At 39.1% G+C, this 288358-nt stretch overlaps 2 protein-coding genes and 1 long non-coding RNA gene across 10 annotated transcripts; 2 read left to right on the top strand and 1 right to left on the bottom strand.

Annotated features, from left to right (window-relative positions):
• Window positions 1-154573: 154573 nt before the first annotated feature.
• Window positions 154574-157376, top strand: prmt6 (protein arginine methyltransferase 6). The gene has a single exon (XM_067578210.1). The coding sequence runs from the start codon at window positions 154620-154622 to the stop codon at window positions 155676-155678; it is 1059 nt and encodes a 352-aa protein (XP_067434311.1). The 5' UTR covers window positions 154574-154619; the 3' UTR covers window positions 155679-157376.
• Window positions 157377-168795: 11419 nt separating this feature from the next.
• Window positions 168796-274105, top strand: ntng1a (netrin g1a). Of its 7 annotated transcripts, none has more exons than XM_067578077.1 (10): window positions 168796-169604; window positions 177299-177975; window positions 216791-217434; window positions 240879-241051; window positions 254316-254342; window positions 258294-258338; window positions 259418-259474; window positions 261016-261183; window positions 265023-265157; window positions 272389-274105. In XM_067578077.1, exons 2-10 carry the CDS (start codon window positions 177727-177729, stop codon window positions 272643-272645), a joined length of 1755 nt encoding a protein of 584 aa, XP_067434178.1. In that variant the 5' UTR covers window positions 168796-169604; window positions 177299-177726; the 3' UTR covers window positions 272646-274105. The 7 variants fall into 7 exon arrangements, with proteins under 7 accessions (XP_067434178.1, XP_067434177.1, XP_067434180.1 ...); XM_067578076.1 differs by having other exon boundaries at window positions 259415-259474; XM_067578079.1 differs by lacking the exon at window positions 261016-261183 and having other exon boundaries at window positions 168798-169604.
• On the bottom strand, window positions 252403-260278 carry LOC137173310 (uncharacterized). Of its 2 annotated transcripts, none has more exons than XR_010925146.1 (2): window positions 259929-260278; window positions 252403-252707 (listed from the first exon to the last, which is right to left on the bottom strand). It is a non-coding gene; the product is annotated as an uncharacterized lncRNA (long non-coding RNA). The 2 variants fall into 2 exon arrangements; XR_010925147.1 differs by lacking the exon at window positions 259929-260278 and adding an exon at window positions 258455-259326.
• Window positions 274106-288358: the final 14253 nt, after the last annotated feature.

Genomic DNA, 288358 nt, shown 5'->3' with positions numbered 1-288358 from the left:
CAGTACACCATGCCAGCTCTCTTCTTCATCTTTCATTCCATTCAAATGTGCTATTTTCATATAATATCCTTTCAGCGATAAATTGGATCTTCATCATTTTCATCTAGGTAACAGTGTCCCAGTGGAGTAAATTGTTTGTAATCAGAGAATTAAAAGAGCATTTAGTCTTAAAAGGCTTGTCGTGTGGAATCGCTTTGATGTGCACTAATTCAATATGAACGTAACCCGAGGGCACTTAAGATGGAGATTGGGGTTGCGATAAGATGTGCCTTTGGAATACCAGCGCAGGGTTGGCGCACCCACTGAAGACTAATCGTGTAAAGGAAATCTTTTCTTTGAACCCTTCCTGAACATATGGATAAAATGAATTAACAGGCAGCTGCTTGTATGCCACCGCAGGACTTGTGCCAAAGCTTGCTGGTGTATTGTAGCATAAGTTTGAATAATAAAAAGTCAATATTAAATAACTCAGATGTCAGTGTTTGGAAACGTATTTGTATCATTCTTGTTTTGCAGTCATTATAACAACTTATTAGTCCAAAGATATCGGACAGTCTTAGAAAATCTAAGAGTCTGGGGGATTGAGTATATAACACCTCCTCCCCTCCATTACATACTATTGAAGTGCTCTTAAACTGGGCAACTAATACCCATTTGTTCTGTTGATCTTGATATGGCTGACAGTACAAGACTGCAGTTGTACTAAAATGCATGCTCAGCACACCTCACCCAGGTGAATAAATATTTAAAGAAAGGAATACAATGATAATTCAAAGGGGCTGTAAACAAAGTTTTCAGAACAAAATGACCATAATATCTTGGTAGGACGGTAGATCAACAATAATGACTCTGCAGTTACCTGGCCAGAGAGTTCAAAAGTAGTTTCTGGCCAGACTTCAAGCTTGTTTTGTAGAAGAAACCTCTGTGCCAATTGGAATTTGTACATGTCCAAATTACCCTTCTCCACACAGTATTTTGAATTGCTTCATTATTGCATTTGATAGTTCAGTTGTAGCTTTGCATGTACTGGCTAAATCATGCTTTGGTGAAGATGTTGGTGAATTTCTTGTGCAATTTACCAGCCACTGAAACTCAAGGAAGAGGCCAAAACATGGGCAGGAGAGGATAAGGTCTTGAGATGTTGTCATACTATTGTCCACACATAGAGTTTGATAAAAGTCATGGGTTATTCTCGGGCAACTGAGTCTGCTGTAGTTCTAATATGCTATTTCCACCACTGGAGTATGGATTTAAAATTAGTTTCAAAGTTACTAGTAAGCTAAGAACTTTTTATCTACTATTTATTTATCAAACACATCATGCCGATATTTTTGAAATCTCTCATAGGACATAGGTCCAGTGTGTGCCACAGATATAGACACAGTTTACCAAATCACAAAGGCATTAAAACACTAGATGGACACCAGAGGCACAGGAGGAAAGGTGACATGTGATGTAACTGGGAGCAGATTGACTTATACAAGACTGGCCATTTGGTGCAATTCTAATTAATCCACTAACTCTCCATGGGACTGCTGTTAGCACCACAGCCGCTCACACAAACTTACTTGGCCAAGGACACCAGCTAAGAGGAATTTAATCAATGTGATGGATAACATTTGTCTTAACAGCTCTCACAGCAATTCCAATGTTAACCATTTGAGGTGACAGTACTTTTCCTTCCAAATGTTCTTGGCTTTTTTCTGCTGGAAACATATTTGTATGAGGTAAACCAGAACCTAAATGCAGTGAAAAAGTAAAGTCATTGCCCCCTACATAATGGCAATGAATAGGATACAACAGAAATACACCTAGACATTCCAAAAGCTCGCTTTTGAGTAGAACTGTGAAGCAATGCCACCATGCATTCACTTTGTGACATTAAAGGCTGATAAACACTCAGTTTTAGAGCTGACAAGTCATTTTGACTTTTCAAATCTGGATCTGTAGACAGAACTATTTTCATTCAAAGCCAGGAAGCAGACACCCAAGACTTTGATGTGTGATGTAACAAGATGTATAAGCAGCCTATCGACAATTAATGAGAGGCTGAATTTCCGCAGCTCATTTGTGAATCATTATTTTCTAACATTCTAAACATTTCTGAACCAGGAAATGTACCTCTTGTATATTTGTGTGTGTACACTGTTACCTTTTTACATCATTTCAGCTGCTGGTCTTTCGAAATAACTTTTCAAGGAAGGATTTCTCATAGTTCTTACTATGGGGAGCAGTATTAATTTATAGCTTCTTTCTCAATACAAACCGAAGTGTTACAGAACACAGGAAAATCATTTCTGAATCGTAAGACCCAGCAGTCTTTGTCAACTCCTCCCACAGCTGACATCAAGGTCTTTTTTTCCAAGACTTATTTATTCAACTCATGCCTATAATGATACAGTAGTGAGGTATATACAGGGCATCTATTGAAATTGCGTGTATTAGTTGTGCTTTGGTGTTTTTGAGCAAACAGTTAGAAAACATTGTAACTTCATTTTCAAAGTTTTGTTGCTCAGGTAACTCTAAAGCAAAATAGAATCACATCTGGCTTTCATTCTGCTTTGAGCACAATAAATCCTGTTATGAATAATGATAAATGCCTCTTGAGTGATAGTTAATCACTGACTGGAAAGAAATGCAGCCTTTTGGGGGCCTTAGTGTTATTTATGAAATTGCAGATTATATTCTATCATCACCTTATTTCACACATAGGAAGTGTAGCACAAGATGACGTGACTGTAATTTCCCCAGAATAACTCTGACTGGGGGAATGGGCATTAACAAGTTACCTCGTGCTGTATCATAAAAGCCAGAATGTGGCCCATATGTTACTCACAGAGGGGCGATGGTGTTTGGTGGAAGTAGGAAGCTGTTTTAATCAACAGCCCCTCCAGCTGCTGACCACCAGGTGAATTGCAAAGTGTCTTCTGTTGACGCAACATGAAAGAGAGATCTTTGTGTGTCCACTGTTCTTCAATGTAAGTCTGCAGTTGTGCTTGGCTTTCACAAGGCTGCAGAGAAAGCAGAACACAGGACAGAGGGCTGCATTATTGCGGAACTGTGTAATCATGGGAGCTGACAGAGGGGTTTTTCTTTGCTGTCACAGGTTGCCTCATGCCATGCTGTGTGCACCAGCAAGCAATCTTACTAGACTGATCTTGTGAATTCACATCAGGCGTGTGTTCCTTCCATCTAACATCCAAACAGGCAACAATATCTTGACTTATATTTAGAAAAAACATTACACAACAGAGGTCCAACATGTTTTGACAAAGATTATATGTTACCATCTGCAATTGTTGGCACCAGTGTTGCAGTAACAATGAGAAAAATAGCATGAATTACAGTAGCGTGAATAACAACAAGAAACTTTCATAGAAGTAGCTTTAAGATGACAAAGAGTCAAACTGTAAGTTATCCTGACATTCACATGAAACCCAGCAGTCAGCGCAGTGGAGAACAAAGACAACATGAGAACAACACTGAAGAAAATATTCACGGGCCTGTCATGAATATTTATATTTACAATTGTTTTGAGTCTGGTGGGCTCATACAATGGAGAAAAAGCGTGATTGACAGTCGAATGGCAATGGCGTACCAATCAATCAACCGCTTGAATGAGTGGTAGTCCCAATACCATATGCTGCCGACGTGTAGGACACTGCACTGTCTCTTGGACGCGATACCGTTCTGCATTTTTTATAATTTCATTTGAATGACTAACAAGACCAACCAAGTGGGTGCTTGTAGAAAAGCTGAATATTCAGTGAAAATGTTAATGCATCATTTTATGGAAATTAGGCACTGATCCAAGAGGCAGCAGATTTATAAACACCTGTTTGCTTTTGATGTTTTGCCACAAACTCATAGCCATTTCAGTTGGCAAAGTGAAGACTCTACTTGTACATGAAAGACATACAGGGATTCTCAAAATATAATAAAATAAAGAACACTCAGACATCGTCTATAATAAGTTAATGGATGTATAGATGGCACAATAGAAGGATGATAAAGTCATTAATTGTTCTATTTTGGAACTTTTCTTGAAGAAGGAAGGGAATTCTTCTTTCTCTCCACCAGAGAAGTAAAAGTCTGTCCCATGAAATATTCAAAAAGCTGTTTTCCCTGGGATAGTAATTCATCATCTATATATAGCCTCCTTTTTATCACTCTTCCTGGATCATGGATGATTCCTGATTCCGGCGATGCATTTTTTTCCCCCAGACTTAGATGATGAGAAGAATGCTAGATGAATAAAATATTCAGCTGCCTACTTAGTCATGGTGGGGGTGTGAGTGTGGGGAGCTATCATGCAAGTAACCATAAATAACCAGTGAACTGTGGCTTAACATAGTTCAGGCAGAGGCAAAGACAGACAAATTGTGATTTCAGAGTCACTTTAAGATGTGGATGGATATAGAAAGGGAGTAGTGCCCGGAGTGATTAATTGTGCAAGAAACTGAAGCAGTGAAGATGGAAATATTAGACAATCTCTTTAATACCTGAGGGCCAGACAAAAATGAATTACATACTAACAAGAGCTATGTGCAAAGGTAATCAACACCTCCACATGTGGGGGAAAACTGTCTGTGAGCTGAAATTCTCAACTTTTTCTGTGAAGTAATCCCAGAAGAAAGCTGCTCATATTACTCACTTTCCATCCAACTAATTAGTGCTTTATTCTCATTCTGTCACACATGAGTTTAAAGACAAAAGTCTGTGAAAATGCAAAGGTTCTAATTATTCTAACTTTGTACAACACTTAATAAATCTTCAGATTAATATCAATCTAAATATCTTGAGTTCTACACAGTATGCTGTGTTTCCTAGAGGAGAGATATTATTGAAACTATTTCTTTTCATCTTGTCTTCACTGCTGTATCTTGCAAGGGATTGAGATGGACAGAACAAGGTAGCTTCAAAGAGCTTGGGAGGCTTTGATGAGTCCACTTCCTCTTCCTTATGGATCAACAGGGCTGTGGCCTTTACTGGCTCCAAGCAAGACAAAGTCCTTCCTTGAACTTGTAATCAGCTCCTGGAGGAAAGAGCGAGCCAAGTAAAGGACTTGGACTTGAGAAATGAAATCACTACATAATCTTATTTAGTGATATTTTTGGTGCTTCCATGCATTTCAAGGTATCTGGCTCTAAGACAGCGGTATTATCTTTCGATAAAATAAATGCCTCCACAATTTATTTTTATCCTCATGAGCCATCTGGATATCGCAGGTCTTAAGACTTAATCTTGTATTATGATGAGGTTAATCATTTTGGACCAGCTAATTCTCATGATCAGTAGTGTTTGATTATTCTGGGAAAACATACTTTTCAATCAATCAGTTTCTCCATTTATAATCACCATTAGAACATTTTGAATTCAGTTTTCTAAAAAAATAAACAATTATTTTCATTATCAATTAACCTATTTATTATTCTTTTAATTAATTGATTAATTGTCTAAGTGAAAAAAAAGAAAAATGCCCATCACAAGTTATGAAAGCCCAAGTTGATGTCCTCAAATGTCTTGTTTTGTCCTAGATATACTTTATTGATCCCCAAAGGGGAAACTACAATAGTCACCACATGCCAACACATGTGACAAGTAAAAAACATGAAAACAAAGATAATCAAAGCCAGGATAAAACAGTTAAACAGCACCGGACACATGGATAAGTAATGTGTTTGACGAAAACACAATAAAAACTTCTGAAAGGGAGCAAATAAAGAATACAAAAGATCTAACAGCCAGCTGTTGTTTTTGCTTGATTAAAGTGCCAAAATGATAAAAGTATCCTGAAAAAATAATTGTTAATTTGGACACATTAGAGGATTGTTTACTATTTTCCACAAATTCTTCCGAATCTCTGAATTTTGATTTAAAATACTCACACTTTTCAGAACTGCGTTTCTGACTCTAATCCTGTGGTTTAATGTGAGTCATCCCAGAGAAATGTCAAATTTAGATTGACTCTCTCATAGATACAGTGGCATGAAATAACTGCCTCATAAAAAAAACAAAAAGGCTTGCAGTTACTAGGGTATAAGATAAAGTGATGTCAGTTACCTGCCGGTCTTTGCTCGAATGTAGCATACTGGTGTCACAGTTCAAATATTCTCAAATACAAACAGGGAGGACTTATGGATGGACAGACTTTTGAGTTGAGATGAGAGAAACTGCAGGGTGCTTGCTGCACAGCCAGGGAGCAGTGATAACCAAAGCAAACCCCTGCGTTGCTGGATTGGCAACGGCGACCCAGGAGACGTGTTTCATGTCCGGTACATAAGTGGCTATGAGATTTGTGTGCTAAATGTGTGCTGTGTTGTGTTCATTAAATTTGAACCTGACTGTCACTGAATGGCTAATCATGACAACTTAGTCTATCGGTTTTTCCTTATGATAAAACGTTTCTAGTGTGTACTTGGCTGCAGCTCTTCTCTCAATCTAGGGACACATCAGCTGTATCACTGCCATCTACGTCCTCTTCCTGCTCCAGTTTGAGCCTCTCCTGGACTATACTTTGTTTTTGCATCTTATTATGCCGTTCCATCTGCTTTTCATTTTCTTTAATGAATCCTACAGCATTCTACAAACCTTTACACAAATGGTGACTATAACGCAATCCTAAATAATCTTTCTAAGGTGGAGTTGAATTATGGTCATAGTAAATGTTATTTCATTACTTCAGCACCGCTATCATGTATTTCCTGAGCTTGCATATCTTCCACAGATCCCTCCTACTCACTATGTAATTACCAGATGTCTTAGTAAATCAGGTGCTAATTACATGCGGATTGAGAGTGCAAATTGAATGAAAGGTGTAATGCAAATTTTCCTTGCACTTTCATGGATATAAATCTGTCCCTCAGTGTCTTGAAATATCTACCTGTACCCAACAAGTGATGGTTTTTCAGTTTGTTTGGAGTAAACGGAAGAAGATCTGGATACTGAGCCAGGGCTACAGGAAATCAGTCTTCATCAAAAGGAAAAGGACATCATGTTACTGGACACGGAGATTGACAGGTGTTATCTGGGAAGTTGAGTACAGAGGCATCAAAGCGATAAGTTCTTAGCACCAAAGTTGCAAAATCAAAACAAAATTTCAGAAATGAAATAAGTGAACTTTCGGACTGCTATAGTAGTTACTGTTTGTGCAATATTACATCATAGGATCAGCCTCTTTACACAGAAGCAATCCCTCAGAAAATGTAACCTGAACAACTGCCTGTCACCGCAGTGTCAAACACTGAGATATGAGTGCTGACAGACTGAGTGCAAAACAAAATGTGTAGTGTAACTGGAGATTTCCTCACACACCTTCAGGTAACACTTCTCTTTCTCACTTAATTGCACCTCACGGTTAAGTAGTTTTCTCAGATCCAGGAAGGGGCTCCAGTCTTGATTTGCTTTTAACAACCCCACATTCTCCAGAAAATAATAATAGTGATAATAATAATAATAATAGTAATAATAATAATAATAATACCTTTATTTATATAGCGCTTTTCAAAACAAGTTACAAAGTGCTTTACATACAATTTAATAAGACGATAAGCAAACAATTAATAAAATATTATGATAAAATACAACAAAAGATAATGAAACAAACAGTAAAATCAATAAAACAGCAATTCTTAAGAGTGAGTTTTTAAAAGTGACTTAAAAGAAGACAATGTATTAGCTTCCCTGATCTCCTCCAGCAGGTCATTCCACAACCGAGGGACCTGAGCAGAAAAGGCCGGTCACCTTTAGTTTTAAGGTTTGACTGAGGAATGGCCAGGAATAACCTACCAGGGGACCTCAGGTTGCATTCATGCTCGTAGGAGGTCAGGAGGTCAGTTATATATTCTGGAGCTAACCCTCTACGAGCCTTAAAAGTGATCATTAAAATTATAAAATCCACTCTAGACTGGGTGCCAATAAAATGAACCAGTGTGATGTGATCTCTCCTGCTGGACCTGATTATGAGTCTGGCCACAGCATTTTGAATCAACTGAAGTTTATTGAGGTTTTGTTGTGTGAGAAGTCCAACTAAGAAACATTTTTCTTAGTTGGTAAAAACATGATTGGACAACAGAATTAATATGCTGGTCAAAGTTGAGGTGGTTATCAAAGGTAAAACTGAGGTTTCTGTAAATGTTAGATGAGAGGGGACCAAGATGGGAGGGAGTGTAATTCTGTGATGAGTCTGGACCTCTGATAATAATCTTGGATTTTTCTGAGTTTAACCATCCAGTTACTGATATCTGCAATGCATGTGTGGAGGTTGTTTACAAGGCTATATTAGATTTTAATTAATTCTGTGGCTGGCAATACTCAAAGCTAATGACGATGCAGGTATGCAACTCACAGCACAGGTCTGCAGTGCTGTAATGAATAACATGGCCAGAGTTCAGAGTGGATGTCTGGCGTGGCACTGCACTGCAGGAGCTTGATTTGAGGAAAAGCTGGAGGGACTGTAAACTCAGTGCCAGGTTTGGCCGTAGCAGTAGAGGTTACCTGCATTTAAATAGATGCTGCTGGAAAAGAGTTTTTTTTCTGTTTCCTGTGACTTTTTGGATCATGAGCTACTGTATTACTGCTTTCTTTAGAAAAAAAAGGATTTTGTTATGTCTCTGAACTGTGAATGCCTTGATCTGATTTGGTACAGCTGCTCAGTCCTTTTTGCGTGCGTTAGCATGTTCCCAGACTCCGGGTTTTTCAAAGGGCTCCTTTTTCAAAGCCAAATGTATGACCCAAACTAGAGATAGACATGTGGTTCATGTAGACAGCAAGCTTAAGCAGAGTGTCCATCACATATTAGAGGTTTGTAGTGCTTTCTTCTCTTCTCTGTTTGAATGTTTAGGAAAAATCTACATACTATCTGTACTGCATGAGGGCTTTGAGATAGTAAGTGATTTAATCTCTTGATGGAGATGATTTATAATACATTACCAACGAGAGAAACGTCCCATCCCCTCTAATTGAAACTCTAAAAATTCACTCTCTTTGCCCAAATAACATTCTGCTGTTGGGTATGAACACTTCTCCTCCGACAAGAAATGATGAATCACACACGGCTTCAGAGGGAAATCCAAAGTGTCTCTTAAATAGCAGAGAGTCAAAGCTGGGCTCAATGCTGCTACGTTTTGCCTTTTTGGTCACAAATCAACAAGGCTCGTAAACATGAGTGTGTTTCGAGCAGTTTACTGAATTCAGCTTGTAGGATTTCTGGCTTTTAAATCAAATGAATAAAAATCAGTCTTGCCACCATTTGTAGCCGCCAGTATGCAATGTTGCTTTATGCAAATTTGAATTCAGTGGTTATTTTTAAACTGTTTAGTTGGCTCGGTGCAGTTGCGATGATATTGATCATTGTGGATTTTTCTGTCAAAGGCATGTGAGTGCATGAAGGAAACATTTCCTTCGTTTGCACAAATATTTGCTTCATCTTCGTTACTGTGTTCCCCCACCTCGCACTGAATTGTTTATAGCTACTGGATGGATGCACAATTATCTGACAGTTTAATCAAATTATAAATCCTGAATACTGATAGATTGTTACTGTTTGCTGTGCACATAATATAATTTAGTGAGAAATAATCATGAAAGTAATCATGAATATTACATTTGATTATGTGTTCCTCAAAATTGAATATATTACTGCTTCAGGTTTTCATAAAATGCTAAAATTTTTACTGTATATATTTCTTGATGGTCCCAGCATTAGTAGTATTAGCAGTTGTAGCTTTATTAGCAAAAGTAATAGTAGCAGAAGTAAAAATAGTAGTAATTTGAATGCTTAGAAATTCAAAGAACCTGGGCTGTTTTTTTTTTTTTTTTTACCTCAGAGTTCACATACAGGTTAACTTGTGTATCAGAGGTCTCTATGCTGAATTAACATCCTGCAGCACAGCTCCCTCCAACACCCAGAGAGATCTGTTTGTTTATCTTCCAGACTCCTCCACTCAGGTACAAACTCTCAAGAAGCTCTCTGAGTTCAACGAATTATATTGCCTGGCATTCTGGTTGGAATATGCTGAATATAATATTGTTAAATTCCTGGTGATAGGTAATGCAGTTTCAATCAAATCCTCTTGTATAAGGGCTTCAGCCAGCAGGATGCCACATCTGAACAGACTGAAGGTCATGGGGAATGTTTAAGATCAGAATTGCTGGCAAGCTTAGGCAGGACACAACAGTGTGTAATCATAAGGGATTAAATTGAAACACATTTTGATTCACCTTCATCGTGGTAATATCTGCTCCTTTTGAAAACATGCTGACGACTCCAGCTGGGGACACACAGCATCAGCTACTGTTTGTACCCTGCACACACCTTGTCCTCCTTTCTTGAGAAATTAAACTGCTCCATAGGAAAATACCAATCCTGCACCCAAACATCATATATACAATTATTTGCATGCCTGCATTTGCATACAAAGACGGACACACATATATACACATTGTAACCCCACTGAGGTTCATTTCTCCTGTTACAAAGATAGTGTTATTGATGTGATGGGTCACATTGCAATTTAGAGGCAATTAAAAGGTAATGAATGTGCTCAAATGAAACCTGTGTCTGGAGGGCATTTGCAGTGTATGGTAGAGATGATATATGTGTGTGTGAGTGTGTGTGTGTGTACGCGTGTGTGTGTGTGCTGGACACATCCATTGGTGTAGGTTTAAAGCAGAATAAAAGATGACTCAAAGAAAGGTGCCTTTGACCATGACAGCCATTATAATATTTTAATAGATATGGCTATATGTAGATTTATTTAGTCAGTGCATTTACAACAGCACTGAGTAGCACATGCTCATGTGTACCTAATTTATCAGCAAAATATTTAATGGTTAGATTCATTTCCATTCATTTCATCCCATTAGACACACCTTCCCATTCACTTGAATGAAAAAGTGTGTCCAAACTTTTGACTGGTACTGTTGGTAGAATTGGCGTGAAATTGAACGCTGTTTTGGTCCAACAGTTACTGACCCTCCTTTTTCCTTATCTTAAACACAGGGGACAAATTCATTTCTGACAAGTTATCTTTTCAAGTGGAACAGCGTTTAGCCTCAACTATCAATTTGCTTCTCACCCTGCAGAATCAGCAAAATACTGGGGCAAGTTCATTGTGTTTTAGGACCTTTTTGCATGCACCTGTTATTATTTGGGTGATTAGGAATAGTTCAGAAGGTGTCTTTTGACCACTTCAAGATGTAACTAGTAAATGTACTTCATTTATATGCTTGACTAATTTGTTTAGCTCATTTGGGTTGAGTAGAAGTTATGAGGTATGCTGTCATACCATGTCATATCAGCCTGGGTGTGTGTTTTATGAATAGCACCAGATCTATTCACCTGTTATTCTGATCATGCATTAAAGCTATAATATGTAACTATTCTGCATTAAAATATCTAAAAACAACTAGACCTACATTATATATTTAGTTGAGTTGTATACTTACATTATCACATATGTTTCCAACAATTTTCAAACCAAAAGAAATCTAAGGTAACAATCTGTTTCATTTGGCCGCCTGTCAATGGCGTAATACCCCTCTACCAAAGAGTATACATGCACAAGATGCATGCGTCCGTGTTGTGTCTGTCAGCCACAATGGTGCCTACCAAAGAGTATACACATACAAGATAATACGTCGGTGTTGTGGTTGTTCATAAATCGACTTTTATTCTGTTTTAAGCCACATTTTTATGATAAACTTTTTAGATCTTGGTTGGTTTTAACTATATCTTTTAACCAGATGAAGGATTTTAGTCATTGGATGTCTGGATCTTAAGTTATCTGGATCTTAAGTAGTTTACAGCCCCTACTGGATGTCTGGTGCCAGCAAAACAACGTCAGAGAAACAGTGTTTCAAACCGGGTTTGTTTGTTCTGGAGAGGAAGAGACCTCTGTGGATAATTCGGCTCTTGGTAAACACATCCTGAACAATGAATACTGGAATAATCCTAACCCGAAGAAGCTGGTTTTTTAACAATAGAGGCAACAACTCCCATGAGTCCATGCTACTTTACGTCATCACACTCTGTCTTTTGTTATTGTTTTGATTGAGAGACCCCTAGCGACAGAAAATACATATTGTGCATTAAAACCCCTCAAAAATATGATATTGTTGATCAAAAAAGCAAGTACGTTTTGAGTCCTCTGTGTGTCATTCATGCATACCTGCCAACACTCCCGAGTTTAGTGGGAGTCTCCCTGTTTTTAACCCTTTCTCCTGTTGTGCTCCCAATTGGTAATTTCTCCTGTTATTGTGGTTGTGTAAAATATATTGGCGGTAGATGGGACACTGCGGGCAAAGCAGTTGAAAATATTGCTTGTTTACATGTTAATGCTTGTTGAACAGGTGGTTTGATAAAGTACTTATTATCTTTTTACTCGTGAAGGTATTGTTGCACTTACAGTAACAAGCATAGTTGTCGTCAACTTGAGTAAAACATTATCTTTCACGTCATCCACCTAGATTTTGGTTGGCATTTGCTGATTGCATCCTTTTTATGAGCAGGACAGGAGAGAGGAGAAGAGAACAGAAGGAGAGAGCAGAGGAGATGAGGAGTGCGACAGACAGATGAGACACCAAAAGAGCTGCTGGAGAGGTGAAGAAGAGGGGAGTATCAGATAGACAGACAACACACAGAGTTAACACAGTTTGTCACAGTTCAAAAGGAGGCCTTGTCACACAATAGCAACAGAAGCCATGAGACCAGGGTTGGTCAGTTTTCAAAACTGAACAAGCAATCGGCAACATACAAACTAGTATATGACTATTTCATTCACGTCAAGGCTTTTATTTTTTCGCAGGTTGCTGAAAATAAAAATAATAAGGAAGCTGAATGAGAACTCAGATTGCACTCGCTTTGTTTATTTTGATTTCATCTTGTGAAAGCCAGCTTGACCAGAACCTTTTGGTAGAGCACAGTGTCTCACATTTTATATTAATTTCACTCTGAAATAACTGTAAAATGGTGCAGTTATTGGGTGAAAATCTTTTTTCACCCAATAACTTAGCCCAGATTTCTGGGCTGGGCTAAGCCCCCAATGTTTCAAAATCCTAACATTACCTCTGGTAATGCATATGTAATCTGGATTAAGTAAACACATTGGCCTTTTTTTAAAGAGGTAAAAGAATCCCAAACCTGTATGTATGTTTTTGGTTTAAGAGCCAAGCTTTTAAACCATTGTTTCCCATAACAAATAAATTATGTGCCATTCCTCTTGTCATATATCGGGCAAAACACCTAAAACATTGGTGTAGTCCTCCCATAGTCTGTAAAAAAAATATGGATGTAGTAACTGTGACATCACCCATTGGTTTGTGAGCTGCCATTTTGAAACCTAGAGTGTAATGATTTGACCATCACCATCTTGGATTTGACCGTTGCCATGTTTGATTTTTGGAACCAGAAGTGACCATATTTGGATGAGAGAGTGGAGCTGATCATAACGCTAGCTGCTAGCTTGGTTAGCACAGTGCATTTACAATCTATTATTAACAGTGATAATACTAATGCTAATTCTAATTTTTGCTAGCGAAAAACAGGCCTAAAACCGTTAAAACAAAATGTACTCACCGGAAAACTGAACATCCAACTCATTGATGGGTCTTTTATTAAAACCAAATGCTGAACAAGATTTTTTTAGATGACCAAAATGTTACAATTAACTGTCATGAACTGAAAACACACTGTGAAATAGCAGCAGCTACGCCTATATGCCATGGTTACGTTACGTAATCAACGTTGTCTCTGTGGTAGCGACTTGTCAATCACAACATAGCCACACCTTAAAGCATACGCTGCTTTATCGTCTATTTCACCCTAAAAGGGGCCATAATTTACTAAATGAACATCGTGATGCATTGAAGAAGACTTGAAACTAGCGATTGAAACCATAAACTCATTAGCAAAGTGTTTAATGAGGTAATAATTCAAGTGAGAAGTCGGGTCATTATCTCATAGACTTCCATACAATCTGACTCCTTTTTACAGCCAGTGGAGTCGCCCCCTGATGGCCATTAGAAAGAATGCAGGTTTAAGGCACTTTCGCCTTGGCTTCACTTTTAAGACCAAGAGCTACCCGCGTGAGTCCTCCTAAATGTTTAACCAAATTAAAACTGAATGTATACCACTATTTGGAATTCAATTTATTGTTATTCTGAAACCATCAGGCAACACATATTTTTTCATCTCTTATTTCAGGTGTCTAACAACCTAACAGGAGGAGGAAAAATGTTTTTGTCATGCACAGATGTGTTTCCCTAAATAGACAATGCCTGCGAAGATAAAGGAAGAACTTATAGTGGTATTACTCATTTTCATGTTCATTAGATCTCCCTAACCTTACAAACCTAACCAGGTATTACTTCCTAACCACTCTCCTAGGTGTTTTTAATTAGTGAGGAATCCTCGTTATGTGAGGCAGATGGCACAATCCTGTCTTTTGTTAAAGTCACACTAATTAGGATTCTTCGAGTAGATGCGTCCAACCAGAATCCTTAATAAGGGAGCCTGCTTAGCCAAGTAATAAGAAACCTGATGTCTCAACGACAGTGCTCACCTTGAAACTCGAAAATAGAAACCAGTCAATTTTTCAACACAGACCTTTTGTCAATGCTTTCAGTTTGTGTGTGTTGAAGGTAAATGTGATAATGTGGTTGAAAGAGATCTTTTGCCTTGGTTAACTTTAAAAGGTCAGTTTTTTAGCCGTTGTTGATATGCCATTACCAAACAATGCATACAAATGGAGCCGGTGAAAATGCGGGTGAAAAACTGATTAATGATCAGTGATTATCCAGATATCAACTGTTAAATTAAACAACAGTTGAGTCAGAGAAGAAAAGCGATGCACGAGAGAGAATGTTTGCTGGCTTTTGTGGGGATGAAAATGCCTGCATATGAAACCCCCCTCATGTCAGCCCTCTCTGCGCTTTCCAGCACTTTGAAAGCAGGACTTTGAGAAAGATTTGTAGATCCTCTCATCTGAGTCCAGATACCTCCTTCTAAACAAGCACAGATGGCAAATTAAGGCAAATATGGCCCAAAATGAATCTAAGTTAATTTTGGCTTCTTCCACTGAATAGGGTCTGACAGAAAATAATGCTGGCTCGGGATTTTGACATTCTAAATAATTATCATAAACACTACATCTCCAGGAAACACTGTCACCTGGTTTTCGCCATCGCCATCATTCATACTGTATATGATCAAAATAAGAATATTCATGACGGACACATGCTGATTGCGCCATACTGTTTGCAGATAGTAATTTTACCTGGTTCAAAAATACCTATAGTATATGTGTGTATGTGTTTTTTTCGTTTTACTTTTTATCATGCAATACTTACAGGACCCTTTCTCTAAACTGTATTTGTTTGCAATTTTGGTTGTTTAAAGCAACAGTTCGCTATAATAATTGTGAATATCGATCTTAAACATGGGATCTATTTAAAATGTTTATTAAAAAACAAAGAAAACTGCCATATTGGCTGCAATTCTTCTGCTTACAGTCAAAATTCTGACTTGCTTCAGCTGTTCCTACAATAGCCAATATTTACCTCACCATGAGAACCCCAGCAACTTCCCTACCCCTTATAATCAGATATTTTTCAGTTGCACATTATGTAAAAAAAACGTATGCTGGACTGACTGTACTGTATGATAAATAAGTGTTCCTTCAAAGGTACCATGTTGAATTTTCTTGCATGTGGTATTTCTCAAATGCCCAAATTCCCAAACGCACTGTGTATCATTGAGGCCAAACACACATTTTAAATGCATTTCCTTCCTCATAAAACATTTTCAAAGTCAACTTTTTGAATATTTGGAAATTTATTTTTTTGCATTTATGTTTACATCAACAACCAGTCTTCTTTCTCGCATTCTGCTGGTGCATTTCTATGTTTTTTTGGTGAGATGCTGCCAAAAACTGTCAATTAGTGGAATAGTGTTAAACTGAGGGATGTTATACAGCTTGGATGTACCACACATTTGCGTTCTCTGGGTACTGCGCCACTTAGATGCTTGTATGTGTGCTTGTATTCATGCTAGGAGAGCATGAGATAATCCTATCCTTTCTGCCTGCTGTTGCAATGTGAGCTCTAAAAGTAAGGAAATGATAAACTGTCATAATTACAACACAAAAGTGTAGAATTCAGCCATTCTGATACTTATTGGTTGCTTACCTTGGAAAAGGACAATATATATAAATCACTAGACTTTCCTAGTGTGCAGTCAATAATGGTTCAATAACTCCTCATCTCCCCTGTGTACTAATAGCCAGAGCTGCCTTTACAGAAACAAACAAGACTGTGCTGAGGAAGACAACTTTATAGTCTGGGCTTCCTTCTTCAATTATGTGGTATTACTTTAACAACAAAGAGTTATCAGTACAAAGCTGATTCATTTTCCATTTGGTCAGGTTAGAGTGCTTTGTGCTTTGCATCTCTTTTATTCAGCATCAGTCACTTTTTTAAAAGAACTAATATGAACACCATAATTAGAGAGAATAATGCACCACTTAATTCAATTTGCTTTTTAAGATGGAATTAATAATAGGAAGGGTGAATGGAATTTTCTACCTGAATCATTTTCATAAATCTTTATAATGAGGTTCACTCCCCTGTTGGCTCTAAATGTCATACCTTGAACTCAGAAACATGGTGCCTTTCTCTCAAACCAATTAATCTTTAGGATGAACTCTTTCCCTTTTCCAATAACAAGCTCTATTATAGTCAGCAGAGTTTCCCTGCCTTGTCTATGATATCATCTTAGTCTTACAAGATGACATATTGTACATCTGCCTGTATTTTATGCAGGCAATCTCCCCCTTAGAATAAAAATAAAGAATGTTGGAGAGCATACAGCAATTTTCCATTTATGGCTTTACTGCTCATAAAATAAAATCATAATACTGCTGTATTGTGCGAACAAATAAAACACACTTTTATTAAATGTGAAAAATATAATTACTGGCCACCAATAGAAGGTGATACATTTAATAGATTATTTAATACCTCTTTACAAAATCATTTCAAACTATCAATTGTATGGCATTATTAATTTCTATCAGTGGCTTGGCAGTAAGTCATTTAAATGGAAACCTAAATCAGCATCAAAACACTTAGAATGAAGTACAAGACCAATTTGACATTTGGTTAGTGAGAGCTGCATATATTATAATGCAGATAACTAAATAGGCCCAAATAAATGTGGATATAGACATGATGACATGAGGAAACAGCAGCAGTTGAGCTGAATGACGTGGCTTTGAGGCCTGTGTGCCTGTAGACCACCTGGTGCAGAGGGAATAAAGAACAGCCTGTTTGGAAAGCATGCCGGATGACAAGGACGCCACTGACTGAGCAGATCAGAGTGTTTGTTTCACACACCATATGCATCAACAATTTATTTACAGTGATCTTGTGCACAGGGATGGAACCAGCCTGCATTCATCTTAAACAGGAAAAGAGGAAGTACAATCAGAAGATGTCGTGGGAAGGCATGTGTCGTATTTCGTAATGTGGATTTCAGGGAAGTAAACCCCACTCACCAGCTCTATTTCAAGACCAGGCTCGCATATGGTGGAAATACAGGCGGAAAATGTTGCAGGAGGGAAGATTTCAGGGAAGTGGATCCTACTCACCAGCTCTATTTTAAGATCATGTTCCATCCATAGGTGAATATTTAAGGAGCCACCCTACAGACTCAGTTGTATGTTCGTTGAGTCTGGACCACAGACTGGCATATCCAAGAAAAATGGATAACAATGTATAGGTTAGCTGTGTGAGCATGGCTGACGGAGGTGCAACCACTCGTAGGATGAAGGATGTTCAACTTCAAAAGGGGGCAAGAGAGCAGAGCAGCATGGAATCACAGGGACAGAACACTAAGTATGTTGTGAAAATAGGCAAATTCTGATCTTGAGAGGGGAAGTAGTGTATATTGGTTTAGGCCTCTTCCCTGTCACTTAGTCATGTTTCTGGCTCCAACACTTGTTACTTACCTGGCTGAGCTTGAAACTACATTCATATGCAAACTAAATTGCAACACAAATAAGTTGTTTTTTGTCCACCAACATATCTGATCTTGCAGTATGATATCCACTAGTAAAGGAATATTTAACTTTTTATGGTTGTGTTTATGCACTGGCAGCACTTTGTTAAGGTTAGGGAAAGATCATGGTCTTGGTTTTATACAGAAAAAAGACCACAATTATTAAATGCATAACATGCTGATCAACATTTAAGTGGCATCATCAACTTAACTTTTTTTGTTTCTTCCTGCCTCCTGTGTGTGGGCAGGAAAAAAACCAAAACAAAACAAAAAAAAGATTCTTATCATCTATAATTCTGAATGCTTACAAATTAATGCATTTAACATTTTTAAATAAATAGCTGCATATTCTCACACAAATGTTTCTGTTTTTTCTGTCTGTGGCCTTCATCAAGCCCTGTTAGCTTAACTGTCAGTCATGTTTCATATTACAGGTCAGTGGACAAAGGACACGAGTCACTGGTTTGGCACACAGAATCAGAATCGAATGATGAGATTCCCAAAGATTCCTCCTGTACTTTGGGCATTATTGTTCTTTTAACCTCCCTGCATTTGGAGGTGACAGATGTCAGCCACACCCTCAGCAAATGTCTTATACTCTAAAACATCACAAAATCACTAATAAGCCAATTTTGTGTAACACAACTAACATAAGGATGAAGTATATGATAAGCTTTATTTGTTATTTTAATGGGTGGAAGTTCACAGTGTAAACTCTGTTATGCATTAGTAACCAGCTGAAAGTACTTGCACAATAGACATGGAAAGTTGGTGATCTTGTGTGGGATTGAGGATGTAGACATTGACCTCTGACAGCCAGAAATCCTTGAATGTTTTATTGTTCTACTGTAAGCACCACTTACTTCAAAGACTGCTCTACATCAAATGATCAACAGCCTCTTGTATGGAAGAGGATTAGGGCCACATGTGAAAAATGTATTTGAGTTCCGAGACTAAAGTCAGAATTCTGAGTTTAAATTCTGGTCATCTTCTTTACTCTTGACTGTTGTGATTACATTTCTTTGAGTGACTTTGTCGTAATATGTCATTCACAAAAAAAGTTTCACCTGTAAATGAGAGGGTTACTCAATTATTTGACACTTAGAATTTTTGAAGCACCACAAACCAGATGTGAGCGGTTAGTTCAATACCTTTTTCGTCTGTCTTGCAACATTGTGGTGAGCCTTGGATTCAAATCCCTGCAGATAATGAGAGCATTAAGGAGACAAGTGTGAGGAGGTCTCACCTTCAAGTACCACTTTCCTCATGAGACAATTTAATTTGAGGTAATTAAGTCACAGGTTGGAATAAGTTGGTGGCATTTACAGTCATATGGCAAGGGGATGAAACGGCAGGATGCACCAAAAGCCCTCTCTGAACCATTTTGTGTGTGTGTGTGTGTGTGTGTGTGTACGTGTGTGTGTGTGTGTGTGTGTGTGTGTTTTTCTGTCCTGGTTACAAGTTATATGCAATAACAAGAGGCTAGTGCAAAGAGAGCGTGCCTTGCCCTTAGTTCAGCCACAATAAATAGCCTGGGCCTCCACCACATTCGTCATATTGATTTTTCTTTAATGATATGCACAAGAAAGTAATTTCCTTGTCTCTGCGTTGTCAGCGGTGACTAATCAGATTTTCCTGAGACAACCAATTCCATACCTCAAGGAAATGCTTGGCTACAGATACTGGTCATCCAAGTGACACAGACATCACCTAACAGCTTGTACAGGTGCAATCTCTCTCTGCATGCAGGGCCGGAATACTAAGTATGTACTACCTACACTGTGCCCTTGGGTTTGTTTTAAGCAACATGTGCACCTTAGGCAAGGCATTAAAAACAAAGATATAATATGACAAAAGTACTCACTAATGTGCATAATCCTGTTTTCTTTAGAATTAGTAGATATTTCTGCTCTTTTTCCAAAAAGTTATTCATTTACAAATATTCCTTTAGGTGCTAACTACCAGAGAAATGAAATACACTGAGCCCTGAGGTTGTTTGTGTTGGCCACCTCAAATACCAAATAATGACACAGTAGCTCTCAAAGAAAACTGACCTCAGTTCATTACTACACATTTCTTTTTACAATGATCTATCAGAAGGAAGGCTTGAGTTAGTTTACGGCACGGTTTTCATTGACCAATAAACAGCATAAAAGGCAAAACCTCCAATAGTTTATGTATTGTTTGTGGGATTTTCATATGCTTGTCTTCAATATTTAACCTTGGCCAAATGAAATTTGAATATCAAATCAATCATGCCATATTAAAGTTGAATGCTAATCGCCATCGGCTCATTACTATTTCACGAGGCGGCTCCATTTATGAAATGTCACTCAAAATAGTGTACCCACAAGCCAATCGATGTCAGCCGTCTTTCCGTCTGAATGTTTCATTTGCTGTAAATACAGAAACTGAGAGATATAGATTGGGGGCAGGCAGTTGGACACCCACATGTGGTTTCTATGCTGGGTGGGGGCGCACTGAAAAGGCATTGATCAGCGGTGGGGCTCAGTATACAGTTTCCTGGAGGCCTAGTCTAAAGCTACGACTAAGGCCTACCGGGGACAGACGTTTGGAGTCAACTCATGACCTTTGAGGTTGGTCTGAGACCGTGCTATTGATAGAAAAGCAGATACGGTTACTTCCCCACTGGAAGTTGTAATTTTTCAACAACTAATATCAGTCTGTGTACGCCAATGCGCAGACAGAGACAGGTGCTGCAGCATTACTGGAGCATGGAGTATTTATAAAGGGGCTACGTGCTGTATTGTATATTTGTGAAAATATTATAATGACACTCTCACATTATATTACTTCTCTTATATTGTAACTAGAAACAGTAACAGATGAGAGATTTGTTTAGTAACCTCTCTCGTTTATCGGTAAATATAGCTTTACCTAGAGAAAGCTTGAGTTTAAAACATGACTGTGATGACCCCTTTAGTCCCTTATTGCTCGTGTTTTACATCCACTCTTACAGAAGTGACTCACCATTTAATCTGCTCTCTGAAACAGCAGAGAGACTATAAATAAGCCAGAATGGGTGATGTGGATATGTTATTATGCAAACTGAATAATAATGAATTATCCACCGCACGCTGAAAAACACTGTGTTTCTCTGTTTGCAAACAGCGAAACATGCTGTTTTGTAGGCACAAATACATAGAAATTAAAAGGACAAAAGATAGTGTGAGTGCTAAAGCATTCTTGTTGCACTGAAAAATTATACTGTAGAGACCAAACTGTGTCTGATTGAGAAGAGCAGCTGTGATGGTGCAGTTTCATGAATGCTACATTTAATTTCTAAATCTTAGAGTATTTTCCTCTGTGGCAGGTTGTTCCTGGACCCTTCTACACATGCTTAGCATTCTTTATCAAATCACTCCTGCAGATGTCACTAAAGCCACAATTCCTGTAAATAAGCTGTTTATTGTAATAATTACAACATGATTCAGAATGAGCAGCCATAGAAAGACATGGAAAGCGATAAAGGCAATGGTAACAAATGCCCCCCCAATCCTCAATACAGTAAAGTCGCTTTGATTTTTATTTCATTCTGTGTGCTTCATTTTGTAATGCTGGTTCTATCAGAGCAGAATAACACGGGTAACATTTTACATTATTTGTGAAATACACATCAGGATACCACCTGCATTTACTACCTGGAGAGCAACAACAGAAAGAGGAAAATTATTGAATATCACAGTGAGTACATGTTTTTTTCCCTTTGTCATAGTTGGTGCGTGGCTACCATTGAGCCTTGATTGTCCCCTTGTTGAAACTACTAATACTGTAACCTGTGGATGACAATGAAATTATGCCAAACAGTCTGATCTAATCCAGAGATATCACTGAATCTGTGCGTCAGATGACATGTGCATGCCCTTGCACAACTCATGTGAACACAGTTTTTAACATACTCATCTTACTTGTTAGCTGTTAAAGGCCTAAGCAAACACAGGAAAAAAGAAAAAAAGCCCAAATCATAAAAGGATGCAAATATGAAACACCTTTTACAGAGCTAATACATTGCTTTATGAGCCATTCAAAACATTCTTTGATGTCAGTTGTTCTCATAAGCTTTAACTGTGTAAATGAGTATCAAACTGTAAACTGCCTTATCTGCTGTTTTACAAACCTGTCACAACTCTCAAATGAAACCATTATGTTAATTGGGGAAAAAAGAAATTCAGATATTGCAGCTTTCAGAGTGTTGCTTTTACTTCGAATTGTGAATGAGTAAAGAGTTTAACCCCGAATGTTCATAATCACCCAGAAAAACTCATTAATTGAAATAAATAAAAAACAATTGCATGCTTTGTGTAATTTTTAATTGGCAGTAAACAATATTCTTTCTGGTGGAAAAGACTAATGACATGTTGTCTCCGTGTCACTGCTTTCACACTTCAGCCCATGCTTGATCTCTCTGCGGAGCAAAGAAAGGGAGGAGGTAGCACAGTGTATTTTTCCAAACAGACTGTGTCATATGCGTCTCTAAACATCCCCCCCCAAGCCCCCCAGACCCCCACCACCACTTCTTCACACTGGCTAGCACTCTTCCTTCTCTTTGTAGCCCTGGCTTTGGTGAATATTCCTGAAATACACATATTCACCACTGCCAAGGGCATAAACAATTATCAATCAGCTCTAATCCAGTGTTCCGCATAAATAAGAGTTTCTCATGCAGTTTGCAGAGCTTTGCTGTCACTTTTTTTTATGACTAATAGAATTTGACTTGGCACACTGAGCCCAACATGATGCATGACAAGTAACTTACATTGGGGTCTCAAATCCTTTAGAACACTAACACAAATAGAGTGTCAATTTGCATATGCAGTAGATGTGGTCCACATTGCTGTTTATAATAAGTGTGCCCCACACAGTATTATTCTCATCAGGGTGAAAAAGCCTCTGAAACATCACTTGAGCATGTGGATTTATTCACTCCAATATCTTTAGTTATGCTAGCGGCATGGCTGTAGAGATGGCGATGTCAGTCTGTCGGTTGGGTGGTCCACTGTTCTGGTCCAGACTGAAATCTCTATTGGGTAGATTGCCATGAAATTTAATGCCGCCAGCAGGTTGACATTTTTGGCTTTTAGTGAAATGTCTTGACAAATATTGGATGGATTGCCATGAAATTGGTTACACATATCAAGATGAAGAAGATCTCAAGCTGAATTGCAATCACTTTGGTGATCCCTTCATTTTTCATCTAGTGCCATCATTGGTCTAAATGTTCAATTACTAAATACTTGCAAAAATAATGACGTGCCCATCAGCCTCTGTTATGCTTATGTTTATCTCTAATTAGCATGTTTTAGCATGCCAAAATAGCTAACTAAGGGGGTAATGGTTATTTGTGTGTCCACTTTTTGGCGAGCCGTTCACTTTTGACATCCACATGGTAGTGAGTGATGAGAAAGTGAAATATCTTGCAAAACAAGCTACTACTGTACTGTACTTACAAAGTACTTTACTATTCCACAAACTGCTGAGTGAACAAGAAACATTCAGATAAATCCAAGAGGGAGGGGGTTAATTCAGGCAACAACCAAAGTTGGGTTTCAAGACTCACCACAAGAGAAGCATCAAACAGATTGCTGAGGACACAGATATACTGTATTCAGATGTATTCACTTCATAGGTAAAGGCATTATGTACAGCATGTGCCATTCTGGATAAGCCACAAAAGGGAGCAGAAACACACAGTTGTTGACACAGTGTATAATTGCCTTCCTGTACCCTCCTTCAGGCATTTTTCCAGTCAGAAACTATGAAACACCCAAAGGCAACTGCTTGTGTGCATAACTCTGAGACACTAAAAGTGAAAATGATTAGACTGTGAAGGCCTGTGTGAACATTGTGCACTGGAGGGCATTTGTTTAGCATGCATATTGTTTGGTTGGTTTTTACCGTATGGGCTCATCAATTATGCAAGGCGACTTAACCAGCAATTACAATGATGAAGACATCAAAATGCAAAACAAAGGGCTGTGAGCTCTCCTATCCAATAAGAGTGGTCTGCAAAGGGAGGACTACAGACTGGACAGACTTTTAATTAGTGGGCTTTGTATCCCAGCCAGGAACAGCAGATTGGCTGCTTGCTCTTTCTTGTCATCATAGCCATAGAAACCAAGAACTGGAAACATGACTATTTGAATTATGGGTAATTTTGTAGAGTTAGCAACGCTTGATGGGCAAAGCACTTCTAACCAACTTTACAAAAAGATGGTTACATTTGTGAAGACTATGGACCAGACAAAGTAGATGTTTTTGTCATGTTGTGCTGGCCAGTACATCTGTGAGGCGTAGAGGACTTTGTTAGACATATAAAAGCACTAAACATTTGCCAAGATACAAGCAAATCAGTTGGTCATTTGTGATAATTATTTTCCCTCCTGACAGTCCACAGGGAAGGTAAATAATTTCCCAGGCAAGACTCCCAAGTGCAGTGAAAAAGTTTTAAAAATAACTTTACTTTTCTTTCTTCGTAGCATCTAGTGAGTCAACCTTCTGTACATGTATACCCATTTCTAAGCCACATTCAGTGTTCAAAACTCTCAATATTTCAGTTATTTCAAATGTTATATAATGATGTTGTAGGAATAACTTTATCAACAGAATGACTGTAGCTGTTTAACTGATTCCTTTTTTGTGCCACAGGTGAACAGACATGTTTGAAAAATTAATATGTGTAACAGTGGTGGAACTGCTTTTATATTACCACCAACACTCCAAGTCGTAAAGAAGAAGAGCTCGTGTTAAGGTGCTGTAAAGTCTCTGTTCCTCTATAAACTTGTGAAGTTACAGAGTCAAGTCATGCTGGGGACCAGTAGTTATTATGCTTTTCAATTGACAGTGTGTTGAATTCTCTAGAAGGCTTTTTTAGTGTTGAGGCTCTACTTTTGCTGAATACAAAAAATACTAAAAATATACTCTTTTATGTAGAGGGATACACAATACAACTGGACTGCTGTGCCAATTTCTAAAGGATTTCATTTTCTAAGAAGAATCCACTGTCCTAAGTTTATATTTTTGTAACTGAAATGTTTTGCTTCATATGAATTCATAACAGGCAAAAGCCCCCCTCCCCCTTCCCATTTCCAACAATGGAGGCCATCCTGCTTATTCTTAGAGTCCAGTGTTAGCTGAGAGTATGTGTGAGTAGTTTTGGGTTTGGACTTTCTTACTTGCAAATTTGTAAATCATTTTACACTGTCAATATTTAAAACTAAGCTAGTAGTCACTAGGAGTGAGAAGCACTTTTCCTTTTGTAAATCATTTTTCTCCTGTTTTCCAGTTAGGAGTTAGGTTAGTGCTTTGTCTTTTTGTTTCAACTTTATTTCTTTGCCAGGGAAGATTAGGGTTGGGATTAGTGGATTTTTGTTTGTTGTTTTGTTTTGGGCATTGCTCAACTCTGAAGCTAGTGAAACTAAACTGCTACATTGCGAACTTTGATTGCTGTTTGGCTGACCATTCTTGGGATTGGGAAAAGCGTGGGCTCTAAGCACGTTGTGTCCAGGTTTCGCTTAGACCAGGGATATAACATGATTTTGGGGCTCTTCCATCCTTTCTTTTGTCTGTTGGCGTGGCGGGTATGTTTGGTGAGTATTTACCTTTTGTCTCTATTTGTCTAGTTGGCAGGTTTTTCTTTTCTGTGGGTGGCAATATGGAGTTCCAGTTAGAGGCTTTCACTACTTATCGGACTGAGGGCAAATTGGATAGGTGTAGGAAAGCTGACCGTATCTTGATTACAAATTTCTTTGATGTGCAATTGCCTTTAAATGCAAAGAAAAAGGAGTTAAAAGAGCTCCTGCATGAGAAGCTGAGTGAAAGGGGTTTGTTTGGTGAGCCAGCTCCTGCAGTTGGAGTTGAGCCGGGTGAGTTAGCTGGTGTTCCGACCTCACGCCAAGACCTCCCAGTGCAGGTTGGCATGACTGCAGAGGAGCTCACATTAACTTTGCACATAAGGGAGGTGGAGGTGAAAAGCCAGGAGTTAGAAGTGGAAGCCATGCATTTAAGGGTTAAGGCTCTGGATATAGAGCAGGGAACCACTGTAGCCGCCAGTCCTCCATCCCTTTCGTCACCCTCCCCTAGTCCCCAAGCTCGAGACAGTTTCGATGTGAGTAGGCACATTGCACTAGTCCCACTTTTTAGAGAGTCTGAGGTAGATTCATATTTCAATGCATTTGCATGCATAGCAGCTACATTACACTGGCCAAAAAGTGTGTGGCCTCTTTTACTCCAATATAAGTTTGTGGGGAAAGCTCAGGAGGTTTGCACATCTCTGTCAAAAGACGACAGTTTAGATTATGATATTGTGAAAGCCACCATCCTCCATGTTTATGAATTAGTGCCTGAATGTGAAAAGACTGCCACCCAGACATATGTAGAGTTTGCGAGGGAGAGAGGTGCGCTTTCTGACAAATGGTGCCAGGCCAGTAGGGTTAAAACTTTGGATGACCTACGTGAACTCAAATTCAAAAATTGCCTTCCAGAGAAAGTTTTACTCAAATGAACAGAAAGTAGCGTCCATCAATGCTCCTGCAGCACTGGCAGATGAGTTACCTTTGATGCACAAAAGTATATTTTCTACGGCAATTCGGCAAGATCAATTTCCCTTTGAGAAAAGGGTTAAATCTCCCGAAAGTGTGCGTCGTCAGCCCTGTAATGAGCACCTCATTGCTGCCTGCCCCACTCTTAAAAAAAATAGCAGCTCAAAAATGCCAAAACTCCATCTCCTGTAGGTCTAATACAAACGAAACCAGAGTCTACTCAAAATCTGAATTTGGCAGAGACAGAGAGACAAAATTGATGAGGATTCCCGCCCATTTGTTTCTCAGGGTTTTGTTTCTCTAGTGGTTGAGGCAAAAAGAGTCCCAATCACTATCCTGCGGAATACTGGTGCAAAATAATCCATTATTTGTTGAGGTGTCCTGCCCTTTTTGGCTAATTCTTACAGTGACTCAGTTATTCTGGTGTGGGAATTAAAAATGCGTGTAGTGCGTGCGCCTTTGCATTTCATTCAGTTGTCTTTACGATTTGTGCCAAGCAATTTCAAAATTGCGGTGAGGTCTGAGCTGCTGGTAGCTGGTATTGATCCTATCCTCAGGAATGATTTGGCTAGCGGAAACGTCCCGTCTCCTGAAGTAACCGAAGACCCGATTCCCAATGTTACATTGCTACATTGTGAACTTTGATTACTGTTCAACTGACCATTCATGGGATTGGGATTGGGGCTCTAAACATGTTGTGTACAGGTTTTCCTTTCGACCAGGGACATAACAACTGAAAGATGTGGAAAAGGAGAACAAAACTGAATGATTGTTTTGGTTTCCCTCTCCACTATTACCTCCCACCCAATGCAAAATGTACTCAGACAGCTGTAGGCAACATGCTTCAGTCTCTCAACCATAGAAAACAGCTGCCTCACAAAGCAGGACAGTCATGTAGATTTTTGGCCACTTAATGTAGGCTAACGTAGTGTAACATGCACCCAGCATCTTCTTCAAAGACTGCTTTTTTCCTCCAGTTCTTTCCCTGCATGACTGTCCTAGTCTATAAAGTACCTGTTCTCTCTGCTTGGAGAGGGTAAAACATGTACTCAAACAGCTCTCACAATGACATCAGTAAGTAACTCTCATTACCAATCAACATCATATAAACCAAATACATTTATGCATGGTCTGCTCATATAATCTCTAATAATCTTGCTTTTAATTTGACAAATTTACATTATCAATTTCTAGTTGGCATGTGGGATAGGGTTTTTTGCTTTGTACTGTTTGTTATTATGCTGTTATATGTTTTATTTGTAAGGGACTGCAGATGAAAATTAGCTTTAAAGCTAACTCTGGTGCAGTCCATCAAATGTTAACATTTATGTTTAAAACTGTACATTGTTCCAATAAATACAACACCAAAAAAAAAAGTTTCATTGTTGACTGTCAAGTTCTTGCTTGTGTTGACATTATTGTGGCTGGAGTTTGCTCCCATATCCTGCACATTTGCCCATGTTTACAGAGGGTAAAGCTGAGCACTCAGTGGCGGTCGAGTTTACGAAAACAATCTCTCCACCTAAGTGAGCTCTCACCCACAGCGACCTTGGTCTCATTTAAAGTAGAGTGTATTGTCTGACCTTTTCAGGAGACCTTGCTCAAGTAAGGAATGTCCCTGTCAATACCAGTTTTCATGGACCACTTACAGTATTTCTGCTTTTCTTCCTTTAGCCAGGAAGTAAGAAAGTCTTCACTCAGAAGAAAACAAGTACAAGAAAACTAGACAAATGTACAATTATAACATGTAACATTCAGATATTTTGAAGGATTTTAACTCTGCCAATTTATAAAAATGTTAAAGACGTATTTTTCATCTCTAACACAAACAGAACTTTTTCTTATTTTTTTTTATATAATTAGATTAATACTGAGTTCAAAATTCCGTAACTGATTTCACTGTAGATTTTTTTGGACCTTTTGTGTTGCTACACTCTAATACACACACAGAGCCAACCCGATCTTTAGTCCAACACAAAACGTGTTTAAACATGTCATTTGCACATAATAACTTTTACACTGCAGTGGCACTGTACCTCTCCACCTTAGTTTAACACAGAATAGGATGTCTGTGCTCTCACATTAAAACCTTGACTATTGCAGCTGTAGTATTTGAAAAATTTTCAGTACTTTTCTAACACTTTTTTTTTTCAGCAAAGTGAACATTTTGTCCATTTACGATTCATGAGCAAAATGTCAAAACAAAGTGCTAGAATCTTGAACCTGTCATTGAATTCTTGTAATTTATGAAAGTTTAATATGAATCTGTCACAGCTCTTAGTACTTTGTGGAATATGTTATCTGCTAATGAGGGCAGGTTCTGGCATGGTTCGATGTGGAATACCTGACACGCTGGTTCTATGTGATCATGGGCTCTAATACCTCCTTTAATCAACACAGCTTGGTAGAAGGTATTCTGGGGGCATTTGTCTCACCTCGCCAGCGACACTCGCTGGCAGATGCTTTGCATATCAGGCCTGCTGGATCAATATGTTATTAGAGAACAACCTCTTGGAGGCATGTCAATTAATTCTGGGCTGTCAGCTGCCCCCCTCGCACTGTCCAGTGGGGCTGAGAGAGAACAGTGGGTGTCTTTTTAACTTGGTGCCTGTGGAGGATCTGCGACCTTAGCAGCTTCAAGGTTTCATCCACAAACCCAGAACGGGGATAGTAAGGATTATTTGTTAAGTGACCACATGGATTCACTTATATAAAATATTAAAACTGCACTAGACATGATTTTCATGTTGAAAAACACTGATGGCTGTAAATGAATCTTACTTCCCCAAGTTAATATCATGTATGTAATATCAATTATAAAACTTTACAGTGGCCCTTTAGCCATGTATTCTATTCATACCTTAATTAATTTAATTTGTAAGAAAACAAACAATGCGCCTGTTTTTGTTCTCACCTTAACAACTTCTTGAGCATGTAGGAGGTCCCAGGCATAAAAGCACGATTGAACCATGCAGAACTAAGTTCCAACAACAAACAAAAAAAGAAAATACAACACATACTTAGAGCAGTGAGGAAGTGTGGAAATGTAGCTTATTGTATGAGTGTGAAAGTTAATTCTTCACCTTGGAAATAGTAGTTTGCCAAAAATAATTTTCACTCAAGGTCCACTTATTAGCTTTTTCTGGAGCTTTCAATCTCATCTCTCTCTATCTCTATCACATCAGCAGATGGAGTTTGCTTATTGTAGTCGCTAATGTATGACAATGACAACTACATTCACTTTGGGGAAAACTATGACATACAGTTGAAATGTTGTGGACCAGAAATATTATTATTGTCATCATAGCTTTGGTATAAAAGTGTCTGGAGCCAAGAGGATAGTGGAACCTAGTCACTGACACAATCTCTCTTTCACAGATGCTATTTTTGAACTAATATGCACAATAAATATTGAGACTAAATACCAAAGATTAGACTCAGTAGGCTAACCAGACAACACAGATTATAGCTGTTGATTTTTCTTCTGTTTCAAACCCTGGAGTTTATGCAGACGTTTGGATAACACACACTGCTTCACAATCAAAACAGGGGCTGAAGCCACAAGATTAGTCTTTCCCTCCATCTCAAACTTATTATTTTCCTCTCCAAGTTTGACTTTTCTTTTTTTGCTTATGGTTCTATTGTGCTTTATTTGTCAGCAAATCTGGTATTGACTCTTTTGGGAATTATTCAGTGTTTGCATAATTTAATATAGATAGACACATTTCAGAGGGATGATGTAAAGGCTGTAGTCTATCATATCATTTTATTGCAGCATTACTGTATTATATACAGCATTATCCAGAGAGGGTAAACGCAGAGGAAGTTTATACTCCTGAGGGAAATGAGATAGTATTACCACATATTTTCTATGTCAATGGAAACTAAGTTGATTGTGGTAGGTGGGAATAGCTGGGCATTCTCTAAATACACCGTAAAAAAGGAGTTGGCTGTAATGTGTGTACCTCTGTGTGCCCTCCACTCTGATACAGACAGACAGAAGTGTTTGCACAGACAGAAAACAATGAGATAACCTTGATGACTCTTGGCACTTTTATAAAAGGCTCTTTTCACATAGAAGTCTTCACACTCTTTGAATCAATGCTTTCTAGCGAACCGCTGCACTATCAATATGTTGATGCTTTCTCTGTACTGGCTGTTACAGTTACCTCTCAGAATTTAACATCACACATCAAACAGCAGGGGCACCGAGGGACCTGTTTCTTGAAGTAAAACCTCCAAGACAGCCTGTCCAGCCATTTTCTAAGATTGACCCCAAAATCCAGCACTTTCCACATATTTCTCTCCAGGCATTTGAAGTAAAGTCATTCTGCTGGCACTGGATGACAAAGATGGAGAGACTATTGTTTAAAAAAGTGAGTGATGGTTTTCCTGCCTGCTCTGTCTTGAAGAGAGAGATGGTGTTGATAGATGAACCAATACACTCCAAACTCTTTCTTTTTTAGGTTTGCTGTGTGTATTGTTTGATTCTCCTGCTGAGGTGATATTTCGCCCTTTTGCTTTGACACAGCACAGCAGTGCCGGTCTCTGGCTGTGGATATCTTCATTAGGTTACATCTCTCCCTTTTTTTGCCTGCTGAACTTAAGCCTGTGTCGCAGCTCTTTGCTCTTCCTCATATCTCATGACAAACTAATAGTGTGTTGTCTGAAGTATAAAAAACATGGCAGAGAATTGTGTCTGAGGTGCTGCATTAAATCAGTGGATAGAAGAAGGAAGCACAGTGATCAAAAAGAAACCGTTGGTGGAGTGATGTAAAGAAATATCAGAGCCACTTCATTAAAATCATGCATACAGCTGTATCAGAGGAGGAAAATGTCTAAATGCAGAGCTGCTGCGAATGTCATGAACCTTTTAACCCCCTGCAGCTTTTAGTTTAGAATACATTTGAGACAAACATATCCTGTGATGGAAACCCTTTCCTATTTTTTCTCCATCATTAAAATTTTAGCATTTTTAAACTTTTAGTGGGTAACAAACTTGAAGTGGTGGTATTGTTGATGGCTGACTGGCCATAGTTAACACAGTTCTCTATTTATTGTAAGCCAATTCACCACAGCACTCTTGACTTTTGTTTTTGCACAATGTGTAAAATGTCGAAATTGTGAAAATTTTGTTATTATATTGCTATTATACATGCACAAAAAGGTTACTTTTAGTATCTGTATTTTATGCACAATGATGACAGCCTTGCAGGTGGTGCAGTTTATTCATAATAATAATAATAATAATAAACTTTATTTATATAGCACCTTTCAAAACCTAACAAAGTGGTTTTAAAAAAAACAAAACACATTTAAAACACAAAGAGATTAAAATGAATTAAAAAGCCATAAAAAATAAGCACATCATAAAACACAAAGCACGTTAAATGAACTAAAATGCTGTAACATCTAAATAAATTCACAGAAAAGCAATTTTAAAAAAGTGGGTTTTTAAAATCTGATCTCCTCAGGCAGGTCATTCCAAAGTTTCAGAGCCCAAACTGCAAAGGCTCTATCCCCTTTGTGTCTCAATATGGACCTTTGGACAACAAGGAACGATGAGTGCGAGGATCTCAGAGAGCAGGAAGGGACATAGGGTAATAAGAGATCTGATAAATAACTTGGGGCAAGGCCTCTCTGGGCTTTGTAAGTAATCAATAAAATCTTGAAATCAATTTTAAAAGCAACAGGTAGACAGTGTAGGGAAGCCAGGATTGGCAAAATGTGATCATGTTTCCTAGTCTGAGTTAAAATCCTGGAAGCGGAGTTTTGGATGAGCTGGAGGTGGGAGAGAGATTTTTATGCTTCCACGCTGGCAACAGCTGTGGCTGGAGGCATTATGTTTCTCGGGTTTTTTCAGATTTTTTCAAATTCGGTACAAGCGTCCATTTGGACTCAAAGATGAAATTATTAGAATTTGGTGGTCAAAGGTCAATGTGACCTCACAAAACATGTTTTTGGCCATAACTCAAGAATTCACATGTTAATTATGACAAAGTTTCACACAGTTGTCTAATAGGATAAAATGATGAAGTGATGACATTTTATATCTAAAAGGTCAAAGGTCAACTTCAATATGACATCATAATGTTCTGCAAAACACTTTTCTGGCCATTATTCAACACCATAACTCAGGAACAGAAGGGGAGATTGTGACCATATTTCACATTTGGTCGGATACTGAATTGGTGACACTAATCTTGGTGCCCATCTTGAAACTTGATTGATGGTGATTTTATTACATTCCTTCAAAGTCTTCACAACAAATATTATAGTCTGGATAGACATGGATGTAAACTGCAACTTGACTGGTTGACGGAGGCATACAATTGCAAGACGACATTTCAAGTTTTATTGATGCCAGAGAGGAAGGAATTACAACAGTCCAATTGACTAGTTATGAAGGTGTGGATGACTGTTTACAGATTTTTGATAGAAAGAAATGGTCTCATCCTTAAAATGTTTCTGAGATGATGAAAGCAGGATTGTTGAACCATTGATTTAACATGTTTGTCTAAACTGAGGTTTTGATCAAAAATGACACCAAGATTTCTGCAATGCTGAGTCATTGAATGGGACAATGAACCAAGACTGTTTGATATTTGGGTATTTGCATTATCTTGACTTATGATCAATATCGCTGTCTTGTCAGCATTTAGCTGCAGGAAATAGGCAGTTTAGCAGGTTTAGCAGTGCCACTGATACTCACCCAAGTTTCAAGGATATCATGGTCAATGGTATCAAATGCTGTGCTTAGATCCTGGAGAACAAGAATGGATTGATGGCCAGCATCAGCTGACAGCAGTAAGTCATTTATGAGCTTAAGAAGAGCAGTTTTGGTACTATGGTTTTTTCTAAAACCAAACTGAAATTTCTCAAAGATATGGTTTTCACAATTAAAAGCTAGCAGCTGATCTGCCACAACCTTTTCTAGAACCTTAGCTAAAAATGGGAGCTTAGAAATAGGCCTAAAATTGTTAAGATCAGAAGAATCAAGAGACTGATTTTTGAAAAGTGGTTGAACAAAAGCAAAATTCAGGAACAGAACCTGTCGACTGAGAACAGTTTAAATTTTGCAGAATCGAGGGGCTAACTGTGTTAAAAACATCCTTTAGAAATTTTATAGGAAGAATATTTAAAGGACAGGTTGAGGGTTTCATTTTCTTTATCATTAGTCAGTATAGATGGAGAAATTGGACTGAATGAGCGGAGGGAAACTGCACAGGGCTTCTTAACATTGATTGGAGAAATGCAATTTCTAATAAACGGGATCTTCTGAGTAAAGAAGGAAAGAAACATGTCGCATTTCTCAGGGGTGGCATCTAATATCTGGCCCGGGGGAGGATCAATGACATTGCTCACAATGACATTGATCAACAACATACTTGGGTTGGACTGATTATTTTTGATTAGAGAAGCAAGATATGCAAATCTAGTGTTAAAAGTCTGAAGTAGAGACGTGGGAATTGTGAATTGACCCCAAGCTTGTAAAAAAAATAAATAAATCAAGATTTAATTTTTTTGAACATATTGCCCAACCCTATTTGTGTTCTCTGCACAGTGTGAATTCTGGACAATATCTAAATAAAAATCTATATTACTATATACTGTTAAAAATCAATACATTTCCTCACCTGTTGGCTTTCTTTTTATGTTTGCCAGACTCAGCATAATTTCTGAATTTTGGTGTTGTTCATTAGTTTACTTATGTGGAATTCAGACAATTTATTTATTGAAAACCGCAATGACAGTAAATTTAGTTTGATAAGAGTAGGTAATTTGATTGTCTTTTCAAAGCCTGAATTAACTGACTCCCTCTTTTTTCAACCTTCAATCTTATTGCCTCCACCTTCACAACTACCCTCACCTTTCCCCCGTTAAACTTATTTTAGCTTAAATGCATCTTAATTACCATCCTTCTGTGTCTGCCCCCATCTGATTTTTCCTTTTTCCCTCCTTGTGTCTTCGCCTCTCCACTCATTCATTTGTTCCCCCTTTGTCATCTCCTCTTTACACCTTTGTGACCAGACTGCCAACCTCAGGGGATGTTACTTCCTGTTGATATGCAGAGCACCTCTCCTTCCAATCAGTACTCTTGAAAGGTTGTTACTAATGGTCCTCAAGGAGGGGAATCAACCTTGAATACATACAAGGCCTGTGCCGGCATTTTGCAGGTTCATTGGGCAATGGGAGTGTCACGTCTTGTTTTCCCCTTTGTCTCCGCCAAGGTTCAATTGCAACCCAGTCTCACATCAATATGTGTAATAGCTAATAAACTAACTAATGATAACTAATAATGAAACTAATAATGTATTCGTTTCATTATAATGGCTCTAAAATTGTGAGATGCCTACATTTTTTTGGCCCGTTCTTCTCTATTGGCCTGCGTCCATGTCACGTGTCAAGTTCACATGAAATGGAATGAAGTCCACTGACAGCAGACAGCCCTAAACAGTAGCCGTGTCATCCAATAAAGCACTCCAGCGTGGTGTGTGTGTGTGTGTGTGTGTGTGACTCAATGAACCAGCTGCACACAAAAATCTTAATCAGTTTGGAATAAATTCAGTAATTAAAAGTAAATAGCAGATATAATAGTAAATAAAAGTTTTGTAAGCTAACACAAAGCAAGCTGTCTTTGTCTCCATAGGAACTGTTGATGAGGATTATGGGTAATGTAGCCACTTCGGGTATCAACAACTGATAAAAAAAAAGACTTGATATCTCAGAATCGACGGTGAAATAATTAATGCTGATGGCCTTAACATTAACCCATTGTATTGTTGAGTTATCAAGGATGCTTGTTTGTGTTTGTGTTTTTGTGTTGAGAAATATTGAGGATATCATATTATATACATAATTGACGGTGAGGAAAAATGGGCTTCTTCCCAGCAGCGGGTCTTCCGGTCCACCCACCAGATTGATGCGATCTATCAGAAATCCAAAGAAGAAGAAGAAGTACGTCAACCCTGGGGTCTAAAATCTTTTATTGAAAGAACATCATCAAACAGTTACATAAAATAACACAAATAATATAACAGCTCAGACACAATGCAAAGACAATCATTCAAACAACATGTGAGCTACGTGTTTTCAGCAACAGTAGTGTCCATAGCAACCACCATAGCAACGATAGAAAATTCCAACAGTTTTCTGGCGGGACCTGAAACAATCTTCATAATAACAAATTAAACATCATATACATTCACTGAACAGAGATTACAAAGGTGAACTGCACATTTCTTGCTAGAAATGTTATCAAAACACATTTTAATGCTGAAACTATCTTAAAATATTGGATTCTCCATTGAGAATAAAAGTAATGGTAGCCTTTTTTTTTGTTTTTGCGCACAGAAATTTGACAGTAATGTGACATGATGTGACACAGGCCAATAGAAAAGAATAGGCCAAAAAAACGTAGGCATCTCACAATTTTAGAGCCGTTATTGTGAAAATAATACATTTTGCCCTGCGGACTAGAGGACTGCATTGGGATTGGTATCCCATGGGATCTTGCGGCAGTGGGCAGTTTTAACTTTGCTGCAGGTGGGAGCAGGCAGTCAAAAAATATACTGCAGGTCCCGGGATTTAGGCAGCGCTGCAGGCCGACTCTCACAGAGCTGGGCTGAGTACTCAGTCAGCGCTCTTCCTGGTGCTCCCTGATACTGCTACCTGCTGCTGCTCCTTCTCACACACATACACACACACTCATGAGTGCGCACCTCTGGCTGCTGCAACCTGCCGACTTCACCTGAACGAGCAAGGAACAGAAACACCGAACAATGCGTGCATATGGCATTATGTGATACCGCAGGTTATTACTACTTTTTTGCTCTTTTAAGAGGTAACGGAGGAGTTGTATGCCATCATCATTATGAGCACTACTCCTGATCAGTGTGTTAAAAGACACATGGAAAATAAACAAAATAAAACAACCACAGCCAACAACACATGTTCTAAATAATAAGTAGGCTAAATAAATACAATGTAATTTTGCCCGAGAACAGGCGTAGCCTACTTATTGCACTAGAATAACTTTTATTATTGCACTAGTATGAATGTAATCATGCACTAGAACACAATTTTGCTATGTTATTACCATAGAAAAATATAGGTATGTGTCTCTTTACTAATACTACACAGTAAAATAATGTGTTTTCCCTGTGGGATGAGAGAGGACACAAAATCGATGCAACTCTATTGTGCGGGTGTAAATGGTCAGAATGTTTGCGGGAGTGGGCGGTTAATGGTCAGAAATCCAGCGGGAGCGGGCGGAAGCGGGATTAAGGAACCAATGTAGCTATTACACATATTGATGTGAGACTTGGTTGTCAATTGCAATATAATGTCTATGAAGTGGAAAACAGCCAATTCGTCTGGCTTTTATTGTCTTGCTGGAACCGTCTGAATGGTTAAACACACAACAACAACTTTATTTATTAATACCCACGTATGTTGTGTGGGGGTTGTAATCAGAAGGATCTGGTACATAAACATAGTATTCTTGTAATTAAGAAGGAGATCTAACACTCACTGTTTAACAGACCATCAAATTATTGTCTAACTTTGTGCCACACACTTTATGTCATTAGTAGCTGTGCTGATGTGTGTTGTAGCAAGCCACTGAAAGCCCTGCCTATTTTTATCAGTGACAATGAACAGGCTGCACAATTTACTGTGATGGTCAGGCACAGTCTTGAGCTTCTGAGAATAGCTTGATTATTCTACTGGGAGAAGTGCATGGATGGGGAGAGGCATTCCATATGTTACACTTAACAACCAATGAAGCTGCGATTCAGAGACTTGGGGCAGAAAGAGCTGACAGCGCTCGTCCACACCCCTGGCTTTCTCCAGAACAGCCGAGGCAGGCAATAATCTAACTATAATTAAGGGGTATAAACCATGTCATGCAGCCATTAGACCAAATAGCTGGCAACCAATCAACTATGACATTAATGGTAGAAACCAGCTTCAGCTTTATATTTCATCTCTGTTATAAGAAGGCAAATCTGTTTTAAGATTTCTACAGTTTGGTGCACAACTCTTTTTGAGTCAATAGATGACAGTTTATTTTATGTAAATGTAAATAGTGTATATCCCATTATGTTTTTTTTTGTGTTCAAGGTTTTGTTGCAGTAAGTGACAATCAATGTACAGCACATTCATGCACACATTCATGTAAACACATGCATACACACATGTACAGTTTATAGTTATCAGTAATTGTCTGCTAAGACCTTTGGCATTGACATAAAGATATACAGGTGAATCTTGACAATATAGTGTTTCACATACATATTGCTCTACTCTGTTTAGCCATTATAAATGGTTATGACAATGTAATATTTCAGAACAGTACAACAAAAATAAATGTGTTCTGTATAGGTATAGCCAGTCTTTAATTTATTTTTTAACCTTTCTTTGCCTCTGATGACAATTATTATGGCCATTATTTTCAAGGCAGCCACATTCCATCATCTGCGCACCCCTAAACTCTTTAATCATCTGTGTGTATCCACACTTCTTAAAAATAGGTCAATTACTTTTTTTTTCCAATTAACCCTAAATGCCTTATAAAAATACTCCTTTGCAAGTGAAAAGAAAACATGCATAGGTTTTTTTATCAGTGGAAAATCTGAGTTGCCTAACATCATTATCCAACAAGCACATAAATGTCCTATTTATGCGGCAGAAGGCAAAACAGGTCTACACAAGAAAGTGCTTGTTTTCTTTTCAGTTCTATATCAATCAAAACTCAGTGCAGTTACAGGTGATTCTTAATGCAGCTACTGAGACCATTTACCCCCAGCATCATCAAAACGCCAAATGATTTCTTGCTGATGAATGAAGCTGCATCAAAACTTTGTGTGTGCTAGTGTGCCAACTGAGAGGTGATGGGAAGGGTACCAACAACATCAAAGAAACAAAAAAATACTACATTTATGGTTAAAACATCACAAACTCAAATAGATCATAATGAAGATTTAACTTATAGTTTTATCAGGTTCATGGTGTATGCTCTCATTTTGGCACTGACTTGAATTTTAATGATTATGCATGGTGTGCCTCAAGGCTCTATGTTTGGATCTTTATAGTTCACTCGTATGTCATCGAACAGGAGGGTATTCAGAGGGCAACACATTTCCATTACACATATACTGCAAATATATCATAATAAAAATAGAGCTTGCTTAGCACAAAAATAATGAGAAGGAATTGATAATTATCTGCCTGTTGAATATGCAGTCTGTTGACTGAAAATAGTTATACTTGCATGTTAATCTGTAAATGCAATCTGCAAGTTGTTTCAACAATTACTCTAATACTAGTTTAATATTCTACATTAACTACTAACTAATAATAAACAGAAAACATACAAAGATAAAACATATCAGAAATAGACTCTTAGTCAATCTGCTATATACTCTTTAGCAACAAGACATAAAGGGACTAATGCACTACTGCACTTTTGCTTAGTTTTGGAACTTTACTCTGTGGTTACACTGGTGGGATGAAGTCAATCTCGTGCAAATGTGTTGAATGTGTGTGTTCATGTCAAAAGTTTGATTAAGTTATGCATTTCATATTGTTTTTTAAACAGATGTAAAGTTAAAGTGAGAATAAACCTGAACTTGATGTACTGCAGTAACAGTAACTTGATCCTGTGAGTTCCTCTATAATTTCAAATATATAGTATACAGTAGACCACTAAAACAAAATTGAACAGTATTACTAGGAATATTGCTAAGCATTTTAATAATAAAAGCAATACTATGCATCTTTGTTGCCAGCAAAACTAACTTGCTTTACAATCACCTATTTTGATGAATTGATTTTATTGAGTGTGGCATTGTCTTTGTTCATAATGGGCAACTTGGAAGGATCGCATGTTTACTCAGCAAATGATCAGTCAAGAAATTACTCTTAATGGAAACTATGGATCCTTCCCAACCTCATTCTTCACATGCTCACAGCTTAAAGATCTGCTCCTATAGACAGTCACTGACAACAGCAGAATTTACAGTATATTGGATTGTAGCCAAAGACGACTTACGGTATGTGAAAGTTAAAAGGATGAGCTTTGTGTTCGGCTGTACATGTTATTCACTGTAACATAAACTAATATGAAACCTAATAGTTATAATTTTATAAATTGTACACAAAGTAAACTCAAATTCTCGGTAACAACTGCTGCATCTTTGCTACTTGTTGCTTCTTATTTCTGTTCTTACTACTGATTGAACTGACTGAACTCAGGAAATCAAAGAGTTCACTATCAAATCTGCAAACAATCTGCAATGTCATTAAAAATGATCATCTGTTTTGGTCTAAAAATCTTTTTTAATTAAAGACAAGACTTTGAAGATTAGAGTATATTTAAAATAAAATCAGAAGTCCTTTGCACAGCAGTATAATTTTATCGTATGCTGCTCAAATACAAGCAGTCCAAGTGAGCCTGATAAAGCGTACATAAAAAACATAGCTAGCTCATCTACCTGCAGAAAATGTTAAATAAATACCAAGGAGTTTTAAGTTGGTCCAGAGCTGAGTTTTTGGTGTGTGGCAAGCCTTTTCTTCATTTTTGATTTATGTTTGAACAGACTTAAAGTGAGAAAAATCTCAGAGCAGAGGCTTATTTTCTGTGCACATAACATAAACAAATGGAAAATAAAGCTAACCATTGGTGGAGATAAAACGGCAGCAAATCCATGCTGATGCTGCAGCAGGTTTATTTCCACAGTGCAAAGACATGCCAGTAAGGTGGACTGGAGAGTGTGGTGGACAGCCAGACACAGGACAGACAGACTGTCTGGATGCAGTGCATTTTCAGTACATCCATCCATTTTTTATACCCACTTTCTCTCTTCAGGGTCAGCCTATCCCAGCATGCACTGGGTGAAAGGAAAGGAAACACCCTGGACAGGTCAGCAGTCCATCACAGTTCTAACACGAACATTCACATTCACACTTACACCCACACCTACACTTAATTCACAGTTTCCAGTTCACCTGAGTAAACTGCAGCACCCAGAGGACACAAACACAAGATGCATAAATAAAAATAGTGTATGCCATTTCAAACAACAACAGAGATGAATCTTCCACAGCCAGGTAGTTAGCAGATTGCCCTACGCCCATGCTTTCCTTTGCATTATGTAAATGACTCTTTGTAGATGTAGGATTAGTGTTTAATCATCCATCCTGTCCATTAGCCAACTGAAAGAAAACAGTGTAATGAGCAGGAGACAAGAGACAGCTGTGTGCAGCTGTGATTGTTGTCATATACTTAATACACCAAGTGTTCTCAAAAAAAAAACAAGCATGCTAGCATGACCAAAGCGACGGCTGCCTGAAGAGGATTGCTTGTTAAGTTTGCTGACAGTGACGGGGCAGGTAACCTTGAGATGTGTCATCTCATCTTTGATTAATCTGTGAGCGATTGCACCTTGTTTTGTTAATGAAAAACACACACCTTTGCATTGCCATTCCTCAAGAGAGGAGCATTACAGTGTCTTCATCTTTCAGCAGAAGTGTATCTCACTTCTTATGATATAACATGTTCTCTCACTCTTTAAAGCATTGATGTCACATCTTGCACCTGTATGGAGCAGATATGTATTAATTAATGGCTCATAGGGAGTTTTTTTTTGCTGTGGAGAGGATGGAGAGAGTAGAATAGCTAGTAAAGACTGCAAACCTTTCTCAGACGTGACTAGAGTGTCATGATCCAACATGTTTTTCAATGAGTGGTTCCTCTATAGACTTTGCCTGAGCATGGAAGTGTGAAACTTCAAACTGAAAAGGTGTGCCAAAGCCTGCAAGAAATAGGTCAGACTGTAAGATGTAGCTACTGAAAGTCAAAACAAAAAATTTTACACATACTGTGCATGGTGCTATTACAACTTGTGCTGTTGGTCATGCTGTGATTCAGAATGTTGCAATGGTGGGAAAGCATAGGGAACAGGTCTAGTGAGGAAACAATATAGTAACTGGTTGATTATTTTGTGGAGCAGCAGCACAGGCAGCCTCACTGGCTGCCACAAATATAGCAAACATATAGCTTTGATGTTATTGCCTGCTTGCATCTGCATCTGAACTGTAGCTTTCTGTTCTTGGACAAATTTACAGACACAATCCTTGCAAAAGCATCATCCAAGTTTCAAACCGTCACTGCTTTCTCTTTGTCAGTGTGCTGCAATGGAGAGGAGAAATGAAGAGAGACATGTTAGGCAGGGGGGGTTCTTGACTTTACATCTAAAGAAATACAGATGAGAGAGATTGTGATGTACCTACAGTATTAAGTGTCAGTGTGTGTTTTATCTTTGTTTTCTCTAAGACTGACTTAGTGCTTCATCAGATGCTGAGGTCCTACACTAAAGGCTACTGGTGTCTGTTCAGCAAATGGTGGAAGTGTCATGGCCAGTGTTGCATAAACAAACCCCTCATAAAAGTCATAGTGTAATACATTTTCATCACAACACTGTGATAAATTCAGGTTAAATTACAAATACAAAAGGCCAAAATTATAGACATTAAAAGAATGACATAATTAATTGATGTTTTGGTCATTTTTGTGCAAAAAAAAAAAATGGTTTTCAGAAAAATATTGGCAATAGCTGTGGCCCAGTTTCCCAGTGTGCACAGAATAATATGGTGCCAATAACATTAACATCTGTTTGATCCGTTGCAATGTAATTTAATAACCCTGCAGCAAATAATAATTCTGTGAAGCTCATAATGTTTTATTTTTGACTGTGCCAAAGAGGTGTGGATTCAACTCAATGGCGACTTTTTAAGCCATACTTTATGTTGCATTCCATTGGTTTGAATAGAGAGATTTTCATTATTTTGTAAATTTTGCTCTTGTTTTTAGTAGGTAAACATCACTGATTAAATCATGTGTGAAAATATCACAACACTGATGAACACAGTCATATATTCAAAACATAATATTTATGAATGTAGTGTTGAAATATTTTTCATGCTGAATGTGAAGTTCCGCCACTTCTAGAGGATGGAGAAAAAAGAAATAAATAACAAAGGGAAGGATGGAGGGAGAAGTCTCAGTGGGTGAGATTCTAGGTCTCTTTGTCTCTCTCCTCCCCTCCCGCTCGCACCCCCTCCCCACAGTTGTCACCTGGAAGCTTTCCGTCAGCCCCCCTCTCTCTGGAAGCCAGAGATGAGAGCTGTTCAGAGGAATGGCCTCAGGCGCAGGCCTCCGCGAACGCTCAACTCAACAACCCCGGCTGCTTCAAGGGAGCCTCTCTTTATGCTTCAAAAGCTTTCTACGAATGGGAACCAAGTTGGCTTCCCACCATAGGCTGCCTCCATAAAGACGTTTTTCAGTTGCTCGGCTTAAAATCAATATGAAAAGGTAAAACCACAAGCACACTTGGGATTAAGTGCAGAAAAGGAGTAGGATTTAAACTGACAAAAAGTGAAATTCCTCGATACCTTAACAACTGATATTTGGAGACGATTGAAATTTGGGATAATGTCAAACCTCATGGGAGGCTCAAAAAGCCGCGTTGCATCATATCAAAGCCTGACAGAAAGCTAACAGTTTGACAGAACAATACTGATCTCTGTGTGGCATTTCATGGGATTTCAGCATCAACAACCCAGATAAAATGCCACAGTACAAATAACATGGGGGCAATTAGGGAATTAAATCTGAATTTGTTGTAGTACTGTGTTCCCTGTCCATTTTGATTTGTCACTTTAATCACATATAAATCATAGGACAATCTGAATCAGCTTGGGAACTGTCTTGAAATTTTATTCTGATGGATGATGGTGCTTAAATTTATGACAGGGTAATAACTACAAACTACAGAAAGAGACCCAAGCACTCACAAACACAAAGATATTACAGGTGCTTTATTTGTTACCTGTTAAAATGCATTATAATTTACACAGGATTTAAATATTAGAGTTCAGGTGAGGCCTGAAGATAGTAATAATAAACAGAGCAATGTCTGCCCCACCTACAGCAGCAAAACTATATATCTCAGCACAAAATATAAACATACAGATACACACTGCATCCTACAATCCAGCTCTCAAGTGCATCTTTGAATGGTAAGCATTGTTTCCATGGAAATGGTATTTGAACCTGTATTAGGACAACTTTTTTCCTTTTTCACCATCGGTTCACCATTCAACAATTTTGTAAGGAACGCTTCATGTGGCAGCTCCGTTCGCCCAGATCTTTTGTTGACTGTAACAAATTAAACCCACATCCAGATGTTTCCTTTGAAATGAAATCTGAGCACCCAGACAAGCCAGGGAGCATCTCACTTGGCAGACCAACAAAATGTTAACAGCATTAAGGTTGACATAGTGTTTTATTACAGTCCTGGGCAATCATCTGGATCATTCATCTGCACATTCAAAGTCTTTACTCTCTCATTTGTCAACCCAGCGGCCCGGCTTGGGGCTTGAGCCGGGCTATTGCAAGCTAGCATGTTGCCTGTGATGTATGGTGCTATGATAAGCATCTGCGTGCAGAAAATATGGATCTCTGTTCAAGATATGATTTTAAATGTCCAGTCTTTGATGTAAATGCAAACAAACAGGCACTCCGACCAGTGAAGACCCAGATATGGATCTAGTTTTTCAAGCTAAAATTGATGTGTGGAGCTTATTTTATTGGATTTACAGCACATGAAGGGTAAGGTAAAGGGGCTGCCTTAGGTTTATAATGTATTTTGAGTTGCGCTGATTTTAAGTAGGGTGACACGGTGGCTCTTGGTGCTCCATAGGAAACCCCATGTCTAAAGGGAGTCAGGTGAAATGGAAGCTGCAAATTTTCCGTAGGTGTGAATGTGTTTGTGTATGTGTTACTCCTTCCACCTCTAGAAAATGAATGGATGTGTATTAATCCTCTTATCAAAATTAGTGGAAAAATTAACTATATTTATGCTGTATAATAGTACTGTAATAACTCAAATTTATGTATGGCAGATTGTCTTATGTGTAATTCTTTTCTACTTCTCTGAGACATCTCAAACTTCTCATGAACCAGTTCTTTAATCAAGGATAGTTATTCTTGTTTATTTCTGATGCCAACACTTTGGTAATGGGGGCCATTCAAGTTGATGTGTGGCGCATTTAGACATTGCCGCTGCTGTATAGTTATTTTTATAATAGAACTGATTAAAAATTACCATCGCACATCATAATTCAGTGGCAAAGTTATCTCTTTTATTCAGATTATGTTGACGCTAGCATTTATGCCACACAATATTAACATGCTCCTCGAGCCCCTCTGAGGAAATCTCATAACTTCAGTGTATCAAAAACAGTTTAGCAAGCACTGAAGGTGAATGCAGTGTTCCTGTGTATCGCCTTATATTTTTCCACAGACCAAGCGAGGAACATTTAGAATATTTATAATGGAGATTTCAAATGGCACATAGAATTTTCCAAGGCTGAAAGAACGATAAACACAATGAAAATGTCACAACGCTACTTTAAGAACTCATAAAACAAGCTACAACAAGTAAACGCTCACAGCGACTTTACTACAAAAGCTGTCTTCTCTCTCACTGCATTGTTTTATGGGCGAATCTTATCTGTGGTCACCCACAGTATGGTTTCAGGGGTTCAGGAGGGAGGGTTGGAGAGAAGGGCAGTTTGAGTGATGCCTTAAGGAGGCTATTATCCAGTGCAGAATGTGCTTCCCTGGTTTGCCCTCTCTCTTAATGTAAGTTAGTTGAAATGTTCAATCTGCTCCTGCTGGCTATAAAATATTGATGGAAGGCCTTCAGGTCTGAATATGAGACCACAGGTTTTTGACGGATTTTTTCTTTTTTTGTTATTATTACAGTTTCTACTCCATCTTTCCTTGTCAGCACACTCTATGTGTTGATCAAATCCATTGTCTCACTGCTTGTGGTACCACCTGATGGGAAAGCCTCTTCGTAAGCATAATTACATTACATAATTACATGCTATTATTATTATTAATAATATTTTTATTATTATTGTTATTATTGTTGTTGTTGTTGTCTCTCTCTCCCCCTCCCTCCTTCTTTCTTTCTCAATCCAACCGGTCAAGGCAGATGGCTGCCCACCTAGGGCCGGTTCTGCTTGGGGTTTCTTCCCATTAAAGGGGAGTTTTTCCATGCCGCTGTTGCTCACGGGGGAATGTTGGGTCTCTGTAAGTTAAAGCGTACGGACCTGCTCTATGTGAAAAATGCCCTGAGATAACTTCTGTTGTGATTTGGTGCTATATAAATAAAACTGACTTGACTTGACTTGACTTACATCTTAGCTAATACTGTATGCACCAGTCATTGGAGTGTAATTGTGACCTTAATAGGATGTAATGAGAGTACTGGCACCAAAACACTTCAACATGCAGTATGTTGTAACATGTAACTGTTGGTAACCATAAGTGTAAAGATGGACCTCTCAGTAATCCAAATTTGTCATTTTTTTCCCCTGTGCACCTTCTGTGAGGGAGGGGAGCACCAGCAGCTCGATGGTGCTACTTCCCAAGAAGGCAACACAATCTGTCAGTAGGTTTTTTAATGTAGCCACCAAAAACAACTATCTTTGACTGTACCTGCGATTGTCACAGGTGTTGTAAATTCTTACTTCGCACCAAAATTTATAAAACATTAGATATAGCATCACACAGAACAGATCATCTGGCCATTATTCAGCAAAAACTGAAAATGCACTCAGTGTTCCGTACAGCTCTCTATATTCAGGAAACACAATGAACAGAGCATTCAGGATTTTGATGTTTAATTATTTGATGTTGCACTTGATTATCTTTTCTAGACGTTCAAACACTATTTAAAAGTCAATGTACACTAACTTATACTCTTCTCCTGTACTCTTCTCCCGTAGACAAACCATAGACATTATGTTACTGCTTTCATAATCAAAACTTCATCATTAGTGAAGAGTAGTAGGAACCAACAGCGGAAGAACTTTATTTTTCTGGCCACTTTGTTTAATGCTTGTGTAAACAACAGAAGTTGTGCTGGAAGTCTCATGGGAAGAGAGCTCTTCTACTTCTGAATTTCTGTCTTGTTTGCCAATCTCTAAGCAAATCTGGAAGGTTTATACATGTCATTAAAATTTACTAATAGTCCTGCTGCTACAAGCTCTCATTTCATCACTTTTGATATGAACTAAGTTGTCTTTAATTAGTTGACATGCTGAAAAATAAGTTGTAAGTAAATACTGTAAGTGTTCTAAACAATATGCATCCAGGTATTCTATGTAGCTGAAAGTCCATTTCACTCTGAAATGACTAAACTCAAAGTTAGTGCACAACACACCTTAAAATGTAATATTATACACTTTGAGCTTCTCTACACATTAGGCACAATTTTAAAAAATGCAAGACAGCTGTTGCAAAGAGAGAGAGGAAGAGGACAGTGTTAGTAAGAGGAACATGTTAGGAAGAGAAACAAGTGCCTCTCTTACATTTAAGGACTAGCTTATGCAAACCCTTTTGCATACACTCTGTTGCACCCACACTGTATGCCCTATTGGACCTCACCATGATCGGTGTGATGGGAACATATGCCTAGACAAATCCCCCGTAGCTTGACGGCGGGATATTCTCAGTGTTGATGGAGCTATTGATCATGCACACATTAAAATGATGTTGGCAGCGGTAAATGCCAATGGTGGAGAGGTCCATTAATCAGGAAATCAATGGCCCTGTCAATAGGCTGCCCTGGCCCTGACAATAGATGACAGTCTGGAGGTGGAGCTTAGGCTTAGCTGAGCAGAAAGCATTCCACTGCAGGAAGTCCATCCTGTGTCACCGCTGAAGCTCTGTCCTGTCTTCCACCACCCCCCGGCATGACTTCATCATTTACTAAATCCTTTTAGGGACTGCTCAGCCCCGCAACTCATTGTGGGCTGAAAGCGTGAGTGGGTCATGAGTCATGAACTGGTGGGATATGAGTAAGTTCAGTGTCAGCTTTCCTCCACTTGCGCCCCAGAGACACTCGCCTCCATGACTGATAGGCACAGCAGAAGTGAATCATGTCTTGCAGTTGTTAAAGTAAAACATCAGCTGTATAGTGCAGTACAGCATGATGTTCAATAGCCTTTCTAAGAGGGATGGTCCACCTTCAAGGGATGCTAACATATGTTCCATTTGAGGCCATTTCAACGTTGCTATTCACTCAGCGCCATTGCACATGATGGCAGGTACTCACACAAAAAAATGTATTAGTGCCATTGCACACTGGCTCTACTGTATGTTGACTTTTAGAGTCCATAGATTTTGTGGTTATGGGACTTGTTTCCTTGTTCTCTGTCCTGCTGTAGCTGCTAGCCATTGATTTAATTTGTCACACTGGCTCTCTGGTCGGCTCAAAGTACACCAAGAACACAACTGCAATGCTGGCTTACGTATCTTAATGTGCAGTATTAATCATATTACTTCATTATGCTAAACTATCTGACTTCATGACTTAGAGCTATGAATAGTGACACAGTGGATGGAATTGTGGTATTCAGAAGAGGACCCATGGTCACACCTTCAGAGGAAATTTTGAGTCTTTTGTACATTGGACCTGCGTCTCTCTGGACCACATAAAGAACAAACACAAAGAGAACACTAGCAGACAACAGCCTGGGAAATGAAACACAATAATCTCTTGCTTTGACGGTGACAGTATCAACCACAGAACTGATCGCCAACAAGTTTTTTGTTGTTTTTTTTTCAAAACATTTTTTTCAAAACACTATAAACAGTCTGCTAAATACAGGCTTTAATTTTGATTTAGAAATATGTCAGTATGAAAACAGAAAAAAACTGAAAGTGAACAGAGCTTTTACAGTTTTTAACGATTTGACACTCATGTTCAATTAACACATACTTGCAACCTTGAAATAAAATTCCTTAGTAAACCATAAATACCTAAACAAACAAAAATTCAAAGCCTTTAATAAAATTTTTTTTATTATTGTGTCAAATACTGAAATACTGTAGCACTGAGGGAAGTGACACAGGATAACAAGCTTTCTTCCCTTTTATCATTTCATTTGGTTATCACACACATTTCCTGGATATAACTCCTCTGGCAAGAGTATAAAAAGAATCTTCAATCACCAGAACTATCACCAGTTCATATTAAAGTCAACTTCATTTAGGATTCAAGTGTTATTTTTAATTTCTTACTGGGCTCACTACCAATATTGGGCGCTCAGAATATTCCTTTATATTTCTATAATGAAATTCCAAATGGCCAGTTGAACACAGCACCACTTCTAATGTCTTAAAATAGAACAAAGAAAAACATTCTTATTAAAATCAAATCTGGGTCAGTAGATGAAAAGACAAATGCACCTATAATGGAACTCCAAGAAATCAATCTAATCAAATTGCTCAGATGTGTGTTTATAGCCAAAGTACCAAAGTGCTTGAATAGCACAACCATAAAATTACAATGCCACTCCACGTGGGCTGGACAGGTTTCATGCCATTCAATAGCAGCTTTATAGTTGTCAAATAATTGCTTAGAGGGACTTGACTTTTCTATTTTGAAGCCATTCCTTTTTCCGTCAAGCATTACATGAATGGCATTGAAAGAACTCTCTGCTTATGTCTAGACTAGAAATTGGCAGGCAATCTGGTGTGAGTTTTCTTCTTTGTGAATGCATCTTTTAGTGAAAGCAGCAACTTGGAACATTCCTTTTTAGCAGTTTTTTTTCCCCCTCCTCTTTTCGATAAGTGAATTGAATTGCAAAGACCTGGATATAATTTGACTTTAGACATAACCAATTTATCTCACACCTCAGTGCAATCCAGGACCCTGTAATGAAAAGCCAGACTGGGAGTCAGGTTTGGCGGAGAGTGACACCTGCTTCAGTTGGTTCAAATTAGAAATGCCAAAAGAAAGGAAGAAACTGTCAAATAGAAATGTGTCAGACATTTTACAGGTCTAATACTCTTGTAGGCTGGAGGGTTGAAGGTTTCAGTCGAAGGGTCTCTCAAAAGTGTGATGTGAGCTGCACTGAGCGCAGACATACAGTAGCCTACACAATGAGAGGAGGCATTGCAATATGCTCGCCTGTCACAACCATCCGTTCTTAGCCTGTTCTAATGCTGCTTTGTGTCCAAAACTCTGGAAATCTTACTTCTTACTATGGAAAGGGCTTTTTAATTGAGAATCCCAAGAAAGTAAAGCAAGTTTTCTCAACTATAAAGTTTCTGAAATACATCTGAACGTGGTGGTACACAGTAAATAAAATGCAACATTAAGTTTAAAACTTGTGTAAATTGGTTCCCTTCACTTGCCAAAGAGCTATTCAAAGGAATCAGATTGAGCATTATTGGTTCATTACTATTGAATATCATTTGAAATTGTCCTTTTGTCTCAAAAATATTTTCCCCCCCAGCTGTGTCAAGTGTCTGGTGGAGAAATACTGCTGAGCTTAAAATCCATTTAAGTTCACCTTTCTGTTGTGTGTGATGCTCAGGGGAGCTGGAAAAATGTCCAGCTGGAGTGTTTGTTATTGCTTTTTTGAGTCTGGCTGTTACCAAAGATTCAAGTCTTCAATCGACCAGCTTCCTATAAATCACAATAAACAGTTTTATACAGGAAATTTTTATTAGCACATCAGTTTAGTGATAAAACTGATTGCTTTAATGTTATAGAAATATGATAAGAGATGATGATATTGTATGATATACAATGTGACTCCAAGCAGTTATTTGTTATGATATGCTTCTTTTGGGTCTCGTGGTGGACATCAAAACCATTATGAATCCATCCATCAACAACATTGTCAATGTTAACATAATTATTATTAGCATTGAGACTGATGATTTCACACTGTAACTTCAATCCATACCATTTTTAAAAGTCACATCTTGTTTCTCTGTTCAGTTGGCACATACAGTAGCACAGCTGGCAACAACATGAACCATTTTCTTTTATCTAAGGGGTTTGAATTAGTATTGGTGTCATTCTTGTCTGAGTTTACCTTCTCTTCCCCACCACCTTCCTCTTCTCATATTCTCACAAATTTAACCTCAAAACAGAAAGTTTTACTGATTACGCCAAATCACTGAAAGTTGTTATTGTGCAGGCCTCCTGGTGAGAGCAGCTGCTCGGCTGTCGCATTAATCCATGTTGCTTATGCAAATGTACACCCTTTTGAAAGGTTCTCCAGAAATATGATGTTATTTAGGCTGCCAATCATTGTTTATATAATTACGCCATTGCATAATCTTGTGGAGTTTTGATGAATGACACCTAGATCAACAGCAGAATTTGAGACTGACAGCATGAAACATTTTGTATACATGGAAAACTTTTTGTACCTAGTAGAAAACCTTCCCAAGATATGTAATTAATAAACGTGGATTTAGGTTGTTATCAGTAATGACACTGATGCATTGGTTCCATCACTGAGACATGGATTGTATCCCATAATTGCCAAATTGTTGGTTAAGTCAGCCAGCTGTGCAAACACGCCAGTTTATAATATCATTGCTTTTCATGTCAAATGTATCCTTACAACTCTTATCTCCCTGTAAATAATGTGGGGAAATTGGATGAGGCCAGTTGGATGAAATACTTCTACTTTTTAAGGCGGTATTATGTTAACATGGCTTAGGTTTTTCAGTGATAAATGAGCCGACAATACAGCTCAGAGGAGAGGAGTTAACATGAGGAGACAGTCGCTCCAGCATGCAGGTTCAATTGCTTTATTGATGAGGCAAGGGAAGCAGTCAACAGCTGATTGCAAGTTTAATTAAGTGTACTTGTCAAGGACACAGGCCTCAGCTCTGCTGAGTTGAGGGTATCGCGTCCATTTCCTGAAAATCCCATCATACCCCTATAGCACCTCTTTTGTCTTTGGGCACCAGAGAGACTCATCTTTGAGCTAACTCAGGTTTTTTAATTAGCTTCTGCTCCACCTTCCATCTCCCAGCACCTCTCTGCTTTGCAAAATCAGTTAAGGCAGAAGCCTGCAGGACTGCCAGTTCAAAGCATCCTCTGGATTATGGACGCTTTGAGAGTGTGTGTGTGTGTGCTCTGTGTACCTTACACTCAGGAATTCTGCTATTCTGTTTGGACACAGTGAGGGGTATCTTTGTTGTAGTCTGACTTGATATTGGTCGACATGCATGTTTGATCTGTGTCTGATGTCTGATGATGAAAGTGCTATAACGTGCACATTTCAGCTTCAGGGTGCTACACAACTCATCTCAATGGATTACCTCCATAGAAATGTTGTACTGATAAACTCTGTTCTCATGTCAAATGCCGGCTTATGAACAATCAAAATGATAACATTAAGGGGTTGTGCGGGAGCACATTAAAAGATGATGGCTCAAAAACATCCCGTAGAAAAGTATAATGCCAAGGAACCATTTGAAGTACAGCCCTACTGCGCAAGTTATTTCACTGTGACAATATAATATTCATTCATTATTTTGCTAAAGTTTTCATGGCTGTGTGAAATGTTACCTAACATTTAAATAACCTGAAGCAGTTAACAAATTATATGTCACCATGATGATGTGTCACCTTGACCATTAGTGGTCTGACACACTTTGTGGCATGCATGCAAATTTCTTTTCATCAGCATCTTCAGTGTGTGATGGGTAAAACGTGTGAATTTTTAAAACTATAAGTGATGACAGTAAAAGTGTCCATATACAATATGCTTTGTACAAAATGTTTATGGGAAATAGCCTTGCAGAAGAAATATTAAAAAGCTTATTTTTTGTAAAATGAAAAATGCCATCTACTTACATATAAACCTTGTAACTTAACTGTATACTTAAAGTATATTTAAAACAAAATTACAAAGACTTGCTGTGAAAACATTTAAAGATACAGTAGTTTTGTATTTAACACTGTAAGCCCACCCTGGGGCCCTTGTTTGACCCAGACTAGGCTCATCTCACCCTTACAACAGCATAGATCACTGCTATGTGTTTACGTTTCCTGCTGTGTTCACTGGATGAGATCTTCGCCTAGAGGCTGACATAGGCGCAGGGTCTACCATGTGCTAATGCTGCGTAGATTCATCATGTGGTGTTTGTCAGGCTTTTACATGGGCTCCAAGGTTGCTGCAGCCATCCATTTTTTAAGACGCTGCTTGTCGCCTTGATAGATGGGTTGCTGGCTGTTTGGTTGTCTGAGTCTTTGACTGTCATGCACTATATATCCACGACTCCATCCAGTCTCACATACCAGCCCTCCAGGTCGCTGCGTGCATGTGTGGGTTGTGGCACAGCGTTCATTTTCAGCAGGCTCCATGCTCAGCTTATGTGTTGAGCTTCACTCCATCAAGATGAGGTCAACCTTGCTATGCGGAGTGTTTTGCACAGCATCTTAAAAGCAACAGACTTGCTAGGAAAATGTATTTCAACATGGTCTAAATTTATGTTAATGGTCAACTAAAAGTAAACACAGCTTTTGTGAGGTGAAATAAATTCAGGCAAAAACACTTATAAAACACACAATTAATTAATTTTATGTATTTAGATACTTTGGCCATTTCAGAGAGAAAAGGTAATTGGCATGATTTATAATGTTGGACATCAGGTGATATTATTTGAGATCAATGTTTGATGTTTTTTGAACTTTTTTGCATGTGAATGAGAAGAAACTGGAAGAAAATGATCACTTTGATCATTATATATTGACTGCAACACTGAATCAAAGAGTCTGTCACTCAAATCACAAAAAATGTTTCCCATTTTTCCCTGTTCATATCTCGCCGTGCATATATTGAGATCTCAGCTGCAAGCCCAACACAATTGAGATGGAAAGATTGGGAGGTTGCAGAATTCTCCAATATGAATGTGGGCTGTACAACTTTGGCCCTGTTTTTAATGTTTTGGCAATAACATTGTCTTCCCAGAGTTAATTCCTGAGATCTGGGAACACAGCTGCATCACTAAAAAGAAGTGTGTTGGGGCAAGATACATAAGCATACAAGTTTTAAACAAAATCCCCAGATTAGCCATTTGAGGGGGCAAACAAAAACTGTAAAATTATTGTCCAAACTGTTTTCCTCTGCAATGAGAGATTATCACTGACATTTTGGGTTCATTTTTACCACCAAATAAAGTGAGATCATCCGGATAAACCGTTGGCGTGTTTACCAACTGTCTGATTGTCTGAATTCTGGTGTTTCTTTGCCTCACTGTAGCAAAGTAGTTTTTATAGATCTGAGCAACTGCTTTGGTGAGTCCGACATTTTATCATAACCGAAAGAAATGATACAAATGCCAAAAATAGGTCCCTAACTGCAATAAACTGGAATTATTCTTTAGTAAGTCATCTGATTTTGACACATCGTTATAAGTATTGCTTGATAATCAGTTTTGTTATTTAGATTTGTGTTAAATTTCAGGTACCTTCTTCCATATCTGCTAGATTCAGTGTGTTGGGCTTGTGCACTGTCAGGGCAGCCTGCTTGGAGGTGCATTGGATTAATGGCTTTTATGTACTGCAGCTAATGGAGTGGGAGATCAGTGGTCAGTAAATGTGACTTACTCCAATCAAGTGCAAGGCTTTCTAAGCCTGACTGCTGCATCCTCCAGAGCTATAAAAGCTGTTGTTTTATTTCCTTCTCATCACCCAGTGACCTGCCTACACCGCCTGGTGTCAGTATTGGGCATGGAGATTTACAGCAGAGGTCAGAGGACGGATGGATGTACAGTAGACATGAAGGGTGGGGGATAGGAGGGAGGGAGGGAGGACAATGTTGGGATTGTAGGGAGAACCAGCTGACTTGTGAAGCACCACTGGTTGCACGGATGCGTAGCTATGAATTATTGACGGCTTTCAACAGTGAAATTGTAATCGCATGTGGGTCTTTTATCACCACTGGAAGGCAAGAGTCAAAACAGAGCGGTTGCACGCAGTGCAGAGGAGGTGATACCAGAGCAGTTTTCATGTTTTATTTTCAAGAAAGAGAAACAGTGTGCACTGAATGCAAGTGTTAGCTGTTGAGGCTGAGCAGCATCTCATCAGCATGTGAATGCATATGCTCATGGTGTGCTCAAATTAGGCAGCCCTCGGTAGTGGTATCATTTCCAAATTTAAGGCTGATTCACAGGCACAGCATGAAGCCCCCTCTGAAGAATGAAAACTGGAGCACTCATTTGATTCCGAGACTGACTGCTAAATAACCAAAATAATTGTTACCTCTATGGCAAATACTATTATCACTAATAATAGATGGCATACTCTGTGTGTTTTTCTGATTCAGCTGTCAGTGCTGCAGAATATTTTTTCAGATATTTCAGTGACTGTTGGCTGGCATGAATGGCGTTGTTTGCCATGTTCCAGTGAATGTCAGCAAGCATGGTGGAAAATATGGGCTTGTTGTGTACTTTTAACCAAGCATAAAGATTACTAGGCTTCTTACGTAAGAGCCTCTCAACAACTTCTATTCTTGAGAAATCTATATTGAAATCAGTCAGGTGAACAGAACCTATCTGGACAGATTGCTGAGAAAAAGGTTTGTTTTGACTTAATAGCAGCAGCCAGCTGAGTGACGGGACTGTTCCTGTAAAAACCTTTATTGATAGGAAATGTGGTTGTCCTTGATTAATGTACATATACCATCTTATTCTTTTTATTCATGTCCTTCTTGTCATAGAGTTAAATAGTATAGCCTGTTATAGTTATTGATACAGTAAGTAATTAGGGAGAAATACTTTAGGCATTCATTCCAGATTGCATTAATATTAATTTGAACACTAGTTATCGTATGCCTCTACTTGCAAGACATGATCACAGTACTGAGGACGTCTTACAACTTAAAGTTATGCCCAGAAGTTGAACTCCAGTAAAAAAAAAAAAAAAAATCTTGTGCACCACGCATGCACATCTCCAGGCAACACAAGTGTCTCAAGCTTCTTCAAAAGTCGAATTTCTCCGCCACCACTGTCACACATAGAGACAATTTCTCCCCTCTAACACTTGGGCCTTTCAAAGCTTCGATACATATTTTAATACAATCATGGGCTAGGCGCCACAGATAAATCCGTTTGTATAAGTCTGATAAAGTATTTGCCCCCAGCTGTCAACCTATTTCCATGACAGTTGTGTAGTACCCAGGGTAAGCATTATATCATTCCAATCAATCAAATCTGACATGCTTTCACTTGAAATGAAGTCAAGTCCTTGAATGGCTTTAATAATGTCATGGAAAACATGCACTGGTTTGGAAGTTGCCTGTGTTTAGCCTCTCAACTGAAACCCAGCTTTTGGGAGACGTTATGCTGTATATGGATTTCACAAGTTGTTGATTTCAGCTAATTTTTCAATGTTCAATGTAAAATAATTCATATAGCCTAAGATAGGATGTTTGGTTGAGATGCACCTTTATTGAGCTTTATCTTAAATATGATACTTAGTGATTTTTCGCTCTAACTGAGGGGAAATATTGTGTCCACTGTAAATATTCTACACTGCTCAATCACAACACCTATTCATATCACAGAATGTCATATACTGAGTTTAAACTCTTTTCACTGAAGCTATGAAGAATACAAGCACTGTCTTGAGAGATGGAGAGACGTCGCATTGTGAACACATTTGCATTGAAATGCTGGAATAGTTCAGGTGTTTCCCCTTATCTCCCTTTTATTATCATTATCCATGCTTACAAAGATGAGGTGCACCTGCATTAATGCTTTCTGTCCTCTGAGAGCTAATGAAGAAAAGATTCATAAAGCTATTGGTGATCTCTTGAAGCACTGTATAAGTCAACAGACAGCTCATGTTAAACCAGGGTAGCCGCTGTTCCCGTTGACCTCCCTAGACAGGGATTGATTGGCCGGCATTGTCACCAGACTCATACTCATCACAGATTAAACCTTGAGGTGCATGCGGGTAATTACCCAGGATCCTTAGTCATCAAGCTATGTAAATCACTCGCCAGCTCATTAGCGGGGGTTTATTTGAAGAACACTCCCCATCTTCTTTTTTTCTCAGCTTCTCTGCCAGATTTTGCACCTCTGTAAGATGCTTTGCTGAGCTGTTTATTTCCCATGTGTGTAACTGGAAACTGAGACTAGCAAAGATGATGCAATAGCCATAAAACACCCAACATGTTTAAAGGCTGGCAAACATAGAATCAATTTAGAAACATTTTTAAGTATCTATTTTTTTAACAAACAGCAAAATAGATGGGCTTGAAATGTTTGTTATATAAAGATAATAGTAACATTAGTTTATTTGCATCCTTTAAAAAGTGCGGTGGTGGGGCAACAGGAGAAATATTGAAAATAAGATGCTCATTTGATATGCTTTTGTCAATTATCAAGAAATATCTTATTTCACTTTGCTCATGTGTCTGTATCATCTGCCACACAACTGTCTTGTCAATATTATCTACCTCAGATAATTAGTCGCCATTCTGTGTAACGAAAGCTGCAGGCTCGGTGGAAATGACTTTATTGATGAGCAAAGCAACACTATTGACTTTTCCAGTAAAGCAGGAATTAAAAAAGCAACATTTCTGTTCTAGTCATGAGATCCATCCCGTGTCAGTTTACCTTCAGTTTTAATATTTCAGTGCAATTAAACATCAAATTAAACGAGACAACCCTTTAAACCTTGAATCAGACAACTTTGCAGTTACTGAGATGAAGACATAAAACAGAGTAAACCTATTTTCTCATAATATATTTATTATCATTTATAAGTGACAGCTGCTTCAGTGAGAGCTAGATTCATTGTGATGCCCTGAGGAATGCAAGGAAATCCCTTAGATTAGCGAATGCAAACAGAGGCTACAGAAGCTCGATTTGAAAACTGAGGACAGAGTTTTATCAAAGTGGGGGGTGGAAAAGGGCTCAGAAAACAAAAAAAATTTGCAAAGATGGCCACAACTTTCACAAGGGAGCTGAGACTAAATCAGTCTTAAATTCCCACATATACACTAAGCATATTGACTCATACAATATGTATAACTGTTGAATAAAAACATTCATTTTCATTTAATTCATAATTATTTTATATCAATTTAATGAAGTTTTGAACACTAGTAATTCACCTCCTCACCTGAAATATTTTAAGATGATTCCTACAGTGTATGTAATCTATTTTCTGTGTCCTCATCCCTTCCACAAATATTTTACATGTACTCAGCACCATGCAAAAGTTGCACACACACACACACACCCACACACACCTCGGTAAGTCATCTTGAAATTCGGTTAGACAGATATCATGAATGTTGAATAAAGTTGCCCACCTGTCTGGCTCGGAGCTGTTACGTTTAATGTCAGGGCAGCGAGCGCTAGTGGACAGACGAACCCTCGAGAGTTCATGAAAGAGGCAGCCGGAGCAGCAGCTCATTTCACATGCAGCGCCTGCTGAGGGGAAGCTAACGCCCCTTATGCACACCAAGCCAGAGTCATTATGGAAATACGTTTTGTCTGTGCTGGCTGCATTTTTATGTAGCAAGACAAACAATTTACATATTATATTCTCTCAGTTCCTCTCCGTTTAGAGGCCTCTAGAGATGATCTTTGTGCTTGGTGTGTGTGTGTGTGTGTGTGGTGTGTGTGCATGCATGTATGTGAGTGTGTTGCCATTATATCATCCCCGGGGCATGTTGTGACTGCATGTGTAAATACATAGCCGTCGTGTGTTTTGTTTAACTGTGTGTGTATGTGTGTGTTAATGTGGGTTATGTGATTGTGCATGCTTTAGTTTATGAATGAAGAAGTAATGGAGTGCCTGCACTTGAATATAGCAGTGCGTGTGTGTGAATTTGCAGACATGTGTGTGCATATTTGGTTAAGTTTGTGTGTGAACTGGTGTGTGGGTGTGCATATTGTGATGTATGTGTGTGAGAGAGTTTGTGGCCGCTTTTATGTTTTTCTTTTTCTTTTTTTTTTTTCACCAAATGATTCTTTCTACGGTAGAACAGACTGAGTGCTGCACTGAGGTCGGGTGCTTACCAAATGTGGGCTCCCCGTCTGCTGACCCAGCCACATCAGAACACCCTCCCCTGCTCCCTCTGAGTGATTTGCAAGGCACTGCTGTCCTTCAACAATTGGTTGTGTCTGCGACTGGAAGCATTTATTTCCCCCAGCCTATCAAGCCGCCACTGGCCTCAGCCTGCTGTAATTGTGCTGACCATAGGACATGTTGCTGAAAAAAAAATGCACCGGCTGCAAGGGAGAGAGAAAAAAAAAAAGAAAGAACTGAAGTCAAATATCCTTTTTTCTGTTGGAATGGTTTGGCTGCAGGATGCACAGATCTACAGAAACCACAGTGAGACTTATAAGACAAAAAAACGCTGCTTTCATGGATTCTGCTTCTTCTGCATTAAGCTTAAAATGAAAGCTTTACAATAATTAAAGGTTCTTTAAATACATTCTACTGGTCTTAGCATAAAAAGGCCATAAAACACTAATAACAATGACTCAGTGATTACAAGACCAGATGCTATGATTTTGGGACTCACTCTGTGGCTTACACTCAAACCAAAATACATTACTATTGCTACAGTAGTTAGCATGACAATACAGAATATTTCAAACCCAGAGAGTGAGCTGGACTAAACATCAGTGGCTGAACCACTTCAGATTTTGACTATGGATTCAATGTAACTAATATTTAGACTTCACTAATATGTCATGAATTCAATTCTGGGTACATTTAGCCTTTTTTCAAGGTACAAAACATGGATGACTGAGTACATTTAAGACTTTGCCTGAATGCATCCGTGTAGAATCAAGCTAGGATGGAGGCTGCTGTTGCTGCTGCTCTGCTAACGTGCTGCTTTTGCTATTCAGGCTGTGTAGACACTTGTAACTTTAGACTAATCTACGAGCAAAATTAAGTCTGGCCTAACACTACAGACTAGTACAAAATATCTTTTTGAAACTGGCCCCAGAGTGCGATAAACGCCATTTATCAACACTGTCATTTTTGGAGAGTGAAGTCATCTAAAGTCAGACAGTTACCTTTCACTGTCATTTGGGTCACCGGTGTAAAAAATTCCCAAGTGCAGCAGCATTAAGCTTTGAAAGCTGCTCTTTCATATTGAGATTAAACTGATAATGAAGACTCCTGTGGCACAGAGCTGCCAGCTTTGTTTAGTCACGACTTAAAATAGCTGCTTCATGCTGGTTTGCTACTGGCGTGCTACCTGTTTTAATGGACAGATAGCAAGATTTGACTTTTCTCATAGTGTTACATTTATATGATTTGCTTTTGCATACCAACATTTCTATGACCAAAGCAACTTTTTAGCCATGCTAGAGGCATGTCTGTCTGTTGATTGTGCTACCACTTTAATTCACATTGAAATATCTCAACAAGTACAGGATGGATTGCAATGTAATTTTGAATTCTACTGACTTTGGTGATCATCTGACTTCCTCCAGTGCCACCATGAGGGCCACCATATGTGGCTCAGAACTATTTCATGGATTGCCATGAAACTTGCAACAGATATCCATGTTTTAGTTGGCCACTGTGCTCCTGCTGACTACAACCTGCTTGTAATATATTGGGCCGGCTCTCAATAATCACCTGAAAGCTTTCTCAGTACCTGCATTTCCCAGGCAGGCTTTTGCTTGCTGTGGGTGATACAGGTGTTGGTGGCACCTCGGCAGCCTGTTAAGTTGATCAGTGAGAACAGTGGGTGATGTCTGGCTCAGTGGTGTACGGGGCAAAAAAATGGAACAGCACAGTCTATTGTTACTGATGGCACAGTCTCTGCAACTGGTGGAACCAACTTAACTGGGGGTCTCCCAACAGTTTCTCACCATGGCAACGTGGTTGAGATGCACTGTGCGCTGTCTCTGTCCCTCTTGTATAAGGTAAGTGACAGTTCCTGCTTAAGAACTGTTGCCTGAATCCATTTCTCCACTTCTCCCCTGAAATTTTGAATGCAGACAGCCTTTACTTTCAGAACACTGAGACCCCATGGTCATGATGGTGCTTCTATATGGCTTGTTTTTTTTTTCAACCCGTCTGGAAAGCTCAGGCTTTAGCAAACTGAAATGGGTTCAGATCTGGCGTTTCAGGAATAACTCAGCTGGTGTCTGACCAGTCACAGTGTGGGGTTTACTGCAGTACATGAAAGGGAAATTTGCCAGTCAGAAACTGATTGGCAAGGAAGCCATATCACTGGAAACAACATAACTGAGGCGGTGCTACTTGCACAGGCCCTTGTGAGTGTTAATAGTCAAATATTTCTCTTCATCTAACTGCAGCTGCTGGTGGGTATGAAAAGGTCAAGTTTACTGAATGATGTTTCTCCTGGTAAAGTATTAAACAAATCATTATTGAGTAGTGGGTATGTGTCCTCTTCAACAGTGACTTGCTGTGTCTCATACTGTGTCTCATTTCTCATTTTAACTTGGAAGCTGGTTTTAAGGGAAAACGGGTGAGGTTTGTCTGGTAATATTTGTCAGATACCACTGACACTGCTGACCCAGTAGCATAGCTGTGCTCTTGTCCCCCAGTGCAACATTAACTGTGTATACTTTTTCATAGCCCACGGTAGAGTATACTGCATACACTCCAAAAAACTCAGCATCATCATCTCTTCTGGATGCATTTCCGTCAGTTACTACATACTGACCTTGAGAAGTGACTTTTCCCTTTTTTCAAGCAAGAGCAATGTGTCCAGTTTTGGAGCAGGCATGGCGCTTTTCATTTTTATTTTATTATTATCTCATCTGAACTGTCCTTTCCTCCCTTTCCAAAAAAGTGTGAACACTTGACAGGGCATTCACCTGGTGAGGATCACTGTGTCCGGAAAACTCCATTGTATTTTTGGGCACAAGCTCTATTGATACTACAATCTCACAGGCCCGAGGAAAAGTCAGATCCTTTTACGACAGCAGCCTGCACTGCACAGCATCAGAACAAAATGATCTCTAAGAGTATTGTCCAAGTACTGTCCAAAATTGCAGTTTGCAGACCACCTTCCTTCACAAAAACACTTGTTGCGGTTACATACAACCAGTGTACAGTTCCTTATACAGTCCTTCCATGCAGTGGTATTCTTTAATATTCTCGTCACCATTTGTAATATACTGAGGCGGCTCTAATCAGGCAAGAGAGATGAACTCAACACACGTCTTTTCTTGGAGACCTCAGAAAAAAGACTACAACAGGTTCCAGTGAGGCATACGCAGACTCTGTTATTTGCTGGCCAACCATAAAGTAACATCACAACTGTATTTGCATATTAAAACGACAAGGTAGCAAACAAGACCAGTCTATTATACTGCTCAAGGGCTACTATTTGCTAACCACCCTTATAAAACACTTTTGACTTTCAGAGGCAGAGGTTGCATAAAGGCAACAAACCATGAACCAAATGTCAAATATAAATATCAAAATCAACTTAAAAAGGACTGAAAAAAATCCACTGATACTTTCAAGCCAGGAAAACACTCACAAAACAGTAGCACTGTCAGTGAGTTCTGCCTGTGTGTTAGCAGGGGAGAACACGCTAATGCAAATTATAGAGGGGTCACAATGTGGAGCAGTACCCCTTTCTGCACACATCTTTGTGACTATAATCCTGGCACAAATCAAATCCCACCGCTATACTGAACCTGGATAATTGCAGACAGGGCTCTGATAAGCCCTTGTAATGGAACTCTGTCAATCAATTCATGCCATATACCCTCTCTCTCTTGGGTGTTTGCTCAAATTGAATGAAGAAATCCAGGAGCCACTTACATTTAGGTCTACTGCACTACTGATTGTGGGAAGAATGTTCTGGTTTAATTTCATTAACTGAGAGAAAGTAAAAGCAAATTTGCCGTATGAAAAGCAATTATGGTGCTGGTGACTGGAGCTTTTATGCTCGGAAAAGGTCTTCCTCTCATTGTCTCTCTGAGTGGAGAAGAGTTCCCACGCTTTACTGCATGAGGTATTTATCATGTAAGCAAAACACAGGCCTCATGGTGGGTAATTATTTGGCCCCAAGGTCACCATGATCCAAACTGAATGATTTCATGATAACTCTACAACTAGTCAGTTGTTAAGTCACTGTTAAGGTGAAGTTGTTTAGGTGATGTGTTGCCCCCTGTATTCATGTGACAGTTACATGCAGAATGACAATTCACATGGGTAAAAGGTACAGGTACTTACAGTTAAAAAAAATAGGACTGAAATGAAAGAGAACATTCAGTAAACAGCATTATTGGATGTGTGCCAGATCATAGTTTAATAAAGGGGAAAATACAGTTTGAAGGCTCTCAGTTTAACACAACAACACTTACGGGACTGACAGATGTTGGAAAATTAGTTCTTCACACGCATTGTAGAAGTCATACTGAGAAAAACACGTGTGTTGTTTTACGGATAAAAATACTATGGTAACAGAAGTGAAAAAGCACTTCCACTATCATGTTCTAGTTGCTTCTTTGTTGAAACCTGCAGTTGATCATCATTTTTAACCACAGCAGTTTGACTAATCAAACTGAATTTGAAGACTAAATTGTCATCTATTTTCATAAGCCATTAAATAATTGAATATCTGACGTATGCAAGTGTGTATCTGATTAAAGATGATTAAAGAAAGCTGACAAGGAAGAAAGAGAAAGTGAGCCAAGAGTGGAAGTAATTTGACATAAATGATTAAGTTTTTCTTCACATATTTACAATGACCAGGAATAATTTCAAATAATAGAAACAGAAAATTTTGAATCAGTCTTATTTATTTTAGTATTGGTCTATAAATTTAGAATGGTAAGCGACACAACAGCACTCTCCCTAAAAGTGGTATTATACAGGGAGAAGATGACCATTATTCCCAATGAGAATAAATTACAGTACATTGTGTCTAAAAATGAAAACAGATGAAGTATGAATAACAGCCTGTAGTACAGCTGTTCCAGACTGAGGAACAGTAATCATTTGACAGATGACTTGATTTTACAGAAGGGGGAATACACCACAATCAAAATGTGACATGTGGGACACCATCACACATTATGAAACCCCACTTGAAGAAACATAATAGTTGATGGAAGCCAGAGACAATGGCAGAAACCAGGTAGACAACAGGGAGCATTTATTAATTGTGTTGGTTGGGAAGATGCTATTTAGTTACACACCTCTTGTTGACATATGGATACAGATGCAGTGGCAAAAATACATTTCATAGGTGTACAACGTACAAAAAAGGATCTAAAACACTTTAGTAATTGCCTGAAAATAAAAAAGTGGTCCATCCTGAAAACTGAAGTTTTTAAAAGCATTGACATAAGAAATACCCAGAATTTAAGATAATTTGTGGTAGAGTTGGATTAGATGACCTGTTCCCAGGCAAAACGGACAGAAACTTAACAACTTGAAGTCTGAAAACCTGATAATGGACCCTAACATTTTCAGGGTTTCTGAAGTGTAAGTGAAAGCTGTAGTAATATACTGTTTTACAATGTGATATCAGTACTTTTACTCAAGTAAAGCCTCTGAATACTTCTTCCACCACTGTTAGTTAGAAACCTGAAGCAATCGCTAAAATATTCTAGAAGAGAAATCTTAAAATTAAGGCCAGTTATACTTTGGCTGCGCAGGGCACAGTGTTTCATAGCATGGTGTTTTCTGAAAACTCTAAGCACTTAACACACAGAATAGGCTACTTGTTTTCCTCTCCCTGCCTTGGGCAGCCATGTGGGTGTTCCTGATATATCTCTGAAGCAACAATGAACATATTGTGTAGAAAACAGGCTGCCATTGCAATTATCACCACAGCATCAATCTGGGTGTTCTCTAGATCTCAAAGATGCCTCCACTTGCACTTCATCCTTCCGAAGGCTTGCTCAACAACCAGTTCTGCAGCTGGTCTACTTCAGTAAGAGCCCCATTGTCACGCTTAGGAGTGATGACAAAAGGCCCTCAACATCCTGGCATCATGAACACTGCCTGGTGGTCCAGCAAAAATGTCAATGCATCACCCCCTCTTGTCTACAATCCCCTGAAGGAGGATGGAGTAGAATGACTTTCTGTTCATGTAGTTTTCTCTTATGTGTGGCCTGTGCACCCTGATGTGGCACTCATCAATTGCACCAATGACACCACTGAGTCCACAGAGGCAGTGGAAAGCAGCAGCAGACACTGCTTCTCACAAGTATTTGGCCAGTAGATGAAGGTTGGTCCCACTTTAAAAATGATGTTGAGCACTTCTAGGATGATCCTGTGTGCAGATGACTGTGACACATCAAACTTGTCTGACATCTCCCTAAAGCTGTTTTGGTTGGCCATGTACCACAGAAATATCAGCACCTTCTTTGCCACAGGGACTGGTGGTAGACCTTGACTGTGTTGCTTTTTTAGGCCGTTCTCCTGCAACTTCATCAGGAGATATTCAAACAATTAAAACACAGTCAAAACATTTTTAACACAATGAAATATGCTGAAAAACAAACATACCTTCTGTGCCTTCTTTCTTCTTCTATGATGTTTTTGAGGTGGACTTCATATTTGTTCTGTAGTTGGCTGTATTCTGAAAGTGCAAGCACAGCAAAGGTTTTCCTGGAGGTGTCCATTTTGGTTTTCTGACTTCTTGTACTGGAACTTGGGTGTGACATCATTCCCAGCTCCGACTTCCAAGGTAAATGGAGCGCAGCATCAAACTATGGGTCAGTTACCGTGGTAACTGACTCTGTGAAGCAAACCTGATCGCTGGCAGGTTTTCTTCAACAAACTCTGAGTCTCTCTCTGTTTCCTACTGCAGAGCCTGAAGCAGCTCTGTCACGTTTTATTTCCTCATACATTTAGTCCATATCAAAGCAATTATCAAAGTGCATTCATTAGCAGAGGTTTACTGTATGTCAGAATCAAAATACCGGTTGAATATTAGTTTATTAGTTTGTCTAAAATTACCGCTTTTATATGCATCAGTCATTTCTTTGATTAGCGGTTTTTGCCCTCACATTCAAATATTACACAGCATGAATTCACCCTCAGCTCAGAATAAAACCTCTGCATGTCCTTCTTGAGTGGAAGTTTTTTTTTTATAACACTGTGACTTTGTGCACATTGATCAGACAGCTGATACAGTAGGTTATTAGTGCAGCTACTGCACTGAAATGTTTGTTGCACATGACGTGTAATCTCAGTTTAAATAAAAATATCTGTATGAAGCTTTAGACACATAAGATCAATGAATAATTAGCCAATCTCTATCACTCACACAGTGATTGGTCGCACTGATTGAACATTCCTGTCATAGTTTTCATATCATATTAGAGATTATGTTCATATTTCTAAGTAAGCAGGATTGTGGTTCATCTGCAGACTGCAGACTAAATGTTGTTTGAGAGTGAGTCTTTAAAATAGGCTGCACATAGTCTTGTTTTTAACAGCATTTCACGTGACTATGTTTAAATTTAATACATTTGTTGAAATAGTTGAAATAAAGTCACTGAATGCTGTTGAGCCAAGAATATAGATGTCTAAACATTTACTCTGTTTGAACCTCTATGCCCTTTCAAATGCAAATCACCAAACTCATTATTACTGGATCAGACTGAGGTTACAATCACATGTCTCTATGTAAAATATGTCTTATCTGTTTCAACTATATTTTTAAAAAATCTTCAACTTTATTTTTCATCTTCAGTTGCTGCCCCCTGTGTTTTGTCTCTGTCAGATTAAAGCTGAATAAATCTATTTAAAAATGCAATGTAGGATATAGTCTGATACACAGTAAGATTCCACCACTTTATCATCCATTAAGGAAATTCAAGTCTGGTAAATGATGAATTAATGGACAACACTGAATAAAACTTTATTGTAACTTAATAGCTTTTTTCCCGCTCTGACTCAGGTTCTGTCACTGCTATCTTCTTTAAAGATAAATGTTCACAGTCTAGCATACACATGCATTATTATCTCTACCTCCAGTGGATTACAATGGAGACTCTGCCTTTTATTTACCTGTTGCCATGGTGAATCCAGAGTTGATTGAACCGACTCTGATCAGCTGTTCTGGAACAGAATACTTAAGGCCAATTAATGCTTTCCAGGTCCAGGGCTGCAAGGTTTGGTGTTGGTCCATATGACATAAATTTCATCATCTGCCCATGTCTGCAAGGGTCTGTGCACAGCCCAACATTTGTGACTGAGCGGACTGTACTCAACTGCATGTGCTAGAAAAGCAAACAGGAATACCTGTCTCGTTTGCTATATGTATGTACTGTATTCCTGTTCTCAATAAGCTGTTACTTTTCTTTTTTCAACTTTTTCTTGTTGTTCAGCAAAATAGAGGAAGTAGACCGGAGGTAGGAAGTTAAGTGAGCACAGGTTAAGAACTGGTCTAAGAACTGGGTACTGGACTCAAAGATGGCACTTATTCAATTGATTAAGAATTGCTCTCCTGGTGCATGAGCCAAAAATGTTTCTAGCTTTCGGGTTTTACTTCTGGGTGTGAAGCCCATTGAATATGCACGTAGTGTTTCTCCTGCTTGGCCCATAGACTTTACCTTAGGAAGAGGTCACAGATCTTAAAATTGCCTTTCTAGGCTTGAGGAAAGTTTTACTAATATAACCCCTTCATGGATCAAAAATTCATACAAAGAGTCATAATTGACCCTATTTGTAGTTTGAGGTGTCCTGTCAACAGTTTTACAGATGTCTGTTTTATAATGGTGGTCTATGTGAAAAATCCTTTTTGGGCCACAGGAGATTTTTTAGCTGAAATACCATTAGTGGCCACTGGGCAAAATTGGCAGCAAGGCTGAGTGGTGGCACCATATCCAGGACTTATCATACATCCATGGTCTAGTGGAGGGCTAGAATTTTGTCTTTTTCTAGAATTTTTGAAAGCTGCCAAGGGCAGATGATAGCTTGATATGAGATAATTATCTATAGGGAAAATAATGTATTTGGTTAATATTTGTTAACATAGTTCTAGAAGTAACATTAACTTTTGCTAAATATGTTGTGTTAAACTATTTTAAGGTGCCTTTTACATCTGGCAGAGGACAACAGATAAAAAGCAGCAATAAACCACAGGGACATGTGTAATATTTAGAATGACAAACATCCCTGCAGGCCTTTTCCCCATTATGTCAGTTTAGTCCTGGGTTTGTAAATTCCCTTACTCTTCATGACCAGCACAAAATGATAGAGTGCGCCCTTCTGAAGAGAGTCAAACATCCAGCAGATCAGAGATTCAGATATAGTTGAGGGACCAAACTAAGAAAAAATGCTGGTGAATTGTTTTCAGCAGTTCTCAGTGGTGAAAGTAGACCCCATGATGTCTCTTTGTAGCTGACAACTACTTAAAGCCTCTAGAAATTTGGCTTGGCCAAGTCCGGTTGCTTAGCAACACCCATTGTTTAGATGTCTTTTGATATGCATGCTGCCATATCACAAGATAGAGCTGGCTAGATTTAATAGAGGAAGAACTGAGGTGTAAAACACAAGTGTGCAAAAAATAAAACATCGAAAATGTGCATGAAGTGCTTATGTGCAGTGTTGACAGTGCATCGTGAAAGTCTACACACAGTATGTGCCCATTGACTTGTGTGTGCGTGTGCATGTATTGTATCTTTTTTGTTGAAAAGGTGGGCAAGGCACAATTCTTTGACTTGATAAGAAAATGCCTGTAAGTCTGTTGCTGCATATACCAAGAGCTTATCTGGGAATTTTCCAAATACATTCACTCATCATCTCCTTGCAGTTTTCATGCATAACTTCAGTGTTCTTGACTGTGTAGTTACTGTGGCAACTTTGACTTTCATATTGGTGTTCAAGTTTACTGTCTGTTATTGTTGCAATAACAAGTGAGAACGGAAATGAAAACCCTGTTCAGTTCAGGTTTATTTCTCAATGTATATATTATCACATCTCCCAACCCTACTTATCAGTACTTATTTTTATGCTCACAGATAATTTAGCACTACTGCAAACATGTATGATCCATGGGTGAACAGATGAGGGCTGCCAAAGCACTGTGTGTGTGTGTGTGTGTGTGTGTGTGTGTGTGTGTGTGTGTATGTGTGTGTGTGTGTTTGAGAGAGACACAGAGAGAGAGAGAGAGAGAGAGAGAGAGAGAGAGAGAGAGAGAGAGAGCACTCCCTTTCTTTATTCCCAGTGTAAAACATATTATTATCCAAAATTTGTTTTCCTCATCAACAATAATTAAATTAATCAAATGTGTTAATTATTTTGTTGTTAGTTTGTTGTAGCCTACAGTTTAACAATGAATTTTAAAATGTATTTGACCTTTTTGATCTGTAATTAAATAAAGCAATTGTAAAATTAGTAAATAGTGAGCGCTCCATTTCTTTATTCCCAGTAGTGTAACAAAAACATATTATGCAAAATTCATTTTTAACTTTTACTTAATGTTCTTCTTCTACAATAACTTAATTATTTAAATGTGTTAATTATTTTGTTGTAGCCTACAGTTTATTGATGAATTTTAAAATGTATTTGACCTTTTCAATCTGTAATGAAATTGCCTAAAGCAATTGTAAAATTAGTAAACCCCATAAACTGAATTTTAAATACTTATTTTGTCAAGTTTTACTTATTTTTAAAAAAAAAAATAGATGAAAATGAACAACTTAACTGCTTCAAGACATTACATCTTTGTGATTACTGACACGGCGGATCTAGTGTTAAATCCTTCTATCAAACCACAAGATCTTGAGAAACTGAGAGCAAATTTCTTGCACATTGCTGAACCATGACTGAAAATCTCTTTATCATCATCAGCTGATTTGAGATGCTGGCCTTTAGATTTAAACAACCCTTCAGAATCCAACAGATGGCATTAAAAAGTAATCAGTATGCAGAAAAAAGCAAGAAGTTCACTGAGGAAGAATGCTAAGCTTGTTAAAGTATGCAAAGAAAGCTCACCTTTGCCAAACACAGAGCATTTACTTGAATCTGCAGCATCTTAATTTCAAGTTAAGCACTTCTAAAAGCAACCTACCACCCCTGTGATACACCCTGAAACCACCGACCACACACACTCACATACATTCATTCTCTTTACCTCTGCAAACAATTGTAGGGAAACATGCCACTGCTCTTTAAACAGACATACAACAAACCGTGAAGTAAGATGAGAGGTAAAAAAAATACAGAAAGAGTGGAGAAAAATCAATCATGGCCTTTATATCCACAGCTTCAACTCCAAAGTATCCTGCTGCTTGAGTGCCACGGTCTGTTCTCTCCTTTCTTCCCATGAACATGCCCCCTCCGAGGTGGTAGAATAGTCTGACTGCATGGTAGAGGTCACTAGCTACCCACCTGTATTTCTATCAGAGTCACGACAGCTCCGGCAACTCTTGCTGATCCAGGAGAACACTGGATTAAAACATGTTGGTCACACAGAGAGCTATCAGTAAGTACACATAGGTGAAAGAGAGGGAGCAGGAACTTCTGAATGGCACCCTGTCGCTGCACTGTCCAAGTGTTGTCTGAGAGAGAGATGTCAGAACCAACAGGGTGCGGAAATGTGCTCAGACATTACAAAATGTTCTGTAGACTGAGAGGAAACAAGAGCATACTGGTTTTGTCAACCTAACAGAGAAATAGTAGTAACTATTTATTTATCAGACTTAAATGATAGCATTGTAATGACAACTTTCCATGTAATTGTGTATCACTGGAATTATCCTACCTATGCACATGATCATGTGATGTATTGGCAGTGGGTGTTTATTTCTTTTTTCAAGTTACAATGAGCACATTTATTCTCATTCCCAGGGCATCAAATAGCGTCCTTCTGTCACTTTTTAATGCACAGGGTACCCCTTAGCGTTATTTTTCAATGTACAGGGTAGTTCGAAAGTCTTCTATAGAACTCCCACAATGTCCGAAATAGACGCCTTGAGACTGATGACGTCTATATATGATTTCCTCATTTGGTGGTGGGGGTTTGGGTGAATGGCTATATAGTTAGCTGGCAATAAGTTACAAAAGCAGCAGGAGAGCACTGTTCCACCAACCACACATCTTTACTGTCATTTCGGGCATTTTAATGCCGTTAAATCGGACATTCGATTGAATAGGCGCCATCTTTGAGTCGGGTATCTGGTTCCTCTAATGCATCTGTGACAAAAAATCTGATGTCATCACAAGGAGGAAGTAGAGGTAACATTGCATTCAAAGCATTAAGAGCAGGATGAAGCCTGGGCTTCTGACTTCTACATAAGTTCACCTCAAGTTTTGGAAATTTTTGGAAATTTGAGATTTAATGGAGATTTTCTGTCATCTGAAAATGTTGCCATCAAAGTGAGCCTTCCTACATACAGCAGGTCATAAGTAAAGACACACAGAGGTTTCTAATTATACCTCATATATCATTTGAAAATCAAGACATTCTAAGACATTAGTATAATTATTGGTAAACGAACAGCAGCAAAAATGCTGTCAAATAATTACATCTATACTGCATTTTACAATGTATGTCACGATCCCATCATGTCAGCACTGTGTTTCAACTTGTAGTGTAGTGATCACAGTGAAGGTCAGGTTTGGCCAAAGCATTAAACAGACCTCCGTGACCCAAGCCCCTGCACTATCATGAGACTGAATACATCCTAGTTCAGCAGCTTTACCTAACAGCTCCTCTTATCTCTCCCACAGATTGATTTAGCCACTATCATCACTCCTCTATTCGGAAATATGCAAACAGCCAGCTCTCACAGCGTTCCCTCAGCCAAGAGCAGTCACTAGTGAGATGTCTCAGATATTCAAATACTCAACTTAAAGGTGAAGAAAATTAAGGTGCTGATAAGAAATGCTTGAAATGAGGAGATATTTGGGAATCTATAGGTTTAGATAAGCATTAACTGTCTATTGTGGAGGACATACAGTATTACATATTACATTTTGAAAGAATAGTTCACATGAAAGGAGCCATACTGTCTTTGATATTACCAATTACACTCCAACTGATTTTTTTTGTTTATTTCATTTTTTTTTACTACGGTGCTGGTAACCCACGGCGAGCACAGAGCAGACATTTAGCTGTACTGTATGTAATAAAATAGCAGCAGAATAATTCACAGGGGTAAATAGGAATCAGGGCCCTGGGAGCCAAAGTCTGCCAGGTTGCTGGCTGGTCTCAGCACAGACTTCCCTCGCCAAGCCTGTCTCATTAGTAACAGGGAAACGTCACAGGATGGCTAGCTGGGTAAAAGAGGTTGACTAGGCTCACCAGTAGAACTGTTCTTGGAACCTGCAGCTAGCATAAAGTAATGTGGGGGGCTCTGAATATTTTTGACCTAGTAATGATTTGTGGGGCTTTTGTATTTGATTTTCCCGCACAGTTAATGTATGTGTGTGTGTGTGATAAAATTCAAATGTAAGCAGTGAACCATGATGCAGTCTCAATTACTCAGTTAATTTTGCTTGGAGCTGTACATTTGGGAATAACGCAGGAGAGACTAATGCAAGTCTGTGGTACTTCTGTGGGGCTGGGTGGGATAAATAGGAAAGGAAGGGCAGATGAAAAAGTCCTTGAAGGATCCTAGTAATGTTGCATCACTCTTTCTGTGTTCTAATTGTGCATCGTGAAACACAATGAGGGAAGATGAGAATTCAAAGCGGCCCATGGCGAATGATGAGAGAATGATAAAATGGTGCGGCGTGCTTTCTGACAGAGGTTGGAATGAAATGCGGTAAGGCCACGACAAAGACGAACCTCTAGGGAGACACAGAAAGAAACTTTAATGAATTCTTATTTTGCAAGGCCATCTAATGCATCTCTCATGTCGCTTGACAGGTGCACTGGTCATTGTTTAGAGGCAATTGTCACAACGATTGTCATGCCAAAAGGGGAAGGAAAGACAGCCTTTTGCCACACAAAGAGATGAAATCAAACCTGATAGTGTCAGTGGGTTTTTTTGGTACTGTTCATATTTAAATTATATGACTCCAAGAGCATCTCTGGATATTCTGGCAACAGGTCAACTGAGCAATAAGCAGCAGTGGAGAGTGCTTCAACATTTTCATGCGGTTGCTAGTGTGAAGCAGAGAATAACAGACAATATTGAAAAATAATTCAATGACAAAAGGTCACCATAACTTTAATAAAACTGTTACCAGCATCTGCAGCTGAAAGGTTTACCTGTATATACAGACAGCTCTAGCTTCTCTTCTGTTTGAGATAACATGCAGCTATTATTGCAGCACTGTTATGGTGCTTGTGCTCTGTATTTTTCTACTTAAGTGGAATCACACTGGCCACCTTTCCTTAAAGACTTAGTGAAAGCAGTCTACTTTTCTTGTAATGTACATGCCTCAAGGTAAATCCATAGCTTTTAGAATGGAAACATCACCAGATTATATAACAATTAGACCTGAAAGCAGGTATATCAGGGTCTAAACACATGACAGAAATCTAATACTGGCTATCATTCCTAGGCAAATGTGAAGTAAAGGGCAATGGATTTTATTAAAAATCTCCAAGATGCTGGTTAATAAATATACTGGCATCATATTGAAGTGTGGTGCAGTATAGTAATGTAATGTTTTAGTGTTTAATATAATCAATCGATAAATTGATAATTATAAAAAGCTGCTGTAAATTGATTAATGAAATATTGAAATTGCATTTAAATCATTTATAAAAAGTAAAGATTTTTTAAATTTTATAATCCATCATCATGCTTGTATATGACTATCAAATAGTTAAAAAAAAATAGCAAATGTAACTATAAATTAAAATGTTTGTGTTTGTGCTTGTAATTTCCAGAGTATCGCTATACGGACGGTTCAGTTGCTGTGTTTGGCTTTGATGCTGCTTTTTCTGCTGGCTTAGCTCTCAACTGACAACTGACCTTTCTTAAAGTGGGTATCACCACACAGCTTACCTGTCTGACTGAGTATGACCTCTTCCAACCCATGCTTCTCATCATTCTCTGCACTAGGTAGGAAGAACTGCAATTCTCCAATAAATCTTAAATGACAAATATCCGGCACAGCTATTGGTGGTGCTTTGTTATAAAATTGTGTGACCAGGGTTTACTCAAAGACTATTATTTTATAGGGGCTGGACAATGCATGTAGAACTGCCACTGAATAAAATATTGAAAGTAAAGTATATTCAAAGTAAAAATGTGTGTGAGAACATACGTTAGTTCATTTGTATCAGAAAAATGTATTGATGGGCCATGGATGTATACTTTCTCTTCAACTCGCATTCAACTCACTTTAATCCATTTGGCTTGTAGCAAGGTCCTGATGAGATGCTATGAAAGAGGACAGCAAGCCAGCTCCAGAGGGCAAAGACCACAGTCATAAAAACACACACAAATCCCTTTCTGCAAATGGCTGCAGCATACAGCTTTGACCAAGAGACACACACACAGAAACCCTCTTAAAATGAATGCCAATCATAACACAGTGCCTAAAATGGGTCAATGTGCAACTTAGAAAAATGGACAGTGCCTCTTCAACAATCAAATGTCAATGAATAAAGTGCTCTTAAGGCAAAGTTGCTGGTGTCCTGTTGCAGCAGTTCTCTGCATCTGTTTATTACAGAGTTCCCAAAGCCAGAATGCTGCCAAGTCTGGTTGCTATCACGAGGGTTCATTGCTCATTAGTTGTGAGAGCAGCTGACTATAATACATGTTGATTTCTGACATTGACTCATGGGACTTCAAAAGCAGTAAAAACAGGTGGAAATAAAAGGCCAAAATTGCCTGAACGTCACTGTTTGACCCACATGTTGTGTTTTTTTGAAGGCAATTAAACTGAACTACATGTTGGATATGTCAGTGGCACTGATAGTTAATATCTTTGACCAATTTTACACACAAAAATACAAGTGATTTCCCCAGAATGCTTCTTTTGTCAAAGCTTCTTTTCTCTTTTTGGAAAGCTTCTGAAACAGCATTTAGACTGTCATTGGACAATAACATTTTTTGTAGCTGTGGTGAACAACATGACTGGACATTATTTGATAAAAGGCAAAGACTACTAGCCTAAAACTGTGTTGACATCACGTCTAATAGGAATCAGTGTGGCGGAGTGTATTGTATTGCAATTATAAAACCGCATCCATGAAAGTGAGATGACTATTTCTTAAACAGTTCAATATGACTCAACAACACTTGAAACCACTTGTTAAAGTAATATTGCTCAGCCAAGAAATTTTAACTACTTTATTTAACATTTAGGGTAAAGCAGACTGGATATCACTTTTTGGAATATGTAGAATAGTAGCTGTTGTATGTAACTCTGACATTTTAGTATAAACTCTTTCTTCTCACTTTCTTTAGTACTAGTGTCTGTCCTAACGCCTTTGAGTGGGAAGCAGTTCAAAGAATTTAGGTCAAGATGAAAACTTGTTTCAACTCATGTAGTTTGGTGTGAGATTTGCTCTTCTTTCTAGTTTGGCATGTGCAGACAGATGGGTTCAAACATTATTATCCTTGACATAATTACCATTGTTAGTAGAAGTTTAAATCTGTCAATAGTGACCATGTTGTGATACAGTAAACTCTCAAAATGGAGAGTAAGAAACCAATTACCTTTCTGCTCACTTGTGCTGAAGATGTAAAGAGGAAATATCCCAAACTGTTTTAATACATGGTACCAGTCAAAAATTTGGATACACTTTCTCATTCAAGTGAATGGGAAAGTGTGTCCAAACCTGGGAATTCCAAAGAAATATAATACAGAAATATAAAACATGTACTTCTATCAATCCCTACTTATCACGTTTTACTGAAAGTACATGTCAGTGATGCTCATTTCATGAAGTGTAAATGACTTCTAATGTCATTGTCAGCGTCCATTTTCTTTTTTATCAGCTTAACCAGCAGAGAACAAAAGGTCAGATCTTTACGGGGGGTGGCAGGTGATTGTGATTATAGAGAGTGTATGTGTGTGTGTGTGTGTGTAATGTATGGTGTGAGGATTTAAAAGCCCAGTCTGTGTAAAAAAAAAAAAAAGCCCTTCTGCTAATCCATTCATCTGATGTGACCAAATGATGCACTGTTGCAAAGTCACTTTAATCAGTTATAATGAAGTTTGAATAGAGAGGATGCAGCCCAAGCTTCCACCGCCTCTCCATCTGTGTCTCCGAGCACACATCAATGAGAACTCAACGCGCCCGTGCTGCTGATTCATCCAATGAGAGATTTAACTTTCTCTTTGGTCACTTGGGTTAGTTTCAGTGTACGAATAGAGGTAATTAATGCTGTTTCTCCTCAAGAGGAAGGTGGTATCCTACCCTGAGCAGACATATTGCCTCTGGCTGTCTTCACCTACACTTTCAACCGGATTAGGAAGACATCATGATCAAAGGTGGGGGGATTATATTGGACGTTGGGAACTGATGGGTAGGGGCAACATGTGGGCCTCAGTGTACCAATGCTTCAGTCAGACATTGACCTAGTTATAGAAGGTCTGGGGAGGAGAGAGCCATTGGAGAAAGTCATAAGTAGTAATAATTGTGTAAATATGTTGGAAGATGCACTGAGACATGGATCACTCATAACTTCTGTAAGATCATGTCTGACAATATCTCAATATGACAAATTGTTGCAAAAACACACTTTCAGATACAAATAATAATGTAACTGTGACCTTGACAGACCTCCAGGGTTGTGCCAGGTTCCTTAAATAATGTGAGTGGGTGACATGTCAGGTCAGCATGACAAAATTTAATCGTCTTCAGTGTCAGATGCAGGAGGAAGGCTTTTACTGTAATTTAAAATCAAAGGAATAGCTTTGTTGTGTTGTTGAAGCTTAGAGGAAGATTTCCCTGTAAAGCTCTGAAAAACATTAAAACAATGTTGCTACTGTACCATCTCCAAATTAAAATGTTTCTGTCCTGACTATCCCCTCATCCCCGTGTATGGAGAGGATTACTTGGCAGAGAAGATTCTGACCATAACTCACCTCAGCCAAACCTCATCCCATCACTGAAGGACAGGACACAGGTTTTAAAGTATAATAATAGCAACACTATTGTTGCATTTGACTAAATAATCACTGAATATGAATATGAATGAATATCAACAGTCAGTTGTCCACTGTAAAGGAGAATAGTGCTTACTCCAATACAAAAAAAATGACCAAACTATTGCCACCACAGTGAGAGAAAGATATGTAATTTAATAGAAATGTGTTGCCTGTAGTTTTGGGAGCAAACTAGGATGGAAGATTGTGATGAAAATGAGAAAAAAACTGTATTGCCTGTGTGGTGTGCTGTGTGTAGTGTCGCAGATGGTGCCTTCCACAAAGCTTCATTAACTAGAATACAATACAGTGAGTCCTGAAGAATTTCCCTGAAAAATTCTAAATGAGGGTTTAACAGCTGTAACAAAGATTTAGCTGAATAGCAAATGTGTAACAAAGATTTTTAGTCATTTCTATGTCAATTTTAGAATCAAAGTCCATAAATATTGGCTATTGTGAGGCATTCTAAAGATTGAAAGACAAACTTAAATAGATGTGATAAAAGTTGCAAATAGATGGATCCAATATGCCAATGATATCATTTTGTCATATCAAAGCAGGAAAGGCACAGGTGCAACTAACAACATTAATCATGGCTGAATCCCATTTAGTTTTTTCAAATTCATAACCCTGCTATAGTGCATGATGGTTCACCAGTATGACTTGGCCTGTACTAAATTTGGATTGAATAAAATGCTCCTGAAACTTAACCCTGATTTGGCATGTGCATTTGCACCTCCCACAACTGCAGTAAGAAAATGGATACAAAGTCCACTTCACACACTGCTAGGAGTCTCCATATATGCCTGAAGGCAGCAGAATAGATTAATTCATAAATTAACCACAATTCGGGCTGGTCCTTGACCATGGTGGATGAGAGGTGGTTCATGACGATGCAATATTTAACAGTCAAGTGAAGACTGAGGCCTTTGTGTATCAAGAGAACTCGCACAGGGCAGTTGCTGCAGAATGCAGCACCACAACATCAATAAAAAAGGGGCTGTGCACAAGACAGTGGCATACTTCTTCTGAAGGTTGCAACAGTATTGTCAGATGATTCCTTAAATATTAAATCAATTCAAATAATGGAACATAGAAAAGTTTAGGATTGGCAATTAAATGGACCAACAAATATCTACACAATTCTTTTTTTATAAAAGATACAGTAACGAGTTTGGGTAGCGTTCTCTTGTTCAAGTACTAAAAAATGCATGTATACACACATACTGTACACATAAACACACTGTGCACACCTGTACAGTTATTCTAGCCACATGAATACCTTCACCTCACTTTGCTAAGGTCGTCTATTATTATGCCATTGGCTAACATTACAGGCCAACTTTTGTCTAAAACAAACTTCATTTTAATACTAAAGGCATTTACATTTACATTGTTAGGTGGTCAAAAATGCAGTTTGTAAACAGGTTCCACTCTTTTTGTTCTGTTTGATGTTGTTGTTATTTCAATAAAAAATAATCACATACTTTCTTCTGTTGATCTTCTTGTATTATTCCACAATGATAAAGCAAGAAACATATTATATTATATATTAAAGACATATAATTTCTTTGAGAAAGAAAAGAGAAAAAAAAACAATGCACACGCATAAATTAAGGGGGGTAAAATAGTAGCAACATCACATGTGTAACACAGAGGCATTGCTAGCCCAGCCCAGATATCTTTAGATTTTCACCAGATAACTGCACCATTTTCAAGTTATTTCAGAATGAAATCGATATAAAATGTGAGACACTGTGCTCTACCAAAAGGTTCTGGTCAGGCTGGCTTTCACAACATGAAATCAAAATAAACAAAATGAGTGCAATCTGAGTTCTCATTCAACCTCCTTATTATTTGTTATTTTCAGCAGATTCAGATAGATTGTATGTTGCCGATGCTTTGCTCAGTTTTGAAAACTGACCAAGCCTGGTCTCATGGCTTCTGCTGCTATTGTGTGACAAGGGCTCCTTTTGAACTGTGACATATTTAAACTGTGACAAACTGTGTTAACTCTGTATGTTGTCTGTCTATCTGATACTCTACTCTTCATCACATCTCCAGCAGCTCTTTTGGTGTCTCATCTGTCTGTCGCACTCCTCCTCCTCTTCTCTTCTCCTCTCTCTTGTCCTGCTCATAAAAAGGATGCAATCAGCAAATGCCAACCAAAATTTAACCAAATCTCTAATTTTTTGATGTGATGATTAGATCATAAACACATTATTTATTAATCTATTTTATACATGGACTTAACCAATTATTTGAACACACCAACCGATATCAGATTATACAAAAGCAAACCATTAATGCATTACTGCATCACAGTGAGTGCAGGCTAGCTTGACCAGTGGTGCTCAAACTGTGTGCCATCGTACACTGGTGTGCCTTGGGAGCTGGCCAGGTGTGCCTTGGAACTAGTCTTATTTATGATTATTTATATAGCTATAATCACATGTAAAGGTGTGCCTTGGAAATACTTGTTTTCATAAATGGTGTGCCTTGTGACAAAAATGTTTGAGAAGCACTGAGTTAGACTAGCTAGCTAGCTAAAGAGCCTTCTTCTTCACCAACCTGAGCTTGTAGGTGAGGCAGTGGCACTCTCACGTCCTGACTCATCTGCTGCTACAGCAACAGGATAGAACTCTTCCTCCACCTCCTCTAGCCTTAGACCTTCATCCTTTTTCTTTTTTAAAAAGCTTCTTATGTCCACATGACCTGTAACCAGTATGTACTCTCTCTTTCTCTCTCTCTCGTAGGCTCACACAAAATTTGCGTGTGCCAAGTGGTGTGAAGTAGATAAGCTGCTTGAATGATACTATAGACTGTAAAAAAAATAACCGGCATAGCAACGGTGACGTGACCCATTAGTTTGTGGACTCCTGTTTTGAAGCCTTGAGTTTGCCATGTCAGTAGTCAGCGCAGTCGTCTATGATCTGGGAGACGCCAGTTCGAGACTTGGTGTGGGGACCTCCTTCACAAGATACTTGTTTACTCATGAACACTTATTGTAACACTTTAATTTTCTAAAATTAAAAGCGTAAAAAAAATAAAAACAGGACTTTTATTCCAATACAAATACAAATGATTTTGCTGCCTCAACAAATATAGATACAAATACAAATACTGGGCTCTCTGCACATCCCTACTACCCACGCCATCCAGCCTCTTCTCATCATCTCCTGAACCTGTTTCCCTTTGTGTTTTTTCCATGTAGGAAAGGCGAATAAATGTATCCCATTGTCCAGTTTTCTCCCTGAATGATGGTGTGACCTACAATGCAGTTCTTGACGTAGCAGCACTGACCTACCATGGCGATATTTTCCAGAAAATCAAAACACAGCCTTCAACTCACCAAAAGTATCTCATAGTCAAAGAGAAACAGCCACTTCAAAGCTGCTACTTTGCACTGATATTTCATAAAAGAAGGAATTCACTGCAGAAGTGGAGACACCAATATTTAGAGCCAAAGTAGCACCAGCGAATAATTATTATTATTATATAGGCCTTTTATTATATTTGAAGCACTGACCCCTCACAGACCGACATTACCTGTGTGAGTGCAAGTGGGTGCAACGGCTGTATAGCTGTTTGAGGAATGTGACAGTACATTATGAAATCATGATGTCTGAGCAGTAGCCATGGCCAAAAAATTGTAAAGATCGTATTTCATACATATGATAATAAAATTGACCGTTTGACAGGCTTTTCATGTTAAATCATTATTGTGTAACTTTATTTTAAAATAACACAAGGCCAGTGTTTCCTACACGTCTCTTACAGCCCCCGTACTTCCCATACTCGTTGTGTTGGCCTGTAGCTGAGTGTTTTAAAACTCTTCTCCCAGTGGGATTTCAAAATTAAAAACAGTTGGAAGATGAGAGTAACCTCTGAAAAACTTACTTCACAAATATATCCTCACTCTGAAGGAGAAGCGGAAGAAGACTTACACAGACTTTACTTTTGTGCCTCCCCCTCTCCTTATCCATTGCTCATCTCCTGTGTGGTTGCTTTGTGACTGGCATGTGCTGCGATGCCACACGTGTATGAAAAAATGTCATTGGAGAGTTTGTTCTGCACCTCTCTGTTTACCAGCCTCCTGTCATTAGTACACTGCACGTGAAAGCCATGACGGATATAAAGGGGAAGAAAAACCCTCCTCTAGAATAGAAGATTGAGTTTGCCTTCCTTCCCTGTTACCCTTTTGTTTGCCTTCCATTCCTCAAAAGTCAGCGTAATATCCATCTGGCTCTCTCCCACCTCTGCTGCACCTCCTTCTATCTCGCAGCCTAAAAGACAGAACAAGAAATGATTATCTTTGCCCAGAGATATCGGGCCCTGACTCCAGTGTAAACTCATTTGGAAAGCAGATGCTCATATATCATATTTCACTCACCAAAATACAAAACTGATGACCATGACACCAGCTGAACTATGAGTGGCAAACTTAGTTTGAGGACTTCCTACTTTGTTGATGAACCGACACACTATAATGTTTTCTACCTCAAGTACTGTGCAATCTCAGTCTATCTGTGAGGGCAGGACATTACACTGGCACTCATACATTCCACAGAAGTATGAGTTTCTCAATTCAAAATGTCGCTTATAGCACTGGCTGTTTCCACAGACTAATATAATTCCGATTTCCCCAAGGCTGGTTCATGAAACCGTCACTGGCAGCCTTTCAACAGTGTTTTATGCACTGAGGAAACATTTCATATTTTTCTAACGGACTGTGAATTTACAGTAAATTTAAATAAGGCACTGGCTCCAGCTGCAGAACTGGGGCAATAATTTACAGACTACTGACACCGAACGGGTTTCTGTGGCAGTAGTCCACAGGCTGTTGGTCTGGACTGGTTTTCCATGCCGATAGTAGTTTGTTCTATTGGTATGGAATGGGTTTCCATAATTTATTGCCAGACCTCTTGTAGACCACTAACCATACATTTTTTAGCGTCACGTCAGACATTTTAGTGCCGTTAAACAGGACATTTTTACCATCTTGTCGGGCATTTCAATGTCATTAAACGCGATATTTTTACCAGACATTTTGACCATTACGTTGGGCATTTTAGTGCTGTTAAACAGGAATTTTTACTGCATTTTGCTGTTTTAACCCAAACCATCATCTTTCCTTAACCCTAAGCAAGTGGTTTTTGTGCCTAAACCTAACCATTTTAACCCAAACCATGGGAAGGATTGGCATATCAAAAAATACCTCCATTTTGAAACAATTTGAATTTGATCACATGAATGAATCAATGAATCAATATCAATGCACATGCATAATAATTCTGAACCAACAATCAACAGACTACTGACATAGAGGAGTCCGTACCAATAGCCACTTCCTTTAAATAATTAGGAATGTAAAGCCTGTGAATCAGTTAAGTGATTGAATTATTGAGAATGAAGGCCTACTTTATTACTATAAAAGCATTGTTTATGATGACATATATTTTTAAAAGGTAACTTTCAATCCCAGACATGCATTGTAATTCCCTTTACATCACAGATGACCAGCTCAAAATTATGGCTGAATATGTGTAACTTTTGTGTCATAATCCATAGAATATGCAGATAGCTGTGTTGCTGTGTTACAGCATTACTGGATATATATTAACTTCAAACACTGTATCATATGAAAGTGTTTAAAAATAATCACTATATTTGTGACAGATTCACATGTAAGTGAGTCTTTTACATGTAATCTGTTAGGCCTCAGTTCTATAAATTACATAACAAGGATTTGACCCATTAATATGCTAACTTTAACATAGTGTGAACTCGCAGATGTATTGAATGTAAGTAATATTATCTTTTCCCTCTTGCTCCTTGTATATGCCACAACACATCAAAGCGCTCAGAGGCTCTTTGCCCCTGAGCAACTCATTCTTTAGGTTGTTTGTTTACAGTATTAGGAACTAAAGCCCCTCTTGTTTTCAGCTAAATATGTAATATCAGTCGTATGCACATCATCTCCAACTGAGTGTTGCCTGTGTTTGCCTTTGGAACTATCTCAATTCTCTGTTTAATATGAAGTTTAGACAGAAATCCTGTTTGTATTGACCTTTTGAAGCTTTCATATCAGTACTCTTGTTTTGGCATGAGTAAAACCTGTCTTAACCCAGTGGTCATGGTTATTTTCATCACTTTTTCCAGCACCATATTGGCTTTCTTACTGTTGAGGATGGCCATGAATTCCTCTCTGTGGCTGGGCTGTTGTCTCAGGCAGTGGTGAGACCTGTTTCCATCCGATGAACATTCAGTTGTGATTTGATTAGAAGCACAGTTTATTTTGCCTTGACTTGAACATTTTGTATTTGAAATATCCTGCTAGGATTGGTGTTTTACATAAAGAGTAATTTAACATCAGGCTGAAAAGCAGAGATTTACTGCCCTCTCTGAAGATTTTTACTTTTATTAAATTTATTTATATAATGACATAACATGATAGTGAAGTATCACAATTAATGACAATACACTATACTAATAGTTGTTTTACTGTTTGACACAATAATAAGATTGATAGAATAAACAGATTGACCTTGTGAACACTCAAAGTACCAAGCGCAGTGCAGCGTACATATAAGTTTTCTTCAAAGACATTTCAAAGTCTGATCTCTACTTGATAATTGAGCTAGTTTGGTATGTGTTTTTATATGAAATATAAAATAGATGCATTTTGGAACAAGACAATTTCATAGCCATGACTTTCATTCTCTTGTGGTGTATTGTATTTATTCTACAGTGTTTTTCACCATTCCAGGGTTTGTGAGTGAGTGTGAGATAAGGCTTGAGGCTGTGTAGTGACAGCAGAGCACACAACACGCCTTCATCGACAGTTTGTTTGATATGACGAAGCTTGCGGACGCACACTGTGCTACTACACTGGAATTAATCTGACATGCTATATCAAAAGCAATAACATCAGGAATCCTTTGCATGCCATCGCCCATTACTAACTCAATTAAATGATTTAACATTTTCAAACATAGACACCAGCCATGTCTTCAATAATGTAATAAGTAGTTTCAATAAGATTATTCAGTCATACGCTGACGCCGGTTTTGCAGGAGCAGAGACTCAAGTTTTTCGACAAATATATTTATATAAAACATTTTGATATTAATTTGATTCCATTGCTGCTTGTGGGCATGTAACATTTTAGTTGTATACTGTCACGTTGTTGCTGTAAGGGCATTGCTGAGAGATTTGTCCTCAGACTGTGAGAGTGCTCTTATCCTTGCATCCACAGAGGGGACTCATTTTAAAGGCTAAACACAGAAGGTCATGTATGTGTTGGCAAATACAGCGTTGCATGTTAGTCTTGTGAAATGCAATGGAGTGTCTTTCATAGAGGCTGCAGGGCACCCACATACATTATAGTTCAACACAATGCAGCTAGACTGTATGAAAGAAAAGGGCTGTAGTCCACATCACTTTAACAGAGTCCAACTCAATTCTGACACTAGGTTCAAAGTCAATACTGAGGCCAGAACTCTAACAAAGGTCAAAACAGACTTTAAACCAAAACATTCTGTTCTAAGCAGAAAAAGTCATTAGGGGTACAAGCAGCAAAGCTCATAAACGAACTTTTTTCTTGGATTTTGTGGGTCCAGATAAATCTATCCATATACCCCATTTGTGAATGGATAGATTTTTTTTAAAAAAAAGTTTGTCCAGATCTGTTTTTTCGCATTACTCCTAGAAATTTTGAGTAAACGGCATCAAATTTGGCATATAGAATATCTGGATCAAGCTGGAAAAAAGTAGTTCTTCAGATGTTCGATATGCTGTACCGTTTTGAAATTATACATTTTTAAACCTGTGTCTTTAAGTTCGATTTGATATAAACGCTCATAAATCAAAATTGGCTTAAGCTATTGTAACCAAACCTGGTGCATGTGTGAATGCTAGGTCCGAGCTTTGCTGCACAGTCCTGGGATATTCTGCCACAAGGGGGTGCCACAAATGCAAAACATTTATATCTCACAATTATCTGGGCAGATTTGAGCGAAACTTTTTTCACATGTTCCACGGTCATGTCCAATTCATTGTATAAAGTTTGGTCATGATTGGTGAAAAGATGAGTGGTTTATAAGTGTAAACTCACATATTATCAATATTGCAGTCAAAACTTCCAAAAATCTTTTAAAATTCACCATTGGTCCTAGAGAGCTGAAATTTTTTCAGCACACCCACTGATGTGTGACAAATGCCTCACTGCAGCCTATGGTCAATTCAGAAGTCTGTCACTCTATGTTTTCAAAATATGCAGAATCAATTAACATCTGTATCTCTACAAGTCTTCATTCAAATGCTACCAAAATTGTCACAGACATTCTCTAGGTGGTAGATATCAAGTGTTTCAGATGGTGTTCAGATCGATCAAACAGTGAGTCTGCAGTGATTCAATATCTTGCTGTAATTTGTACTGTATGCACAACATTTTCTTTTTTGCTCAGTGTTGGATTCAAAGTCATCAAAATATTTGAAGATACACCTGAAAAGAGCAGAATGGTGTGTGCTTTTTTCAGAATTTTCTTACCAACATTTTAACCAATGTTTTAAGTTTAAACAGACAAAAATACCCCAGTCTGGCATATTTGATGTCATTGTCTAAAGTTGAAAGAAGGTGCATGGAAAGCCAAGTCTCCCTAGAGGCGCAGTCAGTAAGTCACCTTCTCTGGGGATACAAAGGTCCCTGGTTCAAGTCCCAGGGTGTCCACTTCAAACTTGAAAACTGTCAACTTATGCATTTGGAATTTTTTCAAATTTTTCTGAGGGTCATTAAGTCAAAGACTTTGTGCTTGGACCCTGTTCATTGCCACCTCTAGCTATATCTTTTATCTATAATCTCAAAATATGATAAAATATTGTAGTGGTTCTTTTGGGATGAGGCATTCAGAACCTTAAATGACAAGAACAATTTATCGACTGTGCCTCTTACCAGTAAAGGCAGATTGACAGACATAAGTAAAGATAGTAAGTCAGCCTTGTAAGGACAAAGTTTAGAAAACTTTGCTCAGGCATCATTGTCTCTTTCTGTTTCTCAGGCTCTGTTAAGGGGAATTAAGGGGAATCAGGCACTCATTGCTGCCTTTGTAGTCAGTCACAGACTAACTTCTCTTCAACTCCAGAACCAAAGCTCAAATTCACCCCTGCTTGCCCCATACTTCCACCACCTGATGTAGGCTGCTAATCTGTACAGAACAATAGACCAAAAGGACACTTTCTTTTGAATTCACCTGGCTGGAGATCATGTTGAACATAATTGTTACTGATGTTTTAGGAATGTGTCATGATGTTTATGATGAGACTGAATCATGTTTTGCATGAATTCCTGTCACAGGGCCGAGGGTTTCTTTGAGATGTTGACAGAGAGAGAGAGTTAAGTGAAACATGGTAGAAAGTAGAAAGGGGCCCACACAGTTTGAGAGAGTGTGCTGTGAATGCAGTACAAGCTCTCAAACTCTCTCTTTTTTCTTCTGAAGTGTATTGAATTAATGTTGCATCATGGAAAAGCTTGGTGAGATTTAGTGTGTATAGTCATACTGTAGTTAGAGGACACAGGTAAACAATAGTCTTGTTTGTGTATGTGTGTGTGTGTGGGGTGATGGTGGAGATGTTTGGCCTCTACAGTCTATTTGTAAAGGCATCACACACAGACACTGAATCAGTTTAACTGGCACTGAGAGAGAGAGATGCATAAAAAGAGGAGAGCGAGAACTAAATAGAAAAAAATACAACTGAATGACTGAAAAAAAAAACTGAGTCACCAAGAAATGGCTGTAAAATGATATGTAAACTATTAAACACTGTGTCCATTGAACGTTTTGTGAACCGGCTGGAAAGAAAATGAATCTGAAAGGTTATACAATCACTGACAGATGGTTAGACCATGATAGGATGGAATTGGTATTAGGAAAGTGTCCTACCAATCCCCCTACGCTGGAGCCAACAGGCAAATCATTTAAGTGATAGTCACTTATCTAATCTGTATTTTATATTTTTCATGCACAGCTAACCGCTATTAAACAGAGCATGGCTTACTGCAGGACAGCCCAGTAACAACAGTTTCCTCCAGTGACGTTTCGAATAAGCTCTGCACTTTCTAACTTTTACTGCATCCACAAGGTCACACACCAAACCTCTTGTCAGTGGCTGATCTGTTGAAAAAAAAGAAGAAATTGTGGATAGAGAGTTGTTATGAATAAGAAATGATAAATTCATGAAAGATTTAGCCCTGTCTATACTGAGATTTTAGGTTCTGACTTTGTGTCACTTGCAATGTACTGTGGCTCCAGTGATGACTTCAGGTTGGTGGCCGGGCAGTCAGGACTTTTTTGCACCGTAAGCAGATGTCGCGGTACGTCAGTGGGCAAGCAGGACAAGCTGATGAGGTGAAGGTGTGACTCTGACTCATAGCTGCACAGTCACTGTGAAAATAAACCTATTTCTCTGAAAGTCTGTGGCTCATTCATGAATTCTGGCATCAGCGTACTGTCTCATATTGGACATGTTTGGGAATTCAGTTGTAATTGATGATCATATGATGAAATACGAGCCATCAGTCTAGTGGATAAAACTAGTCCTCAGATCAAACGATGAGTATCACTAGGGGTTTTGTCTAAATTAGTGATTAATGTGTTCTCAGTTAAAGAGAAGAGTTAGTCAAGTCAAGGTTAATGCTGATAAAAAGTTTTGAATTAATTTATTTTTTCAAATATCAATAAGTTCTTAAAACAATTAAATCATCTTTTTTTTCTTATTTTAGTTAACTGGCAGTCAGTTTCAACTTGGTTAGGTTTGTAGTCATGGTTAGTTGAGTTTCATCTGTGAAAATCCTCTATTTTTTTAAACAACAAACTAATTTTTCGCCCTTTAAAATGAGTATCTGCAGGTCTTGAAAAGTCTTTAAAAAGCATTGAATTCCCCAAATAAAGGCTGTAGAATTATTATTAGTATTAAAAAGACAGTAACATTAGTAATAACTTTTTTTGTATGTGGTTGTGGGCTGTTAGAAAAGGTTCATCTATAAACTACATGTGAGACTGGAACAACAGTTTGTGTGCGGATGAAGCTGTTTAATCCTTTTTTGTGGATTTTGTGTAGCAAACACAACAATAGCTACAATAGCTAGATAGCTGATAAATAATTGAATTATTACAATAATTCATTTCAAAATTAATTTATCTCTTCCATCATTCTTTCATCTGTATGACTGTGAAAAAGGAATTAAATTACATTCTATGTGGTATTAAAGAGGTTTAAATGTGCTTTAGATTTAATTTGGGGAACACTGCAGAAAAAGAACAATGTGGCAGTCATGATTGGCCAGCTGTATGATAAAGATTAGGCAACTAAAACTACATGTTTAAGGCTACTGGAATATATTTGTCATGGTTAATGTTACAAAAGTTTGCGGTTAAGGCTTGCATGTTAAACCACAGTCTCCTCTGTGACACATGTTATACACACAACCATTCACCTCAACCTAAGAGATTTTGCAGCTGTATTACAACATCACACTACTTCCATCTTGGCTACAGAGAGAGATCAGCTGTTTGTGTCAGAAAGTGCTGTTGCAGAGTAATACAGTGCGTGGCATGCGTAGGAATTCTTCGGTTCTACGGTTGAGAAAATGTAGCGCCAAAGGAAAGGGCCGTCTGACGGCAAGGTAAAGCAGTGAAAATATTCTAAATATAGAGTACACTTAAACTGATACTAATTTCTGTAGGTGGGCCTTTATTTGTGTGGCTAAAATATGTTTTGCTGCTGGCCCCGTCCAGAGCAGTGCATTGCTTAGCTTCCATGCTGGTACTCCTGTCTGCTTCTCCAAATGGGGTGGGACGGGGGTGGGAGTTGGGGGGTGACTACCCAAATCTACTGCAGGTAATACACTGACTATGGATAAGTACCTCATACAACCCACTTCAAAAAATATGAACTATCCCTTTAAGTGTAAAAACACTGGAGTTGTTTTTTTGAGGACAGTCTCTATACAGTAAGTAGCCAGAATTAGAAGTACTGCTATGGCCATCTGCTAAATGTGACACATACTGACAGAATTGCTTCTTGCATGACAATGAATTCATTACTGAATATAATTAATGAATTTTTACAATCTTGGGACATGTATTTATAAAATTAGAACACTTCAGAGGATGCAGTGAGCAATGAAAAGACACTATTTTGTAATTAAGCCTTTGATTTCCTCTCCATATCCTCTCTAATGTAATAGTTCCATAAATGTAGAAGTATACTTGTCGCAGTTGACATACTAGTGCACATCTACATACATGTTGTAGGAATGACACAAGTTGATTCAGTGTACTTAACACTTGTGAGCCCTTACCTTCTAAGCAGGTGTTTATTTTCTTTTAATTATAATCATGCGGATATGAAGTGAATAGAATTGAATAAACAAAGCCTTGAGCCAAAGCATGGATTCTATTTACAGTGGATAATTGGTATGGGTATGTCTAGACTCTAGCCTATTAGACACAGCTTAGCCGACCACGCCGCCGCTGATACCATTGCTCGTAATAATCTGAGCAAATAATGAAACGGAGAATGAAAAATGCACCTGAGGCAAATCTGTGGATTCTCTCTGAGAATAATAAGTGAAAAACAAAGATGACAAGCACACTGCAGTGATGCATCAAGGAGGGAGCGTGGGTCATGCACTGATATTCATCACATCTGTTAAAAGATAGATGGATCTCTCATCTTTCTCTCTCAACTCTGTCTGTGTGTGTGTGTGAGAAGGACATACAGAGTGCAGCATACATACACAAGTGTTTGTTTGTGTGCTGTTACGTAAGACAAGCTTTGTGATTGGGCGTATCTGTCCTGTTTACGCCTGCATCTGCCTGTAAATCTTCCCATATGCTCTGCACCCAACCAAAAATGTGACAGGTGCAACAATCCCGGAAACTCAAGTGGATAACTGAGATATACACGAGCTGCTGTCCAGTATTAGTGATTTGATGTGTTAGCATCTCCTCTATGAGATGAAAAAATTGTGCCAACTTTGGTCTTATGAAACACTTACAGAATCATTTACATAAACCTATACATGCATGGCGGTCAAGCTGAAAGCCTGTGCTTGAAAGCTTCTGAATAGCATTGAAAACATGTATGACTGTCCCTTTACAATGTGAAACATGAACATTAACATTTCTCTATCAAAGATGATAGACAGCCAACCTAGCATGCATCTGCTTGTGCTCGTATTGAAAAATGTGTGTAAATATACCGCCATAATGAAATGTCAGATAATTCAAAGCTGTGTGAATATCAGATTTGATTATATTTTGTATCTCAAAAATGTACTAGTGCTTTGATGTATAATAGGCTGGATGTTTTAACCTCTTGCGTGTTATTCTAGTTTTTTGATTTCACTTTTTATTTTTCCCCCACTTCGTGTTAAAGCCTTTCCAACAGTTTCTCTGTGGAAGGTGAGAAGTGTGTGAAAGCTTGAAGGCTGTCACAGCCTCAGCCTGGACCAGAGGGCTAACCCCAGCGCTGGGTGACGTGGCTTCACTGCCATCAACAGCGAGTGTGAGGGAGTCCTCTTATTGACCCTGTATATCTCAGTGGGCTTTAACATGTTGGTTTTGAATGGTGTGGCTTAAAGTCTCGCCTGCCAGCAGACTGGCTGAGTAAACACATTCATTTGCCCACAGGAAAGGTTTATAAATGGATCAATTGTTAAAGAGACATAATTAGCCCTTGATAGACTGATAGGATGAGTCTAAATTATTAACATTTATCTAGTTTATTTTCTATTTCTGCTTTTCTCATGGGTACTGTGGCATTAGAACTATTCAAATACACTGATGTGTTTCAGTATAAAGGAATTCTGGATATTGTCTGCAACCTCAGATTTGAAATAACTGCAAAACATTTAACATTTAACAACCTCCTTCACCCTTCTGAATTGCTTTGAGATGAGACAAATTATTATAGTATTAGTATTAGTGTAGTATTAGCTCTATTAAATTTTTTATGACAACTTCAAAATTTTAAAAAAGTCAGAATTTGTGTTTTTTTTCTTTTTCTCTCATGGTCATGTCCTTTTTATTTAATATTAATTCTCTAGAACAGCTGTCATGGGAATTTTTCATTGTTGCTCAAGATCCACACAGTGACATAAAGAAAGCATTAAACATTGTTACTTGTTGAAGCAGTTGTAGACACTGTACAATCCATCACACCATCAGTAACAATTCTACAAATGTCCAAATACAAAAACACAAAACTAAAATACAATCATCTTGTATTTTTGGAGAGAAAGCATGTTGTTCAGCTGCCCTTTCCCTAAAGATTGTGAACACAAACCAGACAGCTTTATACTTCTCCAGAAGCAAAGTTAAAAACAGTCAGGTCCCTAAACGGACACTTCCACAAACTGTTACACCTTCTTACAAGCAAGTGTGGTCACATGATGATCCCACAGAGACCTCCTGGTCAGTCAATAACCCTCAGATAGAAACAAGTTCAAGAGTTCAACAAGCTTAGGAGTAGGATTTCTTCACAAACATGTATACCAGAATGACAATGACATTACATCACATTCAGTTGAAAACAAACAAAACTGTCCTCTAAAGGCTTATCAGATTGTCACAGAAATCTGCATAACTATGATTTGTCTTCCCACTGGCTCAGACAAAAGTACAACAAAATAAACTAACTGTTCAACACTCAACTGTCTCATTTTACAGAGCAAAGAACTAAGTTTAGAATAGACACAACATGTAGGTATTTGGAACAACAAACTACCACTAAACTTAACTTGAGAACGCTATTTGTAACATGTATGATATATACAAAACATACATCAAACGATAACTTCAATTTTCTCTCACACAGCACACTTAAATATTTCAGAAAGGACCCTTCAAAACTCAACAGGCCTATGATTCACCGTATACTATATATTTCCCTATAAACCAATAGCAGTGGTGCTGCTTTGCCTCTGAGGGTCCAGTAACATAAGCAGTCACTTGGAGGGGATGAGAAAGCTGTTTCTAATGATCCCCGGGGACGACCGGTATATTTACCATAATCCCAAGCCTGAGGGAGCATCAACTTCTAATCACCTCCATCTTCCCTCCTTACTGCAGATAGAGATCAGTGCCCATTATAAACCTCATAAAGCACTAAGCTTTAAGATGATTGTCTCTCTCTCTCTGTACAGAATGGTTTATGCAAACTGTAGGAAACAATGCTTCATAGCTTTGTGTGTTTGATTAATGTTATCGGCGACATGATGTGACAATGACGATGTTGGAATAACATTTCTACATGTTGCTACATGAAGCGTTTTCAAAATGGGTAGTGCCATGTTCAAATTTTACATAAAGTTGCTTCAAACCTGCATTCATAGATTTCTTGGCCACTTGGGGGCAGCTGTAAACACAAAACTGATATATTATCACCTGATAAAGTTGATATGATGGATGTGTTAGCAAACAGTGGCTTATTTACACATCGAGCACACACACAGCAACATTAACATTCATTTGGAGTCTTGTTTGTGTCTACCTGATGAATGCATCCTTTTAGCTGTGTTTTGCTCTCCACTGTCGGTTTTCTGGCTCTGGTAAAGGAAGATGTCCCCATTTTAATCCCATCCACAAGAGTTTGTTTGACTTAGTTTTTCCACCTATGGAAACAACCAACAATGAGCACAACATCAGAGTAGAGGGCAGTGATTTGAAGGTCTGGAACCAGGCTAGATAATAACATTAATAATGATTGCATTCCATTCAGGTGTGTCAGCATCACAGCTCTAGTATTGTATGCATGTTTGCTCAGTGGCACACCAAAAATGTAATGAGCCATCATTTATGTGAAGTTGCTTGACCTACAATACCTGAGCTCCACCCAGGCTCCAACCCGTCACCCAGATTTGGACTTTCTTCCTCAAAACAACAAAAGATGGTTTAGCTATAAACTGGCTTCACATTCAGAAACCTGTGGATGACATCAGAGATGCGGAGAAATAATTTGCATTGTGGTGTCTGATGGTCTCTTTATGGTTTCTCTATGTGGTAATTATAGACATTTCTCAAAATGAATGTCAATGAAAATAAAATATTACTCATAGCACATTTCAATAAAACCATACTGGCTTGCAAAGTGAATATTAGTTAGCTGCCCCTTTTTCTAGATGGGCAACTACGCATATCTGAAATGATTATCTTTTTTTTTTTTTTTCATCAGCATTTCTGCATTTCAAAACCTTTGCATTCACTTCCACTTGTGGCACGAGTCATTCATCACTAGTCTCAGGCCATCATTTTGTCATTTCTGCCTGCCTTACAGCAGTGAATGAATGCCAGCCATTTTAATGTCTGCTCTTATGGACCGCTAGGTTGCACTTGCACTGTCTCACTTCCATGCTCAATTAGTGTGACCTCACTTTGCATAATTGCATATCTAGGTAATTACTGTATCACACACATGTGTCATTTAGTTCATCCAGGCAATTAGTAACTGTTTTTAACTCCTTACTCCTTGTACTGTACATACACTTTTATCCCTATATGTTTTGTAAAATTCTTGGGGGCATTTCAACAGGTGACAGGTTGTACGAGGATGTTGTGGAATAAAACCAGGTCAGGGCCAGTTATCAAAACAAAATGTGGCCAAATTAAGTTTCTTTAGAGAATAGTAATTGGGTTATACTTAGGTTTGTACAAGGAGGAGAACATATCGCTTCCTGGGGGGGAAAATTGTTTGTCCACCATATTGGCAGATCAAGCGAATTAATCCCTTCTTTATTCTTAATCCCTTTCCTTATCATAAGATTATGAAAATCCAGATCCCTCCCTCCTCTCAGATATTAAATTGCACCCATAATATAACTCATGGCTTAAAGAGGAAAAGAGGACGAAAGAAAAAAAAAACAGCCCAGGCCTTCAGCCATTGCAGATCGTGGCTCAAGTGCTCTTTGTTTTGAATTTCTTTCAGTAATTTCTAATTCCTCTACTCTGTGAGCCTGGTCCACTGCGCCATGAATAATGTCAGGGGGCAGCTGGGCTTTGGTATTCAGTAGTTGACAATCTGCCTAAACAGAAGCAAATTGGGAAAAAATAGCTTTCAAATGCACTTTCATTCCTGTGTGCGGGGGTGAGGTTGAGGCAGGGTTATTTTCTCAGCAGAGGGCGTTTTGCTCTGACAAGATGTCAGCCTCTCTCACTCTAGCCACTGTGTGCGTGCGTGTGTGTGTGTGTGTGTGTGTGTGTGTGTGTGTTGTGCGTGATACTCAAAGAAGTCATCTCTAGTCATTACAAGTTCTTTCAGAAACTGAAAATATTTATGTGATACTGGTGCTTTGCCTGCTTTTTGCTTTTTTGTCACATACAAAATCTTGACATCTTGGCATACATGTGTTACCTATGTATCCTGACATCTTTTTCTATGGGTATTCTGTTGATGAAGTTGGAAATTGTAAAGGTGGTGGTATTTTCTCTTTTTTTGGTCATGATGGGTATTGCTACTGCTGCACATGCTAACTACAGTACACAGTTAGTCACTTTCATTTTATTTCTGTGTCATGCCAAACATTTGGCCCATCCCACACAGGATTACAAGACATGGCTTTCAAACATCTGGTAACACATTCACAAAACTGAAAGAAAAAAAATATAAATTATAACATTATATATACAGTATGTCTTTCAAATGCTATATATGTAAAATGTTTAAATAAAAAAGGTTTCCTAAGGAAGAAGAAAAAGGGAGAAGAGAAATGCTGCAAACTTAAAATTGATCCCAATAAAGGGCTTTTTTTCCTCATCGCTCAGGCCAAATAACTGGGTTTCACGCTCATTGAGGTTGTGTAGTTTGGTGTGGTGGATAGGCATATATGTGTATACGTTCAACCCTGATGTATGGATTGGTGTTCAATGCCCACAACTACTCTCTCATGTCAATCAAGTGGGTTTAGTTTAACATATTTAAAAAATAGAAAAGTTGGGAATACCCAACTGAAAGATTCTGTCAGTACATACTAACTACGATAATACTAAATCTGTCTGATAAGCTGAATGTGAAATAGATTGGGTTTTTTTCCCAGAGTATAATTGCTAATGCAGAACAGTTGAATATGAACATACTGTATTTCATGGGAGATAATGTTGGAATCGCTGCTGTGTTCTAACAATCGGTGATAGAGAGCAGTAAAGAGCTATTGTGTACCTCTCAGTACAGAAGGCAAATACTGCTGACAAGCCACAACATATTTCTGCATATCAGGACATGAATATTTCTCCACAGGATTTCTGAAGTGTAGTGCCCCCAGCTATGAACAAATACAGTTTATAAAGCTGTTGCTCTACAATTACTTTCCAGGCGCACAAAATCACATAACTTTTAATGGTAACTAAACTTGATAGAAATAAAAATGCATGTCACCACCTGTGACTTTTACTGTAGACAGTCTGTCGACACCTCAGTGACAAGAAAAACAGGCTGTATGTCAAACCATAAGAGCACATCCTCTGCTACTTTTTGTCTTGGGTTAAATCGGACATTAATTAAGTGTTTGACTCCTCACAGCAAGAGAAAGCTGCACTACCTGCCATTGGTGGCATGGGGCAGTTCTATGAAAAAACTGCATCATTAGCACATTATTAGTGTTTCTAAATGTCACAGAGCCACAAAGGGGATGATGAACCATTGGGAAAGAGCCTTCGTGCACAAGCAAAGCTCTTATTTAGTGTTAGAGTCCGCTTTGACCTCTCAGAAAGCCACACGGGAGATCATTATTAACCTTCTGCAGACGGTGGCAGGAAGTGGAGTCGGCGTGTTTCTGTTTGCACGTGCGTGCTCATATTTCTGTTTTTGTGTTCCTCATGTGTATGCACAATAAGAGAGGAAGAGAGAGAGCGGGTGGGGTGTGGGTGAAATAAAAAGAAATGGAGTGTACTCATAAATCAAGTCAAGGTCCAGCCAGTTACCCCTGCCATTGCAATTTTTGGCTGGACCGCAACAGCGGGGCCAGCCCTATAAATGCGAAAGTCTTTCCCTGACTGACTGACTGACTGATGAAGTTACAGTTCACTTGACAATAGTGTAACTTCAACTGGTTGGCTGAATGGTGTTACTTCATCAGTCACCTTGGCTGAGTGTTGCCACTCCCTGTATCTGTCCTTTCAAATTAAAAGCCCTCTGGTGTCTCATACACAGTCCAGCCATATGCTAGTTTTGACTTAGTCTTGTTTTCTCCTCCGTGTTTCCCAGCATTTGACGCTTCCATCTTCTCCTCTTATAATCTCATCAACCTCTACAAGTGCAGGAGAGGGGGGCGGCGGGGCTCGGCGGCAGGCTGTCCACTGTGTCAGATGAGGTCTGTCGATATCTCTCATCAAACAGGAGCTGATCAAAGGCCTGCCTGTGCCCATGCAGGCAGAAGGATTAAGTCACATCATGCACAACCTCCTTGACAAAAAAAGCCTCTCCACACGAATAAAGAGATTAAGTCAGGAGTGAAATCTAATTCAAGGGGAATTGTGAAAAGGGGGCCTCCGTGTCGTGCTCTACTGACAAGATCTGTGTATGAGTGTGATGCATTTGTAAGCTTTGTCGCACATTAATAGTGACAAGCTGATGTTTTCTCAGCGAATGACCCCACCAGAGATGCAACTAGATAAATTTGATTATTTTCAGTGCATCATCGTGATGAGGTTTCTTGCTGCCTGCACTGCGCTGAATGTTTGTTCTCTTTACATCTGAAGTAGCATCAAAGTTCATCCAATAAAATATCAAATGTGTAGTTTTAAACGCTGTTTCGGAGGCTTTTCTGACCTGAGAAATACAGTTTTAGAGAATAATTGCAAACATTTTAAAATAGTCAAATTAAAGATACTGACTATTGACACAAAATGTCAGCCAATGAAAAAACTGACATAGCTGACATTACATATTCTGTAATCATGTCAATAATGCACTGTAAAATAGTTTTCCATTAACAAGGTAAAAAAGACATTGCATATGTATGTTATAGTATAGGGAGTCATCCTTGGAGCCCTTCCAATAATGGTAGACCACAGCTCTCTGTGGACCAATCAAAACATTATCATTACAGGGCCAATCAGCAGGTGGGATTAGTGAGGCTTTGATCCAAGGACTGGGCTTTGCTTCTTCTGATCCACTCCTCAGAAAGCATTTACTGGCTTTGAATTGCCAATCATGTTCCTGTACAATATCAGCCTAATGTTGTAGTACAATGCCTTTCATGGAGGCGCTTAATTGCAACATCTGAGTGCTTCAAAAGACCCACCAGACCAAACCAGTGTATTGGAGGCGCATCACTGGTTTGAAACGCCCTGATAAAGAATTTAACTGTGGAACTGTATTGTTGTTTATTTGTTCCATAATGGCATGATTGCATTCAATAGTCAGAGCTGTTTTGAAGAATTGGCCTGTTAAATGTTGTATTAGAGCCAGGGATGTAGTGGAGAGTAAATCCATTTTACCGCAATGCATTCACCTTATTGATTTGTAAAATAGTCTTGACTCATTTCTTTGTTGGTTGTAAATCTTATGGGTGTAAATTCATAGTATACATCACAGTCAGAGGTATCCAATTTATGTAAGAGGGAGAAATCAATCGATTATACTCCCTGTAAAAGTGCAAGCTGTTTGCGTTATAACAATCACCTGGTCACAGTTCACCCACCGATTTTTATTTACCATTACAGGCTGACTGTAGCACATTGTAAATATCTGAAAGATAATGGAAAATGACCAGGGTCACTACTTCTCTCATAGAGAGGGAGTGCTTATTGGATTGGATGGGGCTTTGAAGCTGCATCTCTTTGATGTGAACAAAATGCATTAAAAAAGTCAAAAACCTTCTTGTTTAATGGGGTTGCTGGGGAGCAGATAATCTTAATTTGCCTTGATTGAGGGATGATGCACATTGTCTTTGTTGAACAGATAAAATGATAGAGCTAATGGACAGACTCATTAAGCATTATATTCATTAAGTTATAGAAGCCAGATTGCAACATTTGATTAACTTTCCAAAACAATCCAACATTCACACATTAAGTGAAAACTCTGACGTACTGGTGGCAGTGGAGGAAAAGTCAGGGGATCACCATCGTCATTTGGATTCATCCTCTGGGCACCATCTTCACCACATTTCATATCAATCCACCCAAAAGTTGTTGAGACATTTCACTAAAACCCTAAAATTTTAACCTCATGGTGGCACAAGATGAAATGTCAGGGGATCACCAAAATCAGTAAGTAAGTGGACCTTAAATGTCTCTTCTAAATTTTATGCCAATCCATCCAAAGATCTCCATCTATGCAGATGGATAACGGGATGGTATGATATGGTAATATTTCAAATAATTCTGAGCAGATATGTATGCTGTAGTAGACAAAAAAAATACAATTTAATTTCAGTTGGACTTTAAAATGTGACTTACCCCACCTTGTCTGTCCTTACTGTGGGTGTGAAGCTGCAAATATGCATTTCTGAAGCCACTGCATCCTTAAATCAACAATCATCACAAGAATACAAGACTTTCCTGGTACATCTAATACATAATGTGCTAAATTTGAAACATGTTGACCTACACTAGACAGGGACAAACTCTTACTTTGAATAGTTAACATTAGATGTGTGTCTCTTTGGCTTGGGAAAGGGATAGAGAAAGTACATAATGGAAAAGAATAAGTCTGCACGGAACCAATACAGTATTTTTCACAAAATGTTGGCTTGGTCCTGGCTGCAATTTGTCAAACATTTTGTGCAGAGATGTATTCAGATTCTTCTCAGGTATCTTTTACAGCAGCACTTTACCTTTTTTTCTGATTTTATCTTTTTACACTGGTCTTTCTATTTTAGCCTTGCCATGCAATTACAGCACCCATTAATGTCTCCATTCTCTCCCCTGCCCTCGATAAAATGCCCCAGATCAGTGTCAAATGGGGAAGAAGACCAAAATAGTCTCCCTATGACATGCGTGTAATATACCAGCCTTGAAGGATGATTCAATAGTTATTCACAAATGTTGGAAACCAGAGGCCTTGAAGACTAATAATGTTTCAAATGTCTTCTTTAGTTACACACAGGCAAGGGTTAGCTGCACTTAAAGCTTATTATAAGATTCTAAATATTATTCAACATAAATCAGGGGCACTCAGAGAGGTAGAATATGTGGCAGACAGATTAGATATTTTGTCAATGCAGGTACAAGTGAGCATCCTTTAATTATCTCTCATTAACTGCAATGAATAAAAAATATTTCAGAAGTCATCACATGAAAAAGTTTTTTTGCGTCTTTTATTCTTTGCTGCTGCAAGATATTGTCTCGCAATCCCTTTTCCTCTCAGTATCATCGTGCTTCATTTCTTTGTGACCTTCAAATGCGTCTTGGCATAAAGAATGTCTACATGAAGGGATGTTTACCAGAGATGACAGTGCGTTTGCACAATATTGCCATGGTAGAAAACTGAGTGATCATCTTGTTGTGATGTGTGGGCGACGACTCACCGGCAGGCAGTTGCCAAAGGAACTAGAGTCTGTGATAGTGATGCATCGTATCAATACTAGACACGGGATAGAAAAAGGACTTGGCACCTCTAGCAATATGTCAAACTTGCACCAGTAGACACAATCTGGGGTTATGATCCATTCAGATCACAATAGTGTCTGGTGTGTCCTCAGCTGGGAGGATTTTGCAAATGCTGTCCATAAAACTGTGATAACATTCTTTCATAACGTACCCTAGAGAGAATAGCCTGAAAGCGAAATTCTAAAGAGGACACACCTTAAAGAACCATAAATAACTTAAAAAAAGGAAAGCTTTTAATAAACATAGTAGGAATATTATTTCCTCTTCACAGTACAGTGTGAAACTGCTCACTCGATATACTGTCCACAGAAGCCTCTGTGCATTAAGACAGCAAGCCTACATGAATACCAATCAACCTTGAATGATCTTAGAGTGCAAGGATAAAAACACCACAGGGAGAGGAAATATCAACCCACAAGCTATAATAACCTCAGAATCCCGAGGATCAAAGATTATTAAACATAAAGATGACTACAGCCTGAGACATGTACAGCACAACCTTATCTACATGCATGCACCGTAAACTCCCATACTTGTTAGTCTTGGCATTCAACTATTGTAAGCAATGACACAATGGAGCTTGTGCAAGTGTCCTATTTTGTTGTATGAAGAGAAATATCTTCCACGTGACTTCAGCTGATAAAAGCATCGGCTAAAAGTCTGAAATTTAACGTTCATTAGCCTGTCACGGGCCTTTTTTTGAATGGAAAAAAGCTCATCATGTAAATCCAACCTTTTCAAGGGTGGCTGACACTAATGTGCAGTCATTCATCATTGTAATAAAATCAGCTGGAAGATTATTCCTGTAAGTTGCTGTACTGCTGGTGAATGACCGATCATCAGCATGAGGTATGGACGACTCTCAGGTGGCGTTATGGGCTGCTTTGCGTTCTTGTGACTTTATATCAATCACTTGGCCCAGTTCTTAATTTCAGTATAGTAGATTGTGGATTCTATTTTTAGACTATAAGATGACCTTTGTGTTTTATTGTATATAAGGGTATTAGGGGTGTAATGCAATGACAGTATCTATCTATTTTTATTCAGATTTATACCAGAAATGGGCTGTATAGAATGAAATACAATTTAAACTATGTACAAAAAAAAAATCATATAATTAAGTATTATTTGTATTTCAACCCCACCTTCAAAAAAAAAAAGAAAAAAATAAGTCTAAACTAAGTCTAAATAAAAGAATCAATTATCCGAGTAGAAATGAACAGTGGAAATAGAGCACAAGGTTTTAACCTTTGGGAAATACAAAGTCGGAAGTGCTCATTAGGCCATATTACATGACTTTCTCTAAAAACTGGAGGATGTGTATATATAATGGAAGGAAGGTCACATGAGTATGAAGTAATTCTAAAGTGTCTGTGATTAAAAATGAGAAACCTATTGACAATAAAATGTGCTATAAAAGCTCATTGGGTCATATTGCACATACAATTAGTGCCTAACTTCAGCTTGTCCATAACCATGTGGCGAAAGGTGACAGGTGACAATATTGGATCACGGCGTAAAAATAACACTTGTGCAACATCAGTTAAACTTTATCCAAATCAGGTATTGAGAGTAGTGGAACTTCAGAGGTAATTGCAGTATAGTGACATCACTTGTATATACTGTAAGTGTCATATAATTTACTGATGACTTATTTTGGGAAATTTTCTACAGTGCTTCTGGTTTGGCTAACATAGTTGTGGACACAACAAATCTATATATATTCAGATTTGTTGTGCACAAATGAAAATGAACCTCTCTGAATATTGAACTTAAATCTATCAACAACTCTGTGTTTTAGCTATGCTAGAAGCATGTCTTTAGGGGAGGCAATGTCGGTCGGCAACTGTATGAAATGTGATGCTCTAACAGCAAATACAGCTGTGTGATTTTGTGCTCTCATTTTGGTTTGCAATCTTGTAGGTATGACTGAAACTTTTTGTTTCAGCATTTAAACAAACACACTCTGGCTATATTAGAATAATAACACTGAGTCATAGAGTGAGGTACCAATGATAACTAAAAAAACTGGTATTAGTATCATTTTCTAAATGCTGGTATTGATGTGGTATCTATGTGTCTATGGTATCCATGTATTGGTTCTTGTGACATCCCCAATTATATCCACTTTGTAATGTGGTTATCAAGTTGTTTAGGAGAATGATTCCCAAACTGGGGTCTAAAGACCACCAGGAGTTCTTGAGAGGGCTGCAGGGGTTCCCAGCAAAACCACAAATAGATTAATTTCATTTATATTACAGTAACTTCCAGGGAATGTATCTTCTTCGAGGGGATTTTTTCAGACAAAATCCTCTCAAACATGGGTCTGTGGTCTATTGAGCATCTTGTGCATCGAGGTCCTTGACATGAAAAAGTTTAAGATTGCCTGGTTTCTCAAAATCCCAACAGTGTTGTATTTTTCTAGCTTCCATTTATGTCCATTGCTCACTTTTTGCTCCTCTGAAGCGGGGAAAAAAGTTGTCATGTCATATCATGTCATGTCATGTCTTTCTATTTGGAACACTCAGAATTTGTAAATCTGAACCCATGATTTGAAAGTTTTTGTTTTTTAATAAATGAAATTCTGAATGAGTGTTTCACAAATTTCTGCTTTGATTCTTTCATAAATGTAATAAGTAAGTAAGTAAGTAAATAATTATAATAGTATACATATTTATAATATTTTTGTCATTGTTCAACACAGGCCATTTTGGTAGAGGCATTAAATATGTCACAATAGAATAGACAGAATTTTGTTTTACTTTTGTACAGCACTTTGTAGGCGGGATGTTTTATTGGTGTCATTCAGGTGTCAATACATTAGTCGCCTTCAGTCCAACATGGTGGAGGCGGAGCTCTGCTGCTGCACACTTATGTTGCAATGGAACGACCAATTAGCTTTCACTTCTTATCAATGTGAGTTCTTAGTCTCAAACATATATTTTTTTCCCTGGATTCTTTTGGTCCAGACAAATCTATCCTTAAACCAACCCCATTTGTGTCTAGATCGCATCTATGCAACTCACAGTAATTCCAAAGTTATGTTGTAGCTTAGCCAGCTTGCTAACGTTAGCCACGGGTACACCTACATTCAGGAGTCACCTCATGCTAGTTTAGTTCAGAATTGGAGGGTGTGTGAATCACCCAGCTGAGGTCAGGACCTCTTCCAAACTTTATCTGGCCTGCTTGTTAAACCAAAAACGTCCCATTTTCTATTTCTACATGTTAAATACAAAAGATACAGCATGTGGGTGTGAATGATTTTGAGTTGTTTAAAGGCAACTTTTCGCTGACTAACGAAAGTAAAGTAACGAGTAATATAAGGCTTTACTTTTGCTGCTGAGTAATAAGTAAAGTAATATAATTACTTTTTCAATGAGTAGTATGTAATCAGTAATTAACTGCAATTTCCAACTAACTTGCCCAACAGTGTCTGTCTGTTCTTCTCTTTTTTTGACAATCATTGATCCAATTGACTTCATTCTTGGCAGGTGTATTGCTGAGGACCCAAGGAAATGCAGTGTTGAGTGTGAGCTCATTATACTCATTATTACCAATAAATTATTGAGAATTATTACATTTTGATGGAGCTTTTCTATTTTAACCAATGCGGCTTTTGTAGCCTTTACAGCACAGGTTTAGTGGCCCAGGACCAATTGCATGTGTTGTAAATCAGCTCACATGATGCTACTCAGCCATTCACATCTGTACATTCGACTGCAATCAGTGAGTGAGATGCGCACATACAATAAGCAAGTCAGAGAAAAGTAATTTCACATGGCGTGCTCTAAAAAGAGAAAAGTAGAAAGCTAAAACAGATTTTAATCAAGAATGGACAGACTTACATGTTCATTCTTTCCACAGTCAGTTCAAAACCAGTTTGTCTCGTATGTTCTGAGACCATGGCATTGTGAAGCTCCACTGTGAGACAAAGCACAAATCTTTTGAGCAAACATACCAACTCAAATCTGAACTGAAGGCACAGAAAACAATCTAAGAGTCCAATATGATTGATCCACATTTTAAGAGGCACATTTTTTCAAAAGCTCTGTTAGTTTCTTTCATGTTGTTGGTGTGTACCCCTCACATCAACAGTATTTATTTTTCTATGCGTTAAAGCAGCAATACCAGAGGCCAAGCTATTGGCCTGTTCCAAAAGCACCAGTGTGCTTACGTACAGTCTAACAAAACTGCTAGCATGGCTGAAGTCTTGTTAGACTATAGCCTTTACTGCCATTTTTACATTTGTTAACATTTTGAAAAATCTGAGTCATGCTGCAATGGCTACTAGCAGTTTGCACTGAACAGATAACACTCACCTGGATTACTTTAAATCTGACGACTATGATCATAAGGATCCTTTTCTATGGACAGTTATTCTTGATGGACATCGGAGATCTGAGTTCATATTGTGGCACTCCCAAATTTGACAAAATAAAAAAATATTAACAAATATTCTATATTTTAAGTTTTTCAAATCTTCAACATTTCTATTACAGCTAATCACAACAAAACATTTTCATCATTACTGTATATAAAAGATGCAACTAACCTGTGATGAAAGTGGAGAGATTTTTATCAGCATTCTTGCCCGCTTCCATACAACCATTAGAAAATACAGATAAACAGATGGTTATAATTCACGACAGGACCAATATTTCAAAGACAGCCTGTTCAAAAATGTGCATCCTCACACTCAAACATTGTACATGTGTGCACACAAACATTCTGTCGAGTTTCAGCTGCCTCTGAACACTTGCACAGAGGGGGAAACGTTTCCTCATCAAAGTCACTCCTCTCTCCACTTCTGTCAAGGAAACCCAGTGGGATCCTGGGAAAGAGCAATGGTGGTGCTCTCTAGTGAAGGCCCATGCTGCTGCCTTGCTTTGACAATGAAAAGGAAAGCGTTCATAGTTTCTGGACGGTGCTTTTCTCACTGTTTTATGGAAATGCCATTTTGTTTTAAGTTCTTTGTTTTGGATAAACAAAAAGACTAGATAGAAATGAGAGTTTAAGATAAATGGTGGAGCCTAGTCGCTATGCCTCAGGGAGTATTTTCAAACGTGAACCCACTGAAATAAATGTCATTTTTACTGCTTTTATTGTAGAACAAACTGTTCCCTGATGAGCCTATTAAAGTGTGTATTTTCTCAAGTAAAGTTGAACTAAATAATTTTTATGTGGTCCTCTTTCCCTGTGTTACTGTTGATGAATATAAAGGCTCATTATTGTCAATACCTTTTTGTTCTGTTGTCTCTGTTGTCTTCCTTTTGAAGTTCAAAAGTCCTGCTGTGAAATAGGAACTATTTTTTAATGTTTTTCTGTAATAAATCCAGTCAGGGGGGGAAAGACTTATTTTTCTTTTATCAATCTACTTGCTGATCTTTTTGTGCCTGGGCCAGTGAATCCAATCAGAATGCAACCCTTAAGCCCTTTGATTCCCCTAACAAAAGTTGATGGTCTCCCAGCTTGTAAGCTGCCTATCAGATAATAAGGGGGACTTGAATACCAGCCGGTGTGCTACAGTGAGGGTGGTCCTGGTGTTTTCACCTGATGTCCAACATGTCTTTGCCGGCCCTGTCTCACTGTTTTCTCCAGGGAAATCTCCCAAGAGCAGCTGTCCTTATCAATGTGCCGGCTCCCCGCTCACTGCCTGCCTTGGCCGCATTCTCCATGACAGCAGCACTGAGGTAGCGGTAATCTGCCAAGACTTCAACAAAATTAAACCGCCAACCAGGCCACCGGGGGAGAGGCAATGGGGAAAGATTTCCTGCTCACCGTGATATGGCAACAGAGGCCGCAGACATTAATATGGCTTTGCATCTGCAAGAAATAAGCACTGCTAAGCGTACAAATCTGGAGCCCTTCTATTTCTGCTTTTCTCTTAAAGGGTCAGTTCACCCAAAATACAATACAACTTTTTCTTTTTTCACTTGACTGCTATCTATGCATCCAGATATTGGTGAAGTGATTTATTGAGCTTGATAGCTTAATAGAATGGAGCTCTATGCAACTTGGTTTGTTGCACTCAAAGCATTAAAAATGCATGGGAAATGTCTCTGCAGAGGCCACAACACGGCAACTTGTTGTGAGCAGTTTAGCTGAAAACTTTCTAGAGAGACATTGCTTTTGAGTTCTTCAAATAGAATAATTTGGCACTTTGAACCCTAAAAATCATGACATTTCAGTGAACTCCTTTGCACGGGTGCGTTGGCAGACTTCAAACCTCAACAAATCACGCTGAAACTCTCACTCTGGATACACAGATAGTAGTTAATGTAATCAGATAAAAGTAATCTTGAATGAACTCTCTTAACTAAGGAAGTAGCCTATGGACCAGTTGAACTAATTAATGAATAACAAGTAGTTGTAAATGATAAAATGATAAGTCTGAATGAACTATACTGTAGATAATGATAGAAGTGACCAGGCTGCTTGATATTATGTTAATCAACCAGAATCTAATTGCTAGTTCTTAGGTATTTGTGGATTTGCATACAGACCACTTTTTCATTAATCGTTATTTACTATTTCTGACTAGGTCAGCAGCCGGGGCTTCTAGGACTGAACAGAAAACGAAAACAGCACCACCTATAGAAACTCACACTCCAACAACAGAACACTCAAAATACAGTCAACGGTGGCTGCATGATAAGAATGCAGGTGAATATCGCAAGTGTCTCTGAACTGTTGTGTTTGCACCAAACAAGTGATGAAATTTGGAAAAAAAATATTTTTCAAAGATTGTGATTTGAGCAATACTGACCTTCAGTGAGTTGCTTTGTATAAAAGGAATGTCATCATTTTCCCATTTCCCTTTCCCTTCTTTTATCTACTGCTATTACTTGTGTCACATGAAAACAATAAGCAGTTTGGTGGTGTTATTGTTAACCTGTCAAGAGCATGAATAGAGCTATTTAAATAAAATATTCGAATAAATAAGGTTAATATGAAACTCTCCAACTGGAAAGCAGACATGTATTAAGACTAATAAAAAGACTCTGTTTTGAAAATATTGCGTGTCTGACATAGTTTTTCCACATAAAAAGTATAATTACCACATTAAAATCCTTAAAATGACATCTACTTCTTCTCCCTCATTAAAAATTCCAGATTCTATGAATATGTAAATTTCATTTCATTTCAAAAGTTTAACTTCTTCACACAAGATGTTTCCTACTTCACTGTAAAGTCCATTCTCAGTGTTTGTGCACTGGAGGCTTCATGTTTCCACATCACACTTGTGTAAGTTGAATATTGGACCAGGATTGGCTTCCAAACTAGTTGTAATCCTTATAATCAGATTTTCAGTGAGCACAGAGAAACTTTCCACTTTCAGCAGATGAATGTGAAAACAGCCTTCAAGTGTTAAACTCTGCAAATACATCATTCTGCACAGTGAAGCTCAAACATTCAACAGACGGAACAAGAAGAAAAACATATTTTTGAGTGGAGGGGAAATGTAAGTGGTCCAACATTGTAAAAAGTACTAAAAAACACCCAGGGCTGGATTTTGCTTTTGCACCTGTTTTTCAAACATGTGCTGTGTTTATCAAACCAATGCAGGAGCCTGGAGTCACAGTCTGTAGGCCCTATTTTCATGGAGGTGCAACAACCAGAGCTCTCCGACTGTTTGGTACAAATACCAATACCAAACATTATTATGAAAAGTAGCTAGCTAAGCTATAGCAGCATGGCAAATGTAGTTTGCTATATCGAAGCCACTTTTATATTTTTATTTGATGATGATGATGATGATGATGATTATTATTATTATTATTATCATTATTATTATTATATTTTATATGATTGGCAGTTTAAAAAGTGGTATTTTTCTTCTTTGACTAACCACCATGCTTTGGTTTTGTAGACTTGCATTTTGTTGTACCTTTTATGGTCAATGTTAAAAACTACAAAAGTAATATTTCAGAGTAATCTAAACTTTTCCTCTGTTCCCTCATTTTTGACGATCTCTTCCCTCCTATATGTAGCTGGGTGGGAAAATGTGACTGTAGCTATAAACGCCACCAGATGGCACTGTCTAAATTTTGAAAACGCCCTGTGAGGGCAAAGGATGTTGGGAAACGGTTTAGAGAGAGAACCGGAAGAGAAAAGCTATCTTGTTTACCGCTATGTAAACATTCAATGTTTTCTGGTTATTATGGACTGTTTCTGAAGGTAAATATCATGTAAAATGTGACTGTTGATACAAAATATCAAATGATACACATGTAAGGGTAAGGGATACCTACAAATTGTAAGATGTTGTACACTGATGTTTCTGTATTTGTTGGATGTTGACAGACATGCAGACAGTGTATAGAGGGAAGTCGTGTGGGGAACCTGATGTAATTAGTGTCCCGCTATCACTCTTGTTTGTGCTCCTGGACAGACGCACAAGCCAGTATGTATTTTAGTTTACACATTCATTGTAAAATTTCAAGAACTGTGAATGCATGACTGTTAATCGTGAATTTGTGGGCTCTTTGTGTTATAGGGATGAGCCATTACAGTTATTTTTGCACTCTTTTGTACTCGTCTACATATCTAGTTATTTTTGCACTCTTTTGTACTCGTCTACATTAGGGCTGTAGTCTCCTGGTTGACTGGTCGATAAGTTGGTCGATATGCTCTCGTCTGACTAAATTCTCATTGGTCGAATAATATCTGTGTTACTTTCATAAGAAGAAAAGTGCTACATCAGTAGCCTTCCAGGATTAATCCATTATTTCCTGCGGTGGGAAGGACAAACTAGCAAATTACCTGTGAAAACGGGGGTGTATTCAAAACACCCCCGTTGTTTTCACAACTTTGAACTCGCCCAACCTAATGGAGACTGCTGGGTCAAACTGTACTCAACGTTTACTGAACTTACTGAATGTGTACTGAATCAGCGTTTCCCCTGTAATAATATCAACGAACCCCCGCCAGACCAAAAGATATTTTTTTAATGCCAAAAATAACGCTAAATATCGGTAGCGTAACTCCGTTTAGGAATAGGGCAGTGCTTAGTATGTTTGCATAGCGAGTGGGGAAGAGTGGCAGGAAAGTGACGGTGGATGCGAGCGGAGCAAACGAAAAGGTTAGCGGTAAGTTCTCAGTCTGGCAATAAATGTACAATACAGACTCCAGTGTAACAGTTAATAAATGCTAAAAAGTCAGGTCTGTTGTTTCCCCAAGTGCTGGAAAAGTGAATGGAGTTAGCTCCAAAGTTGGCAACAATAGGTTAGCCTAACCTGAGGAGGCAAAACGGAGAAATGTGAGTTCACTGTGCACTCTGTCCCGTTACATCACCCCCCTCCCACCTGTGACTAATCGATTAGTTGAAGATTATGTACAATTTCAGTCTACCAAGATTTTCTTTGGTTGACTACAGCCCTAGTCTACATATCTGTAGTTATTTTTGCACTCTTTTGTACTAGCATACTTGTCTCAGTAGTATTTGGTAGTGGGTGGTTTAACACCAGTAGTTCATGGTTATTGATACTACAACTGTACAGAATACAGTGAAGAGCCTGGGTGTCTCACCTTAAGCAACTAGATAGGTTTAAGTGTTACAGTGGATAGAGGAGAGTCCTCCACTGGTACTGATTTTGTTTATATAAAAGCCTATACAGCAGAAAACCTTCTGCATGTTTTGTTTTAAAGCTTTTATTTTATTTTATTTTATCATCTCAGCTGACAACCAAACTTTGCTGTTCAGAATAAAGACCCCAAAGAGATATTTCTGTGTCCTGTGCTGGTTTAATTTTCGCCAGGCTACATATATGTATTTGCTTATTTATTTAGTTCGTCTTTTGCAAGAGAGCAGCTTCTTCTTTAGATTGCTCAGTTAGCACCTAAACACATATTCTTTCTCTACTCATTCAGTTAAACTAAGGTGTTTGTGAGGTAAGGCCATGACGACTCCTCCGGGATCAATTTCTGTCCGTCCTCAACATTACAGGTTCCATCTGCCATCTTTTTATCAAGTAAACACACGCTTGTGTGTCTTTATTCTCCTGCACCAGACATGTCGTAGGCATCAGCCCAAGGATTGGTAGGCCAACGTGATGTCACCATCATACAGGAGTGCAGATGCGGTGGGTTGTGTGTATCTTGTGCGTCTTTGACTTGTCTTATGATGTGACTTCATCTCCTTTTCATTTTCCATGAACAAGTTTATTGCATCTCAATGCATTAATATTCAGATATATGCTAAAGATGATAAAATAATACTATTATATGAAATATTTTGACTGATAGCCTAACACTTTATCTCCAGTGGATTTTAATGGCGGCCAAAGTATATATTTTGTAATCAAGATCACAGTGACCAGATAGACCTCATGACCCTGGCAGGTATAACGTCTGCTAGATGGGAAAAAAAAAAAAAAAAAAAAAAAATTAACCAGCCAATCTGCAGACTTGATGGAACTGATTTTCACTTATCTATCCATTTGATATTTTTTTAATCAAGAAGCAGCCCAGGGGTCCAGGTGGTGGGGATGTCTAGATGAGAGGTTTACAGTACCAGTGAGCTTCACATCAGTTTAACACACCAAAGAAAGTCCTCAGCTCACATATAAAATACACAATATTTTCATACTTATAGACACAGAGTGGTGCTATTGAACACCATGTTGACACATGCTACACGTTTTGTCATTGCTGAAGCACTTCCATTTTCAAACTGTTTCTGAAGCCTTTTGTTACGCTGCTGTGCTGCTGTTAAACCTCCTCACAGTGTCGTCAACATTATGAGTGGTTCAGGGTAAAATATAGTCAGTTATTGCATATGAAACCAAATTTTCTTTCTCCTTATTTGAAGTATCTTGGGAAAGCAGCGGAGCTCATTGAGGGCTAAAACAAGGAGAGGGAAGAGAGGCATGAGGATTAGATAAAGTCTGGCACATACTGAGACGATAATAAGCAAGGAAGGAAAGTGAGGGGAAAGAGAGGGAAATGGAGAGAGAGAGAAAGACAGGGAGAGACACAAACAGATGAAAACAGAGAGGGGGTGGTTATAAAATGATTAAGGGGCATGCTATATAGAATTTCACGATTTGAAAAACACAAACAGGTCTGTCAGATGGCTCTGCCTCACCATCTGTTCTCTGCTGCCAAAATGTACAGCGGGGAAAGATTTGCGATGCTTCCCCGTTTTAAACTAAACGTAAATAGCTCTCTGATCCAGCATTACTGGAATAATAGTTTGGCCCTAGAAAGTTAGTTATATTTTGCACATGTGCAAACAAACCTGTACAGTGAATGTAAATGTGAGGGAATATACAGTAAATGTGGCCTTGTATTTATTTCCATATAGTATCAAATCTCACATATTGATAAATTATTAAAACAAATTGGAAACAATATTATTGCTGCTCTTTTTTCCAACTGTTTATTCCCTCATATTTTACATACAGTATATCATAATGCAAGAGACACAGGTTTATATTGTGTTGTGAGGTGACTGTTTTCATATAAAGCCACCATTCAGTAAAGGGTTAACAGTGTACATGCTGTAAATACTCTGCTGGTATTTTTGCTTCATGGAGCCTCTGGCCCCTTCTTGTCCGGAGCCTGTGAGTCTGGACACACAGACTGAGGGCCAAAGTGGTCCTGGCTCGCTAATGCTGCACTGACACACACACACATGCACACACACAATGAAGGATATTTCTTTTGTAAAACCCCTGGCATGTAAAGTGCACTTGGTTTGATCACATATACTGTACACAGAACAAGAGGAGAACCCAATATCACCTCACAGTATCATTCAAAAACCATTGATTTTTTAACTTTTCATAAGAAGAAGGTGCATTACAGTAATATGATGCCTGCTCATTTCTGCACTATGATGAATGGCTGAGGATAACTCTTCAATCACTTATGCTTCTGCTTACACTTAATGCACATGTCTTCAAAGGTAATTATGTGAAAATTTGTTTATTTAAGGCTCCACATGTAGGATTTTAAAATCAATGAATTATTCCTGTAGTTATTGTGATCCATCAGTTTTTAAAAAAAGGCGCCATGAGTCAGACTCATTACTCATTGTGTGACACCAGGTCAGATCTGGAAGGAAATATGCTCAACAGCTTTACGGGAAAAGGGAATAGATGGATGCTGGCAATGGCAGATAAGAAATAAACGACTGATAGAAATATCTCGAGAAAAATGTCTTAATTTAAAAAAAACAAACAACAAAATCACCAGCACTGAGTTGGAAGCCCTCTTCTCATCATTTTAGGGCTAAATCTAGGTTACACATGCATCATGCACAGTCAGGTAAGGTCTGTGGTTCTTTGGCTACACTCACTGAGATTTTACTCTACCAATCAGATTACTTCTACCCCCAGAACAGTTCTGCTACTGAGGAAGAAATGCAGACTTGCAGACAAAAACTTACCATTGTCTTGTGTATACCCTGCTTTACATGATTTTTTTTAATTAAAATGAAAAAAACACAGAAACATGATTACACAAATGGTTTCTCAGCAAATCTATATTATTTTACACATTATCCAGAAAATAACATGATAGGAAATTGCATTCTAGCAGAGCAGTACTGTAAATCAACAAAAAAAGACATGCTTAGTTTTTAGCATCTTCATAACAAAGATGTCAGACTTTGAATGTTTAAGGAAAAGGGCCTTACCCAGCAGTATTAGATTACAAGAAGTTACAAAGGCTGAAATAAAAATGGAAGGAGAACGACTGTCCCCATCATATTACAAGGGCTATTCTGATGCTGTTTTACCTTCATAGTCTCCAGGATGATTACAACGGCAGCACAGTGGGAGGTGAAATAAAGCTGTACGGCTGGTTCTACAGCTAGCATCAGATGACTTAATCAGGCCATAAAGAAGGCCTCACTTATAGATGCTGTGTTGCCCCTGTGCTCCGCATTTCATCAGCCCCAGGGAAGGGTGAAATATGCTTCCTCTGAAGGTAATGTGCCCTATCTCTGTCCAAGCGGTGACAAATTTATCGCCCCCTCGACTATTTACAATCCATCCGAGCCGTGATGATCTGCCTTGTGTTATTTAAGCTGCAGAGGTACAGCCATGTTGATAATACTGCTGTTGTGAGGTGCCAACAAAGGGGCACAGCAAAAAAAAAAAAAAAGTAAAGCTGGAAAAAGTAAAAATATATTTGTTTCATGTGTGAGGTTTTGTAGTCCCCACATGTGGCACCTTAGCTGGTTTACCACAACATGATTAAAGTAAACCAAAAATGGCATGCATTAAAGAGCTGAATTCAAAGAAGTATTGCAGGTTGAATCATAAAAGCAAATGTATTCCAGTCAGTCTAGCTTACATATCAAAGCGCTCAAGGTGGGATAATCTCATGTTTCTACCATATTGTCATGGTCTTCTAGAGCCAAATTCTGCCAAGGCAACACTGCAAAGACCTCTCACTGCTCTATAGGTGCCAAACCTCAATGTGCAATAAAAATCATGTACATGTCTTTTTATTGAGCAGCACTCAGAATTAACTGCATATGTGACTTTACCTACGGTATGAATCTGCACACTTAAGCTGTAGTTTGATGACTGCAAACAGTCAACATTCAATTCAAAGGTCATATTTTTACATGCCTGTCTCTTGTACATCATTATAAAAGACAGCGGGATCCAGAGCCTCCTCTTTGATCAGAAGAATTAACTAAATAATAACAACAAGAATTCGCGTGGTATATATATGACTACCTTGGTTAAAGAGACCAAGTTTCCAAAGCAATTAAAACTAAACTACAGGCTGGTCATATTTCTCTCAAACACAAGATTTTCTCTCAGAGAGTAAATTAGCTACTCACATTTAATGAACCTAATTAGGCACATTCTAAACTATTATTCACAACAGTATTAAAATATTGATTTACTAATGCGTCCAAGATGTATACAACCACGATCAATAAAAGCTAATTTGCACTTGTTAAATTATGAATGATCTGTTTCTGCCACAAGGAATAGCCAACAATATTGAAATACATCTCATTAGATTAAACAACACAAGGAGCTTTAAATCGATGTGTTGAAGCTGCTGTATTTTAAAATTGTGTCAAAAATATGTAGTAGCTGGACATGTAAGGCATTTTTGAGGAATTACAAGAATTTGTCATTAATTACAGTAATTTCTAAGAATTAAAATATAAATAATATAATAAATTAGTTCAACACAACCATGCTCCTAATAAGAACATAGAATATAGAATAACAATATAGCACCCAAGACGGCTTATGATACAACATGACTAAACACGCACACAGCACATCCTTTGCAAACCATCAAACAAATTATCCACCTCAGCTAGTGTGCAAACTCATCACTAAATGTGCTCCATTATGTTGAACAGCTTCAGTTTGCATGTTAGCACAACCCAGCCTGTTTGACAGACCATAAACAGGGACTGTGAGAGGGGCTGAATGGCTATTTAAGCAATTCTACTGTACATTTAACATGAACACTGTGCCGTGACATGCCATAATCACAATCCCCTCCGTCTCCAGTGGCCTTTGGTGTTTCTACATTAGATTTCTCAGAAATCAAATAACAAAAAATACATTATAGCTCTAGTCAGTACTTTGTTGAAACAGCCTTGTTTTATAAAAAACTCAGCTAGCTGTTCTTCAATACAGTGGTGCTTTGAGCTTAATGCTAATGTCTGCATGCTAACATTCTCTATGACAATGATAAAATGCTGATGTGTAGCAGGTATAATGTGTCCCATTTTTAATTGAGCATGTTAGCATGCTAGCATTTGCTAATTACAGCAGTTGCATTAAACACAAAGTGCAGTTGAGGCTGATGGGAATGTCATTACTTTTGCCAATATTTTGTCAATAACCAAAGTATTGGACAAATGAAGAGTTGACCTGATAATGGTGCCGGATGAAAAGCTTATGGGGCCCATGAATGTTTGCACCAAATTTCAAAACAATCGACTTAACAAATGGGGAGATATTTTACTCAAAACCACAAATCTCGACCTCATGCATGAGATATATCAATGTCTTTGTGAAATTTTGTGCCAATCTATTTAGTAGATATTGAAATATTACACTGGATAATTCAAAACATGACTATGACTGACAAAAGTCATAGGGATTCGTCTTCTGGGCACCATAGATATCATAGTTGTAGCACATAAAGTCATAGTAATAATGACCAACACCTCAAATGGGCAAAGGAAAAATAAAAAAGGCAGATCCCATGCAAAGACAATACTGTGGTTATGTTACAGTTTTTGGTTATATATGGCTGCACAATCATAATATCACACTGAATGCTATTAGATGGAGACACTTACCTACAAAAGGTATGTTGATAATCCAGCATAAGGGTTGTTGCATAGGGAAAAAATGACAAAACCAAGTTTATTATTTGGGGAGTGACAAGGTTGGAGCCTACTCACCAAATACCAACTCTCCACATACACTCTGTATAATCTGTTCTCTTCTAGCTGATTGAACTGCTTATGAGATCAATTTAATCAGGAAAAATCTGGTACTTAACATCAGTGACCAGAAGAATGGATTGTGATTCAAGACACCAGACACCAAACCTTTATCAAGACCTTGCAGAGACTACAGAGACTGTTTAACTTCCCCTTGATGGCGCTTTGTGTCTGTTACTCTGGAAACTGTCATCAGATCAGTATTTGCTCTGCAGTTTAAACTGTACTCCCATATCTTCAAAGCTGTCCTATCTCATATCCCTCATTCTTTTAATATAACAATGCCAGCTGGATCTCTGCCATGGGGTCTTATTGTTGTGCTTGAATGTGAGAACATTGCAGCGTTAGCCGCCACTGGAAGCAATAATATTCTACTTCTAAAGGGCAATATAACACTGATGAATAACTCATGCTGAAGCAGGTAACTAGACAACCAGCATTACAAACACCATGTTCATATAATGTAGGGTGTTCTTTTTCTTCTATTTTATGTAATGTGCCTGTGTGATTGTTATTCTAATTACCAGAAGCCATGTTACATTAGACATTTTAACCCTTGGCATTCTCCTTTTAGGGAATCCCTGCAGCCATTCACATTATGTTCCATTATTGTGATGAGCACACTTTCTAAGATCAACCCTTCAAGGCCCTTGGAAGTCCATTCAGAGTTGTGATATTGTATTAATCATTGCCATTTTCGATGGCAAACGTTGCTGCATCACATGATTGGCTAATTTGACTAGGGCATATACACCAAATTGCTGCAGAGCCTATTCGGCTTGTCCCTGGGAGGTTTCGTAATAAAGTGCTTTTTTCTCAGCTTTTGATGTTCTTCTTTTCTCAGGATGCCTTTTGACATGCTATGGAGGATTGGCATGAACTTGTTGCATCACCTGTGGGTTATATATTGTATTTAAGTGGAGAGAACAAAGGCAGTAACTGTGCAGAGGTCAGTGAGCACTTTTTCATATGAAAAAGGTCGAAACATTTTTTTTTCTTCATATTATCATCTGGACAAAGAGAGACTGCCATATTAGTCAGCTGCCAAACTAAATCAGCTAACAAGATATGAAAAAAGAAAAATAGATGACACTTTGTTAGTGGCAGCCCCTTCATCTTTCATGTACTCTGTCTTAAAAACATACACACCATGTCATAACAAATCCCAGTGAACAGAGAACAAGGTTAAATTACAGTAGTTTCCTGTCTGCTGCCTGACACAGGTCATGATATCTGGTCAAGTCAAGTCAGTTTTATTTATTTAGTGCCAAATCATAACAGAAGTTATCTCAGGGCACTTTTAATATAGAGCAGGTCTAGACTGTACTCTTTGCAATATGATTTACAGACACCCAACATTCCTCGATGAGCAAACTCCCTTATAATGGGAAGAAACCTCGAGAAGAACCGGGCTTTGGGTGGGTGGCCATCTGCCTCAACTGTAAGGAAACAAGAACAGGAAAATTGTCTCTCAGTGGTTGGTTGCCATGGTTGAGATGTAAACCAGCAACACCTGTGTGGAGTATAATAAAAAATAACTGTTACAATAACAACTGTTGCCACTGTATGTCTTTGGATTCTAAAATTATTCTTTGGTATAAATTTGGTGTCGAAAATGAAATGAAAATCTACATGCAAGCTAATCTTTTACAATAAATGTGCCATATGCTATTTTAAACTTTAACCAACAGCTCATCAAAGAAAAGTAAAACTCTAATTGACCTTGTTTGGATGGAAAGAATAACTAAAGCATTCAATCTGATCACAGGCCGATCAGACATTGGCTGAAAGCTGACCAAGAAATGACTGGTTCATCATACCAAGAATTACACGAAATCTGTAAAATCAGAGATTCCAAAATGTAAAATTGCAAATTTTGAAAGAGAACTGATCAAATGAATTGGGATACAGTAACAGAAACACATGACTTGAACACTTGCTGTGATAATTTCATGACAGCAATTAATGGTTTAATAGACAGATACACTAAAACAGGAAAGAGCAGCCCAAAAAAGAAGTCACTCCCACGGTTTAGTCAAGATATCTGGCAATTAATGAAAAAACGTGACTTTGCCCTCAAAAGGTTTGACTGATACCGATCATCTCATTTACACAGGCCTAAGAAACAAAATTGTCACTGAACTATGCAAGGCTGAGACAAATTACTTCTGAAGACATACCGAAGAGGCTAAGGGTAGGAGCTCCAAACTGTGGAAACACATCAGTGGTTTAACCAACTCAAACACCCATAAGCATCAGAGAATAAAGGAACTAAGAATAAACAATGAACATATCTCTGATAATGCCCTAACTGCAAATGAATTCAATGGGTTTTTTTGTAGTCAGTACAGGAACTTGCAAATAATTTTAAACCAGCTGTAACCCAACACGGTGGACCATAACACTAAAAATCATGAGTCACTTTAGCACCTCAAAGGCAAGGACATCCATAATCTTGATTCTGCGCTGATAAAGAAATACAGAACTCAACTACTTATTCCAATAACACACCTTGTGAACTTATCAATTAAAACAAAAATTTTCCCTGAGACCTGGAAAAAAGCCGTCAGTCCAATCTTTAAATCTTGTGAGCAAGGCTTGACATATAATTACATGCCAATTGTAATTACTGACACAGTAGCAGAGCAACTCATATTACATCTAGAGACAAATCAGTTACTGCATCAACAACAGTTTAGATCCAGACCCAAACTTTCTTCTTTTGGATAAAGGTCATGCTGTGGGAGTAGTCTTCTTAGACTTGAAAAACGCCTTCGACACTGTTAATCACAGCGTGATGATATCCAAATTTCCCAAATTCCAATTCTCTGACCATGCCCACAGTGGTTTGACTCGTACCTCGGGGAAGAGTATAATGTGTGAGAGTGAATGGGGAAAAGTCTACCCTCCATGCCAATAACATAGGGATACCCAACGGGTCGGTCTTAGGTCCATTGCTAATTAGCATATATATCAACGACCTACCTGAGAGATGTCCTGTCCTGTCCATATCATCTGCCAAATGTATGCAGATGATATGGTCGTTTATACATCTGCCAGAACATCCAACAAGGCCGCTGACCAACTTAATGACTCCCTATATTCTGTATCACAATGGCTGGAGCTCTCTCACTTAACTCTGAATGTGAACTGTTTTTTTTATACATAAACGAGACAACAATGAAAGATTCATGGTAAAAATAAAGAATGAGGTCATCAGTGAGGTTGACAAAGTAAAGTGCTTAGGAATCATCTTAGACTCGCATCTAAAATTTGATAAATAAGTGAATAATATCTGCAAAAAGGTTAAATCAAATCTCAACTGCTTCAGACACATCAGAAAGTATCTGCCTTTCTCTACAGCCCAGTTCTACATGCATGCCATGATATTCTCAGATCTATCATATTGCATCACTACCTGGTCACAAGCCTCACAATCAATAAAACTATCATATCACTATATAATCAGACAAAAAAATCATGTATAAAAAACCAATGAGGTGGCACCGTCACATCTTGGAGAAACACAATATTTTCAGTTTTGAAAGCTTCATAAGCTATTCCAACCTAAAGCTTATTTTTAAATGCCTACATGGTCATGCTACTTCTTTGCTTAATGAATTTTGGACAATCAATTTTCTTTGTTAAAGGAGCACAACTATGGAACTGTCTACCCACTGATTTGAAAATGCAACACAATTTTAATGCTTTCAACAGAGGTGATAAATCATGGCTAAAAGAGAGACAACATTGTTCTCACACCTAATACCCCTGAATAGACACACCTGTAATTTTATGTCTGTATTTGTGTATATAATCTTGTTTTTCCTCTCATGTTTCTTTATTTTCTTCTTCACATTTTAACTTTTATATTCTATTTTTTTTTCTTTTTAAAAAGCCTCCTGTGGACAGGTGTTGTAATCTAGCGTTTTGCTACAAAGACTAAGCAGTGCATCTGGTGCCTTTACATAATTGTATGTTGCAGTTCCAATGCTATTGTGATGCCCATGTCAAATAAATAAACTTAACCTAACTTAACTTAATTCAGTTCAGTTTTAATGGCTTTCATGATATTCTGACAATATTTTGTTTAATGTCACCAACAACACCAAGTCAAAAACTACTTCTTGACTTTTATAGGTTATTTTGTAAATGACCTCTTTGAACCCAGCAATCACAAATGTGTTTTTAGCTTGCTCATGGTTTGACAGGGGATGGCAATGTTGATGGAGTCAGTCAGTTGGAGTCGGTTTTGTCCAGACTGAAATAGTCTAGACTGAAATATCTCAGTAGAGATGCCCTGACTTTACCTTTAGTGTTGCCAGCAGGTGGACATTTTAGGCTTTTATTCTCTACAGAATCTAGCTACAGAATGGATTGCCATGGAATTTGGTAAAGATTATTATTATTAGCATTCAACTCACAGCGCCACCAGTGTGGGTGTAGATGCTTGTCTTGCTCGATGATGAGTTGGTTGGGAATTCCGTGGCACTTTTCATATTCAGATGGTTTTCAACTGCACTTACTGCACTTACAGTTACCTTTATTTAGGATAATGTCAGATTTACATCTGCCTTGCTAGCAGTTTTTATTGATTGATTGACTTTGTCTCATTGGATGCAATATATGAATTTGATATCTGAAGCTTGATCAGTGACAAGACAACAACGACAAAGTTTCAACATTATTCAGTCAAAAAGATTTTACAATAACGTTGATAAAGCTGGTTGCAATGATGGATGTACAGTTCATTTTTAAAATTAACTCAAATGGCTTCAGATTCTGCTTGTCAGTATGGCATGTCAATTCACACTATGTTGTTAATTTAGCAATTCACGTCTTCTTCTCAACTAACTCCTTGTTGCTTAGCTTCTCAGTTAAATTAGATATTGTCAAGACAAGAAGTAAAAATTTAAGCTGTAAACTCTTATGATTTCTTAAATGTCAAGTTGAAGTATGGTGCCACATTTGTCTAAAAATCCCAGCAATGTTAGCTGTGCATGATGATAGATTTACAGGCTGTTTGTGAATACTTCAACTCTTATTTGTTTTTTGTGGTGTCCTGGCGTATACTGTATTTACCTTTCAATAAAAATTATTGGATAAATGGATGGAACTTGAGCAAAAATCTCATCCACAATCCCAGAGACCCACAGTTGGATTCCTAATAGCATTATTTCTGGTTGTAAAAGCACAATTAGCCATGTTTGTGGGTGGGTCACTGCACCAGAAAGTCCTACTGGTTGGTTGGGGTACCTGCACAGTTGAGTGTGGAGCTAGGGGGTAGCAACAACCTCCTAGGTGCTAACGCCCTCCCCAGTTAAGCTCTCAGTTGGCAGTTGAAAAGGAGCATGTGGCTGTCTATATGCTCCCTACGACAACAGCAGAGTTAGCAGTGAAAAGGACGTCAATGCATACTGAACTGTGCATTCCAAATTGGGGAGAAGATGTGGTAAAAAAAATTGACATTACCTCCAGTGGGTTGAGTGCCAATCACATTTTCCTTCCATGACAAACAAGCATGATAGGTACAAGGATAGCCAACATGTTCCACTGTGCAAACACACCCGTCAAGCTGCCACAAAAAATAAAATAAATAAATTAAAAAATCAATGGCTGGACCTCAGTATATCCTGCCAGTGTTTTAACATCCCTGTTGGTTTCTCAGCCTCTCTCAACACGTGAGTTCCCCTCATCCCTGTGTCAATAAGATTCCCTTCCACTTGTCCTGCTCGCCAACTTCTCTCAGCGGTGGCTTAGAAATTATGATTGCTTGTTGTACTGTGACTTTCCCAGCCACTGCCTCTCAGTCACCTTACTTCCTCTATTGTAGCCTCAGGTCCCTTGCCTCCCTCGTTCTCTCCATCTACACCCCCCCACACACCTCCCCCACCCCCAATTCTCTGCTTCATCTTGCTTTTCCTCTCCATCCTCCACTCACTTCAGTGCCTTTGTGATCGGAGTGACAGGCTTTACAATATGTCGCTGTGGATCTACCTCACCTTTAATATTTCAATGAAATGCCAATGCAGGGTGGTGTAGGACCCTGGGGAAAGCCTGTTCTCTCTCTCTTTCTCTTTGGGTCTCAGTCAAAACAAAAGGCTAAACAAACAACCACAACCAGTAATTACCATAGACAATATAGAGGAGAGATGGATTCTTGTTCGGTTATAACTAAGAACAAAAAGTCAGTAGAGTCATCTGAGCTGTTTTGAGAACGCCTATAAAGAGAGGTAATTTGAAAATTTTTAGATATATACAGTATTTATCTAAAAACAGCTCAAAGGACCTCTGAGCACTTTTTATAGACTGAGTCTCCAGTGTTTGAGAATTAAGGTCTGTAATTGGAAGTGATGGATTTGATGTGAGAGCCACATTTCTTACAAATGCTACAAACCACCTATCTGTAATAAAATTGCATCTGAAATAAAAACATCTACTGCAAAGTGCAATCAAATCATTTGCATAATGAGTAGAAAGCCAAAAAGCACGACAAGTAATTTTCAGCATCAATATCCTACTTATATCAACATCTTTAACCAGGATTTCCCCTTGAGATTGGCCAAGTAAGCAGCATAATAGCAAATAAAAGTGGCATAAACATAAAACATAATGAAACATAATCAAAATACCCCCAAGTATTAAGGCGTAATTTGTTACAAATACCCTCAAAAGGCAGGAGTTCAATGGCAGAGGAACCTATTAGACCAGCTTTCACTTCTACTGCCTGAAAATTAAGCCAAACTGCTGCAACATTTCACATATCCTTGAATTGATGCCAATTATACAGCCAAATGAATATTTATCAAGGTCTTATCTGAGGCATCTTTGAGCTAAATGTGGTTAAATCTCCTTGAGTAAACTCCTGATAAGAGATATCTACAATAGATGTATAAACACCGTGACTAAAGAGCATATTTACTTTTTACATCATTATCTCCCATCAGCTTGTCTTATCGTCGGGCTACTGTACAAATCCCTATTTATTTGTCTGACACATTATCTTGTTTTTTGCTCAATTTTAAAATGTATTTCTTGTAGTGGATGTGTCTGCAGTACAGAAAGATGATACCTGACAGTCAGAGTTTCTCTTGCATAGTTAAAAACTTCCTGTGCAAACCTGTGTGTGTGTGTGTGTGTGTGTGTCTGTGTGTGTGTATGAGAGAGAGGGTAGAGAGAGGCAGGATATGTGAGCAAGACAATGCCCCAATCTCCAATATTAGAACATGACCTGGGGATAATAGTTAGCACCGGGGCCTTTGAATTCTTAATCCAGAAGTCAAGAGGCATGGATTAATCATGGAGGAAATCTATTTTAGCGACAGGTCAAGTATGTTTGATAGGCATTAGCAGGGGGCAGAGTGTTAATACTCAAGGTTAAAGAAGCTACCGATGTGATCACTTTAGCAGACTGTGAGACATTTCTGAAATGCACCTAACAGGCCTTCGTGGTCACGTAGTTAACAATGGGATTTTAAAGTTTTTATTGGATATTGTACCGGAATAAACAATAGGAGAAAGATGGAGCAGAAATATAAAGAAACATAGTGGCTACTGTTAAATGTTATATACCTTAACCCATTAAAAATGCCAAAAATTAATGAATACTCTTTGGTAATCAAAATTGATTTAATAATCAGGTTGCAGATTGTAATCATGGTAACATACATATTATTGATCATGTACATAAAACATGTTACTGTTTTGTGGGCTTTATGTGATATGAATCTCATTTAAGTTATCATGGCTTAAAAGTTGGAAAAAAACTCCAGAAACCGTTTTTATCATATCCCTAGAAATGAGTATTTCTTGGGACGTATTTCATGTTTACAATGGACTACAACCACTTCATGTGTTCATGCTATACAAAGTACCTGAACCAACTCAACAAGCCTTGATGGAACTGTAAGGGGGAAGACAATGAGATGTCCTCTGGCTTGGTTGCTATGTCACCTAACACAGTAGACAGAAGGATCAGAAGGACACCCATGGGGCCTGTAGTGCCGGTGAATTGTGACTTTGTCGTGACATAAGTGGTGTAAAAACTGGACATATGCTTTTCCTGGTTTTCTGTTATTTTTATAATAATCATCAATTTTATTTGCATTGCACTTTTCAAAACACAGTTAGAAAGTGCTTTACAGAACAAGATAAAATAGAACACACAGTCAGGATAAAAACAACAAAACCATAAACATAGAACATAAGACCTGGTAAAACAAAGTGTATAATAAAAAACAAGTGAAATAGTGATAAAGAGACAAACAAGAGATTTACTATAAAAAAAAAGAGCCTTCCTGTAAAAGTAAGTTTTGAGAAGTGATTTAAAAGAAGGCATTGAGATTGCTAACCCAAGTTCCTCAGGTAGGGAGTTCCATAGCTGTGGGGAAAATGCCCAGTTACCTTTTGTAATGAGGCAAGCTATGGGAACAGTTAGGAGAGTCCTACCTTAGGCACACAGGCAGTGGCTAGGCTCATAAGGCACGAGTAAATCTGTGATATAGGTAGGAGCAAGGCCATGTAGGGCTTTAAAAGTAATTAATAAAAGTTTAACATCAATTCTATCCCTAACGGGTAGCCAGTGTAGCGTTGCAATGATGGGAATCATAATGATCTTGTCTCTTGTCTTGAGTTTTGAACGAGCTGGAGAGATAATAAATTTTAACTTTGGCAATGTTCCTAATTTGGAGAAAGCATGATTGTACTACCTTGGTGATGTGTATGTCAAAACAAAGCTCAGAGTCAAAGATCACAACTAAATTGTGGGTGGATTGCTTAATGTTGGAGGACAGGCTCCCAAGATTCTTTTTCAAGTCACCGGTCGGATTAGGGGGACCGAAATAAAGAACCTCAGATTTGGACTAATTGAACTGGAGGAAGTTTTGTGACATCCAGCATTTGATATCAGGGAGACATGCCAAAACATGAAAGAATTTGTCTGTTGCATATGCTGAACATGGTCAAAGTTCCAAAACTTGAGGTTAACGTATGCAAATCAAAAGCCAGGGCTTCCACCTGTTCTGAACACCTCATTTGCAACGTTTTTTTCTACCTTGCTGACAAACTGATGTCAGTTTGTCACACATGCCCATAAAAGGACATCCTTTACATAGCCTTTGTTGCTAAGGTTGTTCAATGGATTGTTCGCGTTGTGCACTCATATTTTGGATCGGATTTCAGCTTGAACATGAACGGATGTCTTTGAGAAGTTGACATTTCGAGTGAAGAACGAGAGAAAGTAGTGAAATCTTAGTACTATAGTTTGTTTCATGGTTTGGTGGCATTGCCTCAGTAGCCGGCAGATGTCTGCCGAGGGACAGCTTCAGAGAGATGGCCAATCAGAGTAGAGTGGGCTCCTCGGGAGGAAGGCCTTAAAGATAAGGAGTTTTTTTTAGACGTAAATCATGCAAAGATATTTGAGTTGAGCCCCAGAATAAAAATGTAAACCTGGAAATATGCATTAACCTCTTTAACTACATTTTCAACTGACTTAGAGTAGTATCTTTAACATTTCATTATTTTTTAATGTGATCTTTTCATTGTCAAGTACTATGCAAATCAAAATTATTCTGTTTATTCCTTACAGTATTATATTGTGAGTAAGCCACAGTTGTGGGTCAGTCCAGACCAAGTACAACTGTTAAAATGTATGGATAATACTGTGCATGCAACACAAAAATGAAAGAATTTTTTTTCATTTCCTTTTGTGATGAAGCAGACATGTCTATTTGGTTTGGATCCTATTCAACTGTTCACCTTTATTTAGTTGTTTCTTGTACTTTTTGTCATAAGTTGTCTTTATCATCAGCCCAGCTGGTTTGCTGTTGAGACATCCCTGCTGCAGACATGCAGTGAGTCTAGAGTCTCTGGAAAACTCTGGAGGAGAAAGGCGATACTTCTGTCGCCTTCCCTTCAGTTCATTCAGACGTGAGCTTGATCAATGCTTTGGCTCTGTATGGACTGGGACTGGTGTTCCTAGGCGTCACTGCACTCGTTTGTGTAGACTACCCTCCAGCCCACCCTAACCCCCTCCAGTCCAATCACACTTCAGAGATCCTTTGAAAGGAGAGTTGGTTAAAAGACTCACTGTTTCATGTTAACAGTGTTTTTTCATTGTTCTTTTTAGCTGTTTGTTCAATTCTTTGTCCTATTTTATTCCAATCTCACTCCCAGCAATATTTTACTTTCTGTGACCTCAATGACAAGATAAGCAGCTGCTATATCACCAGCCACAGTCAGTCAATTGTTCAGTGATCAAGCATCGAGATGACATCATTATGTGCTGAAATATTAGCCGAGCCCGGAGCTATCTGCCCAGTCCTACATTCCTGTCACTTCTCCTGGCTCCTTTTTGCATATTCATTGACGGTGTAATCTCCTTGACGTGTACCCAAGGGAATCAGGGGGATAACCTGAAGAGTTCATCTGTGCCCGTGTTTATCTGGGCCGCGGCATGGGGGTGGGTGTTAGGGTGCAGAGCGGGCAAGCTAGGGCTCAACTGGGTGTGTGCATACATGATTTATGTGGCTTATACAGGAGGGGGAGATAGAGACGACCTTCCTTGGAGTCAGAGCCAAAGCTCTCTCCCTACTTGCTAGAATGTGTTTGATTGCTGCAGGTGTGATGATACATTACAAGAAATGTCACATTACAACATATAAAGGTAGTAAATGTATGGCTTTGAAGATTCAATCAGGGTTTCTCTTTTATAGCTGCAATCTTAGGTTTTATGTCTGGATTTGAAAGTGGTTCTGCTTTGAGGAAAGGTCTGCAAATTTTTCTTTTTTATATATATAAAAATGTCACTTTTGCTGCTGTTTGTTGCTGATTGACACAACAGTGTAGCTAGTTCATGAAAGGTTTTACTGTAGCTCTTCTAAACCTCTGCTGCAACAGATGTGAGGCATTTAACATTTAGGAAAGCAACAGCATTAGTTCAGAGTAAATACTGAAAGTAAAAGAAATACACACTCCAATAGTTGCATTAGAACAGCCCCTAAACACATCTATTAAACTACATGTGAGCTTGTAATGGGGCTGCTAATGCCTGCAGCGCTCACATGTGGTTTTACAAAATGAACATATTTCCAGTTGCTCCCTTTGCCCTTCTGTTCACTTTGACCATTCAATCCAAAATCAATGGTGTGCTTGACCGTGAAGAGTTCTTCTAACTCTTGTCAAAACAAGGGAACGCATAGTAAACGTTGTATTCAATCGTTGTGGTTGAAACCTTGTACATGAGTTCAAAGTGTCATGAGTGCAAATAAGACCTTGCTTTGATTTGTGTTCTCAGTCTTATCTGACATACAGGCCACTACAAAACATGTGGAACCTGTCACCTGTCAAGCTTTAGATCTTTACGATGCCTCCAAACAGGTGCTACATATAAAGTAGTCCCAAATGTTTTTATCAGTGTGTCTGTTAGTGTGTGTAATTCCTTTTACTGCATTCAAAGCAGCTGTTAATTCACTTCGCTGTTGTCGTATTATGTTCATTTACTTACAATAGCATTTCACCAAACATTTGCTCGAGTCTTATTTAATACATTTAACTACAAGCCAATTCGACATAAATGTGGATGACAGCTTGTTAGTGCAGATTAAAAGCCTCCCTCTTGTTGACTACATTTTGGGAGAGATGTGTAGTGAAAAAAGAAAACAATTTACCTGTGCTTATTAAGACTGAAGCAATCACCCACATTGGATATGCTGTATTATATACAGTTGTTTATGTGTCAGTTCTGTCACAGCTGTCAAATATAGGCCATGTAAAACCCAGACAAAATGAGAACGCAGGCAGCATGTTTCCTGAGACAAGATTGCTCTGCGGAGGTGGTAGGTGACATGTTTATCCTTAATTTATGGGTGAAATGTGTGTCTGTGTGTTTTCATTTACCTATCGTTCCGAGAAGCAGTTGATGATAGTAGTTTTATACTGTACATATACAGGGTGCAACCTCACTTTGCTAAAGACTTAGGTTAGAGAGAGGACTTGTATTAGGGTTGGGGAATGAAGATATTCTTAAAAGAATTTTAAGTGGTACTTCCCCAATTTTACGCAATCAGTAATGGTCAGTTTACTTGTCATGAAGAGTTCTATTCAGCCTGTGAAAATGGCTTTATTATATCTTCTGTGGCTGTGGAGGAGCTCTCCAAAGTCAGAAAAAATAACCCTCAGGGTCATCTTGAATTAGGCTTGAGACTTCAAATATTTGACATAAATGCTGCGTTATAAACTGGGGGGCAAATGAAAGGAGCAATTGAGTCGTATTACGGGAATTGTAGGATCCAGCATCTTTGAAGATCCACTCATATAAGGGGCTAAAAAATCAGCATATCTCTCTGCTCCACTGATTTTGAATAATATTTTTAATCTTTTTCTCCAAGTCCCCAAACTTTATGGAAGGGAAATACTACAAGTCCTGTCTCTTTTTTTTTCTTTCTTTTTTTTCTTTTGATTTTCTGGTGTCAGAAAATCATTTTCTTAAAAAAGTTTTTCTAATGATTATACAGTCTGTAGGAGTTATTGTATGTGAGTGAATGTATTTGTAAGTGATGTAATTTTTCTCATGGTATGTGAGTAGGAGGTAATGTTTGTTATATGTCATACTCCGTCTCTCTACAGCTATTTCCTATATGTCTGCCCTTTCAAAATTGTCATGTTAAAAAGAAGAAAAAGGCAGAAAAAAAAGATATGGGACATGAGTTTGGCAATGCTAACTCAAAGGACATGCAGACTACTGTGCACAGTATGCACAACCATGTTGCAATGACCTTAACACAGTCACTGTGATTTATGAATACTGTCCTCGCTAGTAAGTGTTTTATGAGATTAAAGTAGCCTATGTGTAACACAGTTGTATGTTCTGAAAAAATAGTTGCTCTAAAAATGTGAGGTATGTAGAGGAATAAAAAAACACCCCTGCAAGGTTTAAACAAACCTCTCTCACATGTCTTTCTGTGCTTCAAGGTTCTACTCCTATGTGCACTTGTATGAATCCCATGTGCTTGCATACCTATACTCGCTCCAATGGCTCACATCCCCTGCTGCTATATCCTACTACCTTTTATAAGATGGAGATTCCTAACAGGGGAATTTAATGTGATGCCAAGTCATGGTTCTGAGACCTTTTTGCTATTCTAAATGGCTTCTCCTCCTTATTATACACGGCCATCCCGCTGGCAGCACCTGCCCATGTCCGTGCACCACGTCAATCTAATAAGGCACGCATAAACAGCCTGCTATTATTCAGCAGCATGAGGCTGACTACATGTAAGCATGTTCATGATTTATATTCACAGTCACACTCAGGCCCACAGGCTTTTCTATAATTTTGGTCAAATGGGTTGGCAGTGTGAACTTGTGGTTAGGGAGGGCGTCATGTGGCCATCAGGTCACAGCTTTGATCTCTCCAGTAGCAAGTGTATCTGCCTGTTGACAACTGACTATCACTGTATGTCACTTTGTCTGCAAAATGCATGAAATGCAAATATTAGAGGTTTGTTCATTATAATTTTATGTTGCAGTTGAAATCAATTTCTCAGAAAATCCTATATATGTCATGGTTGATGTTTGTAGTGATCAGCTCCCCATACCCAAATCATGCAGAGGCTTCAGCGAGATGCCTCGGAGCCACTTAGCAATCCCAACAATCTTCAAATGCAAAATGTGTCACTCAACAGTGTACACATGCATAAGCCAAGTTATCCATATTCATAAATGTTTCTAAATAAGGAGGACAAACAGATTGTTTCAGTAAAATAACAGCTTTATTCTTAGCAGATTAGATGAGAAAACAACAGAAAGCCCGTCTTGAGACTCATAGCGAGTCCGGGTGCAAAGAGCTCTAACAAGGACTTTCTTACAGTGGCTGGCTTTCTCGCATCCATCTCTTCTTACGTTGCAGTTGACAGTATAAGAAACAGTAATTACTGTGGCTAAAAGAAGGAGAGTCCCATTTGTAGGGAAGTATCAACAGTTTTTGTGCTCAAAAACCAAAACAATTGCATTCTGCCAGTTCAGAAAGGATTCTGTATTGATTTACCAGTCTTCTGTGAACATTGCTAATGGTGGGTGATTTAGGAAACTGAGATCCATTTAAAAATATCTCATATTGATTAATCAATATACTCAATATGATTATTTCAGAGTTTTTTGGCTGAAGGTGTCGATATATTTTGTTTCATTTGAATGTAAGGGATTCTTCCTCCCAGACTTCTATTAATGTCAGCATGAAAAAGCCTCAGAGACATATGTAGATGTGACAGTCAAATCCTCCATTGAAAGTAATTAAGTTCTGCTGTGGATGCTCCTGAAGGGGCAATTCTGCTCATATTCAATAATAAAATCTATCTTCCTGTGCCCCTTCAGGGAGAACTGTGATCATAGGCTAAAAGTTTGACTCAGCCCCAGAGCCAGGATTGCCAGGCCCAGCAGGATCAGATCACAATAGCAGCTTAGGTGCCTTGGACACTAATTTGACATGTTCCCCCGTTGAGGCAGTTGGCATCTAAGCTGCCAATTCTAAAGCAAAATGATTTTTTCACGAAATGTCCCCAAATTAAATCTGAAGTGTAGAGATGCATCAGTGTTTTGGTTCTTTGCAGGTATTTCATGTCTACTCCCACAACATGGAAGGTCAAGAGAATTCTCAATCTATCAAACGTCTAAGGCAGAGGAAGAATCTCACCGTCTCACTATGCCAAAAGAAGAAAAAAAAGACCTTGCCGTAGATGAGAGCGGCATCCACTCAGCTGTCTGCACACAGAATGACACTGAAATATTTACTAAATTGAGAATAATCACAGTCTTCAAGAAGCAGAATTGCTTTTGATACCGAAATATAAGCACATAATTATTTGGGTCATAAGAATGAACACACACAGATCAGGTTTTAGTCAGCTCTCAAATCATCGGTTTCACATTTAGATCCCACTTTTTTTCCCTTTAAAGAGCATCAGAGAAGCATCTGAGCTTTCCAGGCTATCCATGTGACCCGACCCAGCTGGATGCTGCAAATCATGCTTTGGCTCAAACTTCTTCTCTGTGATCACAGCACTCCCCGAGGGGATCACCCAGGAAATGTTTACTATTGTCAACCCTGGAGCTATTAAAGAAAATCAGAGCCTCACCTTCATCACATTGGCTTATCACTGACTGATATCCTGTTTTTACTGAAAGGTCAACATCAGTAAACAAATTTCCGCTATATTTCCTAAATTTTCTCTTCTAAACCATCTATCAGTGGTGTAGTTTGGGGTATTGAGTATATTTACAAGCGCCACAGAAATATTCATAATAAACACACTTTATCAGTTACCACTACACCACTGATCCCATTGACAGCCTTCCCTTAACAGCTGAGTGAATAGGGAACAGGAGCATAAAGAATACTGAGAGGCCATGGATGTATGTGAGCAAGGGAGGATTATCCATATAGAGCCACTTTCTTCAGGCCATATTAAATCACCTGGCGTTCTGTAGCCAGTGGTTGAAGCCCCTCACAGGGCCGCTGGCAACTCATAATGGTGCGAGCTCTCTGGCTGAAACCTCCAGCCTGACAGCACTTTAATAAGCTGCAGGCTGACACTTAGACTGAGGCAGAGGAACTCCAGCACTCTCTTTGGGAAAGACACCTCGCTCTCCTTGACGGGTGAGTGTGCGGCGTAGTTATGAAAAGGGCTGCAGAAACATCCCAGCTGAGGTGAAATCATAAGATTTTAAATGAGATGTCAAGATTCATGCCAATGACAGCTGAGTTTGGAAATGGATCTGGAGCTCTGTGGTATGATCGTAATTGATGTGTGATATAACAGTTATAAACAATAATTGTAGAAGTTGGAATAACAATTATGTGATATTGTGAATGGTCAGGCTGTGTGATAAATTTTAGCGCTTCCCTCTTTTACATTTGATCACAGCTTCAAGCAAAACCAATCTCATGATGGGGGGATGAATAAAATAGCAAATATACATTCAAGTCACCTGAAAGTATCAGAAAGCCCTTTATTACTTGAGTCAGGGCAATAAGAATGTAGGAGAACTATTAAAGGCGCTGAGACTAACATTAGGAGAAATGGAACAAATCAAGCTGAGGGTTACCTAATTGCTTGCAGAGATAGACTGCGTGCCTCTTTAGGAGCAAGGACTGCAAATCCTGCAAGGAAATTACCTGCCTGTATGTATCTCATGAGCAGGATATATTTAACATCCTCTCTTGAAGAGAGAGTTATTCAATGATCTGAGGTTTATCAACAACTGCTTTTATTCGTAAGACTTTTACAGCCTATTTCCATTCTGGATTGTGGAGGCCCTTATTACAGAAGCTCTTGCCATCCCCCCAGAGTGCAAGAGTGAATCTACTGTCAATGAAAAATGCAAGTGCTACTGCATCAAATTTTTAAATATGCTGGTAAGCAGTCTGATATGCTGGGTCTCCAGGCAAACAGTGTCCTGAGACTTCCTGTCCTGTCATGCACAGTGACCTAATGGTCTGCAAAGCTGCAACTGGAGCACAAATCCAGTTTCCATTTCTTCAACTTCATTGGTGTCTAAAAAGTTGGCTCTACGTGATCCTCTAAAATTGATTCACTGCCCCAGGCTGCTGCCTCTTTATCCCCATTCAGATGAACAACTGTTGCAGTTTTGACCAGTAGAGCTAGGAAATGCACCCTGTTAAAAGATTATTCCTATCAGCCGTCCGTGCATTGACTGACTGAGCTCTTCGCCATGTAAAAGAATTCCACTGCCTGTCCCCTGATTAGAGCGCTATCACACCGCGTTTCCATTGCAGAGCAATAAAATGTAATATACCTAGCTGTCACTCATGGGTTATATCCTGCTAAAAGAATAGGGAACTGGCAGTTTAAAAGCAGAAAGATAAGCAAGCTGTAATACTGCAGGTGTGGCTCCTTCAGTGGCAGGTGTTGAAAAATGTGTGGCAAACCTGTCTCTTGTATAGGAATAATGGTTCTACTGTTGTGCATGATCTAACTGGACTGTACACTCCAAACTACAGATAAAGTAAAGCAAATTAAGTATTTAAATCTTATGGGAAGATGAGAGACACATGAGAGACAATGTTAACTTTGGTACTTAATTTTAATATTGTAGGGTGATTTCAAACCTGCAACCTGCACTGTTCAGTTGGCTACGGATGAGCGAAATCATCAGTAGCTAGCAGTTAGCAGGAGAGTGAATTGAGGTTCAACTTGTACTAACAATTAAGTGCATTGCATTTTTGATATTTTGGAGATAGAACCTTCTTCAGGACCGTCTTCTTGTTTTTACATTTTGTTCCCACTGCAGATACACCTCTGACCAATGAGCGGAGTGAATGCTCTTATGTGGCTTGTAGTGATGCATTAGATGGATGATATTTTCTCTGTGCAAAAAGAAACTGAACCAAGGGCAAAATTCACCAAGTTAACCAACTCATTCATTGATTCAGACCAGAGCAAACAAACTATAGGTTTGAAAATGCCCTTAAAGGCCTTGCATGCCCACATAGGTGCTTTCAATTGCTCTGGCTTATTAGACCTCAAGTTGAAGTTGGGTGGAGCCATGTGGGAATTACATGATGTTACCAAACTCTAAGAACTAATGGCGAGTTTGGAGAGTTTCTTTCACACTTTAGCATACACTGTTGAATGATATTAGACAATTATTTTGCATGAGAATCATGACCTTTAACTAGCCTAGTCAAGTTGCTCTCCTTGTGCAGTATGTCTTGTAGATATACCACTTATAAAACTGAAATACAGTGAACTCAGTATAGCTTATGTAGCTGTGGTTCTTCAAAAGAAGCCAACTGCTCCTCTCACAGTAAAACTAATATGTTTAGTTATTTTACTCAGATGTCCTGGTGATTACCAAGACATTAAATACAAAGTACCTTACTGGCAGAAAAGATGTGGTTTAAACCTTTGGTACCTTTGATGTCATTGATTTGATTCTGAGTCAGGACATTAGGCTCATGTCTCTCTCCCATTTTTTGATGTTGAAAACAGTAAAAGAGATCATCATGACTATGCAACAAGAGGTAGCTTAACAAACATCATTCCTTTTAGATTTAGATATCAGAGTTCTGCAAACACATTTTATACTTCAATTATGCTGCAGTTCAATGGACCAGTTCTCTAAGTTCTCTGAAGCAACAGCAGTCAGAGAGGGGTTTTAAACTCTTGCTAAAGACACGGTTGATAAAAAGCCAATCATAGGTTTGCTTTGCTTGTTGTATAGTTATTGTTTTTGTCTTTGTTTGTCTGTTGGTTTGATTGAGTATGTACTGTTATTGCTTGCGTTTTAACTGGTCTTGCCTGACTTGAATATCTGCCATCTTACCCTTTTTCCCCTTAAAGGACCACAGTGAAAATAAGCTTTTAGCTTTATTGTGTTCTTATTCTTGATAATTTAATTGTATGTCAGCACTGAGTGACTGCAGTCTTGTATGTACTTTTATTGTTAAAACTGACAGATTAATGAAATTCAGAAGTGGTTCAACACTTAGAATTAAAGCTGCCTGACATGAAGCTCCTAGCGCTTTTCAAATGCAAAGATAAGAATTAGCTTTCCTGCCAGGTCATTGTTAGACAGGCCCTTTGTTAAAGACACACTTCCCATGAGAAGTACACTATGTGCAGCCCACAGGAATCTCCCTGAATGCAGAGCAGAGTGGAACAAAGAAGTGTAAGCTGGCATTTTCCTTCATTAATAAGGCTATTTTTTGGGTAGATGCAGCAAAAATTTACTACCTTGGGGAATCTAAGATTACATTTGTGGGTGATAATGTGCTCACTATAGCACAAGGCTGCACTTGTGACAATATCAATGTCATTATTTTGCCCTCATAAGATAGACTTCGTAACCTATCGAACCACTGCTAAACCTGAAGTTTTACCTTCTTTAATTATGTTCAATATGTATGTGCACATAACATGCTCTATTGTTCTATTGAATGTACTGATTGTGTATTGATGGCACATGCTTAATGGCAGCTTGAAATTTATAAAACATTAGAGCCGCAGGCATCATATTTTACTCAAGTATGTATATCTTTTAAAATCACAAAATAAGGCACCCCATCTGTCATACATTTACCTAATTTGTATAAATTAAAGTCATGTGGGAATCATTACTAATGTTAGCAAGCTAGGCAAACCAGCCTCCACTTTCACTTCCACTTTTTGGAATACAAACTCAAAAGCATGAGGGCAAACAAATTAAATTGGTAATGGGTGAATAGGAATGCAATGTGGACTGTTGAAAAATGGGTAAAATTTGTAGCGTAGTTGGTAGGATATATATGTCATGCCAGTGGTGCACCACAGATGTTTACAGCGTGTCTTCTGGCAGATGTCAGTCAACCTCTGCCGTAAGAAATGTCTACCCAGATGCTTAAGTGATGTTTCCACAAATATGTCCAAAATTATCCTCTTTAAAAATGTAAAAATATGCACAGCAGCTGCAGCATCATTGTAGTATACATTTCCTCACACAAAAAATGTGAGGAGAATTAAATGTCAGTTTGACTTTGAACAGCTGCCCAGCACTACTACTAGATCATGTGAGTTCATTGACAGATTGTCTATTACATTTCAGTTTGAGAACAAAGTCAAATTGTACAATGCATTAAAATTCACTTTTCTATGACCTCAGTTTGGTTTTTGATCAAGTGACGCCTCTGGCATCAACAGATAATGCTGGAAATGCAATAATTTTAAGAAAGCATATAGGCAAGATAAGATGCATTATTTGAAGTCCTACAGTACAGTACATGCAGTACTTTAATGTAACATTTTCATTTGAGCGTGTCGTTTTTTGAGGTCTGATTTTATGGACACACACTGGTCAGTGTCCCTATCTGTTACACATAATGCAGACTGATGCTTGTCTAGATTCTTCAGTCATACAAGAAGGAAATTAGAAATTCTTGTTTCATATCGCTCAGTTGTTACTCAGTAGTTGAAATCTGCTTAAAATTTCAGGTGACTCCCAAACCCATCAACACTCCAGTATATTTCCTAGAAACCTATTTGGCTTCACCTGTTTCTGCGTATAGCAAACCTCCATCACACAAGGATCTCTTTACAGCTCACTTCACATTTCATCTGAGAGCTGGGAACATAAACCAGACCACTACACTTGCTCTGTTGGCTCCAACTGCTGAGGCAAAGGGACAGGAAATCATTGCTATCAAAACAACTCTTGCAAAGGTCAGTCAAATCAGGAAAAATTAAATTAGTCACCTTGAAGAAAAGCAGAGACCCTATAACAAATGGAGGGGATATGACAGAAGGCGGAGACACTCGGGAAACTCCACATGATGGAGTGGATTTGTTGGTGGCTGAGTGTGTATTGTGTGTGTTTACTTGCTAATTAAGGTGTGTAATTGGGCCATTCCCATTTCTGAGTGAACATGATAATAAAAAAGAGGATTAAAATAAATAAATTTCGCTGAAAGCTTACATTTGGAAGTAGATAAAATGGCAGCAGGGAACTAAAATGAAAAAAATACACCATCTAGTCTTTTGTTTCATTACACACATCACTATTGAGCACAGCAGGGATTTCAACAGAGCCTGTTTATTAGAGGTAAATCCTTTACCAGCCTTTTCCAGCATAGCTTTACCTTTACCACACTGGTTCCAAAGAGAAAGAGTTGCAAAATAAGTAGTTTGGAGCTGAGGACCAGAAAATTTTGAGCATGGGGATATCTTTTAATAGCTGTTGCATTTAATTTACATACAGTGTGCAATCTCATCTTGCAGAAAGGTTCACAGGAAAATATGAGGAAAGGTTGAAAAGGTCGCGACTGGCAAATTTGTTCCTATTGTAGGAGACACTGAGGAGCTGCTGGGTCTTTTCAGCAAGGGGATTCATTAGATGAGCAATTCATTTGGTTGTTAGCGAGGTCTCATTATGTCTGATACACACAGACTGCAGCTGTATTCATAGAGTCATCAAGCATGTTTGTACTTGTCATACACCTTAGGAGGGTTGAAATAATACACAGCAGTGAAACACTGGAGAATTTGGTCGCACAGAATAACCCTTTTATTTAAGTTTTCTTTCATCAATATTCCATTTTGTTTTCAGTGACTCTGAACAATGTAAACAATGTTGAGTGAGTGATATAGGAGTGAGAAAAGTACAGTAGCCTTGACTGTCTCGGATGTCTCTCACCTGATTTAGTATTTAGAGGTACAACAGTTACTGATAGATGAGCTGTACCTTGAGGTATTGCTTGTTGCTGCACTGGACACACAGTTCCACTGTTAAAACCCCTGAAAATAAGGTTTTGATTCCGAAGTATTTCCCTGCAACATTAAATATTCATTAGTAGATGCACAACAATTAAAGTTAAAGTTTGCAATAAAACATCATTAGTTATTATTCATTAAGAGTTAAGGCAAACTCAGGGCTCTGTGTGTGGTTTGATAAATTTGATTGACAGTGGAGTGGCAACAACAGTAAAAAATGATCAGGTTTTGATTAAGATATTGTTAAATCCTGATTGGTGTACAGAAATGTGTGACTTCACCTTTTTTCAATGGAATCCTGACCATTTCAAACCAGTAGGCAGAGGACAAACAAAACAAAAAACCCCAGAAATCTCACATGTGAAAAAAACTGTTTGAACTTCAGCCAAACATTTTGTGTTCATGTAGGACATCACTGCCCAGATTAAGAAGCTGATTGAGAAAATTTCAGGGTTATCAGGGCATGTAACCTTTTTTATAGCCCTGGTAAAACATGCAGGACACTAAAAATAATGCGCACTAAATTTCACGACAAATTAATTTAAGTCTTGCTATTGTCTTTACATTATATTGACTTACTTTAGTACTACTTTGTAGTTTAAGTAATTATGCTAGTACTAAGTACATTTGAGTGACTGTCTCAAGCTTACAATAACCCTAATAAAAACATGTGGGACCAAAAAAAGCCAGCAGATCACTCATCCAGTTGACAGCTACAGTACAGACATGACTAATGATAAATAATATCTCAGTTTTTGGAAGCAACCATTCTCCTCTGCCAGTTTTTACACCCATGTGCTCATGTTACTGTGGTTTATATATAAAAATAATAATTAATAATTTTTATATTAAATCTTAATTTTAAAGCTGGATTGCAATACTTTTGTCTCCCCCCTCTAGCTGTGAGAGTAATTACAAAAACACTGTCGACACATGCTAACGTCATAGGCTCTGCTGTAGCCTACACCGTAGCTACTGTTGCGGCTGTAAAACGGTGGATAAATTATTTTGAGTGTCACACAACGCCCATGAAATGATTTGTTTCACTATCAGAATTTGATCCATTTGGTTCGATAACATTTGGAAAGTCTAGAAGAGCGGCACGATTAAATTGTTTTAGCTCCATTCAAGTTAGCACAGGGCTAATCGGAAGTTAGCCACTCAGCCGGCAGGAATCTCTAATGCTCATAGTCTGCCCATAGAACATGTGCAGTATGCATTATTCCTGCCAGTGAAGGGATATCAAACCTGACACCAGATTAAAAACTCTGTATGCTGTGAAATACAGAGAGATTTATCTGGAGGTGATAGGCTTAATCAGCATTGTGTGAACTCGTTTGGCAAGGGCTTGAATGTAATTTCATTTCATTTGTTTCATTTTCATTTGTTCATTTATATGTAAAAGTTCTGCACTGCAGGGTTAAAATCAAGACATTCAGACTCTAACACAAGAGCTAGGCCAATGTTTCCACCAGTTACCAAAAATTAAACACTAATGTTCAAGCACTACATCCTAATCTGTTAAACCACAAGAAACTGCTGTTAAAGCTATATTGATTTCATATGAAAAGAGAATGTGTTTAATATAATGCAATTTGTGAATTTTATATTTTATATTTATGGGCAGGTCAAACAATCAGTCACTCAGTTTTAATGGCAAACGCAAGAGGACAAAATGATTACGCTGTTTCCCTGTTCAGTGTTCAGGATTAAATTAGATTTAATGATTTCACATGAAGGAGTACATTTACATTTAGGTTTTAGCAAGTCTGCTGAATTGGAGAGAAGCACTGGAGAGAGCATTTCTTATTTGAAAACACATTATTCCTTGACAAAACAGGCCAAACTTCAAGTGCCTAATCATCAATATGTATTTACAGACAGTTCTGGTGATGGATATGATGGTGTCTTTATGAATACTGGTGCTGACAGCTGCATATGACTCACTCTGTATATGAAATTCAATTGGTCTGAACCACTTTTTACATAACAATTTTAACATTTAAATGTGCTAGTTGCAGCATTTTATGTTTCTTGAAAATGAAGACCACATCCCTGTTGCCTCTTGTCAAAGGAGGATGTTGCTACTTGTCCAGCTCCTGCCCCCCAATTCATTCTGTTATATTTGAAGATCCAGAGGAAGGATTAAAACCATTATCAGCCCTTGATAAAAGCCAATATGTATTTCACCAAATTAGCTGACAGAGTAGAAACCATGCAGTTGGAAAAGTTGCATATTACATCATATAAATTTAAGCAGTAACTGTTTTGTGCCATAAAGAAACATGCCTCTGTGTCGGAAAGTCATTGCCTGAAGGCTACACAGCCAGCTATCCTTATAAACTACACCTAGTGTAGTTAAAGCTCAAAAGTTCTAGCTCTGAAAGCTCCCTGCGATGCATGTGCAACTATCTCACTTGGCACTAACTGGCAAGATTAGGAAACTACATTAAAAGTCAAAGCTGCAAAATCAAACACAGTATCTAAGATACCACTTAATACCACTTGAACTGTGATAATCAAAAGTCAGTTAAAACAATAAAAAGTTAACAAACAAGGCTTACAGTAATGGTAGGCCTATAGAGGCTTGGAGGTCAAATCAAAGATTTGACTTTAATAATTTGCATCAAAACTTTTGCATAATTCTTCACAAATCTACTGTAGGTAACAAAATAAACACAAGGCTTGTGTAAATCCCAATTAATATGTTACCTACTATCCTGTCCCCACAGAGGGAGAGGCATTACAACTGTGGTTGCAGCATGCTATTTGAGCAGTGCATGGTGCTGAAATTACATCTGAACCAGAAATTAAATTCTGATGTGTGAATTTGAATAGTATTTTAATTCCACAACTTTAGCCTATTTGACCACAATAATTTATTTTTCACGTACACAAATAGTTGGCAGTTGAATAGAAATGGTGTGTTGATGCCATTTTTTTCAAAGGCAACAACAACAGTATGCTCAGTCAACCATGAATGAAGCAGGCCACTGCGTGTGGATAACTATAAAGTATGTCTCTAGTCCCAAAGTGCAACACAGAACATATATTCATCATTTTTAGCTAAATGAATATTATAATCTGCCCACAGATACAACAATAAACAGAGTTATAAATAATAAGACTTATGGGCATGTGTTTCCACTGCACTGCTTAATGGTCCGCCAATTAAAAATCCTTAAAAAACTGACCCATAGTTATACCCAATTGCTGACTCCTGGCTTACAGTCTACAGCCATGATAATGGCTCTTTGTGGCTGTACGTAAGCACAATGGTGCTTTGAGCTGAAAGCTAACATGCTCACAATGACAATGCTTACATGCTGATGTTTGGCAAGTATAATATAGAAGATGGTAACCCTTGCCAATTTTACCATCTTACAGTAATGAGCACTAAACATAAAATACAGTAGAGGCTGTTGGAAATCGCATTGGTTCCACAAGTACTAAGTCATGAACATGACAAATTGAAATTGTGTGCTATATAAAATGTTAAGACATCACCAAAGTTATTACAGTTCATCCTGGGGGAGAAATTAACATGTGTACCAAATTTCACAGCAATCCATCTAATAGTTTTTGAGACTCACTCAAAGCCACAAATGTGAACCTCATAGTGCGAGATGAAAAGTATGTGAATCACCAAAGACATTAAGAAACACTGACAAAGACATTCATGTCTGGTAGTTCATTGACAAATTCCATGGCAATCCATCCAGTAGTTGTTGAGATGTTTCCGTCTGGATCAACATTGCTGAAAAATGCTCAACAACTAACTAACGATTTCTACAGAGTGTAAAACATGAATGCAATAAGGCAAACCAGTCACTTTCACTATTAGGTCCTGATGTGACTGACATGCTCTCTTTCCTTCAAAATATCACATCAGGTAAAATTCTGATTTCCTGAAATAAACAAATAAACAGCTCGCACACTGCAGGGCTCCGATGTCCACTTATTTATTGCACCAAAAAAATCTGACTTCCCCCGTTTCTGTTCACCACCCACAGTTACAATATTTTTGAAAAGGAAAATGCCAGCATGAGTTCACATTGATTTATTGCAAAAACAAAGGTTCACTGAGAGTGCGCTGAAGTCCTGTTGTCTGTAATTTACATCCATGTTATGCTAAGGTAATGCTGGAAAACAAGGGATGCTCCAGGAGGGACCCAATCCCCATGCTGTTAAAAAAAGGTTTGATCCAACTGAATGTTTTCTTATTATGCTAGACAGAATACAGAGAAAAAGAGGGGAGTGAAGCCTAGACGATTATTTACAGCTTATTAGCCAGATGCAGTGGGGCATTCCGTAACTCTATGCTGTGCAGCCTGCCATCTTGACTGCATCCAGGGACCTCACAGCAGAATCCTTTCATCTACAGCACATTGTTTGTCTTTGCACTTTCTTCTAGGCAATGTGGCAAACCAACTCTCCGGGGATAGAGAATGACCAACTTTGACTAATTGTCCTGTGCAGTGGCCCGGAGTAGCCATTTAGGAATGCAGTGTAATGTTCCCTCTGACATATACTGCCTTGCCAATTAGAGGTCAGAATGAGGGTACTTGTGCAGAGGTTTGTTTGGGGATGAACACAAAGCAGAATGAAGAGTCATGGCTCACTGGATCCCCAAGTGCAACTTTTAGAAAGCCCAAAGTAAAGGCAAAGGCTTTTCCAACACTTCACTTTTAGCAAGAGGCAGTTACTAAATATCCAAGTGTGGGTATTGTGTAATTCATTAAATGAGGCAGGAAGACAAGAAGAACGTAAGCAAATCAGGCAATTCTCCTACTTCATGTTAACATACCACAAAATAACATTAAATATGTGGCTTTAAACCAAACACTGGGCTGTTGAGAGACGTCATTATGTGTGAAAACAAGTGTTTTGAGCTGGGAAGTAACACTTGTTTACTCTGCCTGAGGACACTGGCTATATTTGCCTGAGGTCCACATGGTTGCCATGACAGGTTCAAATAAGGACATCAAAACCACCCAAGGCAAGACTGTACATTTTACTTTCGGTCAGCTTTGTGTAACAATAAAGAGACCCCTCCACTTACTCACATGCTCAGTTAATCACACACAGGCACACATCTCAGTGCAGATAAAAGGGAGGTTTTAGCTATTAATGTGGCTTGTCACTGACAATGCTAACATTTGATTCAACTGAATGATGCACTCTAGTTGGAGCGATTATTTTCTGTGTTATGGTAGCAATCTAAAAAAGCAAAGTGCTTAGTTCATAGGATAATAAGGCTTACAGTGCAGTCAGTTGAGATTTTGCTTAACCTGATGCCAAAATTTCGATTTTCTGGCTCCATACACTGAAGCCAGGAAAGGAAAGGTAGGGAAGCTCAGATTCTATGTAATGCTGTGAACGGTCTAAGGTGAGCACATGTAACTCAAAGAAAAAAGAACAAGGTGCACTTTGGCTGCACGAGGAAAGTGCTTTTTACTTATTTTTTCAACCAGGTTGTTTAAAATAACACATGTGTAGTGCGCTAGTGATTCGATTATGCTGACTTTTTTGTGGAGCGAGCACATTCAAGTCCATACCCTTGAATTATTCATGCAGAATTTAAACCTCATGTGTCACTCTAAGCTTAAAAGACCTGGTACTATAGCACAACAAAATCCACAACTGCCCTATACATTCAGGCTATACGATGACCATTTCTGTTCCTCATATCTGAATCCTGTGGCTGAATGTGGCATAAAATCCTTTATCTGTCCACTTAAGGTCTTTAATTTCACAATTCCATTTCAACTGGAGGAGGTTGTGGACAGATCAATGTGTGCAATTAGACACACAGCAATTAGCAGTTGTGCTAATGTGCTTGAATGGATTTTCTCATTCGGTTGGAGGAAAGCAATACTGTACAGCTAAATCTCTCGCCACCTGTCCTCAGTCAGCGTCTCCCTGATGGTACAGCCAAAGATATCTAAAGCACCTCTGCCTCACCCACACACTACAGTAGTAAACCTTTAAACAACATTTGATTTTTCCTGCAGAGGAAAAGCAGAATTTTACATTTAAATTGACATGTTTCCCTTTTCTTTTTAATGTAAAAGTCTCCTTTGCACTGAATGTCTTTGTCTCTGTATGATGGCATATATCTGCCAAAATCCGTGAGCACAAATGAGATCCACAAGCATGGAGGTAGAGGAGTCATGCACGCAACTCAAACAGCCACACACGCATATTATTTTTGGGAGGACTTTCACAGCATGCTCACGCAGAATATCTCTGCTCGCACTGTTATCCCCGAGCGCACAACTAATATCACTGTTCGCAAAACTTTCACCTGTTCGCTCATGGGTGGTTTTTCTTTTTGGCAGTAGATGAGAGGACCCAGTCACCATTATAGGACATCATGGATGATTCATGGATAATTCATGGGTAAAACAGCCTTTTTCTTTCATTTCAAACTGAGAGACATGGAAAATGCCTCAATCCTGGACCCTGAACTGACCTCTTTACCAATTGGGTGTCTGTTAACAGGACATTACACAAAACCTAAACATTGTGACAAAATGGAGATTGAACAGGCCTCCTGAGTGTTTAACTTTTGATCTGTTAACCTCATAGACAATCACATTTTAATAGTTAAATTAGATAAGTAGTGGCATTGAAAGAATGAATTTTCTGAAGTAATAGGAATGTAAAGATATAATGTTTGAAGAATATCGAGTTGAAGTTTTCTTGTAGTATTGCACAATAGTTATATTGAATGTCTTTATATTATGAAGTAAGAGTTATGTTTGATTTATATTAGAATATGTTTCTGAAAGTTGAATCCAGTCACATAGTCGTTGCTTTAACTTTACGTCATTTCACTACAGTATTAAAACTTTTATCTCAGTGTAGATGGTTTGAGAAAAGTTGAATCAATGAAGGTTGGATGTCTAGACATAATGAGAAGTGTAAATATGAAGGTTAATGTTTGATATGTTAATAGAAGAATTGATTTATTATGAAATGAATGTATACTGCTTAACTGTTCTCTTGAATGGTTTTAAAAAATATGATACAAGTTGACATGAAATGTTGAGACCTTGTGACTCTGAAGCATTTAAAACTCAAAACTTAATTCTCCAGTGTAAGAGAAGTTATTTACCATATCAAGTGGAAGTCAACCACACCTTAAAAGTCCCTGAAACAAAGAAATTGAATATTCATCAGTAATTCAGTGTGAAAATATTAAAACATACCAAAAACTCTGCCTCAGAGGAATTTTTCTCTGAGCTCGACGCCAAACTTATGATCCTAGACAGATTGTTATTAAGATGTCTCCTTTCTTTGTTTTTTTCACTAAGCATATGTGTATTTTAATATTTTATTGAAATAAGTTAGGTTTGTTTTGCTTAGTTTGTAACATTAAGTTTCAAGTTTCCATGTACAGTATTTTATTTATGAAGTAAACACTGCTGAAGATTTGAGTGTAGTCAGCTTAAGCTTTATTTTTTTCATTTATGTGCCTTATTTTTCTTTTTATTTATTATCTTATGCTTTATCATGTATCTTCAAGATGTTTAGCTATTAATAAATGTTTTCATGGAACCATATAAATAAAATTGACTTGACTTGAAATATGTATGCAAAATCTTACACAGAGCAATGTAGTTGAATGTTGTTGTGTTTGTCTGAGCTCTGTCTTTTGTTTCTTCCATCGTTGACATTAATTTGATAAAACACTGGTAATTTGTTTTTTAACTTAGATCTTGTAGTTATTTTTATGTTGTTTATTTTAGTAAAATGTCACTGTAGGCAAAGATATTGAATACATTGAGATAAAACAGAAATATTATTTCAACAAGCACAGACTTACCTCATGGAACTTTTCATCTGTTTCCAGCAATCTAATTGTATTGCATGACATTTTCACAGCATATGAGTTATTACATAAAAATGTGTGTGTGTGTGTGTGTGTGTGTGTGTGTGTGTGTGTGTGTGTGTGTGTGTGTGTGTGTGTGTGTACTCACACATATACACAGAGGACCAATTTCAGTTCTAGACCTGTGTGTCAGTGTCTGTGTGTGTTTTAGTGTATGTATGAGGGTGTCTACCTTTGTGAGGACCAATTAGAGTTTTAGATCTGTGTATGTGTATGTGTGTACACACACATACATAAACTTACCCCTATCAATAGGTTGATAGACCACACACAGGGAGAGAGAGATACCACAATGGTTGAGCAAGGCATTGCAACAGGTATAAAGTCACTGTCAGTATTATTTGTAACACCACTACAAAATGACAAAACTACAAACAACAGGAAAATGAGTTTATTGTCTATTCTGTATATTTGTGGTAATGAAGGCAATAGCTTATATTTTTTTCAGAATGAATAAGCAGATACTGAAAGTTTGTATACTTTTATTTTTTAACACTACTTTTATAACTTTCAGGGCCAAAGAATTACATCTTGAACATGAAACATCAAAATAAACAATATAAAAACAACCAGAGGGTCTACGTAAAAAGAAAAAAAAGTCCCAGTGTTTTATCAAATTAATGTCAAGGATGGAAGAAACAAAAGACAGAGCTCAGACAAACACATTCAAGTACATTGCTCTGTGTAAGAGTTTGTATTCATATTTGAAGTCAAGTCAAGTCAATTTTATTTATATAGCACCAAAATTATCTCAGGGCTATTTACATATAGAACTGGTCTATGTGGTTTGTCCAAGTAGCGTTGCTGTACCTAGCTGTCCAAGATGGCAGACCTGATAATCCAATTATATTTAGGGCTACAATGGTGACTGGTTCCACCCACTTACTATCAAAAAGAAAAAACACTCGCAAACAAGCAAGTGAAATTTTTGCAAGCAGGAGAGCAGTGATAGTAGTTCTCTGCCCGGGAGATAACAGTAACACGCTCCTTTGGATTCTGCCCACGCTCAAAGTATGGTTTTCTCCTCACAGGCTACAATATTGCTCACACGAGCAGAGATATTCTGCATACAAGTGCCGTGAAAGCGCTCACAAAAATAATATGTGTCCGCCGCTGTTTAAGTTGCGCACACAACTCCTCTACATCAGCACACGTGGATTTTGGCAGAGACATGCTGTCATACACTGCTATGTAAACTTTTAAAAAACTTTTAAAAGAGAGAGAGCACCAAAATTATCTCAGGACTGTGATGTCCATATGACACAAAAGGCACAACAGAGAAAAAAAAAACACTACTGAGCGGGTGGACTTTGTTTTGATTCAGCACTTCAGCACATAGTTCCATTCATAGTTTTCGGGGGTCTGCGGACACAGACGTGTTCCACATGTACACACTACTAAATAGGGTTGCAGCGTGATAGAAAGAATTACAAACTGCAGTGCTGTGTTTTTCTCATCAGCCTTTAAACACAATAATCTGTTACTCCGACTGGACTTGCTGGATCGTATTTGATTGTCTCACTGGCACTTTAGACAACATACAAGGGGCTGTGTTGGTGTGGGACCGACACAGCCCCTTGTATTGTTTTACACAGGACTGTTTTCAGCAAGGGCGAAATCTTCCGTCAGACATCGGAGGATCCTTATCTTGGACTTTTAGCTACTTTAAATAAAAATGTCCTGACCTGATGGAGCTCAGGATTCATCCATAAGGGCTGCTTTATTACAAACAATTCTACCATATAAACAGCTGACCTCTTTATATTCAGTCAATGGTGTAAATGTGTAGCAGGACACAGAACATTAATTACCATCAGATCCTGACTAGTCCGGTGAAGTTACTGCTGTTGTGCCACAAAATGCACACATCACCGGAGGAAAGCCTGAAACACTGGAAACTGCTCTGCTCACTGTAAACAGTAACTTAACTGCCTGTAATACATCCATGGCCTGTATGCGTCTTGTTATGTGCCACACTATATTTCTCCCCCTCCCCCTGTTGCTCCACATTCAGTTCCACTCTGTTACATTAACATACCAGTTTTGAGGACCAGACATATGGTGGGCTCAGCTCAAAACATTCGGAGCTGAAGCAGTGGCAGCCCACAGGAGCTACAGGATGGACCCAAAGCTTTGGCACCATGCTCACAGCTGTAGTGTTCACTGTTGCTGTTGACATGATCACAAGCGAGACACTTTAAAAAAGAAGCAAGAGGTTTTCTGTGAATCATGGAAAGTGTTGCGATATAGGGGCATTTGAGGGAATACAGTGATTCGTGACTTAAAAAGAATGTGGGAGGAGTGTGAAGTGGGGGGCAAATGGCCCCTTGGCTCTCCTACATCCATCACCACTGCACTGAGGGGAACTACTGAGTTCGATGCAAATTTTCTACGAGCAACCCCTTTCTGATCACACATAGTCATTTGATCTATTGTTGTTATTAAAATATTCATTATAGCTGCTTTGAAGACATGCTATTGAAGGTCTTTTGTATGTAGCAACTGTAAAGGCATGGGACACAAGTATGAGTCAAGATAAATGAAGCTGACTGGCTAATGTCCTAGTTTAAACAATGTGCCAGTACTGGTAAGGTATACTCTAACCCTACCCCTTAATATCTAGACCAGTGTGAATGTGTCTGTGTCTATCTGTTCAGATAAACCTTCCACTGACACGCACTAACTAACACCAGAGGTTTTCTCTTCCCCTGTCTTTCCTTCTGTGGAAGATGCACAGTACCTTAACAGAAAGTGAATACTGCCTTCTGTCCCTCTGAAAGAGCATCGATTTTTACTTTGCAGCACCCAAGGTCAGTGCGAAGAACAAGCTGAGAGGATCTTATCACCTCAGAAGTACAGGCATTTCTCTCAGTCTATTTATTGGAGGGAAAATAAACACAAATGAAGTTGAGAACACAGCTGTCTGACTTATCGTGACCTTGCATAATGGCAAAGCAACACAACTAAATGTTTAAACTGAGGTGTTTTATGTTAAAAAGAAAATTGAAGAAAGTACTATGATGTTACATATCTCTTCATTTTATGGCTTTTGCTGTAAGCTATGTGTGTCAGTGTTTTTGAATTGCTGCACACCTGTTTATCTACTCTTTCTCAGTTGAAATTTACCTTGTAACCCCAGACTTAGCACTCCCTTGGCTGTTTGTGATATCATACTTGGGCTACAAATGGCAACACACAGTGACTTGGAGGCAGTAAACAAGTAATGGGCCTAATCATGGCAGGTGACAACGCCTCCAAATTAATTCTTTTCCAGTGAATGACTTAAACTTGGCCCAAAGTACATGAGCAGAATTAGAACTGACAGGAGAACACAGGAGGTAACGCTGCATCAAAGAGGGAATGAAGAGGATGCAAATTCTCCCAACACAAACATTACTCATTACATGATTGTGTTGTTGTTGTTATGGAAATTTCCCTGACACATACAGCACCACTATGTGATGGTATGCATCCCATTTTGAAAACCACTTGCATTCCTTTCTTTTGGGGAGAAAAATTAGCACATTAATAACAAGGTCATGATTAATTTCACAAATTATTACATTCCTCATTTTGTATTTTTCACACATAATGTCTACTTTGGTTTGCATTTTTAAAATAACTTGTCAACTATGCTTCCATATTTACATCACATAAACACATAACATACTGTACATAGTATTATTTCATGTATGCGTGATCACATTTTGATTGATTCGTAACAAAAACATACAATGAATTCAAACATTAAGTTGATCTGCAAAACTTATAACGCTACATGAATTATAATATCACCTCCTCTGCTTCAAATAAACTGGAAACAGAAGATTTTGTTAAAATTGGATTGCCAGTATGTGAGATAATGGGTGAAATGGACAAATGAATGAAATGAATGAACTTGAGTTTGATGGTTGAGACAGCGCGGTGATGAAATCACCTTTAGAGCCTTGACCTCCCCTTAAAGTGATCATTATGGGACATGTCGACATGCTAGAAAACAAGAACGAATCAACTTTAGTCAACAAAAATGATCTCACTCTTAAAGGAATAGTTCAATATTTTCGGAAATATGTTTGTTTTCTAGCAGAGTGTTAGATGAGAAGATTGACACTGTACCACTCTCATGTCTGTGCAATAAATATGAAACTACAGCCAGCAGCCAATTAGCTCAAATTAGCATAAGGGTTGGAAACTGGGGGAAACAGCTAGTTTCACTCTGTCCAAAGGTTAGAAAATCCATCCACCAGCAACCTCTAAAGTCTTGTTTTAACTTTGGCAGAGACTCCAAAACGTCACTGCACCCAGCCAAGAAATAGTCAAGCACATAATCCCCCATAAAAATCATAACTTGATGATAAAAAAAACTTTAGAGCTTTAGAGGTGCTGGTAGGTGGACTTTCCTTACATTTGGACAGGGCCAGGTCAGCTCTTTCCAGTCTTGATGCTAAGCTGAGCTAATTGTTTCCTAACTCTAGTTTTGTATCTAGTGTGCAGACATGACAGTGGCATCAATCTTTTCATCTAACACTTAGCAAGAAAGCGAATAAGTGCATTTTCCTCAAACTACTCATTTAATCAAATTTGACTTCTACCTTCACTGTCTCCACTGGTTGAGAGGAAGGGCTTTTACAACTCTGTGTGTGAAAGCTGCTAGCAGAATTGCACAAAATGTCATCCTCTTTGGCCAGAAAGATTGATCCTCTCATACATTTGCATGAAGTTAACTGAATTTTCAACTCTTCTTCTGGCCTTTGCCTCACGCTGCGTGCTTGCTTTGCAACACAAGTGCATTACTTGTTACTCATAGAAGAAGAATGGAAGCAGAATTGATCTGTTAGTGGTCTGGAGTTGGTGTGACTCGCTAGTGATCCATAGTTCTCATCCTGATGTTATTGTGGAAGAAGTAGAAGAAAAGCCGAAGTCTCACGTACAAGAGGAGGATTATCAGGTAATCCTGACTTGCAGAGAGTGCAACTGGTTGCTTAGCAGCAACTCCCAGACTCCCAATGGCAAACTGATGTCTGCATATATTAGTCCTACCAGGAATTCACTGATCCATGATTGACTGTCTGGTTCTTCTGTGAAATTATGATCTATCTAAAATGGAAAATGTCATAGAAACATGCAGAATTGTTTCCTATGCACTGTTTATTTATCATCAGGTCAAGTTTTTGTTCAGTACTTTGGTTAATGACTAAATACTTAATTTGAAATACTAAGCAAAACTAATGACATTCCCATCAGCTTCGGCTGTACTTTGTGTTTAATGCCAATTAGCAAATGTTAGGAGGCTAACACACTTAACTAGGCTGGCAAACCTGGTAAACATTATACCTGCTTAACATCAGCATGTTAGCATTGTCATTGTGAGCATGTTATTATTGTCGCATTAGCATTTATTATATAGCACATATATTAGCATTTAGCATTAGTGTGTGACTTGTAGGGAAAAATCTTTTTTCTGTTGTGCATTGGGCATGAACTGATATTGCTGTGTTGGTTTTGTTCCTACAAAATCATATTTAATGTTGCCCCAGGACCATTATTGCAACTAACCAATCACATTGTTGTGATATCATAGCTTTGCGACTTGGGGAAAAAGACCAGAAAATATGTATACTGTATGCAGTGGCAATGCTGTATACTGTATGCAGTGGCAATAAAAATACTTTCTTTAATAATATGATAGGACAATTTAATGTTCCCCACAGCATACAGCATGCATATAAGTGGGCAAGGAACTGCACCTCTGTATTTTCCAGTCGCAAAACAATAACATTACAACAACGTGATTGGTCAGTTGCAATGATGGTCCAGGAGCAACATTAATTATGATGTTGTAGGAACAACACCAACACAGTGATATCAGATCGTGCTAGGTATTGGTATTGATATAGTATATATTGATATTCTAGCTAATAAATAGAGTTTAGTGGAAGTTTGGGCCTTTGCACTTTTTTCAGTGATCCAGGCTAATTGTACAGAGGCACTGATGATGATAAATCAGCTTAGAAAGGTTTATCTAAACAAATATACATTATGAAGACATTCTCTGGTAGACTTTTGTTTAACTAAGACATATCATATTGCTATTAAGATGTGATGCATCTGACAGAATCTTTTTGTTGATTGATGAATAAATTAACACATTTTATATAATAACAGAGTCATTATGGGCCTCATTTTATGTCGTAGAGTAAGAACAAAACAAAACATAATTTTTGGGCAGCATAACTCCCTCAGATTTTTATTTATGGAACCCTAACAGGACTAATACAGTATCTCCTCATTTATGTATTTATCAAATGACCTCCATTAACAAACAGACAATATTTCCATTTTACAAATTGCGCAGTGGGATTGTCATGGACTCAGCATAATACCCCCGCTGACGCCGCCATAACAGCTGTCATATACAGGTTGTACTTAGTAATTTAATCTAATTGCAGTGTAATGTAACTAATACTTGGGTGGCATGAGGGAAGTGAGTCCGCAGGGACAGGGATATAATTAATGAATTGATTACCGGTGCTCTAGATTGACAGGCCAAGATCCTATAAAGTGATTGGTTGGAGTGATTGAGAAGAGGTAGGGTTGGGAGTGCTGTGTGTGTGTGTGTGTGGTTGGTTGGTTGTGGACTGTACAAACAAGGGGAATGAAAATGCCTGGGGCAGGAAATTTCGCTCTGGCCGTTGTTATAACTTTTCCCCTGATAAGTACTAGCGCACACTGTGTCCATATAGGGAGATGTCAAAGCATGAAACTAGATAACACACACTTGGAAAAGGCATTCAGATGGATCCATGCGTGAAACAGTCTTTTGGGTGAGATGAATTATGTTTGCTGTATAAAATAGGTGAATAAGAAGGTGAGTAACGGATAAAAAGTGTGTTATGACACACCAGCTTTCACAGATGTGGGTCCTTTCTCTGGGAGTGAGATATCAAAGTAGCCTGGTATTGATCCCGGGAACAATCAATATGAAGCCATTGCACCTTAGTATTTGTTGCTCAGCAGTCTGCCTTCCTCTGAAATAGGTGATCATGACACCAAAACTGATGGCTGTGTGTGCACGCGCTTGTGCACGAATACAATCTGTACATTATTTGTGTGTGCATGTATTTCAGGCAATATGGGCGGAGGTGTGTTGAAGTGGCCTCTGTATGCCATTTCTGCAGGTTTGTATGCATGTCTATGAGAGGTTGTTTTTATTGTGAGGGTGTGTGTTTGTTTCAGGGGCTGACAGGTCCAGTAATACTGACAGGACGCAGGCGGTTCCCATGAGGCTATGCATGTTGACAGCCGCTGGCCAAGAAGAAGAACAGCTGCTGATGGGTATCCAGTACAAAGAGCCTGCACAGTCTCCTCTTTATTTCTCCATCCTTTAGATATTTATTCACTTTCTCACCCACTCTTCCAGTTGTTTCAATTTCTTTGTTGTATTCAGGTGTGTTTGTATTTGACAGTTTGAGAGTTAGACTGTCAAAGTTAAGGCCAGGGTATATTTGAAATTAACTAGTTTGCACAACGTGTTATCTGATCATGTCTAAAGGCAAAGAGTTTATAGCTGTTCCAAATGGCCACACTCAAAGGTTAATTGTTGCATCCAGTGGTGCCAATTGGTGGATTGTCAGTTTCAGAAACTTACCGAAATTGTTGGACACCAAAGGCAATGCCGTAGCTGATGTGAACCTCCTCAAAAACTAAAAAAAAAATGTGTTCGGCTGCATGTGTTTTCTCCTGCAAGTCTCTGATGACTGTGGAGATAGTGAAGACAATATTAAGGAAGTTGACTTAAAAATCTTCTCCTTTTCAGTCACACACATCTAGCAAAGCCATCTCTACTGCAAACCCTTGGCTCACCCTATTCAGTAATGAGACAAGGGAACTAAAAGTTACTAGGATGTAACTCCAGTTATATGTGTGTATTGCACTCAATATCACAAAGCAAAGTAAAACCGTTACTGTGGGGAATATAATTAAAGAAGGACATAGCCATAGTGTCTGGTGGTGCAGTGGTGCAAGTAAGCAACTACACTGTAGGTACCCATGATGGGACTTTCACAAACTCTGTTTCAGTTCTTGGAACTGAAGCAACTACCTAGGCTGTATGTTGAGTTTGACAACAACTTGTAAGAAGGATAAGAGGGCAAAGTGGGATAAAAGAATAATAAAGAGACAATATATGATTGGTCAAGGACAGTAAGTTTACCTCATATAGGTGCACTGATGAGCTAGTGCTTTGAAGCCTTTTTGTGCCATTGTAAAACGTTTAATATGGGAAAGACAGGTTATTCCAACTCAGTTTTGACATTTACATGTTATGTCCCAAACCTGCATCCTGTGAGACAACTTATTGGAAAGCAGACGTCTCTGTGCATGAATACAGACTTGTTGTCATTTACATACTTTAGGATAAAGGTAAACCAGGCCAGCCATCACAGTGGGAGCTGGGTGTTGGCTGTGTCTAGGCCTGGCAGCAGTTCTACCTGAAGCTTGAGAGGAAGAGAGGACAACATGGCCAACAGCTGCTTGTCAGTCTGTTCTCTCTACCAGGTACAACGCCTGCAAACCCTCCTGCCAAATGCATACAATCACAACATGAATTCCACTCTGTATTTCACAGTCCAGTAATCTATCCTATTGTATATTTCCATTCCTGCATTGCACTTAGTCCAATTTTGCTTTTGACCAGCTGGGTGACCAGCTTTGATATTTGTCTCTCTTAAGGATTACACTGCATCTTTAGATAATGTTTGGGTTTATTGTGCTTCCAGTTCAACATAAATAGAATATGTCCAAAAGGGAAAACTGGATCTTTGAATATAAAGTCAATGTTTACTACAAAGGTATGGTTCATTTTCCCTTGATGGTTGCTCTTTCCATTACTCAAGCTGAAAACATATCAGTTCATGCAGAATTATTTATATGCTTTATTCTCTATATAGTTTTGAAAAGACTGAATTATGAACTGTGCACAATTTCCCAAGAGTATTGTGCTTTAAAGGCAGCATCGGATACAAATTTAGAAGAAGCTTGTAAATGTGCATGCATGCACATACACCCACCTATCCACCCACACACACAGCAATATTTTCTTATTTGTGCAATGCAATTATTTTGTATTTCCTACATCACACTGTTCTGTCTTCTTGCTTCAAAAGGTAGTCTTGAAAACAACAAACTCCCTAGCATCTTGCTGTGTTTGTCTTCTCAAACCACTGCTTCTCTTTTCCTGTTTTTTCCTCTTTATGAAATAGGATACAGCTCCTGCTCATTTGTCCAGTATCTTTTGCCAAAGACCTCTGAAATAGAGTGGTGAACGTCCCATAGGACTGTCTAGAAGAGAATGGAGCTGAGCCACAAGCAGCTGTGTACTGCCTCCCATAACTTTGTGGGAAGCTCAGAACTGCTAATGGCCATACTGTGTTGTGCAACTTGTTATAAGATAGACATTATACATGTACTATAAATGATTGAACTCTATTAATTATAGAGACCGAGATACTGTGGATATTCTATAGCTTCAGTTGATGATGGATGTTCCCTGAAATATAAAAAACAGCAAAAGTAACGTGACAAGATGACACACTATTATGAATCTGATCATGCTTCTTTAGTGTAGCATCATGTGGTGCACAATGCACAGTGCAAAAAATAATTTTGTACATCAACAACCCCAAATGGCAGTGAGAAGTTATTATGAATGTTTTTTAGCATATGCAGTGTGAGGGGGCAGTAATGAAGAAGTTGAGGAGATTCCAGCTGTTAGTAATAACCACATTATAAACCACAAGATGCATGGCAGTGATGGGGAGTTATTTCACATTTATTGATCTTTTTGTGTTTCTAAAATGACTTGTATGTTTAAAGGCATACACAAATGAATGACTATACCAATTTTTTGGTACCAGTAGCTTTTTCTCTGACCTATGCTGAAAATATAATATAATATATATAATATTATTTTCAGCATAGGTCAGAGAAAAAGCTACAGGTACCAAAAAACAGCTGCTAGAAATTTTAAAACAATAGCACTTCAGAATTGTACATCTTTCCCTAAAAGACAATATATTCATATGGATACTGCACAACCAGATATTATAGTGACAGTAATGAGAAATAATTAGTCATTGTGTATTTTTATACATTACAACAATGCCATCTAAAATACTAAAAAAATCATTCATTCTTCACCTTCCAAACACACTGTATCCGTGTATGGGAATCCGGGGCAAATTTATCATTTCAGAAAGAAAACACATAAAAAAATATGAAAAGAAAAATAAATAAAATGTATCAATAGGGAATCTACATATGAAGAACAAAACTGGAGACGAAACTACCTGATATGACAAGCAGAGAGGAAGCATTTTCTCTGTCATTACTCACTACTTTGCACAGGAGGAGAATCTCATATTTATCTTGGACAAATTTTATATTCACAAATCCATATTTTTAAGCAAAAAGACAAACTTTTCAGAGCTGACTGTCCATATCAAAAAATGAATTTCTTCAATATCTGAATGTACAAACAAAAAAGCTGTTAAAACGTATAACCACTGTAAGCTTTACAAGTTATTTATTTATTAGTACAACCTTTACTCCCCCTGGCGTGTCTGTGATTGTAGACTCAAGTTGCAGACAGAAGGTGTTGTAAACTTGTAGCATATACTTGTTTTAATTTAACCAAAAGAAAAAAGGAATCTCATATGTACCACCTTCTCCTTAACCGTGAATGCAGCAATCCCACTTTAGCGTCACTTTCGTGTGTTTGTGGGACTTGTAGTCTATTTAAAACGTGGATGTATGGTATCACGAGCCGCGGAAAACTACAAGTCCCATATTCCACAATGAGGAAGTAGCGTGACAAAACACTGCTGAGGTTGCTGCACAAAACGCGAAAAGATGTCTCATGTTGTAAAGAAAAGAAAATTAGATAAAACCCGACAGGACAGCCTGTACTTTGACAGCTACTCCGATGTGACTATTCACGAGGAAATGATAGCGGACCATGTACGAACCAACACGTACAGGATGGCGATACTGAGGAACAGTGAGTGTATTCGGGGTAAAGTTGTGCTGGATGTCGGGGCAGGAACCGGCGTGCTGAGCATCTTCTGTGCACAAGCCGGTGCCAAGAAAGTGTACGCGGTTGAAGCTTGCTCTATCGCCGAGCAGGCTGAGAAAATAGTGAAGCAGAACAACATGGAGGATAAAATCCAAGTTATACGAGGCACGGTGGAGACGGTGGACCTACCGGAGAAGGTGGATGTGATAGTGAGCGAGTGGATGGGCTATGCGCTCCTACACGAGTCCATGCTCAACTCGGTCCTTTACGCGCGGGACAAGTGGCTGCGACAGCCGGGCGGTGTCATCCTGCCCAGTAAAGCCGAACTCTACATCGCACCCATCAGCGACCCGGTGGTGGAGGACCGCTTACATTTCTGGTACACAGTCAAAGACCAGTACGGCGTGGACATGTCCTGCATGTCCGACTTTGCTAGGAAATGCATCATGAACTCGGACATCACTGTGAACTCTGTGACCGTGGAGGACGTGCTCTCCCATCCGGCCCGCTTCGCCGAGCTCGACCTGCATACCGTCACCGTGGAGGAGCTGCGGTCGGTGAAGGGCAACTTCAGATGCGAGTCCTTCGGTTCGGCGGCGGTGAACGCTTTCTGTGTTTACTTCACGGTGACTTTCCCCTGCCCGGACAAGCCGCAAGCGCTTGTGCTCTCCACGTCCCCGTTCAAACCGGAGACTCACTGGAAGCAGGCGGTGCTGTACCTAGACGTTCCGGTAGATGTGGTGCAAGATACGCTGATTACCGGAGAGATCAGCATGTATCCCTCGGAGCACAGCGCCAGACATATATGCATCCATGTGGACTACACGATAGGAGAGCAGAAAAAACAATCCAAGACTTTTTCTATCCCTGACTGGAGCTCTGAGGCCCAGCCGTAGTGTGGTGGCTGTGAACGCACCAACATGTTACAGTCACCAGGCAGCACACTGAAATGCCCAAGTCCTTGAACTTCATCTAATATTATCTGCCACTTAGACCTAAACTTTCTCACTGTACGCGTGTATGGATACAAAGTAGGGCAGTTGCTGGTATTTTTGCTGTGTAGATTATTATTATCATATTTAAAAACTATAAAAATCCAATTGGAAGGCACTGCAATGCTTCAGCTGACATCTATACACAAGAGTTTGGTTTTTACTCATCTCAACAGGCCAAATATTTAGTGCATTTTTAGATTTTTAGACAAAGTGGCAACTACAATCTAACATGTGAGCTACAATACATGCTCTTTGTTTGGAGTTGTTTACGATATGTCTAACAGTACAACATTTGTTGTCACACCTAATAAATAATTTGACACCTGAATTGGAGGAATAAAAATGCATATCCTTAACACCTATATTACTGCATTTTAGTTAGCTTCACATAAACAAACCAACATGTTTTTGAAAGCCGGTATTGATATTTTTGTATTGCATACTGTATCAAAATATTGCAGTATGACTTTTAAAGGGGCACTCCCCTGATTTTACACAAGAAGATCAGTTTACTCATGAGCAGGAGTACCCTGATGATGTCATCAGGGTTATCTCTGCTCTGACTTGAGACTTGAATTTTTTAACAGAAGCCTGTGTTACAGACCGTAGTTGTAGAGTTTGAAAGAAGTGGGCATTTAAGAGGTTTTGAGGGTCTAATAAAAGACCCTTTCCAGTTGCATTATGGGAAATGTAGGATGTAGTGTCTTTGGAGCTTGACCCATACTAGTGACTCAAAGTCAGAATATTGTGGCCTCTGCTGCACAGATTTTGACCATTCTCTTTTAATCTGTCTTTTGTGAGTCTCCCAACTTCATGGAAGTGACGTAGTTAATTGCTGCCTTTACCAATTTTATTGTTATCATGGTGGTAACAGCATTTGAAACAGTGTTTCGCCATCTGATGAGACTAAAACTACTAAATGTCAGATCCGTCGAATATTTTTAGGTGGGTCTGAAGCTCCTTAAGGCAGAGTGAGGCAGGTTTCACCGGCGTTCTTAAAAACTGTTGAATAAATTCAAAACCAAGCTTCAGATATCTGATTTTCTAATAAATTCAAACATGCATATTGTGTGGAACCTGATCAAAATGCTGCAATCGAAACAGAATTAAACCACTATATTGACTTGGACTAGCTCTAGTCAGGCAGGAGGTGTTTAACACTGGCTGGTATTCGGTTTTTAATAAAGCATCAAATTGGCTCATTATTTTGGTTTAAAGCTAGCGCATGCTGTCATCTGTTGACAGAAAGCACTGACTCGATCGAAACAGGCCACACCTTGCTATACTGAAGTGAGTGAAAAATGATCTTGTAGTTAACAGGAACAATCATGCATAAATAATAAAATTTGATAGTTTGGTGAACATTTATCACGCATCATTTATTTACTGAAGAATATCTGCTCACTGATCAGTCTTTTTGGTTTCATTATGATGCCTCAGAGTCAATATACAGAAAGTTGGTTTGGAGTTTTTTTGGCATTGCAGGGACTTTCATTAAGTTTGGTGAACAGACACCTCTGTGTGTCAAAGAGAAGTCATGTACAAACTGTTCAATATTGAACAAATGGGAAGTAGACTCTAATAAATTGTTTGACTGTTTCATTTGTCACGAGTCCTGTCTTCTACAAACTAAATAGATAGTAGCCAGCTACAAAAAAAAAAATCTTCAGTATGTGTCCCGGTACGACTTCAGTCACACATCTATTACTTGCCACAAGGAATCTGCAGGTTTAAACATTCATATTAAATGACTTTATTGAGAGTGAACCGTTCGTTAAATGTGGGTCTTGATCCTCTTCTGGGAGAACTGCACTGCATTTCATTAGGCAAATTATTACTTTAAAAATGCTTTTTTAGAATCTACATTTGTGAAATGGTAGATGAAATACTTAAAATACTGTTTATTGTTAGTGAGAAGTGATTTTGAATATTATTATTCAAACAGATCATCACCTCAATCACATGACACAAACTGGCCACCATAACATCTGTTTTTATATTTGTTATTCATTCCTTTTACTTTCTATACTGAATGATGAGTAGTTAAAAATCAAATATGAATTACAGTGCTACAAGTGCGCTCCTGCTTACTGTGCTGCCCTTTGGCTTTGTTGGGCAGTATTTGTCACACCCGAATAGATACTAATAATTAATCCACTCCTACAGGAGAATTTAGTTACTCTGAGGTCAATACAAGGACAATGTGTTGATTAAACCTTTATGTAAGCGTGCATAGATTCTTGAAACTGTTAGCTGATAATTCATCTTTCGCACCTCGTCGCTTGAAATATGGTTTCCATTTGTGTCAGCGTCATTAGTACAAATGTGAACCCACCCCCTAATGAACGCATTTGAAATTAATCACAAGGTATAGTGTCCACAAATCAAGAGTATTGTCAGTCATTTGGGGAAAGAGTGAATAATGACTGTATCACATTTTTGAACTGTAATTGTAAAACTTCTGGTTTCCATTTGGATGAAGATTTAAGATGTTCTTCATTCTGTAGAGCTCTGTATTCTCACATTATCCAGCTATGCTAATAGTCATCAACTATCATACAATTTTATTCAGCTTCCATTTCTTTTTAGACAAAAAGGAATACATCATAATATAATACTATGTGTAACTAGAACAGGTGTAAAAAGGTAGTCAACTGACAACTTCCCAGTTATTTATTCACCTTTCCTTGTGTTAAGTGCGCCTGCCATCATAATCTTTCAGAAACTGTTTTGTCTCATGACCTTCGTGAAACTCAACTACATTTCAACATTCTGAGCCTGAATAATGAGTAGAAATGAGTTATGTGCATCCAATCAACTACTGTGAATCAACAGACGGCTGATTGAATACATATGCTGTTGACAGCCTCTCCACTGGGAGCTAAAACAAAATAATTGGTAGTTGCTGTCATAAAAAAATAAAAAGATTACTAATGGCTTGCAGTTATCCAAACACTATCAAAGATTCATGGAACAATCTGAAGAGTAAATCTGACTTTAAACTGTCTTTACTGGTTTTCTTGAACCTCACTTTCTCTTAATGTAGAAGATTTAACTCTGTTAATTAATTAGAAACTCCAAATCCTACATCTGAGTATTATGGTGAGTTTATGAGAGATATTAGCTCTGTATTGAAACATAAAGCATTACAGAGTCTAAGCAAAGACCTAACACCAAAACACAAGACACTCTTGAAATTTGTTACAAAGACTGATTTACTTAGCAAATTAGACAAATTAGATGATGATTCTTAGTCGTTAGTAGCTAGACAAAATGTAAAATGAGCAGCTGCAAAGAAAATACAGTGACGCTATCAAGCTCCTGATGCATGTGATCAGTATACAGTAGGAGGACATATACAGAAAGCAACGTCGAGAAAAAAGTAGTCATCATCCATGAAGTCACAGCACATTGATAAAAACACTTTCTATGGCGAGCTTCAGCTATAGTGCCCAGGAAGAACCATATGGAGCCAACAAACTTGAAGTTTAGCTGCTCTTTATATTCCTAACAGCCATCACCTGGATCTTTTGGGGTTATTCTATTTTATTTTTTTTTTTGGAAAGTACTTTTGATGGTTAAATTCAGATGTTAAAAACTGTGTGTTGTGATGTCTAACACTCTCTAGAAGGTCATATTTCTAATTGTGGGTGTGTGTAAGATCACAGCATTTGAGTTAAATTTGCTTAAAAGAGTTGTGGATAGGAAAATAAATGTTTTCACACAGACAATTAAAAATTATACAATATTAGAATATACATGTGATTGTTAAACAGCGTTCAGTGTCTTTGCTATAGAAATAATCACAGCAGTATTGTTTCGCACCAGAGATCAGTCAGTCAGTCAGACCGACTTAAAACCCTGCTTGTGACCACATCTGAAATTAAATTCTACCCTTGCAGTTGCCCTAATGTGCACACACAGTAGCTGAATATCATCTCAGCTTTTGCAGGTACCTAGAAAAAAAAAAAAAGCCCTGCAGTCAGAACAAAGGAAGGTGTCCAGAGAATGGAAATGTCAGATGCAGCGCAGGCAGCTACTGTCAAGCCCAGAATCACACTCATGCATGCGTGGCCACTCTTGGCTGCTAAATGCTAAACTAATTGTGATCCCTTCCTGCCTGAAATGATTTGGAAACCTTTAGAAACAAGTGTTAAAACTTGAAATGGGATTATTTGTCTTGTATTGCACAGCAATTTAGGAGCCAATCAATAGACAATGTGCTTAATCTATCTTATTTCGAGAGTCATTGTTCAATGGCCGATGAATAAGTGGGAACAGAGAGACAGAACAACCAGAACCCTGAACTGCAGTCGCAACAAAAGCAGGTGTCTTTAGAAATGTTTCAACTTTTTGACAGTAGCGGTGATGATTTGCAGGTGGAAATAAAGTGTAATGTGATCAAGTATAATAAATTATGTTGTGCTGATCTTAAAATATTTCAAATTCAGCACCTCTAAAAACTCTCCAGTATGTATCAGACAGTAGGATTGACAGACCAGACAGTCTAGATGTCAGGTTTCTATGACTCTGTACTAGACTAAGGCAGTGTGTGTGCAGAATGCATACAATGAAAGCATTAAAACTCATGAATTTTTCAACATTTTTTGGTGTCTCCATTTTAAAATGGATTAAATTGAGATTTGTCACTGCTTTACACAAATGATCCTATTACACAAGCTTCACAAAATTCTGCATAAAGTTTTGCAAATGTATACAAAATATGATACAAAAATATTTAATCAATCAACTGCCCTAATAACAGCTTAGAATGATTTTTTTCTCTATTCTTACAGTATACAGTATGCTTTAACCGCTATACCATAATGCATTTGTCAGCATAGCAATTTGGGATTTTCTCCCATTTTCCCACTTAGATTCAGTCAAGCTAATTTAAGTTGGGCAGAAAACATCTGCTACAAATGATTCCACAAATCTTCCTGTGAAATTGAAGTCTGTGTTTCAGTCGGTTCCACTCAAAGGCCTTCACATCCTTGTTTTGTAGCTCTTCTGATGTAGATTTGGCCTGCATTCAATGTTTTCTTCAACTTCACAGTTTACCTTGTTCCTGCTCTAAAAGCCATCACACATTATGATACGATATCACCAATTATGCTTCAGTCTTGCACTATGCATAAAGTTCAGTTTTGTTGTCAGTTTCAGATCCGTGACCTTCTTGACCTCCTCTTTGACCGAGGCCTTTCTTGACCAGTATGGACAGATAATCTGCTCTACAGAGAGTCATATGAGTCACAAACCCCAAACCCCTTAATGCTCAGTGGTAGAAAGTAACTAAGTACATTTACTAAAATTTACAATATTTAAATACTTGTAGTTTACTTGAGTATTTCCATTTTATGCTAATTTATGCTTCCATGCTCAGAAAATACAACACATTGTTGAAGATGAAACCAGTGGTTTCCAACATTTTTGGCTTTTGACATCTTATAAAAAGCAGTGTGTAGTCGGGTCACGTTTCAGATGTCTATGAGCTGCTAACAGCTCCACCAAATAGTGATTTTTTCCCTCTAAACTTCTCACATGGTTTCATTTCAATAAATGTTCAAATGATCCAATATTTCACCAAAAATCAAAGATTAGAGAAAAAGTGAAAACAGATTCATGTATCAGAACTTTGTTTTTTCTTCTTTCCTCTCCCATTAATCATCTCACAACCCCTCAGATTTATCTGGTGACCCTTTGAAGGGGCCCAACCCCTAGGTTGGGAACCACTGGACTAAACTCATTAACTCTATATAAAATAGTTCAAACTAGCTCCACCATAATCTAATAATGTCATATATAATAATATATCAGTCAGAGCAGAAATTAGTACTTTTACTTTAATACTTTAGGATTTTTCATGCAGGACTTTTACTTGTAATGGAGTATTTTTACATTGCTTTGCTGGTACTTTTACTTAATTGAAGGATCTGAATACTTCTTCCACCACTGTTAATAATGAAGATTACTGAGCTGAACAACTACTTACTGACTCTTCCTCAGATCTGTGTCTTCTCACTATTCTGCTGTTGGACTTAATAGTAGCTTCTGCTCTGACAAGAAGTGACTCATTATGTGTTCATTTGTGCAGAAAACTGTTCAATTTGAACTTGAGTACTATTGAGTATTGAATTTTTTTTATTTTGAACTCACCACAAAATGTAGTGAACACTGAATAGAACAATTTCTGGAGCATCACAGACTGTTATTAAATAATATTTATAGTCATCATATCAGGAAAAGGAAAAAAACAAACAAACATTTAGCTGATTTAGAGTATTGGTAATGAGGTGTTGCAAGATTTCATTGATCAGAAATTATTTCAAGCAGCGCTGTAGCTACCACTGAGGTCATGTTCTCAATATTTTGAGTTTTTTGTTGGGTTTTGATACTGTGTCTAACTTTTAATTTTGAAGAAATTTAGAATAATGACCAGTGACTAAATTGACTCTTTCTGAAATGTTTCCTTGGCCCCAGCATTTCAGATCTTTGTTTTGTGTGTGTGTTTGGCTGCTTTCTCTGATTCCATGTGTATATTTTTTGTAGCAATTAGATTTAAAAATTAGATCTATGTTTACTTTTTTTTTTTTTTTTTACAAAATTTGTCCAGGATCTATCAAATCATGTAACAATAAGCCTACACAGTGGATGAAGAAAATCATTTTTCTAAACAAATCGGGCAGAAAAGAAAACCTCTTTTAAAGCCACAGGCAGGACTGATGAGTATTTCTAAAATCCTGGATACAGTCCTGGTTCAACAAACCTCAAGTCAACTCATGTGGTTTTTATGTGACAGAGGTGATATGGGTTTGTCCTTGTATTGTCCACCTTCAGGAGAGATGGGAACACAGTGTTCAGCTCCTCACATCTGTGTTGACAACAGTCTGAGCTCGTTTTACAAGAATCCCATTGTTCAGAAAATTAGGAAAACATTTTGTTTGATGTCAATCCTGACAGCAGTCTGTTGAAAAGTAACAGCACTGATGTCACTGTAACATAAAGTTGTAACACAGCCTGACTTATCAGGGAAAAAAAACTAAATTTGGCTTTTTACTATATTACAAACATGCTAACTATACTGCATGAAAAGTGATGGATCTCTGAGTATTTCACCTCCACATTCAACACCTCATTGTCAGCTTGATGGAATCTAATAGTGCCCTGTGTGACAAAAACTATGAATTATGTATTCTGAAACTACAGTAGGGAAAAAAAATGTAAATCTCCATAATGTCATTTGGTTTAATTTGTCAGTAGTGTTGGAGGCCTATTTATTCCTGCAGTCATTTGTTTCTGTTGATGTGTTATAATGACCTGATTAACATGGATATCCAAACTCTCTATGGGTCATATGAATCCTAAACTTCAACCATCACATAAAAGTCGAGTGAAAATCATTGAATGCGTTTCTACTGAGCTCATTTTCGATCGCTGCTGAAACCTGACTGGACTCTGGTGGCGCGGTATCTAATCATGGCCGCCCATTCATCCTCATATGCTAATGACACCGTGAATAAGCCAATAGGATTCAATTCCCACAGTCAGTTACAGTAACCAATATTTCTGTCAGCACATCCTGAGAGGACAAATTGGGAACATGGTATTGACAAAAGCTAATTTGGTGGACCGACCCCTTGAGTGGTGGACTTCATTTCTCTGGAGCCCAGCAGACGAGACCATTTGTCATCATTATCGTTAGCAACAGGAACTGACCTATGTGCCTACTGCCCCAAAATAACTGTCCCACTGTATATCCCTATATTTGCTCTCAACAATAATAAAACACTACATTTATTTAAATGAGAAACAGTATTTATTCTAGCCCTGAGCTGCAAATCTCAGCCAAGAAAGCCACTTCCTATCAGAAATGCATCCAGCTGAATGCACTGAGGCATGACTTCATGGATGGACACACACCGTACAACGAAGACAGATCTGGACTGTGCCTGTTAAGAAAGTAAATCCCAAATCACTCGCAGGGGCACGTAAATCTGAACGGGATGGCCCCGATTCACAATCAGTCCGAGGCAGACGGCTCTCACCCTGTGAGCAAAGTACAAATCCATCAAACCCTCCCCCTCCCCACTAATCCTTTTCCAATCATGCACTTTTTGGATTATGCTTCTATGTAATTCTTCTCAGGTATTGTTTTATAACTTAATATGATATTTCAATTTAGGGGAGTTGGGTTATGGGTTTAGGACACCGTGCAGGATTGGATAAGCAGTGGAGGTCTGCAGGCAGCAGATTGGAGCTGAGGGTTAGTGCCAGGCTGAAAGAACCGTGATAAACCTTTGACGCAAAGTCCAAATGGAGCAGGTGCATAAAGGTGGTGAGACTGACCCGATTCACTCCTCCGAAGACATCCCGTATTGCAATGTGAGAACTGTATTTGTCCTGACTCTCACCAAGTGTCTCCCCCGCAAAGAGAAGTTAGGATGCTTTGCGTAGTCAGACAGCTCGGAAGTAAAGACAGCAACTCTGAAGCTGCCATCTTCATTCACCTTGTCTGTATCATGCAAGCAAGGAAATCAAAAGTTCACAAAGTCAAAGTTACAGAGAAGTGATTGCACAGAAAAACACATCTCTTTCATTTCTCTGCTCAGCTCTAAGATGCCGCTTTGCAGGTTTCACCTTGTCCAAAAAATGTGAACTCACTAAATCTGCACAAGACTGGAGGAAAAACACATTTTCTCTTTTCTGAAATGCTGTTTTTGCGACTTAAACATTAATACTTTTGCACATTTTCTTTTACCCATCACCATTACTACATATGAAAGGTTTCTTCCAGTTGACGGTCAGAAGTCACTACTGTCTGTTCTGCAGATTTACCTGAACTTCCATTTGTCTCTTGCAGTCCTGTGCGCTCTCAGGTTTAGGTTGATGACACAGCTGTATTTTACCACATAAAAGTGTATCGAGCACAAGCTTAAACACAATCTCTTCATGAATAACCTGCCCCCTCCTCTTCTCCTTCCAACCCCCCTCAACTAACAAACACACTCCTCCGGATGAAGGCAACATTACCCTCCATTGAACAGGCGTAAAAAATCCAATACCTCTGTGCCTGGCGTCCGCCAGACAGGGATGTGCAAAAACAGCTTTACCCATCAATTTTCTAATGACCATCATGAGATATGACAAGAAGAGAAAAAAAGAGGAAACTTAACAACGCTCATGGGTGGAGGTGAGATATCGGAACATGGGGCCACGTGATTACTGGTCTCTCAAGTAAAGAGCCATCTATTGAAATGGGATAGATCTGAAGACACATGGTCTTGCGTGCATGTATGTAACCCAAACACCTTTCATTCTCCCCCCTCGCTGACCTCTAACACTTCTTCTCTCACATAGACGACCTAACATGTTAATATACATGCGCAATATCTTGCCGTTTAAGTATTTTAGCCTTTTAATGGTGTCTTCCTTTATTTACAGAGTCACAGTGTGAGCACCCAGCCTGCTCGAGCTTAGTGTTAGGCCTTGGGAGAAAAGACGGAAAAGAGCTTAACAGTGTGCAGATGAGCTTCAGAAATGTATTGTGAGTGAACATATTATACAGTGTCATTGTATTGAGTCAATAAGTGGGAATTAAATGTGCTCTTTGGTAGCTTTCCAATATGCACTCCTCTTTCTTGTCGCTGAGTGAATTAGAAAAAGACTTTCATGTCAGGCAAGTTGCCCTTGGGCTCGGAGAAGGGAGGGAAACAGAGAGACAGCTGCATGGAGAGCTGTCACCACTGTATCCTTCTCTTCCACCCTGTCACAATTAAAGATGAATTAACTCAGATCTGAACTGTCTCATGAGCCAAAATTACCACCTTAGTGTACTTTATATCTGTTGGATTTGATCGGCTTTAGTAATCGATATCAGTGATTCAACTCAGCTCGGCTTGTTGTTGAGATTTCCAGCTTTGGAAACTTTCTGGTTCATACGCTGCTTTGAACACTTTCAACTGTTGAAAAATTGGGAAAAGTAAGCAAGTGGTATCATATTAGCTACACTGCATGTTTCTCTTCAGTTTCTCCACTCATTTGATTGCTTAAACCTCCTTTTTGTGGTAATGTTTTGTCCATTAGAGGCTACTGCACATTGTGCCAGAGATCTGTCAATATTCCAGTTTCTTTGTCACTTAAAATGTGCCATGTAGTTTGAAAATTGGTTTATCATTGTCAAATAAATTGCCCTAGCTTTGAATAATGACTGTAAACAACAAGGTGAGTGGCAGCCTCTGTATCTGGAAGCAGTTGCTCAAAATTAAGACCACATTTACCCTCATTGCTTTTTGTCTCTGGGAAGCGGTTTTTACATCATTAGCAAGTGATTTTTTCCCATCAGTCCCTCCTGAGAGCTTTATATTTCTTGCTGTTTTTGTGCAATAAAGCTTTATGCCACTAAGCAGTCCAACAGATCCCCCTCAAATTCCTGCTTCTTATGCTGCTACTGTCGCCTGGATTTGCATGTGATCTCATATTTGTCACAAAAAAAATGTGTCAGGTTTGAATATAACTGAAAACTCCCTCTTTAGTGCAAAAATGTCTACGATGAATAGAATAATGACTCCAGTTAAAGATGTTTCTGTTCATGTTTGCACTCAGCTGCTTCTCATTGGCTTCAGCAAAGAAATAAACTTCAGGTGAAAGTCAGTTGTCAAAGCCTCACCGCCTCATTGTGTCTGAGAGCAGTGAGCCTGGTCGCTCTCAGGCTCTTTTTTACAGGAGCCACTTGGAATCTTGTGTTTCTTACCAGCATCACCGCTTCATTTTAACGAACTTTTTTAAACATTGCATGTACGTGGCTTGCAGGACTCTGGAGGATTTTTATCCTATCGTCGCCACTTGTGTGCCCGGCTCTAAGTGACGTTGCGCCGGTACCAGGAGCTCTCCTCCATTCACCGGGAGCGGCCGAGACAAGCGGGTCGCTTCACGGCGAGTTTCCCGTTCCTGCGCCGCGTTAAGATGTCCCGATTTAAAGCGGATTTATTTGGCTGCAACAGGCTACATGGCTGGCTGTCCTCGACGGTATGAAGCACTGAAAACCAAGGTGAGAGGCTCAGACAGCCGATTTCTTTTGATTTCACTAATCTCCAACTGGATGCTGGGGCGCGTAAACTTTTGAAGCTTCGCCACGACGCGCGCCGAGTGGGTGGCCAAATTGTGCGTCGTGATTAGAGAAAGTAAGCCGACTATTTTGAGGACAGATGCTATTTTTTCGGTTATGTTTTGTCAGCTTTCATTCAATACCTAACCTTTCCCACGCGTGGAAATGTACTAATCAACACAAGCGACACGTTTGGTGGGAAAAACAAAAAGCTGTCAGGTGTTAATGCTGTAGCGAGTCTATAGACACTGTAAAGCACAAAGACATGTTTTGTTTCTTTGAGCAAACTGCATAATTATTACAATTTTGTGCAAAATTCACCTGGATGTGAGACTAAAAAGGAAACATGGACGCGCTGTGCGCGCACAGAACCAAGGCGGTTTGGACACTGTTTTTTTTCCAAATCCAAGTCTGTTGAATTAAATCAGTAATGCTCTGCGGATAATCATTGACCCGACACGTTTAATTCCTTGTCATTTGTAGCCTAAATAATGTGGCATACAGTGTGCGACCTAATTTGCATGCTTGATTCTCCTTTTATCTTCATCTCATATTTTAAAACCAACCCCTCTGTGCTAAAAAGAAGAGCATGGCGCATCTTTCCTCTTTCTTATCCTTCAACGTTACAAGCAGCATCACAGGTCAGAGTGATCAGGGCCTCTCGGGGTCTATAGGCTGCATACAGACTGTAAACATCGACAGATTCAGCTGTTTAGAGACGCTTGTCAACCTGCTGCGAGTTAAACCTGTGCGCCAAGTGTCATGACCCGACTCCTTCTAACACCCTCCTCTGTCACTCCTCTCACTCCTTGTGGTAATCAGTTATGATGTGAGAAGACGGTGCATATTCAAAGCTTGGACAAATTTGCTCTTTGCTTTTAGCAGTTTTATTGTAGGGTAGATATGAAGCAAAGATTATCAGAATGTGTCGCTTGTCATAACATCATTAGTTGATCCAGTCTCTCCTGAGAAAAACACGCCAGTTTATAACAGCAGATCTGTGAGTCTTTGTGTCAAATTATAATAAATGCGTAGCTTAACACCCCCACTCCTCATGTGTTTTTATTTATTTATTTATTGCCTTATTAACCGAGGTCAATTGAACGCTTATTTTTTTTTAGAATGGCACTTCCACCTACGCCTTCGCACTGGAGTGACCCTCTTCTCCTATCATAATCATTTTATTCACACAGAAACGGAAAACTCTCATAATCAGGAGATGCACACCCTCCTTAATTTATATCTTTTTGGAGTTAAGTTAAACAACTTGGAAGATGAAAGGACGCTAAATCTACACAGGTACTCTGCTTTTTTTTAATTCACATAATCGAGTCAAATCGCGTTTTTGGAAGAATTACGCACCATTCTGACCTGTGACAGATATTTCAGATTTTACATTTCTTTTATAAGCTACATATAGTGATGAGCACTCAGCTGAATTAAGCACAATGTGGCTTTTAAACCTGCTCAGAAAGGGTTGGGCTTTTGAGGAGACAGAAACAAAAATGCAGTAACACTTTTCATCAAATATCAAGGATTTTTGTTCACACTGTGGCTCGGATGGCCAGTAATAATATCCAACTGCGAGTCAGCTGGGAGCTTTTCCTCCAAATATTTTACCCGGATGCAATAATTCCTTTGGGACTGTATTAACGCGCGCATTTGTTAGATAATTTAACGCGATGAGGCGACTGGAGAACTCCACCAAAAGGGGTTCAACTACAGGCAATCCTCCTCCCTCCTGACTTACTAACGGGTCCCGAAAGAGGATGGTGCGTGTGTGTGTGCGTGCGTGCGTGTGAGTGTGTGAATGTGTGTGGGTGGGGAGGGGTTGACTGCGAGGTGGAGAAGGGCTGGAGGGGTGGGGAGAGAAACCATAGGTGTGCGTGGGGTGGGGGGGAGGAGGGGGGTGAAACAAGCTGAGTGTGCGTCTCATCTAATAGAGCCTGGGAGCGCATTATCTTCCCCGTCATCTCCGTCTGGGCCGTCGGTGCTGCGCCGCGCAGGGGGAAACGGCCAGGAGAAGACGCGTTGATGCGAGCGAATATTCTCAGCAGCCGAGTCTAATCATGTCCCTGTTGAGTGGCTGAAACCTATTCATAGTCAGGGAGAAGAAGAGAGTGGAAGGAAGAGAGAGTGAAGACGAGATCCGCGCAGAGATCCGCACGCTGGAGTCAAGCGTCTTTTGGAAATGAAGGAATTATAAAGAGGACAGAAAGAGGAAGGACGCACGCCAGGTCAAAGTTTCTTTTGCAGTGGTGGGGGTTTTTCTTTTCTGCGGACATCACAGTGCCTCAGATTGACGCCGTGATGGAATGACACTTGGAGAGAGGATGATGGACACTTTGGCACCGGAGCTCCTGCTCAGAAATCCTTCCGTTTACATCATGCGCGGTGCTGACAGAGCCCTCAGGACGGTGATCAGTCATTTGTTTTGAAGTGGCAGGAAAATCCTCCTCTTGATCGTTCCCCCCCCCCCCCCCCCCCCTCCCCACCACCACCTCCAACCCCCCCCCCCACCCCCAGGTCGCCAAATAGAGTGAGAGATGGTGCGCGCAGCGATTCCTCTGAGACTGACGTGCGTACTCATCACATTAAGGAGCGCAGTTTAAAGAGCTTCATTCTTCATTCATGTTCATTCTGCTGCCTGAACTTGTTGAACGGCGATAAAGAGCAAGGGGACAGGACAGGGAGGACTGTTATAGGAGGGGCATTCAAGAAATGTAAGTTTTCCATTTGCTTGTAAAGTTTACTTTTGTTGTGTTGAAGCGTATATCGTGCGTTAGAGGTAGCTGGTTATCAGTGTTGGAAGTTACTTGGCTCTGGCCTGGTTGCATTTCTCCTCTATGATGAACAGTAAAGGAGGGGGCAGAGTGTTGTGGGTATTTTCATCGTTCATCTCCCTTCTAAACCGTATATGCAACTTTTTAAAACTTTCTGGAGCACAAATAAATACGTATTAACTTATTATATTTTATTTTATCAAGGAGGCGACTTTAAAAGCGTCCAAAAGTTAGCTCCATTTCTTCATATTTAGAGGCGCCCCCTTGTGGAACTTATTACCTAATCGTTGCCTATCTATCACACATAATTACATTTGTGTCATGCTGCAGCCAACTGGCCTACCCTCCATACGTCATTGTATGAGCAACCTATTACAGTTAGACTTGTTTTTGTGCGTGGTCTCAATATTGGTTCACTCTTTACACATGCGTCAGGTTTTTAATTCATTCAAACGTGCTTGTTTTAAATGTATGATGCAACCTTTTTGCTTAAGTTAGACCCAATATGATTGTCTGTGGCTGTGCTGTTTGGTTAGTGGTTTTATTTAAATGTGATCTCCTCAGCCCACATGGTTTTACCTCGGCCTTGTGTTGGATAACACATTTATTCTTTAGCCACAATTTATTCACATTTATTCATAATTATTCTTTTAAGGATGTGCTCATATCCATTATCATGAAACAAAATGATTGCTCCTGGGTGAAGGGTGAAGGCCAGTAGTAAATGGATGAACAAACATCCATTACAGCTGCGTGTTTAGAGGACTACCTACACCTGCTGGATTACTGATCATATTAGATTTTAAATTGCAACTCCTACTTACAGTCAATACTATTTTTAATGGGATATTCTCTATTACTAATTGTGACTGGGGTCTGTTTTCATTTATTTTACTCATTCTATGAAATAATAGCAGGTAGTGAGTCATCCTCTGTGTGGTTGTTAGCAGCTGTCGCTTTAAACCATGTGGCTATTCTGGCTTTTTCACAGTATTTCCAGTTTGTAGAGAGAGAGAGAGAGAGAGAGAGCTACCTGGGTGAGCACATTCTTTAGAGCTAAAGTGGACATTTTGAGTATCCAGACATGTCACTGTGGTTGCAGAATAATGTGCTAGCAGCCTTTTAGGAAAAGTGTCTTTAATAATGCATAAGGTGTTCCCGTGTCGCAAAGAGAAGCATGCTTGGTGGCGAGGAGAGGCAGAGAGAGAGAGAGAGAGAGAGAAAGAGGGAGGAACGGAGGGAGGGTGGTGGAGGCGAGATCTTGTCTCACTGTCTCAGTGGGTACCCCGTGTGCTGCTGCTGTATATGTAGCGCTGGAGTAACTGACGCCCGAGGGTGTTCAGCTCGACTTAGGGCAGCATCACCACAGTCACCCTGTCAAAAGTGCTGCTCTCGCACACACACACACACACAGTGCGTGTGGCAGCTTCAGCAGCTCAGGGGATGGGGGTTGGGGGAGTTGTATGGAGTTGGAAGAGACAGAGGGAGAAATAGGGTGTGATAAGAGTATTGTGGCAGATGCAGCTGGTGGAGGCAAGAGAAGCACGTCTTCAGCAGTCAGGCACTTGCTCGCCTTCAGAGGCCTCAGACCCCTCTGGCTCCAGTTGTTGCTGGATTTGAGGAGAGGATGTAGCCACGTCCTTGTTAAAGGAATGATGATCTCAGCAGGGTTCAGATACCCTGTTCAGTGATTCTTCTCTATTTTTCTTTTTCATTTTTCAATTTCTCATCAAGGTGGAAAAGCCTCTCAAACATAAGATACCGAAGCTCTAAACTAATGAAATTCTTTCAGGGTGTTATAGCTCAAATTTTAATACATGCAGGTTTCACAAACAGGTAATAAATGATCATATCAGAGGTGGAAAACAAGCCGAGCTGACTTTTGGCAACCTGAAACTGGCAAACTATAGTCGAGCAGAGCCTCAGCTTTGATTCCCTCTAAATCTGCTCACCCATCCCCTACACAGTCACTTAACCAGCTGTCAGCACTCCACCCATTTGCTACCTGTCGTCATTATTAAAAGATCATAAGCCTGCCGATTGAAGGCGGCGACATTTTAAGAAGTGGAAAAGAGCACTAAGTGACGGGCTGACTCGAAGGCAAGCCCTGGGGATGCATTATAGGCGTGCTCACTGTTCCACAGGAAGGCTGGCTGTCATGTTTGCGGGGCCATGCTCCACTCTCCGTATGTTTATTCATGAGGACAGCGGCCCTATTGGCAGGTTGTTAACAGGCAAGATTAGGGATTCTGGAAAGGCAGGCAGAGAAATCTGGTGAGTGGAGGCAGGAGGCTTTTTTTTTTTTTTTCTGAAGCTGGGCCAGCTTCTATCTTTATTTATCTTTCATCTGTTTCTGACTGTCTGCCCTCCTGTCTTTCTGCCCTTCTCTCTCCTGCGCTCTTGCTTCTCTTTTAGTAAGGGGCTGGTGGGGAATATGAAACAGGTTGAGGCAGAAAAGATGAAAGCAGGTAGAGACAGGACAGAAGCAGGGTCAGAAATTGCCCTTGAAAGTGCATAAAATGCGTGAAATTAAAAATGAAAGGGGAGAAAATAGCCCTGATATGAGCGGTAACCTTGTAATTATTCCACGTTATTCTGTACTGAGCACATCCTTTAGAGTTTAAGTGAACGTTTAAAAAAATTTTGTGACATTTTTAATTTGTGGAGTTGTTAAATAGTCAGGCAGGTGTTTAAGTACTGCCCCCTGTGGGCCACTGGGGATGAGTCAGGGCATGTTATGACCTGACAATTTTTTTCTGCTGTGTCCTGGGTGAGAAAAATTGGGCCTTTTTGATCAGTGAACAACTAAGAATGGTGTCTGGAGCAGCTTAAAAGTGTTGGCACCTCACAGCCAGCAGCAGGACAAAATGCTGAACTCACACAAACCACCGGCCAGCAAAACATAAAACGATCAATATGATCAAAAAATGAAAAGTGGAAGGATGGGAGATGAAGTTGTTGGGGACAGACGGGGGGGAAATACAGTGGATCAAAACAGCAGATGGAGTGTTTGTTTGCCAATTTGAAATGTAAAGGTATTATTTTGAACCAGTCCAAATTAAAGTGAGAAAGAAGAGCTGGAAAAATAAGAGGACACAGATGAAGGACATGTTTGTTCATTTATATATCTGATCATATGCATGATTTATACAAGTAACTCCCACCAGCAGTAAAGAGCTGCTCTGGGGACACGCGTGTAACATTTCCCTCATGATTTTGAGAAACACTCAGTCATGCTCGAGCGGCCTCGGGGATGAAATGGAAGCGGACACCAGGGGCTGTTTCTCCAACCCGGAGACAGGCAAGCGGTCGAGTGCATGGGTGGCTGTTTGGGTGGATGGAGTGACCTCGCCAGCTAAGCAAACCTTCTCTTGGGTCGCCCGGGTCTCGTGAAAGATTCATGTGTTTAAATATAAAATCCAGCTTGCCGTGTGCAGCGCCGGAAAGGTGGGACCCACCATCTTCTGTGCACACCTCACAGACTGATCTACTCTAGGAGGTATACTACAGTAATATTGTTCGATGTAGGTTTTCAAAGGCCTGTATCTACATTGTTGACTTGAAGCTGGCAGTAGCTATTTTGTTGCTTTTTTAAGGTAGTATTCATTAGATCAGAACATACATTTTGGTTCATTTTTAAATGAAAATCATTTTCATGCAAAGAAATTTGCAAGTTTTCAGGATTTCATCAATATATTCTTTTTAGGGTGGAAAAGACAGAATTTAGAGCAGCAGCCTCCAGTGTACATAAACTGAGAATGGACTTTTCACATCTTGGATAGTTAAATATTTGAAATATAAAATATCAGCAATTTTATAGATTCTGGATTTGTCAGTTAGGGAGACGGAGATGTAAGTGTAAGAACTGTTAACTAGGTAATTGAACTGTTTGCTGCCTTAAAATGTGTCCTGAGTGGATCTTTAAGGTTATTTCACTTGTTTCTGCTGGTTTAACTCCCTCATACACAGGTGAATAACATTTTAGTTTACTCAACTTCACTTTGGTAAATATCTTTTAAAAAGTAGTTGAAACATCTTGAATTGTTCATGTTAAAATCTTTTATATCTTAATTTTTCATATCTATTTCATATATTTTAAATTGTACTTAGTAAAACAGTAAACATAATGTCATTGTGACTAAGCAAGCTAATGTACATTATAAGCATATCTTTTCTCAGTAGACCAGGGGAAAAAACATTTCTCCAAATTTAACACAGAATAGTTTTTGTGCAGTCATGGCTCCCTAACACCTAGCGACCTGCGACTGTTACTGTAAGTGTTTATTGCTCTGTGCCTACGATGCAATAAATATTCTTGTACATGGAAGACTTTGAGACTTCCTGCGAGCGGCTCCTCTGATGTCCTCAGACCTTGATCGATGGTTGGAGGAAGCAACCTGCCCTAAAATAAACCCTTTTCTCACTTAAAATGCACATCCACACTTCTTCCATCTGCTCTCTTCTCTCTCTCTCACCTTGCCTCCTTGGGGCAACGGAGGGTTATAAGCAGGGAGTAATGAGAGGAAGGAGCCGCGGTGTCCAGGATGGTAGAGTGATAATGACCCAGCTTTTGTGATATCTATTGCTTGTTATCGAAGCCCTCGCCAGTGCTTGTTGTCTCATTACCCATGACTTGAACCTCTCTTTATCCAGAGGTTGCGTATGTCGCACGCACATACACACACACACACACACACACACACACACACTCTTACACACATAGAGACACTTTCCGGCCAGCTCTTTAGTCTCCTCCTTAACACGATAATATTATGTCTCTTAATGGGAACAGGGAGCTCAGTGCCAACAGTTCCTCTGGATAATTGGCTGCTTCCTCACCTGCTGACATCTCCCCCATTGACATTCTTACATTTTACATTTAAGGTGCTTCATTTCTTTCCCCCTTAACCTCTTCCCCCTTCCTCTGTCCCCTGACTTGAAATACTTGTTCTTGTTTTTCTTTTTTTTGTGCTGCTCTTACATTTCTTTTCTCTATCATCATCTGCAAAATCCTAGTTTCCAACCATATCTATACATAATGCTCATTTCAATTCATGCAATGGATTTTTTTGCACTAAAATGTAGTAAGTTAAATTATTTTATTTTTTAACAAAGCACAGGATATGCTATAGAATTTTTTTTTACTATTTGTACCCAGTTTTTGTGAGTATTTTTCATCTTATAATGTCCATTTTAATATCTCACCTTTACCAAGCTTTTATGCCCATATGCCATCTGCTTTCACGTAGCATTAAAGGATGTTTTTTTGTGCTGTGTGTATTTGCTGCTTTGTACAGTGTGTATTTGTACGCTACTGAGCCTTTGCTACTGACCTTGTCCGACCCCTCAAACAATTATTTACATTATATCATGTTAAAATGACTCGAAATGGTGTGAAAGTATTTGACACAGGAGCTGCTCTAGATCAACCATACCTGAATACAATGCATCAAATTTACATTAAAAAGTCACAAATATATCACTGAAAATAATAAATATCACTGTATATACATCTGAAACAGTGCTAACTGTGCCTTCACACTGTACGTCCCTCTGTACATCAAATCCCCACATCTGAAGTGAATGAAGTGAATAATCTAGAATGTGTCTTGCTGTTTTAACCTGTCTTCAGGCTTCAGGCAGACCATTTAATGTGGATACAACTTCCAAAAGCAGTATATTATTTTTCACAGATTGTCTTTCTCACACTCTCATATTACACATATGTCACCTCTTCTTTTTGTCACAGCTTGTGCTCTGTTTACAGCAACCTGCATGTGATTTATTAATATAATCCATTTTTTTACTGACGCACTATTATTTGCTAGGACCCAGTGTCTAGTCTAATCTAATCTAATCTAATCTAATCTAGTCTGATCTGATCTAATCTAATCCAATCCAATCTAATCTAATCGAATCTAATCTACTGACAATTTAAATAATTAGCAATGTGTGTATTAATACCATAATTTTGCAATAAACAACTGTCAGCTACATAAGGTCTAATTGATCCCTGACTGGAAGGGGCGTTGGGTCAGCACACACACACACACACACTGACTCAGCTGACGGATTAAGCAGTGCTAAAATGTCTACCAGTCTGTCCCTCCTGTCTCCGACCGCTGGCTCTGGTCTTCATCAATCACCTGCAGTCGAGCTGCTGTTTGTAGGCAGGAAACCTTCACACACTTGCATCTGTGGGCTCGGCCAACTGGCTCACCGCTGTGTTTCTGGCTAGAGAGATATCAAGGTATATGCAGGTTGTAGACAGGCTAATTTTTTACAGTTTAAGGTCAATTGAAAAACGAAAATCAAAAAAAAGGAAAAGATTGTGATTTGTGATTACACATACATAATGTAGCCAATGAAATGAACAATAGGAGGGAAAAAAGACAAAAGGAAATTGAATGTTTGCAAACTTAATGCCCGGCTGTGTTTCAATAGGTGTTTTAATGCAAAAACTTGAGACAAAAGGAAAAGTGAGACCGCAGGCCAGAACGGTTGGCAGATATAAATGGATACTACGTAGCCTAGAAAGTAAGTCACTGTGTGTGATATAGTGCAGTAGCTCCACCACTTAAGAGATGACACTTGAAAGCAGCACAAGTCACAACATATTTATGTTAAAATACAATGGCTTATATCCTAAACTGCAAACTGGGACAATAACAAGGAAGAGTGACAACTTCAACCTGTTTAAGTGAAATTCTAGTGTCAGTGCTTTTGCTGTTCACTCTATTTCAAAGGATCTCAAGTACAATTAAATTATCTCAGCTACATAAGCAGAAAATTGAAATATCCTTAGTTTATTTCCATTGTTTGACACATTTCTTCTATGACATTTCAAATGAACATTGACATCACTCTCCAGAAACAGGTTGTTATTAAACTGGAAAAAACAGGTCCATCATCATACTGATCTAGATGTTTTAAAGAATTAAATATTATAATTCAATATAGCTGATATAGCCAAGTTTTATAATTTAAACCACTTTACGACCAGCTATATTCATTCACTACACAGTTGCATCTACACAATCTCACTCTTGTTATTGACACCTACAAAAAAAGTTTCTTAAGTATTTTATGATAAAACTGTCATGTAATGTATAGAATGATAAGATAGTCTCTCAATAAATGACATTTACATTAAGCAGAGCACTTCACAGTCCTGCTCAGTATTTATGATTAAGGCAGCATCAGGTCAAGTCAAGCCAGAAATCTAATTTGTTACTATATGACCATAATTGCTTAAAAAACACAACGTTTCTTGATGTTTTTTTGATATTGATGCCTGCTCTCCATCATTGGAGCCCATGCAGTGCGGGGTGTGTGTGGGTGGCGAAAACTGTAACACTGTAGGCTTGATACCGTCTAGTGAGATGAGGGTTTGGTGTGAAAGCAGCAGGATCCAATTCACCCTGATGGCCTCGCTTACTGATTTTCTCTGTTTTGATGGACAACAAACACCAACATGGCACCCCTCCCTAGCACCCATCCAACTTTCTAGTCACACATACACCTTTCACCCATGCAATGGCGCCAGCTAATGCTCTCTCACTGTCAAGTTGTCTTCCCATAAGGGAGGTTTATTCACCCTCCTCCCCTTTCTTCTGTTTCTCATTTCTCCGCAGCGCCAGATCGCCACGCAGGACAAGGACCATGATTGACAGCCAGGGAAGCTGAGGAGACCTGTCACTCATCTTCATATCAGCGTGTCAGAGGGCTATCTCCTTCTCGCTTCCCCCTTCTTCCTCCTCCTTCTCCTCCACCATCCTCCTCCCTCCCTCAATCCTCTCCTCTTATCTTATCAATGGGCTGGTAACCTCACCATCCCTTCGTAGTTATCCACCACTCCAGAGACCTGAAAGAGACTGAAATAGTAAAGAAAAACACGGCAACACTTCTAAACAGACCCTTGCTCCACCTGACGGGAGTTTGGCATGCCTCCTCACTCCAGCTGAGTGAGTTGTAGTAAGTGGAAGTAGAAGAGGGATCCCTTGTTCATACGCCTTCATAAGGAGATACAGCTCCTTGAGAAGGAGCCGAGAGAGGACCAGTCATGCGTTTCCAATTTGCGTTGACGCTGCAGGCGCTGTGGACTGGTGTTTGCCAGGCGGCCATGCAGCACTACCCTGCAGCGTGGGGCCACTACGATGTGTGTAAGTCCCAGGTTTACTCAGATGAAGGCCTGACCTGGGACTACATGGCCTGCCAGCCAGAGGCAGCAGACATGACCCAGTACCTGAAGGTTACTCTGGATCCCCCCAACATCACCTGTGGAGACCCTCCAGAGACATACTGCGCCCTGGTGAGTAGATAAGCACACTGACATGCAAAAAGCTTCACTAAAAAATGCAGAAAAGAAATCCATCCTTTAAATAAATTGTAAACCTAGCAGAAAACAGTAAGGCAGCTCTTTTATCTGTGTGTGTGTGTGTGTGTATCGCATATCAGCTCGGCTTGTTCTGACCTCAGAGACGTGACAGACACTTTCAAAGCCCGTGTGACTCAGACACGTCGCTGTGGCTGGAGAAATAGAGGTTCGCGCCCGTCGACGTCAGTGTCTCTGCTGTTCAGAGAGCTGCTTCTCGACGTGCACAGCAAACACTGTCTGATGTGCTGTTGACGCTGCTTACTCGCAGAAAACACGCTACAGTGTGACTTTACCAACGAAAACACACCTCCTCATCTCACTCCATACACATATGAGAGTCACATAAGAATACAGCTCCCTCAGTAGTTCTGATTTCAAAGAGAATAGATGTTCCAGCACAGCTTTTTCTGTTGCATCAGTGTGTGTCTTTTAGCAGAGTCGGATGAGTGAGCGGCCTTAAAATTCAAACAATCTCTGGGTGATATAGTGCACATGTGGGCTAAAAATACAACAGTATGTATGAGGAACTTAAATGGAACACTATTTTAAGTGTAAATACGCAAGTTTTTTTTCACTTTTATAGAGTTTTCTGTCATCTTTACTTATAAGCATTCATTGTTTCGGAGCAGAACACACTGGTGCAAAATTAATAAGAATAGTGTAGAGTGCTGTGGTGTAATGGTTCAAGAACATTCTGTATTAGTCCTGATGGTCAGTTTTCACCCTTAAAATCTTTATTTGTGGAATCCAGTGAAATTTTTTGTGTTGTGGACATTTACTTTCCTTTTAATCATACCTGCCTTCCTTTAAGTAAATTTATCTGCTTTAGTTTTCTCAGATCTTTTGGTGATCAGCTTTGAGATAAAGCAGGTAGGAATACTTCTTTTGTCTGTTTAGCCACGGAAGTTCTCAGTGCTCCTGCTATCCGCTCCATTTTTCATCTACTTTTTACCAAGCAAACTATAGACATAGTGAAACATCTACTATGCAAAAGAGATATTTCTCCCCAAAAGAAGATTTCAGGAGCTTGCAACAGGCTAATTCATTATCATACTGTATGAATCAAATTTCCTTTTTAATATGACAAACTGCACCATTTTTCCTACTGTTAAGCTTATAGTTGTTTTGGGACCAAAAACACTTGACTGTCAGAGGGCATTTTAAAATAATGAGTCAATTGACATTTCTTTTGGTTTGATTTCACAACAATAGCGTGTAAGAGTTGTTCAATCACGGAACAAATTTGCCATGTTTGACTTGTGAATAAATGGCTCTACATTGTTGCACACTACAGCAAAACCATGCTGACTTAAAAGTGATATTTTACTAGATGAGAAGGATTTGATATTTAAACAGCACAATAAAAAGCAGTGATTGGTTGATTGGCTCCCACTTGGAGAGCCTCTGTGGTGGCTGTTGATTCTGCAAATTATATCGCAATCATGAAAATCACAAATTCCTGGTGGAGCTGAAAATAAAATGAGCAAAAGATGCATATTAGGTCAAGTATTTAATTAGCAAACCGCCCTCCTCCTTATTCCGGGTCCTTTTTACTTTGAAGTTCACAGCTGGTCGCCTCAGATTAACACTAAATGATGAATTCATTTTGGGTCGTCGTGTGTTAGCGAGTCATCAAAGATTCCCTCAGAACAAATACACTCCTCAACAGCTTCAAGAGCTCTTTGGATAAATAGAGAGATGTTCCAGGAAAAGTGGGAACTTGAGGAGTATAAATAGACAGTCGCCATCAGCACGAAGTCAGCTGAGAGGAGAGACAGAGGAACAGAGAGGGATTAACAAAACACAGATGACAGAGACAGCGAGCGAATGATCAAGAGAGAAGTGAGAACGGGGGGATCATGGGGGAGACAGAGACTCAGAGGACTATGTGCAAAGCATACGGTGTCTGAAGAACTAATATCTCCTGCGTGGGGCGGGATGGGGGCTCTGAAATGTGAATAATTCAACATGTTTTGTAGCTAATGTGTTTTATTCATAGGACACATTATTCAGCCCGACGTCTCTCAGGCACTTTTTTGAAAAATGCTGACACCCATGATCGGCTGAAGGTTGGTTCAAGGCAAAGGGAGTTAGTGGCGGTTGAGAGGGAAGGACGCCGTATCTAGGAGGTCATCATCAAAATGGGGTCAACCTCCGTTCTCCCTCTGGGCAGGCCCGTGACCTCTGATTGATCCGCATTTGAACCTGAAGTGTGTCTGGTATTTGCTTTGCAGCGGCTGTGTTGCGGATAAATTGGATGATGTCTGAATCCTGGATGAGCAGCGGTCCGTGTCTGATTCTTCCGTTGAGCCGTTTCTATTTCTGGAGTCACAGTTGAGACTGAGTTTATTATTATTATTGCCAGCCTTTTAACAGTCTGATGATCGCTTATTGAATTAGTGGGAGTTTGCGCCGCGCTGTCGCCCTCATGTCTCCGGCAGTCAATGTGATAGGAGTGTTTCAATTAAACAGGCAGTGGTTAGCTCCCACATAACCATTTCCTCCCTCTACTGTACTCTACTCGTCACAAATCACACAAACATCAGTGAAATATGACCCCTGCTGCTTGCCATAGAGTCCAATACTCTGCAATTGGTTTATGTTTACCCCAGGCGGTAACGTGGCTCCAAATCAACATCAGAACAATTGTCATTGATATTCCAGCTACTCTAGCTGCCAATATGCTGCTGCAATGCCAATAGTGGTTTGTATCGTAAGTAAGATCATTGCAGATTCGGGGCAATTATCATTAGGCCGCATTATCGGAGAATTTCATCTCTCTGGTAATTGATTTTGCGCTCATAGAGGCTGGTGTATTTTAAAGCCTTGTGTCTGCTTCCTGGAGTGCTGAAGGTAACAGACACCAAAGCCTGACGAGAGGAGAGAGAGAGAGAGAGACAGAGATGCAGCAGCCCGAGGGCGTGGTGCTAATATGAGCATGGTTATCTCAGGTTGCGGCCTTCATCCCAGGGTCACAGATAAAGGAAGACAGCCTCACACATACGCATACAGTATGTTGGCACGTACACACACCACTCTCCCCAGTAAAAGACTTTTTTATTCTGCTTCTAGCCCAGTGACCTTTTCGATAGCAATAAGCTGGCATTCACTGAACTCTGCAACACGAATCTGCCATCATATGAGATTTCTCTGTCCCCTCCAGTTAGACTCTGACTGGCCTTTAACAGCCTGGACAGGTCACACAGCCTCAACCAGTTGATGATTGAGTTTTCGCAGCATTCAAGCGAGAAGCTTTGACGTCATACAAAAATTGGGTACCACTGCAGAAGAAGCTGAAGCTCATTACTTGTCTAAGAAGTCTGATTATTGTGTATACTGCAATACTACTTGAACTGTGATTGTGTTTCACAACATAAAACATAAAATATAGTGAACTGAAATAATTCTGTTACATTTAAATGTGCTGGGCAGTATAGGTAGATTAAAATGAGTTGTAGTTGTGCTTTCTGTGTAGCTCCTGCATCATAGTATAGTGGACTCTCAAGGGAATGATCAGTATTTCATTTACTCTACTGCAGAGATATGCTGTTAAAACTGACGTAAAGTAACATCCACTCATTTACTTACACACTCCAACACACAACTCATCAAACAGCATGACCTTGTATGTGTCGGTTCTTCTTTGATGCATATGGCATTAAATATAGAAGAACCCCCTTTCTAGGTGTAACTCCATAATTCATACCACATGTAAGATACATGCTTGTGTGTATGTGGATGTCCTCATGCATTCCCGTGCAAGTACTGTATGTCTCCATTTGGGCCATCAATTTGCAACCAGGAAATGCTGATGAATGCTGAAACCTGAGTCCCGGCAGGCTGGTACATTTCAGAGCCAATCAAATCTAAATGAGGAAACGAAGGGGATTATTAAAAAGGTGGTGCGGAGTGTGGCTTTTTTTTCCCCATTTTAGCTCCAATAAGAGGTCATTAAAGATGTGCCATGGTAACTCACAAATAGTGTCTTAATTATTCTCCTTAGCTAATGAGAAAAGTAGAGCGATGCACTGATTTCAGCCTTAAAAAGTAGACTTTTGGGGCTTTTTGAACCATTAGCAACGCTGGAAGAATCAGTAAAAGTAGCTGCATTAGAGTATGTGATAATTGTTTTTTCCACCAAAGCTTCAGTATGGAATATATTTCATGCTCTTCATGTTAGAAAGTTATATTTCCACTCTGAATGTTTAAATCCCTTAAACTGTCATGAAATGATGTTTTGGATGCTTTGTGTACCATTTGCTCATGCAGCAAATACTATACAGTATATATGGTTGATGGTGCAAATATGCCACATGGTACAGCTATGAAAATAAATAGAAAAGCCTCATGAAACAGCCCTTTCCTTCTGTTTTAAGTGTTAAATAATTAATTTCATCCCTGAGTTTTGCCAACTAACCAGTTTATTCATGAGTCAGCGTTAACTACAACAATAGCAGAGCACAAGGTTTTTTAAGTTAGTATTTATTTGTGTTACACATGGTTGTGAACTGTGAAAACAGGTTAAAAATACTGAGGTGAAGAGTAGATGTGTTTTGTTTTTTTGCTACTTGTGGTGTTGTGGATCATCTCGTTTAGTGAAAACAGGTGTGTGTTGTTATATCCCCTCAGCGGTGACAGGGCACTGTCAAGTGAAATAAGGGTAAAACTGTTGCTCAGCGGATGACATTCAATTAAAGTTAGTGCGTTCATGTGTGTATTTGGGTGTGCATATATCTTAACTTTAGATGTCAAAAATATTTAAGTATATGAAGTATTTATATTTTTGTTTTGTTTTTGTAGTTTTTTACTATTTGTAGCTATGAAATTCACCCCTGTGCTTACCTGAGCAAATGGTACGTTCCAGTTTAAATTAGGCTTAGATGGTAATGGTGCTACTCACTTCTCTGCAGTGGGAGAGAAGTCTGCAGCCTACTGTGAAACTCTAGCTTTTGTTTATTCATTTTACCTCAGATTAATGGTGTTTTTGTTGAACTGTGCCTCTTGCTCCAGTTTTTTTTCATGAATTCATCATCTCCTTCAAAGATTTCCAGTGGGCCAGTTTTATTTGTTGCATGCTTAAATATGATCTGCCTTCACTAAACAGACAAGCAGCACTCATAATAGTAATTTAGAGCATATCATGTCCAATGTTTTATTTGCTGTCTCAATGACCAGCCCACTAAAGCATTAGCAAGGGCTTTGCTAGGTGTTTTAGCCAATAAATGCAAGTGAGGGGTGCCACTGGCTCCCATGGATTTACACTGGGATATACAAATCTGACCTTTTCCTAAGCTGATCCTGATTAGAGGTTTCAGACAGACAAAGCGTTTTACTCCGTTCCCCGTACCCCACCCCACACTCAGGCACTGTGCCGCCTCTCCACAGGCTCCATGCTGACATTTCCTTGAGAGACGAGTGTGCTGTCAGCAGCAATATGTCTCATTTCATATTGTAACACTCAGTCAATGCACAAGTTAGAGGAGGATGAGAGAGTGAGAAAAGCGACGGCGGCATCTTTCGCAGGGCTACAGTGTTGTCTGTGACATTCTGTCTCATAAACTTGTTTATATTGGCTTTTCTGTGAGGGGGCAAGACTGCAAAAACATGCACAAAGGCAGCTTTTCAGACCTGCTGATTGACTTCAAAAAAGGTCAGATTCCAGGAACGTAGTAGCAATTAACCAGCATTGAAAAACTAATTACTCATTCAATAGAACTGTTTAACATCAGAGGATTAAGTCAACTTGATCCATTTTATGTGTCTTCTTTCATCTCTGCCCAACCGAACCAAATCAAAGGTTTATTGAAATTAGTGACAGAGGCACAGGATATGGACCAAAACAAACTAAAAGGAAAGACGTGTACTGTAATTCTCAAACTCTTAGTGCACAACTGATTGTTCTTTGTTTGATTTGTGATAGCTATCTGGACCCCGAAACAAAGCAGGCGTTATTATTTCTGAATAATTCACAGACAGGCAGTGTTTGAGACCAGGCTGAATTTTTCACACATGATCTTAATTTATGCTCAAGGGAATTCTGTTTCTTTTACTGTATGTGATTTTAATTAGCTTAATCAACACTAAACACATTTTCAATTTGTAGTTAAGGTACACTATTTTCACTTTCATTTCACTTTTTCACTTTATGTATATGACATGACACTCTTATGTGTGGAACAGTTTTCATTATCTAGGAGCCATAAAATACTCAAATTACCTTTAACGCAACTGTGAATGATATATGCTAAAGGAGCAGGGCCTCTTAAATTACTCTAAAATACAAGGGACTGCTACTTCAACATTAGACCATATCTCCATGAAAATTAATCTCACACAGGAACCTCTTCATCTTTTATTATCAACATCATGACATAATGTACAATACTTATAACAGCAGCTAGATTGTAAACTTTACTGTAGTTATTACCACTAACACATTCCCATAACACAAACCAGATACTACTACTGCCTCCACCCTCTCACTGTTGATGCTGATGGGATTGTGGCTGTTATGTTTCAGTCTCCTGAAGACCAATGTCAGTTCTTCTGTTTTCTTTGGGTATATATACGTGCAAAACCCATTATTAAATCACTGATATCAACATATTATTGTCAACAATGCTATTTAAATCATCCTCACTCAGGAAGAAGCTTCAATGTCAAGGGCATTATATCTTGCAACATGAAAAATGTAATACATATGCTTAAATTTCCCTGTGGTCTTGCTTATATGGGGAAAACAACCAGAGCCCTCAAAACTAGAATCCCTGAATGCAGCCCAGTTGCTGTCCATTTTAAAGAAGCCCAGCACAGCATATCCACTCTCAGATACATCGGCATCAAAGCTATTAAATACCCTCATAGAGGAGGTGACATTGACTCTCTACTCCTGAGGAGAGAACTGTTTTTTATACACTGGATACTCTCATACCAAGGGGTGTGAATGAGGACTTTAATATCAGACAGTTCCTGTGATTGTTTATTTATCATTGCCATGTGCTCTTCAGGTATGAATTCATTCCTGTGCTGTTTATTAATGTCTGCATTATTTATATCTGACATGGTTATCCCCTGCACTATTTTTCATATTTGAGTAATCATCTGAGGGTTGGATATTGTAGATTCCTTTTTAGAAATGAGGGACATCTTTTTAGAATATGGAGGTGCCTCTATTTAAATCTAGCCATACTGAAAATATGATAGATACTGGCCTGATGTATTTCTATTGTGCTCTGAGCATCCTTTATATATTTCTATGCATTATTTGCATATATTTTTCTTTACACATGTGTTTGGCAGTTGTGACTGTATAAATAATATCAGTGATATAATGGATTTTACACATATATCATGTGACTGTCATGTAACCGGAGTCTATGATCTATTTAAGATGGCGACTGTATATATTTTGTGTGTAGTCTGAAGAAGAGCATGTAGCTCAAAACGTCACTGGTGGATGTCTCAATAAACTGCATCTAAGGGAGCTACAGTGTGTGGACCTTCATCTTTTTTTGTCATCTTATATAAATATCATTGGTCTCATGGCGTCTATTTCAGACATTGTGGGAGTTCTAGAAGTCTATCAGACTACCCTGCATGTTGAAAAATGATGCAAAGGGGTACCCAGTGCATTAAAAATGACGCCAAGGGGTGTGACAAAGCAGCACTATTTGATGCCCTGGTAATGAGAAGGGGCTGCATTACCACAAGACACGATACATGCAGCATTTTGATTCATTTTCATTTTGATCCCCCCCCCCCCTCACACACTCCCCACTCCCCCCTAATCTGAACCCACCAGCATGAGGAGCTTCCATTTTGTATCTTGTTACATTCAGCTGAAACTCCAGTTCAGTGAGAATGGGTCAGATATTGTCTAACACAGCACAGAACTGTCAAGGCATCCAGACTGCATCTATCTGACCAATGTGAAGGTTAGACACTCTGTGGTCACAGGAGGATCTCATCATATTCTCCCTTCGCCATCCTGTGCCATAAACTTTGCATGAGAATCAGGCACTGTCTGAATTTTTATCATTTTATTTCCTTCAGCCACTTGTTCTTCCAGGTCTTCAAGCGCCAACACAAACACAGAGTGGTCAGCCAGCCTTGGCCAGGCTCAAGAGAAGTCCATTAAACAAGCGTTGGCAGAAAATCCCACACATTCTGTTATGGCCATGCCAGGAGTTATTTTGTGATAGTGTGTTGTCATTTACATTTTTAATGTACTGAGTTTTTCACCAATGTGCCACATCTAAATGATTTCCTACATTTCCTAGAATGCCTTTTGGCAACCCACAGGAAATAAATATAACCCAGAGTTGGATCAAGAGTGTATTTAGTGATATGGATCATATTTTGTCACTTTTGGATCATTTATGAAACTCATATCTCAATAGATTGTTAGGGACTTTGGTGAAACACATGATGGCTTAATTGACTGTGTGCAACTCATCAACAGTGATTGTCCAATTAGCCTTAGCAACCGTAAGTAGGCACAGCAGACCAGTGAAGTTTTGGATTTCTCCACATGCCAAAATTATGTGCTTAGGGCTATATTAGGAGCAATACTCTGCATTTAATGAGTCTGGATTTTTCCCCTAGCTTTTCTAAAACCAAAAACACAAGAGCAAAAGTGTAAAGCATGGATTAAACAGTGTATTTACCTGCTCTGATGTAAGCTGAAAATGTTAGCATATCAGCTAACTAGCTTACTACCTACAGTAACCAGCCATTACTTTCAAAGTCAACAAGCATATAACTAACTAACTAAATAACTAACTACCTCTAAGTAGTAACTAACTCCATTAGCCTGGCATATGTATTCCCTTCACTGTGTAGGAGTTGGTCCTGCATGCTAACAGAATTTAGGATAACATTAGTGGCTCTATGGCTGGTTTTACAAAAGCAATTTGCGAGGACTGCTTACATGCATACCGCAAATTGTTCTAACACCTCATTTCACAAATGACTATCACTTGCAAAGTGCAGATACATAGGATACAAATGGATATACAGGATATGAATGGATATAAGAGTACTGTAAAAATGCAAACAGGAAAGGAAGGAAATGTTTACTCCCAAGGAGAAAAGTTTATAACAGTAAAGTTGGTGAAAAAGTTGGTATGCAGACAACATCAGGTGTTGCTGTGTGATGTTGTGTTGTGTGAGTGTGTGACTCGTCTATCTGGGCTCCATCAAGGCGTTCAGTGTTGCCTCGCCGTTTACACTGCCATAACAAGATAACAGGGGGCCTCCTTGACTCCAGCCTCCCACAGGGTTTTCTGTTGACTTTTTGTTTTTTTCAAAGTTTGGAGAAAAAACATCTCTTCCTTTGCCACAAACTGCGGAGAGGCAAGCTTGTAGAAGCTGAAGGATGGAAAATCTCCATCTTTTTTTGTACGCGTTTTATAAGAAACTATATGTCAGACTGTGAAAGTGCCACGTGAAAAATACTGCCTCGCATGCATGAGAATGACGTCTGTAAGAGAAGGGCTAATGTTTCATTTTGGGAAACAAAAACATTATATTTCACTCTTATTCAGCTTTGACTTCCAAATAAAGAAATGAATTCCCAGAAAATTAGTATTGAATATAAGTCAAGGAAGGAATGATCCCTCATAGCTCAGATTTAGCCTCTGAATATCTTAAAGACTCTCACTATTGACTACAAGTCACCCAGAAATATCACATTGTCTTACTGTTAAATGCTCTCTTCACTCACTGGATTTGAGGACTCATGCATAATATGAACCAACCATATGGGCCTTCAGTCTGATTTCTATGACACAGGGATTTTTTTTTCCTTCCATGTATTTTATTTGACGGAGGCATTTTTACCCCCTCTCTCTCTCTATTGCTTTGTGGGCTCTAAATCCCTCTTGCGGTAATGGGGGCTTTTGTTGCATTTCACAGTTCATCACTCATGGAAAATTATGGTCTGGAACCCCCCCACACACACACACACTCATCATCCCACTGTACTCCTTCCACCTTTTGTGCATGAGGCTCCCAGAATAGATGGAGATACAGTAGTGGGCTGCTGGAGAGATCCGTTGACTTCTAATTGCTCTTTGAACCTCTGGGGTGGATTTCCCCTCAGAGCTCATTCGGTTGAACACTGATTTTCACAATACCCCTCCCTCTGTGGGATAACAAATGGCGAGCGGGCAGACTTACAGAGCCGCAAGCATGGCATATGGTTGCATTCATATTTAGAGGCACTCATGATTTCATTTATTTGTGTTGAGGGCTTTTAATGTTAATTGCAGCAGATAAGTGGTAGCGTTCTGAATAGAGCAATCCCAGTGATCCCATCCCTCATTTTTATCCATGGTGGGAGGTCAGATGCTCCCACAACCATGGCAGACGCTCTCCCTCCTCTACTCAGCATTTCAAAGCAGCAGGGCCTCCCATCCCTTATCAGTACAATAAATGCCTTTTTTTTTGAGGGGGGGTAAGTGTGTATGCGTGCTTCTTTGTCTGTTTCTATTTGTATGTGTGTATCTATATCCACACCACAGGCTTTTGTGAATTCTGAACTGCAGCTCATATCTTACTGTTTTAGACCACTGTTCACATCTATTTTGGGATGTAACCTACTGTATAGGCTGTACCAATATGAGCTGCTATGATGTGGGAAAAAACATGTGAAGAACAACATGTGCCAGTATGTGCCTTCAAATTCTGCCTGGATTGAGTTTATTTTCACCTATGTTGCTTTCTTTACACCGTTGGGGTTTCTTAGCCAAACTGTTACACTACCATTACACCAATGTCACAGTTATAGTTGTCTCAGGTGAGCATTTACTTACTGTCATGGCAACACGGTTGCATGTAGGCTGCATGCTTTGGGATCAGTCTTGTATGACACATTCATGTCAACCTAATTGGAACTGGAAAATGCAGTTGCTGCTTTTTGTGTTTCAGACTCATCAGAAACCATAAGATCTGTATCAGATAGATTTAAAAAAAAAAAAAAAAAAAGAAAAAAGAAATGTGTCACTTTCAGTTGCAGCTTTTTGAAAATGTAAGAGATGTAATGTGTGTGTAATTTCTTGATGGCAAAACAAGACTGTTTTCAATCAGACGCAGAGAAAAAAGCTAAGGAAGAGATCAAGTAATTACATAACATTTTTACAAGGCAAAAGGGGTATGACCTGATGCTAAACACTATATTTTTTGTTTGTTGTTGGCTCAAAGCATTCATTTGTGGGTTTTTTTTTTTTGTTTTTACCTCAGAAGAATAAGTGGTAAGCCGTTTAAGTTTTATTTTTCTTGCCTTTTTGGTCTCACTTATTTTCCTCTGTGGAGAATTCCTCTCTCTTAGACAGCTTTTAGGCCCGTTCTGTCTTCCTCCTTGTTTGAAGGAAATGTGAGGCCTATGTTTCACCCAGACAGGCTTCAAAAAAGATTCCTGGATTACCTTGACTGACAGCTCCCAAACTCTAATATCTGTTGTGTCTGGTCCACTCTGAGCATAGGGCAAACTCTGAATCAATAGCAACGCTATCAGTGATGGAAATTGAATGCTGCATCTGAACGCTGAGTACCCCCTCATGAACTGCATAAGAGCATTTTTTTCCGCTGCTCATCTCAGGTATTTTTCTCCCTGGCAGATATGGGTATAGCTGCAGCTAAGAGAAAGTGTAAAGTTTGTTGGGACGTGCACCTTTTCTGGAGCATCAAAAATAGAACTCTGGGAGATGAGAGGCCACAGATGGAATTGTCTTCAAAGTAAAGAATCGGCTCTTTTTTTTAAAGGGATATAGCACTGCGTAAGAACATTTTCATTTTCCTGTGCACTCAGCTTGATCTGACAGGGAGAAGTAATTTGAAATTTGCTGCCATGTATCATTTTGTTGACTACTCATTGATAGTTGCAAACAGACCAGATTACTTGTTCAAAAAAGAACACAACAAAACAAGCAGAATGAAGTGACATTTCTGCTAGAAACTATTATCAAACCTATACAGGGAGATATATTCCAAAAACTACAGAAACATGAGAGCTGTCACTGAGATTTTTAGCCATTTGAACTTTCGGGAGAGCGCTGAAATGGCTCCTCTGTGCACTATCCCACACATGGCTGAGTTGCTTTGTAAGCTAGCATCTGCCCCGCAGAGGGAACTGGACCGGTCAGCACACAAGATGAAGGCCTGGAACATATGCTTGCTTAATTAAAGAAGGGGAATAACCAGTGCAGCTATTTACACCTAATTCTGACATAAATTTGCAGTTATCGCACTGGCGAGATTGTCCTCTCCCCAATTTAGGAAGTACCCGAGAGCTTTTCCTTAATAAGCAATCCTCCTGATTAAGCTAAGGCAAGAGTTACAGTCTCTTTCTGTGAGCGAGAAAAGGAGAAGAGAAGCTGAATTTAACTAGAGGGGAGGTAGTTAGCAAAGTGCCGTCACGGATATTGAGATGGTTAGCATTTTATTAACCGCAGTCAGGACAGAGAGAGTAATTGGTAAATTGGGTGCAGACTTGCAGTGTCTGCAGGACGTTGGCCTAAGGGTGCTGGGATATAGACACTTGGCATTTCAACCTCTCCATCTCCCAAACCATCCACTCAGGCAATACTGTCTGCCTCAGTCCATTGCTCCCTTAATTAGCAAGTTGTTTTATTTCCTGTGGCTGCTAAACTAGTTTTCAGTCCTTTTTTTCTCCCAGACCTTACTATGGAATGAGAGGACATACATTGAAAACATTTCCCACAAGGTGCCAGGCACTTGTCAGAGAAGCATGATGTGACAAGGATGCAAACTGTAATGTGACAAGGGTGCAAACGGTAATCTGTTCATTATGTTCGTAAGGACAGCGAGCAATTGAGAGGCTTGGTGTGGAAATGCATTTTACATCCCCTCTGTCTGCACATCAGAGGCTCTAAATGAAATGATTTAGTTAGAGGTGCCAGGCATTAGCTGTTACTCTGGGACACACATTGTTGTCACGTTGAAGGCTCTCTTTCAACGACATTCAGCATTGCTTCAGACTATTCCCCCACCGTAAACACGAGGGCGATACGCCAAGCTGCAGACACTGTGGCAGGGAGCGTTGGCGTTTGATATGAGTCTGCTACCCGCTCCTCGCCTGAATTCCCTTGGATCTCATCAAGGGCTTTCTTCTACTCGTATTATTAGCTGGCTTGCTGGCTTGCCATCACCCTTACTGTTTTAGAGAATACGGGAGAAACACTGAGAAGCAGATTATGACAGATCAGTTGTCGATTAAAATGAATATCTGAGTTTTATATGTTTGATGCTTTTCTTTCTGGCCCACCGTTTGGAACGTGGCGTCGTCAGATTTCATCTATCAGCACATGTGGAGTTTCTCATTTTCCTTTCGTGACTTGGTTTTGAAATGTGACTGCAAATTTGTGACTGCATGTATGCCAACATTAGATGCTGTGTATGGTGATGTGTCTGAATTTGTCTCCATTGTTGTTTCTTGTTGAGAATTCTTAATATTCCCCTTATGCCAAGTTAGACTGTGGAAATGTCTCATTGTCTCTTGTTATCAACTGCCTAAGCTAAAAAACACTAGCATATAATTTATTTATTATTTATTCTTTTATTAAAGCACTTTTTCACTTTATTGATGAGAATTAGATGAGAGGATTAATAGCACTCTCATTATCTGTCCTCCTAATAGTAAGCTATAGCCAGCGGTTTGTTTAGCTTAGTTTAGCATACAGACTGGAAAAACCATTAGCCTTGCTCTGTCAAAGATTATAAAAAATGTGCCTACCACCACCCCCTAAAGCTCACTAATTAACATTTTTTATCTGATTTGTTTAATTGCACATAAGTATAAAAATGACAGTTTGTGGTTTTATGGGTGGTTATGTGCTGCACTGTTTTGTGGCGGGGTGCACTGACTTCCTGGAATCTAGTTGCCTGGCAACCTTAGGGTGACAAAACTCCAGTCTTTATGCTAAGCTAACCTAACCAGCTGCTGGTAGTAGCTTCATATTAAGTGGACGGAGTGGTATTTCCTTAAATATCGAATTATTCCTTTACAAAAAGAAAAAACTATTTTGTCTGCTGCAGCAGTAGTGCGGTGATCCTCTGTTATGAAACCACGTTGCAGAAAACTGTCTTCAAACAATGCAAAGCAAGAGAAACAAGGACGGGACATGACAACATAGTTCTTGAGCCATCAACTCCTACAGTATGATTTAAAGTTAGGCAATGATGACGAAATGATGGAGCTGTTAAACATGCATGGTATTTCGTGTTTGAGCTGCTGACTAGACTTCATGACAGTCACTTTGAATCGCACATGACATCACTAGTGTCACTGAATCCCCCTGAGGTAGGGTTTGTAGCCACACTACATCTCACAACACATTCTGGCTTTGAAAAAAAGTGCAAGTGCACTTTCGCTGTCAGTAATTCTGCACTCATTTTCAATTTTGCTCCGCAACAACTGAGCAATTTATTTTAGTCCCAGCAGAATAAAGTATGTCCTGCTAATAATCCTAATTAGCTTCTCTAATGTACTCCCCCTTCCTCCTCTAAATACTCCCTCTGGTGTGCAATTGAGGCTGGAACCTATTCAGCCCTGCCGCTACCTCTCAGCTGTCTGTCTGACTGATAGGGAGACTTCTAGCTACTATGGAAGGTGAAACCGGTGTTTCTACTGAGGCTTCAGTTAATACAATAACAACATTTCGAATTTTTTCTTTAAATTAATTCATCCATGGAACTGATCATGTCTCTGCTTTAGTGTCCATACTTGGGATAATTTTCAGCCATGCTAGACAATGTATGCTATTAACTTTGGTATTAACGTGTGACTTTTTCTCTAGCACCATCATGAAGTGGTCATTTGTAGTTTTGAGTGAAACACCTCAACTAATATGGGATGGATTACCATGAAATTTAGTACAGACATTCCTGTCCCTCACAGGATAAATTGTAAGTACTGAAACCTTTTCATCTAGCGCCATCATCAGGTCAAAATTTCAATTTGTCCAATACTTTGGTTAAAAACACGCAAAACTAATGACACTTCCATCAGACTCAGCTGTACTTTGTGTTTAGTGCTAATTAGTAAGTGTTAGCATACTAACTCATTAAACTAAGATGGTGAAATGCTAAACACTTTACCTGTTTAGCATCAACATGTTATCATTGTTATTGTGAACATGTTAGCATGCTGATGTTAGCATTTGGGACCACACTGCTTTGAGCTTAAGTACAGTCTGGCAGAGCCACTAGCATGTCTGTAGACTCTTAGTTTTCTTAATTACTAAGCAGTTACTACATTAGCCTACGTATTTAAAATGCATAAAAAGCTATGAGTATTAATGTTACTTAACTCAAACTACTTTTAAACCATATGTAGCCATCGTCTATCAATTTTCTAAACATTGTAATTTATTTTTCTAATTTGATATTTGGTGTTCACCTGGTGTGGAAGCAGCCCATTTCAATCAGTTCCTCTGTGTGCCACTTAGCTTCTGCTTTGCTCAAGAGCTCATATACCTCACCTCTCAGCTATTGATGGAAAAAAGAGTTTTTAGCCATTCATTTTAAACTCACTCATTTTTTGGCATCTTTTTTGGAATTCAAACCAGTCACCAGCCTGCACCTCTCCTATATGGACTGCCACCATAATTTGAAGTTAACTCATTTAAAAAATAGTTATTTCCTGTAGTGTATCTATTAGTTTACAAGAGGAAACACTACCAGATTTAGGTCAGATTACAAAACCAAGAGCAAACTGCGATATTCCCAGTTTTCCCTGCGGTGTTGATAATATTAAGGAGAGAAACCTGGCTGGTGTTCTTGCTTCATTGCTATTGACTCTTTTGAACCTGCAGAGGTACTTTTGTGGAATAGATCATAGAAGCCAACGTGTGTCTATATGTGTGTTGGTGTGTGTGACTGTGTCTCACTGTGTATCCGGGTGCCATGTGGCACTAAGCGACTCAGCTTTGCTCTGCCAAGAGATAAGAACACAGGGTAAGCCGCTCGCTGTGCCAGCCTACTGGATTTCACCTCTGAATCGTCTTTGTTGGAAGTTGTAGGGCTGCTCTATTTCTAAAGTAACAATTCTTGCAGAGCGATGTATTGACTTTATATGGTGTACATGCTCAATGTGAGAACCTATTTGAAATAGATTATCAATGGCAAAGCACTTGAGAGCGAGGGGGGAAAAGTTAAATCCTTCAAGGGCTGGAAATTGTAAGGTTGTTAAAGCATTGTTCATGAAGGACAGTTTCGCATGGTGATTAGGAATATTAGCGTGTAGTGGCTGTTCTAATTGTTTCTGATTATGTAAGCACTTTAATCTCAAGTGCTTTATATTATTATAGCAGCACAAAGATTACGTGAGAGATGCTGTTTAATCTACTGTGTTATTGCAGATCAGTGCATAGTGAAATAAAGAGAGAGTAGCTCTTGAAGTAAAGGTGTTAGACTGTTGTGCTGACTGGATGCAAGCCTTGCAGAAGAGTCCTGCCAGTGAAATGTTGGCAGCAGTCAGCAAACAGGTCTGCAACAAGAGGGCAGTGCCTGCTGGGAAGTGTAGGCGGAGGCAGGCATATGGCTCACAGGCTTTTGCTTCAACAGTGCTTACCCTTGCTAGGCTGCCTTTTTAGCTTGTTTTAAGAGTGCAGAACTGAGATAATTGAATCCCATAGTGGTAATTTAGTGTCTTATATTGTTGGACAAAGGGTCAGTGACCACACAGTGTCATGCAAATGGTTTTACAGCTTCTCCAGGTGTGCAACCACAGATTTATTCAAAATGATCTAATTTTATAAGTGAATTTGGTTGTTTGAGGCTCTTCCTTATTAATGGTCATTAGTCATATGATGTATCTGAAGAAAAGGAGTAGTCTAATTGTGGAGAGAGGCTGGTTGGCTAACAGGCAATGTGGCACTGTTACCAAATTATCTGATTTCTTTGTGTCTGCTTTTGCATCATGAATGGATTTGACTGTTTTTTAACTTAGGAAACTTAACTGTGTCTGTCTTATGGACACTTTCTCCTGTGTATTACTGTAAGCTCTACACCAACTGCTGCATTGATCAGTGACCAGCTAAGTTATTAGAGATACAGTTTATGCAGAGTCAATGTGGCAATTAACAGATGTTGAAATGACAGCTTGCAACAAACTTAAAATTTCTGTAAATATCAGTCTTTGGTGTATTGTTGCTACTTGTGTATGATAACATGAATATTAGGAGTGAGATGACTAATGTGAAAATTCAACTCCTCTGGTAGAAGTTGAGTCTTCCTTAGATACAACTGCTGTCTGACCTCTGTAGACGAGCATCTGTGGTTGAAGAAGCACATCCTGAGATCACAAACACATATGGTGCTCACACTTTGGTGCATTTCTGCAGCTCATCATTTGATTGCTTCAGCTCCTTCAAGCCCTGTTAAATACTTACTTAGGCTATGAAAGTTCAAATAAATTGCTTCTTCGTCACAACTATTGATATGAAAAGTGTTCTTTTCAGGTATTTTGGACTTTTTGTAACAACATGGACATTTTTCTTTTCTTGACATATTTGATTGTTCATGTTTAGCGTTGGATTCCTGACTCCTCCGTTCCGCATATCAATGTGTCCTTGCTGCTCCCGATGGTTGCACCAGCACCTTGCATGGTAGCTTGCCGCCGTTGGTGTGCCAGTGTGTGTGTGTGTGTGTGAATGGGTGAGTGAGCAGCAAAAAAACCCACTGTAAAGCACTTTGGATAAAAGTGCTATATAAAATGCAGCCATTTACCGTATTGAAAGCTGCTACCTGTCAGCACATGGTGCTAACCATCTGAGCAACAGAATAGCTAGCCCCTCCTTGCACCTAAAAACAAGTCTTTGTTAATTATGTGCTAGACAGGTACCTTCTTATCTAACAAAAATATTATTGCTTTAGGGCCAGGACTCCCGTCGTTACCCTTGTACTTACTGTGTCAAGTTTAAAGCCACTCAGTTGTTATTCTCTAACCACCATGGCTGCTCCCTGAAGCAATTATAGTAGATATGAAAATTAAAAACTTGCCCTGTTCTCTGCTACTGTACACTGAACCAGTGTTTACCTTGTTATATAATTGCTTGCGGTGTATTTTGTGTTTTTTTTTACTTTTTGGGGGGCCGTTTCAAGTTCTACCTTATGAATATTCAGCACAGAAACTTTTACATAAAGGCCTGGTAGAAATATGATGTATGTTTGAGTGACAGCCGCTGAACACCCCCCCTCCTCCCAAACCTTGTCTTTTCAAATCCCTTCTGGACACCGCCTGGCTGCCTCCAGCATAACAATTTAAATCCCACCTGATAATTCTTCTTGTCACACTGACAGCTGTCATCAAGTCAGCCGTGTTCACTGTTTAGTTTGCTTTTCAAATTAGCAAGTGGATATTCTCACAATGGTCTTTGTTTTTCCTCTTCTGAAAAAGGAAAAATACACCCTCAGGGAACGCAACCAGACATAGAGCAAGTTTTGTTCGTGTTGCTGAGAATTGACAGCCAGTTTGATTTGACATTTGCTGCAGTTTGCTGCTGCAATTATTGAAGTTTTGAATATTTCAGTTTGGATTTGTCCGGTAGATACTCAAAGCAATTGATCGCGTTTGTTGTACATGCGGTACAAACTGCCCGCTGCTATATCTGAATTTATCCAGTTCATTTTAGAAACTATAAAGCCTTCAATCTCATTCTGAAACACACCCAGTGAGTTGCTGACAACACAGTGACATGCATATGGTGACCAAGTCCAATAGGGCACAAAGTTTTCACAGTATGACATGATTGCTCATTGGTGGCCATAAATAACAGCGAGGGGTAACTATTTGAAAACAGTTTGAGCTTTAGTAACCAGAAGTCAGCTAACTGTGCACAGCATGTTCATGTTTACCAACTAATCCAGTGATGTTTGATGCCATAAGATAGCAAAGACATTTTTTTCTCGACTGCTGCTTTAGAGACATCTTGAAGAAAAGTTCACATCTGAAACCTGAAACTTGACTTTTATTTGCTAAAAAATAAAGGATTAATCTACAATATCTGAATTGAAGCTTTGCTTTGAAGAAGAATCTTCCATTTCCGGTCTTTAAAAACCCATAAAGTTGAGATGTCAGCTAGGTGCAGACTATCATACCAAGGTCTGTTCAGCATTTATATACTCGCGGGGAAGGATCAAACCTCAGCTGCATGTAAAATAGCAAAACAATCATTATGTTAAATCACACCAGCATTATGGCAATGATTTAGGCTCATTGTCGGCCATAAAAAACAGTGTAAGTGGAGCCTGTGGAGTAATCAGCTAATGTTCTGAAAGCAACAAACAATAATATTTAATCGGCTGACAGAGCTTGGAGGGCTGAGGCATGCCAACTTGTAATCACTCACCCTTCCGATTACCCCCAACCAGGTCTACAGTATTTGACTTGTTGCAACGGCCATGATCTGTAACTTTGACCGTTGATGTGCACAGGGGTGCGAGTGAAGGCTAAATAAATGTACAGTACATCACCTTGTCTGGTGATGGTGCAGTACAGGAGCCAAAGCTTGGCATTTGCAAGTGAGCTGTGTTTTGTGAAGCAGGCTGAGGTGAAGAGCAGACCAGCCTGAATTATTGAGATCCAGTCTGGCTGCTGATCACACCCTTCCTCCTCCCCTGGTAGAAAGATCCTGCTGTGAGGAGATTCAGGTTGAGGTAAACACACCAGGACTTGTTTATTTCTCTCTCTTTCTCATCTCTTTTCACTCTGTCTCTTCTGTGTCTAATTTTAATACATACATGAACTGATCCAAACGGTTACCCAAAACATGAATCATGCAGGTGGAACATATGCATCATTTTTATTTTTATGTTCTCATAAATTATAGGTAAATGATGATTGGGCCAATCCCTTGAAAACCTTGTGTTGACTGAAGTGAACTTAACTGCATACTAACTGGCATCCATTGCAGTGTGAATTTTGTCTATTCTTAATTGCTAACTAGTCAATTGGAATATCTGATTTGTGCTTGGATTTTGTTTTTGCACAAGGAATCTTTTAGATTTTTGTCTTCCCATAAAGCAATCTGTTCATATTCTTTTGTCATCCTTGTTGTATTGTGTAGGAAATACAGTATATGCAATGCTTTCTTTTCTAAAGTTCATTTTATACACACATTTACTTTTAATAACATATCCAGCATGTTTATAAAAGTAGCTGTATTTCTATTTCAGCAAACTTTCAGCAGACTGTCAGTGCATCTACCACACTTACATATCCAGCTTCACACATGCATATCTAAATAAAGGCTGCCATATACACACATGCACAGCCGTACACCTACAGCTTCAGAGTGTGTGATGTTGTGTATACTGTATACACAACATCACGTACTCTGAAGCTTCCCCCTCTCAGCCTCTACACTGCTCTTTCCCATCTTTTATCTGCCTTTCTTCCCTCACATCTGAATTCCTCCTGAGCACAAGCACACAACCTTTTGTTACCTCGCTGAACAACACGCCACCCCTTGCTGGAGAGCTAAGCCTTCAGAATCCAATCGGGTTGTCTCTCTGACCTGTTTCGACACTACAAGTCAAAGAGAAGGAGAGAAGTGAGAAACCAGTATGTCCTGAAGAAGTAACTAATTATCTGCTGATAATCTGAAAGAATTTTTACAGCATTGTATTGTGTATGTCTGTGGTGGTATATTTACAACTGCATTGATAAATCATAAGCATTTAGACTTAATTAGATGTTTTTTCGGACTGAATTGGGCTACAAAGGCTAATGGATAGAGAAGCAGGATTTGTAATTCTGGTTCAGCTCCCTGGATCATCCTGGAAATGTGATTGGAGGCAAATAAGCAACACTCCGTCCATCATAGTTACCATTTGTTCCAGTGCAGCTACAATGGTAGATAAAGCTTTATGCCAATGATATAACTCTCTACAAATGACTCTGCTTAGTATTGACTTTTCTCATCCTTTTATAATAGGCTTATTGCGCCTGAGGTGACCTTTGTGTTCATATGCCACAAACGATGTGCAGAGCATGTTTTACAGAGGACTTCAAGGACTTGATGCTAATTTGAACATGCGACATCTGTAAAGAGTAGTCTTTATTCCTCCCACATGAACATGGCTGCTTAAGAGCCCATTTATGCTCTTTCACAGAGCTCAGACCCAAGGTCAGTACACAAGATACAGCACATCAACCTAAAGATCTCCATCCTCTATTCAGGTTTCAGGGTGCAAACATTAGTTCAACAATTCCTCAGCTTGTTAAGCTTCAGTTTCCATAATGGTGTGTTTGTTTACTAAGGGTTAAGGGTTTTGTTGTTAGGCGAAATCACCATCGTCATGTACCCAACTTGGAAATATTAGATTTCTGACCTTTTTGCCAGCGCTTGAACACAACAAAATAATTGAACAATAAAAGCAATTGGCCAGACCCAGAGCATGATCAAATCTATGATTAGAGCTTATTTAAAGACAATATTTAAACATTAAGAGAACCACTTGACCACTCATGGCAGTGGCACCAACTGTCTGGGTAAAATGACAAATGACACTCACAATTTTCAATTATGTTAAATTTCCACACAGCTCCACAGCTTGTTTTCAGGGCTCTATTGATATTTAGGAGGTCTATTAATTCAGGTAGATTGACTGCCATATTCCCATTAAGAAGTTAAAACTGGGAGGAGGTTTGGCAAGACTGTTGTGTCTCGCCGCCAACAGACTCTCTCCAAGGGTTTCAGTCTGGAACTGTAGGCAGACACACACAGAGTAGAGTCAGTGAAACGAGACAGCTTACAATGTGTGTGTGTGTGTGTGTGTGTGTGTGTGTGTGTGTGTGTGTGTGAGAGAGAGAGAGAGAGAGAGAGTCTGTGAGCCTCATGTGCTCAGGCATAATTTGGTGGATTAAAGTAATATTACAACTCAACATTTTCAATGAATTGTCAATTAATGTCCATTTAGCTATTTTGTATCAGTAATTGCTAAAAGACAAGAGTGATTCAATAATCCACACTTGCTGGTCTCAACACCTGAGAAACCTGGGGAACATTTGCTGACACACAGGAAGTAATGTAGTTAATGTGTCTGAAACAGAATTTAACACCTGTTGTACCAAATGTTGCAACAGCCCAAAATCAAATGTACACAAAAGTATGTGGAAAAAAACTGTCAATATACCTTTGGACATTTTCTCTGGTAAAGTGAAGAATAGGTTTTCCTGTGTTTCAGATCACAGACAGCAGATGAGCCCCCTCCCTTTCAAAATATACAATTTTGTTAGATGATGTCATGTATAAAGGATAATATGAACACTTACCATGTTTGGTTGCCAGCAGTCTTCTCTTCCTCTTCTGCTTTTGTTTGCAGAACTCCTACAGTTCTTGGTTTGTTACCACCACCAACTGAGATACAAACAAACCCACCCTAATAACATTGGTCCAAAGCGCTTCTAATAGTCAAAAACTACACAGGATACCTTTTTTAAAGTCTGAAATCAGTCCTACACAGACCCTCATACCCAGCACCAACTTTCTTTGTTTATACAACAGTGCATCATGTAATCCTTAACCTGAAACTAAAACATGGCCCTAACCAGAATTTTGAATTACAAGTGATCTGCAAACACAGAGACCAGAGCAAATTTACACACACACACACACACACACACACACACACACACACACATACACACATGTATATTTTTCAAATCCGGGCAGTGGTCTGATAATGCCACAGAGATAAGATCTATAAGTAAGGCTGAATTACAGCCAGACCTCCTTTCTGCTGATACTGTTGAGTCAGAGGAAAGGTGGAAGTTTGATACTCTGCAGTGATATGCATTAACTTTATTTTTTCCACCACCGCTTCAGTGACACCTTATTTACGTTGAAATGAAACGCCAGTTTGAGTGGTATTGACATTGTCGATCCCTGTTGCAGCATAAAAAGCTGCTGTTATTTGCTTTCCGCTCCACAGTGCTTCCGATAATGTGTCTTGTTTGTTTATGGTGTTTTAGTGTTTTACTCAAACATACATACAAAAGGCCTGTTTAACCAAATAGTGAACTGTGTTTACTTTTCGTATGCATCATTTGAACCTGGAATTTTTCCCTTCGGCATCCACCGCTCGCCTTGCCTCTCCCTGTTCCTTGCCACCGCTTGCCTGCCAGCGAGTTCTCCCTCGCCAGCATCAAAACTAGGCCAGCTGAACGGGGTAGGCACAGAGCACTTTGCCGGTGTAGTTGAAATGAGAGATAAAGGCTGAAGTCAAACAGGCGGCGGTGAGGCAGAGCATCGTCGCCGATTTCCCAAGTTGCATCCGAGAGCTGTCGAGGCGTTCGCTTCCTGCCATGTTTAGCGTGGTGACAGAGCATTTGTAACACCTCCGCCTATGGCTTTCACAACCCTGTCACGTCAGATGAAATCAACTTTCAGAGAGGAAAAGTAAAGGAAGGAGGTGGTAGAGGGGAGACGGGGAGAGGCACGTTACAGGAGTGAGAGATCTTTTTCTGCTTAGCGGAAAGGAGTTTGAGACATTGTTGGGGCTGAAAACACAAGCACCCTAGTTTCACTATGTATCGTTATTGTTGTCAGTCACAAGCAAAAAAGTCTAGCCTTGGGTCGGGGTGATTGGACATGGGGGTGGTACAGAATAGCAGAACAGGAAGCCAAGGGTAAGAATAAATGGAAAAAGCACCTTGAGTGGTAAAAGAGTGAGCCTGTAAGAGCTCGAATCAAACAACCTTGGTGTTTTATTTCCCTGAATGAAAACCAACAGACTGATGCACACAGTACCACTTCAGTGTAATTCATAAATTACAAAGTAGCTCTTTAGTTGTTGCACTTTTCACAGTTTCAGCACAGCAAAATATACCTGTCTAAGTTAAATCAATAAAAATGAATGAAACAGAATAGTAACAGTTCTTTATTAATGCAGATTGATTACAATTAAAAGTCATTAACAGTTCCTCTGAATCTCTTATATGGAGCCACAGGTGCTCAGTGATGCAGTACGAGAGAGACAATAGATGAAATAGAGACATTAATTTGCTTTTGTGTTCCTTGTTTTCCAGATAAAATCGGTAATAATTGACAGTTTATTACTCATGCTTACATGATTGTCAGTAGAGTTGAGGATTGTATGTCTGTAATTTAAGAATTTACCTGTGATTACACCTGTGTACCAGTGGAGGCTTGTAGATTCTAAAGCACGAGAAGAAATTGATTAAATGGATTTAGTGTGTAGAAATAAGCACATGTAAGGTTGATAAATGAGGCCCGAGCTCCCTTTTTCTTTCAAGATACATGTGTACTGCTGTTCATCCAGTAGTCATGTTTAAAGATCAGAAAAAGTTGTTTTTTTTTTTACAATATTTATAATTAAAAACCAAAAGTTTGGCAGAAAGATTTTCTAGCATCTTCCTTAATGAGCAAAGCTTAGAATTTGAAATGTAAGGTGAAATCCTACTGCGGTTGCACAAATTTAGTTTCGAAAGCACATATCTCTGTAGGAGTTCATAAATAGTCAAGTACCAAAATAGGACATGGGAACCTGCAGTCAGCACTGTTCTCTTTCATTTTCCAAACCCAGACTACAAAAACCTACCTCATACATCTCTAAAAAAAAAAAAAAAAAGGAAAGGTAAATCCAGGGGATATTACTGTATTCTATGTCCTGGATCATGCTATATTAAAAGCTGATAAAAGGTCTAGGTGCTGGTGGTGATAGCACATTCCCAGGACAGCTAACTTTAAAAAGCAGAATATCGTTGAATGTGGCAGCTCTTAATGCTTCTATAGATTTTAGTATTTTGAGCTGCAAAATAGTGAAAAACCAAATCATGTGTTCACGCAGTTTCCCCAGAGACACCGACTATTAAAAACACACTTGAATAAGCCATTCTGATTTTCTTCAAGTGTCTACAGTAGTAGCTTTAAGACGAGTCTGCTGTCTTGACAATCAGCTCTAACTTGCTGTGACTCTTCTCCTGTGAGGCTGCCAATCAGAGCCGGAGCTCATTAGCAACGAAGCTGCTCATATGAAACAGCAAACGGCTCGTTTGCTTGTACTGCAGATAAAGAAGCACAAAGAAAGAAATTGAAAACTATGTCAATAGAATCTTTACTAAATCATCCTTCATTTTTCGCTTTATGATCTTTTGTCAGCCATGTTAAATATCTATATTCTGTGTTCTACAGATGCATAGAACAGATGAATATGAATATGCAATTCAGATATGAGATGATAATGCACTCTGAACAAATACAGTCAACATTCAAATATTTGCAGTAATGTGTTGGGTTTTTTGTGTTTGTTAGTTTGTTTTTTCTGTTCATTTATAGACTTTAAGGCATTCAGTAATAACTTTTCGGCAGTTTTCACCAGATTTGTTCGGCAGTTCAGAATGTTCATAGGTGGTAGTTTTACTTCATGATCCCATATTGAAGCCTGGATCCTTGCGCAATTTGGCATTAGACAGGTAACTGATGAGCTGAAGTTAGGGATCGTCTCAAAAGTGCGTGCAAGACGACCAAGAAAGCTTTTCAGATTTTTGTCAATAGCTTTCTGTCTTTTTTTTTTTTTATCACAGACATTTCAAACCAAGTTTATGTTCTACTTGCGCTTTTCATGTACAGTCATTTTTTATTTTTATTTTAGATGGCGTTAAAATACAAATAATGATAATTTATTTAATTAATTTAGGTACATAGTTTAAATATTGTGCTAAATATTGCAGCACTATGCTAAACTTAAACATGCATACTGTATATGTTAATGGGAGTATAAATGATAACAGAAAACAATGTAACACAGAAAATAAGCAGTCTTAACGATTTCGGACAACTTCTAGTGTATGCCCCCACGTCCAGTATGAATCCAAATACAGATATGAATACAGACATTGTTTGTGAAATAAACACATACAGATACAGATAGCAGCTTTGTGTTACATCCCTAACATGCATACTGTATGAAGATTTAAAACATGGAATACATAAAATGATAAATCTTCCTCCTCATTAGCAGCAGCCTGCATGACCATACAACCCCATTATATCTTAAAAATACATGCAACACATGAAAACCTGCTGCCGTTGCTGCAGGAGTGAACCCTTTGCTTCATATAGGCAAACTATGAACATTAAATATTTACTTATAGATATGAAATCTTACTTTACACCACAGTAGTTTGACATGTCATTATCGTGGGGGTGTAAACAAAGGTAGGTTTATGAAGCCACAGTGGTTTCCCCTCCCTCAAGTCCGAGAACATTTGCAGGTGTCCCTTTATTTCAGCTATTTTAAGCCTATCTGTTGACTGTTTAATGAGCACAGGCATGTGTGCAGCAATCACAAGATCAAGCACTGCATCTAATCCCTCTTTAAAGTGGGTTGTAGCCTGAAACCTGCATGTACTTCTGTGTGCTTCTGCTGTGTTTGGTGCCAGAAATGTACACAGGAAACTTTACAGGCCACCCCACTTCATGCACACACACACATACATACATACACGCACATTGCTCTGTGTGGTCTCATTAATTTGAATCTCTTGGTTTAATTAATCACTAACAGAGTGCTTAATTCATCTATAATTTCAGCAGAGTGGAGTTGATTAGTGTAGTATTTCCCTCTGGCCCTGTTAAAGTTTTTGATTTCCGTTTCTGTATTTTTTTTTTTACCCCCCCACCCCCCCACCCTCCTCGCCCACAACCCAACCACCACCACTGCTTCTCTCTCATCTTTTATAATGGCGGCTCATCAAGAGCTCAGAGACAATCAGCTGGCAGAGCACCCTTGACTCCCTTTTGAGGGTTGTGATTACGATGATGGTGGAAGCTTGAAGTTATTGTCGTGGAATCAAGTGGATCCACTTGTGTTTCATTGTTGCTGGCTGCACGCTATTAGAATCTTACTTTAGTTTTATTTTACGGACTTACTACCTATTTTCAGCTTGACGAGTGATGAAGATGAGGAGTGCAATGTTTTTTTCAGAGAAACGATGCATCAAGAGTATCCTCTTGTGTTGTACCATTGTTGCTGATGGGACTGAAGAGTTCCTTTAACTCGCTTTACTGATGTATGATGACGGAGAATTACATATTTCAGAATGGGATTTGTTATTTATAGGATTTTGATAGCTGGCTTTGTGTTGGTGAATGTTTGCAAGCGTTTTCTATAGTTTGAAACTTAAGAGGGTATTTATCATGGGTCTTCCTTGGTTGTCACATGTTTTTTTGATAATAATCCTTTGACAAAAGTTTAAAGTGGTGACTGCAAGGGGACATAAAGTTTTTTGTCATTGGTACTGCTAATAATACCAGGTTATTAAACTTGTTTCATGTAAAATCCTAGAAAATTATGTCCAGAAAGTCAATTCCCCAACCAGGTTTAGGAGTCTCATTCATTTTTGTAAATCCCAGGAGGGTTGAATCGAGGGCAACTGTTGCACTCGATTCAACCCTCCTTGGATAACCATGACCTGGATGACTGAGAATCTTCACAGACATTTTTGTAAATATACTAAGCTGTCAAGGATCATAACAATGGTGTCAAGTCGATTCCTGTGTGTGTGTGTGTCCTTATTTTTCTTCAGTGTTCTGTGTGACTTGCCTTTTAAAATGAATTTGTGTGCGTGTGCACACGTCCGCACGAGGCCACTTTGCCTGTCAGTGTGTTTGAGTGTTGTGATCCTCTGAGCTCGGAGAGAGGAAAAGGCCTGAGCTCTTTTTCCCAGGAGTCATCTGCCAATCATTTTCTCAGATTCAGTGGTAAAAAAAAATGGAGGGGAAGGAAGGAGACAGAGAAAGAAGAATAAAGGGAAAAGAAAAAGAAGAAAGTCTCCCTGTAGAATGACTAAATAGACCTTCAGTGATCTGACAGAGAGGCCTGGAGCTGAATCCCAACTACACGCTGCACAGTTAAATATCCACACTGGGAATGCAGAGCTTTACCACACTATTGATTTTAATCATCTCTTAAAAGCTCAGACTTTTAAAAAAATAAATAAAAAGATACCCTAAAGGCCAGGGTAAAGAAAATAGAAAACTTGTGAATCCGGAAGATGATGACTGATTGGATTTTTTTGACATCTCACACCCCCATCTGCACCCTGAGCTCCGTCACATAATCCCTGAGACCCCTTTGAGATGATTATAAGGTGCTAAATTTACCCCCTGCTCTGGCCGCTGCTGACCGAGTCACAGAAGCGCTCATTAACAGGAATAGATTCTCCATGTACTCACGGCGGTCTGTAGAACCACTAATGAGGGGTGAAGCTTGATGACGGGAACTTGATTGAAAAGGCTTTGCTGGGAGTGAAATGTGATGGCACTTACGACTGTAAGAGCTTTCAGAGCACAAATTGTGTGATGGACACTACGCTGCTCTGCTTATTCCTCAATGGTAGGAAGCCCAATGAGAAGCAATTTTTAAACTTTGTTCAGCATTTATATTCACTGCTCATTCTTAAACTAAAAAGTGTATTTTTTCTCTTTTCCTTAAACCAGAACCTGAAAAACGCTGACATCTGTCCAAACAGAATATATCTCCTTGAGCTGAAGGTCAGAATCAAATTTCAGTTAAAGGAAAACATTCAATAGGCCACATTTTTCTTAGTCACTAAACCCATCCATAGAAACCTGGTCCTTTCTTTCACTTTTCCACACCAGGAACCTCAGAATATCTTTATCCAAGCTGAAGTTTCAAACCTGCTGATATAAAGAGGTCTGGTGAGCGTAACTGTGAGGGTGGACAGGGCGTTTCTGCAATTAACACAAATTAGTTTACAGCTGACTCTGTGAGGCTGTTCCGCTAACATGCTGCTAACATGCTCACAATACTTACAACATAGTGATGTTTAGCAGGTATGTTACCATGTTAACCTCTTAGTTTAATGTGATTGCATGCTAAGATTCTTTAATTAGCACTAAACACAAAGAACAGCTGAGGATGATGAGAATCATTTTGCAGGTATTTCATCATGAACCAAAGTATTGGACAAATTGAAATTTAAATCTGATGATGGTGCTAAATGAAAAGTTAAAGGATCACCAAAAATATTACAATTCATCCTTTAGGGGGAAGTTGAAAGTCTACCAAATTTCATGGCAATCCATCCAATAGTTGTCCAAATATTGAAATATAATATAATAAACCTCATGGTGTCACTAGTGGAAAAGTCAGGGGATTACCAACATCAGTAGGATTCATCCTCTGGTGACCATTAACACTCGTACTAAATTTCTTGACAATTCATCCAAGAGTTGCGGAGGTATTTCAGTCTGGACTAAAGTGGTGGACTGACCCAACAGACCAACCGCTAGCACTGCTAATAGATAAAAAACTTTCCTCTGACTGAAACTTCCTTTGGCGAATAAAGGCTGAAAAATGTGTGGATTTAAATTAAAAAAATAGTGGCCCTGTACAATAAATAATTAGCAACCATTGTTTATATCAAACATTGGTAATGAATTTATTCCCCATATTTTATATTATGATGAGTTGGAGGAATTATTTCACCATTGTTTATGTTCTATTCTATTGCTCCTATTACTTTATTCTATTCTTTCTATATTTTATTGCTTATGATTGTATTTACAGTTTCAGATGTATTTGCATACAGTATATTGCAGAAGTTACAACAAAGTAATCAGGACTAAAGGATGGTTTGATCTTATCTAGAATTGCTACCTGTGAAGCAGAAGAAGTTTATTTTTAACATTGTATTGTTGTATATTTTTTATCACACCATGTATGTTGCAGTGGCCAGATATGACTTGAAGATGACAGTACTTTGTAGTACATAGTGGCTGTCAAAAATTGAATTTACTAAGACTAATCATGGTTAATCCCACACTTTGCCATACCAGCAATACTTGAAATACATGCTCAAATATTCTTTTGTGTTTTAGAGTATTTCTCTACTGGCAGCACAGCAAATGAACTAACACTAATTTGTAAGGTAGCCTTATTGTTGCAGGCAAGGTGGGGGTTTGTATCCATGGGGAAGAAGCCAGGGCAGCTCCCTGTGCTGGGGTTAGCCTCTTAGCTTGGTCAAGGTGACAGTGATCCATGTCTCTCTGGAGGGCTTCTATACAGGATATGTAGCATTATTATACCATTAAAAATCCCAGTGGATGGAGAGATGGTGAGAGGGAAAGAAATGGCAATGGGGGATGGAGCAGTAGTGAGAGTGTGATGTAGCCTCGGCTTCACAATGTCAACTCCTGGGGGATTTCTCAGCTGAAAGATAAGGGGTGATCATAGCTACAGGCTAGCCTTGTTTTCAAGTCTTAATGTATAGTGAAAATGTCCAAAGTCTTCATGTTATCTGACAGGACAGTTTGATTGAGAGATCTACCATTTCAGCAGCCTGTAGATCGATAATGCCTTGGTTTATTGGCTCACTGTGGAAATGCCATCTTAATAAAAGATGAATGACACTGGTGGAAAATGATGGGAAATAACAGTGATCCATCCCTGATTAGTGCTGATTTGGCAGTGCTTTGGTCATCTAAAAAAATGTTTTATTATTTGAAACTAAAATAGAAATTATGATTTTAAAAAATCCATATACTGTATTGACTTAGCTGTAACACCTGAACACTAAATGTTGACTGTCTACTGAGAGTACATGAAAACTAGTTAGCAAGTGAGCTTAGAAGTCTAAACAGTTAGCTAAAAGTAATGGCTAAACAGTTGAAGTATTAGACAAGTGGTGAAAAAAATACAAGTGGTTGAAATTATGTCCAGCTTAGTGAGAGTAGTGCAAATGAGAATTTGACCAAACCAATGAAACATTGACAGTTCAGTTGTATGAAAAAATGATAACAACGATATCCACTTTTATATAAGTTTAAAATCGATTCAAATGAACACATTTCATGAAGGGGTACTTGAGTTCATCTGACAGGGCTATGGGAGCATATCTGACAAAAATGGTTGGGAACCATGGGTCTAAATTTTTAGACAGAAACAAGCCAAAACTGAAAAGCTAAGTTTGGAACTAACTGTCTTATTGGACAGGTTTCATACCTTTCAACACTTTACACAAACAAGTTATTTTAAATTAAATTAATAAATTGTCATCATCATTCAACATCATTTACCTTTTCACTCCTTTGATCATGAGGTCCTTTCAAGTGCCAAAATGTCTTATTTTCCCTAAGAGAACACTTGCTTGCATTATAAGTATGTGGTGATCTGTACACTTTGTATGAATAAGGTTCCTCAACTATACTTAACTGTGCCAAAGCCGTGTACTGTACCATTAACCTGTCAAGTTTACTGCCTGTGTTAGAGGTATACTTACAGCCATTAAACAAGCCCTGGCTGTGGTTCTTGATGGGTGTATATGCCTTGCTCTTACAAATATACCATCTCTTAAGCAGGGGATATCAGCCTGTCCTCCGACCATATCGCAGTGGCACCCGGTGGGGTTTGCAATGCCATATAAAAGATAATGGAATATAAAATTGTTTTTTATAGCCTCTGAATGTGTGGACGGTACGTGCTGAAGGCTTTCTCGCTATTGTTTTAAGGCTCATGAATCTCCTAAATCGCCGCCACTGATAGTGATGAACGCAACATGAGGACATTTACACATCGTCTCGCCTCATAACCTCCCCTCAGTCGACTGGACAGCCAACACTGTGGTGCTTAAGGTGGTTGAACAGTGCAGCTTGCTGCCTTAGATCAGTATTGGATTTCCCCCACTGGTGCCACAAAACGGCATATTTCATCTGTTGTACCCTTTAAGATGTCGTTCTACGGTTCACTTCAAGCTGTTGAGGGTTGGTGGTGCACCAGTACTCTTTGTGTATTGGTGTGTTTGTGTGAGGGTGCAACAAATGTCATGCTGGAACTGATTGTATGGCTTCAACTCAAACGTCCTTATTATTTTTTTCTCAGTACATTTACTTAGTTTTGTCCAACCAACAGCCCAAAAAGCCAAAGACAAATATAAAAGACAAAAGCAACAAATCCTCATATGTCAAAAGTTGGAACGAAGCTGGCTTTTTGCTTGATAAATCACTTAAACAATTAATCATCAAAATTGTTGTCAACTAATTTTATACCAATGACACATGTTGCAGTACACCATGATGCTAGTGTAAGGGAATGTGTGTTTTAAAGTCTCTAAACCATCTTTAGCCAATTCATCAATATCAATTCATGTCCTGTGCTTTGACTTTGTTGACCTAAAGGTTATTGTAAAAGTAACTACTTATGTCAAAATGCTATATTGAAATATATGAAAATGTATGCTAAAACCATGCCTGATCTTAGACACAATTGGCAAGCAGAACCTGGTGTGTGTGTGTGTGTGTATGTGTGTGTGTGTGTGTGTATGTGTATGTGTGTGTATGTGTGTGTATGTGAGTGACCTCCGGCCGACCCTGAGCCATTTGAAAATATGATTGTAATCCTTGTGAGGATTTGGCCTGGGTGTCTATTACCACTGTAATCTGTCACACTGGCATCCAATATTCATTCCACGTCCAGGTTAAGCCCCTCTTTCTGTCTGCACCACCCATCACCATGGGAGAGGGGATCCAGTAAAGGTGTTGGCATGACTGGAGAGAGAGAGAGAGAGAGAGAGAGAGAGAGAGAGGTTTGGAAATTGAGAGAGCGCTGCTTCAATCAAGCCCCTGGGTCGGGGTGAAGAAATCTATCGTGGAACACAAGGTCTCATTAATGCAGCAGGGATAGCTTTAACCCCCACCCCCCATCTTACTCACATGCACACACACCTTACTGGGGAAAGAGAGGTACATATAAAAAATATGGAAGAGAAATGGATAGATTTAAGAAGGGAGAGACTGTGCATTTCTGGGCAGAAGGCAAGAAATCCTCCACTGTTGATGCAATAAAATGGCCACACACGTACAAAGTTATAATAGAATTTCAGCATAGATTTTACATTAGTTATACATTTACTTGCTTTGTGGATTTATGCCAATCTGAAGTTGAACTTTAAATGTGCTGCGTGTAGCAGTTTTTACTCACCGATAAGTTACGTTTATTGTCAAATCAATTTTGATATGATGGTATATTATGGTTAGCCCTGTAAGAGACAGCTGACCTGTCCAGGATAGATTGTACGTTTTGTCCAATGCATGCTGGGAAAGGATCTAGTCCTCTGACCTTGGAAAGAACAGAGGATGGATGGATGGATGGATGGATGGATGGTATTATTACACTTAAACCAATAAGATCCTGGTATTAGAGATAGCAGATATTAGAGATATTTAGGTATGATATCATCTCATATGACAGTCTCATACTGGTATTGCTATTACCTGTTTTTACATATTTTACTGGAAGGAACTCTTCCACAGAGCAATCCCTCTGTGAAGTAAAGTAATCCATCAGATTTTCTACCCATAACACAGTGTCATGTTGTATCATTTGATTTAGATCAATGTTCTAATAATTTGTAAAAAAACAAGTTGTTGCTCTCATTAGGAGTTAGGAGTTGGGCTTTGGTATCTATGTGTTTAGTGACAAACTCCTCTGATCACTCTCCATCTATGTTTAGTCTCTATCTTGTTTTTTAGTGACAGCATAGGCAGCATTGCATGTGTGTGTATTGATTTATTTAACTGTGTCTTATTGTTAAGGTAAATCTGATAATGTTGAAGGTGAATACAGAGAGTCAGAGGTGAGTGCAGAAGCTCATTAATCATTACTTTTTTGAAAATGTTTGATCCAGGATATGCACACAGCAGTTGTATTGTACCGGTAATATTAAAAAACATTGCATTTCCTTCCTATTTCCTTTTGTGACAGGCACTGAAGCTCAGCTACATGAAAGTTGGAAACACTACAGGAAAGGCTTAACTTAGACAACATTAATTCAATGAATTTGATTGCCTCTTGTTTTATTTTTACGGATTTAAAAAGTTAGAGAGTGGTCAAACTGTGAAAAGGGCCTGTATTGATTTAAGTGCTGTGGCAGTCTGAATCTTGATGTCGGTGCTCTTTTATCTGAAATGCACTATACAGTAAGTCCTGATCCAACATTTTCTGCAAGGTTAGGTCTGTTCAGTGATAAGAAATAGCTAATAAATATAGCAGCTATAAAATAGCTAAAGCTTCAACAAATATTGCCTGTGATTCACTGTGTCAGTCCTTTGAGAATTATACATTTTTTGCTTCTTTAAAAAAAAAAGGTTATAAAGTTACTTGTTTAAAGCAGTGTGCACACTAATCACTTTTGAAATTAAAACTGTTATTGGAAAAGTAAAGAGGAGAAAGAAAGAGAGAAGAGGAAAGGGTACAAGGAGGAATTGATGGAGGATAGACTCAATTTGCTATCTGGGTTACAAGTCCAAGACATCTGTCACACAAACGGATTGATTTGATTGGTGGGAGCCCATCTATCTAGATGGCTTGTCAGCAGTTGGTAAATTTATATTCCCCCAAGTCCCATCCTCCATCAGCGGATACGGTGTAGCCGGGCCAAGGCTGTCAGCCACCACGCTCATATCTTATTTTAAACCCGGACATGGTCAAAACCTCAGTTACTTATCTGCTCTACACCTCTTTTGTATATATATACCCATATCTACTTTTAATGGATCCCAACTGTGACCTCGGCCAATGAGGAAAATGGCATAAAATATTCCCTACCCCCTTGGTCAGAGCAACTTTTCAAATAAAGGTTTGCTCTTTAGGGTACTTTGTCAGGGTAAGGGTTGAAGCCTGTAAGATGATACCCCTCTTTTCCTCTTGTGTATAGTGCTACAATGAGAAAACACCTGTGATATGCAGTCGTCTATGTTTTCCAGGAATGACCAGTAGATACTCACATATTCAAGTCAAGTAATAAATCATAAAAAATGTGAGAATTTGCATAAAAGTATGAAGAATTTTTCAGAGGATAAAGCTTGTATGCCTTTTCCTGTTAAAGGTGCTGCAGAGAAGCATATTTTTAACTTAAGAACTCTAGTTGTTTAGATGATAGATTGATCGTTGTTCATTTAACTGTTGCAGTTATAGAGACACAGCGAAAGATGTCAGAACTGAAATGATACCTTGATTTGCAAATGTCTGTGAGGTAAATTGCTTCAGACAAGTGATATGAAGACCGTGAGTGCATCAGGCAAATTGTTCTGTAACATGTTTAAAAGCCTTGGTTGGCAAAGCAGGAGAAAAACATTTCCCCATGACCTAGACACTAAAAATAACGCTGGTCTGTGAAGTGCAGCTGAATGGAATTAGTCTAATTTATTATCCTCTGTGTTGCTGCATTGTTGATTTTTATTACTCTAGTTGGTTGGTAAAATTAGCCTGAACAGTTTGACAGTAATGGGGACAACGCCAGAGGAATTTAGAGCAGCTTCATGATAATTTGTGAAACACATACTACACCCGCACACAAGCACGTACATGCTGCTATACAACAATGCACCTGTACACACACACTCCCACTGTCTCACTGCATCACAATGCTAATAATCGGATTAAGCCGGTGTGTTTTGGGTGGCTTGACGGCATCTCTATTAGCGCCAATTTAGCGTGACCTTTCCGCTCCAGCAACCTCGGTGCTGGCTTTGTAATCTGTGATGGCTGTCCCCCATCTTGGCCACTTATCATCACACTGAGATTAATAGAAACATCTTTTGTAATTACAGAAATGCTGCGTTGCCGTGCCGGGCGCTGTCAATTATTTTAATGTGTGCCAAACCATTAATCGGCTAACAGAGCCCTCAGTGGTGCCCTACAGTAAAACACAGAAATCTGCCATTGATTTTCACGAGGCCTTATACTCAGCATTTTATCTCCTTTCTCTTCTCCGGGCTGACCGTTGAGGTTATTGATCTTCATAAAGGCGGTATTTTGTCGCAAGGCGAGAAGCGGAGGAGACAGTAATGAAAGGTTTTTAACCTGTGTGTTCGGGGGAGCGCTGGACGACTGGCCGAGGTTGCCAGGTGCTACACGCAGCAGATTTTCAGCTGCTCGGCTGCGGGGATCGATAGGGATACATCTTTGTCTGATTACAGAGATGTGCTGGTGAGGATGGGGGGGAGGTGTTACAGTAATAGCTGATCATTGGATCTGCCTGATTTAGACAGAAAAGAACAAAAAGTTTGACCTCAGACATGATACATTCACTTGCACAAAGACACTAAGAACTGCTTGCTTATTCTCAATCTTCAGTCCAGAGGTACAGTAGAGGCTTCACTGTAGCTTTAGTTTTCCAAACAGAGGTTTTGGCTTTTGGCAGTCCGGATCAAACTCACACTGGAATACTACTGTATGGGCTAATGGTGGCATAAATGCATTCATAAAATGTGGCATGTAATTGTCCTTTTACTCAAGAACTGTATTTCTGTTATGTTATACTTACACTCCACTACATTCTAGAGTAAAATACTGTTTACTCAACAAAATTTATCTTTCAGCTTCAGTTCCTAGTTACTTTGCAGAATAATATTTTATATACAGAACCTTTGGACATATAAAATATTAAGAATTCTTAAAGACGAACCTGTCCAACGGTGTATATAAAGTAGTTATAAAGTAAATCAGCCCCACTTTGACTAACTACAACACTGAAATTCTGCTTACATGTTCACACATCAGTAATTAATATTTCTATTATATCTTATATAATAGAAATACAACAAACACAGGCATTCTGCTTCATTTTCAGTGTTATTACTTTAGAAACATAATGTAAATTTAGCTTATGATACTTCTGTCCCTTTACTTAATACGATTTTGAATGGAAGACCGGAGTATTTTTAACATTGAGGTATATCCACTTATACTTAAGGATCTGAGTACCTCTTCCAGCACTGTTTATAAGTGACAATGAAGCAAAAATTTCAGTCGCAAAGAAGAATTGTATGAGGGCAAGAAGAAAATGTAAAAGTATTGCATAATTGAAAACCTGATCTGAAGGTAAAGATCTAATCAAAGTACAACTGTCTTAAACAACATGCAATAGAAATTCAAATTTGAATGGCACCACTTTTAAAGGGAAAGTGCTGATGACCAAATGCTCTTCAGTAAAGCTCTTCAATTGTACTTCTTCTGTAGTTCAGTTAGTATGGAACAGTGTAAATACTGTGTATTTTTGTGTTGTCGTTATTATTATATATTTTGTAATCATAATCATTAAAGCATGCGGTTTTCACTCTCCTTCTGACTTTAACAGTTTTAGGTCTCCCTCAGTAATTGCAGCTCGAATGCACATATCCAACAAGCCACAACACCGAGAGCCATCCTGCATGCCAAGTGTGTTTTTTAGACACTCCATACCCACTAAGCAGGCATAACTGTCGCGTATGAGTTATTACACATCTGTCTGTGGGTACACGGTGCACCAGATGCTGTAGTTAATGGCACACCTAACCTCCCACCATGAGATGGTATACTAAAACCTGAGTGGAATTTTCCACTGCCAGCCTGCCTTCTTTTTCCTTCCGTCTCTTCCCAGCAACCGCTGTCCAGTGCTGGGAGAAACCTGTAGGGGATGGTCCAGACAGGATATTAATGGGGCCCTCCAACAGTCAGAAGGCCTGACAGAGCCCTGTTTCATTGTCACCTTGCCTTGGAGGACGAGGAAAAACTTGCAAAGCTTATTAGTCGAATGGAGCTGTTTCTTCCTCTAACTTACTCGATCTCTGCCTCACTGCTTCATTAGACTGTCTTACATCAGACGGTCTGCTCCTTTCCATGTTTCCTCACCACATCACCACACTCACTCCCACATATACACACACATGCACACACGCACAGGGTGACATCTCTCACCTAATCAAATAGTGGATTATCTTGTCCTGATAAATTGGAGCTTGTAGCACTTGAAAGGTCCTCCTGGAGGAGTGCCTGCTCCCCCTGACAGCCAGATTGAGCCCCCAGGGAGCAAGGAGAGAACATTGCCTGGTAATGATTTGTGGTAAATCGGACAAATGTTTTTGGAAAGACCTCTTTCAGGCAAGGGGCTTGATGAATTTAAAGCTTGCAAAGAAACTCGAAACCCACAAGTCAAACTCAGACATGAGTGAGAAAATAGACATCCAGTTAGCCCTCTCTGAATTAAGTAATGATGGAAATGATTAAATGGTCCAAAGGATTTAGGTGAACTAATGTGCACAACCCGTTTGAAAGAGCGAATGTACTCAGTGATACGAATCAAATTGGCAATAAATTAATAAGGAAAAAGATCAACTAAAGATATTTGCAGACCCAGTGAGCTCACTGTGCAAAAATATGCCAAAAGAGGCAGTTATTTGCTTCCTTTTAGAGTGATATTCAGTTAATCCAATCAGTTATTTAGGAGGTTTTATATTCCTCATGGCCATTTTACACATAAACAATGCCAACATGCGTGAGCAAGAGACATTAAACATGTCATATCAGTCCCAGTCCTGAAATTAAGATAATTATAGTTAATTATGTAATAATGCAAAAATGATAAGAGTTAACAGTGTAGGCAGACTCACAAAAGATAAATGTGCAACACAAAGCCAAATGCCCTCAAATAATATTCAAATACAGACTGCACTTTACACACTGCAGAGCATGTGTATTTACAATTGATGAAATTCAGCCTGTTTCATGAGAAACTTAAAGCTTGACAAATCTGTAAATTACTACCAAGCATGGTGGTATATGAGAGACAATATGCCATGCTTACATTGATTTATTGGAATAAAATTTAATCAACTCTGAAAATGTCTTGATTTGTTACATTTCACCACGACTAACAAGTTTTCTTTACTTTCTCCTCTTCTTCTCTGATTTCTCTGTGTAGGAAAACCCCTACATGTGTAATAATGAATGTGACGCCAGCACCGAGGAGCTTGCCCATCCTCCAGAGCTCATGTTCGACATCGAGGGCCGTAACCCCACAACCTTCTGGCAGTCCACATCCTGGAAAAAGTACCCCAAGGCCCTCCTGGTCAACATCACCCTATCTTGGAACAAGACCATCGAGCTGACAGACGACATCGTCCTCACCTTCGAGTCAGGCCGGCCCGAACAGATGGTCCTAGAAAAGTCGCTGGACTATGGACGAACCTGGCAGCCCTACCAGTTCTATGCCACTGACTGCCTGGACGCCTTCACCATGGAGCCCAAGACGGTGCAGGACCTGACCCAGCATACCCTGCTGGACATCATCTGCACTGAGGACTACTCAAGAGGTTATGTGTGGAAGTATGACAAAACGGTGCGCTTTGAGATCAAGGACCGCTTTGCGCTGTTTGCCGGGCCCCGGCTCCACAACATGGCTTCACTTTACGGTCAACTGGACACCACCAAGAACCTGAGGGACTTCTTCACCATCACAGACCTGAGAATCCGCCTGCTCCGGCCTGCCACAGGAGCTACGATGGTGGACGAGAACAACCTGTCCAGATACTTCTATGCCATTTCTGACATCAAAGTTCAGGGCAGGTAAGAAATTCTTTTGCACACATGCTTTCTCCTGGGTTAACTCTCAGACTGAACACTTTTAGGATTGATGTTGTAATAATGATTCTGTAGACCAGAACTTCTGTGGTTTCTCTGTAGCTTTGTTGCAACTACAGTACAGCTACCCAATAGTGAAGAAAAATGTGTTTACCGTTACCATTCTTTCCAATTAGGCAGCAGATCTATAATGATGTGCCGAGTTCACCAGTTGTCAGCATGTCTTAATTAACCAAGCTGCTTATGGCTTGCTGAAGCACTCTACTGTATTTTGGACGCCAAATTCACTCAGCTGTCTGTCTATTAGCCTATGGAAGACATTAGAGGTAGCATTTCAGCTGTCAGGTCACTGAACGTTGTAATTAGTGTTTGATTTACGGAACCCACAGAGGGTCATATAACATGAAAACAAGACGCCATTATACTGTTAGCAGAAAGGCTGACAAAAGCTTCTTGACGCTACTACAAGAGTCACTGGGGCATAGACTTAAGTGGATCTGTTTTACACTGTGTGGTTTTTCAATTTAACAGATGTGAATATGGTTGTAGGGTTGGAGGAATGAAGATTTAATTACTCTTGTTTTGCTCTTCACACATGAGAGGCTCGCAGTACAGAAGTGCAGAGCAGCGGAACGTCACAACAATTTGAGGATATGGGTAGAAGTGTTGAAGTCAGACTGCCAGACTATGGCTCACAACAGTGGCTGTGTCACAGTGTGCCTCAGCCTGGAGATAGACTTGGGAAGGTGACTACAAATAGAAAGATTAGTAGTGTCAATGGCTGATACCATTGTGGCTGTATGAAAAAGTAAATCAAAGTTTCCTGAGCTGAGTGTTAGGATCAGCATCAGGTAACAATTTAAGAAAATAATGGGACTTTAATTGTTGGCATCCTCGTGCTACACTGGCTGATACATAGTTATATTGCAATAATATGTTAGCTGCTGTGACATTATTTACACTAATAATGTCAAATGCCTTCAAGCAATTTAATGAATCTCTAATTTGTTGATTTCCTTAATATGCCATTAAAATGGAGTACAGCCATACTACACATTGCTCATTGCACTGTAAATGGGCAGGTACCCTTGAGCACAAGGGGCTATGATAATGAATGCCTCGTTCAGAAATTGAATTTTTGACTTTTCTTGTGATTGAGAAGGTCATTCAGCAAAACTAACTGGAGGGAATTTACTAACACAAAAGAGTTGGATGGGGCATCCATTCAACATCCGCTGAAATGAAGGGGGCTGTCATAAGCGCAGATTATTTATTTTATCTGACTAATCATGACCGAACTCATACATCCCTGTGGGGCTGTAGATTTGAGCAATGGCTGTGCGCCACTGTCGGGCTGCGATCGTTTACTAGCCCGCTGCTTTTAGAGTGACGCTCGCCTGAGAAATGTTCCCAATGGTTTACCAAAGGTAACACACAGTTCAGCCATAATGAGATACAGTCTACACAGAGAGAGGCTTCACTCTCCTTTTTCCCCTCCCATGGCGAATCACTGCTCAGCCCCTTTCTCCATGCGTCGTATACGAGACATAAGCTCCTTAACCCCCGGAATACAGTTCTGTGGGACTCGGTGGGAGCGATTTTGCAGGGGCAGTGAGGTTGAATCTGGCATATTTCACTGTGCTGGACTCGGCTGCCATCCGCCTGGATCAAAAGTGGGTGGAGGGGGTGGAGGAAAATACCGTAGGAGAGCTTGCCGATTTTCTGGCCTTGCCACAACAGTGTGAGAAACAAAGAAAGGAACCTAAGCTCTTTGCCAAAGTAGGTCAACCTAGAAAAGATAGAGAAAGAAGGGAAGAGGCACAACTTTGCAGAAGTACATCTCTTTGCATCTGTGACATGTAGCTAAAGTTGTTACAGGGAAGCCAGAAGTGTCATGCATGACCATTCTATTATGGTTGATTACAAGAAAGGGCCAGACCAAAGGCACTGGGGAGAGAAAAATCGATGCAAAGAATTTCAAATCAAACCAAGCATGCAGCTGTGAGATGGATGTGAACAATGCATAGTGCCAAGTGACTTAAATGAATTTGACACCCTCACTGTTTTATTGTATCAGCAGTGTTAAATGGGTGTGTGGAGACAGAAAGCGTGGAGAGTTTGGAGGATTTTCTAATTATCTACCGTATGACTTTGGCATAATTGCTCTGCCTTTTTTTTTTACATGCTTTACAGTAACTACAGCCTGCAATTTCGCCAACTGTGTCTCCCTCTTCGCTCGACCCCCCCTCCTGCTCTTCCTCCCTCCCGCCTGTGATCAATACAGTGTAATTAAAGCTGGAGAAGATTCAGGCTACTAAAGGATCTCTTTCTAGCTCTCTGTTTCACTCTTTCAGGCTCTGTCCCCCCTCCCCGTCTCGCTCTATTTCTCCTGTGCAGAGTAGACTTGTCTCCGAAGGGGGTTCTGGATCTCTGCCTTGAATTATATACGAGAACCCAGCCCCATTCCATCCCTGTACCGCCACTCCAGAGATAAACACCAACCACATACCCGTAACAAGAACTGTAGAAGGGATATTTTGGTGCTTTTTTTTTTTTTTTTTCTTTTTAATCAAAGCACCGTTATGGTTTTTAATTGCCAAAATCTACCAGGACAATCCTTTTATAGGCCAAACTCTGAGGTAACCTCCCAATAAGGCACCACATTTTTACTTGTGCTATTAGTTCCAAACTTTTCTCCTGCCGTCAGGGCTAAATAATAATGCAAGCCCCATATCAGAAACTGAATTTCCAGCTTGTTTCTACCCTGTTTGTGTAAAGCAAAACAGAAGATAGGGAAGAGAAAGTTTGTTTCACCAATTTACCCTTGTGCCTGTGGGAGTTGTGATTCAATTTCCAAAGCATATATATGCCGCGAGGCATTATCAGGGAAGGTCAGAAAAGACCTCAAGGGTTCACAGTCACTTTGACTGCAGGGTAGACAGGTAATTCACTCGAAGGGGTGAATTGGTTATTAGATGCACTGCCTTTTTCTGGTCTAGACTCCCTTCAGCCTCACGGAAAGCAAGTCTTGTTCAGCGAGTGTGAAGCCCACACTGACAATGAACCCCAACATCTCAGGATATTGCTGCATTTTAACTCTCCCCACTGAATTCTGAGGGGGGAGAGTTTACACTGTCAGTTTACACTGACTTCTGATGTTCTTCTGAATGCAAACATTTCTATATGTAAATATAAGAATAAAATTCATCTTTCTACATGTAAATTCACCTAATGTGAAATCAGTCAGATCATCACTGTTTGGATTGGGATAAAATCTCAAAATATATTAAATGCTAGAAACATCCAAAATTAGGCTATAACTGGTATGAAATATATCTGTAATCCTATTGCTATGTCTGTTGCCACTGCCAACAGAATGCAACCACAGGTATCCTTCCTGGTCACTTAAAATAATATATATTAGTATTTTGGCACATTGCATGTTTGACTGACTCAAATCTATCGCCATACAATAATGTCAATATTGGACAATTTTACATTTAGTGCCAATATTTTTAGAATTTACAAAGTCTCTGTATGGAAACTACAGTGTGGTTAAGATTGGGGTAAGGGTTTAATAAACTGCATGTTTTGCAACAAAACCACTGCAAGTATTAAGTGCAATGTGGCGCATTACACTAACATTGTGGATGAATTATCATTACAAAAGCACTGCTATTATTCTGTATTATTTTTGGGTCATGTCCACACTTGCTCTAATATTCAAATGTGTGATAAAGAAAAGAGATCATCTGGCATAGTCTGTAAGAGATTGCATAGTTCATCTCTCCCACAGTGCACAGGTCATATTGGCACACAGTGTATGCATGTGTGCTTTGGATACAGCTGTTTCAACTACAGATCAGCAATTTGGTGAGTGATGGCTCTATCGGATCTCCCCTAAGGGAGGAACAAACAAGAAGTCAATCTGCTTTTCTTTTTTTTTTCCTCCCTCCCTCCCTCACTCTCCCTCCACAGTGCTTGGCTTGCTCTTAGCCCTGCCTGGAGTCGACAGAAAATCTGTTTGTGCTAATTTCATGTTTCTTCCTGCCCACTTCCCCCTTGAATAAGTCATTCCACTTGTCTACCCTCCTTAGTCTCTCTCTCTCTCCCTCAATGCCACCATAGGCATCTATTTACATTGGGCTGTGCTCTGCATTTCAGCCTTTTTTGGAATCAGCAGTCTGTATTACTCATTGTGTGGGAGAATGCCATGTGTGTGGGACAGGCCAAACGATCGGTCCAGTTAACTTGCACCATCTGTTAACATCCACGCCACATGTTGGTTTTATACTAACATGTGGCTGTAATCAAATGACCCACAGCCTTTTGTTAGTCCAGCACAAATGAGTTCAGTGAAGTATTTCAAGAGTCAATGAGGCTATAAGTCAAAATGATTTGCTGTGTGTTTATGTTGTATTTTCTTTAGGTCCAGGGTGACTCATCAAAGAGGAAATACAGGAAGATAGTGATGTGGTTACCACTTAAAGGGCAGTAGTATAAAGTGGTTGTGATCATTGAACCAGTTCATTCTGCCCTCCATTTATCATTCTGTCACTTTTTTTATTAAGTGGGTATTGGGTTCATTGGTTTGTAGTGTGAGACAATTTTAGTTGTCAGTTTGTACTGTTTTTGTTTATTGTTGTAGCAATGTTTATGCTGCTCTCTTGGCCAGGTCTTGGAAAAGGGATTTTAATCTCAATGAGACTTTTACCTGGTTAAATAAATATAAATACATTAAATAAATTATATGGTGTGTCTTCCTCAAGCTCGGGTCCTCCACCAGAGGCCTGGGAGTTTGGGGGTTCTGTGCAATATCCTACCTGTTTCTAGGACTGTGCTCTTCTGGACAGAGACCTCAGATGTTGTACCTGGACTCTCCCTGCTTGTGGGTCACAGCCCCCAGTGCTCCGATTACCACTGGTACCACTGGTAGAATATATATATTTATTTATTTATTTATATGTACATACACTGCCCTTTACCCATTACCAGACCTAAAGTAATGTTACTTTGTGCAGTAAAGCTGTGCAGCAGTTTTTAAATCAACTAACCTATTAGCAGTGGAGGAGGAAGTGTTCACATCCCTAACTTTAGTACCAGTACCACAATTCAAAAATAGAAGTATTTACAATTCTATGTAAGTAAAACTACAGAAGCACAGTAAAATGTACTTACTTTACTACTTACTTAGTATCAAGTACTTATTCTGCAGAAAAAAGCCCCTATGATTAATATATTATTATTTATGACATTTATTAAAAATAAAACAAAGTGCACACAAATTTCTATTAATCTTCTAAACTTTTCTTTAATCTTTGGTTTTTGTGAAATATCGGATCATTTAACCTCTTTGGACATCAAACAGTAATTTAAATGAAACCATCTAAGAAATTTAGACCTGAAATGAATCTTTGGTGAAACAACTCATACACAACAAGACATTTTTGGCTTTTTCATAAGCCAAAAAGGTTGGGAACTGGTTTAATCTTAACAGGGCATTTTTAAAGCCCATTTTATGTTTCTTTATGCAAAATCTTAATCTGTAAAGTAACTAGTAACCGTAACTGTCAGATAAATATGGTGAGGTAAAAAGTTCAGTATTTCCCTTGAAAAGTAGTGGAGTACAAGTATAAAATAGCATCATGTTGTACTATAGTGACAGTCTACCACTGCCTATTAGCACATATTGAAATATAAATCGATTTTTCGTCATATTTATTTAGGCAATTACTTCCTACAGTAAATATTGCAATGCTAATCACTGGGTGTAGTGTGTTTTTGTGAATGGAGCACTTGGACAACAAATCAACAACATGCAATTAAATTGCTCTCTTGCTTCAATCTGTCCTTTGACATACGCTCGCCTTATTCCCCTCCCTGCTCTTGTTTATCCTCCCTCTCACTTCAAAGCGCTCGGTGAAAATGTCTTTTATTTATTTCAGCTGTGTTTTGAGTCAGCTCAGTTGGACGGTCTGCCATCCTACACTTGTGGGTCCACGGGGAGAGGAAGCAGAAGATGCTTTATTAACTGGTGACCTCTAGTTTGCAACTGAAATATCATCACTCCCCTCATTGAAGGTCCAAGGTTCCCATGTCTCTGTCTAAAGATTTTCAAGTTCAGTTCTAATAGCTTGGAACTTTAGCACCACGTTTAGCAGATCTCTACTTTTAATTTGTGCAGAAACAATGAACTGTGAAGTCCACATTAGACGTTTGAGAGTCGGTTGACGTCAATGAGCAGGTGTTCTGCTTTTGAGCTGACAGGAACCTTCATTTATCTCAGTATGACATTTTAACTCTCCTTGCATCTGTGTTACTTTACAGAACCGATAGAACTCAATGAACCATTCAGTCGTTGCCTTAGATTCTACAAAACCTCCCAGCTGCCTCGCTACTCCTTTTGTCTCTTTCTTCCTCCTCCCCATCAACACCTACATCACCTGTCACTCCTGACTTCTGTCCAGGCCATTTTTCCACCTCTCTGCCTTTGATCCTCCTCCCTCAGTTCGTTTCTAGCTGACGCCCTCCCTGCTTGAGTCTGCCAGGTTGAGAAGCTCAAAAGAAATTTTTATCAGGCAGGGCAGAAACTTTTCACTCACCCTGTTCCCATGCTCTGGTAGTGCCATGCTTGATAAGGCTATCATATCTTTGAAACGTATGCATAAGTAATAGTGTTTGGACAACAGAGCATCTCAAAGTTTTTTTGGACCAACCCGCAGCTGCAGAGAAGCAGGGACAAGCTGGCAAAAGAGAGAAATATCCCTGCCTACAATAAATCCTGATATGATGTATTAGTTCCATCTGTCCTCGTAGAGTTTTTAACCAGCCTCAACACCTGCAATGCCCCCCTCATTCTCATGCAGCTCATGCTTTGGCTTCACGTTTAAAACATGTGTTTACATAGATAATGAGAATAAAAATGGGGAATTTGTTTTCACTGGTTTGTGTTCAGTATTTACCACTTTCAGTCATTTTCTCAAAGCCAGCTGTAGTGGGCGTGTTTCCTTGTGAGGCTGTATTATTATAGAATCTGACCTCCCTATCCAATTAATTGGATATTCCCAGCTGCAGAAACCTCCCCAAGCAATACACATGTGAACCATGAAGGTTAAAAAAAAAAAAGAAAAAAAAAAGAATATGAGGAGAAGGCGGATTTGATAGGGCATAGGCGGATGCAGAATATGAGGTGCATCACTTAAGCAGCAGTAGAGCGTAGTGCACTGTTTCTAGAGGCCACAGCTGCCTGTGCAGAGTCATCTGCATATGGCTGCTGGCAAAATCGGACCATCGCTGCCACACGTGTGTCCCCTATGGCAATGGACAAAAAGGGGCTTGATGCTGGATGTCGGGACAGAAATATTCTGTGTGGTGATGTTTCTCCTGTCAATCAATCATTGGTTGAGAAGCTTAATTAGCTCTTATTAGGGAGAGTGGCCACATTTTTCTTAATTTTCTTGTAATGGTGGATATACAGCAGCACGGGCATTTTACCACCAAATTTAAGCCACATATAATTCATTAGGGTCATGTGAAGTCATTGCACAGCCATCATTTGGCAGGACTGGACATTTTAGAGCTATTCATGTAGCAAAATCTATATTAGCTGCATATTTAGCATACTATAACCTGTGATAAGGCTGAAAGTGACTGATATGAGATATTTTTGTTCAGACACTTGTAGCTTTGCTTTTTCACTATTGACCAGGTTTTTAACATTGTGATGTCGTACAAATAGTATCCGATGATTCCATGAAAGATGTTTAGATTTGCATGCCAGAGCACAATATTTCTTATTCCCAACCCATTCATACATTGCATTTTTTATTATTCACATACCTTTCTAATCTTTAAATAGGTATGCTATTATCTATTGCACTTGGTTCTGTAAGATAGAGAATACAAATGGAGTTTAAGAAAGTGAATCTTACCTAACCCAAGGCGTAAACATCAGTTAATGAGCTTAATCTTAAGAGAAAACAGGCATTGCATTTTCCTCAGAGAAAGAACCACCTCACAGAAATCACATATTTAATTGTTTTGAAATGATTTTCAAATAAATTGGACATAAGTGACTGATGTTTTTTTTGGGATGTACCTCTAAATACATGTTGCAGTCCTATTCATTTAGTGAATTTTGTTAGTCTAAACCTCACATGGGGTTCCAGCTCATTACCAAAACAGACACTTTGTAAAAATGCAGAACCCGGTGTCATACATATTCCACCATATCTACTCTGTTTTGATCAGCTATTATCTGTCAGATACAATAGGTCTGAAACACTGGAGAGTCTGACAGCCATGTTTTGTTTGAGGGGTGAGGTTCATGTATAACTCTCAGTTGAAAATTATCATATCTATAACATTCAGACCCAGTACAATGTGGATAAAAAAGTGACAAAAAAGGAAAAAAACAGGTATCCAAGGCCCCCTGTTTAGCAAATGAAAAGTTCTTTGTGAAGAAAAACAAGTTGTGCAATGTGAGTGTTGCTTTAGTTATGAGAAAAAAGATATCTCTTGTTTTGAATATCAAACAAAAACGTAATACTCAGTGTTCAAGGGCATCTGTCTGAGTAATGCATTTTATCCACCCTGTGTGTTTAGAAGGTGAATATGAGTTTGAGTGCTAAGGTGGACTTTTAAGTCCTAGACTGTTTCCATGTATAAACTGCCTTTTTCTCAAGCACAGATTCTTTTCTTTTAAAACTGTCTGTGTCTTTCCCCTCGCTCCCTACCACTCTCACATACCAATGGCAGGATGAAAGAGGGATGGATTTTGACTGCTTAGTCTCTGTTTGCTGAGTTGCCCCTTTCCAAAGACAATCCAGCTTAAACCTATTGTACTGCACTTTCATAAGGCCCATGATATTTCAATTTTTTAATATTCACAACACAAACAGCAGAATGTTTGCTCACTGCTGTTTCCAGCCTGAATGAAGTTTTACAGCAGAAGCAGTATTTATCTATAGAAACCTGTAGGCGTAGGTTGTGTGAGGAAAGGCACCTGGGTGAGGGTGACAGTCTTTGCTTTTGAGATAGATAGCTTCAGAATCACTGGTGATTTTAGAGGCAGATTGTTGAGGTGAAAAATGCAGTCTTTCACAGATTGAATATGCTTCACATACTGTAAAAGAAAATATAACAATACCTTACAAAACAAATAACAGTTGTTTATTTTTATTATAATAGCAGTACTTCACCAAGCACAAAATTAGCAGCTAGTTTAAGCATCACAATTTGATAATATTTTAACAACTACAACTGTTTCTTTCAGTTTGTTTGATGAGAAACAGTTTAAAAATATTCTTGGTCATTTGTAAATAATAAAACATAATGTATTGATTTTGCATTATTTATTATTTATAAGCATACAATAAAATGAAAAAAAGCATGGTGATGTTATTCACCAAGAAAAAGTTGCTCTATATGACATGTAATCTGCACTTTTGCTATAAATAAAATGTTAGCTTAAAGGTATCCTTCAGAGTTTCTTGTAAACAAAGAAAAGTTATGTTTACATTCCATGTTTCTTACCAAAATGCACAGTGTGTCTAACAAACATGTTACATGTTTAGCAAGGTAATTTTTTTGAATATTTTAAGTCTGCTTGTCAAGCTAGTTTGCTAGCTTGCTGTTTTTCTTCACAGCACATTGCTATACTTATTTGCACTTTACAGCCATCAACTGGTATTCAGCAGAAAAATGTAAAACTGGCAGAGGGAATATGTAGAATGTATTGCATCAAACATAACGGGGGCCCACTCATATATAAAATGCTCCACAGCACTACTAGTGGCGAGAAATTCCCAAGGGTACCTTTAATGATAGTATTAACCAAAAAAAGATTTAATTAAAATCAACAGGTCACATGCTTGATTTTTTACAAATAAAAATAAATCTGATAGGATTATCATTTTGTTTCTCTTTCATATTCACCTGTGGGGTCTTCTCATAAAGAAAGCATCCAGATGCAGTATTTTTCAGTGACAACAGACAAAAAAACACAAACCCTGAGAACAGTGTAAATGGCACAGAACAGGTAAGTTGTGAGATAAAATCATGCACACTGAAAGCTTCATTTACAATTATTATCAAGTGATAAGCCACCATGTGCCTGACATTGAACCCACAGAAGCTGTATGAGCCAATCCCTTACTATTTATCACAGGCCAGAGGAATCAACTGAGTCCAGAGATATGAGGACCAAAGCTACAAGTGACATGAAGATTTTATCAGCAGAGCAGAGGACAGGTGGTGCGACGCCTCAACAAATCCCTTTCCCGTTTCCCTTCTCCCTTTCTAAAGGGATGAAGCAACATTTATTTTTCACTCCAGAAGCTGGAGGTTACACCTCAACCTGATACAATATCTCTTGTTTTCTTATTGAGTGCTGCATTGCTGATAATGCAGATCTTATATTTTGCACATCGATTTCTTTCCCAATGGGTTAACCATTATTAGTAGCCAGCACAGACAACAAATTGAATTTATGACTAGGACTGGAAGCACTGCTGATGTGCCCTGCATGATGAGACAACTCATGCTTCACAACTATGTGTGGGGTGTGGTGGCAACATATACAGTATGTCCACAACTGTGTATGTGTTTGAGTGCATGGGCTTGCATGTGTGTGTGCATTTCTGCTGAAAACATATCCTCCAGACAATATCTATATGCCATATTTTGTTCCATAAACCCAATTCTAGTTCAGCATGAATTCAATCTCAAATCCCCACATACACACACACACACGCACACACCCACGCACACACACACACACACAGATTATACAGACCATGTAGCCAGCACCTTTAATTTCCATCGTGATCTATACATTAATACCGCCATACAAACTAAATGATTTACTAACTGTTTGCGATGGAGTTCCATTAAAATCATGACAATCTCAGTGGCTACAATGAGATTGATTTCTCATAAAGCCTTTTTATCTGCAAGTTAGGGTGACCAATTTCCTCTTTTGTGCAAGAAAGAGGGTCATGGGCACAGAAACCAGCCATATCGGAGGCATTTTTCTCTTCCTCGCTGTCGACAGAGCACATTCAACATTCATGTGGTGACCCATTTCATTAATGGAGAGGCCTTTTTTCAACGTGTCTTCCCCCTGTCTTTGTCGGCTGCAGCCGTCTTCATAATGGGCCCTCCTGTCAGGGTTTCATGACTAATCCCCTCATTGACCTCTCCTTCACTTGCAGCCCCCACCACCACACTGATGATTCGGTAACTAGTACAGGGTGGGGGGAGATGTTGGCAACACTCGCATAGTAAATTACATCTGGAAAAACATAACACACTCTACTCAAAGTCTAAACAGTGCTATCTTACTTACATTTAGTTATATCAGTCAAATTTTTAGATTTTAAAAGGTAGTAGAGCACCTTTACACCAATTTATGAAATCAGATTTAATTGTGATGTGATTTTGTACAATGGGGTATGAACTGTTTGCAAGGGGTATGTGGAAATTTGGGGAATAAAACCAAAGTAAAATATATATCCATACACGACATGCTGTGATTCAGAGTGTGCGAAAACTAGCAAAGAGAGAAGTCAAAATACACCTTTTGCCACTCCAAGTGACAGTGGTTAAAATGCAAACATGACTAAACCTCACACAAAGTCTGAGTCTGAACAGATTCAAGTACTCAACCAAGCCTGAACATCGACAGTTTCAGGATCAGTATGTCTTTGATTTAAAAAAAAATTGTAACAATATTTACTTATATATTAAATATAATTAACTGTGTTATCAAAACATCCAGTTCAAAAGAGAATTATCACCTAACTCTGCAGTTCCCCTCAGCTCTATGGAGCTTTGTAGTGTCTTTCAGCTCAGTGTTTTGGTTTTCAGGCCACCAACTTTACTGTTTCGTTCACTCTTACAGCTCTCATAGTGTAATTTTTAGCAACAGCAGGTAGCTACTTGCAAGCTACCTTCCCATCACTAAATGTTAAAGGGGCAAAGTTAGTGACTTGCTGGCAAACATAGTGGAGTATTTAGCATCTTAAAAGCCAAATGTTTCCCTCAGGACTAAGTGATAATTAAGATTAAGAATTGTGTGTAAAGGCCAGTGAAAGATTATTTCTTTGCTAAGATCTCATAACAATACTTGTATCTCAAAATGAATGACTTATTGATGTGAAACTAGCATATGTGAGACCTGAAAACACTACTAATAAACCCAAAACTTTAAGGGTCACTCTGAGGTTCACCTTGATCCAAGTGAATGAAGGTGGATGATGAAAAAAAACAAACAAAAAGAGTTGCCTATTCTCCCATGAAGGGAAAAGTCCCCTCATCGCTTTGAATGCAGACAGTACAAACCCTCAAACAACAGGACCAGCTTTTTCCTCAACCACCCAGGAATGCTGGCCAACAAGACATCAGTGAGATTTCCAAACTTCTCACTCACCAGACCATACACCACATCCTGCAAACAGCAACGATCGAGATAAGAAAAATCCTCATCTCCTGCATGGCCCCTAAACCAGACCACTGACTCTGCCACCTTTAGACCCTTCAAGATCTCCAACATGGAAAGACCATTTCACACTCACACAGCAGTGTGAGCTGATAGCACAACTTGGATAAACATCACCCCTACCACCCTATCACAACTCACCTCTAGGAACACACAGACACACACACACACACAAATGTAGCACATAGCCTGGACCCCTGGCGTTTGCAGTCAGATCAAGGAGAACAAAGGACTGTAAAACCCATGGACTTACACATGTAGTTTTAGATTTTGTCTTAGGACAATTAATATTGTATCTAAGTATCTATGTAAGTATGTGTGTGTATATCACCTAATGTGTCTGCTGTAGTTATAATTTTATACTTTTACTTTTATAGCTTTTAAGCCAAGAAATGTATCACTAATATAATTCCATCATCTTGGATAACATTAATGTTTAGTTCCATTTTGCTTGTTTCACTTTAAACATGCTAAAGCTACAATTCAAAAGGCAAAATTAGAAACCATGCAATCATCAAAAGTAATCAACCTGGTATCACACCAAAGCATGTAATACACTCATCAGTCCACCCTGCCAGTGGTACATTTTGCCTCACCTAGGCATGAAAAATACACGCGTGTATGAAGGTGCAGCACCAGCAGGGGGCGACAGTTTTATGGTGTAAAAACACCCAAATGAAACCTCAAAATCTAGAGTCATGAGTTAACAATCAAAACTGGAAGAAAGCCTAAACCAGGTGTATTCCTCCAATGGGAACTTTTCAAATCCGAATCGGCCGACTTACTCATCATTAAAAGATCCAGACTCCAGCTCCTCACCCCAGCACATCGAACTCCATTCTCTGTGAGAAGCCCCCCCCCCCCCAGGGAGCAAGCAAGCATTTCTACAAATCCATCATCAACTTTCTTAAATCCTGGTGCTTTCATAATTTGTAACTTCAACTGGAAAATCAGAACTAAGCTGTCGAATCTTGATTTGCTTCGCTGCTTCTCAGGTAATCTCAGTCATCTCATCTGTTGACGTGCTCTCTCATACCAACTACACAATACATAACTCATTAGCCATAACCTTTTACCAGTTTTCCCCTTCCCTCTTGTGTCTTGTTTGTAAAATAGTAGTGTTCAGTACTTTTAGCTGTAGTATTAGCAATGTGTGTAACAAGTGAACTTGTTTATGTTTTCTTGTGTTTGCATCTCAGTCACTTAACCTTAAAAGACCTATACCCTCACAAAATCATAATTAAGATCAATAACAAACATAATTCTAATTGACCTCTCTTGTGTGGCCAACAAGGAGGACTATTTCCCTATTATTATACTCTAATATGAGGTACATAACTGGACAAATAATTTCATATGAGTTGTGCACAATAATAATTCATAATTCCCCCTTAAAATCATAATACTATTTGAGGGCAAAAATTCCTTACACCCATCAGTCAGACAGAGATAGCCATATCAGCATTGGCAACATGAGAAAAGAGCCTCATGAGTGAAGAAAACACCATATGGCAATATTTCCCTTCACAAGCTAAAGCAGATACAGCATTTCTAACAGAGGGAGAAGTGTTGACAGCGTCATCATACTGTTTCAGTTTGTCTAATTCACTTTGTGTGCACACAAATACACACACAAACATACAGTGACAGCACAAACGTGGTAAGATCCTAAACCTCCCCAAGCGAGATATTTGATTCTGATCTGAAGACGACAGGGAATGATGAATAAAAACTGCTTGATAATGGGATCATTGAGTCATGAAAAGCGATTCTGAGCAAGTTATCTTATGCAGAGGCCAATGAATGCAGACGCTCATTATGTATGGCCACCCTACAGTGCTTTAGCTTTCAAGCAGAACAGGAGCATACAATAGAGCTGCAACTGACAAAAGAGGAGAAGAATAACAATCAAACAAAGAAAAAGTGCCATATTGAATTTTCCAGACCTTTTCTCCTTTAGCAAGGTAATGTAACTTACTGGAGCACGATGACTCAGTGATGATGTGGGCTGATGATGAGATGATGATGATTATTATGTTAGGGTCTGGGTAAAGATCAGTATGTCTGACTTACTAAGCTGACCACAAATAACCACCAGGGCTGCATAGTTGTATAATTGCAGGTTTTAAAACAGGTATTTACTAACACTTATGATGTACTTTACAAAAGTCTCTGCTAATTGAGAGCTTTTCCTCTGTTTAAGATGTGGCCTGTGCATATTTGGATGGAGATGTTTTTTGGAGAAGGCTGTTTCTTCTGAAATTGAAATATTGGTTTGAAAATGTAATATATACACATTTTTTTTGCAACTGTGCATTGTTCCTGCAAGAAGGAATGTTACAGGCAGACCATTTTACATAAATATTGCTGTCAGCACTCAGCAAAGAGGTCAGTTATGGAATTAAAAAGTCTTCCTGGAATTACAAAAAAAATTATGTGGAAGAATTTTTTTTTTTCTGAAAACTTTTTTTTGCCATAAAAAGGGTTAGGTCTAGGGACAAAAAACAAAAAACAAAAAAACATTCTCTTATTCCAGCTACTCAGTAGTGAGGAAGCAATTTAAAGGCTTTACATTGGGCTTAAGATATCGTAATAGGCAGTTTTCACCATTTGCTGAAAATGAGTAGACCAAATAATTAATCAGTTAATCAAGGAAATAATCAACAAATTAATCAATAATGAAAATAATCATAAGCTGCAGTCTTACAATATAGTACTATGAAAATTGCTACTATAAATGCAATGTTGGTCATTTGGCTTGTGTTGAGGTTTGTGGTGCTGAATGGACAGCTCCCGTAGAGTGCACTGAGTATGCATCCTTTAATATGCTGCAATATTCTTTGTTCTTGTCACTTGCATAGTTTTCATTGTAATATCTTCGGTATTAAACTGTTCATAAGAGCGCCCAGACACTTCTCTTCTTTCTCTCTGTCTCTTTTCTAAATCTGTCTTCTACCCTGATCCTTTCTTTTTCTTTCTTTCTGTGCTAAAATAACTACGCCACTAATTTTAGACCTGCTTTTCCCAGATGTTAAATCACAAATACTGTACATCAGTCAATCTGCAATGATAAATCAGTTTCAATATCATTCTGCCATGTTTTGTAGTCTTAATAGGGACGCCTTCTGATACAACTTTGAGAAAAACAAGCAGTTTTGTCTTTCTGTCATTTGGCCAGCTCAAAAGTTTGATGTGGTCCCATATAAAATATAGACTAATGTGACCTCACACATTAGTACCTAAAAACTGCCATAAATATTTAGTAAATTGAGTCTTTTCAATGTTGATCTGAAATGCACAAAACACTGAAAACCTATGGCCTAGATGTAAACACACACAAACACAGTTCTTCACAATCTCTGTGCGCTCTTTGAATCTTGATCTCTCTCCTCTCCTCTCTCTCTTACACACACACACACACCAGTACTGCCTCCTTCAAGCAATTCTTTACGTCTCATGCCGCTCTCATTAATCACCGGGAGGCCAGCCTCTCATTTAATTTAGTGGAAACGCTGCCCCCTGGTCTGTCAGGGTCTCTTGTTTTCAACACAACAGTGAACACCGTAACCACCAAGGTATTAATGACCCCCGCCCCGGGTTTAAGAAGGAAAAGAGATGCTGAGAGGGCAAAGAGTTAACCCCCGCTGTTTTCTGGGAAACCGACAACATTTTCTGTAATTACACCTGCTCTTTGGGTCTTGCCCTGGTTTCAGATGATGGCCTCTGTTGGGCGTAGTCATGGGAAATGTCTACTCTAGATATCGGTGTTAGGTAACAAGGGAGAGGGTTGCCAGAGTTTAATGGCTGGTGACATTAGCAAGGAGCAACAATGGGTTTTTACTAGGGTGCTGGATGATACAGAAGATAGCAAAAGACAATTAAGAGGTAGAGGCTTTTATTATTTTCTGCTAATCAGTTTTCGTTTTTACACTGCTCTTCCTTGAGATCACTTGTGACTCAAACTGTGACATCAGTACTGAAACTTCTCTGTTTCTCTCTGTTTTATTCTGTACAAATCTGAAACATAAGACACACTCTCCCTTGTGCTGAAGGTGATTAAAAATGCATAAATCAATTCATGATACTGAGTATAAAAATGGATATTTGTTTGTACAAAAAATATCAGATTATTAATGAGAAAATGTGAGTCTGTGGATGAGGAAGATGTTTGATGCTGCAACAGTGAACATGCATCTCTTTCTCCAAACACACATGTGAGTGCGCAAACACACACACACACACATACACACAGAGGTCAAATGCAGTCTAACCTCTTGCAGTCTGCAAACAAGCTTCCAACCCAAACTGATCAATTCTACGCAATCTTTAGGGAGTCACTTTGTTCAAGGGCTCCAATCAGTGATGTCGCTTATGAAATGACAAGATCACTTCTTGTCACTTCACCTGGCCTCGCCTCGATTCTGTATGGCACTATCGTCCCAGTGATGGAGCTGGCTCACTTCTCTGCAGTGAATTCTCTGTCACCATGTCCACAGCCAATAGTCTTTAGCTGAGAGCAGTATCAGTGAGGCCCAGCATGTCGATTCTATTGAACTGGCTTGGCATGTCACAGGCAGTAAAGACCTCTTGATTGACTCCTGCTTGGATAGCATGTCCAACTGCATACATTAGTAATGCTGAGGATTCGATAGATGGATGGCTCGGGTGGATTGATGCAGGCAGGCGGCGCATTTACCTCAATGCGGGGAACCGGAGATGAACTGAACTTGATCACAAAATATACTATAGTGTTATGTTGGCCTTGTGTGGCCTGTTATACAGTAGAACTCATGAGCGACTAAGATGAATATTTACTGTCATGCCATGTTAATTTTGCAAGATCTTATTATTTTTTAGATTTAGACTGAATTATTTTGAGAGAAACTTAAAACAGAAAGCAAGAAGCTCTCATCAGCTCACCAAAACACTCATTAAAATAATTTGGAGTGATGCAGTTTTTAAGCGTGCCGTCATAGTTCAGCAGCTGGGTCAGTGTTGTGTGTGCCACTCCAAGTCTTAATTGGCCACTTAAGCATATCTCATTTCCAGTAGAGTAAATGCGCCGTTGTAAATACGAGCACAGCCAGGCAGTGCAGTTAAGCAGTTACGACTGCAGCCTCTTCAGAGACTGAACTGCCCTGCGGTAAATAATTTGTTCATGTATGTTGCATCTTTACAAGCTGCAATGAAAACTGTTGTTTGCCATCGCTGTCCTGTCTGGCCTCAACTCATTTCCTGCTATGTGTCTCTCTTCTCTGTGTCTCACTCTGCTTGCCAGCTGTTGAAATAAATAAAAACAGTACTGACGGTGAGAGGACTGACCGTGGACCTGTTTAAAAATCTAAATTAAAAACCACATCTGCACAGCATGGCTGCTCTTAGTGATCTGTCTTGCTTTTTCTGTGATTTCAAGTAAGTTTCTCTGCCTCACCAGACCACAGTGTTTTTTGATATTTTGTTTTTTGTGTGATTGCTAGATACTCAAGAGTATGTCAGTCTAAAAGCCTGTATATAAATTGTGTGTTATGTTCCTGAAGATTTCAAATTGAACTATTAATATTACATCATTTCACTTACTTATCTGGCTTCTTAGGTAGGTTACACTGTAAATGTACTGTATGTACTGAATAGGTCTATAATGTCTCTTCATGCAGTGGCTCTGTAAATTTATTTTCTCATGCCAACAAATTGAACCAAAGGTTGTCATTTATGAGTGGAGTAATACAAGGAATCTGCCATGATTTCTCCCTCAGCCTCCACTTTTCTCTAACCACATACACACCTTCTAGTGAGACGAGAAGGAAGGATGGGGAAGAAGGATATAATTATGAGGGGTTTGGGAGCTGAGGTCCATCCTAGGGGAGCTTGTGCTGAGATCTCACTCCTTCCACTTCCCACAATGCACTGCAGGCCGGTGGTGGGGGAGAGGGAAGGCAATTAGCAGGTAACACGTTAGCAGGCAGGCTGATGTGTATCAAGCCAATACCCAGCTGCAAGCTACAGCATGTGTCAATGGGGAAGAGTGTTGTAGTGTATATTGAAGAAGCTATTGGTGTGTGTGTGTGTGTGTTAGGGGGAGATCAGGTGGGACAAATATATTGTTCAGTAAATTTCCTTCTGTGAGCGTGTTGTGCAATTATCCTTTCCACCGACAGCAAATCACCTGCGCTCACACCTCAAGGCCTTTTACCAGCCACTCCTGTGTTTTTATTTCATTTTCATCACACATAATTAAGCCAGAGTATTCTCTGAACCACCCGCCCCTTGCCACTTCCCCCACCCCACTGCCCGCCCCTTGCAACCCCCGGTGTGTTGTTGCTCATTTACAGCAGACACTGAATGCAGACATGAGCTAAAAAAAGCATTTATTAACCAAGCGTTTGACCCAATTGGCTATATGAAAACACCTGGGCGTTAGATTGAAATTTAATTGCTTCACTTAGTTAACCCACTTAAGGACCATGTTGAGTCTAGTCTGTTCAATTTGTTGGGATCAGCAGCTTTGTGCGTTGGGGATGTTGTAGGCTTGGATTGTGGGTAATTACTATTAATTAGTGGCTGATACTTTTGGCTTTGAAGCCGCAATGAGCGAAATGGAGCGATGTCGGGGAATGAACTTGGATGAATGGAATTATGTAGATAATGGCTGAAGTGATAGAAAGGAAAAGGGCATTTTCCTGAGAAGCTGGGTTTTGTGTTGCCTTGTTTTTGTTTGCCGTTGCTGGCATCATCAGTGGGAAAGCGCAATATGTCGTCTGCACCCACAGTCTCAATGAGAATCCCATTACTGCAGAGGTCATAGGCACACTGCTTCAGGTAAGCTAAGTCTCAACGGGATGCTCTGCTTGCATTTCCACCAGGATAAAGAAAAATAATAAATTTGTGCCCAACCATATCTTGTCTCCCACATTTCAAGGAGAGCTTTAAACTCTTGTCAGATATAGGAATATGTTTGCTGCATTCTTTCAGACAAAATGGAATCAAAACTTCAGCCAGTTTTTTTTCTCTCTCCTTTTTTTTTTTTGCCAGTCTAGCAATTTGAGCTCATAGCCTCATGGGTAATTTTATGAATACATATCAGGACCTTTAGCTCAAAGGCGGTGGCTGGCACACTCAATAATGCCTTGAGCAATATCACTTTGAGAACACCACACAAAAACAAAGATGCCTTAGCTCCATGAATATTTATTAATAGGAGATACTGGAGCAGAGTTAAAAATGACGGGCTAATAGGTGGATGGAGAAGAGAGAAATGAAGAAAAAGATACGCCGAGCCAATGAAAAAGCCACCGAGCTTTCAAAGTGAAACAGGCCCAATAGCAAATGAAGACACAACATAGTACGCATGGGGAACCTTGGAGGTAATTTGCTATTAAAATGCTGTTAAATACACGCTTACTCCACTGAAGCTGTTGCATCGGTGAGGGAGCCTCTCCTGGTATCCACATTCAGGAGCCTCTTTGGATTGGCAGCACAACAGCGCTGGTGGGTATGAGAGCCTGCGGGCCTTATTGGCAGTCTCCATCATAATGCCGATGGCGCTATCATTTCTGGATGTTGATTAAAATGTTGGCAATGTTAAAAGAAGCTGAAGGTTAAACCACAAAGGACTCCATGTGAAGTCATTCCACACCACATCCCTTACCCTCTCCTCTTATACACACATATATACATATTAACAAGTGAGACTTTTTTAACAGAAAAGGAAAGAAGCACATCGAACAGGAGTGTATAGGAATGCTGATCTCTTCTTGATTTTTAACTCAACTTCAACCACTTTGTCATAATCAGTCTCAGTAAGTCCTGTCTGGATATTGCTAAGACGGTTGCTGATACTCTGATCCAGTGTTGCTCAAGGCTGCTATAGTGGGCTTAAACAGCTTGTATCATATTGGCTTTCAAAATCCTGTTTTGGTCAGCACTGGGGTTCAATAACATTTTATCAAATCTGAACCCTTTCAAGTCCCTTATTAAATCCATTTAAGTTCAGCTTCAAACATCTGTAACTAAATAATCTAAATAACTAAATTATCACCTTTTGTTGGCTTAGAAGGAAGAAACACTACAGGTTTGAGTGACAGCCTAATTAATGTTCACAACCTGAAGGTCAGATGAGCAGCTTAAGATATTATTTAAACATGTATCTGACACTTTGAATAACAAGCGTAGCCTACTTACTTTTGCACACCTTATATTTCATTAGCTACTTAACCTAAATACTTCCCAAATCCAAACTATTACATGGATGAGCTTAAAAATGGATATAATGTGTATAAAATGTTTAACTGGGAGATTCTGAGTACTGAAACGGATGTAACTTTGTCTTGTTAAACTGTAAAAACACACAGTTTCTTTAACTTCACAAACTACTATATTAACATCAAGTTTTATATTTGCTTATTCACATAATTAATGTTAATTTAGCTACAAGCTGATGCGATCTGCTGCTGGTAATGTTTCTAATTCAAACAGGTGAAAGCAACAGTCAGTGCTAGCTAAAAATGAGAAGCACATTGTTTGTATATGTTTAAGAGCAAGGAGGGACAAAAGATTCAGTTGAACATTTTGATAGCCTCACAGTTTAGAGAATCCAGGTGTTTTACCAACCTTGAACCCACTCCCAGTCAGCACACAGCCCCTGAATTTGGTGCAAACAGCAGATATGTTGAGTATCAAGGTCAGAAAGCGGTGAGTGGTTTAAGGTTGTGCTTTTCCTCCAAATTATTATCTTTATTCTGGGTTCAGGCTAAGCTGTGGTAAAGGAAGGTGGGCAAGGTGAAAGAGGCCAGCTGTCACTGGAGTTTCTCACTGAGACGTTAACGAACACAACTGTAGGGCTATCTGTGTCATCTCCCTCCTCAACACCTTTCCTTCTGTCTGCTTCTCTCTGCCTGGGGAGCAAATGGAGAGACGCCTTTCACCTGGCTCCCAGTAAAAAAAAAACAGCTGAATGAAAGGACATTTTCAAAGTAAGGAGACAGGCTTGAATAGTGCTATTTTGTCTGCCTCTCAGCATTTTTCCTAAAATAAACAAACACAGCCACATGCGCCATTAATCTACAATGAGTCATGCCCGTTGGAAGTCAGATTTGCAGTTCTTTATTTGAAGCTGCAGCCAGCGTTGGCATTGGTGCTGGAACGTGAGTCACGGTACGCTTTGGAAACAATAAGGTTATCTTTGAAAATCGAGTGTGCTCGTGCTGATTTTTTGAGAGTGTGTCGAATCACATTTCAGTGTTAGATGTCAAGGAGCGAGGGATTCCAGCTCGGTTTTTCTCTAAACTCTCTAGTATTAGGACACCCATTAATAGATAGGGGGTGGAGAAAGTCATGAAAAGGAACATAACTTAATCACAGTTATAGAGACTTTACTCACTGTAATTACAGGATTTAGCCACAGTCGTGTGACACCTGGAAACTAAATGTAATGAATAGTGTTCGGAGACTCGACAGACTGCTACAACTTGCAAGCTGAGCGTCATGTGGCCGACAGGGTAAGCCGAGCTACCACCATCGCTAGCAAGCTAATCTGCTAGCATGTTTACTGCTGCCTGACCTCTTGTTTGTGCGAGCTGTTACCAGTTATCTTGTGGGTTGGACTGTTGTTTAATTGGGCTTTATTTATAAAATGGACATAGTTCAGAAGGATACAATTATTGAAAATGGTGTTTGCTTTCCTTCTGCTACAGTAGCAGTTATTTTGCCTCCTACATTTGATATTTTGGCAGATTCTTTGATGACAGAACTGCAATACCAAGGGGTATGATTTTATATTTTTGAGGGATGTTGGGTTGCTAGTCTTTATTTAGTTTGTTTTGCTCATAATTGTTGTTTTTACTGGTTGGATATTTTTGCATTGATTACTTTTGCATCACAGTGATAAGGTGTTGCTTTATCAAACTAAATTGACATGAAAGAATAAAGAACCTAGACTGTTTTTTAGTGACAGTTGTGTTATGTCGCCAAGCTAGCAAGGCTTTCTCTGTCTGTCATGTAACCACATTCCAGATTTCTTAGAACTGGGCATCAATTGTTGCTGCTTAGACATGTTGTCATATCAGCTTTGTGTAGAAACAACGCTTACTAATCACATCTCCGTTGCAGGCTGGATGTTGCTCTCTATTGCAAAGTTCTTCAAAAAACAGTCCAGCAATTCAAATTGTTCAAATAAACGCCAGCAGTTTTCTTCACAGTACTTTATGCTGCATGAGGATCATAAATTAATTTAACAGATAGATATCCCCTCAATACTCATCTAGCCACAGCAGAAAATGAATTTCCTGGGTTTATTGTTAAATGAAGGTTCTGGTGAGCAGGATGTGAGTGAGGATTTAGTGCACCTTAAGGGAGTCCCTCTTTCCAAACTGAAAATATGCTTCTGAGATCTCATCTCATATTAATTTGTCATCGAGAACGCAGCCGTGCTTTTGCTCCACGCCACCCTCTGGCTAACTCTGAGCTATTCATTGCCTTGCAGAGTTACAAGCCCTGCTGCCTTCATTCTGCCAGTGCTTGTTCCACAATTTAACTTGGCTTGTTTTCCTCAGTCTCCCCTCGCAACCCTTTGTCCCTCTCTCCCTCCTGATCTTCTCTCGCCCATCGACTGTGACCTTACTACAATTATGCATTCTCCAGTGGGACAATTAAAACTGAGCTACCTTCCCGAGTGGAGAGGAGAGAAAGAGAAGGGAGGAAATAATGATGCCACATTTGTTCGTGGAATCGCCTGCCTCCTTTGAACTAGTTCCTCTTGAAGTTCTGTGTGTCTGTGTTTCAATACCACCGCTAGTCAAGGACATGCTGCCCTTTGTATTGTCCAACAAAATAAAACCTATCTGTTTTTCATTTAGTGCCGGAAAATTCACTTATGTTGACGTGGTTGTCCTCTTTCAACCCCCCAATCCCAAACACCCCCTTCCATCTTTGACAGGTGCAAGTGCAACCTTCACGCCAACAGCTGTGTATATGACAAAGAGAAGTTGAGCTGCGAGTGTGAACACAACACCACTGGCCCCGACTGTGGCCGCTGTAAGAGGAATTACCAGGGACGAGCGTGGAGTGCTGGCTCCTACCTGCCTATCCCCAAGGGCACGGCTAATATCTGTGAGTAGACACAAAGACACACACGCATACACACCACAGACATGTTGACTAATTAAAAGGATGAGTCACATGACAGAGCAGGTATCAGTATAGGTCTTGCAGACAAAAATACAAACGCTGGGCTAAATTACAGAGATTTCTCATAAAGATTTCTACAAAAAATAACAATAAAAATAACAAAGGCATCAGCACAGACAGCTGGCAAAAGTTGAATCTCAATTAGCAGCATCATGTATCTCATCTTTGAGAGTCCTGGCAAACATCATTTTAATACTGAGATATTGAGTTGTGAGGTTTCAAAGCAATTTGAAGCAATTAACAGTGTTTCAAAGAGACAAAATGCAGAGAAGCAAAGACAGTAGGGAGACCAACTTTTCTGTATTTGATTTTGTAAACAAATGTGTCCAAACCCAGACTAGGATGTAGTCTAGCTAAAGATGGTATAGCATGAATACAACCTCTTATCTGCTCAGTAGCCTCATGTTGTGATTCAGCCTAATAAAACTGGAATAAATTTCAAATGAAAATCTTTTCAACAGTAGCAGGAATAGGACAAACAAATTGTAAAATTATGCTAAACATAGGCAAACTGCTTTAGCAAGAGGCATAGTGTTGGCAAGTCGTAAGTCAGTGGTAGTGAAACTTCACACTTAACATCACGGTCACCAAATATAACAAACTAAACTGCATGGCAACACAAGTGTATGAAAAGGCTGTCCAGCAGCAGCAGCAACAACAGCAGCTGCAGCAGCAGGTGCCCCAAGTGTGACTTCACTCTTCGTTACAATCTCCTCATCCTTTACAAAACACCCACAACATGAAAGCAGTGCTTTGACTGAAAAGACTACGCTCTCTTCTCTGTATGTTAACAAGCAGAGCATGCAGCATCAGGATTACAGTTCGCTTTACTTTTCAATTTCACGTTTTTTTAAACCTGTATTCAACAAGGCAAGCGACTAGTAGACCTCATGAGACAAGCTCTGCTTTGATGAAACTTGTGGCTCAACAGCAGTGAGAACAGTCATTTAGGAGTTATTCATGAACAAAACGATGATTATATATGATTGTACTTAATTGGAAGTGCTGGTGATTTTTTTTTGTGGTGTCATACAAACCTTCAGATTACAGTAACCTTCAGGTCACACAAATTTAGTGTGAAAATCTGCATTAGCAGCATGCTACTGTTGACTGCATGTGAACTATGATGGATAGTGTGTTACAAATGCATTGCACTCCAGTGTTTTTTTAAAGATCCCCTCCAGAGATGTTTTAAGATGTTATTTAAACACTCTACCTTGAATAATAATTTGTGTCTGATATGGTTTTTCCACAAAAAAAGTTCAATTATCTTAATCCTGAAAATCCTTAAAATGACACCAAATCCTTCTCCTTCATTAGAAATTCCAGAATCTATAAATATGCAAATTTCAAAAGTTCATTTCATTTCAAAAGTGTAACTGCTGATCACAAGATGTCAGCTACTTCACTGTAAAGTCCATTCTCAGTGTATGTGCACTGGAGGCTTCATGTTTCCTCATCACATTTGTGTAAATTGAACATTGGATCAGGATTGGCTCCAAACTAGTTGTGATATCACAAATAATGCTCGTAGGCCCGCCCCTTAAAATCTGATTTTCGATCAGCACAGAGAAACTTTCCACTTTCAGCACTGTCAAACTCTGCACATACATTATTCTGCACAGTGAAGCTCAAACATCCAACTGAAGGAACAAGAAGAAAAACACATTTTTAAGTAGAAGTGGACTTTAATGCCAGCTACTGTATAAGGTGCAACACTGAGGGAAGCGATAATTCAAATTATCTTCTCATCTTACCTAAGTTTTTTCATCTTGTCTACTAAAGCAAACTGCTAATTTTACCCTGGACTGCATGGTATTAAACAATGTATCCATGTTTTTATTCTGCTTTTAGGTTCATAGTTAGATCGTAAACGATGTGAGACTGTTTCACTCACAATCATTTGGGAAGATTAGATGATTTTTTGTCATCCCCTTTTGACCCCAAAGTATTTTCAGTAAAGGAGGGCATGTACAAAAGGGAAGTTACAAATAGCACCATACTAGGTTCCCATCTGTCATAATCGGGAACACACTGGTCTATAATAAACCTACTTCATCCTTTAATGTGCAGTTACAGTGTTCAGGATTCCATGTATGATCCATCAGTTCTAACTAGCAGCAGACTGAATGATCTGGTATCATTATTGTCTTTAAGTGCCTGTTGATGTCGGGACACAAGCCTTGCTTTACAAGATACACAATGTATTACAGTTGATAAATAATGTTCTCAAACTGCAGCTGCAATGCTAATGTAGGATAGAAGCAATTATTTACTTGAGCTGAGGAAATGGGGCCAACTCCTTTATGTCTAATGTCTTGTGGTGGACTCACATCATGCGAGTGTCTTTTCTCCATTCTTATATAGCTTATTCATGTGGGCTTGTGAAACCCAATGAGACATTATTTGTGATGTTGGGCTTTGCAGATACACAGATACATGCCTTGACTAGAGGGAGGCATGTATAAGTAAATGATCCAGTCCAATGCCTCATGTGTAGACTTTGCATGTGCCTCATAATGGCCACTAGGGGGCAGATAGGCCAGCTGTTAGTGACTGAATGAATAGATGGTTGGATGAATGGATGGACCTCTGAGTAGACACAACAATCCTTACAATATCACATGAACACAGGATGCATGGCGACCGGTTTGCCAGCTAAAACAGCAGAGTGATGAGCAGCAGCACTATAAGTTCAAGTGCACTGGCATTCATTTCAAAGCCCAAGTTTTATCCTGCTCCGTCTCCTTATTGCGTCCACTGTGATTTCTGCCTTTCTCGACGATGCTCGAGGACTCTTGGCCACCGGCTGATGACTTATTCTCCCCCCCAGAGGATCCGCGTTATGAGACTTAGAGTGGGTTAGTGAAATGGCCATTCCCAGAGCTCAGATTGACAGCACATTATTAAAAAAGGTAACACACACACACACACAGGTGTTCATCCAGACCTTCTTATTCACACACACACACACACATCACACACATTCATAACTACAACACAAGGACACACACACTCCCTTTGCCCTGCAAGTGATGAAAAACAGTCTTAGTATAAAGCGCATTATTATACTTTGTCTTGGAGGGGAAAAAATCCATAATGTAATAACGCTGTGAAAAATCTATAGGAATGCAAGGCTATCCCTCCTGAATAGAAAAAAAAAATACACAAGGCTGACAGAAAAATGCACCTTGTGCTGTTTTGTAATTTTCTAGACCATTCAACACCAATTCCAAAAGTCTCCTTCCCTCTCGATGTTTTCCCTCGAACCCAGTGAGCATATGGCAGCTCTGCGGAGACAAATTTGTCAAAGATGAAAATTTAATTAAGATTTAATTTCTTTTTACTATGCCCATCAAGTCGTCTGATGCGATAAGGAGATCGATGAATCATCATCCGGAGGGGGTGTGGAGTTGTGGAGGTGGGGGGGGGGAGCAAGGATGATATGTCGTCTCACAATGGCAATGTGTTGAGAGCGAAGAAGAAGAGCAGGATTTAAAAAGTGATGAAGAAAGAAAAGGATGGCGGAGATAGGAGGGGAAGTGGGCATCACTCTCTGTCACAGCTAACTCAACCTTCTGGGGTGGCTCTGTCTCTCTCGCTTTTCCTCTCTCCCTCTATGTCTCTCACCCCCCCTCCAGTCCCTCAGCCTCACTCATTCTCGCTTCCTCCCTCTGTGGAGACAGAAGGAGAGGGATCAGTTTGAGAATTAACTATGGCAGTTCATTTCACTGTCGGGCTGAGGATGCTGAGGAAGATAGAGGTCAGTGGTGGAGGGGGGGGGACGCTGGGTGGCCTCTGAAAAGTTGATTTCAAATAGTACGAATGTATCTTGAATTTTATAGTAGTCCAAAATCCTTAAATAGAACTTTACATTGATATATTGATCTTTTTTTTCTCTAAGCGAACCACCAAACAAAGATGCATTATAAAAGCTCTGGGTTCTATCCTCTAAATTAACTCAAAATGACTAATCTGAATTATATAGGATACCATACATTATAGCATATACTAATATAATAAGACAATTAGCCTGGATGTTTTTGGATAAAGAATAAAATACAGGTCCTGACCATATTTAAGGCTGTTAAAGTCATTTAATTTGCTTTGCAGAACAAACTGTAAGGTGTTAGGCAATCCCTGCCATGGTACACCAACATTTACAGTTACAATTTACAGGCTTGTTTTAATCTGAGGAGTATAGCATGAAGTGACTGGATAAGTAACACCCATCGTTACAGAGTTAGTGTGAATGTGATTTTTGGACAGTGCAACAATGTGTATTGCCATCTTCAGGTCCCTGAGCTTCATTATAATAAATAATGCTCTGACCTGTAACTAAACCTGTGCAGGTATTTGTGGTCATGGATCTAGTGTGACACTGTAGCCTAATACAGTAGTTCTCAACCTTTTTTGGCCCAAAAGTCAAACCAGAATCACACGGCACACCAACTCACAGTAGTCAATTACGCAGATTGTCTCAAATGTCATGATTACATTGTCATTAAAGATATTTCCACTATATGGCACACTGACATATGATTAAAGATGACAGGCAGCAATGACATCACTCATCAAAAATATGTAGGCCTATTTATATGAATCAGTACAAGAGCTTGCAAAACAAGTGTGCTACACATTATTGTTCAGATTAAATAAGAACAGCAAAAATAATTATGATTATTACGATAAGCCAATGTATGTTATGATTTGACAATGACATCAAGGCCTGTGACTGATGCAATGAGAAAACAAGGCCTTGCTGATGTGCAATCAGAGATTGCAGAAACATAGATGAGAGAACGGTGCAATGTCAACAATAGCACAAGCAGCACTTTTATGTGGAAGTAATAGGCATCTGATTAACAAGTGCAGATATTGTACAGAATTTGTATTTAACTCTTATCTGGATTAGACAAGTGGCATGCTCATATCACCAGCACCTGTTATAATCATAATCCAGAATTTACAGACTGTGAGAGGAGGGATGAGAGAGACAGAGAGAGAGAGAGTAAAGCTCTGGTGATACAAAATAGACTGGGCAATCAGAGCAGCCCTAATCTTTCATGGCTTTAGGGTGGAATTGAACTTTCAGTTTACAAACATACTAGCTGATGTATTATGTGGCTATATCAGGACAGGATTAGTGGACTGGAGTACTGAAAACTCGCTATTAACGTAGTTGTCTCAGTAACATCACAACTTCAGGGAGGGAGAGGGCGGAAATTACCTGAATTTATCTGTGGAAGGAGTACTTTGTTTTAAAGAGCCTCTTCAGCTTACTTGGCAGCACTGTTTGCATCAGCTGGCATTAGTGAAGTTAGCTAACATAACTTTTCACTGCAGATCACGCTCTCAGGTTGAGGGCTACTGACATCTCCAGACAGTCCAAATAACTCAAGATAATTTTCTTACTGTCTGTTGCCAGTTTTTTTTTCTCTTTTTTCTTGATGTGGACTGTCTTCCTTGTATCATAAAATAGATGGAGTCATTCATAAGATGTTGCTAGCAGCTCATTATGTGCATCCTGACATTTGATGTGCAGCTATATAATTATCCCCCCTCCTGTTACCAAAATTGATGTGAGAATGTGGAAGGAGGATGTATCAGGTTTATAAAAAATGAATTGGTTGTTGTAAAATTCCATGGTACACTTGATCTTGCTTCACAGCATTCTGGTTGAGAACCACTGGTTTAATAGCTAGCTAACCACTTAGCCTAAGCCAAAAAACATGCAAGCAAAATTTAGCAAACAAATTTAATGAGCTGCAGAGCTGACGAGAGCAAAACAGTTTAGAGGCTTAGAAATTGCATTTACAATTTGTAAACTGCATTATAATGTTCCACTGAAAAGTTGTGTCCTGCTTGGGTCCTGGTGCTTGCATGTGTTTGTGTTGTTGCAGACAGTGGAGTTTTGTTTGATTTATGTACGACAGCAAAACTCTCCCCTTAAAGGCAAAGCGGGACAGACCAGATGTACAGGGTACAGGCAAGGTAGATGCTAGATTACACAGGGTCATCTGCTAATGCAGAAACAGGGAGGGTCATTATTTAAAAGACCGGTGTGTAGTATTTAGTGGCATCTAGGGATGAGGTAGCAGATTACAACAAACTGAATGCCACTCCCCTCCCTTTCCCCTTCCAAGTGTGTAGGAGAACCTACAGTGGCCGTGAAACTTGCAAAAAAACACGAAAAGCCCTCTCTCGAGCCAGTGTTTGGTTGTTCAATTCTGGACAATTCTTCACAAAAGAGGACCCACCCCTTATGTAGATGTAAAGGGCTCATTCTAAGTGAACGAAAACACAACAAGTCTTATTTTCAGGTGATTATGCACTGATTAAAACATACTTATGAATATTATATTCCATTTCTGCCAAGTCTGTTCTGTTAGATGCCACTAAATTCTACACACTGCACCTTTAAAGCTGCTTGACAAGATTTTTGACTTATTACAAACGACAGTCTAACTTGCTGATTTCTATTTTGGAGGATATAAACTAAGTAATGAAAACATGATTTTGCCATATTATGCACATTATCTACACACAAACTCATTACTGCAGATTACCAATTTTACAGTAATCAATCCAATTAAATATGCATTCTGACTTCACTCAGGATATATTTTATATGTGCAAATTCAAGTGAAACAGAAACACAGATGCAGTTGCTGTAAAGGAAACAAAGAAACCTTTGAAGGTCGTGACCTGTCTGTACATGGCGACATAGACAGTGAAGTTATGTAAGGGACATGTGGCCTTGCTGCATGGTGACAGCCTTGTAAATGTTCAAGTGTTGAGTTGGATGATGGCTGTTATGGCAACAATAAGAAGACATCCTTCCACACACCTGCTTTCATTACTGTTTTATGATGGTCACACAGTTTTAAATGATGTGCATAACCTTTGGTTTGTTGAGGGTTTAGCAGAAGAGGATTTTTTTGTGGAGAGTTTTGACTGAAATGAACTAACTAAATAATATCTCTTAGTAGTGAAACAGGGTTTCTTTTCATTTTTTTTTAAATTTTGCAAATTATTTTATTTGGGAAATGTAATTTTCTCCCAGTGACACATAATGTTTAAGAAATTAATTCTTCATTTGTTATGTCTGCAGTTTGATAAAATGAGTAGAATTCCTTGTCATGGCTGGATTAGGAGACACTTGTTCAGACTTAGCTGAATCCAGAGTTTATGCATCTCCTTTGATCAAAGCAGTAAAAGGCATGGACATGCAATGGATTTAACTGTAATGATTCATCCCCTGCCTGGAAAGAAGATCCACATCAGCCCTCCTCCGTCCCAATAAAAACCCTACATCTCCTGTGTCCAAGTGGAGCATGAAAAGAAGCACTGTCACATCAGGAGGTGGCTGTCACAATAACAGCAAATATTATTTTATATGACTTACAAATTGCATTTTTCTGCTGTTGTTGTCTAATTAGTGTACATTAATTCCAAACTACCAGATGCTACAGCCTTATTATCAGTCCTGTAGTCCAACTGGGAGGAACTGATCACAGAAATGTGACCAAACACACACACACTCACACACACACACACACACACACACGTATAATGCCTCACACTCATTTGCACAGACACACAAATTCAGATTTTTCTGATTAATCCTCTCTCTTGCACAGAGGAAGTCGGTTTCTATACATATTACAATGGCAGGAACAAATCCCACAGGAACTGATAATGCCACTGCAGAATAAATCTCATTCTATTGTGACTGAATGCAAACAACCATTATGTATATGGGTCTCTAAGATCTGCTCCCTGTATTAAGTTATTGAAATAGATTCAGATTTGACTGGAATATTTTTACAAACATATAAGGAGCTGCGTTGAAAAATGTGTTGTTTTTAAACACATTTATTATAGTTATGAGTCCTTGGTAACATTATTAACTACTTTACATACTGCTTTACTGGACTAATACAACACTAATGTAATCATATAACACATGTGCCAATACACGTGTTCCCCCTAAAAAATAATGTTGATGCTTTAAAAAAAAAAAAAAAGCCTTATTTTTGCTTCACCATCATTTGATAAAACAGAAGTTATTTATTTTGAGCATCATTCCTCTTTAAATCTTAACACAGTGAGCCTTGTGAGACAGACAGCTCTGTGTAAAATGTGAGTTTTATTCAGGCTCACAGCTCTACTGTGCATTCAATTAGTGCCATGTGTTTATGCATCTACAGACATAAACGTGCTCGCCTGTGTGCACATAGCTTTACCTCTACCTTCTCCCTCTCTCTGACACACAACACCCACTCATTTATGTTTGTGTTCCTTGTTCCACTTCTATTTGAATTTCCATTTTACCCCCATTCTCTTTCTTTTTTCCTTTGTAAAACTCATCGTCTGTTGTTTTGCATCCTCTCATTCTGTTGCTCCTCCTGCCCTTCTTCCCCACCAAATTTTTTTCTTCCCCCTTCTTCTTCTTCCTCTCTGCCTCCGCCTGTTCTCGCTCCATCTCTCGGTTTTGTTTCATGCTTGTGTTTCTATCTCTCTCCCCCACAACACCCCCAACCACCCCAGAGACCGAGCTTGTTTACTCTGTCTTTTCCACATCTCGGCTCGGTGCAGCTGTGACGGTAATCTTTCTTTCAAATATTTGTTTCTTCCATCTCCAGATTTTTTCTTCGCCTTCCCCGTTGCCGCCACCACCACCACCGATGTACACCTCATTCAGTCCCAGAAATCTTAAACTGTGCTTCTTCCTACTTGGCTCCTGGGCACTTTAAGACTTGCCACCTTCAATTCGGATCTACACATTGAGATTGAGCGAGCGAGCCGGGCACTCCGGCGAGGCAAGCCGAAATTTTGCTCCTGAGGAATTCAATCAAGTTGCATTCCGTGCGCTTGTGTTTTGGCAGCCTTTCCGCTGCTAACCAGTTAGCAATGCCTGTCACCATCACTGGGTTCTGTATAGCCAAAAAGCTCCAGATGATGATGGATTGCTATAAAAATGATGGCAGCCAGGGAAAGTAATTACCAACTTTGCCTGCGGTGGAAATTCAGCAGATAAGACCCTTTCCAGAGTAGTCTAGGTAGCACCAAGGCAAACAGGTGACACATATCGAAGGTCAAAGCCAAATGGATACTGACAGAAACAATGTAATGACATCCACAATCACACACACAAACAAACACGTACAATCTGACTTCCACATCAACAAATGAATGTTCTCTTGACAGTAGCATCTAGCAGCCAAATTTGACCAAGATGTCCTTTCTCTCTCTACATGTACAGACACACTGAGGGTGAATAAATGACAGATTGGATTGTTCAGTAAGGAAATAGGATGCATGCCTAAGATTTAAAGCCCATAGATCCATGGGAGAACATGTTTATTATGGGTTTTTGATCCATTAGTAAGGTTACAGTAATGGTCTTAGATGGATGACAGCATAACTGAGCTGAACCAGTGAAGGATGAACATCAAGCACACACAGCCCCGTAAAGAGAGATTTATTGTAAATCAGTTGATGCCTCACAAGACTCAGGCTGTACTCTACTGTATTTTCATGCCCACATTTGTGTGTGTGCGGTCTGTCGCATGTGCTGACCCCACGTGCGTACAGATCATGTTCATCGAATCACACACCCCTCGGAGATCACGTTCACCACCCAGCGACTCGCAACCGTGATCCCAGCACAACTCATAAAAATCAATGGAGCACACTGTCAACATAAGCAGCTCCTAATGCTCTTCCTGTGCGATAGGACAAAATTAGATTGCAGCCATGCCCCGTAATGGCAGGGCCGGGCTGGTGAAGGGGATTGGAAAAGACGGTGATTGAAAATTAATCGAATGACCCGACATGGGATCCTGGACATCTGCTCGAACCCCACAGTTTGTTCATAAAGCAGCGAATAATTGCACTGACAGGCCATCGACGCTCCAGATCGTGACCTGGAAGACAAGGTTATTTGGCCTTGGACTAGTCAAAACTGACAACGTGTGATTTGTCAAATGAGTAGTCATTTAGGTAACAGTTTGAATTACAAATGATGCGTTTTTTAAGTACATTATATTCACATCATAACTGCATAGGCAAGTGTCACACAACTGTGAGGTATCATGAATAAGTAGATTAACACATTAGAAGTCAATTACATGCAACATCTGTTTCATAATGCGTAATTAAAATAAGTACATTGTTCCATGCTTTATTCATAACAATGTAACCAATATTCACTGTGCATGGTGTGATGGGTTTTATCACTTGTGACTTGTGCTTCTCATCTTTTAGCTGAAGGCAAACAGCAGTCACATACAGCAAATATTTTCTCTGTGTAAACACTGTTAGAAAGAATGTTTCTTATTCTCTCTGCTCAAACTGTGAACTTACAGTTTGGTGACGCACACTAACACTAGCAAGTCTCTCTGTCTCTCTCTGGCTCTCTATCTGGTTTTATATTTATATCCCTCTCCATTTAATGTAGTGGGTCCACTGCTAATCTTCTAGACTAGATGTAGATAGGGCCTGAGTATTATTGCACTGTCAGCTACTCAACTAGGCCCTTTTTAGCACTGCATTACTTTATTTTTTTTCTTTTAGAGTTGTTCAGTTAAACAGCTAAAACTGAACTGGAACAACTTCATATAATGCATGTTTGGCTACAGGAATGTATGTGCATATATATTTACAGCTTGCTGTCATGTCATTGCCTGAAATCATTTATCTAAATGAATTAAAATGATACATTTAATCAGATTTCACACAAGTATGCCTGCATATGGCTTGGTCATATCCGTAGTATTAGTATAAATGAAAATATACAGTACTGTGCAGAAGTTTTAGACACTAAAAGTAAAGTGAGGATGCTTTAAAAATAATGATATCAATAGTTTTTATTCATCAATTAACTTCCAACAAAGTTCAGTAAACAGAAAAAAACTAAATCAAATCAATATTTGGTGCTGACTATGCTTCAGCTGTACAATGTGTATTGTCATTTCAACAAATATTGGCATTATCCTTCAAATATCCATAATCAATCACTACAGGTACATGCACAATACATAATTTCATATTATTTATAAATCAGAATGTGGGCACCTCACACATACTTGAAACCATCCCATGATATGACATGATGGAGATGGAAAATATGTTGAGAGATATATGAGTACAACATTATTTGTGTGAGGTTTTTCTACAGCTGTGTTCACTCAATGGGACATAAACTTCATTTTGATTAATTTCTCATATGTGATCAATTGTATCATTCTTTTTATTTCATTGAAGACATCATTGTATATCCATGTTCTTTTAATTTTATCCTTTATTATGAAGTACCTTGTTTGGATAAAGGCGCTACAATTTTTTAAATCAGTATATTTGTTTTAAAATCAATGCTGCTTAATCAAAGTGAACATGGTGATTAAGGTGATTCAGATCGCCCTTGCCCTCGTCCTTCCTGTCTCTTGGTTAGCATCTGCCCACCCTCTCGAGGTTTGACATCCATTATGCTCCGCCTCCATACAGTATGTCAGCATAGCCTCCTGCACTTCACAGCTCTCAGACAGGTCACAGATTTGGCTCTTAAATACATCTGGCAGGCAGAGATCAGAGAGAGAGAGAGTGATTGAATGACAGGAGTTTGATCAAAGTCCACGTACACAAACACACGCACACATTCAGGAAATCCTCATGTTTCCCCTGAGCACTTGGAGATATTTTGTGACGGCTCCATTAGATGAAAAGCCTCACCAAAAAAAAAATCCTGCACAGATGCCTGCTTGCCTCCTTAGCTTCCTCAGCCTTAGGTGTGGCAGTGAGCGGATGACGAGAGGGATGCGAGCTAGAGAGGAAGAAAGCACCCTTTTTATTTAATTTCTTCTTCTCTAGTTTACGTGGGCTGATTTCTCCTATTGCCCAGCATGCTTCCCCTTCCTATGGTGAAGGGGGGGTTGTTTGTTTTTATGGGCAGACTGCCTTATTGAGGGCAGGGGGTAGAACAAATAGGAGGGAGGGCCTCCGTTCAAACGGATGATTAGAAAAAGTGGAGCTGGCGTCTATGTCCTGAAAGCAAAGCATTCCTCTGAAGCCAGTGCCGTCCGAAAATACACCGCCGGTGTGTTCACGTGTCTTTGAAGAAAATGGATTCAAAAAGAGAAAAACGGCAAAGTGTTTGCTAAAATTGCCTGCGCCCGACGGCGTCTGAAACAGCCACAGATGTGAATGTGTGCGTCATTCATATTTACAGACCAAATTAATACCCAAACCAAGATGACGGTGGTTGGTTCAGATGGTGAAATGATCGGCGCGAGAAGTCTGTGAATGTCTCAATCCCCTCAGATCCACAGCCAGCTAACGTCCTGGTGTGGGAGAGATCTGGTCACCATGGGGATGAGACAGACTGTATTATCTGCTCAGTTGCTGTCTGGCACAAGGGATTGCTTGATGGAGGGACGGACAGGCAGGCAGCAGGATAAGACATGTCTTCCTTCAGCGTCGGAGGCAGAGTTTGCTATATGATGCCATTTGATGTGTTGTGTGTGTGATTGTGTGCCTGTGTGCATGAGAATTCTGTGTTATGTGCCTTTGACAAGACATATTTTTGAAAAACTGATGTGCTGAGCAGCGTCTTATAACAGTGTGCAACTTTTTAACTTTAAAATAACTAAAATCACAACAGTCTGTGAGCCTGTTGTGTCCACCGAAATTGTTTTTTTCAGCGATTCTGGTACATTTTTGGGATGCGAGAGAGAGAGAGAGGGCAGTAATAACCTTCTCTGGCACTACCAACCGCAGGGACATCAAAGCAGAAATAATGGAGGAAACCAGAAGAAACCAAAGAACTCTGATGCTAAACATGCAACAGACGACACTCTCACATCATGGGGAACACCAGCATTGCTTTCCCGTTTCATCCTCTGCCTTGACTAAACCTGTGCTGGCCACACAGATGCTGGAGAGCCTCAGACTGTGTGTCATTTGAAATGTATGCAGCTCATAAAGATGAATCATAATAATTGGTGTGGGAACTCAATCAAATGCAAGGGATGATGGCAGGACTACCATTATACTTCTAGTCTCATGGAGAAATGTTGCAGTTGTTGTCTAAAGTCTGTTTTAATTTTTTAAAAATGTTTTAAATGCATGTAAGTCAGTTTTCTGCCTTGATTGAAGTTGTTCTTTCTCTCTTCCTCTGTTGCAGGTATTCCCAATAACATTGGTCCAGTTAGTAAGTAAACAGTCACAAAGGAACTATAATGAATGCTTAATGCTTTGCTTTGCCTATTATGCCACCCTTCACCATACAACTCTGAGCATCCACTTAGTGCCAAGTGTTCATTTCTGATTCCAATCAATCTTCCTACGAAGGATTACTCACCAATAGTTAACAAACCTTTTTTTTAGAAGGGAGAAAGATGAGCAATAGCTTGAGGCAATATTGTCGTGATGCACGCATATTAATTTATTATATCCAGGCTCAATTCAACCAGATAACACTTGCCTGGCCCTGCATGCCGAATGTCATTTGTTTTTTCCCCTCCTTCCATGCATTATAAATAAATAGCATCTAGACTTTATTAAAGTGCCAAGACCTTTCTGGCAGTATAATGTCACAGGAGGTCATTTTAATATAAACCGCAAGCGCCTCGGCTGGTATTATCTTTGTCAACCAGTAGCCCCTCAGGAGGAGGAGGAAGAAGAGAGGTGCCATGTCTCAGGTTACCGCTGCCTGGAAGGCCGTGTGATGCAGGAACCATAGGACTGTACTGAACAAGTCAAAGTGCATTCACAGCCTGACTCTGTTCTCCTCAATCTTTTTTCTTATTGCCCTGTTCTTATTGAGCATCCTCTGTACCCAGAGCAGCAGATTGATTACCAAAATGCCCCTTCCCTGTCTGATCCTGGACCTACATACACCGCCCGGGGGTTAAAGAGACATGCAAGTTTTTGATAAACTGGCCCCAATGATTGACATATTTGCCAAATGATTATACACACAGCAGATGCCTAAGTCTTCTATAGCTGCAATGTGGTTGGTGCTTGTGCTCCATGCTAACACTTTGGCACTGGTAAGAGTGATAGAAGTCCACTAGTTTCATCTAAAGTATGAAGACTGACATTAAGTTGTAGGAAGCGAATGGCAGCTTTCATGAAATTGTGTATAAATTTAGGTATATATTAAAAAGAGGATACATTATGAAGTCAGTAGAGTTGATGTAGACAAGATTATCTGCTACTGTAGCTTTAAACAATGGGCCTCGTTTTTGTATTTGCTTACTTTTTTCAGTGACATACGAGTGTACCATATTGGATTCAGCAAACCGTCATAACTGCACAAACTTGTCATAAATTACTAATTTTAACCTGATGAAATGACTCATGTGAAGAAATCTGTTTGTACGGATAGTTCTTGCTTGAGGCCCAAGTCATATATTGTGTAAATTTCACTAATAAAAATTCACTAAGATAAGTACAGATTACCTCTCATGTAACTAAAGTTCTGTTCATCACTGAGTTTTAAGTGCTGATTTTCAATATAAAGCTAGTGGCTTACTTTCAACTCAAAGCCCAAGCCAGGTTTTACTAAGGGACACATGCACACCCGTCTTGTTTACATCATTTGCGAGCTAAGTCGACCTTTGGGCAAGTTTCCCAAAACATGTTGTGAAAGCCACAGTGTGGAAACAGATTGTTCCCAGGTGGTATTTAATCAGGCTTTAGAGGGATAGATTGCACAGAAAGTGAACACTGGCTGTAAAGTCTAATGCTATGTCAGAGTCAGAAATGGACATGTGGCCAAGAAGACCAAACAACCCTCCCAAAGTTCCACTGCTTGCTTCCTTCACCACCTCCTCACATCTTAGACATTATGCATACCTTTGACTCCATGCATGGCCTGACTTGAGATAAGTGTGTGTGTGTGTGTGTGTGTGTGCATGCTCTTCATACATGTTGTATATACATATTGTACATATTCACTGCTGCACATCAGTTCTCTCTGTCCCATCCAAATGCCAGGCCAGACCATGTCCAAAGGCTGTCCTCAAATGCTTTATGGAGAGAGTGTGCATGCTGATAATGTGTGTGGTTGTGTGCGTGTGTGTGTGTGAGTGTGTTGGGAGGGGGGTGGGGGGCGATCTAGAAAGGACACTCTGACAAACCAAAGTCTTCACTTCTCATCCAGATTGGCCCAAAGGGATTTAGAGTTCTCACGGGTAGCTGTCTCCTTGCAGCACAGACAGCAGCCTCCCACAGCAGAACTGGCATAACACGAAATTCTAAATACTCTGACTTTTATAAAATCTCACGGAAGAGGATGAGGCTGTTTTCAGTACAAACACAAACCAAGTTAACATCTGCATCATTGATAAAGTAAGAACAGAGTGGCCAAAAAAAGGTTAGGATGTCCTTGAGGTTGTTAAACGGACTAGAAGCAATGCTAATGTGGGGGGGAAAAAAGAGACCACTGCACTTTTCATGTTGTTGTTTGAAGGTAATTGAATTCCTTATTGACTTTTCTCAATTCTATTTCAAGTTTATTAAGCCAAGCAGAATTGCCTAATGCGGACCATTAAAGTGAAATTAATATTTAAAAAAACAATTCTGGCTCTGCAAGATTGCATTTCATTATGGGTATGGCATTGATTAAAATCCGTCAGCTCTCATTTAGTTCGCCTTACCTGAATATTCCCCATAACAAAATAATTAATGGCACCCAGATGTGTATTACATCCAATCAATCGCCAACACAGAATAATTAAAAAATGAACTTACTTTACCAATTAGACATTCTGGATCTGAACAGTGTGGTTTGCTCATGTGTTTTATTTTCATATCAAATAGTGCATACTGTGTGCTATCGTCATAATTTAATTGTTCATATTGTCGCAAGTCAGTTTTGTTTTGAGGAAACGGCTTCACCACAAAATGCTAAAGAAAAAGAAAAGACATGAATTCAGATAAAAAACAACAAGCAATTCACAATTTTTAAGAGTGGAGCTGTGGTGCGCCCTCTTTATTTGATAATCTGTCATTTTCAAAGAGCCTCTCAACGACTGACTCAAGTGACTTTAACCCACTGGAGACGCAGCAGTCATCACCGATGCCAGAATCCCCACACTGGATCAGTTGTGAAACATTTTTGGCGGGATTAAAAATGAAAGGAAAGGATGAGACAAGAGATACTGCATGATAGTCTTTTGTTCAAGCGGTTTTGAAATCAATGAATGGCAATGCTAGGGGGTTTAGAAGTGATTGTCAAAGCGAGTAGACATGCCAAGCCCAAAGCTAATGTATTATTTAATTCCAATGCAGTAAAAAAAAATGTTTGAAACAAATTAGCCCATGCGTAAAAAGACATTTCTAAAATGATTTGGCCTTATAACCAGCAGTCATGTTCTCTATTCACATGTAGTTAGGGTAATAGGCTTCGTGCCAAGACACCACTGGATGTTAATTACCCAAGATTGCATGATTCATGGAGTCAATAGCAAAAGGACAGAAAGATCAAATGAAGAGATGAAGGGGCATGATGAGGAAACTTATCCGTATTCGTCCCTTTGCTTGAGTCCTCTCCATTTCCAACCGCAAAGTATTTCCCTGACACGGAAATACCGACTTGTATGTAATTATGAGGTTATGCTACCCACAGCAGTCCGTCATTCCAAGTCCCAACACCTGCCATTATTTATTCATTGTTATTCCTCCACCAGAAATACACTGTAATTAGATATTGATTACATAGTCAATGTGATGAATTAAACAAAATGCCCCCCTAACGTCTTAATTTGCTATACATAGTTTAGACTCGCTTGCATAAACCATGACTCAAATACTAAGTTTAAAAGGGTTTTTATCTTTTTTCTTCAGTTCTTCACTCATCATTGCCATTGCCATAAACATGTGCATACACAGCAAGCCCATGGAAGTCACACAAATTACATACAACGTCTCTCCAATGTCCTTAATGGGTCTTTGGATGCATTCTCTTTGCTCGTCCATGTCAGCCCTGCCCCATTGTATTTGCTGTTTCCTGATTTACTGATTTAAGTCATGCTGGACATGTTCGTGTCTCCAGTTGTGTGTGTCCACTACCACGTAGTCCCCACCCTAGACTATCTGTAAAGTGCATCACACAAGTGCACATGAATAACTCCTGGTTTCTCTCAATTGCACGCAGTTCGGCCGAATGTCTCATCTCTAGGTGTCGCTAACCGAAAAGAAGGTAGGCATCTAAGATTATGCAACAACTATGTTTTTTCACAGATTCATTGATCTCGGGGTGTAGAAGCAAAAAAATGACTCTTTGGTAGATAAAAGCATTTGTTCGTAGTAACTTACTCCTTCCAAGTCTTGGTATCTTTTTGACAAACCAAAAAAACATCCTCAGTTTGCTTGTCTTTTGCTCATTATAAAGGTTTTTGGCTCCTCAGTGGAGGCTTGAGTACTCATGGGACACTCATGTTGCAACATGCTGGAGTGCCGTGCATTATCCTCTCAAACAATGTGTGCACGGTACATTTATACACACACTCTACTACTTTTATTGGCCATAAAGCTTCCAGGGATTCTCAGTCCTATCTTAGCGCATCAGGAAGAAAAGCAGGAGAGGCTTCACAGTGGTTTTATGCAGATCGATGTTAGGCTCATCCCAGCTTAATCCATTGCGCAGATGTGATGTGCAGCCACCTCGCAAACAACTAGCACACAACCACTCAGCTCTGTGTTTCCATGACTGCAGCCAAGCGTATGTGTCAGGGGCTTATGTCTCCCAATACAATGGCAGAGGCTGGGCCTATTATTTCTTTTTCCCACTGTTTGTTTTATGACCGGAAAGGAATCGAGGGATTGATGTGTTCACTGCTAGCCAGTTTCCTTACCCATGCTCCTGTGCACAAATTTATAGGGAAAATTCTTGGCTGGCCTCCACCGAGGTGGAGAGTAGTTTGTCAGGGGGTAGTTTCTGTCTAGAGAAACATACACACGAGCTTTTGAATTATACAAAGCACTTGTTAATGAAATGAAGCATAAAAGAAGGACCATAATATTTGAATTGTTCGGCATCTAAGGCATTTGTAACAGATGCTGCTACATGCAGCCAACTTCACTTGGCAATGTCACTCCTTATTTCCCAATGCCATCATTCATTGTTATTGCGTATGTTTCTTTCGTTTTTATTGTTACATTTATTATTAAGCCTGATGCTCAGTATTCTTAATTCTCTGACATTACATGTTTTATGTTTAATTGCAATATCATGTTTTTTTTTTGTTTGTTTGTTTCTTCTTTTAATTTGTCTAGTAGCTCCTCAAGTTGCATTGTCCACTGCCCCTTCTGTCCACATTGCAAACAGCAAGCGAGGTAGGAGCTCTGGTATTCATACATTGCCCCCCAGATAACACCCAAGCTTCCTCACTGTATGAACTGATGTCTCTGTTTAACTGTAAGCCCCTTAACCCTGCAGCACTAACCCAATGTTAGAGCACTCTGTCTTCATATCTCAAGCTCAGTGCTGGACTGATGGCTTTCACTGTACAGGGCACATTGAGGATTCATTCGTCTATGGAATTGTTTCTAAACACTATAAAAGTCCCTTGGAATCATATCTTTTTCAGTGCAAATAAAGTGGGTGAGACTACAACTATTTTTGGGGAACGTGTTTCCGAGATCCGAGACTTTTTATTCCCCATGCGTGCATGATTTATGACCTCAGCCCATTTCTGAAAAGGGGAGATTATTTGTCTTCTGAGAGTATGTCTGCAAGAGTGAGGCATCTAATGTAGAAGATCTTAGCTTACACTCGGTCAAGACTTACCGCTTTAGGTGAAAGGTAGAGTGGACTAGACTGCTTCTCCTTCATTTCCAAGCCTTGTCGGGTTGTTAGTGAGTGGACAGAGAGACCTGACCTCAATACAGATCCTTAATAACCACAATCCCTTGGACGAAAGCCCCATCCGCCAACCCCCCCATTCTGGATCTGTGAGTGGGCTTTCTGTCCAAACGGCTGCCAGTGAGGCTTAAGGGTCACATCTGTCTGCTCTGTGACACATGGTGTCAGCGGTCACTCAGCACGGCGGACTGATCTTCACTTGGAGAGAGCTGAGCTGAGGCTGCACCCTTCCCATCCTGCACCCCTTAAGGCAGGGCTGCCAGTGAGTATCATAGACTGCAGCATGAGGTTTCGCATATTCTCTAAGTTAGGTTGTAACTCTGTAATTCTACAAACCTTTAAAAACAACTACCCAGCTATTTTAGAAATATTGGATGAGTAAAGGGTTTCTCAGATTTGGAAATTATGCATTTCATTACAGAGGGTTGTGATATGAAGCGCCATTAAAAGTTCCATCTCATCCTCTTTTCCCGTTACTTCAAACCAAATCAACCATGACGTTCAAGAGATCAATTAGACAACAATTTCAAAAGTCTGCCACACCATTCCCTGGGTTGAAAGATCCATCTCATTCATGGTTTGACCTGCCTTACACTGTGTGGTGTTCCCGATGTGACCGTGTCTCTGTGCCATCATTACAGAGCCTCCCTTGCCTCGTGTTGTGGTGTGCTTGAAGTGATGTGACCTCTCCGAGTCCTACTAATGCCGTGCTTTTTTATGTGATGTCTTTTTCTAACTCTGGCTGTGCCCATGCCAGACTAATCATGAACTACCCTCCCTCTCATCACTTCCCCAACATCTCTTTTCTCCTCTTCCACAACGCAATTTCTCCATTCTTAACCTTGCATGCCATGGCGCCTCGCTCAAACTCTTGCTAACCCCACCGCCGTAGCGCTCGCAGCAACAGCAACAATTCCAACACTCCCTGCTGCGTCTCTCTCCCTCTTTCTTTCTCTATCTTTTTCTCTCTTTCTCTGTTCTCTCCCCTTCACACGTTCTCCCTCTTTGCAAGACTGCGAATGCTTCGGCCACTCCAACCGATGCAGCTACATCGAGCTGCTAAACACCGTCATTTGCGTGAGCTGTAAGCACAACACTAGGGGCCAGCACTGCCAGCTATGCAAGCTGGGATACTACCGCAATGCCTCGGCAGAACTGGACGATGAAAATGTGTGCATAGGTTAGTCCCCTACCCCCTTCACTGCCACCCTGCTTTCACACAAACTCTCTACTCGCCTCACCTCCTGTCTTTGACTTGTCACAAGAGAAAGTGTCACCTTTCATCCCCTATGGCTTCATCATTCGTTTTCTTGCCTCCATGTCTTTCTATGGTCTTCACATCTTCCTCTTTTGCTTCTTCTGCTTTCACACAACAGTGTCACTCATTAACCTCCTTGTCAGAGTGAGTGTCATTGAGGATGCTAGTCATTTAGCTTTAATCAGATACACCCAAATTTGATGCTGAAGTGCTTTCAGTCATTCTTTCAGGTATGGTATGGATTTCTGTGGACTGATATTGGGCAAATGTAGTATGTTACAGTTGATGTCTAGCTGTCAGCTTGTATTCAAGAGGCATAAAGTGAGCCAAACATTGATTTAAAGCTTTTAACTGTAAATGAGTGAATTATCTGAGTCACTAATAGATATCAATAACAATAACAATACAGAATGTGCACAAAATAATAGAAACACCTAAAATATGAAAAAATTTATGTCTTTGACCTACACTAATCACAAATAGGCTTGTGTTTTACAGTCAGAACAGCTAATTGTGAAGGGTATCCTCATTTATCCATGTAAGCTTTGATTGCATTGCCAATGCAGTTTTCTTTTTGGGTAAATTCTGTCATGATTTTCTATAAAAAAAATCCCTTGCCACATTCAAGAAATAGTCATATTTAGACATTTGTAGACATTTTGGGAAATATGCGTATTCCCCTTCTCATATGAGTACAGTAAATATGAAGTTACTACAAGCAGCCTCTTAGCTTAACTTAGCACAAAGACTGGAAACTACTGTAGGAAATGACTAGCCTGGCTCTGTCCGAAGGAAACCTCTAACCTCTAAAGCTCATGAATTAACATACTATATCTTGTTTGTTTAACAAAAACCTAGCTTAGCTGTTTTTTGAGCTAAGCTAACCAGCTCCAGCTAAATATTAACTGTACAGAGATGAACAGCATCATTTGTGAGCTAAGCAGATGTAGTTTTACTATTTAGGTAGCTTTGGTGCCATGCCATTGGTCTGATGGCCCATTTTGATGAAATCCCAATAGTTTGAAAAACTTATTGGACTGAAAGCCCATAGTCCAATGGCCTGTTATGTCCTTAATATCTTAGTGTATTTTAACCCAAACCATAACCCTAACAAAGTGGTTTAGTGCCTAAACCTAACTAGACCTTAACTACAACACTGTCACACCATAAAACATTTTAACAAGCATGCCAAAATAAACTAAGATATTAAGGGGAAAAGATGACAGAGGTAGCCTAATCGGAACACCTAACCATAAATAATGGCACTGCGTTAGCAGACACAGATAATGTTTATTACCTGACAAAACAGACTTTTTATATATTACTGAGGTCTAAATTCCATGTCATGTTTCACTCAGTAGAACTCCGTTTTCATAAATCAGCAGTTATAAAAAAAAATGCGTTGTTAAGGCAGACGAGCATTATCTAGGAAACATCACGTTTATTCACTTTACGTGGAGCTAAAATTAATACTGAATTATGTTCGCCTAATGAGTTAATGTCTGTTTATGAGTCATAAGAAATCATAAACGATTGTTTAGAAAGAGTTGCAGTTTACCAGTAAGCTCAGCTCTGTTAAATTTAACAATATCGTTATAATATATATATATATATATATATAATATATAATAGTTAATAGAGGCCAAACTGCATAGTAAAAACTGTTATGTTTGTGTTGCTGCCTCATCATCAGTCTTATCAAACAGACTTTTTACAATTCACTCAGTTCTTTTGATAAATTCGCCATCATATTTCACAAAGCAGAACTCTTTAATGAAATCATGTTGTAAAAATTTTGTGGACGTGCTGACTAGCGGTGTTTCAGAATGTCAAACAGTAACGTTACACATCTTACTTTAGTTTATTTAATTTAGTTCACAGAAGAGCCGTTAAAGTTAAACATCAGCCAAAATGAAAAGTCTTTCTTTAAGAGTCATACAGAGACATACATTATGATTTACGTGATGAGTTATATGTAATATGTAAATTGAGCAATATGTTAACATGTGGTGAGTATAAGGCCGGCAGTCACTGAACTCCGACTCCAGAGTGTGTATTTTTGCAGCAATGGGTATCTGTTTTTGGGCTAACGGGCCATCGGACTAATGGGCTTTCAGTCCAATGGGACATTTTTCAAACTATTGGGGTTTCGGAATAATGGGCCTTTGGACCAATAGGCAGTTCCCTTAGCTTTAGCATGCCTCTCTAAAAACTGACACATGAAATGAGTCATTATGAGAAATGTTTAAAGCTGACACACTGCTAATTGGTATTCTATTTAGTGTCATTTGCCTGTGAAGACTGCTGCTTTTGAAGTTGTGATGTCAAAGTTAAAGGCCATTTTCATCTGGTGTTTCTTTTATTTTGTCCATGACCTTTACGCAGGCATCCATACACTGCATCATCTGTTTTTCTTCTGTGTAAAAATGTGTGAAAATTGCATTTCACATAGTTCCTAAGGCAACAGTTTGGTTCCCTATTGGATTCTTTAGCTAGCATGTGGAGAGTGAATTCACAGTGCTCAGTGCCAGGTGCATTTGTGAGTCCTGAGGGGGGAGTTTGACAAGCAACAAGAGTTCTGAGAGAAATGTTGCAGAGAAGTCACACCGCCAGTCAGAGGTGCAACGCAAGTGCATATGTCATATACATGAAATGGCCTCAGGAGTAGCAGCTGAAACCCGTCACAAGGCGTTAAGAGTCAGCGAGGCGCTACCTTGTGCCAAATCGCCGTCACCCTGCTTCTCTTTTACTGACCCCCCCCGTTTGTCACTTGCCGTCACCTCTCTCCCCTTGCCTGACCCCCGGATGTCACTCGAGTGCAGCCACGTGCAGCCAGCAAAGCCACAGAAGGTGCCATGTGATGGTCAGGGACTGTCAAAATAAGTGTCACTCTGACTGCAGAGTGCTCCAGTCGCTGTGGAAAGCTGGAAGGTCAGTTGAGCATAGGACACTAGAGACTTGACAGGTTTTTTTTTTTTGGTTTTTTGGGAGTTTTTTTACAGAATAGTTTTTTTTATAGGATATTACAAATCTGATTGTGGCTAATGAACATTCTCTTCTGTAAATGGTGAAGAGGATTTGGCAATGAGGACAAAAAGTTGGAGGATGATTAAAGAACGATAACTTTTAACTTTAAATGAATACTAGTTATATACATTTGGAAATGAGAGAGAATTAAAGAACATATTTCAACAATGCCCATTTCAATGTTCCAAACTCATTCTTCTAAAACCTTAACATTCATTCTTTGTCTTTGTTTCATGCCATTATCCATCTGATACCATCTTATTACTGTCATTTTCCATCTCCTCTTTCCATCTTTTTCTATCTGTACCTGTATGAAAGATTTATATTTTAGAAAAGCATGTGCAGATTAGCCCACTTTGTCATCTTAAATCAAAGCTAATGATAATGCTTTGCATATTTGCTCATTGCAAGTTGTATATCTGTAAATTTGACAGTAATTACAAATATGCTGTAATGAAAACAAAGTGTTCATGCATCTAGAATCAACTTCATTCTTTTCTCATTCTGTCTCCATTACAGTTGAAATGGTAGCATTTTCTCTGTATGAGTCTTTAAAATCAATCCACATTTCTTATCCAGTTTAAAGTTACTAAGCGCCTTGTTACAATGGTTGAGTTGATAACTGAGCTTGAGGACTGTGGTCCACGCTGTGAAAATCCTAGAAGTGTGCTGGGAAGTCAAAGCACCACCCTGTCTCCAGCTTGTGTGTGTATGTGTGTGTCTTGTTTTTCCAGAGTGTAATTGTAATCCCTTTGGCTCAGTCAGTGATCGCTGTAATGGCACAGGATTTTGTATATGTAAGGAGGGCACAACAGGGCCTAAGTGTCAGGAGTGTCTACCCGGCTATTTGTGGGACGATGGCTGCAAATGTAAGTAGAACCACAACCCTCCCCACGCAGCTCCCAACTGTTCTCCCCCTCAGCTCTGTCTCTCTTTGCTATCTCTCTCTGATTTCTTTTCTCTCTCTTTGACTCCTGAGCTTGGCTGGAAGAATGTGCTGCACATGCGCAGGACTGCCCAGCTGCCTTGACAAACACAGACCTAACCCATAACATGAGCTAACTCAATATACTACGTCATTTGACTCACTAACTGAACCTGCATTTCACACTTGCTGTGGCTGCGTTAGCAATGTGATGTTAGCAGGTGCCCTATATGGCTCAAATGGGGAAAAGAAAGCAATAGCATGTCAGGATGCATGCTGCTCAGTAACTCAGTTATCCAGCCATGTCACACACCAACAACACAACAGCTGAGTCAATATTGACTGCTTGACAGGCTGCCTGTGATCTGTTTGAGTATCCCATCACCCCTTTGCCAGTCCACAACAGGACAATGTCATCCAACACCAACATTTTTAAAGGGGAATGCAGGTCATTTTGAGTTCCAGCCCATTTATTACTGTCTACCGTTTGTATTTCCCCCAGCCAATTTGAAATGCATGCCATGTGTAGTCATTTTTTTTCAAATGTCACCAATTTTTCATTGTTTCTTTCAAGTCAAACTTCAGTGACAAACCTACTGGAGGTAGACAAAATAAAGTAACAGCTCTTGATAAAGGGTTTTAACTCTATTGATTTACAGAAAGAACTCTGAAGAATGTTGAAGTAACAGAATCACCATTGCAAACACTGGTTATACATGTCAATTAGCGGGTTAATAACTATTTATGTAATATCTATTCCTATTATTATAGCAAATAATTTTGCCTTTTTAAATATATATGTTTTTTGACCAATACACTTGAAATTTGGGCACAGGTTGTTTGGCATATTTGGAGCTTCCTGGTTGACAAATCTCACATGACTGATTGCCAGACTTCTAACAGCTGGTTATTCCTGCTAATTGGCATTTGACCAACCATGACCCACCCGTTGTAGCATTGTTTGTAATTGTGACTAAGTTACCTCAGAATTATAGAGCTTTTTCACAAGGCAGTGACATCTATTTGCCTACCTTGTGTAGCTCAACATTAATCTCTGTCCTGGCTAACAAAGGTGCCCTAAATAAGGTACCTCCATACTGTAAGATGACAAGATCTTGAAGGATTAATTTCTAGCGGAGGCCGCTATTTCTTCCTGTGGATGTAAGGTGATGATCTGTGTAAGCAGAGTGTAATATTATCATGAAGGATGTCAGCAAATGGTCGATTGAATCCAATCAGGGATGTATAAATTGGGAAAATTCTAAAGTCAGACACAGCCCAAACAACTACAAACACAAACCTGCATATCATAAGATCAATTAAGGCTTTATCTTTTTTTGTGATGAATTATTAAAAACCGAGGAGGTATCCTTTCATAATATGCAAGAATAACAACAAGAGAGAGCTTCTGTTGAGGGAAAATGAGCACTTTTATCTTGAGCTATAGCAGGAAGAATGTAAAGAGGAGGAATCACTTTGCCATTGGCACAAATAATGCTATTATCTTTTAAGAAGAATAATTTAAACCTCCAACATTTATTGCATGATTATTGACAGAAATGGCGGACTATTATAATTTCAATGGTGTTGTTTAAAATTTGCACTAAAAACAGAACTAAACACTAGACAGAACTAAAAGTAGTCAATGTTGTTGTTTGGTGTAATTGAATATAAAAGTGAATATGTGTATACATATATATATATTTGACATTTCTGTCAAATATATATATATATATTTGCTCAGATAACTGCATGCTCTGACAGCTTAAAATACAAATATGGTCAAATACTCAGTATTTACAAGTGACATATTCAATCTAAAGCTTTTTGATGTCATTACACATTGACATATTTCTATTATCATCATTTACCAATCTGCAATTAATTTATTATTGATCAACTGTCCATTGATGGTGCCAACAATCTATACGTATAAAATTTCAAATGACAGGTTTTATTGTTAGTTTCTCAAAGCAAAGGCTTCTAGCAGGAGTTTCTTCTCTGACAGCAGCCTCATTATAACAGAATGCAGTGCTGCCTTATGATGTGCGGGGTTTGTTTACAGGGGTTATGTAGAGGTAAAAGAGGCAGGTTTAGAGGTGCATCATAGTGTAAATTAGAAAACATCACAAATAACTGGTGAAATGCATTGAACAACACAGGTTGATGATCTAATAAATAACAATATAAATCAGATGGATGATTTGAACTTTAAAAATCAGCTTGACACCACATCGTCAGAAATAATACCATCACATAACTATTTGGTGTTTGTTAGTCTGCAACATGCAAATAGAAAGTGCTTCAGGTGCATTATTATTTAAATTCAGTGAAAAACGAATAATCAGTTTATTTTAGTAGTTCCTGACACAGATGGATGTTCATTAAAATGTACTGTTTTTGATTAATATATTCAGTGTGTATTGTGTGAATACACACTGTCAGCATTGCGCATCTGTTTCTGCACAAAAGGTAAGTGTGAAGACATAGGCTGGTATGGCTCACATCCCCTGTCATCTTATGATGCATGCATATGCAGACCCCAAGGCATTACTTAGTGAAATACAATAGTGAGCTGTACAAAAACCAGTAATTAAATGCAAATAAGAAAGTGAAAGAAAGGTATTCTTGATTTTAAACAGGACCAAGTCAAACAGATGGGAAGTCATATCCAGTGAGAGAGAGCAAAGCATGGATCAGTAGTTTAATCTGTCAGATTAGCTATGAAGCAGTGATAAAAAAAAAAAAAATCAAACCAACATTATTGTGTAACGTATTTAAATCTTTAAGTCCTCAAACTCTCAGTCTTCCTACAATGAGATCCATAGTGCAACATTGTATGCTCTTATACCTTTTACTTACATACAAATTCTTTTTTAATTAACTACTCTATTGGTGTACCCGCTCTCCTCAATCTACTATTAATTCAATTAGCATGTTTTCCTACATTTCCCAGAATGCCTTTATTTAAACCCCAAAGAATGGGGGTTCTCTGAGAAAAAAATGATGTAGTGTTATATTTGGTCGAGGACTGCACTGGGTTTATACTCTACTGTACTGACAATCTGCAAAGATGAAACCCTCGACCGCATTGCATTCTGGTCTATTGAGGCGACAGTAGAGAAATTAGTATTTCTGTCCCTGCTATGAATTCCTTTATATATTAGTGTGATGTTTTAGTAGGTGGAAGAAATCTTCTTCTGCTCTGGCAATAACTTGATAAGACAGATTTCCTCAGGAATTAGGAAAATAATCTTAACAGCAAATGGGCCCCAAAATACATGTAGCTGTTTAAGGACGACTTCTTTCTTATATTGACTACAGTAAATGCAACAAAACACCTGAAATAATGCCTGTCCAAGGAGCTTATACTGCTGATTTATTGCATGACTGAAATAGTTTGAAAACTTTTCGGACTTGACCTTCCATAGCTTCCCCAGTGCTGTGCTGTGCAGTACTCTATCTGCATGCAGACTGAAGAATGCAATTAAAACTCAAATCTCTCATCAAACACATCACAGTCCCAGACAGGCACACCTAGTTCATAGGTCCCCTCTCTAAATATTATCACTCATATCAAAAGCAAACGCAACAAATCTCATCATTTACTGCCTGTGCTGGCTCTGTTTGCATGCAGACAAATGGTTAATGTGGGAGACTGAAAGGAGATAAAGGTGCAGAGCTCTCAGCATAATTCATTCTACAGTACACCAGGAGTTTTCCTGCTTTCAACACAACTCTTCACTGATCTTTAGAAATGTGCATTTCCTGTATTTGTCATTACTTTGTTTTGTGGATGACTGCCCAGTTACCGCAATAATTCCATGATGATATTAGAAAATAGTAGCACTATCACAGTTGTTTTCCAAAACTTCCCCTGGAACAAGGACCAAACAAATAGTATGATGGTCAGTTTGTCCTTTTATATGTCCTATGCTATTACTGTTGCCTTTAATCTTATTGACCCAGCGATACATCATTGATAAAATTTGTTATTAATGCTTCTTTAAAAAAAATCAATGTCTCTGTTTAATTGGGGCTTTAGCACTTTAATGCTTAGTGCTTTGCCTTCACAGGTCAGCCATTACCTGAACTTCCCTTTGAAGTCAACTGGACTGCATTATGCAGAATTATTTTTGGACTGGTTCACCTTAAAATCTTGAAATCAGTCATTAAATGGCAGTCATTTGAAAATAGGTAGGTGTGTATCTGCCCGGTCAGCTAACACTGACCTACAATAGCTACCCTTTGAAACCAGACGGCAGTCAGTGGTTAATTAAAAATGTAAAATTTCCTTTGAAAATCTCATCTGCTGCTTAAATTGTCCCTCTTTGGAGTTCTAGAGAGAAATAAGGCATTTTTCTCCATTCATATGCTGCTTTTGGGCATAGCCTATTTTCAGGAAGACAGTGAAGCAGCTCTAATTCAAGGCTAAATACAACCTGAAAAGAACATCCATGCTGCTGAAAATAGCTGTTAGCAGACAGCTATCCCACATAGCTAATGTTAACCTACATTTATCTTCAAAACCAAGTTAGATGGATTCATATTTACTGGTAGTACTGTATGCATTATTGGACACCGGAAGTAGCCTAAACTTATACAATTCAAACAACTCGACTTTGGAGATAAATAAAACATTATCAATATGAGGTTTCTTACTTCTGGCATTACCTAACACTATACAGTAGGCCCACATCTTAAATCAACTAATAAGGGTTATTTTATGTCAAGCTTTTGCCATCAACTTATTCAGATCTTCCATGTTTCTATTTGTGTTGTTGTCTTCCAAAAGGGAACTCCCATCCTGATCATGGTGAAAATTAAATATGCTGCAAGCAAACAACATGCCGGTATTACCAGGCTCTTTCTGGAGGTGCAGTAGAATCTAAAAGCTGTCATTTTGTACCCCTTATCAAACAATGCTTGAGCAGGGCTTCAAGTGTCCCTCACCGACTAGTCTGTTGCAAATGGTTGACCTTGGGCTGCTTTTTCTCTTTGAAAATATATGCATACACATTGATGTCTTGCACAACATTTCAAATGTTTGATGAGAATTTTGAAGCATAAAGGGAATAAAAACCACTTGAATATCCTTAGAAATATGAGACATGTTAGCATTTTTTTCCTGAAAGCAGGGAAGGGAATAAGATGGACAAGATGAAAGGTCATTGTCTAATTAAAGTAGACTCTCCCGCGTCCTGATCGTATCAAGGCCTCTTGGGGAAAAACATGATTCTTTAATTAATACTCTTGATTGCTCTTCCTCCCCCTTCATCTGGGAGGAGATATTTCTCATTACCAATTTTAGCTGTTGCTTCAGCATAAAGAGAAATCCAGGTGAACAAAGGCTTTCCAAAGACAGAAACTGTTTTTTGTTTTTTTGTGATAGGCACTGTAGTTATATTTATTGACTCATTAGTTTAGTGTCTTGGGTTGGATGGGTCATGAAATTGATATGTCAATTGGAGAAAAAAAAGACAGAGTTAAGATGTCTTATTTGGATCTAGTTGTGCATTGTAATTGGTGAGCTGTGGCCTGAAGCAAAACTCACCGAGCCAAACAGCAGCTCCCTTTTCTCCAGCAAAATAGACGTTGCACAAATAGGATTCGCAGAGTCAATGTTTCTTAACAAGCCTCCCATCAAAGCCCTATTTGGCTATTCCTGGGAGACAGCATGCATCCAATCCTGAGTATTAGGAGAGAGGACTGATATTTGTTATTGTGATATTTATGTCCCATAGAGTTCATAGATTGCTCACCACATTGTTTTCCACTCCCATAAAGAACTGAAATGGGCAGAAGTGGCCCCTGTGTTTATCACAGTTTATTTGTCTCTGTTGGTTTATTAGTTTGTGCAGAGCTGCTTTGTTTGCCTCCAGCTTGCTTGACAGCTTGCCTCCACTGGGAATAGAGTGGCCTCGGTGTCCCAGCTCTAAATATACACCAATTTTCACTTGACGTTCAGTTTGTCTAAAGTCAGTGCTGTTTGGGGGAAAGCCTCACAGGCTTTGAGGAAACTGTGGATTTCTGTGCAGTAATGTAGCTGATGGGATGGAGTTTCAATCAGCTTTGTTATCAAAGAAATTAAAATGATTAAAAGGGATTTTGCTCATATAACAGAATGTTTCTGTTCACATGCAAAAGATTAGTTGAAACTGCTCTGGTTGCCAGGTATCTAAAAAGGGATACTGTATTTGATACTTGATAGATACAGAGAATAATGTTATAACTGTAGACTATAAAAGTTTTAATGTTGTGTTCATTTTTAGCCTGTATTGAAACTTAAGAATCTTCACTTTTGTCATGTTTAAATGTCAGGTACCATAATGTTCAGTTTCATGCCATATTATTATAGGAGGATGTGAAATTTCATAGAGGTTATATTTATATCAAAAGAATGAGGAGAAATCTGCACACTGTAAAAATGTGAATATACAGTATATAAGGTGGCTTTAAATTTTTAAATTTGCAGTACTTGTCAGCACCTTGAACTAGAAAACTAGGTGTAATAAGAGAGTCCTTTGAAACCTCTATGTGTAGATATTTCATGTTATTGTGCCATCTTCAAAATTATTCTGATGGGTTACATTGAAAAATGAGACCATCCCGGTGAAAGTAAGTGTATTTCCTGATGCCACCACTGGGGGTGCCAAAGTTAAATTCGACACAGAGTGGCTTTAACGAGTGTGCTATTGCTTACAATTTGCGCTAACATTACTAACCTGACTTGACCCGAAATTTTGCCTGTTTTAAATATGCTGCTTGCACTGCAGACCTTGTCATGAAATACTTTGTATTACTATATGCGTTGAAAAATTTCTGCAACTGTAGTATGTTGTATAATGAAATATATTAAAAGTTCTGATGAAGTAAATCTGTAAGAACATGTAGTAACACCTTACTTGAAAGATACTGTTAATTTTGATAACTGTTAGAATCAGAGCATTAGAGAATTCCCTTTTTCCCCGCAGTGATCATTATAGTTTTATCCAATCCTAATAGGGCTGCTGAGTTGATAATTGAATTGTATAAAATTGTCTGGTGTTGATGATTAGCGCTATTATAATGTATTTTTGAAGCATCACAGTACAATTCAAGTAAAGTGTTACCCAAAACCTCTTGAGTGTTTGATTCTCACTCTTTCTCCTGTCTTCATATTGCTTCCATCACAGCCCGGGTGTGTGACAACGAACTCCTCCGCTGCCAAAATGGTGGGGTGTGTGTTAACAACGTCCGCTGCACCTGTCCATCAGCCTATACGGGCCTGCTGTGTGAGAAGCCCCGCTGCGAGACGGAGCTGGGGGGCTGCGGGGGCACCGATTCAGGCCAGTCCTCCCTGACGCCTCCGTCCATCCCCGGGCTGCTGCTGCTGCTGCTGCTGGGCTCGGCACTGCTGAGAGAAGCCTCCTGCTGGCCCGCCGTGCTCTAAAGAGACCCATGACCTGGTGGGAGCGATACACTCCCCACCGCCTCCACCCCACCTTCCCATCCCTCTTTCAAATAATCAACAACCATTAAACAAGAACAACCATGAGCTTTCTGGACTGTACTGTACGAGCTTCTCCGCCGCCAGGCTCAATGGACACTCGCGCTGACGATAAAGGGAATGTGCCAGACAAATGAGTGCAAAAACTTTTAATTTAATTACAAAGAATATATAAAAATGAAAAAACATATACTTCTAAAAATGCCAGATATTATTTAAAAAAAAGAAAAACGAGTAACTGAGCGTTTGCCTAATAAGAGTATAATGAGCAAAGAACAATGAGACCCCGTCCCCCTCTAAGCCATACCAGGTACTTGAGCTCCTTCCAGTTTGAGAAGGGATAACTGAAGATGACAGACTTGTTCACTTCCTCTCTTATTGCCACGGCAACAACAGCTGCAACCAATCAGCTCTCGCACGAGCCGACAGTGGCCCGCCGATCCCCCCGGGATGCTTCTGTGAGTTAATGTTGGCTGGACTGACGCAGAAGAAATCTCAAAGAAACCATCCCCGCTGAATGGCAAAGACTGGCCTCTGAAACATAACCATATACTTCAATACAACAAAAAGAGGAGAAAACACAGGAAGCATTCTTTGCTGTCAGTGCATTGTGGATAGAAGGAAATCTGTCCGGACTGCCACTTTGTGACACAAAAACCCTTGCCCATGTCGATTCCTCTCTAGCTTTCTGTCTCTCCTTCGAGCTCTATCTCATCCTCCCTCCTGTTCATCCTCCCCCCCCCCCTTCCCTCCCCTTCCTCCAAATCCCCTCGCCATGCTGCCACTGACCTGTGCTTTCGTGAACGTTACTCTGTAACCCTTGTTGGTTGAAAGATTTTTTTGTCCGATGTTAGTGATGCACATGTGTAAGAAGCCCCCCCATTCCCTCCCCTTCTTACCTCTCTTCCAAAAAGATACTCCAATTAAAGCTGTCTGATTCTTTTCTATCTTAGAGCCACCACGCTCCCTACAATCATGGTCAGAGGATAGTTTTCACCCAAGCAGATGAGAAGTGCATAGAAATCCATCAGTGTATTTGCAAGTTCTTTTCTCGACAAAGCAAACAAAAAAAAAAGAGTCATGTAGTCCTTTTGTATCTTTGCCGAACTGTGATTGAAAAAAGGCAACCTTTATCTATTTAAGACATCCAAATGCAAAAGCAATTGTTTATGGTTTTCTTTTCTTTTTTCCATTTCTATCATTCACATATTTTATTTGTTAATATTACTTTTAGTTGTGCAGTTGATTTTCCTTTGTATTGGCAACGTGCTGGCATCAAAGAATATCAGTTTACATATACAGTATTAATAAAGTGTAATAAAATCCCACCAAAGGACATTATAAATGTTTTGTTCTTGCTTTAACACTTGAGAATTTAAGTGAATAAAAGTTTCAAAATTAAACTGTGTTGCTGATTTGTTAATCGCAGTTACATAATTAAGTTGTTTCTGAAATGAATGTGTGAGTTTGAGACTTTTTTAGACATTATAAAATACTGGCTGCCTGTATTGTGTAATTCTAATCAATTCAATTTTTTAACAGCTTCTGTGAAGTGTTTCCAATTGTAATAATAGGTTTCCATTGTTCTGCAGGAGTATTTATGTATCTTCTGTTGATTTTAGCAGTTCACTGCACTAAAATCCTATTTGGAGCATCTCACAAGTGTCTTTCTGTTATAGTCTGCTCTCTAAATGCTAAGATAAAAGTAAACCATTAGCAATCTTAGTTTATGACTTCTATAAAAACACTGCAGGTACTTAAAGTGCTTTTACATACTGTATCTTAATCTTGTTTATAACTGCACATATAATGTGCTCAGACACTTCAGTTGCTGCTTAGGAAGTGCTGACACGTTAGATAAACTAATATGCGATCTGAGGAACAGGAGCCCAACAAGGCCACCCTGACAAAATGATGGCATAAAAATCTGTGTATCAGCTTTGGTGATATTTCCGTGCTATTTATCTCAAATTCAATCTAGTAAAGATTTGTTTCAGTGGCATGCATTGTCGGAGGCACTGAATTAAATATTTACCACTATCGATGTCTCCCAGAGAGCCCGTGTTCAAAGTTTATATAGTGGGTCTTGTCAGACACTCGACAGTTCATCCATAACCTGAAATATTCAAGCAGCAGCTCTGGCTAAACACTCCCTCCTTTTGTTGTTGTTTCAAAAGTTTGACTCAGGGGAAAGTAAAGAACTTAGAACCACTGATTGATATGCTAATGCATCAAAAATGATAATCAGTAAGACAATATTAAGCAACTGAGACGACAAATAAAGTTCAATTTTATTATTTCTTAGTTTCACAAAAAGTATCTGACGTCATCAGACAGGAAACCTTATATGGGATGTAAATATATCTCACCTTCACAAGCTACATAGTTTTTCATTTAAGTTTTTATTGTGTTGCAACCAGTTTAATGAGAGAATGAGACAGAATAACTGATTTCCTGACATTGTCTCTTATATGCCAAATTTACTGATTCTGATATTTTATTTTCTTGTTTGTATTTGATCCAGCCACCAAATCACATCCAAATCCCAAGAGCAAATTTTATTCAAAACTTAATATTTTCAGAAATCCTCAGAGTGCTGCATACTTTATTGAAATGAAAATAAAAGACCCTCCCACACATTTTACTGGCTTCAAAGTGTGGCTCTGAGTGTTTGAGTTTCTTTATAAAACTTTCTTTACATACTTTATTCAATATGTCTTCAAGATTTCTGCTTAATTCAGACCTCTTAAGAAAATAACAATTGCTGATATGCATATACTATACATACACTGTAATAAAAGATAAGCAAATGACCAATTTAACAGTTTGCAACAATAAATCCCATTTCGGTTTAAAACTGGAAATAACTGTTTATGGACAACACAAACTAAAACAAAACTCTATTTCTTCAAGCACTGTTGTGTGTGAGAAGTGTCTGACTCCGGGGACGACCTGATAAATTCTGTCAAAGTCACTTGTTTGTCAAGGTCCCCTACAGTGGCCCTAATTTTAACCATGTGTTCAGCCCAGGTGTCAATGCACCATGCTGTGTGGAGAATTAAAATAGAGTTGATGTCGTTTGGGGAGAGGACTTCATCCTAGATATCTCACCTCCAGCAGCTGTTGGCTGACCCAACCATGAAGCATCACCGAAATACCTCGGAGCAAACCATCCCCTGCCACTGGATTATCTCCTCCCTGTAATGTGCTTTGTGAAAATGAGTGGTGAAAAGTGTTTAAAGGGGCAATGGGTGTGTGTGTGCGATTTTTTTTCCCTGCCCTGTAGCAAAAAACAGTGTGGAATTCATCTGTTGGGATTCAGTGACTCAACAAAGACATTTCACTTCATCACTTCATGTTTCTTTGGATCTGTTCTGTAATTAGCTGGCATACTCCTGTAATGTGGCAACTGTCTGTGTCAGTTACAGGCCACCGTGGCTCAAGGGGACAAGTCTCTTTGTCACATTGGTGCAGATAAGAAGGTGAGTGTCAAATCCAACAATGCATCTCAAAACTTGTCAAGCCGTCTTTGAGAGAAGTAATTTCAAAAGAAATCCAGGACTTGACCATTTCAAGTGGACTGTGTGTTTACAATTGAAGATACAAAACTGCTCATTTAAAAAAAAATCTATTTCAAAACGTTTTTTATAGTAAACCTATTGCGTCATTCTTGCAGTGAATATTGAGGCTTTTTCCAGTTGCTATCAAGCCAAGTTGCTATCTGATGCATACTTGGCACCCAAGTAAACTTTGGGGATCTTGATCCATCCTTGGATTCTTTTGTTTTTGAGTCATTTCAGCTGTCGAATATTATGCCAAACGCATCACAGAGGACACAAGAAGGCACAGATGCACATTATTGAAATGACTAAAATGATTGCCCAGAGTAAAAAACTGGATACATCTAATGTGTTTCCTGATCACAAGGAGACCAGAAAAACATTTCTACAATTTGACATGCATTAATAAGCAGAGAACATGTTTGAGACGGACTAAAGAACAAAAACATATTACAAGTAAGAGATGGATATAGTTAACAACAGTTTGCCATTTTGGGAAATACACTTATTATATATGCTCTCTTGCCGAAAGATGAGACAAATTAAGGTTTTATGTTGACTATTCCTGGCCGAGCTCAGTATCTTCTCTGAGTCTCGTCAGCAAGTTATAATGTTTTGTTTAGTGAGCTTTAGAGATTATGGTAGGATGATCACTTCACCTTTGGACAGAGCACAATTAGTTGTTTTCTCCTGCTGCCCAACCCGGCCCTTGGTGTTTGATACCGACACACAAGGCACCCTTTAGCATCTGTATGAGATGCACATGGACTTTCAACTAACTCCATTGTAAACCCATCCGCATCATTATTAGATGCTCAGAGCAACTGCTCCAGCGGTCCATTCACTCCAATATTAACCCGACCACAGCACTATAAGATGCTATGAGCATCAGTCATCTAGATGATCTATGTTAAGAAAAAGTAAAGATGGTGGTTTATTTCAGATATTTTAGCCAAAACAGGAGACAAATTCACCAAGTCCATCCATAAGACGATGCACTTCACCAGCCCTCCGCTATCAAAAACTGACCAAAAAAAATTCTCGGTATCGAAGGAGAGATAATTCAAACTGATGGCCTTAACATATACCAATTGTATCGTTGAGTTATCAAAGACACTTTCGTTTTTGTGTTGAGATATGTTAAAGATATCTTTAAAAGAAAACCTTAACACGGTGACAGTGAGGAAAATACTTCCGGGCAGCTGGTCCTCCAGTCCAGCAACTGACTGATGCTCTCGGCATCTTATAGCACAACGGTCATGTTAATATTGGTCTGAATGGACCACTGGAGCACTTGCTCTGAACATTTAATAATGATGCAGATGGGTTTACATTGAAGTTGGTTGAAAGCCCAATGCGTCTCATACAGACACTAAAGGGTGCCTTGTGTGTCGGTATCAGACGCCGAGGGGCGTTACAAAAATCATCAGTATTTGACACCTTGGGAATGAGAACAGGTTGTGCTACCAGTATTTAAGCCAGTCATCTCCTGACCATAGCATCATATTTTGCCTACAGACATGAAAGTGGTTTCAATCTTCTCTAGCATATTGCCCAAACTGTCAAACTATTCCTTGAAACTGCATTGAGTGACTTTGGCCACTACGGGGATGGACATATCATCACCTTTTAAGTTAACAAACTACTAGCAAACAGCTGCCTATTAACACATCCAGCAGGTAGTACAGAGCAATTAGCATTAGTATTCATCTCGAGTTGTGTGTTTGGTCACCATGCGAATATGGTCCATAACTCTCCTCTTAGCTCTGTTTTTGGTCTCCAACAGAAATATCTGGCTCTTTAGCTGCTAAATACTCCAGTATGTTTATCAGCTGGCCGCTAGCTTTGTTTGCCTACTGTTTGGTACTCTGCAGGTAGCATACAGTTGGTTTTTTAAGCTTTTTTGCTGAAAACTGCCAAAAATGCCCAAAACTTGCCATGAGAACAGTAAGAGTGAACCAAAACAGCAAAGTTGCAGGCCTGAAAACCAAAACAATGAGCTGAAAGTTGCTATAAAGTGCTAGAACTGAGTAAAACTGCAGGCTTATGTAATTAATTTCTCTGGCTTCATCACTACAAGCAATCCAGAGTTATCACTGAATATCACTTTCACATTCAAGTAGACGTGATTTATTGTTAATATAGAAATACTGGTTATAGCCACTTTAAAAACATACAGACCAAATCTTATTCAACTGGACTTCACTATAAACTCAAGGCTTTTTGATATTGATAGTTCTGCACTGACTCACTCTTACAATCAATGTCTGGGCTTCACCTTCGTTCAGGACGTCATCATAAGATGTGACTGTGGATGTTCTGGATCTTTATCTATTTTGTATCCATGAAATTCTTTTTGAAAATTGACCATGTGTAGATTTTATAAAAGACACAAGAACACTTAAGAACTGCAGAAAAATGTGAAAACTTTTCACAGGAATAGGACTGGACAGCTCTGGTTGACAAGTGTGTACAGTATTGTGCATATAAAGAGTTTCATTCCACTAACCTCTATATTAAAGAAATCACATAATTCTTATTCCTGAGAAGGATGTTTCAGAGAATTAACAGTAATTCATAATCTTATTGCCTTTTATGTGAAACATCAAGAGTAGGTATCAAAGGGTAGACATCAATTAATTCATATTGCATTTTCACATATTAATGACATAATCTGTCATAATCATGCAATATCTACTCGGGAGCAGACATGCGTACACACTGAACATTACAATTTTAGTGTATATTCTGTTTCTGTACCTCAGATGTTCTTTGACTGATCCTTTGTAAGGGGGCAAGTGAAAACAAGCCTAAGCAGACTTACATTAGATTGGGTTGAGAGATATTGACCTTTCCCCAGCACTCTTATTCCCGCTATGGTGATGTGATGTGTTTGTTTGCGTGATGATCAATGCACTTATTGAACCACACACAGCACTTATTGATCAGTGTTTCTTTTTCCTACAGTGGGAGCTGAGTGGTCAGTGTTTTTGTTTTTTTCCACTGCCCAGTTTTCTCTCCAGTGAAACTAGACATACAGTACAGTAGGTTCATTAATGGATACTACAGCTGCTACTGTACTCAGCTAGAAATGCTCAAAGAGCTTGACTGAAATTGTTCCACTTTCACACTCTTTTTTCCCCTTTAGAAATGGTCCTTTTGAGAAGGTAAGAATTTTTTTTTCTTCTGGCCCACATTTTTTCCTTTTAAATCACACTGGCATTAGCAGGGTAATCTCAATGCTTGGCTAACTAATGAATACTTTCAAGGCTCCATTTTTCAAATGGTACAGATTCCTTTGGAGACCAGGACACCTGAGAGTTTCCACAGTGATGCTACTAGGGTAATATGTCTCCCTGTTGGTGATTAAGTGTTATACATCTAGGATTTTTACCTGGCTCAAACATATTGCTGTTGTATCCTCTTTCTTGGGGGAAATGTCAAACACTCCGTTCCTGCAGTGTTCGGAATCGCAGGTTATTCTTACAGTCAGACAGCCTTTTATTGCTGTGATTACCAAAGAAATATTCTGAATTTACACGCACATTTGCACACTTAAACCACCAATATAAACCATTAAATAAATAAAAACAAGAAGAATTACAGTTTAAAAAAAGAATATCAACAAAAAATTGACATTTTTAGCTTCACAAAGGTTGTAATTGTATATAATTGAGTTACATTGTGCTTGTGTTATTGTTTGATATTGCATTCCTTGCTAGAAAAAAAGGTATAGACACACGTTTCATTTCTGTATGCAGGACCATATCTTTGTAGATTTCTTCATTATCTTGTGATTCACGTATGTCAGTACAGTCTGTTTACTCAGTGCTGGGCCCCATCATACAAGCAGTGTGAGACAACACATGGGACACAAAGTGATTGAGAAGTGAGACTGAAGGGTGACATCTTGTTGAAGCAAAAATATTGTGCAGTGGCTCTGTGTTAAGCCATCGGGATTCAGGCTTTATCATATTTTTCCCAGTGCTTTAAAATACTTGACACTCATGGTGGTTTTCCAGCTGTGTGCAGGGAATGTTTGAAATGTATAAAGAGTGAATCCCATCGTGGCTCAAAGCAGTTGATGGATGTCAAATATTTCTCTCATTCCAGGGAGAGTCAGGAGTGAAGGTGGAGCCGACATCAGCCACTATCACATGAGTGGAGCAGTTTTGATGTGATGGGCCATAGATAGATACACCTGTAACTGGAAACCACAGCCAAATGTAACTGGTAACTCTGTGACTGGAACCACAATGGGATTGAGAAATAATCCTATTTAGGACAGCAAGGCTGGCTGAGCCGGCTGAAGTGCCTTGGTAATGCTATAGCTGCACAAACAAACAAACAGAGCAAACCATAGCTGGGGCTACTATTAAATAAATATGAATGAAAGCTGGAGTATGTGATATTATTAGATATTATGGTGAATACATACAGTCCTCTCTCTAGAGCCATAAGAAGTGTGGTAAATAAATATTAGCTGTTTTTGAGTGGTCCTGATATGAACCATTCAGTATTTCCCTTACATTACACAATCTGTTTGATCATACAGTGAGATGTGATCAGCTCTGAGTTTCCCATGTTCTATCCACATTTTTGAACATTCCATGGCAAATGATATTCTAGAGACACTATAGACTAGAAAAATCACATGACTCTGTTAGTGATTAATTATGTTGTCTGTATTGTGAAATACCACTGCAATCTTTACTAGACAGACAAAACATGTCATCTGAATGAAAAGAGAAAATATGAAGAGAAAATATATAAATAAATCCGAAATATAAAGCTAAGTTAATGTCTGGTTAGGTTTAGGTACAAAGCATCCATGGAAACATCATGGTTTGGGTTAAAATGACTATTTCTTCAAGGCTGAGGGGACCATCATCATCATGGTTACAACAATAACAACCTTGAACAGCAGGGGTCATGGTTAAGAGAAAGTAGGAAACGGCAAATAAACAACAGTCTTGCATGTTTAAATCCAACTTTTTGTTGGCCCGTCCATCTAGTACACAACATCAGCGCAGGCCTTGCACACCCTCACAGGTGTTTTCAGTTCATCTTAGATCTCTACTAAGGTTGAAGTTTAGTGGAACGAAACTTACATGACGTCACAAAACTCCACATAGCAATAAGATAAGAATGATAGTAATGAAGTGTAAGTTGTCTCGCCTTAACATGTCCAACAGGAGAGGAGGGACATGCCAATCAAGCAGTCTGTACACATCCCGACAGTCTAATCAGTCAAAACTGAGAACACCTGTGTGGGTGGAGCATGAAGTCATTTTAGACAGATTTTATGCATCACAGCAACTTAGAAGTGTGGAGTAAAGTCTGTTGTTTTCTATGTATATTACGATGGGAAGTGTCAATTAATGTTTTTACATGATTTAAGCTATTTTGCAGCTTGAAAATGTAGATTTTTTTTCTGTCTTGTAAAGAGCCAGTTTCCTTGAATCTGCTACTTCTAATTTTTTACATGTTGGTTGGTTTTATATTTAATTGTTTTATTGTAAATACTTTGGTGGTCACTCAGAGAGAATTACAACCAGCAATACGACCGTCTTTATCAGGTTTAAAATTGTGACACTTTTTGAAAACAGATGAATATCAGCCTCACGTCACATTCTGCTCAATTGTATTCTCATGTCAAAGTCAAAAAAAAAAGCAAATAACTGAATATAGAACTGTGGAGATTTGAAGTAACCGAATGTGTTTGGTTTCTGTGCCATGCTCTTCTCAGCAGTGTGCATAGCATCAACCTGAGTACACAATGGCCGTTTTCCACAGATGTAGTGTGTGCTGTGGACAAACAGTGTGTGCAACCACAGCGTCAACACTCTGATACACTGATAGACTGAACAAACACAGGGTCAAATAAAAAGTCACAAAGCTCACATGCCAAAGAAAATAAAATTCCGGTGAAACTGGAATGTTTTTGTTTTCTATCGTTTCTTGTCCTCTGTAAAAGTAGCAACCCACCCCTCTTCATCTGTCTTTTTTCCCTACTTTTTCCCCTGTTTTGATAGCATTAATCTCACCTAAAAGTAAGTGTAAACTTCTCATCGCCGTGCTCAGTAACCAGCTAATTAAATGAATCAAAGATGTAAGTGAAAAGCAATCTGTCATATTAAATTAGGATTAAATTATGATAATTATAATATTAAATCATGGATGCAAGCCAGCTTCCTCAAACTAAACTGTGATAAATCAGACGTGATCATCACTGGCCCCAAATCCTTCACTAAAACCACTCACAGCTTCTGCTTCACCATCAATAACTCCACTCTGTCTCCCTCCACACACATCCACAACCTCGGAGTCATTTTTGACAGCAACCTCTCCTTCAAACACCATGTCAAACAAATCACCAGCACTGCCTTTTTTCACCTAAAAAACAGAGCTCATCTCCACCCGTCACTCTGTTTTCCTGCTGCCGAAACTTTGATCCATGCTTTCATCACATCCGGAATTGACTACTACAACAGCATTCTTTATGGCACATCATCCAAAGTCCTAAATAAACTCCAGTACATCCTGAACTCTGCTGCTCGCCTGCTCGCCCACTCCCACTCCCATGACCACTATCACCCCTGTCCTCTAGAACCTCCATTGGCTCCCTGTCCCCCAACGGATCCAATTCAAAGTCTTTCTCCTCACTCACAAAGTCTTCTATAACCAGGCCCCCTCCTACCTCACTGACCTGCTCCACCACCACACTCCTTCCTGCAGCCTCCGCTCCTCTGAAGCTAACCTCCTGTCTCCACCGCTCAGGACCAAGCACCACACCTGGGGCGACAGAGTCTTCTCCACAGCTGCCCCCTCCCTCTTGAACTGTAACACATCCGAGACTGCACCAATCTGTCCATGTTCAAATTACTAATCAAAACTCACCTTTTCAGAACTGCTTTTAAAGTGTGATTAACGTTGTTTGTAATATGTTTTATTGTGTTGTTTTCTATGATCGTTTTTATGAAGTGTCTTTGAGTACCCTGAAAAGTGCTCTATGAATAAAATGTCTTATTATTACTGTCACTCAGGGTGGGTTTGTTTTGACAGTAATTTGTTGGTGCAACAGGTATTCATTCATATTCTTCTCTTAAAGGCAGTTATATGAATATTCATTGTTGCATTAACAGAACCAGAGACAGCTGTCTTGTCAGAAATAGAATTGATCTGGTGCCATGCTGACGGCAAAACACCTGATGCACAAAAAACCATTTCAGACATGTGAGACTCACAGCTTTTAGCTTTTGTACGCCACACAGGGAAAGACAACAGCGCCTGGACTGGTTGTATGAATCACAAATGTAAAAATCAATCAGTCGATAATAAAAACTAGTCAGTTGGTCATATCCTGATGTTTTCATATGTTAGTTAAATAATTCCTTTCCTGCGCTGTTTGTTTTCTCTGGTTCTTTCTGAGAAAAATGAGACCGCACTTGACAGATAGTGATATTTGCATTTGAAGTTTCTTTCCCTTGGTGGAGGTTAGAGAATTAGCATCACTCCAGCACTGTTCACCTTCAAAGAGGCGGGCTAATTCCTACTATCTTTGATGTTTCTGCGGGTACACCATGTAGTGGGAGATAGGAGTAAAAGGGTGGCAGTCTGAGGGAGAGAGCGATGCCTCATGCTGCCTGCTAACGACAAATGAGGGCCAAGATGGTCATCTATGCTGTCATTAGCCAACATTCCTGTATCTTCCCTTTATTGAGAGAACAAAAGAGCATCTCTGGTGCTGTAAATACATTTTGCTCCACTGCTGGCATCCCTGCAGCTTTAATAAGGATGGGATAATCAGCCGTATTGTGGTCCAGCCCTGCTAATGGGAATATCTCAGCAAAGGCTCTGGCAACAAATCAAACGAAAGTCATTTATTGGATGGTAAAGAGACAACCGTGGCTAAAAGTCCCTCGGCCTGGCAACTGGACTACTGGGCAACCTTCGGGTTTGGACAGCACACTGTGTTGGTTGGCAGCTCAGCAGCTACCACCAGGGAAGGTAAATAAAACCTCCCCTTTTTGCTTCTCAGCTACTGGAATAATGGTGCCCTTGAGCAAGGCACACCCAATCTGTTTGAAAACGCTGAAAAAGAACATGAAAGCTGAGCTAAACTAGTTCCACATATACAAAAATGTCAAAATCTGTTAAGAGAAGCTTGTCATAGAGAAACAGTGCAAGTTTTGACACAGGAGTGATGTTTTTATCTTTGAAGCCCATCATAAAAAAAAGGATAATGAGAGATGCATGAGACATTTTTTGTTTCCCGAAACTTGTGTCCAACAAGCTGAGAATTTCTCCTTCGTCTGGTTTGTGCTGATGAGCAAATGCAGTCGGTAACCTAGACTGTTGCCTAGGAAGAGCTTCATTAAGGCTCCGTCTCTGAGCAGCAGAAAATACCTTTTTTGCTTTCACTTATCCCCAAGGACACAAACAGGTGTGTGAGTGAAATAATTATGCATGGCATGTTTGCACTAAAGTCTTCTGCACAGCTTTGGCTTGCTGAGACTGCAGTGATGAAGATATAAATATATCTGAGTTTACAGTACCATGATGATAGTAGTGTCATAATAAAAATCATAATAAGATTGTGCATTGGAAACAATAAATCCTGGTCATATGATTAGTGAATATTAAAAGTGAATGGTGTAGTCATGTTTGTAATAAACACTGGCTAAATGCCTCCTTTAGCAGCTCAATATATTCAGTTACATTTTTCTTTTGATAGAACAGATCCAAATTTAACTATAGCTTCCATTAAGTCCATAAATTCTCTACTTTTCATGAACTACAGGCATGTTGTTAATGCAGGAGTTCACACAGCTGTAAACTAACATAATCTATACCATCACAGAGTTTATGGGCAAAACACCAGGTGTGTCTGTTTGTCACATTTCATTCCGAAATGGATTTGTCGTTCTTGCCATTATGGTGATGATTTCCACTTCATTTCCATCATGAAATTTTGGTACAGACATTCACGATCACTGGTGATCATCATTTCATGTAGCACCATCAGCAGATCAATGTTTCAATTTGTCCAATACTTGCAAAACTCTTGACATTCCCATCAGCCTCAGCTGTACTTTGAGTTCAGTGCTAAATAGCAAATGTTAGCATGCTAACTACAACGATGAACATGGATCAGCATGTTAGCATTGTCATTGTGAACACAGCATTTAAGCACCGCAATTACGCAACAGTAGTGCAGGCTCACAGAGCTGCTGAATGGCTGCAGACTCTTTCTAAATCCAGACTACATACTGATTATAAGTATGTTTTGAGTGTGAAGTTTGTTCACACTGGAAAAGTGACAAAATTTAATATACTCAAACCAAACAGCATGCATACTAAATACGGTTGATCCTGGTGGAATCTCATAAAAAGAATAAAAAGGGAAGAGAGGGAACAGCTGGATAAAATGGCAGAAGACAAATTTGCTGGTGCATTATCCTGATAAACACTCGACATTTACACCATATGTTAATGTAAACATTAATTATGTTGAGAGAATATGATTCTGTGAAGAGACAGTGTGTCCCTACATGCTGATGGTCTTGTGAAAAAACTGAAAAATATGGTAAAGTAGTTAGATGTTCAACATTTTACTCCCATAAGTCTCCATATCCCCCTAACCTGCTTCAATGTTGATGTTGAGATGTCACACTCCAAAATCTATATGACCTCATGGTTCCACAAATTCACAGCAACCTTGAACATAGCATAGCTGGCAATAAATATTTGAAATAAAAACACATTTATCCTCTATCCTATGCTGCTGATCTCTGAGAATTGCAGAGCAGAAACATAAAAGCAATGACCGCTTAGCACCAAGAATTAAGAAAAAAAATACACACAGATCACTCACATTACCACTTGAAAGAATTTAAGACAGTAAGAAATAATAGGAGCATTTGCATATGACCTTGAAAAGTGTTTTGGTATATAAAACAGAAAGGTGCTTCTCCGTGCACGCATCTAATCAGACAGCTTGATTAAACCCGTGCAGACCCCCTGTTGCAAAAGGGCTTTGCAGCTCACATGTGTGTGGGTGTGGGTGTGTGTGTGTGAGCGTACACTCATTTAAGAATCACTTATCATAGCAAATGAGTGTCAGTCAAGGTCTGAGATGCACTACACAGGTGTCTGTTACAGTGTCTTTTTATTAATAATTCAAGCTGAATTTGAAATCATAGTTTTATTTTTTACTAGTACAGTTTTCAGTGAAGTATATGTAATGAGATTTTTTGTTTGTGTGTGGAAAAATTACAAATTTGGTCAAATGTTCGGTCCCCGTTGTTGAATAGTTGTGTGTATAATGATATGAAGAATTAGGTAATGAGGTGAAAAGTGTTTTTTTCCATTTCACTGTGTCACTAATGCTTTGGATCAGCCCACAGTGTATACAATATCAGCTAATTAACTTCCCTCTCTGGCCTCACTGGCCCTCCTACTCCCTGTCATTCTTTTCTCCTTTTCCTCTCACTCTGTTCTTTCAGCTCCAACATCATCACTCTTCCTCACATCCCACCTCTTTCTCTCTCACTCTCTGTCTTCCTGTTTCGCTCACATTCTCCATCTTTGGTAATTTGGCCCAAGTTCATCTTGTCACCTAACGGATTCCTCTGCAAAGTGAAAAATGACATTTTGGGTCGGGGACTTCAAGGATGGTCAAGTTAATGAATGGCCACCAGATGGCCCTTATTAGGCTAATGTGTTCCCCCTCTCTGCAGCCCAAGCTCTCGCCTGGGGACTTAACTCGCTGGCAGCCAGTGCGTGCATGTGTGTGTGTGTGTGTGTGTGTCTGTGAGTAGTGTAGGAAGGAGGGGTCTAAAATCCTAAGTGTGTGTTATTGTGTGTCGTCGACTTTAAATCAGGTTAACCTGAGAGAATAGAAGGACGCTGCATCTGCACTTCAACTCAGCCGCTCTGTATTTTTGATGGGGTCAACTGTCCACTGTGGAAACACTGCTGTCCCGGTCACTCCAGCACCCAGCAGACCCTTAGCCCTCCCCATCTGACAGCCTGACACCAGCCGCCGCCACTGCACTCAAGTCTGAAGTTTACATGCAAAAAAATAGGATTCAGAGAATGAACAGAGCGGCTCTTTCTCCTCCAATCTGACAGCGTGTTAATTGCCTCATTTATAATCCCTGCTCATCAAGATGAATAATTGTTGTAATGCATACATCTACCACAAAGACCTTTGTTAAACTCCAGAATTATGCTAAACATGGTAATTAATTGAGTTTAATTTATTAGATTGTCGTCAGTGTATGCCGCTGCTGGGCCTTTATGTTTGGTGAATGTTGTACCTACGAGGGATGAGAGCAGAGCTGTCAACTCGGTTTCAAATGAGGGCCGTTAGCTGCTCAACAAGTTGGAGGCCTCACTGTCTTCTCTCACAAGCCTCTGTGATTCTCCATTATGTAGAAATCCTTTCATATAAATCACATCTATTGTGTTTATGAACAGAAGAACAAAAAACATTGTTTTGTGGAAGCCATATACTTTTGTTGTTCACTCACTTTGTAGCATGTTGACTCCCATCCTAAAAAGGTTTTCATTATACCGTATACTGTGTCTATGTCACTGTATGCATGACTATATTGTAGCAGTCATTACAAACTATCAAATAAAATGAAGTACATGCTCCAGTGCAGACTTTCATGTGATATTACTAAAAGGCCATTTGTACATTTAGAGGAGTAAGTGGGATTAAAATCACAGCCACAATCGAAGACTATAAAAAATTTATGAGCATAAGTCATAGTGAAGATATATAAATCATTGCTTATGTTTACCCATTGCAATCCACATATAATCAGCACAGATACACACAACAGTGTGATTTTGCAGCTTGTGATTTTGCAACAGTGTGATTTTGCAGGGGGAAATCAGCTGCCTGCTGCGACTGAAAACTACAATGGCAGCAGTGGAACTGAACCAAAGGCCTTTAAAACCGAAACATTGAGCTGAAAGATGCTAAAATGCATTTCAGAGCTGTGACAGAATTATATCTGTCACTTTGTCAGTACAATTAACCTCCTTCACATCTATTAATTTCTAATCCATTGTTAATATAAA

This window comes from Thunnus thynnus, chromosome 21, assembly GCF_963924715.1.
Source record: "Thunnus thynnus chromosome 21, fThuThy2.1, whole genome shotgun sequence".
In the NCBI taxonomy this organism is placed as follows: Eukaryota; Metazoa; Chordata; class Actinopteri; order Scombriformes; family Scombridae; genus Thunnus; species Thunnus thynnus.
This window is presented reverse-complemented; position numbering and strand designations above follow the sequence as displayed.

Coding starts and splice junctions, on each gene's coding strand:
- ntng1a (XM_067578076.1), top strand. CDS start 177,727: ATGCGTTTCCAATTTGCGTTGACGCTGCAGGCGCTGTGGACTGGTGTT. Junction 259,475..261,015: donor CATTGCAAACAGCAAGCGAG/GTAGGAGCTCTG, acceptor CCTCTTTGCAAG/ACTGCGAATGCTTCGGCCAC. Junction 261,184..265,022: donor CGATGAAAATGTGTGCATAG/GTTAGTCCCCTA, acceptor TTGTTTTTCCAG/AGTGTAATTGTAATCCCTTT.
- prmt6 (XM_067578210.1), top strand. CDS start 154,620: ATGTCTCATGTTGTAAAGAAAAGAAAATTAGATAAAACCCGACAGGAC.